This window comes from Macaca nemestrina, chromosome 1, assembly GCF_043159975.1.
Source record: "Macaca nemestrina isolate mMacNem1 chromosome 1, mMacNem.hap1, whole genome shotgun sequence".
Lineage (NCBI taxonomy): Eukaryota > Metazoa > Chordata > Mammalia > Primates > Cercopithecidae > Macaca > Macaca nemestrina.
The window spans coordinates 78,710,493-78,997,274 of record NC_092125.1 but is presented as its reverse complement, the minus strand read 5'-3'; the positions used below and the strand labels follow the sequence as shown (position 1 = coordinate 78,997,274).

The 286,782-nt window shown below is 39.8% G+C and overlaps 2 protein-coding genes and 2 pseudogenes across 7 annotated transcripts; all 4 read right to left on the bottom strand.

Moving 5' to 3' along the window:
- Positions 1-40,828: 40,828 nt before the first annotated feature.
- Positions 40,829-49,670, bottom strand: C1H1orf115 (chromosome 1 C1orf115 homolog). The gene is made up of 2 exons (XM_011761159.2): positions 49,246-49,670; positions 40,829-43,369 (listed from the first exon to the last, which is right to left on the bottom strand). Exons 1-2 carry the CDS (start codon positions 49,555-49,557, stop codon positions 43,250-43,252), a joined length of 432 nt encoding a protein of 143 aa, XP_011759461.2. The 5' UTR covers positions 49,558-49,670; the 3' UTR covers positions 40,829-43,249.
- A 24,622-nt stretch (positions 49,671-74,292) lies between these two features.
- Positions 74,293-217,314, bottom strand: LOC105493485 (microtubule affinity regulating kinase 1). 6 transcript variants are annotated; one of them, XM_011761160.3, is made up of 18 exons: positions 217,182-217,314; positions 159,741-159,944; positions 158,170-158,223; positions 140,676-140,724; positions 138,859-138,924; positions 134,601-134,671; positions 124,297-124,353; positions 121,768-122,004; positions 121,559-121,678; positions 107,613-107,712; positions 106,442-106,554; positions 103,219-103,372; positions 102,719-102,912; positions 89,073-89,173; positions 86,996-87,160; positions 85,761-86,015; positions 81,288-81,332; positions 74,293-76,957 (listed from the first exon to the last, which is right to left on the bottom strand). In XM_011761160.3, exons 1-18 carry the CDS (start codon positions 217,230-217,232, stop codon positions 76,603-76,605), a joined length of 2,391 nt encoding a protein of 796 aa, XP_011759462.1. In that variant the 5' UTR covers positions 217,233-217,314; the 3' UTR covers positions 74,293-76,602. The 6 variants fall into 6 exon arrangements, with proteins under 6 accessions (XP_011759462.1, XP_011759463.1, XP_070937049.1 ...); XM_011761161.3 differs by having other exon boundaries at positions 85,761-86,012; XM_071080948.1 differs by lacking the exon at positions 217,182-217,314 and adding an exon at positions 194,786-194,804.
- On the bottom strand, positions 107,719-121,552 carry LOC105493484 (histone deacetylase 1-like; annotated as a pseudogene).
- Positions 217,315-276,037: 58,723 nt separating the features above from the next.
- Positions 276,038-276,966, bottom strand: LOC105493737 (PRELI domain containing protein 3B pseudogene; annotated as a pseudogene).
- Positions 276,967-286,782: the final 9,816 nt, after the last annotated feature.

Here is a 286,782-nt window from a genome sequence, read left to right as displayed (position 1 = left end):
GTTTAATTGATTTTTTTTTTTTTTTGAGACAGGGTCTCACTATGTTGCCCAGGTTGGACTTGAACTCCTGGGCTAAAGTGATCCTCCAGTCTTGGCCTCCCAAAGTGCTGGGATTACAGGCATGAGTCAGCACGCCCAGCCTTCAATTTATTTTTCACGTAAATCCCAAAACAATTCAATGTGGGGGAAGAATTTTCCTTCCTTCCTTCCTTCCTTCCTTCCTTCCTTCCTTCCTTCCTTCCTTCCTTCCTTCCTTCCTCCCTCCCTCCCTCCCTCCCTCTCTTCCTTCCTTTTTCTTTTTTTGAGAGACAGTCTCCCTGTCTGTCACCCAGGCTGGAGTTCAGTGGCAGGATCTCAGCTCACTGGGACCTCTGTCTCCCAGGTTCAAGTAATTCTCATGCCTCAGCCTCTCGAGTAGCTGGAATTACAGGCATGCACTGCCACACCCAGCTAATTTTTTTATTTTTCATAGAGATGAAGTTTAACCATGTTGGCCAGGCTGCTCTCAAACTCTTGACCTCAGATGATTCACCTGCCTCAGCCTCTCTAAGTGCTGGGATTACAGGAGTGATTGTCTTTTCAATAATGAATTGTCTTTTCAATAATGGTGCTGTAACAACAGAATATGCACATTCAAAGTGCACCATACAGAAATTTAACTCCAAATAGATCATAGACCTAAATATAAGAGTTAAAACTATGTTTTTATATAGTTTTATAGGAACTAAAACTCTTAGGAAAAAATAAAACTGTAAATCTTCATGATCTTGGATTAGGCTAAACCTTCCTAGCCAGCACCAAAAGCACAAGAGACAAAAGAAAAAAAATAGTTACAGTGGAATTCATCTGTAAAAGGAAAATTTTGTGGCCCCCAAATTACTAAACCAAAGGCAAAAGTTAAGCTGGAAACTGCTCAGGGCAAACCTGCCTCCCATTCTATTCAAAGTCATCCCTCGGCTCACTGAGATAGATGCATATCTGATTGCCTTCTTTGGAAAGGCTTATCAGAAACTCAGAAGAATGCAACCCTTTGTCTCCCACCTCCCTGTGACCTGGAGGCCCCTTCCCTGCTTTGAGTTGTCTCCATCTTTCTGGATGGAACCAATTTACTTCTTACATATATTGATTGATGTTTCAGGTCTCCCTAAAATGTATAAAAACCAAGCTGTGCCCCGACCACCTTGGGCACATGTCGTCAGGACTTACTGAGGCTGTGTCACGGGCGTGTGTCCTCAACCTTGCCAAAGCAAACTTTCTTTTTTTTTTTTTTTTTTGAGATGGAGTCTGGCTCTGTCACCCAGGCTGGAGTGCAGTGGCGCGATCTCGGCTCACTGCAAGCTCTGCCTCCCGGGTTCACGCCATTCTCCTGCCTCAGCCTCCCCAGCAGCTGGGACTACAGGCACCCGCCACCACGCCCTGCTAATTTTTTTGTATTTTTAGTAGAGATGGGGTTTCACCGTGTTAGCCAGGATGGTCTCGATCTGACCTCGTGATCCACCCGCCTCCGCCTCCCAAAGTGCTGAGCCACCGCGACCGGCCAGCAAAGTAAACTTTCTAAATTAACTAAGACCTGTCTCAGATTTTTGGGGTTCACATTTTGGCAATTGCGAGGGATTCTGAGTGGAGTGCTCCTGACCTTTGACAAATCTCCTATCGGTGCTTGGTACCAGCGTGAGCTATGTTTATGGCTCAGACCAATAGGACAATTTGCTGAGATCTGGGAACACCCCCTCCAGACAATCCCTGATCTCACAAAATTTGGTTGAGATCTGAAGTTTGTTTTGCTGTACAACTCCCTTTTGTTGAAGTTTTACTTGCTTCTAATAAGGAAGACAAGACTTCCTGCTTCCAAGACTATGGAGTTTGAGCTCACTTCAACAGGGAAGATGAGTCTTTTCCTGCTTCTAGGATGGTAGAGAGCAGTTCAGCCTGCAACCCATCCCTAGGTAAGTAGCTGACTTGGGGTTTTGTCTTGGTTAACCAGCTGGCCTTAATTTCTCCTTACCATTAGAGTGCTCAGTAATCACGTAAGTTTTGCGATCATTTGTTTTGCTTAACTTTTTGTTGTTGTTGTTTGTTTATTATATTTTTGCTGTTGTTTTGGTCTTTTTCCCATTGGGTTTGACCAACTTTATCCAACTTGATCAAATCCGAAGGAATGTTCCAAATTATGGGGAACAAGGCCTCCACAGTGGCTAAATTCCCCCCAACACACACAAAAAGGTGGTGTAGTGGGGGGAGAAAAATGGGCCACCAAAAGAAAAAAAAAAAGGGAAGATTTTTTATTTTGACTATCTAAGGGGCTTTATTTACATGACAAAGCCACCTTTTTGCTAGCCAGGCCACACTGAAAGAGCAATGGCTGTCGCCCCGTGCTATAGTTCCATAGCTAAGGTCTTGCCTTTTTTTTCACCATGACTGCCCGGGCTTAGTTTCTAAATCAAACCCTTTTTGGTTTGATACTTGGTAGTTCTGAAACAGCAGCAATGTATCCAAGCTAAAATATGGTAATTAGATTTAGAAGAATTTTTTTTTTAAGGAGCTCTATGGTTATGAGGGGAGAGAGAGACCCTCTCATATTGTTTTGCATTATTTTATACTCAGAAAAGGAAAGAGAAGCGAAACTAAAGGCAGGTAGCCAGGCACCTAGGAACCAGACCCGAAACCAGGCCTGGGCCTGCCTGACCTAAGCCTGATAGTTAAAGATCGACCCCTGACCTAGCAACTGTTGTTATCTATAGATTCCAGACATTGTATGGAAGGACATTGTGAAACCTCCCTTTCTGTTCTGTTTCACTCTGACCACCAGTGCTCGCAGTCCCTGTCACGCAACACCTGGCTTGCTCAATCGATCACGACCCTCTCACGCGGACCCCTTTAGAGTTGTGAGCCCTTAAAAGGGACAGAGTTGAGCACCTGAAGAGCTCGGATTTTAAGACGCTAGCCTGCTGATGCTCCCAGCTGATTAAAGCCACTCCCTTCACTATCTCGGTGTCTGAGAAGTTTTTGTCCGAGGCTCGTCCTGCTACAGTTAAAAGCCAGCTTAATTAAAAGGCTAACATCGAAGATGTGTTTGTGTGTGTGTGTGTGTGTGTGTACATATGTGCATGTTTGTATTTAAAAGGTCTTCATGGTGTTATGCCCAGACCGTTTATTCCCCGAAGAAGACCACCAGAGTCCAGAGTCAAAGCTAAGCAGCAAGGATCTTTATTACAGGTTCGAACCTGGAACTCTCCCTCGCTCGTGAAACGAGACGGGCAGGAGAGCTCCCCCACTCAGCTCCGAACAATGTTATATAGTCTAAGAAAAGTGGGCATAGAGTTATTATACAAATCAGATATATGATTGGGTAGTGTTTGAACAAGGCGATTTGGCTAACTATGATTGGTTCCTGCCATTTCTGATATTTTGGTTCAAACTTTGAGGCGGGAGAGCAGGTTTATGGCAGCAAGAGTTTATCTTACTTAAACACGTCTTGTGACCTTGCCTCAGAACTTACAAAATCTCTGGTATGTGCAAAACAAAATCTCTGGTACATGCAGAAAACCAGGTACTCACAGAACTTACGAAATCTCTGGTATGTGCAAAGATTAGAGAGCAGAACAAGGGTGTAGCGGGTGGGGGGCGGGTACACATCTATCTTTGTGTCCTTTCATTTCCCCCTTCTCATAAGTAACTGGATGTCCAATCTTGGATTTCCAGAGTCTTATAATATAGCCTCACTTTCTGGGTGCAGGAGAGGCTGGTGATGGCTACGGAGGACCATTAGTCGGATGGTATCAAACCTTTCTCTAACAAATTGTAAAATTTTATTTACCACACAGGGGCCTATAGTGAATAGAAGTAGTAAAGACATTAGGGGGCCTAAAAGGGGTGCCAGAAGGGAAAACATTGAAGAGCTCCACCAATTGTTAGCGGCTGTAGTGAATTGTTGCTTTTTCATTTCTAAGCTTAGTTCGTGTAGGCGTTGGACTCTTTCCTCAACTAACCCTGACTCATTTATATAGAAACAGCATTCTTATTGAGGAACATACAGGTACCTCCTTTCTCAGCCGTGAGTAAGTCTAAGGCTCTGCGGTTTTGAAGGGTGACCTCTGCTAGGGAGGTGAGCTGCCGCTGAAGGGAGGCTAGGGAATAGGCGGAGTCTTCCATAGCAACAGAGAATTGTTGTAACAGCTTGTCGTTTTCTATCATGGAGTGTTTTAGGGCCCCTCCTGCTAACCCCGCTGCGACGACAGAGGTGGTTAAGGATATTCCGGCAATTAGTGGTAGAAAAACTGCTCGTCTATGTCGCGCAGTTTTAGTTGGGGCGATCCCTGCCCAGCCTATGAACTCTGCCGGGGTTAGCAGTGTCAGTCGGGGAACTAGGGTAACAGGGATACACAACTGTCCGTCAGAGATGCTTTTGGACAGAGTTTTTAACAGAGTCATATTACACCAGAAGAACACACCAGGGGGAGCATATATGGGACTATTAGGGTATGTAGCCGATTGGTTACAGAGGCTGTTGCTAAATGCCGAATAACAATAGGGGTATTTCTCTTGGTATGGGTCGCGGTACAGGGCCACATCGGGTATCGTGACTATCGATGAGTTAAAACCTGTATAGTTTGTGGGAGGGGAGGATAGAGGAACAGCTGTTAATGGTGGTCTTCCTAGGGTTGCACACATAAAGCAAGAGGACAGGTCGCCTAAACCAGTGAGGTTGGCGAATGCTAGCCCTTCCCGTAATAGAGTTAGCCAGGAGAAGGGCTGCAAGTCTTGTGATAGCTTGGTTTCTTGCCTGTGGATTTGTGTGTGGATTAAGGGTTGAATCTGAACTAGACTTCTCCACAGATATAAATGGCTACTGGGCCAGGTACTAGTTGATGAGTAATATACTCCCCCATGTTGTGGGGTTGTCCACCGAGAGTCCCATGGGTCTCTAATTATCCAAGTGTAAGTGACGGGAGACTCAGTTTTGTAAAAATACCACCCTTGTCGTTATCTCCAGTATCGGACAGAGTGCGTCTTACAGTAGCTATATGGGCAACCTGCACTCTGGTGCCACCAATAATTTTTACAATTATATTCAGTTTGATCATATTCAAAACAGATCATGGGTATTGCTGGTTGGGCAATCTGGAACCTAGTGAAATTGAGGTAAACTATAGTATTACACCCTAAGGGGGGGCAGTCTGCGCTAGCTAGCAGTTTACCCGCTTGGGGGGTTTCCCCGGGGTGAGTTTTGTTCTCATAGAGCCAGAACCTCCAGACATAGGGATTAGACGGCGCAGCAGTGAGGAGAGTCAGATGCATAAGGCATAAAAGCATAGGTAAGCTAGACATGGTTACGGCTATGGGGATGACGGCGCAGGGTTAGCTTTAAGGGATTGTTCTTAGCTTTGTCTATAGTCCATGTAACCGGTGCTCCAGACGGCTTGAGAAGGTCGGATGTTGGGTCCACTGGTTTGACGTGTGTGTAGTGGATCCACGAAGCGATGCCTTCTACTTTGAGAGCGGTGGGAGTAGTCAGGAGTACTTGCAGTGGTCCTTTCCACCTGGGTTGAAGAGTTTCTTGCTGGTGGCGCTTGACTAGGACCCAGTCTCCCGGCTGGAACGGATGAGGCGTCGGCGGAGGTCCTGCCTCGTACAGTTCTCGTAGTCTGGGCCAAATTTCCTGGTGAATTTTCTGTAAGGCTTGTAAGGAGAACAGGAGCTCAGAGACATTTTCAGTTTCAGGTTTGAGTAAGTCATCTTTTAGACTGGGGACCAGGGGTGGGGGTCTGCCATACATGATTTCATATGGTGTGAGGCCTAGTCTGTAAGGGGTATTTCGGGCCCAGAACAGAGCATAGGGGAGAAGTACTACCTAATTAGCGCCAGTCTCCATGGTCAATTTAGTTAAGGTCTCCTTCAGAGTCCGATTCATCCTTTCTACCTCTCCTGAGCTTTGGGGCCTATAAGCACAATGTAATTTCCAATTTGCCCCCAGAATGGAAGCCAAAACCTGACTTACCTTAGCAACGAAGGCTGGTCCATTGTCTGACCCTATTTGGACGGGAAAGCCATACCTGGGGAGGATTTCTTCCAAAATTTTCTTTGCTACAACCTGAGCAGTTTCTCTCTTAGTTGGGAACGCTTCTGTCCATCCTGAAAAAGTATCTACAAAGACAAGTAAGTACTGATACCCATATTTTCCAGGCTTTATCTCAGTAAAGTCTATTTCCTAATAGATACCAGGCCTAGTTCCTCTACACCTAATTCCTGCGGTGGTCTGGGTTTGGGGGCAAGTGTTGTTTAGTTGGCAGGCTTTGCAATTTGTTGTGACATCGCTGGCCAGTTCAGCTATGCGCCTGATTCTAAACTTGGCGTGCCTGATTAAGTCCATCATTCGCCGGGCACCCAGGTGGGTTGTCCGGTGGATGTGTTCCAACACCTGCCATCCTAATTTTTCTGGTAGGATGGTTTGGTCATTTATATCAGTCCACCACCCATTTTTAACCTGTTTTAGGGGAAGCGTGTTCATCCATTCGCGATCCTGTTCGGTATAGTCGGGAAAACATGGCAAATTTCGCGGGCCAGGATCGGGGAGCTGGAGTGCAAGGAGCTGACTGGGAGCTTTTGCTATGCTCCTTGCGGTTTGGTCGGCTAAGAAGTTGCCTTGAGCAATTGGCGTAGTTTGTTTCTGATGCCCAGGGCAATGTACGATAGCCAATTTCTTTGGTTTCCACAAAGCAGTTAATAGAGCTAGGATCTCTTGCTTGTTTTTTATTTCTTTGCCTTCGGCTGTTAATAGTCCCCTTTCTCTGTAGATGGCCCCATGTATGTGCGCAGTAGCGAAAGCATAGCGGCTATCCGTGTATACTGTTAGTTTTTTCTCTGCCCCTAGGGTGAGGGCCTGTGTAAGGGCTATCAGTTCGGCTCTTTGGCCCGATGTCCCTGGAGGCAAGGGTTCCACCCAGATTACCTCAGTCTCTGACGTTACAGCCGCTCCTGCATACCGCTGGCCTTGGTGGACATAGCTGCTGCCATCAGTGAACCAGGTGAGTTCTGCGTCGGGGAGCGGACGATCTTGCAGGTCCTCCCGCACCCCATGCACCTGAGCCAGTATCTCAGTGTACTCATGGGACGGGGCGTCCAAGTCTGGATTTGGCAGCAGTGAAGCAGGGTTTAAAGAGGTTGGGGGCAGAAAAGTTATTCTGAGGGGGTTTAACAGTAGTCCTTGATAGTGGGTGAGCCGGGCTTTACTCATCCATCGGTCCGGCGGCTGCCGGAGGACGCCTTCAATGGCATGCGGGGTTATAACGCGCAACTCTTGCCCCATGATAAGTTTATCAGAGTCTCGGACCATTAGGGCGGTCGCCGCGATTATCCGGAGGCAGGGTGGCCAGCCAGCAGCCACTGAATCTAATTTTTTTGACAAATAGGCAACTGGCCTCTGCCAGGGGCCTAGGTACTGTGTTAACACGGCTTTTGCAACACCCGTACTTTCATCCACGTATAAGTGGAAGGGCTTGGAGACATCAGGGAGCCCCAGCGCGGGAGCTGATAACAAGGCAGTTTTGATTTGCTGAAAGGCCAACTCAGCCTCTTCTGTCCAATTGAAGGGCTGCCGTTCCTTTGTTGCCTGGTATAGGGGCTTGGCTAACTCAGCAAATCCGGGTATCCATAACCTACAGAACCCTGCCGACCCCAGGAATTCTCTCACTTGCCGTGTTGACTGGGGTCTAGGGATGCGTAGGACTGTTTCCTTTCGGGCTTTGGTTAGCCAGCGTTGCCCCCCTTTTAATAGGTACCCCAGATAAGTTACCTCCGACTTGCAGATCTGAGCCTTTGTTGCTGAGGCTCGGTAGCCTAGCTCCCCCAGAGTCTTCAGGAGGTCCTCAGTCCCTTGAACACAAGTTTCCGGGGACCTGGCCGCTATTAAGAGATCATCAACATATTGCAAAAGAGTTATTTCAGGGTGTTGCCGCCGGTACTCACCCAGATCTTCATGAAGGGCTTCATCGAACAGGGTTGGCGAGTTCTTGAACCTTTGTGGCAGTCTGGTCCATGTTAGCTGACCGTTGATGCCCCTCTCAGGATCCGTCCATTGAAATGCAAAGAGTTCTTGACTTTTGGGAGCCAGAGGAAGGCTGAAGAAAGCGTCTTTTAGATCAAGAACGGTATACCACTGTTTTTTGGGATGTAAGGCACTCAGAAGGGTGTATGGATTGGGCACAGTGGGATGTATGTCCATGACCCTTTTATTAACTTCTCTTAAATCCTGTACTGGCCTGTAGTCCGTACTGTTGGGTTTACGAACAGGTAACAGTGGAGTATTCCAGGATGAGTGGCAAGCCCGTAGGACTCCCTGGTCTAGGAGTCCGCGGATATGGGGCGTAATTCCTTCTCTTGCCTCCAGGGACATAGGATATTGCCGAACCCGAACCGGGTCCGTCCCTGGCTTAACTTCCACAAATATGGCAGGTCGATGTTTAGCTAGCCCCAAGCCCCCAGTTTCTGCCCACGCTTCAGGGAAACGCTGGAGCTAAGATTCAATTCCCTGATCGGGGGGCTTTTGCTCTTGATGGAGTCGGTACTCATCTTCTAAGGTGACAGTCAGGATAGATATTGGCCTGTTTTGGGAATCAGTTATCTTGGGCCCTTCTGGCTCAAAGTGGATTTGGGCCCCCATCTTTGTCAGCAAGTCCCTCCCTAGTAGAGGGCAGGGGCTCTCTGGGATGACTAGGAAAGAATGGGAGACTTTTCCCGTTCCTAAGTCTACAGTCCTCTGGGTTGTCCAGGGGTATTTTTTGATGCCTGTGGCCCCGTGCACCCAGGATGTTTTCTTAGACATTTTTCCAATTGGTTTGGTTAGGACTGAGTGTTCCGCCCCAGTATCGACCAAGAAGCGAACTGGGGACCCCTCCACTTGCAAAGTTACCCTGGGTTCGGGGAGGGGGTCCGAACCCCGTCCTCCCTAGTCAGAGTCCTGGGTAACGAGTACGGAGGTAGGGTTAGCTGGTCTCCGTTTCTTTGGGCAGTCTTTAATCCAGTGGCCACGTTCCTTGCAATAAGCACACTGATCTTTTTCTAATCCTTGCCTAGGGCCTTGCTTTTTCTGCTTTCTGTTTTGGCCATTTCCTGCCTGGGGGAAAGCTGCTACTAAGACTTTGGTCATTTCTTTGGTTGCCTTGAACTGTTTTTCTTCTGGAGTATCCCTATTATTATAAACTCGCTGGGCCATCTGAAGGAGGTCCTGAATCTGCTTTCCTTCTAAACCTTCTAATTTCTGGAGTTTTCTTTTAATATCTGGTGTTGCCTGGTTTACAAAGGACATTACTACCGCTGCCTGATTTTCCGGTGCTTCCGGGTCCATAGGGGTAAACTGTCTGAAGGCTTCCATTAATCTTTCTAAATACACAGCGGGGCTTTCTGTCTTACCTTGTAACACAGAATATACTTTAGCCAAATTGGTGGGCTTGCGAGCTGCAGCCTGGAGACCCGCCATTAGAGTCTGGCGATAAATGAGCAGTCGTCCCCTACCTTCTGCCATGTTGTAGTCCCATCTGGGCCGGGTCAAAGGGAAAGCCGCATTAATGAGGTCAGGATTTGCAGTTGGCTGGCCGTCATCTCCTGGAACCAGTTTTCTGGCCTCAACTTGGATTCTTTCCCGCTCCTCCATTGTGAACAGGATTCGGAGGAGCTGTTGACAGTCATCCCAGGTCGGCTGGTGAGTAAACATGACACTGTCTAACAACGAGGTTAGATCTTTGGGATTATCTGAGAACCGAGCATTTTGGGACTTCCAATTGTATAAATCACTGGTGGAAAAAGGCCAATACATGAGACGGGAGAGCCCGGTATCATCGAGCGAGCCTATGTCTCTGAGAGGCAGGGCTACAGTGGAGTCAGGGAGTCGGGAAGCTTGGTCCCGCTGTACGCGGCCTTGTGTTCGGCCGGCCGGCCCCCCCAGGTTACTTTCGCTCTTGGCTGCTTCCGCTTCTCGGTTTCCCTCTACGGAAGCACCACCCTGGGGGACTGGGTCCTGTGGGATAAGGTGCGGATATGGTGGGGGAAATGTGGGTTCTAACGTTAGGGGGTCCTGGCTGTCCAGCAGCACAGGGGCTGAGGGAGCAGAGGGAGCCTTTTGTCTTGTAGGTCGCGTTACTAGGACTTTGCAGGGCTCAGGGATGAATGGAGTTATCCAGGGTGGTGGGTTTTCCACAAGATCCTGCCACACTAGAATATAAGGAATTTGATCAGGATGTCCTGACTGCCCTGGCAGGAAAATCTTAGTTTTTACCTTAGTAATAATAGAGAGACAGAAAGTTCCTTCGGAGGGCCACCCTACGCCGAAAGAGGGCCACTCCGAACGGCAGAAAGTAACTAGCTTTCCCTTCTTTAGTTCTACGCTTAAGTTACGCCCCCGAGCCTTCACATCCTTAAAATTGGTAACAAGGAGTGAGAGTGGCGTGCTCTGGTTGTTGCCCATCTTTGGACTGCTCCTACAAAGAGAAGGGGGGACGAAAATGAGTGTGAAGCAGAGGGGAGTATCCGACAGGTCCGGTCCTGGAAGGGGAAGAAAAGGTTTTATGTTTCGTTTTGGGCTTACACTTAACACTTAACAATAACGGACAGACAGTAATAACGATGAGCATTCACGAGCGCGTGTCGGGCTTCTGACCTGAGTCAGACGGGGCAACCAAGGATGGAGGCCCCCAGATGGGCACTGGAGAACGTCTCCCACCAGTCCCGAGTGGCTGTCTTCTAGCGCGTCCGCCAAGACCGTGCCACTTACAGAACAGACCAATACAGATTACAGATTATGGATTTCGTGAAATTTCAGGGAGACAGACAGAGACAAAGACAGAGACAGTGACAAAACTGGCTTACCTACAGATTAAGATCCGTTGACTTGGGGGTCTGGTGGGCTTGGGGGAAATCCCGGACGAGCCCCCATTTGTTATGCCCAGACCGTTTATTCCCCGAAGAAGACCACCAGAGTCCAGAGTCAAAGCTAAGCAGCAAGGATCTTTATTACAGGTTCGAACCTGGAACTCTCCCTCGCTCGTGAAACAAGACGGGCAGGAGAGCTCCCCCACTCAGCTCCGAACAATGTTATATAGTCTAAGAAAAGTGGGCATAGAGTTATTATACAAATCAGATATATGATTGGGTAGTGTTTGAACAAGGCGATTTGGCTAACTATGATTGGTTCCTGCCATTTCTGATATTTTGGTTCAAACTTTGAGGCGGGAGAGCAGGTTTATGGCAGCAAGAGTTTATCTTACTTAAACACGTCTTGTGACCTTGCCTCAGAACTTACAAAATCTCTGGTATGTGCAAAACAAAATCTCTGGTACGTGCAGAAAACCAGGTACTCACAGAACTTACGAAATCTCTGGTATGTGCAAAGATTAGAGAGCAGAACAAGGGTGTAGCGGGTGGGGGGCGGGTACACATCTATCTTTGTGTCCTTTCAATGGATTTTTTTGTTTTGTTTTGTTTTTTGAGATGGAGTCTCACTCTGTCACCAGGCTGGAGTGCAGTGGTGTGATCTCGGCTCACTGAGATTCTCCTGCCTCAGCATCCCAGATTGCTGGGATTATAGGCACGTACTACCACACCCAGCTAATTTTTATATTTTTAGTAGAGACGGGGTTTCACTATGTCGGCCCAGGATGGTCCGGGTCCTCCTAACCTCATGATCCGCCCGCCTCGGCCTCCCAAAGTACTGGCATTACAGGCGTGAGCCACCGCGCCGGCCTTCATGTTTTTGTTTTTTGTTTTTCTCTCCTAGGATCTTGTCTTTTTTTTTTTTTTTTGTTAAGCAAAAGTGTGTATGTTTTTTTTTTTTCCCTCAGTTGACTGATTTCTGTTTTCAGCTGATGTTTTGACTAAAATAGTTATAGCAACAGAGTCTCCTCTTGGGTTTTTAGGGGAGAGTATAGTTTAGACACTTAGAAATATCTTTGTTTAAGAAATAAAGAGATTCCAAGGGCCAACTTTGAAAGATAAAATAAGTTCAATTTCTCTATAGATTAATCATTAATGTCAAAGGCACACTGATGCAAGACCAACCCTGTGTCAGATTACCAAGGGTTTCTCAAAGCATTATAAAAGGCTTATGGAAGTTATATCTTATGGTCAAGATTAAAATTTTACAGGTTGTTGATAAAATTTTGAAAAACAAATTTAATTGGCTTCATTCTGTTTTTGTTAGGGCTTATTGTTTCGAAAATTAAGTTTCTTGCGTGTCTGTGTGAAGAGACCACCAAACAGGCTTTGTGTGAGCAACAAGGCTGTTCATTTCACCTGGGTGCAGGCGGGCCAAGTCCAAAAAGAGAGTCAGCGAAGGGAGATAAGGGTGGGGCTGTTTTATAGGATTTAGGTAGGTAAAGGAAAATCACAGTCAAAGAGGGTTGTTCGGCCGGGCGCGGTGGCTCAAGCCTGTAATCCCAGCACTTTGGGAGGCCGAGATGGGCGGATCACGAGGTCAGGAGATCGAGACCATCCTGGCTAACACGGTGAAACCCCGTCTCTATTAAGAAATACAAAAAAAACTAGCCGGGCGAGGTGGCGGGCGCCTGTAGTCCCAGCTACTCGGGAGGCTGAGGCCGGAGAATGGTGTGAACCTGGGAGGCGGAGCTTGCAGTGAGCTGAGATCCGGCCACTGCACTCCAGCCTGGGTGACAGAGCGAGACTCCGTCTCAAAAAAAAAACAAAAAAAAACAAAGAGGGTTGTTCTCTGGTGGGCAGGGATGGAGGTCACAAGGTGCTCAGTGGGGGAGCTTTTGAGCCAGGATGAGCCAGGAAAAGGAATTTCACAAGGTAATGTCATCAGTTAAGGCAGGAACAGGCCATTTTCACTTCTTTTGTGGTGGAATGTCATCACTTAAGGCAGGAACCAGCCATCTGGATGTGTACATGCAGGTCACAGGGCATATGATGGCTTAGCTTTGGCTCAGAGGCCTGACACTAAGTTTCCTCTCTCAAAGAATGAACGTTTTCACCTTTTTTTTTTTTTTTTAAATCCTTGAGTTATTATTTTGGTTAAATGAATGACTTATTGTACAATGACCTGTGATCCCATTTTGTGATAACAAGTGTTTTAAACCTTTGATGCTTGACAGACTTTCCAAACTCAAATGATAAATGACATCTATTTCTGACCTAATTAATTCTTTAAGATATTAGGTTCTCTAAAATCCAAAAATGACATAATTTGGCATATTTGGTGCAAAAATTATACAGGAAGCAATGTGAAATATGAAATGGTGCTTGGTTTTCTTTGGGCTGTATTTGTGTAAATATATTATTTGTATGTGCTCCAAAATAATGGGCAACTCCTGCAATTCTGATATGACTAAGTGTACATTATCAGTAATAATCATAATTGTCATGTTAAAATTATTGTGTGCCACAAAGGTAACACGTTTTCTCGCCGATTGTGTCTTTGACTATGGCTGCCCTAAAACTTTTTGTCATCCACAGACAATTGTTGTCTTGTTTTGGTACTCTTTAGATGGTTGTTTTATAATCAGCTATAACTGGTGTCCTTGAATGCAGGTTTCTGATAACTTTGGAGATTGTGACATCAGAATAGAAGAAAAAGGCACACCTTGGTTTTATACATTTTAGGGAGATACAAGGTGTCATGCGTGTCCGTGTGAAGAGACCACCAAAAAGGCTTTGTGTGAGAAATAAAGCTTTTTAATCACCTGGGTGCAGGCAGACTGAGTCCGAAAAGAGAGTCAGCAAAGGGAGATACGGGTGGGGCTGTTTTATAGGATTTGGGTAGGTAAAGGAAAATTACAGTCAAAGGGGGGTTGTTCTTTGGTGGGCAGGAATGGGGGTCACAAGGTGCTCAGTGGGGGAGCTTTTTGAGTCAGGATGAGCCAGGAAAAGGAATTTCACAAGATAATATCATCACTTAAGGCAAGGACCGGCCATTTTCCCTTCTTTTGTGGTGGAATGTCATCAGTTAAGGCAGGGGCAGGGCATTTTCACTTCTTTTGTGACTCTTCAGTCACTTCAGGCCATCTGGGCGTGTATGTGCAAGTCACAGGGGATGTGATGTCTTGGCTTGGGCTCAGAGGCCTGACATTCCTGTCTTCTTATATTAATAAGAAAAATAACATAAAATAGTGTTGAAGTGTTGAGGTGGCGAAAGTTTTTGGGGGGTTGGTATGGAGAGATAATGGGCGATGTTTCTCAGGGCTGTTTCAAGAGGGATTAGGGGCAGCTTGGGAACCTAAAGTGGGAGAGATTAAGCTGAAGGAAGATTTTGTGGTAAGAGGCGATATTGTGGGGTTGTTAAAAGGAGCATTTGTCGTATAGAATGATTGGTGATGGCCTGGATGCGGTTTTGTATGAATTGAAAAATTAAACAGAAGACACAAGGTCTGAATGAGAAGGAGAAAAACAGGTATTAAAGGACTAAGAATTGGGAGGACCTAGGACATCTAATTAGAGAGTGCCCAAGGAGGTTCAGCATAATTACTTTCTCGGTTGGTGAGTTTTTAGGCTCTAGGTTTTTGGGGTGCCGTCCAAGTTGGTCTGGTGTCTGGAATGAGACTGGGACCTAATAAAAAGGAGTATCCACACAGGAGCTCAAATGGGCTGGAACCTGTAGCATTCTGAGGACAGGCCTGAATTCTGAGAAGGGAAAGTGGTAAAAGTATTGTCTAGTCCTTTTTAAGTTCGTGACTGAGCTTGGTGAGGTGTGTTTTTAAAAGACCATTAGTCCATTCTACTTTTCCTGAAGATTGAGGATGGTAAAGGATATAAAGGTTTCATGAATACCAAGAGCCTGAAAACTGCTTGGGTGATTTGACTAATAAAGGCCGGTCAGCTATCAGACTGCATAGAGGTGGGAAGGCCAAGCTGAGGAATTATATCTGACAGAAGGGAAGAAATGACTGCAGTGGCCTTCTCGAACCCTGTGGGAAAGGCGTCTACCCATCCAGTGAAAGTGTCTACCTAGACTAAGAGGTATTTTAGTTTTCTGACTGGGGGCATATGAGTAAAGTCAATTTTCCCGTCCTGGGCAGGGGCAAATCCCGAGCTTGATGTGTAGGGAAGGGAGGGGGCCTAAGAAATTCCTGAGGAGTAGTAGAATAGCAGACAGAACACTGAGAAGTGATTTTCTTGAGGACAGATTTCTAGGACGGAAAGGAAATGAGAGGTTCCAAGAGACTTGTTCTAAGAGGTTCTAGCGGCTTGTAACCTAGATGGAAGAGGTTATGAAATGACGACAGAATAGAATGGGCCTGTGAGGCTGGAAGGAGATATTTTCATTGGTCTAAGAACCATTTGCCTTGTGTGGGAAGAGACTGATAAGTGGAAGTTTCAGTGGGAGAGTTACGTGGGAGTGACCGATGTGAAGGAGAAAAACTGGCTGTGAGGGACGGAAGTTGGAGAGCTAGCTGCTTGTCTAGCCACCTTATCAGCATAAGCATTGCCTAGAGCAATGGGATCTGATGCCTTTTGATGCCTCTAGCAGTGAATGATTCCACCTCCCTTTGGAAGTAAAGCGGCCTTGAGCAGAGTTTTTATTAAGGAGGCATTAATGGTGGAGGACCCTTGCGTAGTGAGGAAACCTCTTTCAGCCCAAATTACCACATGGTGGTGCAGAATATGGAAGGCATATTTAGAGTCAGTACAAATATTGATGCATAGTCCTTTTGCAAGAGTGAGGACCCAACTTAAGGCAACTAGTTTGGCTTGCTGAGAGGTAGTGGAGGGTGGCAGAGCAGTAGCCTCAATGATAGATGTGGAAGATACTATTGCATAGCCTGCCTTTGCTGGTGAGTGGCGATTAGGCCTGGTGGAATTGCCATCAATAAACCAAGTGTGATCAGGGTGAGGAACAGGGAAGAAGGAAATGTGGGGGGAATGGAGTGAATGTCAGGTGGATCAGAGAGATGCAGTCATGAGGGTCAGGTGTGGTATTCAGAATAATGTGGGAGGCCAGATTGAAGTCCGGGCCAGGAACAATGGTAATTGTGGGAGACTCAACAAAGAGTGAGTATAGCTGAAGGAGCCAGGGAGCAGAAAGTATATGCGTCAGGTGTGAGGAAGAAAATAGATTTTGGAAATTGTGAGAGCTCTAGAGAGTGAGTTAATAGATTTTGGAAATTATGAGAGCTGTAGAGAGTGAGTTGAGCATAGTTTGTGATTTTGAGGGCCTCTAAAACTATTAGGGTGGCAGCAGCCACTGCACGGAGACATGATGGCCAGCCTAAAACAGTAAGGTCAAGTTGTTTGGACAAAAAGGCTACAGGACGCGATCCCGGTCCTTGTGTAAGAATTCCGACTCACAGCTCTGCACTTTGGCTGTGTGTAATGAAAAAGGTTGGGATGAGTCAGGGACAGCTCTAAAGCTGTCTTCAAGGAATGGAAAGAGGAGTGGGGAAGGGACTTAGGATCTATGGGTCAGCTAGGTTTCCTTTTGTGAGTTCATGTAACACTTTTGTTAGGATGGCAAAACCAGGTATCCAAAGGCGAAAGTATCCAACCATGCCGAGGAAGGAAAGGACTTGTTGTTTTGTAGAAGGGTTTGGGATTTGAGAGATCAGTCAGACACGATCGGCAGGGAGAGCACGTGTGTTTTTATGAAGAATTATGCCAAGGTAGGTAATGGATGGAGAAGAAATTTGAGCTTTGGAGGGGAATACCCGATATCCTTTGGAGAATAAATGCTGAAGGAGAAGAAGGGTGTCTTGTTGAGAAGATTCAGAGGGGCTACAAAGAAGAAAGTCATCAATATATTGAATAAGGTGAGGAGCGGAGGGGTGGAAAGAAAGTAAATCATGAGAAAGAGCTTGGCTGAAGTAATGAGAGCTGTCCCTGAAACCTTGCGGCAGCACAGCCCAGGTAAGCTGCTGGGACAGATGGGTGTCAGGGTCAGTCCAGGTGAAAGCAAAGAGGCTGGGATGAGGGGTGCAGGGGAATAGTGAAAAAAGCATTTTTAAGATTAGAACAGAATAGTGAGTTGTGGAGGAAGGTATTGAGGACAAAACAGTGTACGAGTTGGGCACCACAGGGTGGATAGGCAAAACTATTTGGTTAATAAAGCACAGATCCTAAACTAATCTGTAAGACTTGTCCAGTTTTTGGACAGGTAAAATGGGGGAATTGTAAGGAGAGTTTATAGGTTTTAGAAGCCCATGCTGTAGCAGGCGAGTGATAACAGGCTTTAATCCTTTTAAAGCGTGCTGTGGGATGGGATACTGGTGTTGAGCGGGGTAATGGTGATTAGGTTTTAATGGGATGGTAATGGGCATGTGATCGGTTGCCAGGGAAGGAGTAGAGATGTCTCATACTTGTGGGTTAAGGTGGGGGGATACAAGAGGAAGATGCAAAGGAGGCTTTGGGTTGGGGAGAAGGGTGGCAATGAGATGTGGCTGTAGTCCAGGAATAGTCAGGAAAGCAGACAGTTTGGTTAAAATATCTCGGCCTAATAAGGGAACTGGGCAGATGGGGATAACTGAAAAAGAGTGCATAAAACAATGTTGTCCAAGTTGGCACCAGAGTGGGGGAGTTTTCAGGGGTTTTGAAGCTTGGCTGTCAATACCCACAACAGGTATGGAGGCAAGGGAAACAGGCCTTTGAAAAGAAGGTAATGTGGAGTGGGTAGTCTCCGTATTGATTAAGAAGGGGATGGACTTACCTTCCACTGTGAGAGTTACCTAGAGTGTCTGTGATGGTCCTGTAGGCTTCTGAGGCGATCGGGCAGTGTCAGTCTTCAGCTGCTAAGCTGAGAAGATCTGGGAGGGAGTCAGTCAGAGAGCCTTGGACCAGAGTTCCAGGGGTTCGGGAAGTGGCTGCCAGATGAGTTGAACAGTCTGATTTTCAGTGAGGTCCTGCACAGACGGGACACAGGTTAGGAGGAATCCTGGGCTGCAGACATTCCTTGGCCCAGTGGCCAGATTTCCAGCACTTGTAGCAAGCTCCTGAGGGAGGAGGTTCTGGAGGAACCCCTGGCAACTGCGGTCCAGGTATTTGGAGTTCTTGTGTGCTGGAGATGTGGCTGGGGTTTCTCTCACAGTGGAGGCAAGGAATTGCAACTCAGAAATACATTGCTACTTGGCTGCCTCTACTTTGTTATTGTACACCTTGAAGGCAAGGTTAATTAAGTCCTGTTGTGGGGTTTGAGGGCTGGAATTTAATTTTTGAAGTTTTTTCCTAATGTCAGGAGTGGATTGAGTGATAAAATGCATATTAAGAATAAGGCGAATGAAAGGAATGAGGCACATCCCCCATATATCTCCCAACTTCCTGAGCCCAGCACAAACACATTCCTCCATATGTCTTTCAAACTTCAGAAAAACATCACCTGGGAGATCTCCGATAAGGAATGCTAAATGTATAATGTTAACCAATTGTAATGCTGTAACCGAGAGAATTACCTTGTTCCCTGTAACTTTACATATCCTGTTTACATCGGGCTATAAAAAGCAAGCACTCTCATTGTTCGAGGCCCTCTTGTATGCTGTGGAAGGGAGGGACCAAGTTCGAACTTGTAGTAAAGATCCTTGCCGCTTGGCTTTGACTCTGGACTCTGGTGGTCTTCTTTGGGGAACAAACGGTCTGGGTATAACACGACCTTCTGGCCCTTCTGGGTCTAGGGCAGTAAAGTGTCTAAGGGTTGCTGCTAAGTGGGCCATGAACTGGGCTGGGTTTTCATCTTTACCTTGGGTAGTTTCTTTAAGTTTGTCATAATTAACAGCTTTGTAAGCTGCCTTTTTAAGCCCTTCAACTAGGCAGGAAATCATGTAATCTCGCCTAGCTATACCTGGGGAATTTGCCTGATAGTTCCATTGGGGATCCTCTCGGGGAACTGCTCTAATGACTTCCTGGAGGTCTGGCTCATGAAGCCAGCAGTTATCAGCCTGAGATTGGGCGAGAGAAAAAACTCTTTCCTGTTCATCTGGGGTAGAGGGTAGAAGTCAGGATGACATTTAAGTCACTCCAGGTTAAATTGTATGACAGAGTTAGATATTGGATATAGGACAGAGTTAGATATTCCTGTATATATTTAGTGGGGTCTGATGAGAAGGAGTCTAAATGCTGACTGATCTGAGAAAGGTCTGATAGAGAAAAAGGTACATGTACCCTGACTATGCCTTCAGCTCCAGCCACTTCTCTAAGAGGAAATTTTTGGGCAGGTGGGGAAGAGCTAGTCGTGAAACTAAACTGTAAGCTGGACCGGGTGTGAGGAGGGGAGGTGATAGAAAGATTATAGGGTGGAGGAGCGGAGGCTGAGGAAGAATTGGGACTTAGCTCAGCCTGGCGACGAGCAGCCTGGGGAGGAGGGAAAAGGTCAGATGGGTCTGTAGGAAAGGAAGACTGGAAAGACTCAGCGACGCTTGGAGTTGGGACTGAGGGGACAGGCGGGAGGGTAAGAAGGAGGATTTGGGAGGAATCACATTGGGAATAGAGACTAGGGAGGGAACGAAGTGTGAAAAATGCCTGGATGTAAGGCACCTCAGACCGTTTGCCCATTTTTTGACGAAAATTATTTAGGTCTTGTAGGATGGATAAATCGAAAGTGCAGTTTTCTGACCATTTAGAGCCATTGTCAAGTTTGTATTGGGGCCAAGCAGTGTTGCAGAAGAAAATAAGGCATTTAGGTTTTAGGTCAGGTGTGAGTTGAAGAGGTTTTAAGTTCTTGAGAACACAGGCTAAGGGAGAAGAAGGAGGAATGGAGGGTGGAAGGTTGCCCATAGTGAAGGAGGCAAGCCCAGAGAAAAGAGAGAGTAGAGACACGGAGAGAAGGGGTTGGGGGCTTCTTACCCTCCAGAAAAGCAGGAAAGGGGTCGGGATGTGGAGATAAAGGGTTGGGGTGCAGAAATAAGGGGTCAGGGTGTGGAGATAAGGAGTCAGGATGTTCTTGCCCCCCAGAAAAGCGGAGAAGGGGTCAGGGGTTCTTGCCCCCCTCAGAAAAGCAGAGAAGGGGTAGAGACAGGGACAGAAGGGGCTGTGGGTGCTTGTCCTGCCCCCCAGAAAAGTAGTACTTGCCGCTAAGCGTGAAGGACCAAGGCAGGCATCCATGCATGGTCAGACACCTCTGAAACGTGGGTGAATAATCAGGCAGGCGTCCCCACGTGATTAAACACCAAGGGAAGACTGTCTTCCCGAGTCCATGACCAGCGCCAGAGTTTTGGGTCCATGAATAAAACATGTCTCCTTTGTCTCTACCAGAAAAGGAAAGCAACTGAAATTAAGAGAAGAGAAAGATTGAAGTGTGGCATCAAGACTGAAAGGAGAAAGAGCTTGAGGGATAGTGAGAGAGGTTGGAGAAGAGAGTAAAAAGAGGTCGCTTACCCAATTTAAAATTGGTGAGATGTTCCTTGGGCTAGTCGGTCTGAGGACCTGAGGTCATAGGTGGATCTTTCTCATGGAGCAAAGAGCAGGAGGACAGGGGATTGATCTCCCAAGGGAGGTCCCCTGATCCGAGTCACGACACCAAAATGTCATGCGTGTCTGTGTGAAGAGACCACCAAACAGGCTTTGTTTGAGCAATAAAGCTTTTTAATCACCTGGGTGCAGGCGGACTGAGTCCAAAAAGAGAGTCAGCAAAGGCAGATAAGGGTGGGACCGTTTTATAGGATTTGGGTAGGTAAAGGAAAATTACAGTCAAAGGGGGGTTGTTCTCTGGTGGGCAGGAATGGGGGTCACAAGGTGCTCAGTGGGGGAGCTTTTTGAGCCAGGATGAGCCAGGAAAAGGAATTTCACAAGGTAATGTCATCACTTAAGGCAAGGACCGGCCATTTTCCCTTCTTTTGTGTTGGAATGTCATCAGTTAAGGCAGGGGCAGGGCATTTTCACTTCTTTTGTGATTCTTCAATTACTTCAGGCCATCTGGGCGTGCATGTGCGAGTCACAGGAGATGTGATGGCTTGGCTTGGGCTCAGAGGCCTGACACAAGGCATCAAAATCAATATATATAAAAAGTATATTGGTTCCATCCAGAAAGACGAAGACAACTGAAAGCAGGGAACGGGCATCCAGGTCACAGGTTGGTGGGAGACAAAGGGTTACACCCTTTTGAGTTTCTGATAAGCCTTTCCAAAGGAGACAATTAGATATACATATTTCAGTGAGCAGAGGAATGACTTTGAATAGAATGGGAAGCAGGTTTGTCCTGAGCAGTTCCCAGCTTGACTTTTACCTTTAGCTTTGTAATTTGGGGGCCCCAAGATTTTCCTTTCACATTTCCCCCCTTTTCTTTTTTAAAATCTTTTGGAGAAAGCATTTTAGAAGAAAATGAGTCTCTGATTTCAAGTTTCGTCTAATCTCTCATGGCAAGGACGGTTTATTCCTAAACAGGTAGGTCCCAAAACTTCATTTTTAGCAGGTTATGAAGTCTCATTTCCTACGAAGAGAAAATAAGGGGAGGAAGGGAGAAAAACAACAGCAAACAAAAGAATGATCCTGGAAAGTGGCTTATGTATGTAAATGGGTTGCTGTTGTTTTCTTCTGAAGTTTAAGTTGTCTAGCTTCAGTTTGCAGGGCTTTAAGAAAGCACCGCTTAGTTTTCAGTGATTTCAAATTAGGAAAAAATTGGGGAAAAAAGAAAAGAAAGAAGAAAAATATTGAAAATGTTATTTTGTAGACTTGTAGCCAGGAAAAATTATAGTTCAGCCCAAATGTAGAAAATAATAAAAATTGAAAAACATTAAGCAAGACTAGAATCTAACAAGTGTGCTATAGTTTTTGAAACATTTTTTTCCCATTTTCACTAAAGACAAATCATGGTAGGACCAATTTGCTTTATTTTACCTGGCCAGATTGTTTGTATAAAGTACAGCAAGAATAATTATTTTTCACATAGGCTTTTGAAAATTGGCGTTGATGAAACTTTGTTCCATAGAAGAAATTTCAAGACATTTTTAAAGCCGAGCCTCACCATGGATTTGTACCATCAAATACCTCTGAACTGGGTGAATTACCTCTCCTCCTAGGGCTCCTGGGCCTGTCAGAAGGTGACATTCTTTACTAACGACAGGTCAGAAACCTTGTACAGGTACTCTGTAGACAAAGTATGAGGCCACTTTTCCCAAGGGCTTTTATTGGCTGCATAAGTCAGATTTTATTCTTTAAGGAAAGCATGCCATTCCAGTCAAAGTCTTGGTAAAGTAACCAGTTTCTCCAATTGTGTCCTCTTACAAATGAGTACAGATTCTTATTGCACTTATGCAAATAACTATATTGTCATAAGTTAAGAATACTCACCAATAGTTTCCAAATTCTGGAGAAATCAGGTAGAGAGAAACAAATATGCTCCAAATTTTGTTCATAGGAGTGTACTCAATTGTTAAAAGCTGTCAATAGCTCAAAGGAAAACTTTCAAGACTCTGAAAAGCAAAACAAAGGATCAGCAATGTTTTAAGCAATAAGTCAAAAAGATTACTTCAGTCCATGCAGTTAATTCTTGTTTTGCTTGATATTAGGGACATTTTAGCTCTGCTTGAGTCCACCTTGGGCACATGTCATCAAGACTTTGTGTGGCTGTGTCATGGGCGTGCATCCTCAACACTGGCAAAATAAACTTTGTAAATAAACTTTCTAAATTAACTGAGACCCTTTCAGATATTTGGAGTTCACAAATCAAAATTAAAAACTTTTGTACTTCAAAGGACACCACCAAGAAATTGAAAGGAGTAGAAGACAATATTGGCAAATTGTAGGTCTTATTATATAAGGGACTTGTATGCAGAATATATAAAGAACTGCTACAACTCAACCATTGTGGAACAAGTAACTCAATTTTAAAACAAAGCATTTGAATAGGTACTACTCCAAAGAAGATATATAAATGACCCTAAGAAAAGGCAATCCACATCATTAATCATTAGGGAAACACAAATTAAACCATGGTGAAATATCACCTCACACCCACTAAGATGGCTATAATAAAAAAGATAACAATAAATGCTGTAGATAAACTGGATGTAGATAAACTGGAACCCTCGTACATTCCTGATGGCAATATAAAATGAAGTAGCCACTATGGAAAAAATTTGGCAGTTTTCCAAAATGTTCTACATGGAGTTGCCAATGACCCAGCAATTCCATTCATAGGTTGTGATATTATGATTATATGTTTAGGTTTTCCTCCATGGTTTCTGGCTAATAACTCCACTAGCCCTTGTTACAGTCTTTTACTATAATGTTGGGGTGTTTTAGGCCTCATGCAATAGAATCTCTCTCCCTGACCTTCTCCCATCCTCTTTACACCTTCCCAAGGCAAGACTTTAATCTAATTATTGGTTAGAAGACTCTCATTCCAGGAGCAGTCCTGCCTCAAACTCTGGGGAAAGGAATGCTATGCAGAGAGGCCACAAAAAGTCTGAACAGACAGACCTTACTGAGTTTAGATCAGGCACTTTTTGTCCAATCACATTTCTACATGGTTGTCAACCATATCTATGTAATAAAGCCTCAATGAAAACCCAAAGGGACATGGTTCAGAGAGCTTCCAGATAGTTGGAACATGGAGACCCTGGAGGGTGGCATGCCAGGAGAGGGCATGGAAGTTCTGCTTTCCTTACCCCATGCCTCACCCTATGCTTCTCTTCATCTGTATCTTTTGTTATAGCCCTTATAATAAACCTGTAAACACAATTGTTTTTCTCAGTTCTGAGATCTGCTCCAAGCAAACTAATCAAACACAAATTAATCCAGCAAACTAATCCAGGAGGGCATGGGAACCCCGATTTGAAGCTAGTTGATCAGAAGTTTTGGAATCCCAGACTTGTGACTGGGTCTAAAGTCGGGGGCACAGTCTTGGGGGACTGATTCCTCAAACTGTGAGATCTGACATTATCTCCAAGTAGACAGTACCAGCACTGAATTAGAGGATGACCATTTGGGTGTCCTCTACAGAACTCATTGCTTGCTTGCTGGTGGAGAGAAATCCCCACATATTTTGAGGTCATGGGAGTCTTCTATGTTCATTATTACTGTGTTGATGTGAGAACAGAGGGAAAAAAATGGTTTGAAAAACATGTTAAACACGGATGTATATCCAACAGAAATGAGAATACATGTCCACACAAAATACGTACACAAATGTTTATGGCTAAATTATTCATAATAAACAAAAACACGGAAACAACCCAAACATCAATGGATGAATGGCTGAACAAAATTTGATATATCCAACCAATGGAATATTATTCAGCCCTGAAAACAAATGATGCATTAATACATGCTACAACATGGATGAACCTTGAAAATATCATGCTAAGTGAAAGAAGCTGGTCACCAAAGGCCACATTTTGTATTATTCCATTTATATGAAATGCACAGAATAGGCAAATCCACAGAAAAAAAAAGTTGGTTGGTAGATATCTGGGGTTGGGAGAAAATTTCGATTGACCACTAATGGGTACATAGTTTCTTTTGGAAGTGATGAAAACGTTCTAAATTTGATTTGGTGATGTTTGCACAACCCTGAAAACACAGTAAAAACCATTGAATTATATACTTTAAATGGGTAAACTGTATGATATGTGAATGATATCCCAATAAATCAGTTTTTTAAAAAAAGACTGGCCTTATGTAGAAAGGTTTGTTAGAGGATACAGCAACAACTTAGAAACAGGGCTTACATTATAGTCAGGAAAATGGATTCCTTGTATACAAAGATAAAGTAAACTGCAGTTCAATAAGCTAATGTAAAATCAGTAACACTTTCAGAGCTAAGGGATTTCAGAGGTGGGAAATGTCCTCTAGGCAGAGGAAGAGGGAGATGGGGAGAGGTTCAGAAAAAGCTTTCAGCTGGGCGTGAAAAGGCGAAAATTCTTAAGTAGGAAAGTACAAAAGACCTAGGCATGTGGTCCTGCAGGCTGGTCACATCATGGGCGAAGGCAGAAAAGATGGAAATGTGAAGGACATGGTGGGACGTGGTGGTTCACGCCTGTAATCCCAGCACTTTGGGAGGCCAACATGGGCAGATCACTTGAGGCCAGGAGTTTGAAACCAGCCTGGCTAACACGGCAAAATCCCATCTCTGCTGAAAGTACAAAAATTAGCTGGGTGTGGTGGCAGGTGCCTGTAATCCCAGCTACTCAGGAGGCTGAGGCAGGAGAATCTCTTGAACCTGGGAGGTGGAGGTTGCAGTGAGCTGAGATGGCTCCACTGCACTCCAGCTTGCAACAGAGCAAGACTCTGTCTCAAAAAAAAAAAAAAATTGTGAAGGACCATGTTCAGAAAGTTTGGCTCTAGCCAAGGGTTTGTATAACGCAGCAATGGATTTTTTTAAGTCAATTGAATAGGTTAAAATGGTGTATTTTTGTGCTAATATGCATTTCTATTATTATTGAGGATGTATTTGCAATGTTCTTTTTTTTCCTTTTAATTTACAAGAGTTCTGTTTCAATTCAACATATATTACATAAACACTTTTTTTTAAAATTTAACCCACAGTTCTATCTGAATTTTAGGTGAGGATATGGCATGATATGGGGATCTATTTATACTATTATTTTTTACATAAATAGCAAATTGTCCCAGCATCATTTATCAAGTAATCTACCCTTTCCAGATAGATTTTAAATGCCTCCTCCATCACATAAACAGTAGCTCCAAGCCAGCAGACCCCATTTGTCATCTGGTTTCTCATGCTTCCAGCACAGCACAGTGGCGTGCAGTTTGGGGAGCAAAGATCTTGCAGAGATCTATCCAGAAGAGAACACTGGAGGCCTCCCGAGCAAGCAATAATAGAAGATTATGGTTCATTCCACACGGTCACTTACACAGTGTGCTGAAGAAGGCATCAAATGATCTAGCAAATGTCCATCACCATATGTTAGGGTGGTGGAATTACCAATGTTTTTCATATCCCTCTTTTCCTCCATTCAAATCTTCTGTGACTAAATATTCAGAAGATGAACAATAAATAGTAATCAAACAAAAACACTTTTAGGACATTTAAAGCCTTAAAGGTTTAAAAGAACTCATCTGCAGGCATGTCTGGGTCCACCACACAGTGTTATCCTGGGTGCAGAGGCCCCTAGAGATCTTTGTGCCCAAGCCCACCTGGCCGGCTCCCCACAAAAGCGATCATCTTTTTACAGTGTGACCCTATGGCTCCAGCCAGTCTTGATCCATCTAAACTCTGTTTCCCCAGAGCAGCTCTCCCTTCCCTCAGCCTCTGCCTGAAACATCACCCCTTAACTGAATTACAAGGGGGTGGGCTGCGAAACAGTTGCTGTCCGACCGGGAGCCGTGGCTCAAGCATGTAATCCCAGCACTTTGGGAGGCCAAGGTGGGTGGATCACCTGAGGTCAGGAGTTCAAGGTCAGCCTGGCCAACGTGGTGAAACCCTGTCTCTACTAAAAATACAAAAAAATTAGCCGGGCATAGTGGTGGGCACCTGTAGTCCCAGCTACTCGGGAGGCTGAGGCAGGAGAATTGCTTGAACCCCGGAGGCAGAGGTTGCAGTGAGCCGAGATCGCGCCACTGCACTCCACTCCAGCCTCCAGCCTGGGAGACAACAGTGAAACTCCGTCTCAAAAAAAAAAAAAAAAAAAAAAAAAGATTGCTGCCCATATTTTCCTAAGGAGAGGGGGATTTCACTGAACCTAATACTGTATTTTTTTTTTTTTTTTTTTTTTTGAGACGGAGTCTCGCTCTGTCGCCCAGGCTGGAGTGCAGTGGCCAGATCTCAGCTCACTGCAAGCTCCGCCTCCCGGGTTCCCGCCATTCTCCTGCCTCAGCCTCCCCAGTAGCTGGGACCACAGGCGCCGCCACCTCGCCCGGCTAATTTTTTGTGTTTTTAGTAGAGACGGGGTTTCGCCGAGTTAGCCAGGATGGTCTCGATCTCCTGACCTTGTGATCCGCCCGTCTCGGCCTCCCAAAGTGCTGGGATTACAGGCTTGAGCCACCGCGCCCGGCCCCTAATACTGTATTTGGAAGCCACAAAGTTGTTTCTTCCCTAAGTTTTGGAGAAATCAACATGGGGAACCCACAGACCCTCAAATGGGAAGAGAAGTGCTTGGGAAAGGAGAACTGCCTAGTGTAAAACCCTCCTGGACAACAAGCATAAAATGTGTGTGTGTTGAGGGGAGTGGGGGAACCAGAGCAGAAGAAGCGTTTCAGGATCTATCTGGAGGGACAGCACGACCAAGAAGGGTGTGGAATCCACCCAGCCTGAGAAGTCTCCTGTGGGGCCTTGTGCATGGAGAGGCCTCTTGGTCTCACTTCCTCATTTGAATAAGGAGGATAATAACATCTATGTTACTGGACACTTATGAGGATTAAATGACATGTGATACTGAGCACCTAGCAGGGCCTGAATTTTACTGAGGCTCACGTGTTAATTTCCTCCACTCAGCTCTGCCTTAAATGCACAAAAGGCACCACTCCTGTCCCCTTCAGGAGGGCCTGAAATGTGCCTAGAAGCAGACTCTAGAGCCAGGAGACACCAGTGGGGAGCGTGTGTACAGTAAGTGTCTGTCTCCCCTAGGGAGGACAAGGTCAGGGATGGGGCCAACCATGTGACTGTCCAGGTTCCAAGGTAAAAATGACAAGGGCACAGGAAATACTTTGGCTGCAGCAGAAAACCCCAGAGCTTGGCTTTGCACATTGTCTTTCTGGCCCAGCATAGAAGTATTGTGCAAATTAAACAAATAAACAGTAATCTTGGCCTTGGTCTCAAAAGACTCCACATTCTCCTGTTTCTTCCTCCAGTTGGTGCCTTCCCTATTGCTCAGACCAAAATCCTAGAGAATTCTTTGGTTCTGTACTTTCCCTAAGTCCCACACTTATATTGACAAATTTTATCACCTCTATTTTCTTTCCTTTCCTTTTTTGGAGGGTGGGGGGGCTAAGGGGATGGGGATAGGGTCTCACTTTGTTGCCCAGACTGGAGTACAGTGGCAAAATTATAGCTCACTGCAGCTTCAAACTCCTGGGCTTGAGGGATCCTCCAGCCTCAGCCTCCTGAGTAACTGGACTACAGGTATATGTCACCATGCTCAGCTAAACATTTTTCATTTTTTTAGAAACAGAGTTCTTGCTATGTTGCCCAGGCTGGTCTCGAATTCCTGACCTCAAGCAATCCTCCTACTCTGGCCTCCCAAGGCACTGGGATTACAGGCTTGAGCCACTGCACCCGTTTCCTCAACAGTGCTCCAGTGGGCTTTCTCTTTTCCTTGCTCCTGGACCACCCAAGGCCTCTTCCACTCCTTCCTGCTTCAGCTATGCCTACCCCAAGCCAGCCTATTTCCATAGCAGTTAGGGGGATCTTTTCAAACCATGGAGTGGATCCTACTGCCACGCCTCCCCCTACTTAGAGCCTATCAAAAATTTCCCTTTCGCTTCCCCTCACTGTCAGTAGAGCCTACGGGAAGTGGGGAGGGGACACCTTCACTTCCCACCCCCACTTCCTTCCTCTCCCCTCTCCAGTGAAACTGGCTTCCCTTCCCAACCACTCTGAGCTCCCACCTTTCTGAAGGCATCCCTTCTGACAACCTTGCAGCTCTTACCCCTGCCCCGAGCGCCTGCCCCAAGGCTGTCGAGTCTTCCCACAGGCCTCCCTGCCCATCCACGGGAGGCTAGGGCCCCCTCATTTGCTTTCCCATAGCAGCTGACTACTCATTTGTCTTTTATCCTTGGTCTGCCCCTCAGTAGGAGGCAAGGAGGCAGGCACCATGGCCCGGTTTGCTTGTGCACTGTCCCAGCCTAGTGACAGGTGCAGAGCAGGTGTCAGGTCACATTTGTTAAATGTCTGAGTGACCAAATAGGTGAAAGAATTAGCCAGGCATGGTGGTGCATGCCTGTAGTCCCAGCTACTCGGGAGGCCGAGGCAGGAGCATCCATTGAGCTTAGGAAGTTGAGATCGCAGTGAGCTGTGATTGCACCACTGTGCTCCAGCCTGGGTGACAGAGACCCTGCCTCAACATAAATAAATCAGTGGGTGAAAGGAATTGGTAATGAATGACACTATAGAGCCGAGCACACTTCTTTGACTTTCCAAGGTACAGTGTCATGGTGGGTTAGGGTAGGGCCCTAAGCAGACACCCACATATTGGACTTCAGGCTGGCATAGAGCCCCAAAATTTGTATGGGAGCTTGAGTGCTGACTTTTTGGAGAGAACCCAGCATCGGTCATGCCAGCACCTCCTCTCTGGGCCATCTGTGTTTGTCTGTCCTTGTTTACTACAAGAGATAGGAACAAAGCCAAAGTATTTTTCCTACTCACACACCCAACACTCAACACAAAACACCTCTGAGACCAGATGTTCCCCACACACTAAGCACTTCTCCAGTAGACACCAGCTGGGTGTGCTGTAATTCAATCAATTTGGACCTGAGCCACCTGGAGTCGGTCAGATCCCTCAGGTTAAAGGACCAGTCCTGCCAGACTGCCTCCTACTTCAGACACCAATCCCAAGCGGTAGGTTGTCATCTATACTTCTGATCAACCAGCTATAAATCAGAGTTCTCATGACCTGTTCCTTAGGTTCGATTAATATGCTGGGCTGACTCACAGAACTCAGAGAAACACTTAAGTTTACCAGTTTATTATCTTAATAAAAGCTACAGTAAGGATACAGATGAACAGCCAGATGTAGAGCTATATAGGGCAAGGTCTGGAAAGGTCTCAAGTGCAGGAACTTCTGTCCCCAAGGAACTGTGGTGTGCCACCCTCTCAGCACATGACGTGTCCACCAACCAGGAAGCTCTCCGAACCTTGTAGTTCAGGGATTTTTGTTTGTTTGTTTTATTTTATTTATTTATTTTTAATTTCAACTTTTAGGTTCAGGGGGCACACGTGCAGGTTTGTTACATTAGTGTATTGTATGATGCTAAGGTTGGGTGTAATTGATCCTGTTAGAGAAATACAAATCAAAATCACAATGAGATACCATCTCACACCAGTCAGAATGGCTATTTTGTTCGTTTCTAATTTTTGTGGGTATATGGTAGGTGTATATATTTATGGGGTACATGAGATATTAATATTTTTGATGCAGGCACACAATGCATAATAATCACATCAGGGTAAATGAGGTATATATACTGCCCTCAAGCATTTTTTTTTCCATTTTTTAAATCATTTATTTTATTTTTTTTTATTTTAAGTTCTGGGATACATGTGCAGAACATGGAGGTTTGTTACATAGGTATACATGTGCCATGGTGGTTTGCTGCACTTGCCAACCCGTCCTCTAGGTTTTAAGCCCCACATGCATTAGGTATTTTCCCTAATGCTCTCTCTCCCCTTGCCCCCCACTCCCCGACAGGCTCCTATGTGTGATGTTCCCCTCCCTGTGTCCATGTGTTCTCATTGTTCAACTCCCACTTGAGTGAAGTTCAGGGATTTTTATGGAGGCTTCATCACATGGGCATGATCAATTATTAACTCAATCTCCAGCCCCTCCCTTCTTCTCAGACGATGGGTGATGGGGCTGAAATCTCCAAGCTTCTAAACATGACTTATTCTTTCTGATGCCCAGCCCACATCTAGGAGCCCACCAAGAGGTGCCTCATTAGAACAAAAGATGTTCTGATCACACAGGAAATTATAAGAGTTTTAGGAGCTCTGTAACAGGAACCAGGGGCAGAGACCAAATACACATTTCCTATTATATCAGTACTATGGTTTGAATGTGTCCCCTCCAAAATTCAGGTGTTGGTAATGTGATAGTATTAAGGGTTGAGTCTTTTAAAAGGTGATTGTGCCATGAGGGCTCCTCCCTCATGAATGGGATTAGGACCCTTATAAAGGAGCTTGACAGAGAGTTCACCCCTCTTGCCCTTCTGCCTTTGGCCACGTGAGGGGACAGCTTTCCTTTCCTCTGGAGGATGCAGCAACGAGGCACCACCTTGGAAGCAGAGAGCAGCCCTCAGCAGCCCCTGAACCTGCCAGTGCCTTGGTGTTGGAATTCCCAGCCTCCGGAACTGTGAGAAGATACATTTGTTCTTTATAAATTACTTAGTCTGTGGTATTCTATTACAGCAGCACACGTGGACTAAGACATCACAAGATCTCATTCAGTCTTCAGCAGATGGACACAGAGCCCCTGCTCCACGCCAGGCTTCACTGAAGGCATGAGGATTCAGCTGTGAACAAATCGGTCTCTGCCCTCACAGAGCAGACATTCGAGCTGGGGGAGTGAATCTGCAAACAAGGGAGCAAACTGATGGAGAAGTAAGTACAGACAGGGTTGGTCGTGAGCAGGGGGCTGTGAGGGAGTCACACCTCAGATGCAGTGGGACTGGGGGTTGGGTGAGTTCGTCACTTTGTCTGCTTCAGTGTCCTCGTCTGTGAGATGAACTAATGAGCGTCTCTCCCCTTAGGGCCCTGCCGTCCTCTGTTCAAAGTCCTGCAGCAGTGCCTCATCCCACTCTGAGCAAGAGCCAAGTCTTCACACGGCCCATGAAGCCTGCGGGACAGCCCCATCCCCAGCTCCACGCTGCCCAACCCAGCTCCCTGTCCCTCTGCTCCTCCTGGGCATCCTGCTGCTCCTCAGTCAGGCCAGGCAACACATGGAACAAATGCCATCCACGTCCGGACCACATCTAGGGCAGCCCTTGGACAGCTGAGGGTCCCACCCTTCCCACACACACTTTCTGAACGCTCCACTCTGGGCAAAGGGTACCTGAGTGCAGCAGCAGGGCCATTGGAGCAGCTTTCCCAGGGCTGTGAGCAGTGACCCGGGGAGACTTCCCTCACAGCCCGCTTCCTTGTTCCTGAGCAGAGCTGTCCAATGGAAGTACCCAGAGCCCACACACTCCCTACAGATCTTTAGGTTGAACGTAAAACAATGAACAGAGACTAATGTTGCCCTAGATGTACAAAGCCTCTTATAGAGATTTGTACTGTTTCCTTTTGTACACTTGCCTTCTTTCCCTCCTTCCCTCCCCCAACCAAGCATGAAGCACCCACTATATGCAAACATCAGGCTGGGGCCAGTAGGGAAAGCCGCATCTGTGAACAGGTAATTCTCATATGCAGCAGAATAAGACAGGGGCTGAGAATCAGGACACACACCATGCTCCCAGGTCCAGAGGCTGATTCATTCCAGCTGCTGAGATCAGGGAAGGTTTCATCCCGGAGGGGCCCTTGCTTTGAGAGAGAAGCAGAATTTAAAGTGCAGAGTGGGGAGGCTGGGATGAAGGCTGGGGGTGGCCTCTCCTGGCCAATCCTGACCGTTCTGCCACTGGGAACCTTGATCAGGAGGGAGCCCAGAGCAGAGAAGGTGGTGGAGTTGGGAAAAACAGCCTCGGGGCCAGCAAAACAACTCAAGACACCTATCCTCAGTGGGGCAGAGGCTGCTGGGAAAGTGATTCCCATTGTTCTTGTTTCCTTTGTTGGGGGCAGCATAAGAGGAGGCGGCAGGCCTGATATTGTCAGAGTGGCCTTGGGAGCTGCTTAAGAAGTCAAGAGGGGCCGGGCGCGGTGGCTGAAGCCTGTAATCCCAGCACTTTGGGAGGCCGAGACGGACGGATCACAAGGTCAGGAGATCGAGACCATCCTGGCTAACACGGTGAAACCCTGTCTCTACTAAAAAATACAAAAAAGCCTAGCCGGGCGAGGTGGCGGGCGTCTGTAGTCCCAGCTACTCGGGAGGCTGAGGCAGGAGAATGGCATAAACCCGGGGGGTGGAGCTTGCAGTGAGCTGAGATCCGGCCACTGCACTCCAGTCTGGGCGACAAAGCGAGACTCCGTCTCAACAACAACAACAAAAAAAAAGTCAAGAGGGAGCCCAGTAGGAAATGGCCCTTGTGAAATGAAAGACAATGATCCAAAAAAATGAGAGGTGATTTTGTTAGAGGCAGGACAGGAGAAAACACCTCAGACTTTGCATACCAGAGCAGGGAGGGACGAATGTACCATCTACTTCAACCTCACTGTTTTGCAGAAGATGCCCAGATTCAGTCAGGTGGGTGACTTGTTCGAGGTCACACGTGGCTGATTGCTCTGCTGACTCCCAGTATAGTGCTCAGGTTGCTTCCTGGGCCTGAGAACAGGCAGAAAGGGAAGCCCTAAATGCTTTCTCTCTGCCTCCTGTGTCAGCTGAGGATGGCTCCAAATTCCCAGCTAAGCAGGATGACTTGCCCAGGTGTCTGAGATGACCTCATGGCGTAGCTCCTCAGCAGGGCCTTGAGAGGAGGAGGCTACTGCCCCACCGCTCCCTGGCCTTGGAGGTCAAGGTCTCCTTATGCTCCCTGCCAACCAGCATCCATGGCTCTAAAGCTCAGGCTATCTAGGAGGTCTGGCTCCAGTCCCAACCAATCAGGAGAGCAAACAGGTAATTGTCATGCGCGTCCGTGTGAAGAGAGCACCAAACAGGCTTTGTGTGAGCAACATGGCTGTTTATTTCACCTGGGTGCAGGCGGGCTGAGTCTGAATAGAGAGTCAGCGAAGGGAGATAAGGGTGGGGCCGTTTTATAGGATCTGGGTAGGTAAAGGAAAATTATAGTCAAAGGGGGGTTGTTCTCTGGTGGGCAGGAGTGGGGGTTACAAGGTGCTCAGTGGGGGAGCTTTTTGAGCCAGGATGAGCCAGGAAAAGGAATTCCACAAGATAATATCATCGCGTAAGGCAAGGACCGGCCATTTTCACTTCTTTTGTGGTAGAATGTCATCGGTTAAGGCGAGGCAGGGCGTTTGCACTTCTTTTGTGATTCTTCAGTTACTTCAGGCCATCTGGGCATATACGTGCAAGTCACAGGGGATGTGATGGCTTGGCTTGGGCTCAGAGGCCTGACAGTAATTATTATTATTATTATGATAACAAACAGGTTATTATTTTATGCTTGCAGCAGAAGGCACCTCCTTTGTAAAGGCTTCTGTTTGCCAAGGTCAGTTCATGACTGAGGCACACACCACTGCCCTCTCCCTGCCAGCCTCTGGTCTCCCACTCCAGCCACACTGTCGCTTCCGAGTTTCTTTCACCTTTAGGGTCTTGCATCTGTAACTACCACTGCCTGAAACCCTCTTCCTCTCCCACCCTTCTGTACTTCCTCTGCCTGGGCATCACTTACTTATCCGCAGGCCCCAGCTTGGACACCCCTTCTTTTTGAGAAGCCTTTCCTAAGGGCCCCCTCAATCCCTGCTTGTACATGCTCATCCTACTGGATTATAGTTGCCTGGAAGTGTGCAAGACAAAACACACCGAGTTCTTTCTGTGGGTTTCACTCTTGTGAGAATTCACTCACTCCATCCAGTTGATGGCTCTAGGAAGTGGTATTATCCCCATTTGTCAGTTGGGCAAACTCATCAGAGATGTTGAGCCTCTTGCCCAAGGTCACACCATGAGTTGTGGAGTCAGATTCCACAGAGCCAGTGTGGTAGACAGATCAATGTGCCACCCACATCCTCCTTCGAGCGAGGACTCTGCGCCGCTTGCTGGGAGTGTTGTCAGCAGACAACTTTGCAGCGCAGAGCCCCTTCAAGGATTGCCGCAGCAACCCAGAGCTGCCTGGCCTGAAGGTATCTCTGTCCTAGGGCAGCTCATCCATCAGCTGATCAGCGTCGGGTATAATTGTTACTGGCAAAAGGGGTCTTGGATTTTGTACAGGAAGGAATTCAAGGCAAGTTGTGGGGTGGAGTGAAAGAAGCGAGTTTATTGAAATGACTCCATTACAGGGTAGGGTGTCCTCAGAAAGCAAGCAGAGGAATGTCTTTACGTTTTTCTTATGTGGGGCCTTCCCTATGTCAACACTAAGCTAAGCTGTGCCTACATTCAGGTGCGCTGACAGCCTGAGAAATTTTTTTATTTTATTGATTTAAAGAAAACTATCCGTAACATTTTAGTGTATTAATACATTAAAGTATAACTATAGTTATCTTGAAAGCATATATTGTTATGGGTATTGGGACATCTGAACTTTCTGTTGTAGGAGTTTGTCCTCAAAGACATTATCAAACAGTTTTCTTAGCTGTAAACATCTTAGGATAGGTCATGACTGGCAAGGAAAGTGTCTTGCTAGTTTTAAGACAGATTTTCTTTCTTCTTTCTTTCTTTCTTTTTTTTTTTGAGATGGGGTTTCACTCTTGTTGCCCAGGCTGGAGTGCAATGGTGCCATCTTGGCTCACTGCAACCTCCACCTCCTGGGTTCAAGCGATTCTCCTGCCTCAGTCTCCTGAGCAGCTGGGACTATAAGTGCCTGCTACCACCCCTGGCTAATTTTGTGTGTGTGTATTTTTAGTAGAGACGGGGATTCACCATGTTGGCCAGGCTGGTCTCGAACTCCTGACCTCAGGTAATCCACCTGCCTTAGCCACCCAAAGTGCTGGGATTATAGGCATGAGCCACCATGCCTGGCCGACAGAGTTGATTTTATTTATTTTATTTAATTTATTTATTTTTTTGAGACGGAGTCTTGCTCTGTCGCCAGGCTGGAGTGCAGTGGTGCAATCCTGGCTCACTGCAATCTCCACCTCCCGGGTTCAAGTGATTCCCCTGCTTCAGCCTCCTGAGTAGCCGGGACTACAGGCACACACCACCACGCGTGGCTAATTTTTTTGTATTTTAGTAGAGGGAGTTTCACCATGTTGGCCAGATGGTCTCTTGACCTTGTGATCCGCCCACCTCGGCCTCCCAAAGTGCTGGGATTACAGGCATGAGCCACAGTGCCCGGCTCCAGAGTTGATTTTAAAATGGTGTCACTCTCGCTCTCTGAGGCCCATGCTTCCCTAACATAATGGCCCGGCCATCCCAGTGCAAGTCGGGTCAACCCTGAAGGGCCATTCTGGTTTCAGAGCTCCTGGTGGGGTGGGCTGCGACCTTTGCTGGGTGTGCACTGCAGCTCAATTTCTCCCCCTGTCCAGTCCTGCTTCCTTCTCATGTGGGGTTGATCAAGGCACTCCTGCTAGTCATCACCCTGTACACTAAACTGCAGCCCTCAATAGAGAGTCTGACACTAGGACTCACAGCCGTAAGGGCTCCCTCCCTTCTAACACCTCCCAGTGGAGCAGGCCCAGCATCTAGCCTGAGACCAGCACACAGCAGGGGCTCAACTGTGTTTGTTGAATAAGTGAACAAATACACAAATGAAGAGACTTTCAGAGATTAAGGAAAGTGCATATTTGCCTTCCAGTTTGTCATAATAGCTATTAGTAAGTATGTTGCCATCATGTTTGCAATGAGCAGTGACAGTGACCCCTTTGCACCTCCTCAGGGCCCAGGAGTTTTCTCATTGATCCTCAAACTGCCTGTTTATCCTGTGCACCCTCGTGCCTTGGGGAGCTGACAGGACTTCTTCCATCCCCTGTTACAGATAAGGTGAGTTTGGGTGTCCAAAAACAAGGCCATAGGCCGACCAGAAGGGGAAGTGAGTTCAGGGCAAAAATTGAGTCCTTCCTTGTCAGGGGTGACTGGGAGAGACCAAAAGCTACACACAAACCCTTTCTTTCCCGCTGCCTTGAACCAGCCCAGGCTCTGTCTTCTCCAGCCCTCTCTCTCCTGCTATTCCTGAGCCACAGCCCCCAGCCCAGTTCCCCTGCAGCTCCTGCCGCAGGGTTTGCTTTCCAGCAAAGGGAAAGTTGGGTCTCCAATTTTTCTGGAAGGAGAGAAAAACACAAATGGATGGGGAGACAGGTTGTGTCTCTCCTCTCCTTTCCCTCTCACCTCCTTTCCCTCTCACCCTTTCCCTCTCACCCTCACTCCTTTCCTTCCCCTCTCACCTCTCACTCCTCTCCCTCTCACCTCCTCTCCCTCTCAGGGAGGGAACACCCTGGTTCCCTCCCTGTACTCTCCCCACCACCCTGCCCTACCCCTAGCTCTCAGACCTTTTTCCTGTCCTCCCACAGGTCAGAGGCAGCTGACTTCAGCTAGGGGCAGTTGCAGAGGCAGAACACTTAATATCCTACGGGTTAGGCTCTTAATGCACTTCATCGTTAACCTTCCAAATAGGCCTCTGAAGTAGATGCCATCTACTTTGCAAATGAAATTCAAAGTTGAAGAGCTTGTCTGAGGTCACACAGATACAGGATTAGAAGCCAGCTGGTCCAATGCCAACACTGTTCCTATTAGGCAGGTGGCTTCCTGCTGCCCATGGACCCTCGAAAGGTGGCTTCTGCGCCCCTGGGGTGAACAACGGAGGTTTGCTTCATCAGAACAAAATTGCAGCCAGTGGGAATAGTTACTGCAGCTGCAGAAATCACGCCAAGGAAGTGTGGCAAAATTGCAAAGCAAATTCAACCCCATTGACTTGAGAGTCACACACCCCTTCACAGGCTTCCTTCTGTGTTTTGACCATGGCAAATCCACAGCTAAGCAATCTCATCAAAAATCCAGAGTATAATGTCAGCACCTCAAGTCTTTATTGGAGTCTTGCTAACTATTTTGCTTACATAAATGCAACGAGGAATGCATATTGGATATCATTACATCTAAAGCTTTCCCTTCCTTGTGGTCGTTGGAGGTTAACAGGAGTGTGAGCCAAAGCAGCAAAGGTAAGAAATCATCTTCCCTTAACTCTGCCTGCCAGCAGAATTTCACAAAGCCCCTGACTCTGTGACAACATGCAACTCTCTGGAAAGATGCCCTGAAGACAAACTAGGATACAGCACAGGGCACCCCCATATCTCCTGCCTGAGTCACTACATTCCTTAAAAGATAAATCATCATAGTCCTTGCTGTTTCCTACACATAACGTCCCCCAAACAAGCAATAATAGAAGATTATGGTTTGTTCCACAGTCACTTCACATTGTGCTGTAAAAGACCTCAAATGATCTAGCCAACGTCCATCACCACATATCTGGGTGGTGGAATTACCAACGGTTAGTGGTTACACTTCTGTAATCTGGAGCTAGATGTGATCTTGAACCCAAACTTTGATGTGATTTTGCAGCTATTTAACCTCCACCACCTGCGTATAAGCAATGGGCTGAAACACGATGTTGGAGCAGCCTGACGGGACCTCTCTAAAGGGCTGCTCCTTGGCTTTAAGCCTCAGTCTAGAAGATTTCCATATAAAATTGACTTTAATGCTTTAAAAGCTTGATTTTTCTTCCTTCAGTTGACAGGAGCTTGAGAGGAAACGGAAGGAAGAGGCAGCTGAAACTGACAGAAAGCGCAGTCTTGGGTCCTGATTTCAGCACTTCCTGGCCAAAGCACCAGAGCCAAATTCCCTAAGTTTCCTCGACTGCAGTTTTATTATCTATAAAACAGAGATAATCATAATAGTATCTACCTCATTGACACTGTTATTGGGAATGAAATGGAGAATAAAATGCTGCTAAACCACCGAGCACAGTGCCTCGTGTACCTACTGAATGTTTATTTATTTCCATTTTTTTGAGACTGAGTTTCACTCTGTCGCCCAGGCTGGAGTGCAGTGGCACCATCTCGGCTCACTGGAACCTCTGCCTCCCGGGTTCAAGCGATTCTCATGCCTCAGTCTCCTGAGTAGTTGGGATTACAGGTGCCTGCCCCCACGCCTGGCTGATTTTTATATTTTGAGTAGAGACAGGGTTTCACTATGTTGGCTAGGCTGGTCTTGAGCTCCTGACCTCAAGTGATCTGCCCACCTAAGCCTCCCAAAGTGCTGGGATTACAGGCATGAGCCATCGCACCTCGTCCCTACTGGATGTTTAATGCATGTTAGTTCGCAGTGATCATGAACATGCCCCAGAACTGGGACCAGGGGAAGCAGATGGGGTTCTATTCAGGGGCTTGTGGGATTCTATGAATGGCTCATTGCTTTATCAAAATGAAAACACTGAAAGACAAATTCAAGTCTGATTTTGCATAGGAGAATGATAGCTGTGAAAATATTTTATAATTACATGCTTTTTTTCTTCTTGACTCTAAGAACTCAAAATGCAAAAATCATCATCCTTGCCAGAAAGCATCTTTGCTTCTAAGCTCTGTGACCATGGACACGATAATAATACCATGGAATTAAAGAGCAAGTGAAAGGAAGTGTGAACTCTTCAGCTCTATTTCTGTCTGGTCCTTTGGCTTGGATTTTTATGTCTGGTTTGAACTAGATGCATCTGTTTAGAGCCTTGTCAACAGGTTATGCAAGAGGAACTACCTGAGAAACACTTTTTTAAAAAGCAAAGCCCATCCTCAAGGTGCTTTATTCTAATCCTAGTTTGTGTCTCCAGACGAGGCTGAAGGGTAGAAAGCATGAAGCATTTCGAGGCGGAGATTTGGCCTGAGGCTTCCAGCAATAAAGCCTTTGTTCTGCCTTCCTCCGCGGGGTGGCTGGTGCACTCAGTAGGCTCGGGCACGGAGCCCCGTAGATCAGAAGTGATCCCCTTTTCCCTCGGCTATGATGTTCCTTGGAGTGGTTTGGCTCAAAACCAGCCTTGTCTCTAGAAAAAAAATAATAAACACACACCCTATGTATTTTTTATTTTCCCACATTTCCCCATGAATGGTCAATGCAGTAGAGATTTTTTTCACTCAAGAACCATCTGGGTTTTTGGCAAAACCATGGAACCTCTCAAATGTGTGTGTGTGTGTGTGTGTAATTACAGAATAAGCTTCTGGGATGATCTATCAAATGTTCAAAAACATTCTGGAGGTGATGGCATCATTGAGTTTACGGGGTTTCACCATGTTGGCTAGGCTGGTCTTGAACTCCTGACCTCAAGTGATCTGCCCATCTAAGCCTCCCAAAGTACTCAGTTCCTCTGTACTCCTGAAGTCAGGGGCTGGAAAGACATCATGGGTGCAAACCCCATAACCACAGCTGCCTACCTCTAACACTGCAATAACTGTTTCCTGAGGCCGCAACTGTTTTCTGCTAAGGAAGACTACCATTCCTTAGAAGACTACTGGAGGGTGGAGGAAGCGGTCCGAGTTCAAGTCCTGCCTCTGGCTGCTTCTTGGTCACAGATGCTGTCGGGACTTCTCTGACAAGACACAGGTGCTGGGCAGAGGGGCAGCAGAGATGACTCCAAGGTGGCTGAAGACACAGTGGTCCCTCTCTTCTGCTTTGCTGTAAGCCTAACAGCAGGTTGAGACCAGTGGGCCCTGATGGCTACCAGGACCACTCTTCTCCTCTCCACCTTCCCCACCTCCAAGACTTACTCTGTCACTTCCGTGAGGACTCGGTGAGCAGGCATACCACATGTACGCAGTGCAGGGTTGGAACCTGGCAGGGTCCCTCGCTGGCCCAGCCTCCCACTTGGGAGTCCCACTGGCAGATGCACTGTGCAGCAGGCCCCCAGTGGCCAGCATTTCCCAGCTGAGGCAGAGGAACAGGTGCACTGGAGTTTTCTCAGCAGCCTGTGGGCAATGCAGCTCCTGTCCCCAGGCTAGGCTCTCTAAATCTGAGCTGGAGGTTCTGGAATTTTTTTTTTTTTTTTTTTTGAGACACAGTCTCACTCTGTTGCCCAGGCTGGAGTGCTGTGGTGTGACCTTGGCTCACTGTAACCTCTGCCTCCTGGGTTCAAGCAATTCTCCTGCCTCAGCCTCCCAAGTAGCTGAGATTCCAGGAGTGTGTCACCACACCCAGCTAATTTTTTATATTTTAGTAGAGATGGAGTTTTGTCATGTTGCCCTGGCTGGTCTTGAACTCCTGAACTCAGGCAATCTGCCCGCCTTGGTGCTAGGATCATAGGCATGAGCCACTGTGCCCAGTCCATTTTTTAACAAACTCATGAGCTGAGTGAGGCTCCTGTAAGTCAAAGCCTGTTCTGCTGGCTTAGAGAGAACTGTCCCCTTTAACACATAGGCAGAGTTCCCAGGTGAACGGGGGTCTCTCTCTCCACTGGGTCCTTGGGGAGCACCTGTGGGCTCCTACTGGTTCCCAGGGAGGTCTCTCCCGACAGGTCATCACCTGCTGTGCCAAACTCTCAGTGTGACTGGACTCCAGGAATCTCCCTCAGGCAAGGCTAGGAAGTGAGGAGCTGGGAACCCTTCACACCAGAAACATTACATAAATTGAGGCTTTTATTTACATCATAGGACAAGAAAAGGATACAAAAGAAGTCTCTTGGTCAAGCACATCAAGCGAAAGCTCTACAACTCAATACTCAGTAAGGTGTGGGCACTGATACTTAAAAAAAAAAAAAGAGAGACAGGAAAGGTAAAAAGGTAATCTGTGACATGATCCAAATGCTTACACTCCAGGAACTGAGCAAGAGAAACCCAGGGCAGTGCTGTCACAGAGAATGACGGCTCAGGCTGAGCGATGTCTGAGATTCATCTTCTGTACCCATGAACCTGACTCCCAGGACAACCCCTAGGAGGTTTTGACTTTTGACATTACTGAGTTAATTCTTAACCAGATTCTTAAGAATTTCAGGGCCAAACAGGCTTGACGATACAGTTTTTCCAATTTGGGGGATGGGAGTGGGGAAGCTCTTCCTGGGACAGACTCCCAGGCAAGGAAAGGCCCCAGCAGCTGTCCCCTGCCCTGGGGTCTGCCTCCATCTCCCCACGAGGAACTTGTGGGCTGCCTGGGGCTCGTCAGCAGCCCTCACAGGCTCTCACTCTTTTTCCCACTCACTATGCTTGGCTTTTTCTTCCACTTATGTCTCCCTCTCCCTTTCTCCGACACCCGGTGTTGTGGGGCAAGCTATAATGATCTCATGTGTGTGAAAATGTGCCGTATCCACTTTCATCATCTGGGCTAAAACCAGATCACTTGTTTCGCTTTTCCTCACAAATATTAACAAGGCAGGAATTGGCTCCCAGTGAATCTTCAACATGAAGTTGAAGCTTCAGGAAGTGAAGTGCAGTCTAGCTTCACAGCTTCAACCTTCTCCTCTACCCCTTCCTTTTTTCTGTCTGTCTTTCTGTCTGGGCTTGGCCGTGCTTGATCAGAGAAGCATCAGTGTTGAGGCCTCCCTTTTATGCCTTGGGACAACACGTAGGTGCTGTCACTGATCCTGCAGACTGTTCAGCAACAGCCCCTTTGGATTTCTGGATATTCTGGAAACAAAGTCAGAACAGTGGCCTATGGGGGGTTGGCAGAGGGGTATGGTAAGAGGACCTCCTTTCTTTCATCTCCCTGTTCAGCGTCCCATGGCAGTCCACAGGTCATCCTTGGTGGGTGTCAGGCCCAAGACCCATGCCCACCCTACCCTTTGAATCCAGGTGAGATGAGGTCAAACTGGGCAGCACAGAAGAAGAAAAGATGCTACAAAGGCAGCTAATGAGTTCATGGCCTCAGGGGTTTTAAGCACCAGCCCTGGCCACCCAGCCTCCCTTGTCCCTACCTAGAGGCACAGGCCCAGCCTATCTGAACTCCCTGACACTGATGCTCCAGAACTAGTTCCTGGATGGCCAACTTCTCTCTTACAACATCCTCTTGCCTCGTTTCCATTTCCTTCACATCTGTCTCCTACTTACTGGTTTCTTCTCTAAATCTGTATTTTCATTCCTGGGTGTTATGTCTCCCCCCATCTCTCTCAGCCCCTATGTCCCACCCAGGACAAAGCACTCTTAGTTGGACTGGCGGAGAGGAGCTGAGCCAATGGCGAGAGTGCGTTGATGGTGCTAGTAGGCCCTGACCACAGCCAGCCACACCTTTGCAGGGACTCTAGTCGCTGCAAACATGTGGCTGGGCTGAAGTGGGCAATGCCAGGCACAAGAGCCCTCCAGAGTGGTCCTTCAGCCAACCTGTCCCAGCCACCCAGCCTGCGTCCAATCTTGCCCTTTTTCCTCCTTCTTCGCCAGCTTCACAGTCATGCAGGGATGGGGTAAAATGACAAGCTTTTATCTACTTTAAACAGTCATGCCACACTGCCAACACAGTTTTCAAAGCATCAAGAGATCTTTTCTTTCTTCCTTCTTCTCAAGCCTGTAATTAAACTGGTGACAGAGTGGTAGAGGAAGGAGATTGGGGAGCACGACTTGAGGAATAAACAGCTCCTTAGCTGCCTCAGTTCTGAGGGCAACTAAAGAATGTGAGCGCCTGTCAGCCTACGACCTTTCAGGAGAATACAGCAAATCATCTGACTCCAGTAACATCCTCTTCCTCCCCTCAAGATCACTGTTCTGCTGCACACCCACACTGCTTGGATCTGTTGCGTGTCGGCTTCCGCCCCAGTGCCTGCCACCTTCAAGTGAAGGCTCTGGCTTTAGCACACTAGCTCCACTCCCAAACCTAACCTCGGACGAATTCGCTGCAGGATTGACCATTGGATCCACGTGTGACCGAGAGATGTGAGAAGCTCAGCAGATGGGCAGGGATGACTCATTCATCATACTAATGTGATTCAACAAAGAAAGGCATGTTTTCTCTTCCAAGTATGCTGTATGTTCAAGTCTGAGATGCTCCAGGATTCACAAAGTTCCCACAGCAGGGGCTCCCATTCACTCTGGTGGCACCTGCCGCAGCAGCTCCCATTAGCGCACAAAGGATACCACGCTGGTGGCTACCGCAAACGGGGCGGAGTAGGCTGCAGCGAAGCCTTGCAGGCCGATGACCACGTAGCGGCATCCTTTGATGATGACCTTCCCAACATTCTAGTTTTAGGAATAAAAGAGAAAAGCAAAGGATTAGGGTAGGCAATTTTTAATTCTGCCATCTTTCATGAAAAAAAAAAAAAAAATGAGTCACGGTAACATACATAAAGATCATTTTTCCTGATTCTCCCGTGACAAATCAGCAAGTTACCACATTCCCACATCTCTGGTGGAAGGTGCCCACCCCCAGCCTAAGAATATGTGGGGGCTCACAGTAGACATCATCCCCTTGGAACGTGCTTTCAAGCACAGCTTATTTCCAGATAATTCAAAGACCTTCTTGGAAACAGCAGTAAGGCTGCTAATTCTAAAATTAAGCAGTTTTGTTTTGTTTTTTTAAACCAAAGATCATTCCTTTTCTCTGTTCCAGCTAAAAATTACTGGGCCGTCAGAAGGCTGGGTTAAATTTTCCTTCCTTCACCTTATCTGAAAGCCCATCTTCTCCTCCCTCTACCTCAATGGCATGTTTCTGTCTGACCCACACATCTGTCCCTTTGTAGTCTTCTGCCATTTTCTAATTGCTATATCCATATAAGTCCAGCATTTCCAATACCATTATAAGCTCCTTGACGGTCAGGCTTGGGCGATGCTTTCTTGGTAACCACTCCTCCTATTCCTTTTCTATAAGGCTGGATAGGGGACATTCAGAGAATGTCAGGTGCTAGACAGGGAACATCTAAAGGGCTCAAATGGGATTGCAACAGAAAAATTAACACCACCACCACCATTTATTGCATGGCTGCCCACAGTCTTCCCCTCCCTACCTCAACTTCTGTCATCATTCTTGGTGACATCAATGTCCATGCAGACAACCTGTGCCTTAGGCCGCATACCTTGTCTCTCAGTCCTTTGACTTTTCCATATTACCATAACCACTCAGACTGGTTTAACTTAAAATTCCTGATCACAATCACAAATCTCACCTTGACTTCCAACACCACCTGAAAAACCTCCGTATCTGTCCAGTAGGATGAATTTCTCTCTCCTCCGGGTACTGCCTCATACTTTTCCCTTCTTAAGCCTCCCCACTTGCAACACACACGAACACACCCAAGTCTCCATACCTTCATGAGATGATCCCACTTCATCTTTCACAGAAAAACAAAACCAAACCCAGACATCATCAGGGAACGTGCTCACCTTCCACCACTCTCTATAGCCCTGCTTGTGTCTGCTCCTGGCTTCTCCCACGTTGCCTGTGTTACAGTGGAGAAAGTGGTCTTCTTCCCCCAGGCCATTCCCTTGATACTTGCTGTTGGTGCCTTCTCCCACCTTGATCTTGGCTTTCCCTTCTCCAGCTCCATCATTCGCTTCCTCTCCATTGGATCCCATTAGCTTACACACATGCTCGGGTATCACCTTGACTCCGTATTCCTGCCCCAGTCTCTGGCCTCCATCACGCCAAGCCAGCCAAAAGAGCCAACCACATATACTGCCTCCATGTCTGTACTTTTTATTCCCTCTGACTCCTACCCCAACCCATGCAGGGACTGTCTGGTCATGGCCATCTACAACCCCCATGCTGCCTGACCCAGTGGACACTTTTCTGTCTTCCTGACCTCTCAGCAGCTTTTGATGTACTTTATGAAATAATCATCTGGCCTCTTTGACTCCATATTCTTAGTTCTCCTCTACCTAAATTGGGAGCTCCTCCTCAGCTTTCTTTGCTAAATTATCCCTTCTAATGGACTTTAAAATGTTGGTGTTCTTCAGTACTCAGTCCTGGGTCTCTCCTCTCTCTCTTTCCCTACAATCTCTCCTTAGATGGTCTCATCCATTTCTAATGACTACAAGTATCTCCTAGATTTAAAGAACTCTTCAGTTCAGACTCAAACATTCAATTCATTACTTGAGATCTCCACTTTTTGAAGACCCCACAATTCCTCTGGCATGCACTCTCCCTTGTAGCCCTAAGTACATAAACTTAACATGGATTGGCTACTGGTATGTCCCTGGTGGCCTTTGTCTATCAGATGTCAATCATTCAAAGCACAGAGAGATTACATCTGTCCACATTTATATATCTGGCTAGAGGCAGAGCTGAAGTTCAATCCCAAAGAAATCTCACTTCAGGGCCTATGACCTTAACCCCCATACTCTATTTCCCTTTTTAAATAAAGGCAATATGTAAGCTTCTAGTTAACTACTCATGGCCTGGGCTTGAATTCCAACTCTATCACTTACTTAATTTCCCATGGCCTCAGTTTCCTCACCTATACAATGGGAATATTTAGTAACTACCTCATCGGGTTGTTAAGAGGAGTAAATCAGATCACGCAAGGAAAGCACTGAGAACAGGGCCCGGCACAAACTGCAGGCCATGTAAGTGCTCCCCAATATCAGCTATTATTACTGCTAAATAACATCTGCTTCTTTTTATTACATAGCAATTTAGGTTTGTGGTGGTAATACATAAACCAAAGATTTTTGTTGTCTGTTTGGGAAAGTTTGTTAAGACTATAATTTCCTATGACTTCTGGTTTACTTGATTTTTTTTTTTTTTTTTTTTGAGACCGAATTTTACTCTTGTTGTCCAGGCTGCAATGCAATGGCGCAATCTCAACTCACTGCAACCTCTGCCTCCTGGGTTCAAGCAATTCTCCTGCTGCAGCTTCCCAAGTAGCTGGGATTAGAGGCATGCACCACCGCACCCGGCTAATGTTTTGTATTTTTAGTAGAGATGGGGTTTCACCATGATAGTCTGGTTTCCAACTCCTGACCTCAGGTGATCCACCTGCCTCGGCCTCCCCAAGTGCTGGGATTATAGGCAGGAGCCACCGCGCCTGGCCAAGCTTTCAATAGTTTACATTACAGGGTCCCTCACAGTAACAGAAGGAGGGCAGGGACTCTGTTGTGCTCATTACTGTATCCTGAGCATGCAGGAAGAGGCTGGGTGTTTCCTTCGGTACCTCTCCCGCTAAATGAGGAGCTTTGTGAGAACCAAGTAATGTCTGTGTCTTCTCCAGACACTGCTTTCCTGGACATTACTCTGTTGATGTGTCAAAGAGACACTGGGTTGGGGCATGCGCATGTGTGGGTATGTGATGTTGCTAAGAGATACACTTCTCTAAATGTGTGGTAAGAATCATTGGGGGAATTCTACTTACATGTTTGAAATAACAAAAGAAAAACATATTTTCTGGGAACAAGCTTAACAATCAAGAGTGACCCATTATAAACAAGATCAGAACCACAATTGCCTACATTAAACGTGACATTTTTGGTATTTGTACATCCATTTTGCTCAGCCGGTTACACTTTAAAAGCTGCTTGTCACTTTGTCTTTGTAATTTAGGAAAAAGAAATCTACTAAAATAGTTAATTAAATGGAACATTGTCAAAAACACAGATTTGAGAAATGAAATGCAAAGAAACATAAAATGTCTCTCAACCACTATTTCAGGGTCATTTGAGTGTGCATTTGGAATTCTTTGATCTGAGTAGAGCTTTCTACCCAACTACTCTCTCAGAGGGGAGCAGGGGTCTAGGGGAACAAAGAGGGGTTGCCTGCTTTATTTCTTCATGTTTGAGCCTGGTGACCCTCTCAGTTGGCTCCAAGAAAGTAGAAGCTGAAGTCACTCTTTTGAAGGGCAGAAAGGAGAGATCCAACCCTAACCTGACGATGTCCTCTCACCTGGCCTCCTGGGTCCACTGAACTAGTGTGCAACACTCTAGAGCTTTCATGCCCACAGCTGGGCTTGTGATGGCCCCTCTACCTCAGATGACACCACTTCTCTAGCCACTGAAATCTTGGTTTTTTCATTTGTTTTAGTTAAGGCAAATTCGCATAACACAAAATTCACCATTTTAAAGTGCGTACAGCCCAGTGGCATTTAGTACATTTACAATGTTGTGCAACCACCACTTCTATCTAGTTCCAAACATTTTCATCTCCTCAGGAAAAAACACATACTCCATTAAGCAGATGTGCTCCATTCCTCTTTCCCCCATTCCCTGGCAACCACCAATCTGTGTTCCATCTCCATGTGTTGACCTATCCTGGGCACTCCATACAAATGGAATCATATGCACTATCCGTGATCTTGTGGGTCTTGCTTACTTCACTTCGCATAATATTTTTAGAGGTACATCATGTTGTAGCATGGATTACTACATTTCCTTCCTTTTATGGCTGAATAGTATTCCATTGTATGTATATAACACCCTTGTTTATGCATGCATCCATTTAGGGACATTTGGGTTGTTTCTACCTTTCAACTATTGTAAATAATGCTTCTATTAAAATGTGTACATAATAAACATTGATTTGAGTACCTGTTTTCAATTATTTTGGTTACATCCCTAAGAGTGGAACTGCTAGATCACAGAATAAGTCTACACTGAACTTTTTAAGGAACTCCCAAATTGTTTTCCATAGCGGTTGTCCGATTTTACATTCCCACCAGCAATGTACAATGGTTCCGATTTCTCTACATTCTCACCAACATTTGTTATTTGGTTTGTCTGGACATTTTTTGCAGTAGCTGTTCTAGTGGGGATGAAGTGTACCTACTTCATACCACTTCACTGTTATCTGGTGAAATCTTAACTCATCCTTCTGTGCCCAGTTTTCATGTCACCACGATTTCAAAACTTCCCTGCCTTTACAAGCTCACCGCTGAGGAGCGAACTGCCTGAGCTCTGTGCCCTGAAGCCCCCAGCGGTGGTGCCCAGCTATGTCAGTGTCTTCCTGGGAGGCTGTGCCCTTCTTTAGGGCAGGGCTGCCCTGTATTCATTTTCGCAGCGCTACTGCTCAGCACAATGCCTGACGCATAATGAGTGCCCCCAAAATATCTTCAAGTCCTAGTCCTTGAGCTGAGGTTTCTGCAGTATCAGTTCACCAGTGGAGAGGGACATGATGGCTTCTTTGTGCTCAACTGGGACCCAAAGCACAGATGATTCGTCCTAGCAGGGCTCTAAGCCAGAAAGACCCAACTTTATAGTTTTACCCCTGCCTGTGTTCTGCTCCAGAAGCTGCTGACATAACTTTAAAGAGGATAAACCTAAGCTCCCAGGTATGGAGACTGAATGGCTTCAGGTATAAGAGGGCACTGGGTGACACAGATAACAGGACAATAAATCAGATGAGGCCCATGGCCTTTGGCCAGGACACAGTAACTTCTGTGACTTTATTCTGGGTGGCCTTGTCCAGGCCAGGAGAGCTTCCGGCAGCAGCTTCGAGTGCTTCCAGGCAGAGACACCTAGGAACTGCATCTGGGCTTTGATTTCTGAGAAGGAAACTGTCCTTTTCTCCCACATTCACCCTTCCTAACCCCATTTCCCCGAGACAAATGGCAGAATGTTTTGAAGGCCCCAGAGTACACTGATGGTTGGCTAGACGAGAAAAATTCAACAAGCGCTTATTTATGTATTTGTTGCGCTCTCAGGCCCTGGAAATAACCTTGGGAATATCTGGGAGAATAACCCAAACATTTCTCAACTAATGGGATATCCTGGAGAGGATGTTACTGGAAAACACATACACTGGGTTGCAATTTCTTTCTTTCCACCTGGGCCAACCTTCTCCAAGTCACCTGCCGCGCTCACGCTTCATATTCCCATCTGTAATCAGGGACACTGATTCCTGATCTTACATAAGAACCACCTTGGTGGGAGCCCCTTGAGAAAGGTTCTTAAGCAGCCAGGAGCGCAATAGCAGGCACAGAGGGGACTACCCAGCCCAACCTCCGATTTAAGTTTCTATCACGACTCGCAACTCACGGCTCGCCTCCCGCGAGGGAATGGGAGCGGGGGCGGAGGGGGTCGCAGGTGTAGCCCGGAGAAACTGGGTGAGTCGACGGTGAGGACCCGGCTCCCGCTCCCCTGCGAGGCACCACACCCGCGCCCTCCGGGCAGTGGCGGTGCAGGGCCCCTACCTTGCCGTACTTCTTCAGCTTCCGCCGGTACCGCTTCTTGGGCTGCTCGCTCGGCGCCGGCTCCTCCAGGGGCTCGTAGCGCTCCGGCAGGTGTGCGAAGTGCACCCTCCGCGCGCCCCGGGCCCCGGGGCCCCGTTCGACAGCCGCGCTCGCCCCGCTCTCGGCCGCCGCCTCCGCCTCGTCGGCGTACTCCAGGTGCTCCAGGATGGCGGCCGCCTCCTCGTCCCCCTCGGTCCTCCCTCGCCCTCGGGGCCCGCGGCGCAGGAGGCTGCTCTCCGCCTTGCTTCGGAGCCTAGCTCCCACCGTCATCATGCCGCGGCCCCTCTGGCGAAGGTCCGAGCGCAGAGACACCAACCTTTGCTCCCCGCCCGCTCCTCCGCCCCAGCCCGGACGGGGCGGGGGATTGGGGCCCGCAGCGCCCCCTGGCCGTGGGGCCCGGGATGGCGGCGACTCCGCTTCGAACTGGCCTGCCAGGCGGCGGGTGCGCTCCGCCAGCCCCGCCCTGCACCCACCTGCCGGCCAAAGGGTGCAGACTACAGCGTGCACTGCACAATGAACATGCAAAACACCTTCAACTGCACTTGCTGCGAGATTAATGACCGCAAATAATAGGACTCCATCTGCTCATGTTCAAATTAGCAACGATGGTAAATGATACTAGAGATCACGTTAAGTGCTAGGGAGGGTATGGCGAGATAGTCACGGTAACGGGATTCGTGGGAGTGCAAACTGGTGGCAAGGTTTTGGAAAGACGATCAGAAAATGTTTATCGTGAGTCAGGAAACGTCCGTATCCTTCTAGGAAATATTCGGAAACGCAAGACAGTATGTCCACGGTGTTCAACGGTCTGACTCAGTGAAAAAGTGGAGCAAACCAACAGGGAGAGGCAAAGGAAATTCTGGTGCAGACATGCCAGCATATGGCGCAGTCATTAAAATCATGATTTTTCAGGAATATCTCTCTGTGAGATAAGCATTCTCAGTGTACTGTGAATCTCAACAAGCTGAGAGTGCCCTATTTTCTTAAGTGGGTAAATGCCTTTGAATTCTGGCTAATGTAGAATTAAGGGCCGGAAGCAGGGGCTTACGCCTGTAATCCCTGCACTTTGAGAGGCCAGGGGGATAGCTTCAGCCCAGGAGTTCGGGAACAGCCTGGGCAACATAGTGAGACCTCCGTCTCCACAAAAAAACAAAAAAACAGAAACAAACAAACAAAAGACATACAAAAAATTAGCCAGGAGTGGTGGCACGCACCTGTGATCCCAGCTATTCAGGAGAATCACTTGAGCTTGGGAGTTTGAGACTAGCCTGGGCAACACAGGGAGACCTCGTCTCTATAAATAGAAAAACAAATACAAAAATTTACCGGTAGTCCCAGTGAGGTAGGAGGATCACTTGATCCTGGAAAGTGGAGGTTGCAGTGAACTATGATTGTGCCACTGCGCTCCAAAGGGGGTTGACAGAGTGAGATCCCATCTCAAAAAAATATTTAAGTATAAAATAACAGATTGTTAGTTATGCTAATGTTGTAACATTCAAGTTTGTGATTAAATTTAAGAATAATGTGGATATGTTGGTATAAGCACATACAATGTTTATGACAATTTAGTTCACTAGGATGCAAAAGAAATTAGTTTTGTGATTCCAACTTACAATGTGAGCCAGCATGGTGACTTTCACCTGTAATCCCAGCAACTCCAGAGGCTGTGGTGGGAGGATCCCTTGAGGCTAGGAGTTCTGAGCATTACCACATTTCTAAAAAAGTAAAAATGTGTGGCTGGGTGTGGTGGCTCACACTTGTAATCCCAGCACTTTGGGAGACCAAGGCGGGTGGATCACCCGAGGTCAGGAGTTCGAGACCAGCCTGGCTAACATAGTGAAACCCTGTCTCTACTAAAAATACAAAAATTAGCCAGGCATGGTGGCATGTGCCTGTAGTCTCAACTACTCAGAAGGCTGAGGAGGAGAATCGCTTAAACCCAGGAGGCAAGAGGTTGCAGTGAGCTGAGATCGTGCCACGGCACTTCAGCCTGGGCAACAGAGTGAGACTCTGTCTCAGAAAAAAAAAAAAAAAAATGTAATCAAGTAATTGATTTACACTTTAACTGTTACGTAATAAATAATGACATATTTAATCTTATAAACATATAGTCTTTATATGTAAAATAGTATATACAATTTATATCCAATTCAATTTCAGGTGAAATGCATATGAAAATAAATTTAACTTACCTTATTTATAACAATTACTTAGAGTTTTGTTATAGAATTGAAGTACTTGAAAAGAAAGTCAAATATTAAATTTGTAAAAGTTGCTTGAAATGTTTAGGAGAATTAAGTAAACAGTAAAAGTGCCTCCTTACAGTAATTGTGAAATTTTATAGAGTTTGTAAACAGTTTAAAACAGTATGCAATTTGAATTTAAAAGGTTAAGAGAAAGTATATTTGTTGATTTGTAACTTTGGTAAAGCAACTATTACTTTATAAACAAACAGAGACCCTTATAGTCCCTTATCTGTGCACAAAACCGACCTCAAAGACCCCTAGGCTGCTTATCAAATGGTGATATGGTTTGGGTTCTATGTCCCCACCAAATTTCATGTTGAATTGTAATCCCCAATGTTGGAGGTGGGGCCTGGTGGGAGGTGATTGGATCATGAGGGTGGCCCTTCATGAGTGGCTTAGCACCATCCCTTTGTTGCTGTTTTCGTAATAGTGAGTGAGTGAGTGAGTGATCGTGAGATCTGGTTGTTTAAAAGTGTGTGGTGCGCACCTCCCCCTTCTCTCTCGTCTTCCTGCTTTGGCCATGTTTGCCTGTTTCCCCTTCACTTTCTGCCATGATTGTAAGTTTCCTGAGGCCTCCCCAGAAGCAGAAGCCATCATACTTCCTGTATAGCCATCAGAACTGTGAGCCATTTAACCCTCTTTTCTTTATAAATTTCTCAGTCTCAGGTATTTCTTTGTAGCAGTGCTAGAACGGACTAATACAAATAGAGATGAAGGTAGAACATCCATGGCCCTAAAATGCGCTTTTGTCGGTACAAAATACTGTTCAAACATCACAACAACATTTAGTTTGCCTTTAAAGGCAAAACACTAGAACAATTAAAAATTGATCTCCAGATTAAGTCTCTATAACGAGTGAACAAGCAGAATTTAAGGAGATGTAATCAGAAACTGTCTTTATGTTGCATTTCTTTGTCTCTCTACAAGTTATTCTGTGCAGAGAATGAATCTCTTGCTCTTTGGCAAAAACGTAGGCAGTCCTGTACTTTTTCTGTTCACACAGAGGTAATAAGTCCCAAAGTTGTAAATACAGTCTTAATTTACATAATCCTAAATCATATAATGTTCAATTCCATGTAATACTCAGAACCTTGAACTTGATTTACTCTCTCCTCGCTCAGGCAGCACCTGATGTGGGTGTGTACCTGTGTGCGGTGGTGGTGAGGGAATGAGGACTGGGGAGAAACAACAATTTATCTTCTGTTTCCCCTACCTAGGGTTTCTCAGTCTCCCAAGCTTGTAAACTGGTTTCTGACTCTTCCAGGGCCAAAACAGAGAAGAGTGCAGAAAGCATCTTCCATCACTAGTATTGCCCAAGGCGTTGTCTCACCCACAAGGCCTACCAGGTGTTTGAAGCTGGTTTTCCATAGTTCTTTACAGGCCCTCACTGGAAACATTCTACTCTACTGGTTATGACTCAGCAAATACCCTTGAATCCCTGATCACCTATGCCCTTCTCAATCTCCAGGGGTCCTGTGGTTCCATGCCAATGCTATGGTCTGAATGTCTGTGTCATCCCCCACTCCCCAAATTCATGTGTTAAATTTCTAACCCCAAGGTGATGGTATCAGGGGTGGGAGGCCTCTGGGAGGTGATTAGGTCATGAAATGGAGCCCTCATGGGACTAATGCCCCTATAAAAAGAGGCCCGAGAGAGAAACCCCTCACCCCTTCTGCCATATGAGGATGCAGCAAGAGATGGAATCTGCTGGCACCTTGATCTTGGACTTCCCAACCTCCAGAACTCTGAGAAGTAAGTTTCTGTTGTTTACAAGTTATCCAGTTTATGATGCTTTTTAATAGTGGCCTGAATGGACTATAACAACTCGTTTTCCTCTCCTGAGCCTTTAAGATGGCTATGTGGATATAGGATTTGATATGGGGACTTCAGTGCTTCCACATTTCACAAAGAGCTAGAATAGCAAACTCTGGGCTGGGCCATCTCCAGTGTAACTCCTAGAATGACCACTGAGCTGTTACTTGTGCTGTAGTGAGGAAGCTGGGCACCAGGAGGCTGCCACTGGACCTGGTAGCTATAAGGACATTACCACTTCAGTTGCCACCTAGGAAGCTCTGAAATCCCAACAGTTAGCTACAGTCCCAGCCTTGCCTGTGTGTTAGTCGGCTAGAGCTGCCATAACAAAATACTGCAGTCTGGTGGCTTAAACAACAGAAATTTATTTTTCGCAGTTCTGGAGGCTGGAAGTCTGAGTTCAAGGTGTCCACTGGTTTGGTTTCTCCTCAGGCCTCTCTCTCTGGCTTGCAGATGGCCGCTTTCTTTCTGTCCTAACATCACCTATGTTCTGCGCATGCACATACTTTTTTTTTGAGACAGGGTGTGGAGTTTAGTGGTGTGATCTCAGCTCATTGCAGCCTCAGTCTCCTGGGCTTAAGCCATCCTCCCACCTCAGCCTCCCAAGCAGCTGGGACTACAGGCCTGAGCCACCATGCCCAGCTAATTTTTTGTAGTTTTTGTAGATACTGGGTTTCACTATGTTGCCCAAGCTTGTCTTGGACTGAGCTCAAGCAGTCCACTGCCTTGGCCTCCCAAAGTGCTGGGATTAGAAGTGTGAACCACCTCACCCAGCCTCATTCAGCCTTCATGACCTCTTTCAAGGTCCTATCTTCAAACACAATCACATCTAAGGTACTGGAGGTTAGAGTTTCAACCTATGAGTTGGGAGGTTTGGGGCACAATTCAATCCATAACAGACTGCTGGTCTGCACTGGCAACACACAGGCACCCCCTCCTCTTTCTCTCAATACCCGTGAGACTGAGGACCAGACACTGGCATTCTGGCACAAAAAATCCCAACACCTGCAGGACTGCCCTTGTCAGCAGAAGCAGCATAAACAGCTGAAGCATGGCTTCCACCCCCTCTGCCTTCCAAAGCTCTTGGGAGTGCACCTGATTAGCCTAAGCTAACTTGCTCAATTTCCTCCAGTACCCGAGGGACTCTGGATCATGATTTCAGTTCCTAGACTCTGCACACTGGAAGGAGGGTGAGAAGAATGCTGAGTGACAACCCACAACATTCACCTCTTGGAGGAATCTTTCTTTATTGATAAGAATTTGAAACTTGTTTTCCAAAGGAGCAAGGACATTGGAGAGATAAGATTCATGAAAACACATCATCAGTTATTGAGTTCAAAAATGTGTAGAGACCTCAGAAGCTTAAAAAGAATTGCTTATTTGGAATGACTTGCATAGAAACAGCTATACATATTTAATTGAAAACCAAGTTTCCATTTGTAGACATAAGGACCTCATGTTTTACTCTTTACTCTTTCGTTTTGTAATAAATGTGTGAATTTAGAGTGAGAGAACGTGGATAGACCTGAGACTGTATGAATCAAAGTTGTTTAAAACAATTAATCTATTTTTACAAGATAGATTCAGACTCAAGAAGAAGTACATCCTTGGCTGATAAGAGCTAGTTATAAACCATGAACCAGATAGGAAAATATTTTTAATTTTCCAAAGATTGCAACTTAGAAGGAAGGTGAGGGGCATAGAGATGGTGATAGGGCCACTCTTGTATACCAGCTAAGCTTCAGTTTTTGGTGCAGCCTAAAAAAAAAAAAAAAAAAAAAAGATGGTAAAAAATTATCTTTTCTTAAGTTAAAACATTTACTTTTTTAAAGATTATTTTTTATTGGGGCCTTCCACATTAAATACCTTTTAGTTCAAAAAGTGATAAAAGTAGATGATGTAGTGGAAAAAGAAACTTAACATTTACATTTAAGTTTTAAGTGTTTTCCTCCTCAAATACATATCTGTGATAATCATGCAGGCCCGGTAAAATGCACAATTAGAAATCTCAGGCACAGCACTTTTTTGAAGGGTTAGAGTTCTACACTAAAGATAAAGGGCAAAGACTTGACATAAATACAATGTATCATGGAATTGCAGTTAAAGGGCATTACAACTAGAATTTCCTAGAATCATAAAACAAGGGTCTTCCATATATTGTTTCTTGTGGAATCTGAAGAATTTTTAAAATTCAAGAACAAGTCTTTTTGTTGTTGGTAGCTGTCCTGAGGGACTGACCATTAAAACCTAGTGATTAGTAATCTTGAACATCTTTTCTTGTGTTTACTGGCCAGTTGGGGTGGGGCTGGGCCGGAGCGCTAATCAGAGTGCATTCACCTCTGGCTAGCCCAAGCCGGGACCTTCTGGGCCATCATGGTCCAGGGCCCAAAGCCTTTGGTCCTGTGGGGCTTTGAGCTGGGAGGAGATGGAGCGCAGCGTGGGCCTTTGGGTTCACTTTTGGCTTCAACTTCAGCAGAGCCCAGGCACCAACCGCTGTGTGGATGCACGAGAAAGCATGTGAGCTCTGCTTTGCAGGGCTTCCTCCTGAGGCTTTCTCAGCATAACTGTGGGGCTGAGGGTGGCATCACGGAGCTGTGTGATTTGTTTATTTTCTTATCTGGGGCTTTTCCAAATTCCAATCTGTCCTTCCAGCCCACACTGTAACTATTATAAAAGCATGGCTGGCTTCTCCTCATGCCAGAAGAGGTGCATGAGTGCCAGGCCCACTTTTTCAGAAAAGAGCCCACATTATGGAAAAAGCCCACTTTCTGCCCAGCCCTTCCCAGATCAGCGACTTGCCCAGGCGTGGAAATGGCTGCAGCTCGCTGCCCACCCATGAAAGGCATGCCCTTCTCTGGAATCCTGGGCACCAAGGCTGTCTTGCATTCAACACTCTTTGATACCACAGTAGAATGCAATTTTTATTTGTGTGTGCACAGATTTATATCTGTGTTATCATCAGATTGAAAAGTCTTTTAAATCATTCTGTATCAGAAGCAGAATCAGAAGTCTCCCGTGGATAAAGTTTTAAAGCATAATACGTAACATTTAAAAGAATTATTTAACAATGTAATGGAAGTATGTCTTATTGGACTGTATGTATCCACAAGCCACTGAAGATTTAAAAAACAATGGAGCTATCTGCCCTTAATAATATTGATAATAGAAAAATACCCATGTAGATAATTCAGGTCAGAATTATGGCTTTATAAGTTAAAAGAACATTTCTGACAAAACCTGAAAACCCTGCATTGGTCTCTATCTCCCTTGCCAACAGTATGCCATTATACTATATATATTTACATCCCTCTAGGTAGATTAAACTATCTTAATAATTGCTACTATATTTAGAAAACAGCAACAAGGGGCCGGACACTGTGACTCTCGCCTGTAATCCTAGCACTTTGAGAGGCCTTGGCGGGCGGATTACCTGAAGTCAGGAATTCAAGACCAGCCTGGCCAACATGGTGAAACCCCGTCTCTACTAGAAATACAAAAATTAGTCGCACATGGTGGCATGTGCCTGTAATTCCAGCTACCTGGGAGGCTAAGGGAGGAGAATCGCTAGAACCCACAAGATGAAAGCTGCAGTGAGGTGAGATCACACCACTGCACTTCCAGCCTGGGCGACAGAGCAAGACTCCATCTTAAAAAAAAAAAAAAAAAGAAAAAGAAAAAAAAACCAGCAACAAGGAAAAGTGTCTTGGCATAGACATGTAAACATATTGTAAAACTAAATAAATATTATAGTTTATAACTGTGATTTGATATGATGATACTTAACATGTATACTGTGTTAACTGGAAGGGAATGCTGTCATATATGACACAGAAAAAGAAAAACTGGAATCTGGGGTGCAGGGAGGAAGAAGATAAGTCATAAAGCTCTCATATTAGGATAGGACGTAGTATAATTAAAATTTAATTGGATACATGAAACTGTAGCTCCTAAATATATTTATAGGAATTGAATATTGGAAGTCAGAGTGGATTTATATGGCTTTTTATGCACATGTAAATCTTGTACATATAATTTCCGGGCAATAAGTCATTGGAGGTGAGGCAGACAGTGAATAAATGAAATTTTTACTGGTACTTTGAAAATTGAACTGTTAGGATATTTCTATTTGTCCTCCTGATAAAACTGACTTACCCTTTTACCCATGGCCCCACATAGACGCTAAGCAGAAAGTGAAAGCTAAAATCCTAAGAACTCAAACTGAAAATGAAACATTTGGATAGACTTCTGTAACCCACGGAGTAAGGATTTATTTCAGAGTACTCTAGATCAAAGTCATTGTATTCTGTATCCTATACCTTCCATGTCCTGCACTCTAAGGACAAAGGCAAGTTACAAATAAACACTGGAATTCTACTTAGTGGCTTTATAGTTAGTATTAGTACAGTATCGCTATTTTGGACCTATTTATTTTATTGGACCTGTTTTGGACCTAAAATAAATAAATGGTTATGTTAGCTTTGTTATTAATCAAGAGCTTCAGAATGGCAAATATATGAGTCATCCGTTAAAAAGAAAATGAAGCACAATTATAGTTTGAGTATAGGATTAAGAATTTAAGTATTATGGTTGTGAAGTAATACTGGGACTAACTTGAAAATGGCCGTGAACTTCTTAGACATGTGTTTGTCTGTGTGTTTGTATACTTTTCCCATGACCATCCATTGAAATGGCCCATAAGTTATATCATCCCACCAGCACGAAGCCAGATAAGCACCTCACAGAGCTCATGGTTGGGTCTTACTATCATGGCGGGTGATCCGCCTGCTGTGGTCTCCCACAGTGCTCATGGTTGGGTCCCTGCTTTCTTTCTCTGAAAGAAATTGGGACTTAGAAAATTGGTAGATTTCACATCTGGGACCAGATGTACAAAATGGGCCTGGGGCACCTTGTTGCCAAAAAGCAAATATACTTTAAATATTTTGTGCAATTTTTTTTTTTTTTTTTTGTAAAAAAGCTACATGGGCCAGTTAAAAGTTTCCTTTGGGGCCGGGCGCGGTGGCTCAAGCCTGTAATCCCAGCACTTTGGGAGGCCGAGACGGGCGGATCACGAGGCCAGGAGATCGAGAGACGATCCCGGCTAACACGGTGAAACCTCGTCTCTACTAAAAAATACAAAAAAACTAGCCGGGCGAGGTGGCGGGCGCCTGTAGTCCCAGCTACTCGGGAGGCTGAGGCAGGAGAACGGCGTAAACCCGGGAGGCAGAGCTTGCAGTGAGCTGAGATCCGGCCACTGCACTCCAGCCTGGGTGACAGAGCAAGACTCCGTCTCAAAAAAAAAAAAAAAAAAAAAAAAAGTTTCCTTTGGCTAAATTGTGACATTTTGATCACTATAAAAGGACTGATGACCAGAAATAATTGAAACAAATTGTGTCAATGAAAAGCCATTGGTTCATCACAGTAGCCTGAGAAAAAAGTATGATGTTAAAATAATATAGCTATGAAAGACTATGTCATTTTTAGAGGTCATTTTAATATCTCTAAGGCTTTGGCCCCGTCAGAGTTACATTATATGAAAAGAGTGCAGAATTCCACCAAATTTTCACCAAAATTCATCAGATTTCATGAACATTATCATCAAAATTTGTATCAAAATTTATCGAGAGAATTTTCACCAAAATTTATCAAATTTGATTAAAAATGTATGAAAGCATTTACTTTTGGATATGAGGAATCCAATGGAATGGAATTAAGGTGCCTTTGTAGCCAGATGGAAAGATGTTTAAATCACAGGAGCAGATTTAAAAAAATGTAAAATCCAGCTTAAGCAGGGAAGGATGTTAGCTTCAAATCCATAAGTAGGCAGAAGAAAAAAGACACGGTATTAGTTAAGTATGTGGGACACAAGACCAAGTGCTTCTTGGGGAGGGGGCTTTGGGGTCTCTTGTACAGACAGATGCAGAGGGTTCCGACTGCTGCAGGTGGTAGGGCAGAAGCACTGTCCTGGGCAACCGTTCTCCCTGACCTCTAGTGGTTCTCTCTGGTAATAACAGAAACTAACAGTTTAAAGGTGTCAAAACGTTTTAAAGAAATGGTATGGCATTTCTGTCCTTTTGCCTGGAATTGTGTCCATTCAATAGGGTAGCAGAGATTATCTGATACCAGAATATTTAATTGACAAAGGATTATTATTTAAGTGAAGCTCGATGGAACAAACCTTTCTAAAGTCAGGTCCACAAAGAGAAATGTGAGTGTTGGTAGGTGGTTGTTGATGATGTTGGAAAGAACCAGCAGTGCAGCAGACTGGGATTCCGAAAGCCAGGCTTGAGACCTTGCTCGGAAAGACTTTAGATCAAATCACTTAAGACATCTTTGAACACAGTTTCCTCAGGAGAGAAATGAGGGCACGACTGAAATAGTTTCTCAGGACCCATCAGTCCCTGATCTTCTGAGAACACTAAGTATGGAAGAGTTTAAAAATTGGAACCAGTTTTTCAGTCTGGATACATTTGTTTCCATAGTTAAGTAAAATTAATTTAACAAACAGGATTATACCTTTAAAAAGGGTCAGATTGAAGAAAAATACTATCACTCAAATTTGGATCCCATTTTGTACTCAACATCTGAAGTAAAACTACTTGGATTAATCTAACCTTTTCAGCTCCTTTACAAATAGCTGAGAAAAACAAGTTATGTCTGCTGTGTGCCTATTTTGGGGTCATTTAATTTTCAAATAATAGCAACAATAAGGAGAATACATTTTTATAATTAAAACACCAAATTTTAAAATTTTTACTTAATAATTATTTGATGAGGAGAAGGGCTGCAGGAAAGCTGCAAGGAAAGTGGGAAAAGAACTGTTTTTATAAGGAGAGAGCAGAGGCCACATTGATGCTTACAAAACTGAGATGTCACCTGGCATGGTGGCTCACACCTGTAATCCCAGCACTTTGGGAGACAAAGGAGGGTGGATCACTTGAGGTCAGGAGTTCGAGACCAGCCTGGCCAACATGAGGAAACCCCATCTCCACCAAAAATGCAAAAATCAGCCAGGTTTGGTAGCTCACGCCTATAGCCCCAGCTACTCCGGAGGCTGAGGCAAGAGAATCGCTTGAATCTGGGAGGTGGAGGTTGCAGTGAGCTTAGATGATGCCATTGCACTCCAGCCTGGGTGACAGAGAGAGAGAAGGGAAGGGGAGGGGAGGGGAGGGGAGGGGAGGGGAGGGGAGGGGAGGGGAGGGGAAGGGAAGGGAGGAGAAGGGAGGGGAAGGGAGGGGAAGGGAGGGGAAGGGAGGGGAAGGGAGGGGAAGGGAGGGGAAGGGAGGGGAAGGGAGGGGAAGGGAAGGGAAGGGAAGGGAAGGGAAAAAGAAAAGAAAGAAAAAAGAAAGAAAGAAAAGAAAAGAAGGAAGGAAGGAAGAAAGGAAGGGAGAGAGGGAGGGAGGGAAAGAGAAACTGAGATGTCGTCAGGGAAGAATCTCTAATGACTGTCCTGATTTGCAGTACTCATCAGGTATTCTTTCCCCAAATCAGCCTGCTCTAAAGGGAGGGTAAAGGAGACATTTAGATGCAAAGTCACTCAAAAGTATACAAATTTGGAATTGCTATCTTGAAAAGAGAATATTGGAAGAGGCCCACGAATGAAACTGTAGGCACTGAATTATATCTGCTAAGTTTAGAAAATAAGAGGAATAAATTATGTAAGAGAATATGTGTCTAACTAGGGTGAGGGGATGGCTCCGATGAGCGGGGGTTATCTCTGCCCTTTGTTGGTATCCTAACTCCTCATTATCCCCTCTCCCCAACCCCTGACAACCACCATTCTTTCTGTTTCTATGAAATTGACTAGGTACCTCATATAAGAGGAATCATACTGTATTTGTCCATTTGTGACTGTTTATTTCGCTTAGTATAATGTCCTCAAGGCCCATCCATACTGTAGCATGTGTCAGAATTCCGTTCTCTTTTCAAATTGAATAATACTCCATTGTACATATACATCGCATATGTTTACTCATTCATTATCCATTCATCTGTCAATGAACACTGGGTTACTTCTACCTTTTGGCTATTGTGGACAATGCTACTATGAACATGGTTGTGCAAATACGTTGGAGTCCCTGCTTTCGATTCTTTTGTGTATATACCCAGAAGTAGAATTGCTAGAGCATATGGTGATTCTATTTTTAATTGTTTGAGGGTTCACTATACTGTTTTACACAGGGGCTGCCGATTACATTCCCATCAGCAATTCACAAGGGTTCCAATTGCTCCACATATTTGCTAATACTTTTTGTTTTTGTTTTTTATAGTAGTCATCAAATCGGTGTAAGATGATGTCTCATTGTGGTTTTGATTTGCATTTCCCTAGTGATTAGTAATCTTGAACATCTTTTCATGTGCTTACTGGCCATTTTTATATCTTCTTTGCAGAAATGTCTATCCAGTTCCTTTGCCCATTTTTAATCAGGTTATTTGTTGTTGCCATTATTGCTGTTTCTAAGTAACATGTTTTTTTTGTTTTTGTTTTTTTTTTTTTTTTTTTTCACACGGAGTCTCACTCTGTCACCCAGGCTGGAGTGTAGTGGCATGATCTCAACTCACTGCAACCTCCGCCTACTAGGTTCAAGCGATTCCCCTGCCTCAGCTTCCTGAGTAGCGGGGATTACAGGCATGCACCAACACGCCCAGCTAATTTTTGTACTTTTAGTAGAGACAGAATTTCGCTGTGTTGGCCAGGCTGGTCTCGAATCCCTGACCTCAGGTGATCCGCCTGCCACAGTCTCCCAAAGTGCTAGGACAGGCGTGAGCCACCACACCCGGCCTAAGCAACATGTCTAACAACAGATTTGTTTTTGGTAAGGACTGCTGAGAAAGTTCTTGGAGGGAACCATGCTAAGTAGAAAACACCATGAAGAGCATCAAGTCTGTGAAAAGTGGGCCCAATGCAGGACATGGGCAGAGTTTGGGCTGTTATCTTTCAGCACTGCTGTCTTTCATCTGGTCGAAGATGACTCCTGGCTGTGCGCAGTGGCTCACGCCTGTAATCGCAGCACTTTGGGAGGCTGAGGTGGGCAGATCACTTGAGGTTGGGAGTTCGAGACCAGCCTGGCCAACATGACGAATCCCTGTCTCTACTAAAAATACAAAAATTAGCTGGGCCTGGTGGTGTGCACCTGTAGTCCCAGCTACTTGGGAGAATGAGGCACGAGAATCGTTTGAACCCCAAAGGCAGAGGTTGCAATGAGCTGAGATTGTGCCACTGCTCTTCAGCCTGGCCAACAGACTGAGGCTCTGTCTAAAAAAAAAAACAAAACAGAACGAAGATTACTCCTGTACATTACTTTACACTTCCTCATAGAAGCAAGAGGAGGTGGGGGACTCTCTTTATGGAGACACATAGGGCACAGGAAATGAACAGCCTTTATTCAAAGAGGGCTGCAGGGAAATACTGCCTCTCAGAGGAGGCAAGTCAAGACTGGGAGGTGGAAGGGAAGTCCTGTGCAGAGATGAGGTGGTGGGTGCTCCTTCAGACTGGGTTTCCAGAGAGCTGGAGAGAGGAGTGGAACAGAGTAGAGTAGTGAGAGCATGAGTCCCAGGGGAACAGAGCAACCTTGGACATACAAAGCTGTTAATCTGGAACTTTTTTAAAAAAGCTATCTTTAATGCTAGTTTAATTGGTTTAATATTATATTTCTTTAATATTTAGAGGTATCACTGAGCACTATAGCAAGGGCGGGGGAGGCCAATAAATATGTACAATGCACTTTGCCAAACCAGCTCAGTGGTTTGAACTTTCAATAAAAGTTCAAGGACTTTGAATAAAAGTAAAAGGACTTTGAATAAAAGGCAATTCCTCGAATATGTTATTTTACAAGCATGTTCCTGAGGATGTCTTGTCTCTCTTTCCCCATCCTCAGCCCTTTATGAAGGTATTCTTTCCAACCACCCACTGAGACTTTTTCTAAGAGGAATTCTGGTGACTCTAGTTTTTCCATCTCCTTACCTTTCGGTAATGTCTTGGGCCCCTCCTATGAACTGGAGTCCTGAAAACTGCCCACCTGGCCTATCTTTTAACCTGTGTTTTTGTGACAAAGGCAAATAAATTCCCAACTGATTTTTTATTTCATTCCCTTCTCTCAAGAAAAGTGATTGCCAGCTTCAGGGATAGAATATAACCATAGTTAAGAAAAAATAAAAATCTAAAAGCTACAAAAATATCATGTGTTTTGAAAAAATTTACCCAAGGAATAATTGTGGAAATATGTATAGATTTGTTTACAAGGACATTCATAGCAAAGTTATGATATGAAAAATTAGGGAAAAAAATCAAAATTTCCCCCAAACAGGTCATTAAGTAATCTTATTACACAGAATGTCATAAAACTGTTAAAATATTTTATTATAGCAGAGGCTTATCACCTCAGACTTTAACAGAGAGCCAGAAGGGGTAGCTGGCAAAAGCAAGCAGAATTTCACTCTTTTCTTTCCAACACACACACACACACACATATATATATAATGTATATATATAATTTTCTTATAGATATGTGTGTAGTACGTGTGTGTGTATATATATTCCATATATTTATTCTATGAAACAATACATTGGGGGAAAAAAAGTTCCACTTCATAAAAAAAAGCTTGAAGAATGTTGAAGAATATTGACATAAAGACCCAGAAAGAGGTCTATAGAGCTTAAGTGGAAAAGGTGTGTTGTGAAGCAGTGGTCAGTATGAATTTCATTTTTTAAGTTACTGTTGAATACTGGGTGTGGTGGCTCACCCCTGTAATCCCAACACATTGGGAGGCTGAGGCGGACAGATTACTTGAGGTCAGGAGTTTGAGACCATCCTGGCCAACATGGTGAAACCCTGTCTCTACTAAAAATACAAAAATTAGCCGGGTGTGGTGGCACATGCCTGTACAGGAGGCGGAGGCAGGAGAATTGCTTGAATCTGGAAGGCGGAGTTTACAGTGAGCCGAGATCATGCCACTGCACTCCAGCCTGGGCGAGACAGTGAGACTCCATCTCAAAAAATAAAATAAATAAATAAATAAATAAATTACTGTTGAATAAATGGGCTCAAGTTGGCCTCTGTGTATTGACCACCATGCTGTTTACTTCTGTACCACAGCCCAGGACCATTAACTCAAGCCTACCAGCACCAAACTCAAATTCTTGCACATCCAATTGCTGTAAATATAGCCCACTTTTTTTTCACCCTTTTAGAGCCCATCTGCTTTGCAGAACCTGTGAAACTGCACCCAACACCCTCTTGCCATATATAGGACAAACTGGGGGCTATGAAAGACCCCAGATGGCTGCTGTTCCTTAAGGATCTATGACCAAGAGACTCCTCACTATGCTGCTAAGTGACATCCCCAAACCTGCAAACCCCTCTCTGATCCTCCTCTCCCCAGGGAGGTTGCTTGTCCTTTTTCCCTGATGGTGGTGGCCCTGCTGCTGTATCTGGAAGGTCTTCTGATGTGAGGACTTTCCCCTTCCATGCAATCTGTCCAAACCTCACCCAAATAAAGCTCTTGTGTGCTACTGCCATCTCGTGGTCTGGTCTTTTCCTTGATCAACCCCCAACATTCAAACTCACTACAACCATATGCAGATTTTGCCACTGAAATACACTGGAGGACATACACCAAAATATTCACAGTGGTTTCTGGATAGTGAGGTGTTTCAGGTTTTTTTTTTTTCCTCTTTTGGCTTACCTATATTTTCTAAATTTTCATAAAATATCTGTCATTTTTTAAAGAAAATGAATAAATGATTTTATTTTTAAAAACAGAGTAGCATATAAAGTTATTTTTATTGCCATTCTGAGTTATTTTATGACTCCTAGCTGCAAAAGCAACATTCAAAGGCACTAGAACAGCTCAGAGTATGAAATTTCTGAAGTTTTTAAATTGTGGAAACCAAGAGAATTCCTTCACCTCACTTTTCTAATATATTTCTTTTCTTCCCCCAGTAGTTTATATTTGTTAGGTACTCAGAAAGGCCTTTTAGATGGAGTGGAATGATCTGGAACTATATGGCAGTTATGGCTTAGCGTAGTACAGCATATCATAGATGAAACTTTGGATACATAGGTGAATGGCAATATTATCTTGAGAAAAGTGTATACATTTACATAACTTCAAATGTCCTTGAAGTGAGAGAACCTCAATCTCTGATACCAGCTTGTCAATGTCAACCTCTTGAAATGCTCTTAAAAAGAGGACCTGCTACATCAACCTGGCCCACCCCAAGTAGCATTTTAAGTGGCTGCGATGAGCCAGGCTGTGTACTAGGAGCTGTCGTGCCATGTGTTATTGCTCTGGTTTGCTTAGTGCCAATTATTGTGTATTTGTTTCAGAATTCTCCTGGCTCACCAGATGTTACAGGAGGTCCTGTGTTGATTTTGTGGCTTTCTTCTTTATTAGTCTCAAGTCCCACTAATGTGTTTGTAAAATAAATACTTCTGGCAAACTTCAGGAAAAAAAAGTGTGAAATTTCTGAATTGCTAGAAGTGTGCTTTGAGGAACCTGAGCAAAACAGAAGAGGCACCAGACACTACCAAAACAGGTCAACATCAAAGATCTAGAAAGACCTTTGAGTGGCTTAGGAACTAAGCACCAAGGAAGGAAAATGAAAGGTAATTATTAGAAATTGGCATGGATTCATTAAGAACTGCATTACACCATATAACCTTTCCCCTCCTCCTTCTCCTCTTTCCTCTTGTTGTTGTTATTATTAAATGTAATGGAAAGTATGCCTAGATTTCAGCTATATATCTGGAAAAATCAATATGGGGAAGAGCAAGTTGAATGATCACAGATTTAGTGAGACTCGTAACTGGCTGAATGAAATAAATGCGGATCAGGAAATTATCCACATGCTTGTGCTTCAGGCCCCTCCCAATGGAGGATGGAGCTGGAGTGATGGGAGTGGGGAAGAGGGGTTTCCTTTGGGACTTACTTGGTTTTCTTTGTTGCTCTTGTGCCTGCCCTGGCAATATTTAGGGCAGGTTGGCTTTGTCTTTGTTACTACTGAAGCAGCAGTAGCATGACCCGTTTTGGGAGGCAGCTTAATTTACAGCCAGCATCATAAGAGCTCTTTCAATCTATATTTTGATTCTTGGACATTTATTATCAGTTAATCTAGACACAAAGAATAATAATCTATATAAATTACTGTTGGGGTTGAAAAAATTGTCCACTGTGGGTACAGGGATATCAAACTTCAGAATGCCTCATGTCGAATAATTTAATTAATGATGGCATAAAGAAATAATATTAACTCAATATAACTCAGATTCTACTTTAATACAATTTGCATTTTAGGAATGTATAAAGAATTCCAGTTAGATTTGTTTATATGTAAAAAGGTATGAGTTAGATATTATAAACAGGTAAGAAAGTTTGATTTCTCATAAACATTAAGGAGGAGGGTTTTCTGTTGTTTTACTTGCTTTACTACTTTCATGGCCCCATCTATGTTAAAATATGACTTACTTAGAGATAAACTAAGACTAAAACTAAGAAATGCCAGCTTTTTTCAAAGTAAGAAGTTACAGTAGTACTATTACTATTACTAAGTAAAAAGTAATACTTTTTCAAAGTCTTTCATTTTCAAAGTAAATATCACTAATTTTTTGGAATTACTTTTTTCTTAGAAAAATAAAGATCAAGATTGAAGTATCATTTCCCCACAGCTTGTCTACATTTCAAATGTATTAGCACCAAACCACTGAGTATAGCAGCAATTATTAGGAAATGTTACAGAACGTGTCTATTTGCAATGATCATAGAGTAGAGCTTTTGTTAAGTAGGTAGAAATTTTAAAAATATTGATGATTTTTAAAAGATGATGTATCTTATATGTAACACTCCATATCTACAAATGGGTTTTTGTACTTATTGCCATACTATACAGTGTCCTAACAGTCTTGTAAAACAGGCAGTCATTTTTTAAAGGTGTATTTTTTTCCGGACAATTCACTTTCATCATATATCCTTCTCTTTCACATACCTCTTGCTTTATACTCATGAAAATGTATTGTGGTGTTCTATTACATATACAGAAAATACAGACTGGGTGCAGTGGCTCACACCTGTAATGCCAGCACTTTGGGAAGCCAAGGCACGCAGATCACGAGGTCAGGAGATCGAAACCATCCTGGCTAACACGGTGAAACCCCGTCTCTACTAAGAATACAAAAATTAGCCAGGTTTGGTGGTACATGCCTGTAGTCCCACCTACTTGGGAGGCTAAGGCAGGAAAATAGCTTGAACCTGGGAGGCGGTAGTTGCAGGGAGCTGAGATCATGCCAATGCACTCCAGCCTGGGTGACAGAGTGAGACTCTGTCTCAAAGAACAAAACAAAAAACAAAAGAAAACGCAAATGCTGTTACTAACCAATATGATGAATGAAAAAAATTAACTTTTAACCATTCTGGCTTTTAATAAAGTTCTAAATGTTATATAGACAGGTTTCTACATAAATGTAAAAATTTTTAGCAATAAATAATTCAGTTATAATATGAATTTAGAGAATGGAAAATATTACATTTTATACTCCCCAAATAAATAATTTATTTTTAATGCTTCTAAAACCATAAAGGATATATGATTTTCACATTTGAAAACATTTATAAATGTTCTTAGTGTTCCCCCAAATACTTATCATTGGATCACTACTATATATTCTTTATTTCAGTTGCTGATCATGTCCTGAATCTACAACTATCATATCTTTTCTGAGAACATCCAAATCTGCCTTGAGATCCAGCTTCCAGTTTATAATCTGTCTATAGGACATTTCATTCAGAGTCCTTCACCTTAGCCTGCCATCTAAGTTGCTGCACTGAGCTGCAACCTATTTATTTGTTAAATAGAGGGGTAAAGTTTGATTATCTTTATGCTATGATTTAAAAATTCTAAGCCTGAAAGCAGATATTATTTTTACTTTTAAACTAGGCAACTCATGATTCTTTGATCCTCTTGCTTTTAACTTATTTGTGTCTATATTAAAAGTAGGTTTCTTATAGGCAGCATATAGTTGGTCTTGATGTTTTAATCCAATCGGCCAAGTACAGCCTTTGCACTGGGGCTTTTAGACCATTTACATTTAATGTAATTTTGATAGGATTGGGTTTAAGACTGCCATTTGTTGTTTGTTTCCTATTTTGTCATCTATTCTTTTGTTTCCTTTGTTTCTTTTTCTGCTTTTTTTCCCCACTGCCTTCCTTTGTATTGTGTTTTTATTTTTTTGTTTTTTTTGGTTCAATTAAAACATTTAATTGGTAAGTTAAAATTATTATATTTGTGTTACACTTTTTTTTCATTTTTGTTCTTGAGACAGGGTCTCACTCTGTCACCCAGGCTGGATGCAGTGGCACGATCTGAGCTCACTGCAGCCTCAACTTCCCAGGCCAAAGTGATCCTCCCACCTCCATCTCCCAAGTAGCTGGGACTATAGGCACAGACCACCATGTCTGGCTAATTTTTTTCTATTTTTTGTAGAGACAGGGTCTCACTATTTGTCCAGGATGGGCTTGAACTCCTGGGCTCAAGCGATTCTCCTACCTCGACCTCCCAAAGTGCTGGGATTACAGGTGTGAACCACTGCACCCAGTCAATGTGATGTTTTTATATACGTATACATTGTGGAATGGCTAAGTCAAGCTATTTAACATAGGTATTACCTCACATACATATCATATTTTGTGTGAGAACACTTAAAAATCTTCTGTCTTAGCAATTTTCATTATCTACAGTCACCGTGATATACAATAGATCTCTTGAATTTATTCCTTCTGTCTAATTTCGTATCCTTTGACCAGTATCTCCCTAATCCTATCTCCCCCAGCTTCTGGTAACTATTATTTTACTCTGTTTCTATGAGTTTGACTTTTTTAGATTCCACCTGTAAATGAGATCATATGGTATTTGTCCTTCTGTACCTAGCTTATTGCACTTCACATAATGTCCTGCAGGTGTCATTCACATCACAATTGGCAGGATTTCCTTCCTTTGTTAAGGCTGAATAATATTCCGTTATGTATATATGCCACATTTTCTTTATCCATTCATCTGTTTATGGACATTTAGGTTGGCACCATATCTTGACCATTGTTAATAATGCTGCAGTGAACACGGCAGTGCAGATATCTCTTCAACTCACAGATTTCATATCCTTTGGATATATACCCAGTAGTGGGATTGCTGTATCATATGGTAGTTCTATTTTTAACTTTTTGAGGAACTTCCATACTATTTTCCATAATGGCTATACTAATTTACATTCCCACCAACAGTGTACAAAAGTTCCCTTTTCTCTACATCCCTGCCAGCATTTATTAGCATTCAGCAATTTATAACAGTTATTCTAACAGGTGTGAGGTGATATCTCATTGTGGTTTTAATTTACACTTCCCTGATGACTAGTGCTATTGAGCATTCTCCCTTCGCTGGCCATTAGAATGTCTTCCTTTGAGAAATAGCTATTCAGGTCCTTTCCTTATTTTTCAATCAGGTTATTTGTTTTCTTATTGTTGAGTTGAGTTCATTTATATATTTTGGATATTAGCTCCTTTTCAGATGAATAGTTTGCAGATATAGTCTCCCATTCTGTAAGCTGCCTTTTCACTCTTTTGATTGTTTCCTTTGCTGTGCAGAAGCTTTTTTTTTTTTTTTTTTGAGACGGAGTCTCGCTCTGTCGCCCAGGCTGGAGCGCAGTGGCCAGATCTCAGCTCACTGTAAGCTCCGCCTCCCAGGTTCACGCCATTCTCCTGCCTCAGCCTCTGGAGTAGCTGGGACTACAGGCGTCAGCCACCTCGCCCAGCTAGTTTTTTGTATTTTTATTTTTTTAGTAGAGACGGGGTTTCACTGTGTTAGCCAGGATGGTCTCGATCTCCTGACCTCGTGATCCACCCGTCTCGGCCTCCCAAAGTGCTGGGATTATAGGCTTGAGCCACCGCGCCCGGCTGTGCAGAAGCTTTTAAGTTTGATGTAATTCTAAGAGAATTTTTAAAAATTCCATTTTTTCTTCTTTGCTGGCTCATTAGCTATAATTCTGTTTTGTACTTTTAGTGGTTGCTGCAAGGTTTACAGTACACATCTTTAACATACTCCATCTCCACTACATACATGATATAAGAGCTTTGCAAAAAACCTTCAGGCCTTTGTACTAGGTTGCCATAACTTTTACTTTTACATGTTATACATCTTACAATGCATTGTTAATATTTTTATTCTCAACATAGTTGTTATTTTTGGTGCTTTTTAATTCCTTTTTGTAGACTCCCATCTGGTATGTATTTTCTTATGCTTGAAGAACTTTATTTAACATTTCTTTCCCTGGCCTCTCAGCTCTATCTCTCACCTGCAAGCCTGCCGGTGATAAATTATTTCAGCTTTTATGTGTCTGAACATCTTTATTTTACCTTTGCTTTAGAAAGATAATTTTATCTGGGTATAGAATTCGAATTTGATAGTTTATATTTTTTCCCAATACTTGTCTGGCTTGCATCATTTCTGCAAGAAGTCAGTTGTTCTTATTTTTGTTCTTTTTTCTTCCTTATGTAATATGTCTGTTTTTTTCTTTTTCTTTTTTTTTTTTTTTGGTGGCTGATTTTACTGTTTCCCCCCCCCTTGCTGGTTTTAAGCAACTTGTGATATGAAAATTTAGTATAGTTTTCTTGATTGATGTTTATGAAACATTTTAGGTCTGTTTATGGTTTCCTGAAAATTTCAAAAAATTACATCTCCAAACATTTTTTCTCCCCCCACCTCCTCCTCTTTGTCAGGACTCTACACATATACTAGATTGCTTGACATTGTCCTACAGCTCTCTCATCTTTTTTCATCTGTTTTTTGTTTCATTTTGAATTTCTATTGTTATGTGTTCAAGTCCACTATCTTTCTTTCTGCAATGCCCAATCTACTAATTCCATTTATGTGTTCTCCTCAGAAATCTTAATTTTCATTTCTAGATGTTTGAATAGTGGTTTTTTTTTTTTTTTTTACATGAAATGTCTCTACTTAACCTTTTTTCTAACTTTCTGAACATATAAAATACAGTTACAATCATTGTTTTAATGTCTTTGTCTATCAATTTGACCATCTCTGCCATTTCTGGTTCAGTGTCAATTGATATTTCTCATTATGTGTTATATTTTCACACATATTTGCATGCAGGATAACCTTGAATTAATGCGAGTTATGAAGACTATTACCTTGTTGAGTGATGCACATTTTCTCCTTCCTTCCTTCCTTCCTTTCCTTCCCTCCCTGCCTCCCTCCCTCCCTCCTTCCTTCCTTCCTTTTTTTTTTTTTTTTGGTGTTTCGCTGTTGTTGCCCAGGCTAGAGTGCAATGGCGCGATCTTGGCTCACTGCAACCTCTGCCTCCTGGGTTCAAGCAATTCTCCTGCCTCAACCTCCCGAGTAGCTGGGATTACAGGCATGTGCCACCACACCCAGCTAATTTTTGTATTTTTCTTTTCTCTTCTTCTTTTTTCTTTTTTTTGAGACAGAGTCTCGCTCTGTTGGCCAGGCTGGAGTGCAATGGCACGATTTTGGCTCACTGCAACCTCTGTCTCCCAGGTTCAAGCAATTCTCTGCCTCAGCCTCCTGAGTAGCTGGGATAACAGGCGTGTGCCACCACACCCGGCTTATTTTTGTATTTTTAGTAGAGATGGGGTTTCACCATGTTGGCCAGGCTGGTCTCAAACTGCTGAGCTCAGGCGATCCACCCACCTCAGCCTTCCAAAGTGTTGGGATTACAGGTGTGAACCACCGCGCCTGGCACATTTTCTATTACTGTATTCTTGAGCTTTGTTCTGGGACATAGTTGTTACTAAGAAACCCTTATCCTTCTGGATATGGCTTTTGTTAAGCAGTACCAAGGCAGTGTTAGTGCTAAGTAGCTCCCACTACTGAGGCAAAACTCTTCCGAGTACTACGCCCACTGCTCCATGAATTGTTTTCTACAAATGGCTGGTTGGACTAGCCATTACCCTTGCATGAGGTTCGATGAATTGTTCCTTCTAATACTTTCAGGTGGTTCTTTCACTGGCCTCATACAGTTTTCTTACATTCATGTGCTGATTTCTGCAGATCTCCAGAGCTGTTTCTTTGGTATCCCTCCACCTGCCTCTTCCCTGCAGACTCTAGCTGTCTTGGCCTCCCTGGCCTCTCAGTTCTGACTTCTTAACCAGAGAGAATGCCAGGCTCCAACTTCATTTTCCTCTCCCTGTGCCACATGCTGGGCCAATCACAGAGGTCATTTTGTTTGTTTTCCTCTCAAGAATCATTGTTCTTCATGGACTAACAGCCAATAAAAATTTTTATTCTGATGAAAACATTCTGTGAAATTATTACATATATCTCATCTTGTTTCTTCATTGTCTCAGGTGGGAGAGTAAATCTGGTACTTGTCACTCCACGTGAAGTGAAAGTGGAAGTCTTAAAATGCAAGCTGAAAACTTGAATCCAATGCCAGGAAGCTCTGCTCCCACCAAATCATCTTTCTTACAGTCTGTGAATCCTATTCATGACACCTTGTTTTTTTTGGAGGGGGAGGGAGGACAGGGACCACTCTGTCACCCAGGCTGGAGTGCAGTGTCATGATCTCAGCTCACTGCAACCTCTGCCTCCTAGGCTCAAGCGATCCTCCCACCTCAGCCTCCCAAGTAGCTGGGACTATAGGTGCATGCCAACATGATGGGCTAATTTTTGTATTTTTTGTACAGACAGAGTTTCACCATGTTGCCCAGGCTGTTCTTAAACACCTGAGTTCAAGCGATCCACCCACTTAGGGCTCCCAAAGTGTTGGGGCTACAAGCATGAGCCATTGTACTCGGCCCATGATACTTTGTTGATACATCTTTTGAAATGTCTCTCATATACCTTGTTGATACATCTTTTGAAATATCTCTCATATACCTTGTTGATACATCTTTTGAAATGTCTCTCATATACCTTGTTGATACATCTTTTGAAATGTCTCTCTCCTTTTACCTTTTTCCACCCTGTGTTAACCATCCCACATCTATGCTATTTCATTCATGTTTTATTGTTTTAACCTCTGAAAAGATCTTCCTGCCTCTAATCTTTAATCCAGTTCATACATTTCTATGATACATTTTTTTTTACTGCTATTTCCTAGAACCTAGACACTAATGTACACTGGCACTCAACAAACTTGTTGAATTAATGACCCATTCTTTAACAACCAATTTATTAGGTACTTCTTTGGCATAAAAAAACCTCCTAATTTCTCCCCTCTATCCATAGATCAAGTCCAAGCTGAGACTGCCAATTGATGCTTTACGTAATCAGCTATTAATCAAGCTATGTGAACCCTGCCACTTCCTAGAATATGTGGTTTATTTTTAACATGTCTTAGCGCTATTACTAACTTGAAGCCTTTTTTCCATCTGTAGGATCTTTTCTATTGTCTCTTAAATTTTACCCACTCTTTAAATCCCTTAAAAGACCTCTTTCCAATGTCCATACAGAATTCACTCTTCTCTGAATTTCTATAGCATCTATTATCTGCGCTTGTTTGAGCGCTTTCCGTTTCCTCTGTGTGTCTGTGTGTGTGTATGTTTTAGTTGTGCATATATTTACATTTATCTTTTCGAATGGAACAAAATTTCAGAGAGTTGGAACTATCTTTTATAATTTTTTTTATGTATCTTAAGACAAAGTAGGTATTTCAATAGATATTTTGAAAATGAAGGCAGAGGTCATCTTGATTAATTTGCACAGGCTAATGGAATCACTAGTTTACAGTAAATTGGCCCCGCTGCTCACTGTATGCTTCCCCGCTCCCCGGCCCCATGGTGTGAAATGACACTGTTGGCGAAAATCACCTCAAAATAAGGTCTTTTAGGTTTTAAATCAAATTCTATCTTAGAGAATATATTGAATCAAGGTTCTGGAGTATATTTAATCTTATTCTTTTCATTTAACAAATAAAATGCTGTGCCCCAGTTTCCACAAAATAATTAATTTAATATAAGGGATGTCATATCAAATAATATTTCAACAGAAGCCAAGGAAATCCTGGTATCACATAGCCAGTGAACATAAACTGGTATTTATTTATGCAAACATATTGCAAAATTCCTCTAAACCTTTGAAAAATATTTGTTGTCATGAACACATAAAACGAAAAATCTAAAGTGAGTATCAAGATTTCATTTTTAGTTCATAAAAGATATTGAAGTCAAATTCCTTTCTATAAACACAGAAGAGTTGGCCACAGTGAGAAAATGTAAGAAAACATCAGTTTCTACCGTGGAAAACACAGCAGGAGGTCTATTTTTTAAAAAAAGTATTTCAGTGACAGGAATTCCTATAAAAAGATTAAATATTCTTGTCATAATGACAAGAAATCTTCATAGCTTCAATAATCTTGAAAACCTTCACAGCTTCACCTTTTGCCAACTCAATTTAGAACACATACAATAAACTCCTCATACAGAATACTTTTGTACTAGAAAACAGGTAATTCACATTCTGATAAAGAGCAAAAGACAAGTGCTTTATTATGAGAACTGTTCAAGTAAAATTTCAGTGTGCACCAGTGAAAGTGAATAAAGATTTGCATCAATTTTTTTTGAATGAACACTAGGTTAAAAAGGGGCTACACATTTTTTTTTTTTTTCAAACACCACCCTTTGCTAAGGCAAAAAAAAAAAAAAAACTTCACTTAATTTTAGAACATAACTGTTACAGAAGAAAGCTATATCACAGTACAGTACAGAATGTAAAATTCACCCTAGTCTGGAAGCCATTATGGAATGGCACATCACCTACACTTAGACCTTCTAATGTAGGTTGGAATTACAGTATTTATCACAGCTTTATTTTCTTTAAACTGATAAAATTTGAATACACTTTCTATTTTTCAGGAGTGTGCAGATGGGGCCCATATGTTGATATTACAGTAATTACAACAGTAAATAACATTGCACAGTCAACCTCCAAGGCTAATTCAGTATAAAATAACAAGTATTAAAATGTACCTTTACTAGTGGTTTTACATCGCATATATCACTAATTATGAAAGAAAAGTAGGCAAATGCCCAATCACAAAGCGGCACATTATAGGCATAATGATGTGGAATAAATACAAGAAATCTGGCAAAATATTTAAAACAAATGAGTTACATGGGAACAAACTCAACAACCACATAAGCATAAATCAATAATATACTGTTATAAATAGTATGTTTTGCTCACAAGTCTCTTAAGTACTTATAGATATTACAGTGGCAGGGGTGAATGAAGAAGATAGGAGGAGAATGAGGCAAATGTTTCCAATGCCAGTTAATTCCTGAGGTGGCATTATTTCTTAACTGATGCATTGATCAACACTATAAAGATGAGTTTGTGCTATGAAACAGTCCCAATATTATTATATTCCCGCAATTATATTGCGGTATGCTGAAGGCAGCAAACCTACGTGACAATTTATGTTATAATAGCCAGATAAAGTATGTTTTTTTTCTTTTAAATTTTGTTGCTACAATTAGCAGTGGGTCAGAAAACACTTCAAAGTTCAAAAGAAACTTGATGTAGATTTAACTTTTTCCCCAGTACTTCTTAGTTAGCTCAAGGCAATGCTATTATTGAATTTCATGTACTTGAATTTAAAAACTCTTAAGTGCCAACACTGTAAACATTTTGTATCTTCTCAACTAAACCTTGTGGGATAACAAGGAAAAGAGCAAAGATAAGCAGTAATAATTTTGTGTATAATAAAGCTGATCTATTTTTCAGCTTCTGGTTTAAATTTAAATATGATTTTAAAACAATTTTTAAAGGTCCATGCTACAACTTTGTAAAGACTATTTGTATGCACTTTTAATTCTGGACACAATTTTCAAAATTGCATGATGGAGGTAAGAATTTAAAAAACCCACCAGAATGTAAGTAACAGGGAAGAACATTTTCAAATCAAAGCATCAAACGTACATTCATGTGCAGAAATCTAGACAACTATACAAGGTTTTAAGCAATCGTGTTTTATTATACAACTCTATGAACAGAAAATGAACAGAAATACACAATATACTTACCTGTACATGTGAACCTACTTTTTAAGCTACAGATATTTATTATAGTTCATACTGACTTTAATTTTACAGTTCATAACTATGTATAACCTTATTGCATTAAGGGCAAATTCTACATGGGGAGATTCACAGGCAGACCACATTAGGCATTACCAGTACATTCAAAAACTGTACCTCATATATGTATGTATCTTCCCTGAACCTGTAAATTTGGAGTTCTTTACAGCTTAAGCTCATTTGCTATTTTTGATGCAATGTTCTTAAAGGCAATAGATGTCCCGGATATTCGCTTGAAGCGGACCCCATTAAGTGACAGTCGTGGCAACTTGCAGACTTCCATCTCCCACTGCACGAGGCTATCCTGTCTAGCATCTCCATGGACACAGAAAAGCAAAAATCTCTCTTTTTGCTCATAATCACAGTTATTCGCATCTAACACTTTTCGGATTTCTCTCATCATGTCATTAGGGTCCATTGAACTAGTGGTCTTCATACTCCATGTGAACCGCAAAGAACGCGGCTTAGAATCTTTACCCTCTTCCTTGTCTCTTTCTTTTGGTTCCCCTGATGTACTTCTGGAAGAAGAGGGCAACGGGAAGGAATGAAAACAAATATTTCACTCAGAAAAGAGATCAAAACGCACATAAAATCTAAGTGGTCATAATTCAGTGCCTAATAAAACTACGTAATTTGCAGACTACCCTCAGATGGACGCCAAGATTTATGTTATCTTGCTGTTACAGAAACACACCCCAAGATGCCACCTGTTTTGACTTTTAATATTGTCAATCTAAAATAGCATTTTTCTTAAATATAAGTGGCTTGAGGGAAACATGTCTGCAACTGAAAGTGAAGAACTTAATACCTTCTTCAGTTCCATATTTCTCTGTTCAAGCACACACAAAATAGGAACCACTAATATTCTATTTGGAAATAACACATTTTTGAAATACAAAAAAATATTTCTGCCTTTTTGGATAGGAGGAATATAATAACTTCAGAGGGAAAGATAATTCGTTTACCTGATAAGGTTGAGAAAGAATGTTGTACAGCAATTATGTAAAGACGTTAGATTATACCACATGTCTCAGTGTCCTCCAGTGATTTCTCATTTCACTAAAGACATCCTTAAAACAGTCTACAACATTCCCCATGACTTGCACTCCAACTTCTACTCTCCCCACCCCATTTCCTAGAATTTTTCTCCTTCCTCACTCCTATCAGAACACAATGGCCTCCATGCTATTCCTGGAACACACGGGTTATGTTCTTGTTATAAGGATGTTGCACAGACTGTTCCCTCTGTCATGAATGCTTCTCCCCAGATGGCTGTGACGCTAACTCCTTTACTTTTTTCAAATTTCTGCTCACTTTCTTCATGAGGCTTCCCCTTACCGCCCTACTGTACCCTAACTCCCATCCTAGCATGGCCAACCCCCCTTAGCTTGCTTTAATTTTTCTCTATAGCACTTACACATTCTAACATATTATTTAATCCATTTGTTAGGGTGTTTACTGCCTGAGTCTATCATTAGATTGTAAACTCCAGGAGGGCAAGGAATTTTGTCTATTTCATTCACTGATCTATCTCAGGCATCTAGAACTGTGCTGGGTAAATAGTAATCATTAACATATTTGTTAAATGACTAAATCTCACTGAATTTTACTTATTGCAGGCATCCCACAAGTAATATGGAAACAAAAAACCTATTTCAAATAGTCATAGGAAGAAACCTGCATAGCTTCATCAAAGTTAATAGATCATTCGTGATACAGAAAATCCTGTAATTAAATTTCTTGAACAATTATCCAAATAGAGATGTTACACTGCAACTTGTTAACCTATCTCACTTCTGTGATTTAAGAAAAAAAAAAAGTACCTTGAAAGGAGTTTATAATCTACTGCATAAATATTTTAAATTAATATATATACATTTTATATCAATAGTATAATATATATTCATGTATAATTTTATATATATATTATTTATTTCATTTCTAAATGAAATAAAGTGTCTGAGCCTAGGTATCTGAGTCCCCAAAGCTCTGCAAACTATGCAGTCTTGAGAAAATAAGGAAAGGAATAGGTAGAGAAAATAAATTTCCAAAGACTATTAATAAGTATGGGAAGTATGTACTTCATGTTCTCTATTTCTCTTTTTGCCCACTGAATCTAAGCCATTACATCACAGGCCTCTTAGGGCTTGCAAGCCAACCAGAGTCATTTACCAAGGTCACATGTATAATTCTGGTGGATTTGGCATGCTGGAAGGGACTTGAGAGATCAGTTGACTGAGCACTCATTTTAAAGACGGAACTGATGGCTGGAAAACTTAGAATTACTTTTCTGTGGTTCACACCTGTAATCCCAGCACTTTGGGAGGCCAAGGTGGGAGGACCATGAGGTCAGGAGTCTGAGACCAGCCTGGCCAACATGGTGAAACCTTGTCTCTACTAAAAATATAAAAATTAGCCAGGTGTGGTGGCACGCGCCTGTAATCCCAGCTACTCGGGAGGCTGAGGCAGGAGAATTGCTTGAACCCGGGAGGCAGAGGTTGCAGTGAGCTGAGATCGTGTGACTGCACTCCAGCCTAGGCAACAGAGCAAAACTTTGTCTCAGAAAAAAAAAAAAAAAAATTAGTTTTCTGAACTTACAGAGCTAATGAGTTGAAAAGTAAAGACTAGAACTCAGGGGTATTATTCTAAGTCTAGTTTCCTTCTATTCCACCTTAAGATGACTTTAAGACAATAAAATTTTTTTTGCACGGTCTCACAGACATTGCCACTGATAATATCAATTCTAGAAAGCTCCTGGAAATGTGCATATTAATATAATAACAACTAACATTTATTGAGTATTTACTAGGTGCAGGAACTGCCCTAAGTGCCTAAAATGTATTAATTACTCATTTACCCCTCAGAACAATCCTAGGAGGCAGGTAGAGTGAGGACATGGAGGCACACAGAGTTGAAGTAACTTCCCCAAAGCAACACAGTAAAGTGGTAGAACACAGCTGAAACCCATGCACTCTGGCTGAGAACCTGTACTTCTAACCACAGTATTTCCCCATCTTCCTGAAATGACAGAACCTCACTATAACTGGCTTGATCCCACCTATGTTCCTTGCTGTTTTTTTTCCATCTGTAAAATAGGCATTTTCACCTAGTTGTGAAAATTAAATGACCAGAAAGTACTTTATTTTTATTTTTATTTTATTTTTTTTTTTTTTGAGACGGAGTCTTGCTCTGTCGCCCAGGCTGGAGTGCAGTGGCCGTATCTCAGCTCACTGCAAGCTCCGCCTCCTGGGTTCACGCCATTCTCCTGCCTCAGCCTCCCGAGTAGCTGGGACTACAGGCGCCCGCCACCTCGCCCGGCTAGTTTTTTTTTGTATTTTGTAGTAGAGACGGGGTTTCACCGTGTTAGCCAGGATGGTCTCGATCTCCTGACCTCGTGATCCGCCCGTCTCGGCCTCCCAAAGTGCTGGGATTACAGGCTTGAGCCACCGCGCCCGGCCCAGAAAGTACTTTATAGTTAGTATTCAATAAGTTAGTTCAAAAGCAAAAATAGAACCAAACCCAACAACAACCAAACAAAACGGAATGTGAAAAGTATTGTGTAAACATTTATAAAAGATCAGTTACTAATTCTTATAATGCAATAAAATTATGTAGTTGTATCAAAAGGATAAAAATGTAACTATTAATGGCCACTTGCAACGCACACACTACTAAATGTCTCAGAGGGAAATTTAGTGGAAATATAGGATGAAATGCAAGGAGGGGCTCAAAAGTGAAGACTAAGTGAGGGAGAGGCTAAGAACAAGTCCTCCATGTTTATGCAAAAGGCAGAAGAAAGTGAAGAATATTCGTCTTGCTCCCCTGTGGCTCCGTACCATGGTGACTCAGGTACCTAACTCTACAAAGAAACATTTCAACTATTATTACTAAATATAAATATAGCACAGTTTGTTAAAAAGACTACATGGGAATGCTATAGTTTTCCCAAAGTTAATTATGTTTTATATTTTAAGTAATTTGAAAAGTAGAAATCAAACTGGAGGCTTGTGTTCAGCTGGTCACAATCGTTTCTGAATGAAGCCAGAGTCTTTCGTACTGTGGAATACTTGTTGGTTGTAAAATTTACGTTGCAACCCTTAAGGCTTGTGTACACTCAAAATAAATTAATGCCTTCATTTCTTAAATTTCCCATTTGTAAAATATTAACACAAGTACTAACATGTCCATAATGTGGTCCCTAGAACAGCAGCATAAGCATCTCCTGGGGACTTGTTAGAAATGTAAATGCACAGGCACCTGCCTCAGCCCCTGAATCAGAAACCCTGGGTGTGGGATCCAGTAATCTTTTTATCAAGTCTTCCCTGTAATTCTGATTGTGCTCAGATATGAAACCCATTGCCAGAATGAATATACAACTAGCATTAAATGTCAAAAAAAGAAATCCCCAAAAGTATGGCAGGATAGAATTTTTAAATGTGGTCAAACATTGAATTCTCACCTAAAATATATTACTAACATCAAATCTTCCTTCCCTGTTCTGTGTTATTTGTGCTATTTGACTCACACTAATTTTAGTTACATTACTTTAGTGAGAAAAATATCAGGACATTTAATCTATTAATTCTTCAGCTTGACATACTTTATAGAACAGAAATCCTATTTTTTTACCAAGTACACAATTCCAATGCATGTTTGGAAAACAAACTTAAAGTTGACTGACTTGAATGCTAGGTAATGTTATGAAAACCCACCCCAATATAAAAATCTAAAATATGCATGCTATCTAGTTATTAGATCTATTCATGACCATTAAGTGCTCGAAGTATTTCAAAAGTACGTTTTCACACACAGGGACCTAGCAGCGAAGTATTAATAGTGGCTCCTCACCTTGAGGTGTCGGTTCTGCCACTGGCTTCGCCTTCACTTGGATCCCTCAAAACAAAGTGAAGGTTGAGATTTAATGATAAAAGTAAAAAATATATCAAGAAAACCTATATCTAAAATTATTTTAAAATTAGCTTGTTGAGCAAACTTCTACCGTGACAGTTTTCTATCACTAGTCAGTCTGAGACTATTTCTCATGTTTTTCATCATAACCGCATGTAATTTATCATTTATTGAGCGTCTACTCATTTTTGTCAACAGGCAATATAAGGTGAAAGTTTAGAATTTTTTTTCTTAATCTTCCAATTCCCAGCCACAATTCATTTGAAGTCATAATTTATCTTTTGGTTTAGTTTAATCTAAAGTTAAAACTACTTAATAATTATCAACAGCAAGATTCAACTCCAAATTTGTGATTATGTATAATTTTAGTAGTCGCTCAATTTAGAAAATATATACATTAACTTTGTAGTTAGCAAATAAATACCAATTTCTAAATAAGCAATTTCTCTTAGAAGTTATGCTAACAATTCATGCACATGATAAAATATTACAGCAAATTAACAGCCTATCCATGTAGGCAAGTCTAAAAACATGGATTCAATCTTAAATAAAAACACGAACCTTACCTTGATATCCACCTGTGAAATAAAACCAGGAAAACACTACTAATTGTTCTGAGTTGCATGTAATTAATATTTTTGAAGTCTACCAAAATTTTAATGCTTTGCTATTTTTAAAGGTAATTAAATATCTTGTGATAGAGGGTAAAATACTATTAAATAGTGGGAAAAATCACCAACTTGAATCCTTAAGTTAATGTTGTCTTAATGTTTTAGCCATTCCAGAAACATTTCTATTAATTACGTAAAATTAATGCAATAAGAATAAAATCAGTGGTACTCTCCCATCCCCCAAATTAATAAAACATACCCACACACCAAGCTCTAAAATTTTAAATTGTTCTTAAGAATATGAATGCCTCATGCCTCTCAGGGTCTTTAACTAATACATGCCTTTCTTAACAAACATATTATGAAAAAAATTTTTTTCTATCTGAATTTAAAAGAATACTAAAATGTATTCTCACATTCAAATGTAATTTCTTAAATTTCTATTTTTAATAACTGGCATTTTCATTGGGAAGAATAATAAAAATTCAATGCCATCTATACAAATCCATTTTTATTATAGCACATGGAAATAAATAAAACATTTTTGAGCAGGCTCAAAGTGAAATGTACATTTTCAGTTACATGTAGATGAACTGATAGACACAGATGGGCAGTGTACCAACTTGGCAAGCAAGACAGTAATGCTGTCGACTCCCACTGCTAAGACAAAATTCCTTTAGGAAGGGACAAAAATCTCACTGGACTTTTCTGTCCTATTTATATTATGCTTTATTATTCAGTATTAGCAAACACCTATTCCACAGCAGCTAAACTTAAAGCATTAGGAGTGAAATGTCCCTTAGACCCTATTTCCTCTGCTATAATTGACTGAAATCGCGATTGACCCATATCCTGTTCCTGCCTACCTGGATGCCAGTAGGAACATTGGAAGAATTTCTGCTATTGGCAATTGTTTTGGAAGAGCCCAGGAAGTCTGCTTTAAGTAGCCATGGTAGGAGGCAGATGGGGCTACAGAAGGTGCAGCTGGCTCTAACAGCATATGCAGCACAGCATGCTCTCCAACACTTAACACTTAAAAAACAATGACCTACACATAGCAATATATACTCAACTGAACAAATTGGGTTATTCCCTATATAAGAATGAGCTATGGTTAGAAAATCATAAGGTTTGGTGTAGAAGTGAGCCATGCAGGTATTTAGGGCAGAGAATTGCAGGCAGAAGGAATAGCAGGTACACAATGCCAAAACAGTGCTTAATGTACTTGAGGACAGTGTGGTGCCTGGGTGGCTGGTGTGGAAGTGGCAAGAAGAAGAGTGGGAGAAGAAGAGGTCAGAGCAGAAATGGATGGCCAGGTTACACAAAGCCCCACAGGCTATGGCGAGGGCACAGAATTGTATTCTAAGCAAAGCGAAAGCTAATCAGGGGCTTTAAATCTAAGAGTGACATGATCAGATTGACATGACACTGCTGAAACAGAAGAGGAGGACAAGGACAGAAACTAGCAGAACTATGAGGTGGTGAAAGATGAAGAGTGGTTCAGAGTATGAAGGCAGTGGCGGGAGTGATGGAAGCAGCTAAATCCTGGAAATGCTGTGAAGGTAAAGCCCACACAAATTGCCAATGGATCTGATGTGGTATGAGGAAAAGAATTGTCAAGGACAACTCCAAGGTTTATGGTCCGAGCAACTGTAAGGACAAGGCTGCCAATTCCTAAGACAGTGAAGAACGAGGGAAGGATAAGCATGGGAAGAGAAACGAGAGTAGGGTTTTGAACATGTTCTGTTTCAGAGTCTATAATGTATCTAAGTGGAGAGGCTGAGCAGCAGTTGGATGTAAGAGTCTGCAGTTCAGGAGAGAGATGTGGGCTGGAGATACACTGGGGAGTTGTTCACACAGGATGGAATCTAATGTCATAAGCCTGACTGAGATCACCAAGAGTGTAAGGAAAACCAGAGAAAAAAACATGTCCAAAGACTGAGCCCTGGGGCATTCTAATATTTAGAGGTTGGGGGAAAGGCAAGGGAATCTGAAAAAAGCCAGCAAAGAAGTCTGAGAAGCGATAGCTAGCCTGTGAGGTAGGAGAAAACCAGAGCCAAGCAAGGGAAATGCTTTAACTGTGTGGAATGTTTCAAGACAGTTAAGTTGCTCACAGGATGGCAGGAGCCCCATCAGTCTCACTTGCTGCTGTACAATAGCTCCTATGAAAGGCCTTGCATGTAGGTCTCCACATATGTGTTTAATGACTATATGGCAGTCCTTTATCAGAACCTCCCAACAGACCAGCTCTAAGGCACTTTCTTGCTTTGACATTCTATCTCCTTACTTCCTTTCCACAGTACTGTTTCCCCTAGAGTCTAAATTTTTGTTGCAGAGTTAAGAGAAGTATTTTGCACAATGCTTAATGCACAATTAGTAATCAAGCACTAAACTACAAACCTATTTTTCTTCACTTTAATTCTGGCTTAACCGTGAGAAAGTACTGGCTTTTTGAAATGGCCTTAAATAGACAAATTCCAAAAGCAGAAACTACTGATATTCTGACTAGTACCCTGCAGATGGCCGGCCAACACCGTGATCTACCTTCCATGCTGACTCTGTTGGTGAACTTTTAGTTCTTTCTGTAGCAAGTTGTCATGCTGCATAGTAATTGCCCAAATGGTACAAAGTCACTGACTGATATGGTTAGAAATTTATGTTACATTTGAGGCTTTAAAAGTTTTTAATTCAGCTATGTGATACTGGGCAAACTGATACATGAACCAAGTCTATAAATAGCTCCATGACAAGGCACGTAAGACTGAAGCTGCTTCTTCTCTTTTCCACATCCACTCTTTGAAATCCTAGGAACAGTAATAACATTGGAAACTAAGTATTTAATTAGTATTTCTTAAAGCAAGTATAATTATTTCTTACCCATCATTGAAGGCTCAGCTGAAATGATTATATGATAGGGTGCCTTCACTGTCTCCCTAGATAGAAACAATTCTATCTTCCTCTGGAATCCAGCATGTTGCCCACACTTTTTAGCACATGTTCTGCTTTATATCACAGCTAGTTGTTTGTCTGCTTCTTACAAGACTATAAGAATCTGGAGGGCACAGATGCCGTCTTACCTATCTTTAGATTCTGTTCTGCACCTAACACAGTGCTTTGCTTGTCGCAGGGCTTAAGTAGGCATTTAGTGGGACACAGGAATAGATCAAATCGACATCAGCCTGCATTGTAGTAGCAACTTGTATCATCAATGTGCACTGTACATGTATGCATAGTAAACACAGTAAGTATGCTTACTTTTTAGAAAGTATAATTGTATTGTTTAAGTAGATTAGACCTTTACTATACATGTATTCATTTTGCATTTACTATGTTGTGATGATAAGGTTTTATGATATAAAATTACATAAGTGATCTGTGACTCTGGTGTGTAGGCTTTTTATGTAAAGAAGAAAAAAACGTAAATGATATATTATTAGTAAGCAATATAAAAGTATTGTCAAGATAAATTTGAAGGAAACATGTAAACTCATTTCTTTTCCTCAATCACGGTTTTCAAATATAAAAATCTTTTGTTAAAACACATTTTTGAAGTCAAGTTTTTGTTCTTTCCATTTTATTTTACAGATTTTAAAAATTTCATTTTGTCCATGTTTTTCTTTCTCTCTCTTAAGGAAAAATACTTTATGTCTTCCTAGATTTTTTTCTTCCAACTCTGTAAAAGAGCAGCTCTAATGAAATGTTATGAAACCATTTTAGAAAATTATTATAAATATTAAAAAAAAGTCAAGTTTCCTTCGTAATCTCTAGAGGAAACAAAACACGACAGTACATTGGTACTGACCTGCGAACAAATTTGGATGTGATTTTGCTTATTATACCAGTTGACGTTCCCCTTCTGGCATGTGCAAATGCACCCGTTTCATGGGATGGTGAAGCAGGTGGCCCATTGTAAGCAGCGCTGCGTCGCTCCCGGAGCTGTTCACCATGGAAAGTGCTTCGGCTTGAGCTCCCTCGGGGAAAGCGGGTCCGGTCTGGAGTCGCAGTACTAATACTGTGAGCAGATGGGGAAGCAGCAGGCACTCTCTGGGTTGTACTGCTGGGACAAATTAAGATATATCATTTAGAATAATGACAGGAAAACCTTTCACTCATGCTAAAAACTTGAAACAAATAGCTATGGCTACTTCTTTTGGCCCTACTTTATTTGTTCACATTAGAGATGTGAGACATGGGTTAATTTTATTTACTATATCATTGGAGAGAAGTAAAATTTCAGTTTGAAACTAGGTACCTTTTGTTTGGTCACTAAAAATTAAGAAATGACTGAAACAGGGACACAAAGATAAATACTTTTCAGTATCACAAACGCCAAACCAGGGGTACTGCAAATATTTTTTTAATATTCTCCTGAAACCACTTAGCAATCAATGTTGAACACAAATTTTATTGTTTATTAAAAAGGCTTTGAATAAAATAATTTCCTATTTCTAATTTAGGCCTCAGTGATGGTACAACATCACATGGTACTACCAATATGCCCAACAAATCCAACAGAGGGTTAAAATGCTCAGATGTACTGAATTTGAGAAATCTTAAAATAGAAAAATACTAGAAAAACAATTACAAAATTTTATATCTGAACAGGCTCTTTGAGTTCATCAGTTTCATTAACAGGAAAACTAAAGTCCAGTTTCATTAAGAACAAGGAATTCAGCCTGATCATTATCCGTGGGTCTCAACTCCCAGTCTAGTGTTTGTTTGTATGTGTTTAAATCATAACAAAATCAGTTTACCTAAATGACAAATTAAGCAGCAATTCTTAACTTTATGGGGATGGACGTAAAATCAAATCCTTAAAAAAATTCCTCTAGAAAATGATTTAAGTTATATGTAACATTTCCAACAACAGCCAAAGTACATAGAAAGTTTATGTTACAATTCAATTTTTCCCCCATTACAAACACTGAATCTTATTAGAAAGGTCTTAATGTGATGGTGACTATCGTGTATTTTTCATATGGTGCTATATTTTTAGAAATTCTTAATGAACAAAATGAGATGTAACCAGCACATTACCCAGGCCGGTAAGCTTCAGAGCCGTCTTTAATGGTTGGCAGTGTGACTTTAATAGGATGACCAGAAGTGGACATGGACTTCTGGTGGCGGGGTCGTGCTGAGGGGACAGCAGAGGCCACAGAAGAGCCTGCAGAAGATATGCTACTCACAGACATCTCCGTAAGGCTTTCGCCATAAAGCAGTTGAGAAGACCATGGAAATGTAAAAAAGAAGAAAAATTGTGGTTTACTAAAATTTAAGAACTATATTTTTATAGTTTTTTATATTTTAAACTAACACCTTTCATGACTGAAACATTTGAAAGAAACTAGCATAGCGGCATTATTAATGACTAACAAAACAATTAATATTCTTATGAAAAGTATACAGGGTGAATTTATCACTATTATCCATGAAAAAAAATCTCACACACACTTTATGTATGTAAATGGGAGAAAGTACAAAATTATTTTTGTGGATATACAATAATTTCAGATAAAATTATTATGACTGGAGTCATTTTTTACTTCCCCAAAACCACAGTTTGGTGTGATACGTTGCTGTAGTTCATTGTCCATTATTCATACAATCAGAATTGATAATTATACCAAAAATATTATCTCTGGATTCATCAAAACACTTTTAAATCATATCATGGTCAATAGGTTAACTGTTGCAGATTAAAGGAGCTGCAGCTTAAAATTTATTTATTTATTTATTTATTTATTTTTTGAGACGGAGTCTCGCTCTGTCACCCAGGCTGGAGTGCAGTGGCCGGATCTCAGCTCACTGCAAGCTCCGCCTCCCGGGTTCACGCCATTCTCCTGCCTCAGCCTCCCGAGTAGCTGGGACTACAGGCGCCTGCCACCTCGCCCGGCTAAGTTTTTTTTGTATTTTTAGTAGAGACGGGGTTTCACCGTGTTAGCCAGGATGGTCTCGATCTCCTGACCTCGTGATCCACCCGTCTCGGCCTCTCAAAGTGCTGGGATTACAGGCTTGAGCCACCGCACCCGGCCTTAAAATTTAGTATAAGAAAAATCGTAAGTCTGAAATCAATTTCCAATTATCTTATGTACAAAGAAGATACATTTTTCTTTGCATGCCTTACAATAGCATTTACTTTACATTCTTATTAAGTGAGAAGAAACAAATGTAAGAATGGTTTGTACACACTACTGAAATGACTGTAGGTGGTACCAAGAAAATAATTTCATTAGAATAGGCTCCATGTCTTTGTACTATATTGATGAGTAGTCCTTGTAACTCATGATAGAAAGAAGATACATTTTTTAAGTAATACAAATAATATGATTTATTATTATTTGAAATAAAACACTTTAAAAATTATGTGGTTCTGAATGATGAGAAATAAGATGGCCACATTTTTTTCAGAGGGAGGAAAATAAAGCCTTTATTCAGATATGGTAATGACTTGATGGGAGGTGAAAGGGAAGGAGGCAGCAGGTGCACAAAAGAAAAAGATTCAAATTATGAAGATGAAATTAGGATGGTATGATCTGCTTTGTTACAGAAAAATATTGGCCGGGCGCGGTGGCTCAAGCCTGTAATCCCAGCACTTTGGGAGGCCGAGATGGGCGGATCACGAGGTCAGGAGATCGAGACCATCCTGGCTAACACGGTGAAACCCCGTCTCTACTAAAAAATACAAAAAACTAGCCGGGCGAGGTGGCGGGCGCCTGTAGTCCCAGCTACTCGGGAGGCTGAGACAGGAGAATGGCGTAAACCCGGGAGGCGGAGCTTGCAGTGAGCCGAGATCGCGCCACTGCACTCCAGCCTGGGTGACAGAGCCAGACTCCGTCTAAAAAAAAAAAAAAAAAAAAGAAAGAAAAATATTTACTATCAGATTTTACTCAGAAATTGGCAGGTAAAAAGATTTATTTCTTGTTTTCTCTAAATGTTTTCCCAACCTTCTATCCTGGTACAGGAGAGATGTCTCAGTAAGAATGGTTGGGTTGCAATCTTACTATTTCATGTAATAACTCCTTTTCTCCTGACCCATTCGGCTGCAGGCATTTCAGCAAGGGCACTAACACAGAACAACAGTAAAGGTATTATTACTTGGCACTGTGGCATTTACCTGCTGTCTTTTCCATTCTGCAATGCTGTGTATCGATCTGTGGTCCTTTCACAGACATATGTATTCCTTCTTGCCATGCTACCTCCAGAATACACATTGTTCTTCAAGAATAAAAAAAAGGCAATTAAAAAATTATAAATATATTTGTGGAAAGCCAAAGAAATATTATTTAAGCTGACTCTGCGAAAAATCCACAGAATTTTAATTGATTAGAATCTTATATTAACAAGAATTATCCCCTGCCTCTCTCTCTCATTTAGATTTCAGAAGCAAAAGACAAAGCATCAAAAATGAACTCATTACAGTTTTAGCTTATCCTCGGAGGCTACAATAGCAGCCAGCAGTTTGGAAGCAATAGGAGAGCTGGGTTTCTGTTCACTCCCTCCTTTGTGAGCTGGTGGTAGAGAAAGGGCAGGAGCAGGGGTGTGAGCAGCTCTAAGTGACTAGGAGTGCAAGCCAACTCCACACTAAGTATCATCACCAACAGGAGCCTGGGGCAGTAAAGATGGCACGCCCACTCAGAAGCCTGTGGGCTGCCTTTCTTCACCTGCTTGGGAAACTCTCTCAACCACTGGGAATATTAAGCAGACTAAATGCCCCAGGATCAAAGGCATGTCCAGTTGAGGCCACCAACAGTGGTGCGTGCAGTGCCACACTGAAGATATTTCCTCAAGGCTCAGGTTTGAGCTAGAAGGAAGGCCAAGTCTGAGGAGCCTTGGAGAAAAGAGAGAAAATAAGCAAAAAGGGATAGATAGATGATTCTCCTTACCACGCACACAACCTTTGACCTGTAACCCATTGTTGTGCCTGCCAAATCCTGACCTACTCACTGGTAATAAAATATACAGAAATGATTTTCAATGTGGATATAATACTCTTCTGTTTAATCCTTACTCCAACAGAAAAAAAAAACTTGCTACTTTTGACTAACCCAGCATTTAAAATATATAGTCAACCTAAACATTGTTGAATCATGAGGGCTACAAAGTTAATAAGATATTTGCTTGAATTCACTTTGAAGAAGGAAAAAAACTCATATAAACAAAACTGAATACAGATTTAAAATTTTTCAGTAGTGCAGGTTCCTAGATGGAAGGAATTTTGTCACCAGTTATATAAAAAGCATATGCTAAAAACTATAAAAGTATGGTAGCAAAACAGGTAAAGATTATTAAAATTTTTAGGTAAGACTTGGAACATGTAGGCCAATTGTGGTGGCTCATGCCTGTAATCCCAATACTTAGGGAGGCCTAGGAGGGCAGATTGTTTGAGGCTAGGAGTTCAAGACCAGCCTAGGCAACATGGTGAAACCCCATTTCCACAAAAAATACAAAAAAATTAGCTGAGTGTGATGGCACACACCTGTAGTCCCAGCTATTCAAGAGGCTTAAGTAGGAGGATCACCTGAGCCCAAGAAGTTGAGAAGAATACAGTGAGCTGTGATTGTACCACTGCACTCCAGCTTGGGCAACAGAGCGAGACCCTGTCTCAAAAAAAAAAAAAAAAAAAAAAAAAGACTTGGACCATGTTATTAAAGCAAAGAAAATTGATTTGATTATGCGGATGCATTATGAAACTAACTTACATTAAAATTCTCAAAAAACTAGGAATGTCATCGTATTTCATACTTTGAAAGACATTGTTTCATTACCTGCTTTCCCATTTAACATGATATTAACATCTATCCACATCAAGTGATACTAAAGTTTTATGGCTGTAGCCTATGCAACTGTACAGACATACCATATTTTATTTTAATCAATAAATTCCTAATTTTTGAACACTTAAATTATTTCCTACTCTACTCTTAGAAGCTACTAACATTTAATTCCCTAGAAATTAACTGGAAATTTGAAATCTAGAGGACAAATCTTAGAAATACATAATAGGAAATAGGAAAAACATACTGGGCAATTATTAAAACTGCACAGGATTACTGAAAAGCTGTAAAATCACCGCATGGGCACCAAATGTACCAATATAAAAATATTTGCTTTTGATAATCTCATAATTTTGGCCAAACTGTCATATGAATAACTTAATTCCTTGTCAAATCATGCTACCATACATCTTCTGGAAGCCTCTAAAATGTTTGTGACTATTCTCAATGACATTTCTTTCCTTTTCAAAGGCTGATGGTGAATGGGATCTCTCCTTCCAAGCTGTGCCTCTGAATTTGTGCTCCTCCCACCCTACCTCCCTTGCCTTGACCCTTCAATGCCAGTGACATTCAGGTACGGCAACCATCAGTGGTATTTCCCCAAGGAAATTTAAGATAGAATTAGGCAAAAGTTATGGAAACACAGTGTCACTGCTTCCATTTGTCATACATTTATATAAAACTAACTTTTATAGTTGACCTTCCTGATTCAAATAAAAAAGATCTAGTGATCACTAAGCAGGTAAGGTTCTTTCTGCTGAGGATTTGGGAACTAGGTGGAAAACTACCCTTGCATAATCTTGCAGTCTAGTTTGGTAACTTCCTCAATGTGGAAACCAACCATGTAAACAACTTTTTGGGGGTTCTTTCACAGTAAAGTGATTATATTTTTACATAATTATACCATAAGTTTATATACAGTATTTTATATTTACTATAGCATTCTTAATCTTTTTGAGTCTTCCTAAATCTCTTCTTCCCCTTATTTTATTTTTTTAAATGCTATTTCTTTGTTTTTGTTTTTCTTAAAAAATTTTTAAATCTTCTTTTAAAGTTCCAGGGTACATGTTCAGGATGCACAGGTTTGTTACATAGGCAAATGTGTAACATGGTGGTTTGCTGCACCTATCAACCTGTCACCTAGGTATTAAGTCCAGCATGCAATAGCTATTTTTCCTAATGCTCTCCCCCAACCTCCGCTCTCCTCTGAAAGGCCCCCGTGTGTGTTGTTCCCCTCTCTGTGTCCATGTGTTCTCATTGTTCAGTTCCCACTTACAAGTGAGAACATGTGGTGTTTGGTTTTCTGTTCCTGCATTTTTATGGCTGCATAGTAGTCTATGGTGTATATGTACCACATTTTCTTTACCCAGTCTATCACTGATGGGCATTTGGGTTGATTCAATGTCTTTGCTATTGTGAATAGTCCTGCAGTGAACATAAATGTGCATGTACCTTTATAACAGAATGATTTATATTCCTTTGGGTATATACTTAGTAATGGGATTGCTGGGTCAAATGATATTTTCAGTTCTAAGTCTTTGAGGAATCACCACACTGTCTCCCAGAATGGTTGAACTAATTTACATTCCTACCAATAGTGTAAAATTGTTTATCTGCAACCTCGCCAGCATCTGCTGTTTCTTGACTTTTTAATAATCACCATTCTGACTGGCATGAGATGGTATCTCATTATGGTTTTGATTTGCATTTTTCTAATATTTAGTGATGTTGAGCTTTTTTTTCACATTTGTTGGCCATGTGTATGTCTTCTTTTGAGAAATGTCTGTTTATGTCCTTTGCCCACTTTTTAATGGGGTTCTTTTTTTCTTGTAAATTTGCTTAAGTTCCTTGTAGATTCTGGATGTTAGACCTTTGTCAGATGGACAGATTGCAAATATTTTCTTCCATTCTGTAGGTTGTCTGTTCACTCTGACGACAGTTTATTTTGCTATGCAGAAGGTTTTTAGTTTAATTAGATCCCTTTGTCAATTTTTGCTTTTGTTGCAATTCCTTTTGGCGATTTCATCACACAATCTTTGCCCATGCCTATGTCCTGAGTGGTATGGCCTAGATTTTCTTCTAGGGTTTTTATGGTTCTGGGTTTTATATTTAAGTCTTTACTCCATCTTGAGTTAATTTTTGCATAAGGTATAAGGGAAGGGTCCAGTTTCAATTTTCTGCATATGGCTAGCTAGTTCTCCGAGCACCATTTGTTAAAATAGGGATTCCTTTCCCCATTGCTTGTTTTGGTCAGCTTTGTTGAAGATGAGATAGTTGTAGATGCACAGTTTTATTTCTGAGTTCTCTATTCTGTTCCATTGGTCTACATGCCTGTTTTTGTACCAATACCATGCTGTTTTGGTTATTGCAGCCTTGCAGTACGGTTTGAAGTCAGATAGCGTGATGCCTCTGGCTTTGTTCTTTTTGCTTAGGATTATCTTGGCTATATGAACTCTTTTTTGGTTCTTTATGAATTTTAAAATACTTTTTTTCTAATTCTGTGAAGAATGTCAATGGTGGTTTAATGAGAATAGCATTGAATTTATAAGTTGCTTGGGCAGTATAGTCATTTTGACAATATTGATTCTTCCTATCCATGAACATGGAACGCTTTTCCATCTTCTTTGGTCCTCTGATTTTCTTGAGCAGTGGTTGTAGTTCTCCTTGAAGAGTTCCCCCACTTCCTTTGCTAGCTGTATTCCTAGGTATTTTATTTCTTCGTGGCAATTGTAAATGGAGTTCATTCATGATTTGGCTCTCTGCTTGCCTGTTGTTGGTGTAAAGGAATGCCTGTGATTTCTGCACATTGATTTTGTATCCTGAGACTTTGCTATAGTTGCTTATAAGCTTTAGAAGCTATTGGGTTGAGATGATAGGGTTTTCTAGATATAGGATCATGTCATCTGCAAAAAAGACAATTTGACTTCCTCTCTTCCTATCTAAATGCTCTTTGTTTCTTTCTCTTGCCTGATTGCTCTGGCCAGAAATTCCAATACTATGTTGAATAACGAGTGGTGAGGGAAGGCATCCTTGTCTTGTACCAATTTTCAAGGGGGAATGCTTCCAGCTTTTGCCCATTCAGTATGATATTTGCTGTGGGTTTGTGATATACGGCTCTTACTATTTTTAAGGAACTCAAAATATGTTCCTTCAATACCTAGTTTATTGAGAATTTTTAACATGAAGGGATGTTGAATTTTATCGAAGGCCTTTTCTGTGTCTATTGAGATAATCATGTGGTTTTTGTCTTTAGTTCTGTTTCTGTGACTAATTACATTTATTGATTCACGTATGTTGAACCAGCCTTGCATCCTGGGGATGAAGCCAACTTGATCATGGCGGATAAGCTTTTTGATGTGCTGCTGGATTCAGTTTGCCAGTATTTTGTTGAGGATTTTTGAATCGATATTCATCAGGGATATTGACCTGAAGTTTTCCTTTTTTTGTTGTATCTCTGCTAGGTTTTGGTATCAGGATGATGTTGGCCTCATAGAATGAGACAGGGAGAAGACCCTCCTTTTCATTGTTTGTAATAGTTTCAGAAGAAATGGTTTCAGTTCCTCTTTGTACCTCTGTTAGAATTCAGCTGTAAATCCATCTGGTCCTGGGCTATTTTTGGTTGGTAGGCGATTTATTACTGCCTCAATTTAAGAACTTGTTATTGGTCTGCTCAGGGATTCAAGCTCTTCCTTTCCGTCTTGGGAGGGTATATGTGTCCAGAAATTTAAATAAACACAGTCAAATGATAAGGAGGATGCCACCATTGACCCCACAGAAATACAAACAAACATGGTTTGTTTGCTCTTGGTTCTTTAATTCTTTTAGTTGTGACATTAGGGTGTTGATTTGAGATCTTTCTAGCTTTTCGATGTGGTATTTAGTGCTATAAATTTCCCTCTTACCATTGCTTTAGCTGTGTCTCAGAAATTCTGTTATTTTGCCTTTTTGGTCTCACTAGTTTCAAAGAATTTCTTGATTTTGCCTTAATTTCATTATTTACCCAGAAGTCATTCAGGAGCAGGTCGTTCAATTTCCACGTAATTGTGTGGTTTTGAGTGTGCTTCTTCATCCTGAGTTCTAATTTGATTGTGCTGTGGTCTGGGAGACTGTTAGGATTTCAGTTCTTTTGCATTTGCTGAGGAGTGTTTTACTTCCAATTATGTGATCAATTTTAGAGTAAATACCATGTGTCACCAAGAAAAATGTATATTCTGTTGTTTTGGGGTAGAGAGTTCTGTAGAGATCTATCAGGTCCACTTGGTCCAGAGCTGAGTTCAAGTCCTGAATATCTTGTTACTTTTCCGTCTCGATGATCTGTCTAATACTGGCAGTGGGGTATTAAAGTCTTCCACTATTATTGTGTGTGTGTGTGTCTAAGTCTCTTTGTAGGTCTTTAAGAACTTGTTTTATGAATCTGGGTCCTCCTATATTGGGTGCATATATATTTAGGATGGTTAGCTCTTCATATTGAATTGAACCTTTTACCATTATGTAATGCCCTTCTTTGTCTTTTTTGACCTTTGTTGGTTTAAAGTCTATTTTGTCAGAAACTAGAGTTGCAACCCCTGCTTTTTTCTGCTTTCCATTTGCTTGGTAAAGTTTCCTCCATTCCTTTATTTTGAGCCTATGTGTGTCTCTGCAAGTGAGATATGTCTCTTGAATACAGCACACTGATGGATCTTGTCTTTACCCAGCTTGCCATTCTGTGTCTTAATTGGGGTATTTAGCCCATTTACATTTAGGGTTAATATTGTTATGTGTGAATTTGATCCTGTCATCATAATGCTGGGTGGCCAATTCTGCAGACTTGTTAACGTAGTTGCTTCATAGTGTCATTGGTCTGTGTACTTCAGTGTGTTTTGTAATGGCTGGTAACAAATTTTCCTATCCATGTTTAGTACTTCCTTCAGGAGCTCTTGCAAGGCAGGCCTGGTGGTGGCAAAATCCCTCAGCATGTGCTTATCTGAAAAGGATTTTACTTCTCCTTCATTTTTGAAGCTTAGTTTGGCCAGATATGAAATTCTGGGTTGGAAATTCTTTTCTTTAAGAATGTTGAATATTGGCTCCCAATCTCTTTTGGCTTGCAGGGTTTCCACAGAGAGGTCTGCTGTTAGTCTAATGGACTTCCCTTTGTAGGTGACCTGGCCTTTCTCTCTGGTAGATCTTAACATTTTTTCCTTCATTTGACCTTGGAGAATCTGATGATTATGTGTCTTGCGGTTGATCTTGTGGAGTATCTTATTGGGGTTCTCTGTATTTTCTGAATCTGAATGTTGGCCTGTCTTGCTAGATTGGGGAAGTTCTCCTGGATGATATCCTGAAGTGTGTTTTCCAACTTGGTTCCATTCTCCCCATCTCTTTTAAGTACTCCAATCAAGTCTTTTTACATAGTCCCATGTTTCTTGAAGGTTTTGTTCATTCATTCATCCTTTTTTCTCTAATCTTGACTGCCTGCCTCATTTCACTAAGATAGTCTTCAAACTGATAGTCTCTCTTCCACTTGGTCTATTCGGCTATTGCTACTTGTATTTGCATCATGAAGTTCTCGTGCTAGGTTTTTCGGCTCCATCAGGTCATTAAGTTCCTCTCTAAGCTGGTTATTTTAGTTAACAGCTCCTATAATCTTTCGTCACGGTTCTTAGCTTCTTTGCATTGGGTTTGAGCATAATCCTTTAGCTCAGCAAAGTTCATTATTACCCACTTTCCTAAGCCTACTTCTGTCAGTTAATCCATCTCAGCTTCAGCCAGTTCTCTTCCCTTGCTGGAGAGGTGTTGCAATCATTTGGAGGAGAAGAAACATTCTTCTTTGGGGATTTTCAGCATTTTCAAGTTGGTTTTTCCTCATCTTGGTGGATTTATCTACCTTTGATCTTTGAGGCCGTTGACCTTTGGATGGGGTTTTTGTGGGGTTTTTTATGTAGCTGTCATTGCTTTCTGTTGGTTTGTTTTTCTTCTAACACTCAGGCCCCTCTTCTGCAGGTCTGCTGCAGTTTTCTGGGGGTCTACTCCAGACCCCATTTGCCAGATTGCTGTCTGCTCCTTTCTCTGGAAGCTTCGTCCCAGAGGGGCAGCAACCTGACGCCAGCTGGAACTCTCCTGTATAAGTTGTCAGCTTGGGAGGTCTCACCCAGACAAAAAGCACAGTATCACAGATGTCCTTAAGGAAGCAGTCTTGTTGCTTGGTGGAGCTGGTGCTCTGTGCTCGGGGAATCCCCCTCATCCTGAACGCCCAGACTCTTCAGTCAGCAGGTAGGACTGCTTAACTTGAGATCACAGCTGCCCCTCCCCACAGGTGCTCTGTCTCGGGGAGATGAGAGTTCTGTCTGTAAGTCCCTGGCTGGAGTTGCTGGGATTCCTGCAGGGAGGCCCTGCCTGGTGAGGAAGGATGGATCTGGGTCCCACCTAAAGAAGCAGTCTGGCAATGATCTGCCATAGCTGCTATGCTGTGCTGTGGGGAACACAGCCCATTCCAAACCGTGCAGCCTCCCTAACACTGGCAGGGGAAAATCACTGACTAGAGCTGCAGTAATGGTGGTTGCCCCCAACACTGGGAACTTGGTCATCTCAGGCAGAGTCTAGGCTGCTGTGCTGGCCAGCGGGGATTCCAAGTCAGTGGGTCTTAGTTTGCGGGGATCCATGGGAGTGGGACCCCCTGAGTGAGGCTGCTTGGCTCCCTGGCTTCAGCCCCCTTTCCATGGGAGTGGACAGATCTCTTGCCTTTCTGGAGTTTCGGGAGCCACCAGATTATGTAAAAACTCCTGCAGCTCAGTGCCTGCCCAAATGGTTTCTGGCAGGAGCAGCTGCCATGGGTCTGCTCAGTTTTGTGCTTGGGACCCAAGGCCCTGGTGGTGTAGGCTCACAGGGAATCTCCCGATCCATGAGTTGCAAAAATCCATGGGAAAAGCGTAGTGCCCCAGGCAGGCAGCACACTCCCTCACTGCCTCTCTTGGCCCAGTGCAGCTCCTGGATGAACCGCTCATCCCTGCCCCCCACAGCTTTTCCTTGCTCTTCACGGGTTACACCAACCACCTAGTCAGTTCTAATGAAAGACCATGGGTTCCTCAGCTGGAAGGGCAGAAATCACTTGCCTTTTGCGTTCCTCTCGATGGGAGCTTTAGACAGGCATTGTTTCTACTCAGCCATCTTTGGCCCTTCCTTCTTCCCCTTACTTTGTAAAAAAATTGATTAATACTTTTCTTAGAGTTAATGTCTTAGTCTGTTTGGGCTGCTATAACAAAATATCATAAACTGGCTGGCTTATAAACCACAGAAATTTATTTCTCACAGTTCTTGAGGCTGTGAGACTAAGATCAAGGTGCGTGAAGGCCTGCTTCCTAGATGGCCATCTTTTTGTTGTGATTTCACATGGTAGAAGGGTAGAACAAGCTCCCTTGGGCCTCTTTTATAGGGGCACTAATTCCATTCGTGACGGCCCTCATGACCTAATCATCTCCTAAAGGCCCCATCTTCTAATACTACCACCTTTAGGGTTAGAATTTTAACATATAAATTTTGGCAGAGGATGCGGGGGGCACTAAGATTCATATCATAGTGGTTTACATCATTTTATATTTTGTACTGCTCATACATGTGATAGATTAATATGGAAAATACCTTTACAAGTTTTATTGTTTTCTTGATTCAAAAACAGCACAACATATTTGTGTCTTCAAAACTCAACACTTAGCTCCCAAGTTTCTAGGCTAGTCGAGGGTTTTCCCTATATTCCCACATGTAACTTTTGGATGGGAATTTCTAGAAGGAAAACATAAAGTTTGTTTTTCCTGCACCTTACTTACAAATAGTAATACTCTGCTACAGTTTGAATGTGTCTCCTGAAGTTCCTGTGTTAGAAACTTGATCCCCAATGCAAAAGTGTTGGGAGGTGTGGCTTGATAAGAGGTGATTAGGCTCTGGTCTCACAAATGAATTCTTGTGAAAGTGGGTTAGTTATCTCGAGAGTGGCTTTGTTATAAAAAGCATATTTGGCCCCCTCTTATTTTCTTGCGTGTGCTCTCTTGACCTCGCTTTATGTCATGGGGTGATGCAGCAAGATTGCCCTTACCAGAAGTTGGCATCTTGATATTGAACTACCCAGCCTCCAGAGCTATGAGAAAGAAATTTCTTTTCTTTATAAAGTATCCATTATGTGGCATTCTGTTACAGCAACACAAATGAACTAAGAAAGACTCCTTTCATTTCTAGTCTGTGATGGTTGTGGGTGATGAACAATAAAACAGATGACTCAGATAATTAACCAAAACATTTATCCAACCATTATTCTATTTAACTATTTAACTCAAAACTCTCCCCATGCTGTCTATTAACTGGTCAATTTTAAAGCTCATCTGCCAGTATCATCCTTGAGTCAAGATACTAAACTAGTATTAAATAATACTGTCAATAGAATCATACTTACAAGCAAGAGCTTTTACTATTGACTAAGAAAATTCTGATTTTATAAACATTAAATGTACTATCACCTATTAATTACCTATGCATGTTATGGGCACTATTTCTTTTTCCATCTGAAAGGAAGGGGACCGTTTCATGCCATTTGAATAGATTTAATATTTTCCATTATATTCTATTCTACTGACACTGGTAAAAATGTTCATTTGTTCAGGCAATATTTTACACTATTACAGGGCTTGAATTGTAAATGCTGAAGTACTTTCTAAAAATTACCTCAAGAGAAAAGGTATTACAGCTGTGTATTTTGGCTTTAAAGCAGTGATTAGCAAACTTTTTCTGTAGAGTCATATAGTCAACATTTTAGGTTTTGTGAGCCACACCATCAATGTCACCAATAGACAAGAAAATGCAAACTGAAAACAAATGGATACCTTTTTTTTTCTTTTTGCCCTTCAGATTGGCAAAAATGCTAAAGATTGATAATATCAATCTTTGATGAGTTTGTGGAGAAATAACTACTCTCTAAATTACCCCAACCATTTGGAAAATTACTTTGGTAGCATTTGTTAAAAATTTAAATGTATATATTCCAAAGATATACACATAGTCAAGTACACTAAGACACATCAGAACCGAGGCTTTAGGTGAGGTGAGTGGGAGTGGGGATGGGGCTGCACAGACCAAGGGTGACTGTGTCATGGACTGAGGAGCATGAGGAACCTGCCTCTGCGGCTGAGGTTAAAAAGAAGTGTTGTCACATAGACCTAGAGATGGAACTTTTGAGAATGTCTCTATAAGACGTATACCAATAACATAAATGTATAAGGATGTGTACTCTGGAGAAATGAAAAACTGTGAACACTTCACCAAAAGAAAGGTTGAATAAATTATGATATATCTATCTGTTAATACTAATGAAATAATATGCATCTATTAAAAAGATCTTGATGTTCTGATCTAGAAGGATCCCCAAACTATTATAAGTGAAAAAAATTAAAATGTTACATAGTATGATTTCATTTTTATGAAAAAGTAAAATAATTCTCTATGTACATATTCATTCACTTATTTATTTTTATTTTTTTGACAGGGTCTGTCACTCTGTCATCCAGGCTAGAGCACAGTGGTACAACCATAGCTCATAGCTCATTGCAGCCTCAAACTCCAGGGCTCAAGTCATCCTCCCTCCTCAGCCTTCCAAGTAGCTGGAACTACAGGCATGCAATACTACACCAGGCTAATTTAAAAATACTTTGTAGAAATCAAGTTGCACTAGGTTACCCAGGCTGGTCTCAAACTCCTGGTCTCAAGCAAGCCATCCTCCACAGCCTACCAAAGTGCTGGGATTATAGTCATGAGCCACTGCACCTGGTCTGTTTTCTTTAACGAAGGAAAATCTATAGAAGAATTCATCCTAAACGATTAGCACTAGTTATATTAGGAGTTCAGACTAAAAGGAAATGGATAGGGAAGAAGAGATGATTAATTTTACTTTAGAAACTCCTGAAATGCTAAAATTAAACAAAACACATTACTTTGGTTTCTCAAACTACCAAAATTAAAACAGTAAATAACAATATATTATAGTATTATGTGGCTAAGATCAGAATTTCTCTATCAAAATCTTTTAGCTTATGTTTTTTAAAAAAACGATAAATAAGTATGGCATAATTAAGTTGAATTTAAACTAATCCCTTAATTTTTATGCCTTCTTTAATAAATATGCTTTGAATACACACTACATGCTTCAGCACTAATGACTCTGAGAAAGCTACTGTGTCAATATACAACAGATTATAAATTTGGGGAGAGAAGGTTTACATGGGAAAATAACAGTGAATGAAACAAGACAGCATATAAGCAGCTAAGAGCTAAATGACAGGATAAGCAATTGAAAAAGCTGATGAGTTTTGGAGTATTCGGCCATAAAAGATTCTATCCAGGAGACAAGACTTGAAATGATCTATGGAAATGGAATTTTCATAATGTAATGGGAATGTTTAGGCAAGGGCACTACATAAAGACAGGCATGGAGATAGACAAAGCTGAGTATGTTCATGGGAAAATAAGACTCAGTTCAGTCAAATGACAGGTTAATATTAAGTGGTAGAAAGTACAGGACCAATTATTTCTTTCTGCTATGCAGGGTGATTACACTGGAAACTGTCCTCTAAGGCAAATATAAGTCCCATTATAGTTCAATCATTTCTAAACAGATCAGGTGGAAGCTAAGTGGTTATATCCATCAATTCTTAAAGTAGTTATCTCCACGTCTATCCTTATGCCCTGGATACTATCCAGAGTTTTGATTCTGAATTTTCATTATTTTCCTCTTTTTGCTTATGTTACTACATACAATACTTCAGTAAGTTGATTACTTTCAACTCCTATGTATTTTACAGCAACATTCTAGATTCATTTCTCTTCCTGTAAGAATACATCCTCCAACTAAGGTGTTTTCAAATGGTCACTGTGTAGTCAAACAGTTGAGACATTTTATGCCAAAGAACATGCATGGTTTTTGTACCTTCATATTTAAATGTCAACACGGCTAGATAAAATTTCTAGGCTCAATGTGCTTTTCTTTAAATACTTTAAAAATATTTTCCCCTTTACTGTATCCATGTTGCTGTTGAGAAACCTAAGATCAATCTGAATCTTGTTCCTTGTTTTGTTTTTTTTTTAAAATTTTTTGAAACGGAGTCTCGCCCTGTTGCCCAGGCTGGAGTGCAGTGGCATGATCTCAGCTCACTGCAAGCTCCACCTCCCAGGTTCATGCTATTCTCCTGCCTCAGCCTCCTGAGTAGCTGGGACTACAGAATCTTGTTTGTTTTAAGGTTTTCTTCGCTCTGACTCTGGAATCTTTAAAATATTCTTCACCTTGTTTTCGGTATCTATAAATTCCACTTCAAGAGTCCAGGAATAGATTTTCTTTCTGGCTTCTATTTGCGACTCTGGGTCCTTTCAAAATGAAATCTTCCCTCTTTATTTTTTGTTATTATTTCTTTAACTATTTCTCTTCCTTCATTTTGCTCCCTTTCCTTTCAAAACACCTATTATCTGAATGTTACCAATTCTATTTCTACCTTTCATATATCTTAGTTTTCTTTTATATGTTCTATCTCTATTCTTCCCTGCTGCCTTATGGGAGAACATTTCAAACCCTCTTCTAGTTCCCATTATATAATTTCTATGGTTTGCTGTTTTTAAGTGAATAACGTGAGGCAACTTTATAAATTAATTATTACCTGAGTCTGCCTTCATTAAACGGCTTATTTGTAAATAAAAATGAAATGTGCCAATATGATATTAAATAAACATTATAAAAAGGAAAATGAAGCAGGAAAGTTTAATGTACCATTTTGTGTTAAGTGTTATACATGCAAAAACGAATTCTTTTTTGTTGTTTTTAACTTGCATTTATGAGAAGTGTGGTCCCTTTTACATGTTCTTTAAAGTATAATTCCCTTTAAAATTTTCAATCATTAAAAAAATGAAAGATAAAAATTTTACCCATAACCCTGAAACAAGTTATTACAATAAATTGCAATATACCAGAATATTTACTCACACTTGGAATAGTTGAAGATTTTTTCCTCTCTGGCCCTACAAGAGGGCTTGCAGTCATCTCGCTTTTTGATCCAACTGTTGTGCTGCCAAGTTTTCGAGCCACATCTTTGTCCCACTCTTCTTTCTGTTCACTTTCCACACTGTTAGCCTGAGCTCTTTTGGTATATGATACAGCAGGAGGAATGGATGGACCAGCTATAATTAAAAAAAAAAAAATAGCATAATGAGCTGAAAAACAACTGATTTATTTTCTGCTTACAAACAAAAACTCTGTATTAAAATTATCCACATTTGCATGCTTTAAACTCTGAACGAAGATTAAATTGTGATTTCAAAAATCAGGTCAGTCCCTGTAAAAGGGATTATATTTATAATTCAGTAATATAAGTCTGTGAGAACTAGATGACACAAGTACATAGAGACGTGAATGTACAATGCTTTAAAAACACAAGTTTGGGTAGAACCCGTGTGTTGTTTCACTTATTTGACTTTTTCCCCTACCATGATCACTGAAACGCCGCTGCTTCTGATTTGCTGAGATACTTCTCTGGACCTTCAGGTGAGCAGGGGACTGAAGAGTGCTGTTGTTTAAGTCACTACTGGGCCGGGACCTCTGACACAAGTTTCCACTGGATAATGATTCACCACCTTCAAACTATAAGAAGAAAAACCACAAGGATTTTAAAGCAAAAAAAAAAAAAAAAAAAAAAAAAAAGTTTGCACAAATACTGCACTTTTGATTTTCTAAATGATTTAAAGCTATATAAGAAGTAATCCAAACTGAAAAAACAGTGTAGTATTGGGCCTAGAACTTTAAGTTGGCAAGCAGGAAAAGGAGTGAACTGGATAGAATATGCTTTAGTGACTACTCATAATCTTCTATTATCTTGTACAAATCCTTAGTTTAGTCAAAATACCAAAGAACAGCTACCAATTATTGAATGGTTATTATAGACTAGGCACTGTGCTAAGCTCTTTCTATATGTTACTTTATTTAATCATCACAACAAACCTATGATGTATTAACCTACACTTTACAGATGGAAAAACTGAGGTTAAAAAAGTTAAGGGGCATTATTGAGATTCAAACTTAAAATAAAATCTAAAATTTTAAATATACACACATGTATATACACATATGTATGCATATAAACATACATATAGATTTGTTTTGTTTTCTCCACATTTGCAAAAAAAAAAAAAATACAGTTTACTGTTTCTGATCAGGAAACCGTATCTACTTAGAACTCAGCATGGTAAACTGCGGGTTGACACACTATCCCTCTCTCTGTAACATACAAGTTGTTTGCTGCCAGCAAACTTTTGATGGCCTCACTGGCATCCCAATAGGAAATCTAAATTCATATACAGATAATACTAGTGATAAATCGCAGAGTAATACTGATGATGATAAACAGCTAATGCAGAGCACATAATAATCCGCTAGAAACTGTTCCGAGTTTTTAAGCCCATAATAATCCACTAGAAACTGTTCCGAGTTTATAAGTGCTCATTCATTTAACACTTTCAATGATCCTAAAAGATAAGCACTATTATTGCCCTCACTTTATAGATAAGAAAACTGAGGCACAGAAAATTAATTGCCTTAGTTGCACAGTTAGTGGTTGTGCTGGGACAGGGCAGGGGTCGGGGGGACTTAGATCCAGTGAAGCTGGCTCCAAAGTTCAGGCTCTTACTACTTACCAGTAGCCTCATCCATTTATATTTGATACAATTCACACTTCATTTAAATTCATGCATGGTACGGTTATATACTTATAAAGTTAGTGCTTCTTTTATATTTAAATTAACAGGAAAATTAAAGACCTCAGGAGTGTACTTTAAAATCTAAGTAGAAACAGTTCAAAGCCTTTAGAAATAACCATTTGTACTATTTCCCACTTAAAATTCTCTTGACTTGGCTTCTTTGATACCACATCTCTAGCTGTTAATGTCTCCACTAAAGATTCTCTTCCATTATAATAGTACCCACCTGGGGTTCACTGGGAGGATTAGATTAATTAATATTTGTAAAGTCCTTAGAACAGTCCCTGGCACATTACTATGTGCAATGTGTTCCCCTCTAATGAAGACTCCAAATCTGTTAATTATTCAAATCTCTCCCCCTAATTCAGATCTATATATCCAAATGCCTAATAGACAGCTCCATCCAACAGAATCTCAAATTTAACCATCCCAAATTGAACTTGTTCTCTTCCCCCTGAAATCTGTACCTTTCCTATCTTGGCAAATGTGCTTGCACAGTCATCCATATTGGAAATCTCATGGGCTCTTATCTCTTATTTCTAACTGGTCCCCAAGTACTACTGTTAATTCTACTTCTTACATGTCACACAGACCTGCCTTGGTGGGTCTGACCTTAGCCTACTGTAGGTACATGTCCACCTATATGCTCCCAGAGTATGCTGTGCATCCCCCAAATGAGAACACATACTGTACCATACTATTAACTGCTCGCCTCACCTCTAGACCAAGGGCTCCTTGAGAGCAGAGACTTTCTCGTCTTTCTATTCACAGTACCCAGCATCGTTTCTGGTACAATAAAGGTTCAATATATGCCAGCTGGAATGCACTGCTCCATTAACAGTTACTATGGAATTATAAATAATTTCAGCTTTTTGTCTCTAAAATACCTCCCACAGATGTCTAATTTCCAATAAATTGTTAATGTCCTGCAATCTGTTCTTGACTCTCCATGTATAGCCTTTATATTTGTTTTGCTAAAGAATCATTTGCTTTTATGCTTCATGAAACGGTTTGGACACTCTGTCCCCTCCAAATCTCATGTTGAAGTGTGACCTCCAATGTTGGAGTGGGCCTAGAGGGAGGTATTTGAGTCAAGAAGGTGGACCCTTCATGAATGGCCTGGTGCTGTCCTCATGGTAACAAGCTCTCCCTCTTTGTGTTCACGCTAGATCTGGTTATTTAAAAGAGCGTGGCACCTCCCCCACCTCTCACCTGCTCCCTCTTGCCATGTGACATGCTGGCTCCCCCTCACCTTCCATCATGTCTGTAAGCTTCCTGAGGCTCTTATCAGAAGCAGATGCCAACACTATGCTTTGTGTACAGCCTGCAGTACTGTGAGTCAAATAAGCTTCTTTTCTTTATAAATTACCCAGTCTCAGGTACTTCTTTATAGCAATGCAAAACTGACTAACATAGTTCACCATTTGTATACAGTTATTTTCTGAGTATATCTCCTTATTATAGTTCTCCTGGCCTTGAGAATTCCCAACTGAAAGCATCAGTCACTTGACACTTTATAAGGCAAAATGTCATCACATAACCTTTCCTGGAGTTACCTCTTTTAACAATCCTTTAAGACATACATTTTATTTTAAATGCTATCACTTCCTCACGTTTCAGTCACTGTCTTTTCTGCACACCTGGAATAACCATATTACCTTTGGTGGGACTGTTACATTTGGATGCACAAGCTGTGGGGGAGGCCATTCTCAAAGGCTAGGCTGTGAATGGTGGCTCCTGGAGCTAAGAAAGACAGTAGGCCTATTCTTTCATAAAATCTGTCTTGGTACCCAGAAATAAAACCAGTTTGTAATTTAACATTGTGATTTTTGAGTTCCAACAAATAAGAATGTTAGAGTAGGATCTTTATATTATTTTTGATTCCACAAAGAATATATTTACTAATATATAAGCTCAAAAAATAATTCACAGTAATTTGAAAAGGTGAAAAACTTACTTCAGGTGGTTTTCTACCTAGAAGAATATAAGTAGCCATAACTTCATCATACTTCTGATTTATTAAGGCATCATTTATTTCATCTCGTGCAAAGCCCATGGTGACCATAATGTCTAGAAATTTAAAAAAGAGAAATTTTCTGAAAATGGTTTTATTTTCATAAACAAATCAACAAACACGGGCAAGTCTGCCAACTTTGAATATGAAAACTTAGTCATGAAAATTTAGTGTAGTTTAAAAAACTTCTGGACTATTAATATGGATACCATATTTTCACAGATATTGTACAATGATACTTTTACATGCAGAAATTATCTACATCATGGGTAATATATTAACGGGCCCACTTAATTTCTCATTGCCTCATACATTCCTGAGCTAACTTTCTTTGTCCAGTCTAAGACCATGTCAGTCTTTGTTACACGCAAAATTCTCTTTCTCTCAACTCATCCTCAGCTACTCGTGCAGTGGTTTCTTTCGTCTCTTAACAATTTCTGCTTTCTGATTTGCAGTAGGGTGACTCTTCTTTGGGAGATCTGAATTTCCATGGTTTTTCTGATCAGGTTCCTAATACCCTAAAATGCTCTCCCCTGCTACTCTGCCCTCAAGTCAAATAGGAACACAGTTGAGATGACTCAGTTGAGACTAAATGATGGCTTTAGGAAGGGATTGCAAAATGAAAAGAACAAGTTAGAAGGACAGCTCTGGCTGGGTATGGGCAGTAGCAGGACGAGTGACGAGGGAGAATAAACATTGCTAAGACAGTAGAAAAAGAAAGGGAGAGCCAAAGTGTTCAACTCTTAATTCAGTGCCTCTGTATCTTTGGTTAAAATACATGCTATGTTCGCTGATACTTATCAGTCTGATCAGTGCTGATAGTCATATCAGCCATTCCTCCTGCTGGGCATAACTGAAAGTAAAGAATTCAATTTATTTACATTAAGGTTTATATCATCATTGTCAAACATTGAATTAGACCATAATATATATGAGAACAAATTAGGGAACTTGAAATGTATAATTTTTAGTGTATTATCATTAAAATGATAATGCAAGTATTTTTCAAATAAAAATTGCTTCCTATTTATACTTTTAAACACTATTTTGGTACACTAAAGAACTCTTACTTGCTGCCTAGGGACAGTACTTCTTACCATGTTTAAATACTTACCTATTCTTTTTGTGTCATTGAAATCTGGATCAGGCTCAGTATATGGCTTTAGTTCTTCTTCTTCATGACCAACATTCATCCATCGATCTTTCATTATTTGCTAGGAAATAAACTCTACATTATGTGTGGTCAATCAGAACATTCAGCCACTTACTATAACTATTTTAACAAATGTAAAATTACTGGTTCACTCAACAAGTTCCATGTGACATTTCTAGTTTGATTAGTGGGTCAAAAAGAGGTGTAAGACTTTGGGACACACAACAACTATGACTGTCTTCCTACACACTCACCAAATGTATTGATTCAAAACACCATGCCTCTCTTATTCCTTCAAAGGGAATATTTTCAAATTTGGTTATTTTAACATAAAACTTACTTCTTATAAAGCAGATTTTAACTTCTGCTTTAAATTTTTACATTTAAGATTAATATGGAGATTATAATTTTTTCCTGGTTTATGCCAAACATATGCCTTATTTTAAAATCATCACTTATTAAAATATTAGCAAAGAAGAGGTCATGGGGAATGAAAATCAGGGTTAGCAGTAAAGCTATCAATAAAGATAGCTAAGACAATGTGGAAAGGGAAGGCAGTCAAAATTTAAGTCTAGAGTTAGGAATTAGGTAAGAATCAAGCTGGGGTTGATGTGAATTACCAGAGTCAGATTTAAGCTAAGGCTGTGACAATAACAGACAGTCCTGGGCTGTTAAAAGGCAACCTTGTAGGGGGCAAGCTAGAGAATGGGAAAAATATTGGCAAAACATACTGGATAAGGAGTAAATATTCAGAATATGTAAAGAATGCCTGCAACTCAATAACATAAAAACAAATAACCTCAATAAAAAATGGGCGAAGTAATTAATAGATATTTCTCCAAAAAAGAAACGTAAGTGGTCAAAAAGCATGCTTGCTGTGTGAAAAGATACTCAACATCATTAGTCATCAGGGAACTCAAAACCATAGTGAGCTATCACCTTATACTCATTAGGATGGCCACTATACTCATTAGGATGGCCACTGTCAAAAAAACAGGAAACAACAAGTGTTGGTGAGCATGTGGAGAAATTGAAACCCCTGTGAACTGCTGGCAGAAATGTAAAATGGTGCAGCTGCTACGGAAAGCAGTACAGAGGTTCCTCAAAAAATTAAAAATAGAACTACCATATGATCCAGTAATCCCACTTCTGGGTATTTATCCAAAAAAACCAAAAGCAGAATATCAAAGAGATATTCAGAAACTTATATGCACTGCAGCATTAGTCACAAAAGCCAAGATGTGGAAGTAACCTAAATGTACATTGACAAATGAATTGATAAAGAAAATGTGGTACATAAATACAAAGAAATATTATTCAGCCTTAAAAAAAATCTTGTTACATGTTACAACATGGATGAACCTTGAGGACATTATGTTAAGTGAAATAAGCCAATCACAGAAAGACAAATACTGCATGATTCTACTTACGCGGATTATCTAAAGTAGTTAAGCTCACAGAAACATAAAGTATAACAGAATGGTGATTGCTGGGGCTGATGAGGGGGAAATGGGGATTTGTTTAACGAGTACAGAGTTTTAGTCACACAATATGAAAAAGTTCTGGAGATCTGTTGTACAACAATGTACACATAGTTAACGACGCTGTAATACACACTTATAAGTTGTTAAGAGGGTAAACATATGTTAGGTGTTTTTTACCACCACCACCACCAAAAAAAAAAGCAATCTAGTAGAGAATTTACTATACTCATGGTCAGGCAATGGGGAACTGGAAGAAACTTATTTGAATAATTCTGTATTAATTTAGAAAGATTGTTCACTTTTTATTACTACAGAATTTTAGGTTTTCATTCTAGGTGCTGATATATTAATTGCTTTTTCCAAGTCCTGTAAAGTACTTTCTCCATCTTTAAACTTTACTTGCCAATATTCCACTAATTAGAAAAATAACTTCCCATATATATACCTTTTGAAGGCTGATTTCTTGACTGCCCAGGTACCTTCTCCTCATTTATTAATATCTACCTAAAGCTAATCACTAGAAAATAAGAAATCCAGGGCAGATCTCTAACAACCGAAATCTCTAACAGGATTGCTGTGCTAAATTGGAGGATTTTCCAGAGGTCATCATCACATGATTTTTTTTTTTTTTTTTTAAAGACAGGGTCTCACTATGTTGCCCAGCCTGGAACTCCTGGGCTCAAGTGATCTGCTTGCCTCCGCTTCTCAAAGTGCTGGGATTATAGGCATGAGCCACCATGCCCAGCCACATGATACATTTTTAAATTAAACTTTCTAGAGAATTCATATATTTAAAAAATACTATTACGCAGACGTAACTCTTAAAAAATTATCACTAACTTGATTTCTTTTCACCACTTTGGGCAATGGTAATTTAAGTGCCTTATTCAACTACTTTAAATAAAACTAGAGACCTACTACAAATAATTCTACTACCATGTGTCTTTAGTGATATTCATCAATAAGGGAAAAGTGTTGGGGTGGGTGAACATCAGGAGGAAAAAAAAATGGGCAAAGCAGAGATGCAAAAGTTGCCACACAATTTCTCAAAATACTAAGGCCTTTCCTGTTCCTTCCCTCTCCCCTCTCAAACATTATGTCTGACAGAAGCCTGGGCAAGAGTCAGGCACCAGCATCTGTAGAAATAAAATTTTGTTGTTGGCAGAATTTCCTAGGTTGGAAGGTGAATACATAGAAAACCCTCAGAGAACATATTGAACTACTTAAGGACAGTTATACAGTACACACAGTTCCTCCCACACTGATCAAGCTCCAATCCAGCCATCTACTCCTTGACACCTTTATTGATTCAATTCTATAGCTGCACAAGCAGAGGAAGTAAGGAAGGCATACGGAAGTAGTAGCTCAGCTGATGCTTAAAAGTCTTTAAGCATATATAAACTAAATCCATAACAAATCCTACCCCTCCACACACGTATCAGTACAAACAAAGGAATCTGACTGTCCTTTTATTAACACATTACTTTTTAATGGGAGTTCTTTGGACATTTGTTGTTATGATAATGAATGAGAAAGACAAAAAAGAAAAATAACAAACATGAGCTAGACACAAAATACTTCTAGTTCCTCAAATCAATTTAAGTCCTTATTGATGTTCTCAAATTTAAGATTACAAGTTTGAAAATAATAACAAGTGGAATAAGATTAATAAATAGTAGAATACTAAGTAAGTAAAAAGTTAGATTCAGGTAGAATAAATACGGGTTAATCATGCAAAAAGGAAGTGGAAGGAAGACAAAGAACCAGGAGAGAAAATGCAGGTGTAAAGAGGCCCTCAGGCAAAACCAGCATGTAATGGTTATCTCTCAATGGTATGATTTTGAAAAGTCTCTCTGGCCAGTATGTAGGGAGTGAGTTAGAGGGGTTCAAGATTAGAGGCACATAAATCATGTAAGAGGCTTCAGTTAAATCTAGGAGAGAGATGATGACACTCCAATTTAAAGGTACGCAATGGCAATAGGGAAACAAAAGACATTTTCAATATTTTGCAGGTAAAAATGAACAAAACTTAATGATTTATGCAGTTTTATGGAACTTCATAATCACAATTCATGATTATGAAGGATGGATATCCATATATCTACATGACTGGATATGGGGGAGAGATGAAAAGAAGAAGAAATTGAAGACAATGCCCAAATTTCTTATTCAGACAACTGAATTGAGAGGTTGGTATCATTCACTGAGATATCAAACGCACAGAGGGAAGAATGGATGGAGAAAGATGGAGCTCGGTTTTAGACAGCTTAAGCTGAGTTTGAGGCACTATGGGATATCTCAATAAACATGTACTGTAATTACTCTGATACTTTACTCTGAGGCTCAAGAGAAATCTGGGCTAGGGATTGAGACTTAGGAATCCTTAGCCTACAGAGGATGCTGTATAAAAGTTGTGGGGTGGGTGGGATTCTCCAGGAAGAATGAATAGTGTTAAGAATAAATAGAAGAGGTCTCAGAGTACAGCCTCAAGGAACACTAGTACTTAAAGGTTAGAAAGAAAAGAAATCCAAAAAGAAAAACCCGCAGAGCATGACATGGAAGGCAACGAAAGAGTTCTTCGAAGAGGAGAAACTGCTGTCCTGTCAAATATGGCCAAATGGTCAAATAAGGTGACACCTAAATAAGTAACCCGTGTGTTTAGCAATAGAGATGGGGGACTTTGCTGGGGGAAGTTTCAGTGGAGTGGTGGCATTAGGAACCAGAAGGTAAATGGATTGGTGAGGAATGGGTGATGGTTTAAATGTAGATACTCTTCAAAAGGGCTCACTACAAAGGAGGAGCAAGATGGCAGCACTGAAAGGGGATTACCGGGTTGAAGGATGCCTTTTTTAGTGGAGGAGATTCAAGATTCAAGTATGTATAAAAGCTGAGGAAAAGGAGTCGGTAGAGACAAGGTTCAGTTGGTTACAGAAGAGAGAGCCTTTTTGAAGGGCTGAGATACTGAAAAGGAAGGTAGATAACCAAATCCAGCAAACAGATGAGTAAAGTTTTCAACAAGAGAAAAGACATCTTTCCACTATGACAGGCAGTGGGGAGACATGGGGTCTAAATAGTTAATTTAATTTTTTTGTATAGAAATGTACCATTTTATTACAAAGAGTCTCAAAAATGAAAACACTATCTCAAAAAGGAAACTAGACCACCAACCTCCACCTGCAGAATTAGGGGAAGACAAAGGGCACGCAGTGTCAGTTTCTCGGCTCACTTGAAGCCACTGGGAAGGTATGAGAACAGAGCTAATCTAAAAATGGCTGATGTTACATTAGGAGCCTGAAAAGAACAGGAGACCCTTGAAGATCTGGCCATCCCTTCTAGAATGCTCAGTAAGGGCACCTTTCCAAAGCTACTAAGCAGGCATTTGGCATTTCAGGATTTTGTCTTATGGTTGCATAAAAGTATCCCTTTCACCCAGACCTGGTACTCTTTATGGCTCAAAGTTAAGAACTGGGGAAGGATGGAAGGATGAGTGGCAAGGCAGCTCCTAGAAGAGTTCACCCAGCATAGCTGCCCTGGGCTCAAGGCCTTGGTTTCTGTCTAGTCTCTGGGATTTACATTTAATAAATTTTCCTATAAATACACAGAGAAATAGAAGTATAAAATCTGAGGTGTTGGTGGAGAAAGGCGGGGGACTTGGCAAGAAGCCAGAGCTGGAGAGGTCTTTTCAGGCCAACCTGACCTCCTCCTTGACCCCTTTGGCTTCTGGCTTCTCCTCCTTGGTTTTCTCCTCTTCTGTGACTTTGTTCTTCTCATCTAGGTCTTTCTCTTTTTCATCCTCTTTTGACTCTCTTGGCTTTTTTGAAGTTGGAAGAGTTCTTGTGGCCACCCTCTTCCACCTCATCAGAGTCGGAGAACTCTCCCTCACAGGCAATTCGTTTGTCAGAGGAACAGATCGAGATGTATTTGTCAGGGTCTTCTTCACTCTCATCGCCACTCTCCTCAGGGACGGATCCTGTGGAATCACCTGCATTTGGACCCAGGTGTGTGGGGCAGCATTCTGAGGTTCTCAAACAGTCGCTGTTTATCTTCTCCAAGTACTATTCGTGTTCTGGTTAGTCATACTGAAAGGACTGATGTGAAGCTTGAAATCTGATCCAAACTATTCCAAGTAGTCACTGTATGGAAGCTCATTAGGGATCTCTGTATCCAGGGCCACACCTGTCTAATAGGTCCAGCACTAGGCAACATTACAAATGATGAACCACCTCCTCCCAGCATCAGCATAGGAAGGTTAAAGCTCTTGACAAATCCCACACACTTGGCATGGACCCCCCGCCACTTTTTTTTGAGATGGAGTCTCACTCAGTTCCCCATGCTGGAGTGCCCCATGCTGGAGTGCCCTGGTGCAATCTCGGCTCACTGCAACCTCCGCCTCTAGGGTGCAAGTGATTCTCATGACTCAGCCTTCTGAATAGCTGGGATTACAGAAGTGCACCATCATGCCTGACTAATTTTTGTATTTTTAGTAGATGCGGGGATTCACCATGTTGGCCAGGTTGGTCTCAAACTCCTGACCTCAAGTGAGCCTCCCGCCTCGGCCTCCCAAAGTGCTGAGAACAGGCATGAGCCACCATGACAGGCCGGCATGTGCTTTGATGATCAGATGGAAGCAACCTAACCAGTCCCCAGATAAGGAATCTGAGCCACACTGTAAGAGCACTGCACTAGGCTGGAACATCTCCATTACTCTGAACGCAACCAGCTTGAAATGGCCTCATAAGACTTGTCATCAATCCCATCTCAGAACAGGTAGTTACCAGCATATTTGCCTTTGCCAGCCCCAATATCCTGTAGATCCCTAGTTCCTGAAAAGTTCTCTCCATACTCAGGAGAAGACACAGTCATGACCCAGTCTGTGGTATAGAAGGCCTCTTCCATCCCATTGCCGTGGTGAATATCAAAGTCAATATATAGCACCCTCTGGTGATTCGTTAGCAGTTCCAGGATGGCCAAGACAATGTCATTAATGTAATAGAAGCCAGAGATGCCTCAGGCTTCTTTGCATGGTGCAGGCCCATAGCCCAGTTCACAGCGATGTCTATCTGCTGCTTATTAAGTTTCACAGCACTTGCCACTGAGCCACCAGTAGACAACTGTAAGAATTCAAACAGGCCATCAAATACTGAACAGTCCTTGCTGATGTTGAATCTGCATCTGCTTGCTGAGCTCGAACATGTAATCTGAATGGATTGAGCGCAAGAATTTAATGTAGTCATCCCCATGGTACTTGGTCATCTCCTCAGTACTGGGCTTGTGAGGGTGACAGATTTCTATTTTTCAGTGGAGACCATAGTTGGGCAGCAAATTATAAGTCATGCAGATCTGGTGAGGCTTCATTGGATGGCCTTGTCTATAAGAGTAACTTCCAACATCCCCATCCTGGTAGTAACAGACTTTCCTCCTGGTGCCCTGTGTCTGCGTCATCTTGCTTGCCTCCCGTCCCTCTCATCAGTTCGTTTCAACAGTAATGTTTAAGGTATGGGAATGGGAAGTGAAGAGTACTTATGACTTTTGGTTTGTATTTTCTCAGTGGAATAAAAGACAAAGATATTTGCCTAGAATGTTTTCCCCATCTTCCCACCTAAGTTCCTTTTTATTTCAAAATGACCACATAAAGTCTGGGCCCTTTCTGTTACTCTCTTTCATGGCACCCCGATCTTTGCCTACAATTGAATGAAGGTTGTTGTTATGTAATATTTTGGTTTACCTGTTAATCATGTATCTCCACCATTAGACCATAAACCCAATCAAAGAATGATCCACGTCTGGTTTGTTCAATATTGCATATCCAACACCTAAAAGTACCCAGCACTAAATGGTCAGTACGTATTTGTAAACTGAATGAATAAAACCTCATCTTAATCACTTATCTGTCCTTCTCCTGTGTTCCCATGGAACTCTGCTTATATCCTAGTGTTACTATTATTAAACTCTACCTTTGATTACAGTTAGTTGTGTATAGGTTTATCTCCACGTTATTTAAAGTCCTTGAGGACAAAGGCTGTGCCTTATGTGCTGTTTTTTCTCACTACAGATGCCTGTTTTTGAACAAGGTAGTGTTTTAAAATAATGTTGCTACAAGATCCCTGGGTAAGACAGAATCCAGAGATTAGCAACAAGAAGACACCTTACAAAGTTGTTATAATGTCCAGGAAAGAGAACAGAGGACTGAACTAGACATGAGGAAATGGAAGAAAGAAACCAGAAGCATAATCTATTGCACTTGATGAAAAGATTCATTTTGGTTCTGAGGGAATTGATGGAATATAAGAGGGTTCTGACAATTGTAAATCAGGTGCCTGGCAGAATAGGGTTTCTATAAATTAAGCAAGAAATATAGGAGCAATAGCAGATTTGATAGCTGAGAGATAAGCAATTAGAAGGAAAATGAAGATAATTTTCCGATGTTTCTCAGTTAAATTGCATTTATTTGTTGCTCATTTCATATCCACATGTTCCTGTCAGAATAAATATATACATGGATCAAACCCTTAAAAGTGATCTGTTATTTGGGGAAATGAGATTTACTTATGAAATCTAAATTTTTTTTAATTTTTATTTATTTTTTTTTTTTGAGACAGAGTTTTGCTCTGTCACCCAGGCTGGAGTGCGGTGGCACAATCTCGGCTCACTGCTACCTCCGCCTCCCAGGTTCAAGTAATTCTCCCGCCTCAGCCTCCCAAGTAGCTAGGATTACAGGCATGGGCACCATGCCTGGCTGATTTTGTATCTTTAGTAGAGATGGGGTTTCTCCATGTTGGTCAGGCTGCTCTTGAACTCCTGACCTCAGGTGATCCGCCCACCTGGGCCTCCCAAAATGCTGGGATTACAAGTGTGAGCCACTGCACCCAGCCTACTTTTTTTTTTGTTTTTGAGATGGAATCTCATTCTGTTGCCTAGGCTGGTGTGCAGTGGTGCAATCTCAGCTCACTGCAACCTCCACTTCCCGGGTTCAAGTGATTCTCCTGCCTCAGCCTCCCAAGTAGCTGGGATTACAGGCGCTCACCACCATGGCCAGCTAAATTTTCTATTTTTAGTAGAGATGGGGTTTCATTATGTTGGCCAGGCTGGTCTCAAACTCCTGACCTCAGGTGATCCACCCACCTGGGCCTCCCAAAGTGTTGGGATTACAGGCGTGAGCCACTGCACCCGGCCTATTTTTTTGTTTGTTTGTTTTTGAGATGGAATCTCATTCTGATGCCCAGGCTGGAGTGCAGTGGTGCGATAGCTCACTGCAACCTCCACTTCCTGGGTTTAAGCGATTTTCCTGCCTCAGCGTCCCAGAAGCTGGGATTACAGGTGCTCGCCACCACGGCCAGCTAAATTTTGTATTTTTAGTAGAGACGGGGTTTCATCATGTTGGCCAGGCTGGTCTCAAACTCCTGACCTCAGGTGATCCGCTCACCTGGGCCTCACAAAGTGCTGGGATTACAGGCATCAGCCAAAACTATTTGAATACACAATAGAATTAACTATTTAAAGTTGTGCTATTAGCAGTGAGTTTTAATAAAGACCAAAAGAACAACTCGAAGTGTGGGCTGGGATTTTCAGGGAAGGAACCGTAAGGGGACAGGATGTAAACTGATTTGAAATATAAGCAGTATTTGGAATGGTGCAAAGTCATGGCAGAAGGATGTGAGGAACAGTGAGGAGGCACCCTTCTTTTACTAAGCACATGAATCATATACAATGAAAGAATACATTTTATACTACATTTTATAATTAGCACAGGAAAAAAAACAATAGGTGGACACAGAAGGACTGACTGCTAATTCTCACATAAAACTAGATTTGAGGCTAGGTTGAGTCAGGAAAAGTAGAAAATGCAGTGATAAGGAAAGAGAATTGGGCAGCAATGAGAGAATCAACAGTTTTGTTTCCCTTTATTATTATTATTCTAGTCACTGGGAATCACCAAGAGTCTGCTTAGCAGTTTGTCTCACAACAACAGTTGTATTTCAAAGCAGAATAAAAGTAATCTCAGAACGGAAAATAAAGGTTGGAAAGAAGATCTCCTTAAGAAAGGGAAGATGTGGGGTTTAACTCTGTTAATTCAAAATCTGAGGGTCTTTTTCCAAAAATAAAGCATAGAAAGCAACAAAGAATGGATACATGAAAGGGAAGAGAGATATGGACTACCTGCCCTTAGTTGTGTGAACCTCATGCCTATGTAAAATTCTTTCATGGTAACCAAAAGAATTGACATTAAAAGTCTAGGGAGAAACGTTACCAGAAAACTGAGGTACTGCATGACAGGAGAGAGCTCACGTAACCCTAGTCTGGGTGGTTTCAGGCATGGTATAAATAACTAGGCCAACAAACTGCACTAGACACAGAAATTAGTTGAATAAACTCATCCACTCCGATTTCATTTCATATATCTCATGAGAAACTAGAGGACAAAAAAACTTCCAAAATTAACAAAACAAAGTTTACCCTAGCCATCAGTGCCAATGAACATAAATGACTGCCTGAGAGTTATATTAGCAAAACAATTGATCAGATGAATTAAACTAGCTATGGGAAATATACACTCTATACTTAGGTGCACATTTATTTTATTTTATCTTATTTTATTTGGAGACAGGGTCTTGTTCTGTCATCCCGGCTGCAAGTCCAGTGGCGCAATCATGGCTTATTGCATCCTCAACCTCCTGGGCTCAAGCAATCCTCCTGCTTCAGCCTCCTGAGTAGCTAGGACTACAGATGTGTGATACCACGCCCAGCTAATGTAGAGAAAGGGTTTTTCCAAGTTGCCCAGGCTGGTCTCGATCTCCTGGACTTAGGTGATCTGCCCGCCTTGGCCTCCCAAAGTATCTGGATTACAGTCCTGAGCCATCAAGCGTGGCCTTAGGTGCACATTTTAAAAATATGGAATTTAGAATGGCCAGACAGAAATAATTTTACTTAAATTATTTCAACCTTTGTAAAACATACTATATGCTTCTGAATTTGTAACAGAAATCTTTCATTAAAAAATTATGAATTAATTGATTTTTTTGCTTTACTGTCACTTGGCAGACATAAACAAGACTGTAAAGATTATTTTAGTAACAGCTGAAAAATTAAGTATTAAAAGTCAAAATAAACACTTTTTTGGAGGACCAATGATGACAAAGAGAGGGTAATAAGAGGAGCTTTGCTTCAGGCTCAAATTTTGCATTATTTTGAAAGGTAATACAGTCCATCTTGGCTAAAGACTGGAAAAATGAATGAACATGTACAGAACAGGGAAAGCAGAAAAGTTTTTCAGTTTCTTTCTAATAAAAAAATCTAGACATACCAATATTCCAATAAATGGGTTTAAAAAACAATAGTGTACAACATAAAGCACAAATCCTTTTAAAATCATAATGAGGACAGTATCACACATGGAAGTTCCAGACTAGTACAATTAGAAAGAGCTGACAACATTCACATATATAACCTGAAAAAATTATATAACTGTTTGCTTATGCCTAGAAACAAACCATAGGCTAGTAGAATGTGAAACTAATTTCATTAATTTTTATTTTCACAGATGATAAATAAGGCATTTAACTTAGGAGTCTTTAAGAAACATTTTAATAAAATATACAGTTATGTCTGGTAGCAACAGAAAGGTAAGTTAAATAAGTCTGAAATGATAAGCAACCATGTAAGATTCTCTAAATCAAATTTCAATATTAGAAAAATATATAGTGAAGAAAGTATAGAGGATACTCTAATCAATAATTCATGACACTAAAGTACACTGAAAAAACATTCATGATGTTCCACTTTTTCAAAATGTGGAAATTACCAGAAAAATATTTTATATTAAAATATACAAAGTTGGTACCAATCTATGAGGCTTCTTAACCAGATTCCTTAAGACAAGTAGTTAAAAGACACTGAGAGCTTATACATGAAGAAGCACAAACTATTCATTAAAAATGTTCCATTTTATTGCTAATAAAAGAAATACAAATTAAAGCAAGGCATCAAATACTAGAATTTATATCCAATATTGAATCAAGCTATGGAGAACAGGTACATTCAAAAGCCTTGGGTCACACACATCTTCTGGCAATGATAAAAGAGCTATCTGATCACTTGCACCCTTTGGCCCGGTAATTCCACTCTGAAGAATTTATCTAAGCATATATCCCAAAGGGGAAAAATGTATACCACATTGCTTTTATCAAAAACAATGGAAACAACTCAGATGTGCAATAAACATAGAATAGTTAAATAAATTATGATATGTTACCCAAGGAGAATAACACAGCTATTAAAAACAAAGGAGTGCATTCTTTTGACAAAGCAAGAATGCATATCAAAATCTTCTAAGGTTAAAAAAAAAATGGAACATGATATAAAACATTACTAACACATAAAATGTTATGTTTACATAATACAGATTGAGTATTTTGAAAATGGCTTTAAAAAACTTTACAGATTTTTTACTGTAATGCTAATAAAATTGGTTGGAAAAATAAAAGTGAAGACTAACAATTTTTGAAGTCACCAATATTTCTAGGAGAGTTTCTTAAGGTTTGGTATAAGAAATATTTCTATTTAAAAAAATGGTGTCAAGTTTCCCTGGAAAGTCATTTTTGGGAACTGTGAAGCAAATCAGCCTTTGCATAGTAATATCTATAATATTATGATAATATTTCCAGTGGGAACTCGTGTTTTCATAGCTAAAAAACTTTGTTTTGGTAAGCTGGAACAGAAAGCTACAGACTATACTGAAATATGTTGGAATGAGCTTCTGATGATCAAATATTTCAGTAATAAAAATTTGGCTTTTAAATTCAACTCAAAGCACTCTACTATTTTAATCCTCAACACTTTAATACTAATGATAAAAGACTAATGTGTTTGGCTACTATAAATTAATCATCTTTAAGGCATCAGCACATCTTATCTACTGTCCACAGAGATCTGTAATATCTATTCCCCCAAAATAATTTTTGTATATTCTTTTTGCTCTGCTCATTAGCTAAGCTGTTGCTTCAACTCTGGGCATTTTATTAAGTGACACTCAGGTAAAGTGGGGTTCTTACGATAAAAGTCACAAAGCAGGATTACAAGACATGTTCTCTAAAGTTCATTATTTTAGAACTGATATGAGAGTCAAGAATTTTAGCTTTTTAAATATTTCACCTAATTCTTCTATGAATAATGATGGAAAGCTTTCAAAATAAGTGACATAAAAGTGGGCATTATATAGTACATGTTCTCTACTAAAGCATTACTATCATAATTTTTTTACCCCCAAAAAGGGGGAAAAGCCCACAAAATTTGTAAGATATAACTAATACTATTTAAACAAATAATTCAGTAAAAAAATCCTTATCATTGATGAACTGACACAAAGCATTTAAAATAATTTCCCAGTGGAAGTCACCATCCCTTAACTTCCATCAAAACATGCTGTATCTTCTACTGAAAAATATTTGTGGAAATAAAATTACAAAGCCCACACTAACCTGAGAGCTCTGTACACAGGGATGGCTCACTATAAGGCTGCCTCCTAAGCAGCATGAAGTCCGTGCCAGAAAGCCCCATTGCTACACTAAAAAAGTACAGTTTATATGAGGTTAATTCTCTGAATTCTCTACCTTTCTATTAAGGCGAATAAAAGAAGACAGAAAGTACTAGTGAATAATGCATGCTGAATCTCTGAAATTATGTTAGTAAAGGCTAAAATATCATTCTTAAAAACAGATGGGCAAAATACTTAAGAAATAAATTATTCTAACTGCAGCGCCAGAAGAAAAAAAATACTAGACATTTTGGTTATGTGAACTTGCTTGCCTGTAACATACTTAGTCCATTTATAATGGTGTCTATTATTATAAATAACCTCATATATGGAATGTATGTAGGCAACACAACAATGTGTTAAGAAATGAAATGCCTGTTTCCAATATGTTCTACTTAAATATTTGTAAATTTTCTTTACTAAAGTTGAGAGGTTTCTATTGCATTTTTAAATGCTAGATACCAATGTCAGATATAGCTGTGAAATATTCACTAGATTAGAATTTTCACTATTTTCTTTTATCCTTGAAATATTTATTGAGAACTTACTAAAAACAAGGTTTCTGTTTTCGACAACGCAATTTCTGACAGAGGCTACGTTTTCCTCCTTCTCTAACTAAAAGTGGATTTAACCTCTATTTTTGTGTTGTTTTAATTTAACATGGCACTACAGAACAAAGAGGAAATAATAGTTTTTAGAGACAGCTACTGTGGCAACTTTTGAAAGTGAAAAAAATAGTGAAAAAAAGTCATGTCATTTTCCCTACCTCTAAACAACAGGCAGATTAGATAATCTGGCAATTTTCCTAAGAAAACATTGGAGAAAAATGCTCTTCAGTTTCTGGAATATTTTAATTGTTAAAATTTAAATTTGGAGTATAAAAATTTACTTACTTCCAAGCTACCTCTCTTTATTGGATTCAGGACTAATAATTTCTTCAGAAGATTTTCACAGTCTGTGGACATGTAAAAGGGAATACGGTATTTCCCTCGTAAAACTCGCTCTCGCAGTTCCTTAATGAAAGTGAAAGAAAGCACTTGTAACTGGTTTTTGAAATAATCATACTTGGGGATAAAACATTAATATAAAATTTAGCTGATACCTTTAAATTCTGGCCATCGAAAGGCAAGGAGCCACTGACTAATGTATAGAGAATGACGCCCAGACTCCACACATCCACTTCAGGCCCATCATACTTCTTTCCTTGGAAAAGCTCGGGAGCAGCATAGGGTGGGCTTCCACAAAATGTGTCCAATTTGTTCCCAACTGTAAATTCGTTACTAAAACCAAAGTCAGCAATTTTAATATTCATATCACCATCAAGGAGAAGGTTTTCAGCCTAAGAGGAAAATAATAAAAAGAACAATGTAAAAAGCCTACATAAAATAAAAATATTCGTTAAAAGTGTTTTAGCTTCCAAACTTACATCTCGTCTCTCATTTATAAATGTAGTATCAAATTTAGAAGCCCAGTATGGTACTTCAATGCATTCTGAATTACATCTATATAAGACTAAATTTTAACGCTATAAAAGGAAAGCTCTCTTTATATGCATATATGCAACTACTTAAGAAAGGTTATTTAAAACCCATTTTCTTTCATAGGTTATTTTAAACTCATTTTTTCCCTCATAGTCAGAAACATCCTAGAAGTGTACCTTAGTATGACCTACTCTAAAGAGCACAATACTAATCCATCTTGGCCTTAAACCAACATGATTACCCAAAGGAGCTCTATTTTAATAGGGTATTGTTGGTTAATGCTAGGCTCAAAGGTATATCTACAGTAACTGCCTGTCAGGGGTTCTGTGACTACTAATTCATTCCTTTGTCCTCTCTTGTAGAATGCTTCCTTGACAAACTACTGTTTCAGTAAAACATGACCAAAAAATACAGCCTCTATTATATCTTGTCTGTTTTAAGCTTCTTTTTGCTGTTTTAAAACTAGATTCTCTTCTTGACGTATATTTTACATAGAAAGCAGTGAATTTTCCATGTTTTGAGATGGTTTTCCAAAATCCTAAAGCAGAATCACTCAAAGACAATATTTTACATGTCCCTTTTGTAAACAGAAGCAATTCAATAAAGGACTTGTTTTTGTACATGTTTTATTTCAAACTCTATTACAATGGATGGATAGACTAACAAAGGTATAGGTTACTTTGTAGATGTGTTTTATTAGGTTTCAAAAAGAAATAAAATTTGACTAAAACAAAAATCAGATTTCTCTATATTACTACAAGGTCCAACAATCATAAGAGTCAAGCACTCTGCCCATCATATATCTCTTCCCTCCCTACCTGCCACAACCTTTCTTTTCTTCTTTTTTGTGGTATACTAGCTTGGGATATTTGTTTTCATTTTATTTTGGAAAATGCAGATACACCTAGAACCCAAAATATACAATAAAAATGGGGTATCATTTATTACATAAATACTATAAAAGCACATACATTTGGAAAAATTTATAATAGATTGTAACATTTTTGAACTGTGACAAAACCAGGTTATTTTGATGTTCTGATGTAAGGGCCTGGTCACTGTAAATTTCTGAAGCTGTTTTTGAGCAAGCTGGACTTTCTCTAAAAATGTCTGGATGGATATCAAAGTATCCAAGCTGCCTCAGAAGAGAAGAGCTGCAAGGGGTTCTGAGGTCTCCTTCCAGGAGTGTATAGAAAAACTCTCTCTACTGGACTGGAGGGAAAACACAAGGTTTTGAACATTATTATTTTTTGCAGATTTTTTTCATATAAGAAATGAGATGATAAACTGGGAGTTAAACACAGAAGCAGGGGAACAGTTCTTTTCTTTCTCATTCGTCATGGAAGTGATTCCCCTTAAAATAGCCAAGGAAGGAAATCAAGAAATAGAAAAATTGGGAGCAACAGAAAATTCATAAGCTCTGAAAAATGAAGCTAAAATACGGAATTAGACTTGACTTTTGACAACTGTTTAGGATAATATATTCAAACATAACCCAAACTGGTACAAGTAGTTGATAAAGGTGATGAGGAAAAAAGTGAAAAAGAAAAATAAGACTCTTACGTACAGGACAATGAAAATTAAATTTGGAAGATTAGAGAAAAAAGGAAAAAAACATGTAAACATTTTAGCCCAGGGTCCTTCCACTTTCATTTTTTAAACAATCTATGTGGAACAACCATTTATTGACTAACTACACATTTCTTATTCCAAAGTATGCTCATTTATACTATTATACGCATTTAGTGTTCATAAAAATGTTTTAAAACTTTCCTTAGTTCTTTGAGCTTTAAGGCAGAGTGTGAATACTGTCTCTTATGTAAGGGAAACATGGGTCTGTGCTCTGACTTTTCTTCTGTCTGAGGTCCCACACTTTTGGCTGGGAATAAAGTTCCATATCTATGCAATTAAAGCAAACTAATTAATAGTGAATCAAATCCTCTAACCTCTAAAGCTAGATAACTTCTCACTTATATTTTCTTCATTTGCTCAGTGAAAATATTACCTTTCATAAAGCTGCTGTGAGAATCAAAAACTAACTACTTGTATAGTGTCTAGTAGCACAGTTAGGCAATAAGACAGCTCTAATATTATTATTAAACATACGTTAATAATAAAGATTTTTTAAAAAATTACAATCAGAAGCTTACCTTAAGATCACGGTGAACAATGCACTTTTGATGACAATACTGTACAGCAGATACAATCTGGAATAAATATTTGGATAAAAGAGTCAAACTATTAAAAAAAATTTTCCCCAATAATCATCTCCAATTTAGATAAATTACTAACTTGGATTTCAAGGTAGTATTTAATAAATATGCTATGTCTTTAGTTCAGAAAACTATACACATTAAAGCGATGAAATTTTCGCTGTTAAGTGCAGAAAATTTGGAAAAATAATATTCTCTTACTAAAATACAATAAAATATTTCTCTGTCAGAGGCTGTGAAGATGTCATATGGATCATTTATAGTTCTCTGTTTATGTGACTGAATGTGTACAATTTATAGTTTTGGTCAAATGGTTTACTATAGTGTTGAAATAAAAGCTTTGACACACATGAATTACTATTTTAAGATAATTGTCTCAAGTTAAAAAAGCAAAACTCTATTCTAGGAATTACAACAAATGTGTTCAAGGCATGTTTCTTTAGTGAGGCCAATTCACTAAGAACTTATCGATGAGGTATTTAGCAATACCTATATTTATTTATTCATATATAAAGAGAAAGGAAAGTTTTTGAGCCTTAAAAAGAAAAGTGATCAGCAATAGAAAAGAGGGAAAAATGAAATTCAATCTTAAACCTGTCACTAATTCAGTCAGGTCAAGTATTCTATGCCTGTAACTTGATTTTGTATGCAGCCATAATTTTTAACCATCACACAGAGCTCTTTGGAGACAAGGACTAAACAGGAGGAACCCAACAGTTTAAAGGCCAAAAGTATGACAGAAATAGATTATAAACAATTCTATGATAGTTCTTTATTACATAAAATACAGAAATAGAATCTGATAGCAATCAATTAAGAACTATTTTTTACATATAATTACATCTGATGAATAGAAGGACAGTCATTTTAATGTACATCAGAACATTCAATTCTGTGAATTCAGTTAAATATAAAAACAGTTTGAATGTTAGGCATTTACAAATGGAGACAAAAATGAGATTTTTTTTTCAAGTATAAAGGTGATGTGAAGTATGACCATGCTAATAGGAATATAGGTGGGAAAAAAAACCTTCAAAGTAGAAGTGAACTGATATTTCAGTATTGTAAAATTATTCTAATGTATATTAAAATGGTTTGAAGAGAGAGAAAACATGAATTCAAAACAAAATAATCAACACACAATGAGTAATATACAATTCCATTTAATTCATTTTGATTCAACAGTTTATTGAGTACCTGCTATGTGCAAGAAAATGTGCTGGTTGCTAGGCAAATACAAAAATGAATACTAATTGGACTTTGTCCTTAAGGCGCTTACAATCTGATTAAGAAGAGAAAATAAGGTATATATTCTCTATATACCTTGTATTATGGAGGTATATATTATATATAGAGATATATATTATTACCTTTCTATATATTGTATATAGAGAGGTATATATTATTCCCCTATAATACAAGGTAAAATCATAGAACTCTACCTTTTTAAAAGAGTATCATAAAAAATAAAGAATAATTTCAGTTGGAAATGCTTCCTGAAGGAGGTGATATTTGCTCTAAGCCATCCTTGAAGGACAGAAATATTTTAAAATGTGGAGATCTGGAGATGGGGAGGTGGTGAAATGCATTAATGACAGGGGAACTGTTTATTTGAAAAGCAGGTAGGATTCATGCCTGTAATCTCAGCACTTTGGGAGGCTGAAGTGGGAGGATGATCACTTGAGGCCAGGAGTTCAAGACCAGGCCTGGACAACACAGTGAGACCTCATCTCTACAAAAAATAAAAATATTAGCTAGGTGTGGTGGTGTGCACCTGTGGTCCCAGCTACACAGGTGGCTGAGGCAGGAGGATTTCTTGAGCCTAGGAGGTTGAGGCTGCAGTATGCCATGCTCACACCACTGCACACCTACCTGGATAACAGAGTGAGACCCTGTCTCAAACACAACAAACAAACAAAAAGACCAACAAACCAACCAACCAATCAAACAAACAAAAAACCCCAGAAAACCAAACCAAACAAAAAATCATTTAAAGAAAAGGAGGTGGAAAAATGGTGACAGTGGGAGTCAAATCTTGACAAATAGGTTGGTAAAAGTCAAAACTAGGCAGGTACTACAGAACCACTAGATGTTCTTAGGCAGGGTGACTGGGAATGATTATAATCAATTTGAAGTATGATTCCCAAAAACACAGAAGGATCTAATGATGAACATTTGTAGTATTAGTTTTCTTAAGCAATATGTTTCAAAATTCTAATACCCAATTTTCACTAAATTACGTTCATTAGCCAAAAGACATATACATTTATATGTATATTTTATTAGACATACTATATAGGTTATAGTATGTTCGTATTATAAGATTATTTTGTATCACGGGTGACAGAAATTTGCTGATAATGACATTATCTTTTATTAGGCACGTTTGTATGATCCACTGAAGGTATGCGACAGATAATAATTTGGTTATCAAACATGATCAGAGGCCATGCAACTCATGTCAGACAGAATGGTCTCTATGAAAACAGTTCTATATTTACTTCTGGAATCAAACATTTCCTAAGCCTCAAAGCATCAAGAATGGAAAGATAATTACGAAGAATCCTCTGCATTAAGCATGTGTTCTCCCCAAACTCTATGAAGTCTGAGCTATCAGTCAAATGTGGTGGTTTATTATAGTATTAACACAATTGCTTAGCAGGGAACAATTTCTGCCATGAAAGAAGTTCTGCCTTCTGACTCACTGCAAGAATCCCCCTCCACAAGCCCAATTTTTACTGCATTATTTTACAGCTAGACCTTCCAATCTCAAAACATTCTGTACTTCCATAAATAGGATATAGGAACTTCCCTATGAGCCTTCTATTAATGGATCTTGAAAACATGATTTATAGGCAGCTGGGAACTGACGGTAAGACCACACACATCAGTGTTTTCCATTGAGGTGGAGTTATCAGGGTTACTTTGCAATTATTAATACTTATAAGTGGGTCAGGAATCCCCATGCTTGAAGTGGTAGACTTGATATTACAAGAATTGAATCAATATTATGATTTTTTTTTTTTTTTTTGTAGGCTCAAGTCTTAAGGAATTTTGTAAAAGCATTGTATGGGTAATGGCTGCTAAGTGGTCTTAAACTGTCCTAGTGTCTTCAGTATTTCTAAGAGTAAGGTCAAGGACGTATATACATTTATCCTTGTTGACACAGTATTAACACATACTTTCTTTCACTGTTAAAATAAAAAAGAAAATAAAAGTAAATGTATATTCATTAAGTCCGTAAGAGTTTAAATCAAATCCATAAACAAAAATAAGCTCCTCAAAAATAAATTTAAGTGTAAATTTACCTTTAGTCAGGTAACTACAAAATAATGTACGTGTGTGCATATGTGTATGTATGTTTACATATCTCTGGTTTCTAAAAATGAGACTTAGTAACTTTTTTAGTTTTGGGAAAACATATATAGATACTAAATACATTTAAAATTTACAGTAAATAAATAAATTATAAATAAAATATTTCCCATTGTTTTACAATTTAAATAGCATTCATTGGGCATTCAGTCTCTGCAATGTAAAGAATATGAAGATGATTTCAAAATATTACAGATTTTATTTAAAAAACCATGCCAATTTTAGTAATTATTTGTATCTGTAAAAATATCTATGTCCCAACCTCCTATCCTGCTCTCGCTTACCAGCAAAGTTGGAAAGCTCTTTAAAATAGCAGGCATTTCCAACTTCTCTAATTCCATATAGTACCCCATACAATTTTCTACATCTACCAAAAAATAAGTAAAACAAGGTGCCTAAAAAAGTAAGAGTAAGTAGCAATAATCTCTAAAATATACATTAGGATTCCAATGGGAATATTTAATGCAAACTGGAACTTTCTTGCTGGTCTGCTACTAACAAAAGCTACTGTGACTGATATTAAATGAATAATATATAAAATGATGTGTGTGGCTGTGTGCAGTGGCTCACACCTGTAATCCCAGCACTATGGGAGGCTGAGGTGGACAGATCACCTGAGGTCAGGAGTTCAAGACCAGCCTGGCCAACATGGTGAAACCCCTTCTCTACTAAAAATACAAAAATTAGCTGGGAGTGGTGTTCTGTGCCTGTAATCCCAGCTACTTGGGAGGCTGAGGTAGGAGAATCACTTGAACCCAGGAGGTGGAGGTTGCAGTGAGACGAGATAGCACCACTGCACTCCAGCCTGGGTGACAGAGCAAGACTCTGTCTCAATAAATAAATAAATAAATAAATAAATAAATAAATAAATACATGTCAAGACAGCTGAATAGGAACAGTTCCGGTCTGTAGCTCCCAGCGTGATCGATGCAGAAGACGGGTGATTTCTGCATTTCCAATGGAGGTACCTGGTTCATCTCATTGGGACTGGTTGGACAGTGGGTACAGCCCACAGAGGGCGAGCTGAAGCAGGGCAGGGAGTTGCCTTACCTGGGAAGCACAAGGGGTTGGAGTATTTCCCTTTTCTAACCAAGGGAAGCCATGACAGACTACCTGAAGAAACGGGACACTCCCCGCCCAAATACTGCGCTTTTCCAAGGTCTTAGCAACGAGCAGACAAGGTGATTCTCTCCCATGCCTGGCATGGCACGTCCTACGTCCATGGAGTCTTGCTCACTGCTAGTGCAGCAGTCTGAGATCCATCTGTGAGGCAGCAGCCTGGCTGAGGGAGGGGCATTCGCAAATGCTGAGGCTTGAGTAGGTAAACAAAGCAGCCAGGAAGCTTGAACTAGGTGGAGCCAACTGCAGCTCAACAAGGCCTACTGCCTCCAGACTCCACCTCTGTGGGCAGGGCATAGCTGAACAAAAGGTAGCAGGCAACTTCTGCAGACTTAAACGTCCCTGTCTGACAGCTCTGAAGAGAGCAGTGGTTCTCCCAGCACAGCGTCTAAGCTCTGAGAAAGGACAGACTGCCTCCTCAAGTGGGTCCCTGACCCCCGTGTAGCCTAACTGGGAGACACCTCCCAGTAGGGGCTGACAGACACCTCATATAGGCAGCTGCCCCTCTGGGATGAAGTTTCCAGAAGAAAGATCAGGTAGCAATATTTGCGTTCTGCAGCCTCCACTGGTGATACCCAGGCAAACAGGGTCTGGAGGAGAACTCCAGCAAACTCCAACAGACCTGCAGCTGAGGGACCTGACTGTTAGAAGGAAAACTGACAAACAGAAAGGAATAGCATCAACATCAACAAAAAGGTAATCTACACCAAAACGCCATCTGTAGGTCACCAACATCAAAGACCAAAGGTAGATAAAACCACAAATATGGGGAGAAACCAGAGCAGAAAAGCTGAAAACTCTAAAAATCAAAACGCCTCGTCCCCTCCAAAGGATCGCAGCTCCTCGCCAACAATGGAATAAAGCTGGATGGAGAATAACTTTGACGAGTTGACAGAAGTAGGTTTCAGACATCTACAGAACTTTCCACCCCAAATCAACAGAATATACATTCTTCTCAGCACCACATCACACTTATTCCAAAATTGTCCACACAGTTGGAAGTAAAGCACTCCTCAGCAAATGTAAAAGAACAGAAATCACAACAAACTATCTCTCAGACCACAGTGCAATCAGATTAGAAATCAGGATTAAGAAACTCACTGAAAACCGCACAATTAAATGGAAACTGAACAACCTGCTCCTGAATGACTACTGGGTAAATAACAAAATGAAGGCAGAAATAAAGATGTTCTTTGAAATCAATGAGAACAAAGACACAATGTACCAGAATCTCTGGGACACATATAAAGTCATGTATAGAGGGAAATTTATAGCACTAAATGTCCACAAGAGAAAGCAGGAAAGATCTAAAATCGACACCCTAACATCACAATTAAAAGAGCTAGAGAAGCAAGAGCAAACACATTCCAAAGCTAGCAGAAGGCAAGAAATAACTAAGATCAGTGCAGAATTGAAAGAGATAGAGACACAAAAAACCCTTCAAAAAATCAATGAATATAGGAGCTGGTTTTTTGAAAAGATAGACAAAATTGATTGACTGCTAGCAAGGCTAGTAAGGAAGAAAAGAGAGAAGAATCAAATAGATGCAATGAAAAATGATAAAGGGGATATCACCATCAATCCCACAGAAATGCAAACTACCATCAGAGAAAACTATAAACACCTCTATGCAAATAAACTAGAAAATCTAGAAGAAATGGACAAATTCCTGGACACATACACTCTCCCAAGACTTAACCAGGAAGAAGTTGAATCTCTGAATAGACAAAAACAGGCTCTGAAATTGAGGCAATAATTAATAGCCTACCAACCAAAAAAGGTCCAGGACCAGAAGGATTCACAGCCGAATTCTACCAGAGGTACAAAGTGGAGCTGGTACCACTCCTTCTGAAACTATTCCAATAAGAGAAAAAGAGGGAATCCTCCTTAACTCATTTTATGAGGCCAACATCATCCTGATACCAAAGCCTGGCAGAGACACAACAAAAAAAGAGAATTTTACACCAATATCCCTGATGAACATTGATGCAAAAATCCTCAACACAATACTGGCAAACCAAATCCAGCTGCACATCAAAAAGCTTATCCACCGTGATCAAGTGGGCTTCATTCCTGGGATGCAAGGCTGGTTCAATATATGCAAATCAATAAATGTAATCCATCACATAAACAACCAACAACAAAAATCACATGACTATCTCAACAGATGCAGAAAAGGCCTTCAACAAAATTCAACAGCCCTTCATGCTAAAAACTCTCAATAAACTAGGTATTGATGGAATGTATCTCAAAATACTAAGAGCTATTTATGACAAACCCACAGCCAATATCATATTGAATGGGCAAAAACTGGAAGCATTCCCTTTGAAAACTGACACAACACAAGGATGCCCTCTCTCACCACTCCTATTCAACATAGTGTTGGAAGTTCTGGCCAGGGCAATCTGGCAAGAGAAAGAAATAAAGGTATTCAATTAGGAAAAGAGGAGGTCAAGTTGTCCCTGTTTGCAGATGACATGAATGTATATTTAGAAAACCCCATCGTCTCAGCCCAAAATCTCTTTAAGTTGATAAGCGACTTCAGCAAAGTCTCAGGATACAAAATCAATGTGCAAAAAATCACAAGCATTCGTCTACACCAATAACAGACAAACAGAGAGCCAAATCATAAATGAACTTCCATTCACAATTGCTACAAAGAGAATAAAATACCTAGGAATCCAACTTACAAGGGATGTGAAGGACCTCTTCAAGAACTATAAACCATTGCTCAATGAAATAAAAGAGTACACAAACAAATGGAAGAATATTCCATGCTCATGGATAGGAAGAATCAATATCACGAAAATGGCCATACTGTCCAAAGTAATTTATAGATTCAATGCCATCCCCATTAAGCTACCAATGACTTGCTTCACAGAATTGGAAAAAACTACTTTAAAATTCATATGGAACCAAAAAAGAGCCTGCATTGCCAAGATAATCCTAAGCAAAAAGAACAAAGCTAGAGGCATCATGCTACCTGACTTCAGACTATACTATAAGGCTACAGTAACCAAAACAGCATGGTACTCGTACCAAAACAGAGATATAGACCAATGGAACAGAATAGAGGCCTCAAAAATACCACCACACATCTACAATCATCTGATCTTTGACAAACCTGACAAAAACAAGAAATGGGGAAAGGATTCCCTATTTAATAAATGGTGCTGGGAAAACTGGCTAGCCATATGTAGAAAGGTGAAACTGGATCCCTTCCTTACACCTTATACAAAAATTAATTGAAGATGGATTAAAGACTTAAATGTTAGACCTAAAACCATCAAAGCCCTAGAAGAAAATCTAGGCAATACCATTCAGGACATAGGCATAGGCAAGGACTTCATGATTAAAACACCAAAAGCAATGACAACAAAAGTCAAAATAGACAAATGGGATCTAATTAAACTAAAGAGCTTCTGCACAGCAAAAGAAGCTACCATCAGAATGAACAGGCAACCTACAGAATGGGAGAAAATTTTTGCAATCTACCCATCTTACAAAGGGCTAATATCCAGAATCTACAAAGAACTCAAAGAAATTTACAAGAAAAAAACAAACAACTCCATCAAAAAGTAGGCAAAGAACACTTCTCAAAACAATCATCTATGCAGCCAACAGACACATGAAAAAATGCTCATCACTGGCCATCGGAGAAATGCAAATCAAAACCACAATGAGATACCATCTCACACCAGTTAGAATGGTTAGAATGGCAATCACTAAAAAGGCAGGAAACAACAGATGCTGGAGAGGATGTGGAGAAATAGGAATGCTTTTACACTGTTGGTGGGAGTATAAATTAGTTCAACCATTGTGGAAGACAGTGTGGCAATTCCTCAAGGATCTAGAACTAGAACTACCATTTGACCCAGCAATCCCATTACTGGGTATACACCCAAAGGATTATAAATCATGCTATTATAAAGACACATGCAGACGTCTGTTTATTGTGGCACTATTCACAACAGCAAAGACTTGGAACCAACCCAAATGTCCATCAATGATAGACTGGATTAAGAAAATGTGGCACATATACACCACAGAATACTACACAGTCATAAAAAAGGATGAGTTCATGTCCTTTGCAGGGACATGGATGAAGCTGGAAACCATCATTCTCAGCAAACTATCACAAGGACAGAAAACCAAACACTGCATATTCTCACTCATAGGTGGGGATTGAACAATGAGAACACTTGGATACAGGGTGGGGAACATCACACACCGGGGCTTGTCGTGGGGTGGGGGGCTGGGGGAGGGATAGCCTTAGGAGAAATACCTAATGTAAATAATGAGTTGATGGGTACAGCACACCAATATGGCACATGTATACCTATGTATCAAACCTGCATGTTGTGCACATGTACCCTGGAACTTAAAGTATAATTTAAAAAGGAAGAAAAATAAAAAATAGAAAAATAAAAAAAATGATGTGTGTAATACTTTATTTAAGGGTAAGCTTGAACTTCCATCCCAGGATAGAAAATAAGTTAACAGTACGTGGTTGGATGCCATTCAGTTTCTTAATGTTGTTTTCCTTATTACCAGTTGTCTTTATGTTCAGCTATTTTAACATGAATATTTCTAGGAATCTATCCCAAATAAAAGGGCTATGCACATCTTTGGTATAAAGCATTTCACAAATTGTGTTCCAAAAAGCAATAATTCTGTGAGATATTAATAACAGAGGTTTCACAAAACACACACACTCATTTCATGGTCAATTTGGAGAATGCCATGTTACAAGTTAAACAGGCTTTTTCTTCCCCTCCCTTTCAGGACTTCTCTCTATTTGTTTCACATGTTAACACACATGTACATATCTTAGAGAAAGAACTTATATCAGTATTTGGTCTTTTCCCAACATATTGATTACAGAACCTCTTTAATTGTAAAATTAAAGTGTTCATGCAGGCAGAAGAGGTAGCGAGCCATTTTAAAAATTCTAAATTTAGTAAAAGTTTAGGATATAGTAAATTGTCCGTTTAAATTTTAGTAAATTTTATGAACAATTTACAATTCACTAATTTGCTATTTCTATGGTAACTTATATGTATGCTTACAATTTACAATTCATTAATTTGCTATTTCTATGGTAACTTATATGTATGCTTATTTCAATCACTTCAGTTCTAAAAATTAAAAATAAAATTCTAAATTTATTTTTTCTTATTTTATTATTTCTGTAATAAGTCATATTCAAGTTGAACTGGAAATATGAGTATCTTACCATATTCCTCTGCCACATTTTGCAAAGTTTCTTGCCTACTTGGTTAAATAAAATTGACCATATTCTTTAAATCTACAAAAATGAGTTTAAACACCAAAACATCTTTAATTAAAAGAATATAATACAATACTCTTTAAATAGTACACATACATGCTGTATATATAAAGCCAGTAATAATTTATAATAATTATTGGATAAAGACTTCAAAGGGTTAACTATTTTTTTTCTATGTCCGTCTAGTCTATGTTTCCAGGACTCTCAGAGAGTTAACAGGGTGAGTCTCATCTATAAATATTTACTCTTCATGACAATCTAAAAATAACCATCTGCAACTCTTTAAATTTTAATTCAGAAAGGTTTATTTTTTAGGAGTTTTTCATCCTTAAAAATATAAGAAAGCAGGAACTCTTCTTTTTAAAATACCGTGTGCTGTGAAGTCCAGTTTGTAATAATGTCCATTGTACATCACTACAAATATCAGTAAAACAAAGTTGAAAACTACTTTCCATACCTGCCTAAATTTTGCACGGGCCTCTTTCTCTTTCATTCTTCCATGGGCAACTAAGTAATCAAATACTTCACCTGAATCAGAAAGGTAAAGCAGGTAGTAAAATATACATAGATTTTTGGTTAACAATATATGCAATGTCAAGTTTTTTCCTTGTTTATAAAGAAACTTTTGGCCCACAATTTTCTGCTAGTTTATGTAAGTTACAAACTAATACATGAATAGAAAAAAGGAAAAAATTACATATAAAATTGAGTATCTGCAGCAGTTTGTGATTTAGCAAAACTCTTTAAAAAATAAGTCATAAAAACACAACCAAGAAACTTGCTTTCTGCTTTCAAGTATTATGTAAAAATACAGTCAACTCTTTATTATTCATTCTAGTAAAGGGAAGCCACAGCCTGGGAAATCAAAAATTAAATTTGGCTTTGTATTTGGGGCCTACATTTCAAACAAAACGATTACGTGTTTTTTGTTGGATTGCTCTTTTAAATTCTTCCTGTCACGTAGCCTGGATAAAATTTCATCTCACTACTTCCATCCACATTGATTTCTTTCTTTCTTTTCCTATACTCTGTGTTTATTCTCACTCTACTCATTTCATACATTTCAGTAGTTAGCCACAAATTATCCAGAATTAAATCTTTTGTGTGTGTATCTCTATTACCCCAGATGAACTGTAAATTGCTTGAACATCATCATAATATCTGTACTTAATTTGCATCTTCATCTCCATGGCAGAACACAAAGTGGATAGATAAATGTTTGGTGAAATAATTTAAAAATAACTAGAAGCCGTAGAAATTTTCTACTAGATCCATTACTTTACATGTCTGTAAGTTTTTCTCCTTTTTCTCTAGTTAGTAATAGCTTAAAACTAAATTAAACTTGAGACACAATTTTAAAAATAAAATATCTTAGTATAAGAGTTAAATTTATTTTTGTGTCCTTATAATTTGTACCATATAGATATCCATGTATATTAAAAACTCACAAAATGGCTTCAAGTGTTCTTGTAAAGTATAGCAAAGTGGTAAAAACAAAAACTCAGACTTTAGAATCAGACCAATTTTGGTATGAATTTTGTTTTAGCCCTAAGTACTACTGAAAGACATTATTAGGAAGATTTCTTAAGTTCATTAAGACTCAGTTTCTACCTACTGCCTACACACATGGTTGTTGTAAGTATTAAATGAAATAATGCATGTGCTTAGCACAGCAACTGGCATATAGTAAGCACTCAATAAATGGCATTTTTGTACCTAGGTATACAGATACATTATATATATATATATATATATGCAATATCAATCCTAGGATATAAATAAAATATTAAAAACCAAATACGTAATGAATGTATGTCACATGAAACTAATACATCTACAATATTAGACAGCATATTATATAATATTAAGCATATTTAAGTGATTAAATGGGATGATGAGAACAGAGAAATGAATGGATGCTCTAGTTGACTCATCATAGTAGTTAATTCTAGATACATGGTAATAGTTGTTAATTCTAGTTAACCCATCACAGTAGTTAATTCTAGATATGTGAGTTTAGGCTGGGAAAGATATATACAAGAGTTCGAAAAATTTGGATCTACTCTTAAGTACTGCCTAGAATACACTTACCCCAGATATTTACATGACATAATCCTGTACTTATCATATATTGTTTGTGTATGATTTACTTCCCCAACTAGAATGTAAGCGTCTTGAGGGCAGGGACTTTGTCTTTGCTCACTCATGTATTCCCAGCACCTAGAACATTACCTGATATATGGTAAGCATTTTATAAATGTTGTTTGAATGAACAAAAGAAAGAATAAACATATCATTTCACAGTAGTCCTGAAACCTACTTTTAATAGGCTCCTTTGGATTAAACATGGTTCAAAATAAAAAAAAAAAAAAGATGTATTTGATTTTCTAATCACTGAAAATTTTCATTCCATTAGTGAACCAGAATCAACTCTTGGCAAAGAGGCAGTTGTCTGACTTAATTCTTATTCACATTACCTTTCTAGTGTACACGTCAGGTTTGATCCTAAACCAACTAGAAATTTCAGAGGAAAAATATTCAGTGTTTTATTTTCCAGAGTCACCTTGCCATTTATGGATTAAAAAGGCAAGAAAATGATTCTAGATTTACTGTCACAGAACCATGATGGTTTTTGTCACAGAATCACTAACTTGCAAAACTCAAAGAAAACCTATTGCAGGAATCAGAATTTAATGAGACTAGCTGGTATGGTCTGAATTCCTGTACCCATTTCTCTACACTACTCCCCACTGTGCCTCCCAAATATGCTACTGAAGGAGAGTGGTGAAGGCCTTACATGCTCTTACTCTAGCCATTACTCCCCTTCATTAGCACCAATAGAGAGTTGACTGTACTTACCATTAACCGTTAAGTCAGTACACATATTAATATTAACACAGTCTTGCAGTGGGCCTTTATAAAAACATAAGGGTGTCTACAGAATTTTAGCAGTCTATAATAATTTCCCAAATCAAAGTGGATCTAGCTCCTTTCTCTAAACTTTACATCACTAAAAGGAAGAAAAGAGTCTAACTAAACTAAAAATAATATTCGGGGTTCCTATGCGACAGATTATTACAGCAATCTAACTGAAGGACATAAAAATAAAGAAGTAATTCATTATGTGGTATTTGTAGATTCATTACTTTTATTATAGATACACATTTTATGCAAATTTACATGGTTGTTTTAATATAATTTTTAAAAGCCTATCATAATAAACATTAATGATAGATTTTCAAGTTAAGTAAAAGAACCTACACTGAAATATTTTTTCAGGTTACAAAAGCTTTGCCAAAAAAAAAAAAAAGGACTAAAACATTCAATCTGTATAAACAACTGCAAACGCAATTAAATATATTAACATCTATAGTAAAGCTTTTTAGAAATACGAGGCCAGGTGCAGTGGCTCACGCCTGTAACCCCAGCACTTCAGGAGGCCGAGGTGGGCAGATCATGAGGTCAGGAGATACAGACCATCCTGGCGAACACAGTGAAAACCCATCTCTACTAAAAATACAAAAAAATTAGCCAGGCATGGTGGCAGGCACCTGCAGCTCCAGCTAGTTGGGAGGCTGAGGTAGCAGAACGGAGTGAACCCAGGAAGCAGAGCTTACAGTGAGCTGAGATCGCGCCACTGCACTCCAGCCTGGGCAACAGAACAAGACTCCGTCTCAAAAAAAAAAAAAAAAAAAAGAAATACGAGATAGTACAAATATAGCTTAGTTGCTACAGACTAGATAAATCCTTTTTATTCTAGTTCACATAAAATCTGAATCACCACTAAAATTATAAATTTCATTAGCTAAGAGCTCAATATAAGTTCAACACTAAGTTTTTCTATCGATTAGCAAAAAATCAATCAGCCAAATAATTTCAGATGCCTTCTTTCTTCTTCAGTTGCTTAAATCCTGAGCCCTTAAAACCTCCCTTTAAGTATTCTTTATTTTTACTTATTAAATGATTAATTCCATAAATTTTCAACCCATTTCTGAGAAAGTGAAGTCCTAAGTCTAAGAGAAAAGTGATTCTGAGCTGACGTATTTCTCGTTTAAGGGAAAGTGCAGGAGATGAAGGTGATTTTCTATTATATATCAGTGTTTAAAAATCATTCCTTTTTTTGACATCATGATAGTCAAAACATATGTGATATTCTACTACAAATGCATCTTGCTATTTCCCTGTCAACTCAGTCCTCTAACATGTAAAATATATAGATCAATACTTGTTTAAATGGAAACATTTAATTCATTTTATGAATTATCTTGGAAAGGCATATATATTGAGAATCTGTCATATGTGAACAATCAGTGAAATAAACGCCTGACCTAGAACAAGCTTTTATTACAGATTTTATTAAATACATTCTGTACTTGAGCCCTGCTGATAGCCAAGAGTTTCTAATCATGATATGATATAATAAAATTTAGATAAGAGAATCAATACATTTATAAGATGACAATACAAATTTAACTTTTCAAAAAATGTCCCTAAGTAAACTATAAATAAGCCAAAAATTCCACTTATAATAATGTAGGATCAAAAGGTCTTAAAAGTAAACACTGAATTTTTCTTAAGATGTAATTTGAAGGCATTTAAATAAAACAATAGATTCATTAACAATACTGAAGACATAAATGTTATAATGAACCCTTAAGTGTTAATATTTCTGTATGTCTCAGCAAAGAGAACTTTTCAATCACCCTCATTCTTACCCCCACTCGCGTATTCCATGACTAAATAGAGAGTCTTCTCTGTTTCAATAACTTCAAACAATTTTACTGAAAAAAAAATTAGAGATATAACTCTATAACTGTTAGCACAGATTGAATATGCTTTAAGAAAATCTAAGGCAATACTAAACTAGTAGAAAACTTGACTATTTACTAAACATTATTAATCACAATTTTAAGTTCAAAAAGTCTCTCAAAAATTATTACTCCTATGACAGAAAACTACTTACCACAAAGTGATTTAGAACCAACTTTTTAAGTTGAAAAAGTTAAATTTCTAGGATTAAAAAGCCATTACTTTTTCAATAAGGTAATAAAAGGAACTCTTAAAATCAGAAAAATAGAATTTTAAACTGAAGTTTAAAAAGAGACTATGTTATATTACGGTGAGCAATTATAAAATGTTAAACAATCTTTGGTACAGAAACAAAAGAATTTCTGTATTTCTGTCATATTATAGAAGTTTCTGGTTAGAAAAACTACCAAATTATCAAATTTATGTAGTTGAAAGTCACCACAAATAAGCACTTTAACAACTATATACAGTAAGATTTTTAAATGTGCCAAAAAAAAAGTGTTTTAAAAAAACAGATTTTAAAAAGATTTTACTTCTCACAATCAAATGATTTCATATAATATCTAATCAATAAGTTTATTTGTAAAGATGGGGAGAAATCAGAACTTACTGAAAAATTTTACTAAAATTGAAATCAACTTATTTTCTTTAAAATGCAGTTATTTTGCCTGTAAACTATGATCAAACCCAAGTGCATAGTATCAAAATATTTGAAAGTCATTTTTTTTTTTTAAATAAATACCTAAATGACCTGCAATCTCACTTAAGAGACTTTTTTTTTTTTTTTTTTTTTTTTTTTTTGAGACAGGGTCTCTGTTGCTTAGGCTGGAGTGCAGTGGTGCGATCTTGGCTCGCTGCAACCTCCACCTCCCAGGCTCAAGTAATCCTCCCACCTCAACCTTCTGAGTAGCTGGGCCTACAGGTGTGCACCATCACACCTGGCTAATTTTTGTATTTTTTTTGTTGTTGTTGTTGAGACAGAGTTTTGCCATGTTGCCCAGGGTGGTCTCAAACTCCTGAACTGGGGCAATCCACCTGCCTCAGCCTCCCAAAGTGCTGGGATTACAGGCATAAGCCACGATGCCCAGCCAGAAAGACATTTTCTTCTTTTAAATTTGGAGACATTTAATCAGGAAATTAAAAAAAAATTGTATGCATTAATTCCAAATGGTATCAATTATTTTAGTGGAGAGCAGAAGATAGCAAGGTAGCAGAAAACAGCAATCTGTAGCTTCCAGTTAGCTTCTTTGTAATCTATTTTTACCCAAAGTATCACTTTCCTGGGTTATCATTCAGGTTATCACTTTTCTTCTGCTTAAATAAACTATCCTTAAACATTGTGTCTTTTCAGGCGAGGCCCGGTGGCTCAAGCCTGTAATCCCAGCACTTTGGGAGGCCGAGGTGGGTGGATCACGAGGTCAGGAGATCGAGACCATCCTGGCTAACATGGTGAAACCCCGTTTCTACTAAAAATACAAAAAACTAGCCGGGCGTGGTGGCGGGCGCCTGTAGTCCCAGCTACTCGGAGGGTAAGGCAGGAGAATGGCGTGAACCCGGGAGGCGGAGCTTGCAGTGAGCCAAGATCGTGCCACTGCACTCCAGCCTGGGCGACACAGCGAGACTCCGTCTCAAAAAAAAAAAAAAAAAAAAAAATTGTGTCTTTTCAAATACCCTCAAATTAAGGAAAACACTTCATTGCTGATTTTATATATATATTTCATACCTATATTAGGATGATTCAGTATCTTCATTATTCGTACTTCTCGAAATAACTGTTAAAGAAAACAGGTAGACATATTTCTGTTAAAAAAAAAAAAAACAAGCAAGCAGAAAGCCAATTAAAATATTTATTTGAAGAAATTAATCTGCTTATAAAATGCTACAGGATTCTGGTAATGAACTGAAACAAGGTATTTTCTCAGTCCCAACTCTGTGCAAACAAGCTGTGTTAACTTAGACTATGACATTAACTTCGCTGTGACTTGGTTTCTAAAAGAATTTTAAGTAGATGAACTCAAATGGTCTGTGTGTGTGTGTGTGGTGTGTGAATACACTATACGCAAAAAACTTACAATTATTTAACCACTCCTTATGAAAAGCTACAAAAGAAAAACACTGTGAAAATGAAACTAAATGCTCTTTCATATGATTTTTACCCAGAAACCACCTTCCTTAGAGGTTTGACTCTTTAAAGTCATCTCTACTGACTGATCAGACATTTTAATGAAAGATTCAGTAAGGTTTTTAGGTAGATTTGTAGAATAACTTTAAAGAACAATAAAAATGCATTTACTAATTTATATAAAAACAAAATGAAAAGAAGTGACTTGAAACACAAATGTTAAAATTTCCCTGCTTTTCATTTTACTTTTTAAACAATATAGGGCACGTTTTTCAAAAGCATAATTTGGTATTATTTTCTCTATGTCTTTGAGTATGTGTTAGATTCCAAATAAAGCAATTTGTTCAAGAAAATAGGAGAACCAAAAATTGGTGATATTCTGAAAGTATATTAAGACATATGCATTTTATCAGAATAAAATCTAAAGTTACTGCTTTCAGAGGTGACATTTCTCCAGCAAAGATACGCAATAGTCAAAAGGACACAAAAAGATGTTGAACATTATTAATCATTACGGAAATATAAATCAAAGCCACAAAGAGGTACCACCTCACATCTATTAGGATGACTGCTATCAAAAACCAACCCCCAACTCTGCCCAGAAAATAGCAAATGTTGGAGGGGATGTGGAGAAACTGGAACAGTTCTGCAGTGTTGATGGGAATGACAAACGATAAAGCCTCCATGAAAACAATATATAGCAGTTCCTAAAGAAATTAAAAATAGAATTACCATATGATTTAGCAATTCCACTTCTGGATATATGTCATATACCCAAAGAATTGAAAGCAGAGACTCAAGCAGATACTAGTACACCCATGTTCATAGTAGCATTATTTACAATAGCCCCGCAACCAGAGTCTATCAACAGATGAAGAGATAAACAAAATGTGGTCTATACAAACAATGGAATATTATTCAGCCTTAAAAAGGAAGGAGATTCTGAGACATGATAGATACAACATGGATAAACCTTAAGGACATTATGCTAAGTGAAATAAGCCAGTCACAAAAGGGCAAACACTGTATGATTATGCTTATATAAGGTACCTAGAGTGGAGTCGTCAAATTCATAGAGATGTAAAGTAGAATGATGGTTGCCAGGGGCTGGAAGGATGGGGCACTGGGCGGGTTACTGTTTAATGAGTACAGAGTTTCTGTTTTGGAAGATGAAAAACATTCTGGAGATTGATGGTGATGTCTGAACAACAATGTAAATGCACCTTAATGCCACTGAATTGTATACTTAAAATGGTTAAAATGGTAAATTTTGTTAGGTATATTTTACCACAATTTAAGGAAAGAAATAAAATGTGCAAAAATGCATTAATAAATGTTCACCCCAATTAAAATAAAATAACTTAAGGCTTACCTGCAACGAAAAAGCTTGCTTTCACTAGCTATTCTCTATAATTCCTACACAAACCCAGGGAGTCTGTATGTGTGCATATGTATATTCATATAAATAAATTTTTATAAAGTCCATGATACTTACAATTTTAATAATTAAAAATTACCTACCAGTAAATAAAATATAAAGGTGGATTCATTCATGTTCAAGACAAGTACTTTCTGTAACTGTGAAACACATTTTCATTTCAAATTTGGGACAAAGAGCATGTGGGTTAACCTCTCAGTACACATGGTCTTCAGTACACTTGAGATCATCTCTTGTTCTGGCTCTGACAGCACATCTTCCTGACCATCCTCCTGCCTAAGTGGCCCCTCTCAGTCTTCCACTAAACCTCTCCTGCTCTACTCAACCTTTAAACATGGAGCTCATCAGGGTTCAGCCCTTAGTCCCCTTTATCTTCTCAAATACATGTTTCTCCTAATGATTTATCATGGCTTCAAATATCATCGATTTGTTGCTGACACCTAAATTTAACTTTCTCATCCCAACATTTATATCCAATCCATATACACCTACTCAATGTTTTCACTTGGCTGTCTCACAGAAATTCAAACCTAATACTTGAGTTCTCACACCAAATTTGATACTGGTTTTCCCTAGCTCCATGTATCTGTCGAGCACCCTAATGACTGAAACTTTAGGATCATCCTTAACAACACCATCTCTTAAAATTTCTATATCAGATGCATCACTAAGACATTTTTACTCACCTCCACAATTTATTTCAAATCCACCAATGTCTACCCATCCATATTGACACCATTGTCACATTGAATCCCACTGGTCTTGGTACAACCATTCTGACTCTCTTTTCTACCCTCCCATCCTCCAATCTGTTATCCACACATCTTTTCTATCCTCCCATCCTCCAATCCGTTATCCACTAGTTAACATCCACTGGTGGTTTCTCAATGCCATTAGAATAAAACCCCTAACCTTGAACACTGGCTATCAGACTCTGGAAAATATCAAGATCCTATTTACCTCTCTAGCCTTATCTCATGACTCTCAAAGTGCCTACTCTGAGCCTCGTCTGCTCCACCTTTGTGCTCCACAGTCCTAATGGCCCCTTTGAGCTCCAAGTCACTGTAACTGATGATTTTGCTATTTCAGCCTTGGACAATGGGAGTCAGCCTTCACCCAGAAGTGTTCCTCAGAGTTTTGAACTCTTCACCTCCCAAACAGGGCTAACAGGTTTTAAAAACCAATTAGTTATTAGCATGCTACTGACTGCTTGTCAAAACTGAGCATCTGACCCACAGAGGGACAGCTGCATTCACTGACCAAATTGCCTTACTCAGGTATGTGAACCAGGAAAAGTCAAAGAAAGTAGCATCGGATGTCATTTTATATACATATACATATATACATATACATATCTATGATACACACACACACAATAGACTTTATTTTTATAGCAGTTTTAGGTTCACAGCAAAATTGAGCAGGAAATACAAAGAGTTTTCATATACCCCCTGTCCCCAAACATGCAGAGCCTCCCCCACCATCAACATCCCAAACCAGAGAGGTACATTTGTTATAATCAATGGACCTACACATCATTATCACTGGAAGTTCACATTTACATTACAGCTCACTCTTGCTATTACTATACATTCTATGGGTTTAGACATGTACCCATCATTTTAGTATTATATAGACTAATACTAACACCGCTCTGAAAATCATGTGTTCCACCTATTCATCCCTCCCTTTTCCCTAACCTCTGGCAACCATTGATCTTTTTATTGTTACCAGTTTTGCCTTTTCCAGAATGTCATATACTTGAAATCATACAGCATGTAGCCTTTTCAGATTGGCTTTTACTTAGTAATACACATTTAAGGTTCCTCCAATTTTTTTCATAGCTTGATAGATTATTTCCCTTTAGTGCTAAATTATATTCTGCTGTCCAGATGTACCACTGGTTACTCATCCATTCACCTACTGAGGGACATCTTGGTTGCTTCCAAGTTATGACCATTATGACTAAAGCTGCTATAAACATCTGTGTGCAAGTTTCTGTGTGGACGTAAGTTTTCAGCTTCCTTGGGTAAATACCAAGGAGTGCAACTGCTGGATCATATGGAAAGGTATGTGTAGTTTTGTAAGAAACTGCCAAACTCTCTTCTAAAGTGGCTGTACCATTTGCATTTCCACCAGCAACAGATGAGAGTTCCTGTTGCTCCACAACCTTGCCAGCATTTGGTGCTGTGTTTTGGGCTTTTGCTATTCAAATAGGTATGTAGCAGTATCTCATTATTGTTTTAATTATCATTTCTCTGATGACATATGATATGGAATATCTTTTCACATGCTTATTTGCCATCTGTATAACTTCTTTGATGAGGTGTCTGTTCAGATCCTTCACCTATGTGTTAATCGAGTTGTTCATTTTCAAGCCTTTTCAAGCCAATTTTTAGAAGCCTGTTCCAATCCTCAATAATACCAGATGCCTGTGGACAGTAGGAAACGTAGAATGTTCATTAAATATCTTGTTGATTCTAGTTTGTCACATCAGAGAAAGGGTCCTTACCGTGGGCAGTCCTGGAGGTCCTGGGCAGAGGGAGCCAGAAGTCATATTCCCTTAATTCCTCCTCAGGGGTCTCAGGGAGGTGTGGGCCTTGGTCTGAGTGGCGGCCCTCAGGTCAGCAGAGGAGAATGTGCCTGGAATCTGGGTGATTATCCAGAGTGAGGGCTTAGGGGGCCTCTCGCTCTGACACAGAAAGGATGCCACCCCTGCCTGGGCCTACCCAGGACTGACAACAGAAATGGAACTCCATGGGGTCCCTTGGTCTGAGCAGGTAGTCCCCTCAGAACACTTTCAGGGTTTTTACCTTGGCTTCTGACTCCACCTGAGCCTCCTCTCTGCCTACCTAACCCGCCCCAGACTCACCTCCCTGAGAACCCCAAAGAGAAACAAGGGGGCACCTCATCAGGTGACCACTGCCCAGAGACTCCCAGGCTGACAATAGGGGTGGGGCTCTATGGGTTAGATTTGCAGAGGATCTAGACTTCTTATTTCAACCTATTTTTTTCCTTACTGTGGCACGAGCAGATAAAATTCACACGTAATATGAGCAGAAAAGATTCACATATAGCTATAAAACCAAAATTCCCAAATCTGATGATTCTAGGTTTTAATGTAACCAAGTAATTTTTTCCAGAAAGTCAAATATGGTAGCTTATTATTTGATGACTTTCATAAAATCATTTTATAAGCACTGAGTAGTAAAATCAGCCATTTAAACATTTAAAAGTCATTTTATAAGAAAAAATGCTTAAGTGTAACTAAGGTAATTTAAAAAATTGAACATTATTTTTAAAAAATATTATTTTCCCCAAGTCTCCAAGAACATATTATAAAGAATAAACACAAACAGTACTTACTTTGGTTTTGCTATAAGATATAGATTTTAAAGTTTATGAACTTGTTATTAATATAAGTAGCACTATTGGCCGGGCGCGGTGGCTCAAGCCTGTAATCCCAGCACTTTGGGAGGCCGAGACGGGCGGATCACGAGGTCAGGAGATCGAGAGACGATCCCAGCTAACACGGTGAAACCCCGTCTCTACTAAAAAATACAAAAAAAATAGCCGGGCGAGGTGGCGGGCGCCTGTAGTCCCAGCTACTCGGGAGGCTGAGGCAGGAGAATGGCGTAAACCCGGGAGGCGGAGCTTGCAGTGAGCTGAGATCCGGCCACTGCACTCCAGCCTGGGTGACAGAGCAAGACTCCGTCTCAAAAAAAAAAAAAAATATATATATATATATAATAAGTAGCACTATTATGTTTCATTTGTAATTTATTTGTATTATCGCTATTATATATCGCTAACAGAAAAGTCCCTGGCATCAATCTTGCCCTCCTACACTCATATACAATATCTAAATGAATTACCACTTCTACTTTCCTCATCTATTCTTGTTTTCTTGTTAAAATTTTACTTATTTGTTCAGCTGTAGGAAATGACTTAAAAAATCACAACTCAGCACTTCAGTGTATCAGACATCTTTGTAACTGGCCTCTACTGAACTAACCTGCCAACCTTTTCTCTACATTTCCTCTGCAACACACAGTGAGTGATATCTGTGCACCCATAATGCTCTTGGCTAGTGGTGTTCCCTGCAGCCTGACACTGCAAGCAGCTGAGTATCATGCTTACCAGAGATTATCTAGGTCCCAAATATGTTTGCCAGTTGCAGTTACTACTGGAAATAGATACTTTAATATATTAGTTTCCTATTGATGAGTAACAAAGTACCACACCCTAGCAATTTACAACACACATTTGTTGCCTTGCAGTTTCTGTGGCTCAGTAATCCAAGCAAGACTTAACTGGGTCCTCTGCTCAGGTCTCATAAGGCTGCAATCAAGGTGTTGTCCAGGATGGTTCTCATCTGGATATTTGACTAGGGAAGAATCTATTTCTGAGCTAACCCAGGTTACTGGCAGAATTCATTTCTTTTTAGCTGTTAGTACTGAGGACCCTGGCTTCTTGGTGGCTGTTAGCTAGGGGCCACCCTTACCTATTAAGAGACTGTCCATAGGTCCTTGCCAAGTGGACTTCTCCAACATGGCTATTTACTTTCTTAAGCCAGCAAGTATAGTCTCTAGAACAAGTCTGCTAGCAAGACAGTCTTACATAATATAATATAATCATGAGAGTGAAATTCCATCACCTTTTCCCTATCACATTGGTTAGAAGCAAGTCAGTTATAGGTCCTGTTCACAATCAAGGGGAAGGGATAATGCAAAAGTGTGAACATCAGAAGGCAGGTATCATGAGGGTTGCCTCAAAGTCTGTCCAATACAAATTTTACATAAACCAATGAAGTACACATTTGTTGTTTGACAAAACAAACCAAACTGAATACTTCGGAAAGACTAGATAAAAGTTGCTAGACTGCTGTCCAACTAGGTGTAGGCAAGATAAATGTAAAAGATTGGAAAAAAATCTAGGCTTCTGCCCTAATTGCTGCCTGAGTGTCATTCAATTCTCTCATTAATTAAAACAAAACAAAACTGGAAACAGTAGGAAGTGTATTATGAACTTATGAGTGTGATCTGTACAAGGTAAATAAAGCAGAATGATAACTGGCAGACCCAAACTAAAAAAAAAAAAAAAAGAAAAGAAAAGAAAAAAGAAAAAAGCTTTGGCCCTACATGAAAAGATTAATCAATGCATATACATTTGTGTGTACAACTGAAGTGTTAAATGTTTATATAACTTTTAATAATTCCTCACTTTAACCTGCTTTTTTCAATTAACAGTTCCTTACTACACTATGAAAGAGGGCTTTTACTTTTACTCTAATTGGCACAGGCACTTCCTGTGTACTAGGAAGTGTGGCCCATTAAGCCACATGAATAAGCCATGTTGGTTTCTGGATTCTAACTCCTCTTCTTTCTCTTGTCTTGACAAAGCACATCACATTACAGAATACCGAAGACAACACTGTCATATGAATAATCTTGAATTGACTCTAGTTACTTTTTATGAAATTACTGGCAAATTTGGTAGTTTTCTCTTAGAATCAGCTGGGACATATCTCAAAACTAACAGAAACATACTGATGTTTCCTGGCAGCTCCATGTTTCAGAACTACTAATCTAAAGAAACAGACTGGCAGCATATTCTTCAGGTATTCCTCCAAAAGCATTGGGGTGTTTTTTTTGTTTATTTAATTATTTCATAAGTTGGGCTTTTGACTGCAATGAGTTAATAAATTTAATCCCTGACTAGTACCTGGAATGTAGTTATTCCGTTCTACAAAGAACAGACATGAGCTGAGGGATAGGATTAAAATCATTTTGTGAAAACTGGGGCATCCACAACAAAAACAGCACCTAAACAGAAGGCCACTCCACTTCCATCCGGAGAAGAAGCAAGAAAAAGAGTTGTAGGCAGGGCCAAAGTTCTAATCATAACTTTAACTGGAATTTTTAATTCCAATTAAAACAACAATACACAGCCATTGGGTTCCTATATCTCAAATATGTCTTGAGTACATTGTTCAATCCTTAGTTTCCTCTCCTTCAGCAGTTTTGGACAAAGAGAGAGAAAAAAACATAAGCGATAACAATAAGATGTGTGTGGGTTTGGGTGTGTGTTGACTAAAAATGATAGACAGTTGTCGAAGAATGGTTGCTGTTAGAAGGAGCATCAGGATGTTTTACATGGTATACTGAGTAAGGATAATGGAATACCAGATTCCTACCCCATCAATCATCTCTCGTCCCAAAGAAACACTTGAATTGTCAGCTGGATTTCGATCTCTGTTATGAAATGAACTGTGTTCCCCGCAAATTCATATGTGGAATCCCTAATGCCCAGTGTGACTATACTTGGAGACAGGGACTTCAAGGAGCTAATTAAGGTTAAGTAAGGTCAGAAGGGTGGGGTTCCAATCCAATATGACTGGTGTCCTAAAAAGAGGAAGAAATGTCAGGGATGAACTAGTCAAGTGCAGGCCAAGGAGAAAGACCTCAGGAGAAACCAAACCTGCCTACACCTTCATCTTGAATTTCCAGACTCTAGAAAGGTGAGAAAATTTCTGTTAAGTCACCCAGTCTGTGGTATTTTGTGATGGTCCTACTAGCAGACTAATATGATAACCCTCCAAATCTAGAGAATTTTGGCCAATTGAAAAGTATCACATGGCTTCAGCAAATGTCTAAGATATCTCTTCCTCTCCAGGACTCCCCGCAACCCCTGCCTAACTCTTTATTTTCCAGTTGGATGCATGAAAGAAAGAGACTGAAGCTAATGGTAGAGTTTTCTGCATGAGCTGCATGAGGCAAAAGGCAGCAGGGAGAGGGAGAGGAAGAGCCACATATACATATGTGATCTTTTAACCCAGGGCAGATCCTCATCAGCAAGGTGCCAATCTTCACACTTCTTTGGGTCAGTGGAGAGAGTTAAATGGGCATTTAGACTATGAAAAGAGGTTTGAAACAGAGAGTTATTCTTTAAAAAGTTAATTACTGTATATGTCATATGCTCCAGGTACAAGTACAAAAAATAGAGGTATTTTTAAGAATAGTAGTGCCATGCTACTATTTGAGTTTCTGATGTTAATTTTCAGTTCTTTTTCTTTCTCATTTTCAAACTGTGATGTCACACAATGTTGCTAGCAAATGTAAATTTAGTAAAAGAGCTCTGAATTTACTATTCCCCTTCGAATTGACTGTTTCAGGTTTGCTGTAGGCTGGAAATTAAGGCCAGAGTTTGCTAGAATTGTGTGTTAAATTAGGAAAATAAGTCAGGAGTGAAGGCCCGAGATACGTCTTCTATATCACAGCTATTCTAGTTGTTCAGAGGCCTTTATTGTTTCCTTCTTGGTTCTTGGCCTTGTTCCAGATAACTAAAGTTAGTAAACAATCTTCAATTCTTTGGAGATATTGACTTTTCAATTGGGTCTTTCCTGGCTAGAGCTTAGGTCAGGAATAGCCAAACCCCATTAGTGTCAGTCAACATTTGCCTCAATTATGTGCATTTTCCTTGTCTCTTCTCAACTGCTCTTTGTTCCTTCCTATCTCTTCCATTCTTCTGCTAGTACTCTTTTTGTGATGAGAAAAATTCTGCCATTTTTAGAACTAGCCAACTGGACATGGCTTAAACAATCATCATTCCAGTTACACCCAAAGTGTCACAGTCAGGGGCCAGTCAAATGCACATAGTCTTCTCTCCATCAGACCTGCTCACCAGTCTGATAAAGTTGCCCTTGATCTCCTCAATGTTACAGGACTTCTGCATGGCTTGCTTGATCTTGAGGCAGAAGGAGAACACTGTGGTCATTGGGAGCTTGACAAAGGCAATGGTTGAGCTCGTTCCTCCTGAGAGAGCTATTCCAGGCTGTCTTCAGAGTCACAGTAAACTGGGCTAGGAGAAGGCTGGCACACAGTTCCTGTGCCTTACAACACAGCCTTCTTCACCTTTCAAGGATTGTGCTCTGATTTGGGTTTTAGGAGGGTTAGGAACCCTTCTTTGTCTTCACTGCAATCTTTGTAAAACTTCTATCTGTATCTTTGACAGTTTACTGGCCTATTAATATGAAGTATGGGCGTGGCTTTACCCTGAAGGTGACATGCAGTTCCAAGAGACTGCTAGGTCCTTGTCTAGACTATCTCAGAAGTGCCATTTATTGAGGGATTATGTGTATATATGTATATATATATTATCTACGTTAACAATCCTACAGATTAAACTTTCAGCTTTTTAAATTCTAGGATCATCATGTCAGTTCTTTTTTAGCTCTTAGACATCTCATTGGGATGTCAAGTATTTTGTAAAATTATTGCTAGCAGCACTATAACAATTTAAGCTAACTTCTTAAGGTCTTCCTATGAAATCGCAGCACAGAAAGACATCTGAATATAATTAAATGAATACATATTAGGTGATTTATAACTACAACAGTAAAATAATTATTCAGTATTTCTTTATAAAGTTGATAACTTGCAACCAATTATTTATTGCAAAGTAATAGAAGGAAATACCCTATAAATGATAGCCTGTGTCAGTTTCCCAAAGTTTTGTCTTCACATAGGTAGATTATAAGATTCTTATAAGAAGATTATAAATCTTATAATTTCTTATAAACCAGTACCAATTTCATATTACTAGAATCTCTCCTAAGGTCCTGCACAGCTTTGGGTATAAATCAGTGCTCAGTAAAAGTAATTGTTGGAGATATGAAGTTAAATAATTTCAGAAAGAAGATATTAAAAGTAGCCTAAATTTGAAAAGATGGCCAATTTCATTAGAAATCATGGAAATTAAAATTAAAACTAGATACAACTTCACACCCATAACGTTGGCAAAAGTTTTAAAACATGGTAATATAAAGTGTTGACAAGAATGTGGAGCAATAGTAAATCTCATACAGTGCTGGCTTAAGTAAAAATTGGTACAGCTACATTGGAGAGCAATTTGACATTATCTAGTAAAGTTGAGGTTATGCATGCCCTTCAACCCAGCGACTCTACTTGGAGAGAGACATCCCTCTATATATCTTCTCAAAAAGATATACACAATAATGGTCATTCATTATCTGTATAGTAAAAACAAATAGTTAACTAACTCGAAAAACAAAATAAAATACAAACATAGAACAATAAAATCCACTAACAGGAAAATAAATAGATGTGGTATATTAAGGAGAAAATGGATAAACCATGCATGGCATATTCATACAATGGGATCCAACAATAGCAATAAAAAATAAATGAACAAGGTCAAGCATGGTGGCTCACGCCTGTAATTCCAGCACTTTGGGAGGCCGAGGCAGGTGGATCACCTGAGGTCAGGAGTTCAAGACCTGCCTGGCCAACATAGTGAAACCCTGTCTTTACTAAAAATACACAAAATTAGCTGGGCTTGGTGGCGGGTGCCTGTAATCCCAGCTACTTGGGAGGCTGAGACAGAAGAATCACCTGAACCCAGGAGGTGGAGGCTGCAGTAAGCCAAGATCACGCCATTGCACTCCAGGCTGTGCAACAAGAGTGAAACGCTGTCTCAAAAAAAAAGGAAGAAAGAAAGAATAAGACTATATAACTAGCATGAATAAACTATAAGACAATGTTAAATGAAAAAATCCGGTTACAGAAAGATAGGACATTTTAAAATAACAAATATACTATATTTTAAGTACAATCATATGTAAAAAAAAGTTTTTAAAAATTTGAATGGGAATAAGAAAGACCAAATTCAGAATAGTAGTTATTTCTAGGTAGGAAAAGACAAGACTGGAACCAAGAAATGACACATGGGGCTTCAACTGTAGCTGTGATGTTTTATTTCTTTAAAAACAAGATTAGAATAAAACATTTTAGTGTAATAAATAAATATCATGAGAAAGCAACTTTTTTAAAATGGGAAAGACATTTTGAAGTCCCTATCCAAAAATTAAAAATAGACTAATTTATTATATCAACAAACTGCCAAGCTTAGAAAAACATGAAAATATGACTCTTAAAATAACTAAATAAGAAAAAAGACTGTGACTTTTAAAACAGCCAGATGGTTAGTCTAAACTTCATAGGTGACTTAAATAGTCTAAGCCTCCTTCATTTCCCTCAAGAGAAAATTCTTCCACATTGATTTCAGTATATCTTAAGTAGCTTCTTGAGAACACAGAAATGGATGCTTTGCAGCTATTAAAAACCAAGCAATTAGGATAGAGGTTTTCGGAGTTAGAGGCAGAATACAGGCATTAAACCAAAAACATCAGAAACAAAAAGCGTCAACAAACAAATCAACAAAATGACTACCAAAACTAAAACAAATAAAAATGGAAGTGATTATTTATAAATAACTTGGTTATGAGTGCTTGATTTTATGGAGGTTAAGTGGATTTAACACTGTCAGAGGAATAGGAAAGGTTTCCCTGAAGAAGTAACTCCAGGCTGAAATGGGAGGAAAGAGTAAGGACTAATTAAGGGAAGAGGGGAGATAAGCCTTACCCAGAAGGTGGGAGAAAGTTGCAAAGGCCTGGTAACTGGAATAGAGTATGAATAGGAGCAGATGAAAATCACTAAAGCTGCAGGAGTTGGGGAAGAGGAGAGTAAAGAGAAGCTATGGGGAGTTCATGGTCCATGAGGTAGAAAACGAAGGTAGGACCTTTATACCATGTTAACAAATTTGATTTTTGGACTACAAACAATAAAATGCCATCTGAAAGTTTAAACAAAGAGATAGCATATTCAAAGACGTATTTTGCATCCTTGACGACTTTTAAACTCTATGTATTACATTTTAAACTCTCTCTCTGTGTGTGTGTGTGTGTGTGTGTGTGTGTGTGTGTACGTACATACGTACATAAAGTGGATGCAGTTAGAAGGCTACAAGAAGATAATAGTGACTTTGTCTAAACTGGTCATGATGGAGAAAGATAAAAGCAGATATTTTCAAAAGAGATATAAGAAATAAAATCAGCAAGACTGAAAATTCCCAAGTCACAGTCATAGATTGGGAAAATGAATAAGCATTAGGTAATGTTTCAAATAATTCTCAAGACATTCAGAGTGATTACTGAATCTAACCTTAAAGAGATATTCCTCCCTGAAGATTATGTATGGCTGTCAAATTCTAGGTTGTCAAGCTTATTAAACCCAAAATCTGAAAGACTGGAAGTTTTAATTTGAGGGATATTAGCAAACAGATTTTTGATATACTCTTTGGATATGCTTGCTCTGGAAGATATTCTTCATATTTGGATGCACATCTGTATGTTAAAAATGCCCAATTATATGTCATTGAGCCCTTTCTCCAGTAATTAAAGAAGGCTAACAAGGTTTAGAAAAGTCAGATTTTTAGTCACTAAACTGCACCGTTTGTTTTTTCTCAGCAAATCTGATGATCACATCCTCAACATTTAAACTGTTGGTATTTTAGCCAGATATTAATATTACTGGTATCACCTTTAAAACACTTGTTTAAAGACCTTTTCCCTCAAAATCCCCATATTTCAGCGTGAAAAGTATACTTCCCACCGATTCTTCATATGATTTTATGTTAAACCCTGTTTTCAGTATTTTGTCCGAAACCAAATCAAAATTAAAAGCATCTTGCCGACCGCTAATTTCATGGAGAAGGAAACAGTGGGTAACTGGGCATTAGGCATAATCTTATTTATTCACATGGTAGTATTATTCCTTGCAGAATATCCCCACCTTTAAATTTCAAAAAAGCTCTAGGGGTATTTCATCATTATTGATTAAAAGATATGCAGTCTACATACCATTTCACAAAATAATAATTCTCTTATCACTTATGTTTTTGTTGGCCCACGTAAGAACTAGCCAAATTGTTCCTTCAAATGATCCACACACGTGACAAGAACTGTATGAAAGAATTACTCAGCACATAAGTGGTTTTGTTCAGCTATAAAGTGAAATATGCTATATAGCATGTATATGTGAGAGTAGCTGATATTTCAATATATGTCCAATAGTAACATTTGTTAAGGAATACTTCCAAAGCACTTCTTCTGCTCGCTCCTTGATAAAAATATTTGTCAATAATTTTGTGATTGGTTTTACAAGTTTGGTTTCTGATAATTTGCTAAAACATATTGAATTCTGAATATTGCTCCCATGGTTGTGTTCTCCTCTCTACCTTTCGTTATGATATTCTTCAACATGACAAAGATTATTTTGCAGATATTCTGGAAAACTTAATCAGCTTACCAGAGAGGTCTCTGAGCTTTATTCAAAAACTCACAAAAGTTTAAATGGCTTAGGCCACCATTTGACAACATTTTATATAACAAGTAACACACCAGACATGAGTGGTAAATTGATAATTCATTTAATAAAGTCTAATTTTCAGAATTCAATAATTTAAATTTTTTACCCTTTTCCTGTTTGTGTAAAATCACTGTCCTAGCAAAGCGATTCACATTCTATAAAACTTTAATGCAGCAGTCATCTATTATATAATGACATAATTCTGAGTTGTAGTAAGTCTTGTTTTTATTTTCATTACAGATTTTACTAGTTAGGAAATCACTTCTGAACTACTTAGCCACTTTTGTGAATCTGGAACATAAAATAACACAGTAAAACAATGGAAAATGTAAATTAATAAGTAATACACGGAAGATACAAAAATGTTAGCAGAGATTAACTGCACCCTGGTGACTATAAGCTGAGACAGACTTGACACAAACTTTGCCATCTTTGCATAAATTGATGTGTCTGAGTTTCAAAACTAGTGATATCTCTGAGAAAATGATCCTACAACATTTCAAATTTATGAACTATGAAAAATATTGTTTCATTATTTTGCTTTTCCTTCAACATTAGTAGGCTGCTTAAAAGAACCCCAGGAGGCTGGGTGTGGTGGCTCATGCCTGTAATCCCAACACTTTGGGAGGCCAAGGTGGGTAGACCACGAGGTCAGGAGACTGAGACCATCCTGGCCAACATGGTGAATCCCCGTCTCTATTTAAAAAAAAAAAAAAAAAAAAAAAAATTAGCCGGGTGTGGTGCGTGTGCCTGCAGTCCCAGCTACTCAGGAGGCTGAGGCAGGAGAATCGCTTGAGCTTGGGAGGTGGAGGTTGCAGTGAGCCAAGATAGCGCCACTGCACTCCAGCCTAGGCGACAGAGAGAGACTCCGTCTCAAAACAAATAAACAAACAAACAAACAAAACCCAGGAATCACTAGTATGGTTCATGGACCCTCTTCTAAAATACATTATTATATGAGGCAGAACTAATGCTTTGAAGAGGAAGAACTAAAAATAGCATCTACCTTAAATACTTTGTAACTATGAAAACTAATTAAATTGGATTCCATTAATTCAAAATATGTAATACAAATAATATGAGCATATTATGGGAACAATATTGAAGCCAAAGATACTTAACAATTCCAAAAACCAAACGCGTTTAAGAGCTTTGTATTTTGGCAGTGTTAAGCAGTTGGTGTATCAACTTTAGATTATTTTATTTATCATTGATGTTTGCAAAGGAAGGCAATAATTCCTATAAATATCTGATACACAGAAGAGGGTAAAGGAGAGGGATCAGCTTAAATTCAGATCAAAACAGAACAAATTTACCCAAACACTTCTAGAAGTGAGATTACAATGAATCCTTATTTCATATAAATGTGCGATAATTACCTGCCTTTTAATGAGTATACCTAAGACATGGAAGCAAATTTTACTATCTTTTCCAATGCTAGGGAAAAATGGATTGTTTTACATTCCATTACTTTTTAGGTATGACTGACTGGGAGATGCCACTGCCTAAATGGGAAAGGTCAAATGCTGAATGTTCTAAACACATGAGAGTTAATGAAGACTTGATCTGTTTTTTCTTCAGAACTTCTAAAAGAAAGCAAATCTATGAACATACATGTAAATCACTTAAAAAACAATCACACACACACAGTGTACTGGCTACATTTAGTGAGTCTTCATCTTTATTTTTATTTTCACAGGTTAAAGAAAACAAAATTGTATCATTTTTTATATGCCTATTTGGAAAAGCAATACTTTATCAACAAGATTAGTAGACTATATGACAGAAATTACTTATCATCAAGAAGTATACATTTTAGTTATTCAGATAAAGAAAGCAACATTCAGTCTCATGTTCATATGTTTCAGTAAGTACAACTTTGTTTATACAACCTTGGAAAAGACAGAGTAGGAGCCGCATTACTGTGTATTCCAGCTAGCACAACAGGCCTGAGTAGTTCTAGATGCCACTTAAAATCACTCAATTTGCTAGGGTAATCCACAGCTAAATACAGGAAAAGTAGAAAAGCTAGGTGAGCCACGGACAGGGACACTGTGTACAGTTACAAAGTCTGTGCATTTTAAATGGGTTCCCAGCACACGGGTGGGCAAAGACATATCCCACTGTGGTTCCAGCCCAGTAAAAAACAGCATCTTTGCGTAGTTAATTGGTCCAGGGAAGATGTCTTTTTGTCACTTACACAAATGCATCACGGTTAGCAAAAAGACTGATGCTAGAAGAAGAGACTTTCTCCCAGAAGAAACTTAGAATACATTATCTCACATTCACGGAAAAAATAGAACCCAGCAAAGTTTTCATGTTCTTACTGGGCAGAAATATCAGTGTTATGAAAAGTTAAACTGGTTGTCAAATTTTCAAAAGAATCTCCGATAAGTACAAAGGCAGAGCTCTAAGAAGAAATCTGGGACTGAGCCAAATGAGAAGAAAGTTTGAATAACACAAACCTAGATTTTTAATCTAATGCTACAATCATAGCAGATGTAAGCACAGCATACTAACAATTTCTTGTAAGATTCTTTCTGTTTTAGCAATTCAAAGTCGTTTGTGTTAAAATTACATATGTGACAATGGTCCCATTATATTCTAATAAAAGTCACAATGTACATTCTCTCACTCTATACAAACCTATCATATATGGCATAAATGTTAAAACATTCGTTTCATTTTTAAAGTACTAAAATGCACATCTGAGAAAATTTTCTCATTTAAGTAATTAATGAAGTAACATGAAATAGCTTTGGTTTGCTAAGGCAATCTCCGTCCTAACTGCTTTCTTTTCTCTCTATGTTGTTTCATATTTTCATCCTTTAAAGAAACATTCTTATTTTTTACTGTGAGCTATCTGAAAGACTAGTAGTTCTTGTGGAAGAAGGAAGAAGAGCAAATGAAGCAATAAAAGGAAACTCACCTATGAACAATATTAACTTCTAACTAGATTTTTAATTAAAAAGCTTACCAGCAAGGTCTCTGGACTTCATCTGAAAATTCACAAAAGTTTAAACGGCTTAGGCCACCATTTGTCATTTTATATAACAGCTAAGACACCAGATACTATCAGTAAGTGGATTATTCATTTAATATAAATCTAATTTTCAGAGGTCAATTCTGAATACGTGAAAATACTTCAAAATACTTGAATATTTCAAATCCTGAATATGTATGATACAAGGTTTTATTCTATTGAATAGAAGAGATAAATTTCTTTCATATGGTACATGTATTTAAGTATTAGATAGTTTTCAAGCAACTACTTGGTAAGTCATAAACATTACATTTTATATCATGTCTTTTCTTCACATATTGATGAAATGTAGAATTGCAGCTAACAGAAAATTTAGAATGATTTTACAGAACATCATATATTAATGATAAACTCACATTCTAATTACTTATTAAATTAATTAAATACCTTTTGTAGACTGGTAGGATTTAGCTGAGTTTTGTCTATTATTTTCACAGCAACCTAAAAAAAAAAGAATCATTAAACTCTGTTTGAAAAATGCATATTTTAATTAATAAAACTTATAAAAAACCCAACTTTTGTTTCATTCCTAACTAGATATCATTTCGCTCTTTTTAGGTATTCACATAATCAGATAGTAACATTTTGATAATTTGGCAGCCTTAGAATATACTCCATTGACCCAAGTCCTTAATCTTTTGATCCTGAGCCAATGAAATGAAAGCGTTGCTATTTCTTCTAAGTTTCCTTCTTTAAAGTAAAAATCATCCTGTATCTTAACCTTTTACTCATGATCTTGATAAGCAACAATTATAGGGGGGAAGTGGCTTGTAAACTTGCAGTAAGTTAAATATTATGTGAATAAAACAATTCTGCTGGTAGAGAGATTGGATATCCAAGCTCACTTAGAGCAAACTGACAAAACGGACCTGAATATCTAAGGCTCTGCCCAGTATTCTCTGTCTCTGAATGGCTCCTAGGGTCAGAATAGACAGAAGGAACCAAATTCAATGGGAAACGACAATAATATGATATATAGAGCAAAGTGAAAATTTATTAAAAATATTTTTATTGAGTTTTTTTTTTTTTTTTTTTTTTGAGGCAGGATCTCATTCTGTTGCTAAGGCTGGAGTGCAGTGGCGCTATCACAGTTCGCTGCAGCCTTGACCTCCCGGGCTCAAGTGACCCTCACCTCAAGCTCCCAAGTAGCTGGGACTACAGTTGCACACTACCATGCCTAGCTAATTTTTGTATTTTTTGTAGAGCCGGGGTTTTGCCATGTTGCCCAGGCTGGTCTTGAACTCCTGGCCTCAAGCAATTATGCCCGCCTCAGCCTCCCAAGGTGCTGGGATTGCAGGCATGAGCCACTGCATTGGGCCTGATTAAGATTTTTTTTTATATAATGTCCTAATCAGATCTAGTAAACATTATGTAATACAAAATGTTACACGTTTATTAAAATAAAGTCTTTAACCCTAGCATACAGATATATATACACAATGTACATATATGCAAGTATATAAATCCTTACTATATAAATACATATAAGTTAAAACACATGAGATTTTAGAAATCCAATTATCTTATTACCTGAGAAAACCACCCACACAGAAGTACTTGTTCAATGTAGTCTCTAAATACATACAAATTAGCAGGTGACTTTCTACGTATTCATACCTAACTTATCTCAAGCAGCAAGAACTTTTGTTCCTGAGGATTGGGCAGCAATGGAAATCAGAAATGTTCACAGAAATCATATAATGAAAGTCAACATCTGAGGAAAGCTCATCTGCAGCACACCTGATTGATAAGATGCTAATATGATGATTCTTTTCTAAATATTAAAAGGTCAACCTTTATGCCATGATAAACCTCTGCCTACTAATGTTCCATTCACACATACCCCAGTGTTTACCATATTGAAACTGTCATTTACTCCCAAACATGAGCTATAGGGAAGCTTTAACAAGACTCCAGAGAGGTCCAGGCAGATATTAAAAGGCATTGTGCAAACTTACCTCTCTACCAGTTAGAACGTGTCTTGCCAATTTGACTTTGGCAAAATTTCCCTTCCCTATTGTTTTTTGTAAACGGTAATTTCCAATGTGAGGCTGTTCATCTGTTGCTGATGTAATGGAGTTTCTACACCGGGGGATGTTCTGTCTGCTACTTGACTTGGTAGGCTGGATGTGCGGTTCAGTATATCCATCCACAGATGTATGCTAAGAAAAAGTTTACAAGATTTCATTGTTAAATTATATTATAAAAGGACAAGTAAAAAGGGCACAAATAATTATCATTACCAATTCTTCAATAATAATATATTGCACTACATCCTTTTAAAGTTTGAGCATTCTATTTATAATTTCTTCTGGACTTCAGCTCCCTTTACCAGGTAGAGTATAATTGCTTAAAACGAAATATTCAGGCCAGGAATGGTGGCTCACGCCTGTAATCCCAGCACTTTCGGAGGCCAAGGCAGGCAGATCACTTGAGGTCAGGAGGTCAGGACCAGCCTGGTCAATATAGTGAAACCCCGTCTCTACTAAAAACACAAAAATTAGCCGGTGTGGCAGCACATGCCTGTAATCGCAGCTACTTGGGAGGCTGAGGGAGGAGAATCACTTGAACCTGGGAGGCGGAAGTTGCAGTGAGCCAAGATCATGTCAGTGCACTCCAGCCTGGGTGACAGAGTGGGACTCCATCTCAAAAAAATAAAATAAAATGAAATATTCTACATGGCTTTAGGGATATGCTTTCAATTTAAAATTGTAAATAAATATACAGCCAGAAGCCTCACAAACCTTATTATTCCTTATAAAGGTGTTATCTCTTTAGGTTGTGATGACAGTATAGTTCAGGGCTGCTTCATTAAAAAGGCAGAATATCTTTATTGCCAAGACAACCTCATGGGTGTAAATCTCTTTCTCAAAACTAGCCCAGCCATTTGTCATGTTCTTGCTTCCATTTTGGGGGCATATAACTCAAAAAACTGACCAATGAGCTGCCTGCCTCAAGTATACCTATAATTCATTCCTGCCCAACCCCCTCACCCAGTTTATCGTGTCCAAGTGAAAGCTATCTATAGTCCTGCCCAGGTCCATAACCTATCCATCGCATCAGTGTTGTTCTGGAGGCAAAGATGTCACTTTGTCTCATGGCCTCACGCTAACCTACAACTGCAATGGATAGCTGATCCTGTTCACCTATGGACTCAGCACCTAAATTCCCAGGTCAAGCTGCCTAACCAGCTCTGTTTCACTAGCTGTGATTGTTCCTGCTCTTGTCTAGTTTTGTCTGTATTTTGATATACATAAAGTTTCTAGCAGTTTTTGTGAAAATGTTGAATCGCACATGATAAACATAACATCTTTCTCTGGCATCTTAAAAAATTGCTGAAGAAGAGTAAAACAAAATAACAAAGGAAAGGATATCTTTTGTTTGCAAAATAATGCAGAGTTATATTGCCCCACCTATAGGACCAACAGCTTCCTAAAGAATTTTGATCTTAAAGGCAACATTAAAGAGGAATCAATAATTTACCAATCTCATGCAAGGCATGATTCAAAGTCATTTTTCTATTTGTAACTACTTTTTGTTTTATTTTATGATAATTTTTAAAAACTCAGCTCAGGACTAAGGGTTTTTGCTGGGTCTTACACACCTCTGCAGCTTTTGGCCTCATTCTGTGTTAGATGCACTTTGGTGTATTCTCACCACAACCTGTACTTCCACGTATCACAGCATGCTTTCCATTGTGCTATCATTATACATTTACTTGCCTGTCTCCCACCACCCTATTATAAACAATTTTAGGACAGAGATGTTTTCTTTTCATCTTTATACACTCAGCACATTACAGGTTACCAGATACACAGGAAGGATTCAATAAAGCAATAGTTTTCACAGTGTTATCCCTGGACCAGCACCATCAGAATCATCTGAGAACTTGTTCAAAATACAAATTCTCTGGTCTTATTCCAGACCTACTGACTATGAAACTCTGGGGGGAGGGTCCAGCACTCCGTGTTTCAACAAGTTCTCCAGGCGATTCTGATGCATGCCAACATTTGAGAACTGCAATGAAAATAATGTAAGGAGGAGTAAAATATAAAGTTACTCACTGGCTCTTGGAGACTTTTCTATTATCTGGGTAGAAACAAGAGATTTTAATTATAGTACTTAATTTCTAAGAGTTAACAGACTGCCATTATATTTCCCACAACTAGTACTTCTCTACCTGAACTTGTTCTGCAGGGAATGCTGACTTCTCCAGCCTTCAAGATGTATCTTTTTTTTTTTTTCTGCGACAGGGTCTTGCTCTGTCACCCAGGCAGGGGTGCAGTGGCATGATCACTGCTCACTGCAGCTTCAAGTGATCCTCCCACTTCAGCCTCTTGAGTAGCTGGGACTACAAGCGTGCACCGCTGCCCCTGGCTACTTTAAAAAAAATTTTTTTTTTTTTTGTAGAGATGGAGTCTCATCATGTTGGCCAGGCTGTTCTCAAACTCCTGGGCTCAAGCAATCCTCCCACCTCAGCCTCCCAAAGTGCTGAGACATGGGCATTAGCCACCGCATCTGGCCATTCATCTTTCAAGATTTAATATGAGTATCTCCTCCACACAGCTTTCTATGCCTTTTCACAGAGATAATTATTCCTCTTTTCTGTTGCTACCTATATACCCAATATATACTTCAACTATTAGAACTCTCACACCATCTTCTAAGTACTTGTCCATGGTCTGTGTTTACCGCTGACTTAAAGCTCCTAAAGCCCCATAACTTAATATAGTGTTAGGCACAGATAAGGCATTTGATACATACTAACTAAATTGAAGGGATTTAGGATCCTCATACTCCTGGTACCCTTACACAATGACTTCTGAGGAATGAGTCCATGCTGTCCAGATCTTTGATGCATATAAAAGCAATATGCATTAAAATACTTGAGATGTAACTCAGCTCCTAATGCTGGTTGTAGGCTATATATTGATACTATACCACATTTTGATGGACTGTATTATTAACCCCAAATTTTCACACCCTTTGCCATGTAACTTTTCCAGGACCCTCCCACTGAGGGGGGACATACTTTCCTACTCTTTGGGTTCAGTCACATGATTTTTTTTTTTTTTTTTTTTTTTTTTGGCCAATAAAATGAGTTAGAAATGATGGTAGGCAAGTCCCAACCTAGACTTCAAGAGGTCTTGTTGTGTCTCAACTTGCTTTCTGCCATCACCATAAGAAGGACTTATCCAGGCTGACAGCAGAAGGATGATAAGAAATACATGGAGCAGAGTCACTCCAAGTTAAGCCAAGATTTAATCAACTGCTCCCCAGCTGACTGTGACTCATGAGAAATCATAAATGGTTCTTGGTTTAAGCCACTTAGGTTGGGATGATTTGTTACACAGCAATGTCAGTAGATACACAATGCTATCATTATTTTAAAATTAAAAAGTAAACATAAGAGAAAAGGCAAAAACTTATGAACAATTAAAAGATTCTTATCAGACACGTTTACATTTTAGCAGAGTCTAGAAAGAAAGGATGAGGGAGGGAGGGAGGAAGGAAGGAAGGAAAGAAGGAAGGAAGGAAGGTGAGAAGGAGGAGGGGAGGAGGGAAGGAGAGAAAGAGGAAGGAAAGAAGGAGGGAGGGAGGGAGGGAAGGAAGGAAGGGAAGGAGGGAGGGAAGGAGGGAGGGAAGGAGGGAGGGGGGAGGGGGGAAAGGAGGGGGAAGGAGGGGGAAGAGGGAGGGAGGGAAGAAAAAAAAAGAAGAGCTATATATGGCCAATTCCCTAAGGAGAAACCCTTGATTGTAAGCTGCATGGGAGCAGAATCCTTGACTATTTTGCATCCCCATCACCAAATATGGTGTAACATAGAGATTGGCAAACGATTCTGGAGAAATAATATACCCATGGGTCTACAGGCTGTAGCTAGCCAACCCTTGGTGTAACATGTCACATTTTGAGATACAGGTTTAAATTGTTTCTCAATGATTTTTTTTAAAGATCTCCTAGCTCTCAACATTAAACATGATCATTTATACACAATACATTTATATGTCTTAAATAAAAAATCAGGATATACAGCATATATTTTATATTATATATATTATACATTCTAAATATATTATGTATTCTGAATATAAGATACCCACCAAAACAAATATTTTCAAAAAATTACATGTTTCCTTAGAATTGCTACAGCATCACTTAGGAGGCAACCTTTCCTTGGAAGGACTCTTTGAAGTGCAGTTTGAGATAGCTGATCTCATTTTCCTGATCAACAGCTTAATTCTCAAATAGAAAATGTGGCAAGAATATCAATTCAGCTCATGCTAGATTAAACAGTGAATTTAATTTAGAACTACCTCAACCCTAAGGCTGTTAGATAGAAGAAATTATGTTAGCTCAATTACAGCATGTCTATGAATTTTAATTTCTACCATTATCTGAAAACACAAGTTCCAATCCTGTCATTCTTTCTTCAAGTTTTCCACTTAATCCAGTAGACTGTGAATTCCTTCATTCTTTCTGCAGCAGTGGTAATGTGACCCTAAAGCTTGCCCTGAGTGTGCAGTGCAGTCAAAGTAATCAGAGATAATGATTTCATTAGCTCTTCAGTGCTGCATCCCGTGGAGCACCAGACTCAAATTCCTGAGTAATAAGAGATTTTTCCCCACCTTTAATACTGACTGAAATGGAGTTCTTCTACTCACTGGCTATACATCCTTGGAAATATATATTTTAAAAATTGCAATGTTTTATGACAGCCACTAAATCTGCTTGATGACTGAATATTCAAATGCTCCTAAAAAGTCAGATCACATATTAGACTTGAAGCCTGTCACAGCTCTGCTCTCGGGACTTTGGAATATGCTAATTTTGCATACCATAACCACCCTTTGGCCAAGTGATATTAGCACCAATACAGGTCATTGCAATTTAGAAACAATAACCACACTTTTGTTTCTCAAAGTCATTTTATTAAAGGAGTAGGAAAGTTCTGCTTCCAACAAAGAATAGTTTGTATCTAACTAAACCTATCAGCAGACAAAAATACAATCTGTAGACAAAATATTAAAAACAACTGTTTGAAGGCTCTGAAGAGCCACAAAAAAGGAAGCAAAGTCTTAAGGGAAGTTGATCACTGAATGAAGAAAAATTTCACAATGTAAAATGTGGGTTGTTATAGTTTTGAGCTGGGGGCAAACTCTGGCCCACCTTGCTCCGTATGACTTAAATACAAGCAGACAGCAATCGTTTTATTGGCTAAAAAGGAGTCTGAGGATAGGCTTGGGAGCTCACAATATGACTGGAAAGTAAGAGAGAAAACCTTGGGAAAAATGAAGTCATGAAGAAGAAAATGAAATCTGTATATTAATTGCGGGTGCTTTGCTAAGTCCCAAACTATGTACAAGCAAGAGAACCTCTAAGGAACACATTAGAACAAGGTAGTTAGAAATGTAAGTTAATGAAGTAGGTATTTGGCCTGTTCACCAAAAGGAGGCTGAATTTGAAGTTTGAGTCAAGCCAAATTAACTGTCTGCTAAAGCAAAAATCAACACTTCAGAAGATAATTAAATTCAGAGTCTCTGTAGAGTATCAATAAAAATGTTCAGTATGTAAGTAAAACTTACTAGACACATGAAGGAACAGACAAATATGATTCATTGTCAAGAGAAACAATAGTTAACAGAAACAGACCCCAAGATGATCCAGAAGTTGGAATCGACAGGCCAGAACTTTAAAGCAGATATTATAAATACATTTTTTAAAGTAAAGGAAAATATGGTCACAAAGAACAAGTATATGGAAAATGTTAGCTGAAAAATTAAAATGATCATAAAGAGACAAATGGCAATTCTAGAACTAAATACTACAATATTTAAAAAGAAAAATTCATTGGATAAAATTACAGTAGACTGCAAAGAAAAAAGGGTCAATGAACTTGAAGACAGATTAATAAAATTTAGCCAACCTTAACAACTGAGACACAGGAAGACTGAATAAAAATAAAGCCTCAGCCGGGCGTAGTGGCTCATGCCTGTAATCCCAGCACTTTGGGAGGCCGAGGCAGGTGGATCATGAGGTCAGGAGATTGAGACCATACTGGCTAACATGGTGAAACTCCATCTCTACTAAAAATACAAAAATTTAGCTGGGCATGGTGGCGGATGCCTGTAGTCCCAGCTACTCCGGCGGCTGAGGCAGAAGAATGGTGTGAACCCAGGAGGTGGAGTTTGCTGTGAGCCCCGATCGTGCCACTGCACTCCAGCGTGGGTGACAGAGTGAGACTCCGTCTCAAATAAATAAATAAATAAATAAATAAATAAATAAAGTCTCTACAATCTGTGGTGGGTCAATGTCACATAAACTGTTACATATATAAATGGGGCCCAGAGAAGGAATAAAAGAAAATAGTGTGGAAAAAAAGAACTTGAAGTAATAATGGCCATACAATTCCTCCAAACTGTAAATTCTAAGAAGGATAAATACCAAGGAAGAAAAAAAAAACAACCCAGTGTAGAAGATCACTGTCAAATTGCTGAAACCATGCTTAGAGGAAAACAAAAACCTTAAAAGGAGTCAGGGAAAAATGACACGTTCACATATAGGGATAACAATACAAATGGCAACTCACTTCTCATTAATCAACAATGGAAGTCAGATGACAACATTTTTAAAGTGCTACAGAAAAATCAAATGCAAGCCAAAATTTATTACCTAGTGAAAACATTCCTCAAAAAAGGCAAAAAAGACATTTTTAGACTAACAAAAACTGAAAGAATTTGTTGCCAACAGACATACACTATAAAAAATGCTAAAGAAATTAAAGTAACCATAGAGGGTAAAATGAATCTACACAAATGAATAAAGAGCTCTGGAACTAGAAAATATGTGGGTAAATACAAAACAGTAGACATTCTTCCATCTCTACATTTATTTAAAAGACATATGACTCTTCAAAGCAAAGAATAATACTGTAAGTGGAACTTATACGCAGAAGTAAGAATATGTGAAAACAAAACTACAGAGATTTCAGCATTACTCTCTCAATAGCTGAAAGAACAACTATACATGAAAAAACAACTGCCAGGCGTGGTGGCTCATGCCTGTAATCCCAGCACTTCAGGAGGCCAAGGCGGGCAGATCATCTGAGGTTGGGAGTTCGAGACCAGCCTGACCAACATGGAGAAACCCCGTCTCTACTAAAAATACAAAAAAATTAGCTGGGTGTGGTGGCACATGCCTGTAATCCCAGCTACTTGGGAGGGTGAGGCAGAAGAATCACTTAAACCCAGGAGGCAGAGGTTGCCGTGAGCAGAGATTGCACCATTGTACTCCAGCCCGGGCAAAAAGACCGAAATTCTGTCTCAAAAAAAAAAAAAAAAAAAAAAAAAAAATTAAAGAAAGAAAGAAAGAAAAGAAAAAACAGTAAGGACACACAAAATCTGAACAACACTATCAAGTTATGGAAGGTTACAGATTTCTTAAAGCACATGGTTCTTAAGTTCTAAGTCAAGAACCCTTCTCTAGACCTCTTAAGCTCTTCCCATAGATATTTTAGTTCTCTTTAGAGTGACAACATTGTCTTTTCATCAAAGGATAACTTAAAGAACAGCTACTTTGCCGGCTGCAGTGGTGTTTGCCTGTGGTCCCAGCTACTCAGGAGGCAGGTGAGAGGACCGCTTGAGCCCAAGAGTTCTGGGCTGTAGTACACTATGTTGACCTGGTGTTTGCACTAAGTTCAGCAACAATATGGTGACCTCCTGGGAGTGGGGGACCACCAGGTTGCCTAAGGAGGGATGAACCAGCCCTGGTCAGAAACAGAGCAGGTAAAAACACCCATGTTGAACAATAGTGGGACTGCACCTGTGAACAGTCACTGCATTCCAGCCTGGCAACATAGTGAGACCCTGTCTCTAAAGAAATAAAAAATGAAAATAAAAAAGAACAGTTACATCTCTATAGGAACATGGCTGAAGATACATTAATAATAATTAATACCTACTTCATAAGGATCCAAGCAACGAATCTGCCTGAGTTTAGTTGTTGGAAATATTTCTCTGACCTGGTACACTTCCTTTATTATATTATTATACAATAATGTCTCCCTCTTTCCCCTGTTTTGACATTTCAAGGTGACTTTTCATATTAAATAGTACAATGGTGGATGTTGTCAGTGACGCTACTTTTATGAGTGACAAAAATATTTTAACAGCTGGAAAAGAATGCTTATGAAACATAGAAGACCTGTGATTCTCCTCCTCTATGTTCCTACTGCACTTGAAACATTCTTTTACATAATACTTACAACCTTACAATGAAACTACCTTATGTTTTTTAAGCCATGTTCTATGAAACTGTGAGCTTTTAAATTGTCAAGTACTACGTCTTTTACATTCATTATCATTCAATATAGTGACTAGTACCTGAATGAACCCACTAAATACGTTATCTTCTATTGTTAAGTACTCAACTTAAATCCTTCTGCAAACTGGCCAATAACTATTTTATCTGGTTCTTTAAAATCAACAAAACTAAAAGTCCTCAACAAAATGCAACTTAATTACAAAGAAAAAAAAATCAATTTTATTTGATATTAGCAGAGCTTATTTCAATGAGATGTCAATAAATTTGATAAGATAGTCACATACCTATTTCCAAAAACATAAAACACAAAAATATAAGGTCTAACAATGGAAAAAGAAAAAGTTATTGAAATAAATTGCCACTAAAACCTTCCGACAGCTACCACGCGATGCACAGCATAAATCCAAAGGGAGAAGTTGTACAATATGTTCCTGCCTGCCCTTATTGAGCAAGTGCGCAATTTTCCAAATATTCATATTGCAAGTACCCTTTTACCTGGTTTGTTTTTAGGTACCAGAAATGGGTTCAGTTTTAAAACCTAAATAGTATGATAATAATGAAGAAAAGTAGCCAATATAGTTTATTAATAGAGATCCAAGGAACCTAAATGAAATATTAGCTGATATCACCAGTAACATATTAAACAATTATCACTTCAATTAAGTAGGTGTATGATCAGAAGGCAAAGTTAACTCTATACAAGAAAAATATTACAATTTACTGCTTCGACTTGAAAAACATAGAGTTGTACTAAGTGAGATAAACCATAAAAACAGAAACAAGAGTATCCCATCAAACACCTTCATTCAACAAAGTAGCACTACTAGATATATCAGCAATGCTTCTTAAGAACATATATATATAGATATGGAAAAGATTTATTTGTATTATCTTTCTGCAGCTGGCATAAATATAAACCTGGAAAATCCAAGTAAATCAATAAAGTATCTTTTGGAGGTTCAAAAAGTTTTAAGAGACAGGAAACATCCTTAATAATTACTACATTCTGAGAAAAATCACTGGGTTAAGTCTTCATTCATCCTTTCATATTCAGCTTAGACATCACTTCCCAGGAAATGCCACACATCATATTGGAGTTTCTACTCCTTCTTCATCTAAGTCAGGTTCAGTGTCACATTTGGTCTCTCTATTGCTATTTCTAGCACTGCACTGTTCCAAAATTTTTAATTAATTTTTATGAAATGATATATTGTTCACCATTGCTTTTTTACATCCTTCCACTTCTCTTAGATTTACTTTTTCTAGTTTGTAAAATTTTTTTCAGATAGGTGTGTAGGTGATATACTTTCTGAATCTTTACAGCTACTAATTTTTGTTTCAACTTCACATGTAAACAACAATTCCATTAGATACAGAACAGGTACAAAGGAACATTCTTCCAGTTACTCCTGGACTTATTTCAGAAGGTTGAACCTTTCAGAAACATGATTTACTTGTATCTATAAAAACATTACAAATTGTGACCCCTGAATGACAAAACAATGAAAGACAGAAGAAATCCTACAGAAGTTCCAGGTGAAAAAAACTTTTTACAAAACCTTTGTCTAAGGAATAGACCTAAATGCAAAGGAGAATATGTGATATGTCAGTGTGAAATTTAGCACTTCATATCAATGAAGAAGTAATAAATTATTCAACAAATAGTATTGGAACAGCTAGAAAAAATAAAGCTGAATATCTAGGAGTGAGGTATCACTCTTTACTCCAAAATACATTCACAATCGATTAAGAATATAAATGTAAAAACAAACAGAAAAAAACACAAAGATGAAGAAACCACAAAAGTACCAGAAGAAAGAATCAACAGTTCAGCAAATGTTTTTCAGTCTCAGCATGGGAAATGCCTCTCTAAGTATAACATAAAATAAAAGTCACTAAAAAAGTTTAATAAATGTGACATCACAAATTTAAAAGACAGTAGTTGATTTTTTCAAAAAACTCTCCTTATTTCAAAGCAAAGAGGCAGACAATAAATTGAGAAAAAATATTTGTAATATATGGCAGGCAAATGGTTAATTTTAAAATACTAAACCTTCCATAAGTCAATTTTTTAAATGGGCTAATAGGAATGTGCACAGGAAGTATACAGATATTTCACAGAAAAGGACATATATGTGACTTTCAAACATATGAAGTCAATTATAAGTGAAATATAAATTAAAGTTACAATAAAATCTATTTTTCATCTATCACATTACAATGATTAGAGTTTGACAGCATTTGTTGGTGACAGTATAGAACTAGGCATACTTATGTATCATTGGTCATAGTGAAAATTGACACAAATTCTATGTATAGGAGGAGTTGGGAGACAACTATCAAATACATTCCCACAGTCCTTGGGCTAGAAATTTTACTTCTAATAATATGTTTTACAGACATAGTCACAAATGAGTGTAAAGATGAACACATGCAATATTTACTGTAGCACTGTTTGTAACAGCGAAAACAGAAGCAAGCACAAACGTCCATCAATAGGGAGCTGGTTATGTATGTATGGTATGTTCTTTGTAAATGTGTATATGTGTACATGTGCCTCCATGCACATGCTTCAATAAGCACAGACTATCTCCAGAAGGTTACACAAGACACAGAACAGAAAGCAGTTACCTCTAGAAAAGGCAGCTAGGGGACTGGGAAACAGAAGTAGAGGGAACATTTTCTTTTTCTAACATATATTTTTAAGTATTTGGAATATTGTTCTAAATGCACATATATTAACTATTCAATATGATGGAACAAGTGATTTTTTTTTTTTTTTTTTTTTGAGACAGAGTCTCGCTCTGTCGCCAGCCTGGAGTGCAGTGGCGTGATCTCAGCTCACTGCAACCTCCGCCTCCTGGGTTCAAGCGATTCTCCTGCCTCGGCCTCCCGAGTAGCTGGGACTTCAGGCATGTGCCACTACGCCCACCTAAATTTTTTTGTATTTTTAGTAGAGACGGGGTTTCAACAAGTGATTTTTTAAAAAAAATTTGCATAAGAGGCTGAGCAAAGGGAAGAGGGACCCACCATTTATTAAATGTCCACTATGTACCATACATTGTGTTAGATTGAATAATGTACCCAAATTCAACTCAATAGCTATTCACATTATTGGTATTCAAACTCAGCCATTTATTGCTATAAACCTAGCTGTAGATACGTTTTTAAAAATTTAAACTTGAAATACAGCTTTGAGGGCAAATAGTAGAATGATAGTACATGTATATAACCTTCTTGAAAACCCACTGGAAAAAAAATAGGGTTGGAAAGAAACAACCTATAGTATAATAAGAATGCAACTACAACCCCATTCCTCAAACTTCAAGTAAAGTAAAAAGTGGTAGGTGAACAGTTTCAGTAAACCCTTACTAATAACTCCTAACTAGGAGGGATGATGATAGGGTGCGTAGAAGACCACAGAAGAAACACGGCGAACAAGCTACTCAGCCCCTGAAAGAAGTACTATATTGAAGATCATCCTACCTTTCTCCAACTCAATTTCCTAACTAGTAAACAGGATAGCAAATCTGCTCATTCTGGAAATAAAGGTCAAAATTCAAGAAGCATTCTCTAATGGACTAGATGTGACTTCAAGACCCTTAAAATTTAGTGAAACTGTTCTAAGGAATTAAACCTTAGCCAAGGTTACCTGAGGCAACCCCAACCACCACCACAATCTCTCTCCTCTTACCTCATCATTTCCTTCAAACTACTGAAGAAATGAAAAGAGAATATGAATCTATTAACACATGCTCAGCTGTCAGCTCAAGTTCTATTTACATTTAATGGGAGGTAAATCAAGGATAATCCACCTATGTTATTCTTGAGCAAACAGCAAATCTGGATAAAATTCCCCATTCAAAGGATGAACTATATGGAAAATATTCCAACATGGTACCTATGTATAGATATTGTGTGGTGGAGAAAAGGAATACCAGATTTAAAAAAAAAAAAATACTATGGTAAAAGAATTACTCCAGAAAACAGGAAAGAAAAAAAATTTTAGATAAACCTCTTCTACAACATTCAAAAAATAAAACCAAAACTAAAGAAAAAAGTAATCTTAGAATATTTCAAACAAAATAAACAAATTAAGTGACCTTTGAACCATATTTTATATAGCCTTAATAAAATAAACTTTTAGGCAAAAAAATTTAAATATCATTCAGTAGTCTTATTAATAGTAATATTATTAAAACTATATTTTCTATCTGAATATATACATATAAAGACAAACCAAGTAAGTAATTATATATTAAAATTATAAAAATTTTCAGGATAAAATCAAAGTAAAAATCCTGTAATATTAAATTTGAAGTAGAAATATCAGCATGAACTCATGACTCATGCTTTTTTAACAAAATGTCTATTTCCTGAATGTGGATGAAAGAGGTCTCAAAACACAGCCAACCCAGTAACAATGGCACCCTCTTTAGAGAAATGCCTGAGTCTAGGTCTGGGGGCAGGAGATTTACCAGATAAACCTGGGACACCGTGTGCCAGAAGGAAGAACACTGGCAATTATTAATGAAATTATGTCAAAAAGACACAGAAGCTGGCCTGAAGGGGCTCCTAGTGTCACTCTGCTAGCTATTAAATAGCAGAGCTGGGACTGAAATGGAGGGAGTATGGCTCCAGGATTCATGTTAACCACTATTGTAGACTACCTCTCAAACAAGACAAATTAAATTACAAGGGGGAAAGGAGACGAAAACTAAAGACTAGAATAGAGGAAAAACATCTTCTTGACTTACAAGCATCTTTTGAAACAGCCGATCCCTTCTTTATCCTTTAATACTCTTCTGTACTTGGTTGTCGTGGTTTCCCCACCTGACCTCATATACTTTTAGGCAAAAAACTCTTAAATATCACTCAGTAGTCTTATCAACAGTGGTATTATTAAGACTATATTTTATATCTATATATATATACATATAAAGGCAATGGAAATAAGTAATTATATTAAAATTATACAAATTTCTCAAGTCTTGTTTATTTCCATTTTCCTCAACTTCTTAATACTGAAAAACCCCAGGAATTTAGATCTTGGTATTCCTGTCTTCTCTGCCCATGCTACACCAACTCCCTTGGTAATCCTATGATCCCATCCAGTCTCATAGTTTTAAAAAACATGTATATGCAGACAACTTCAAAAGTTCTACCTTCAGCCATCTCTCCTGAATTCCAGACTGTTATATCCAGCTGCCACTTTAATATCTCCACTTGTATGTTTGTTTATCTGTCAGTATCTCAATCTTAGCATGTCCCAACTTGATCTCCACCCCCACACCCTGCAAAACTTACTCCACCACAGCCTTCTCTATCTCATCTGATGGCAATATTATCCTTCCAGGTGCTCAGACTAAAAACTGAAGTTATCTTTAACTTAGACCCTTCCAACCCTCCCTCCCTCTCTCTCTCATCCCACCCTCAACCTGTCAGGAAATCCTACTGATTTTACCTTAAAAATATGTATCCAGAATCCGGCCACTCTCACCAATCCTACGTTACCACCCTTGGCTGAGTTACCTGAATTATTGCATTAGCCTCCTAACAGGTTATCCTCTTTCTAACCTTGTCCCTTACCATTTCCCTCTCCCCAGTCTATCGTTTTTTTTTTTTTTCTCATTATACTTTAAGTTCTAGGGTACATGCGCTCAACGTGCAGGTTTGTTACATAGGTATATACGTGCCATGTTGGTTTGCTGCACTCATTAACTCGTCATTTACATTAGGTATTTCTCCTAATGCTATCCCTCCCCCTGCCCTCAACCCCACGACAGGTCCTGGGGTGCGATGTTCCTCGTCCTGTGTCCAAGTGTTCTCATTGTTCAATTCCCACCTATGAGTGAGAACATGTGGTGTTTGGTTTTCTGTCCTTGTGACAGTTTGCTCAGAATGATGGTTTTCAGCTGCATTCACGTCCCTGCAAAGGATAGGAACTCATCCCTTTTTACGGCTGCATAGTACTCCATGGTGTATATGTGCTACATTTTCTTAATCCAGTCTATTATTGATGGACATTTGGGTTAGTTCCAAGTCCCTGCTATTGTGAATAGTGCCACAATAAACATAAGCATGCATGTGTCTTTATAGTAGCATGATTTATAATCCTTTGGGTATATATCCAGTAATGGAATCGCTGGGTCAAATGGTATTTCTAGTTCTAGATCCTTGAGGAATCGCCACACTATCTTCCACAATGGTTGAACTAGTTTACATTCTCACCAAAAGCGCTATTTCTCCACATCCTCTCCAGCATCTGTTGTTTCCTGACTTTTTAAAGATTGCCATTCTAATTGGTGTGAGATGGTATCTCACTGTGGTTTTGATTTGCATTTCTCTGATGACCAGTGATGATGAGCATTTTTTCATGTGTCTGTTGGCTGCATAAATGTCTACTTTTGAGAAGTGTCTTCGATTCATATCCTTTGCCCACTTTTTGATGGATTGTTTGTTTTTTTTTCTTATAAATTTAAGTTATTTGTAGATTCTGGATATTAGCCCTTTGTCAAATGGGTAGCATGCAAAAATTTTCTCCCATTCTGTAGGTTGCCTGTTTACTCTGACGGTAGTTTCTTTTGCTGTGCAGAAGCTCTTCAGTTTAATTAGATCCCATTTGTCTATTTTGGCTTGTGTTGCCATTGCTTATGATGTTTTAGTCATGAAGTCCTTGCCCATGCCTATGTCCTGAATGGTATTGCCTAGATTTTCTTCTAGGGCTTTGATGGTTTTAGGTCTAACATTTAAGTCTTTAATCCATCTTCAATTAATTTTTATATAAGGTGTAAGGAAGGGATCCAGTTTCACCTTTCTACATATGGCTAGCCAGTTTTCCCAGCACCATTTATTAAATAGGGAATCCTTTCCCCATTGCTTGTCTTTGTCAGGTCTGTCAAAAATCAGATGGTTGTAGATGTGTGGTGTTATTTCTGAGGCCTCTGTTCTGTTCCATTGGTCTACATCTCTGTTTTTGTACCAGTACCATGATGTTTTGGTTACTGTAGCCTTGCAGTATAGTTTGAAGTCAGGTAACGTGATGCCTCCAGCTTTGTTCTTTTTGCTTAGGATTGTCTTGGCAATGTGGGCTCTGTTTTGGTTCCATATGAACTTTAAAGTAGTTTTTTCCAATTCTGTGAAGAAAGTCATTGGTAGTTTGATGGGGATGGCATTGAATCTATAAATTACCTTGGGCAGTATGGCCATTTTCACGATATTGATTCTTCCTATTCATGAGCATGGAATGTTCTTCCATTTGTTTGTGTCCTCTTTTATTTCACTGAGCAGTGGTTTGTAGTTCTCCTTGAAGAGGTCCTTCACATCCCTTGTAAGTTGGATTCCTAGGTATTTTATTCTCTTTGTAGCAATTGTGAATGGGAGTTCTCATTATTTGGTTCTCTGTGTCTGTTACTGGTGTATAGGAATGCTTGTGATTTTTGCACATTGATTTTGTATCCTGAGACTTTGCTGAAGTTGCTTATCAACTCAAAGAGATTTTTGGCTGAGACGATGGGGTTTTCTAAATATACCATCATGTCATCTGCAAACAGGGACAATTTGACTTCCTCTTTTCCTAATTGAATACCCTTTATTTCTTCCCCTTGCCTGACTGCCCTGGCCAGAACTTCCAACACTATGTTGAATAGGAGTGGTGAGAGAGGGCATCCCTGTCTTGTGCTAGTTTTCAAAGGGAATGCTTCCAGTTTTTGCCCATTCAGTATGATATTGGCTATGGGTTTGTCATAAATAGCTCTTATTATTTTGAGATACGTTCCATCAATACCTAGTTTATTGAAAGTTTTTAGCATGAAAGGCTGTTGAATTTTGTCAAAGGCCTTTTCTGCATCTATTGAGATAATCATGAGGTTTTTGTCACTGGTTCTGTTTATGTGATGATTACATTTATTGATTTGCATATGTTGAACCAGCCTTGCATCCCATGGATGAAGCCCACTTGATCGTGGTGAATAAGCTTTTTGATGTGCTGCTGGATTCAGTTTGCTAGTACTTTATTGAGGATTTTCACATCGATGTTCGTCAGGGATATTGGTCTAAAATTCTCTTTTTTTGTTGTGTCTCTGCCAGGCTTTGGTATCAGGATGATGCCGGCTTCATAAAATGAGTTAGGGAGGATTCCCTCTTTTTCTATTGATTGGAATAGTTTTAGAAGGAATGATACCATCTACTCTTTGTACCTCAGGTAGAATTCGGTCCCCAGCTTATTCTTAACACAGCAAACAGAGTATTTCTTTTTAAAACATATATCATATCATCACACTCTTTGTTAAATATCCTACAACAGATCCCCATTTTGCTCAGAGTAAAATCGAAGTCCTTATATAGCCAATAAGGTAAGACTAACAAAGTCTGACCCCCTATTACCTCTCTGCCCTCATTTGCTACTATGCCCCTTCTCACTCACCTTGCTCCAGCCAAATTGGTTTCATAGCCATTCTTCAGGAATGTCTGGCATGCTCATACAACAGGCCGTTTGCTCTAGCTGTTCCCTCTGCCTGGAACATGCTTCTCTCAGAAATCAGTTTGTTCAATTCCTTCAGGTCCCTCAAGTATTTGCTTAAATCTCATCTTTGCAGTGAGGTTTACTTTGACCTATTTCATACCACACATCTCCTTTGCCTTTCTGATGGATTGTTTATTAGTGTCTTCTACCATTCCCCACCCTCATAAGAACAAAGATATTTACTGCATTTACTTTTATATCCCAAGTGCCTGAGAAAGTAAAAATATCAAGTACTAAAAAGGTTTAAATACAATAATTTAACAATATTTTAACAAAAACATCTATTATATTACTGAGCCTAAGTGGGTTGCACTAACCTATTCAAAAGAAAAAGACTTTTCATACCATGAGAGGGGTATTCCTAACTTCAACTATATGCTGCCCATGAGAGACACATCTAAAACAACTGAAGTAAAAAAGTTAAAAGTAAAATATACTAGGCAAATACAAATGGATAGAAAGCAGGGGCCATGTGGTAATTAAGAAGATAAGCTTTAAAGCTAGACAGACTTAGTATCAAATAGTGCCTATGCCACTAAGTAATGTGACCTTCGGGAAGTTACCTCTCTGAGACTCAGTTTACTATTCTATAAAATGTTGTTATTACCTATAAGTCAAGGATTTTTAAATTATAATTATACAAAAGAGAACATTTAACACAGTGCTTGGTGCATGCTCAATACCAGAACCTACTGTGATTACTGTCCTTGTCACAATTCAAAATGGAACAAACGCCTTTCAATATTTCTGATATCAGAAAAACAGTCCTAATCCGAGTTGTTTTAAAATAAAGGGAAAGTCCAGAGTAGCAATTCTAGTTTTCGGATATCTCTTCAGGAATCGGAAGAGGCCTGAATAGCTTTTAATGTGAAAAGGCTTACCACATAACTGGTAGCTCTCCTGTGTTTTTCCATCCCTCTTAGGTTAAACACAAGTACTAATTTTGTCCTATCAGAAGTTTCTTTAGTATTTACGCCATGAGCCAGCAACTCCACTTCTAAGAATTTAGCCTACAAATAAATTCCCACACATGTGAATGTGAAATGACACAGGTACAGGTCAGACATTCACTGCAATAAAATATTTGCAAAAACAAAAGGTCAGAAACAACCTTAATGGCCATCAGTAGCAAACTTGGTTAAATATGTCCATACAGTAGAGTACTAAGCAATTTTTAGAAATAAAATCTTTATATAGTGATATACAATCATTTCTAAGACATACTATTACATATTTTTAAAAATCAAAAGAATAAAAAGTGTCATATGCTGCCATTTGTGTAAGGGAGAAATCTGTATTTGCTCATATATACATAAAATATATCCGAAAACAAACTCAAGATACTAAGGACTAAGTGGGGAAGGAAACTTCACTGGCATGCCCTTTTGAACTTTTAAAATTTTCATGTATTTGAATATACTGCCTATCAACAAAAATACTTAAACAAAAGACTATTAAGTAGTTAGTTTCTATCTAAGTAGTTACTTAGTAGATGTTACCAGTTTCTCAAGCTTACAATGAGGATTAAATAATGTCTAAAAAAGCATTCAACACAGAAGACGTTGTCAGTGTTGAGTAAATGATGGCTGCTATTAAGTAGTTACTAAGTAGATAGAAGCTACTTAACTACTTTCTAAGCAAATTAGATTACACCTGAATTTCTTCACCAAAGGCTAACTACATATCTACTATGTATTGACATTTTTGTCTTCAGTTTCATAATTTGTTTAGTTAATACTGCTGTCATTAGGGAACTACATGCCCACACAAATTGCGCTTGCAGTGTATTTACATCAACTCACATCACCTCCTTTAAGAAATGAACAAATAAACAAATAAACCAAAAAAACCCTAGCAATGGTTTGCTCTCAGTAAACTGCTTGACCAATAATAGTTTCAAGTACAAATGTTTTCTGGTCTGCAGATGGAGATCCAAAACTAGAAAATTCTAGCAGACAGATATATGGTGAAATGGTATAACTCAGTATTATTCTTCATTAATAGATCATTCAAGACTAAATAGCATAGATTTGTCTTAAATGGTGGTTCTTTCATCTGGTCGCTTCTTTCCCATTTTATCCTAGCTTCTACTATGAGCAGAATACATGGGCAACTACTTGTAATCCCTGAAAACAGGACTAATGTTACTACCAGTTCAATAATAGTAATATCAGTCATCATTTACTCAACACTGACAATGTTTTCTGTGTTGAATGCTTTTTTAGACACTATATTATTTAATCCTAATTGTAAGCTTGAGAAACTGATAACATAACCCAATTTAAAGATGAGACATCAGAAGCTTGGAAAGCAAAACAAATTGCTAGTGGTCACATAGCAAGTAAATGTCAGTTCCAGAGGTAAAAACCTAGATCCATCTTACTATGAGGCCTATGCTTTTCACTAGAGCTACCTCCTCAAACCTTCCTCCTATCCCAACATTAACAGTCTCTGAAGATAACAAAGGATTCCTCTTGGGGCTGAGTGTTTACAGTGTTACCAGCTTTCACCTACATGGTAAGTTTTGCAAGGCAGGCTCTGCCCCTTGTGACTGTCCAGCCTTACCAATAACTAAAAACAGTAAGTGAGAGAAAAACATAAAAAATCTGATGAGAATTCTTACAGACATGGACAAGGAAAAATCCCATCGATATCTCTCACTGGCTACTACAACAAGGCCAGTTTCCTCCTACAGAGTCTTTAGCCTGAGCTTTTGGGCTAGGGGGCAGCCTTTGTTTCATCCCCACTCCCAGTTACATTTTGTTCCTCCAACCCCTGAGATCCCTGCTCCTCATAGGCGATCCAAGACCAGGGGCTTGCCATGTAGCCAACCCTCACAGAACAGTGCATATTCAAGTACACACTCACATTTCAGCATTTCCTTCTGTTCCTCCAAAACAATGACGACAACTTCAACAAATCGAGATAATGGGCCACTTTACAAAAGCAAGGTAGTATTCTCTGGATATTACCATAGGGATACTGGTGTCTCCCAGACGAACCTCAATATTGTGGCACCATCTGAAATATGTTGTTAGCTGATGAAAGACATCCACACGCTCTAAGTGATGGTCACAGCTGAGAAAACTGATCATTCACGTTATAGCTTAAATGCTCAGTGAGAAACAAATGGGAATATATTTGATGGATATAATTAAAATATAGTTATTTTCCCCTAAAGTTCTGCTCATTTTTCACATCTACTGTTCTATTCTTAATGAAAGAGTTACTGCAAACAATACCTTATTGAAATATAAAGGCAGAATTATACACATTTGGGATTTTACATGCTTTTGCATAAAATAGGTAGTTTTGTAGTGTTTTAAATTACAATATAAGCAAGTTTCTTCTCTGAAAAAACAGAATGGGGAGAAAGGAGAAAATGTAATCTAAAGAAGAAAATGAGAATAATATTAATATTTCTTCTTTGGTATTTGAATAAACAGCCTTAAAGAAGAAAAAAGACAGTATTACTTCAGGAATAAGATGAAGTCCCTACACTTTAATATCACATTGTCTAGTTGAATTTAACAAACACTAATTGACAACCTATAGTTGCTGAAGAAATAAACATGATTATAAGAAATGGCCCAAAATATTAAAGGTTAGTAGGAAAAACTAACAGTTTCCATATGATATGGTACTTTATAAGAAAGGTACACATAGGATGCTATGTTTCTGTCAGCTAGAATTGTTTCCCAGCATTAAACAGCAATTCTCAGGCCACCTGAGTTGTAATTCAGTAGATCTTCTCTTATCTACCTTGTACCATCTGAGACCTAACTGGATAACATATAGAGAAAACAATTTGCATATACATCTGGTTTTTACCTTCTTAACAATTATCACTATAATTAAATAATTAATTGTATGTCTCCAAAGGGCAGAAAAAGTGCTGACTCATTTGTCTCATACCAAGCAAAACACTTTGTACCAGATACTCAGCCCACAACAGGTTTTCATGTATGAAACAAAGGATTAAACATCCAAATACATACAGATCTACGACTGGGCTTCCCCAGTGCAGTACTCATACCCATTAGATATCACACAGCCTTTAGTTAATGAATACCATATCAATCCAAGCCACAAAAAGAAGTTACAGACTAAAAACACATAAAACAAAAAACTCAATTATTTGTATTAAGAGCACAAAAAACACAGAGAAATTAAATCCACAGGCTATTTAAAGGTCATTTAATGCAATGGTTTCTACTTTGTCTCTCACTAAACTAATGTTTTTAATAAATAAGCATGTAATCCATTTTAACTTGGCAACTCTTCTCTATTCCACTGTTATCCTCTAACAGAAGTACTGATTTACAATGAAATAACCAAAAGGAAGACCACACAATAAAGAAGGAAGGCTCTCTCTATATAAACTGGATTATCAGTTTTTTAAAGCAAAAAAAAAGATGGGGGTTCAAATTAAAAATATTTCCGTTAAAAATATGTTTTGATTATTCATTAATTCCTACATACTTTAGCACAGTGATTAAAAGAAATGAATAGGTCTGGAATTAGGCCACCTGGTTTGAATCCAGGCACTGCAACTTGTGAGCTGTGTGACCTTGGGCACGTTTTTTAACTTGGGTATTCCTAGGTTACCACAAGTAGGAAAATGAATGATAATAATATCTTCTTCAAAGGGCTATGATCAATTTTTCACCCAGCTACACAGAGGGGTCTTCTCTGATCACTGTTTCTAAAAATGCCTCCTGCCAGTTTCTCTCTTTTAACTTTCCTTTATTTTCTGCACATAATTTACTACTATCTAAAATGATACAGTTATCATTTACTTGTTTTCATCTAATTTGTAAGAATAAGAATCCTGTCTTATTTACTTCTATAGTCCTGATTCCTAGGAACAGTGTCCAACACTCACAAGTAGGAACTCAGTAATGCTGAGTAGATTGAATGAATAATATACAATACAGTAAGAGGTATACTAAGCATTCAGCAAATGTTAGCCATTATTTTTCAGGTAATTGGTATTTTTTTTTTTTTTTTTTTTTACTTTTCTTTCACCTTCTTTTAAGGAAAATTATTTATAATTTTCTTCATTATCTTTGCAGGTTGTATTTACTATTTACCAAAATCAAGAATTACATTAATGTACTGCTTGAAAGGATTTTCCCTTCCAGTGTTAGGAGTTGCCTTTGGGATACATTATTTCATTTACCTTGATCTCAGACATTGATTGAGCACCATACTAAGAAGCACATTTTGCAGACACAGCAATAAAGACAGCCCTGGCCTGCCAAGAGACTGTGTATTAGTTCAGCACCTGCTACTGGCCAAGCTACCTACTTAAATGCAGGAAGAGGACTGATATCAATATGTACAGTTGGCCCTCTACATCTGTAGTGTTCCACATCCATGGATTCAACCAACAGTGGATTGAAAATATTCAGAAAAAAAAATCCCACAAAGTTCCAAAAAGCAAAACTTGAATTTGCTCTGCCAACTACTACATTGAATCCACATGAATGAACTCATGTGAAGGCACTGTATTTGGTATTATAAGTAATCTAAAGATGCTTTAAATTATATAGGAGAATATACATAAGTTATATGCAAATATTATACTATGCCATTTCATATGAAGGGACTTAAGCATCTGTCGATTTTTATCTGAGGGAGGTCCTGGAACCGATCCCCCACAGACATGGAGTGACAGCTATACAAAATGTTACTGGGTTGAGGGAGGTGGGAGTTTGTAAAGGGTCCTGAGCATTTAATAGAAATCCTCATCAATTACACAGTTCTTTGGGGATCTTCAAATTCCTTTACTCGTTGTGGCTGAAGTTTCATCTTAGCTACTGTTTTTGTTTTTGTTTCTTTTTGAGACAGAGTTCTTGCTCTGTCACCTAGGCTTGAGTGCAGTGGCACTATCTTGGCTCACTGCAACCTCCACCTCCCAGGCTCAAGCGATTCCCGTAACTCAACCTTCCGAGTAGCTGAGATTACAGGCATATGCCACCACACCCAGGTAAATTTTTTTTTTGTATTTTTAGTATAGATAGGGATTCACCACATTGGCCAGGCTGGTCTCAAACTCCTGGCCTCAAGTGATCCGCCTCCCAAAGTGCTGGGATTACAGGCGTGAACCACCATGACCGGCCTGTTTTTGTTAATAGTAACAGTATCATCAAAAGGCCAACTGGCTATACCTAGATTCTCAAATAAGTTAAGTGTTTCCAAAATATTTCCAACCAGATAAAAGTTTACACAGGTCTTCAGCAAATAAAAAATATATATTTGTATGCATACGCAAATGCATACACATATATTAGTGTAAGATTGCCAAATGTTCTCTTAAAAGCACTATCCCTTTGAAATCATGGCCTTCTTCTCATAGTAAGTTTTCTCCCACATACTTGACAAACAAAAAGCTGGCAAGGTCATCCATTGCCAATAGGCTTTTATTTTTATTAATTTTCTAAGTCTATGAAACTCTGAAATCTAGAACATCTAGAAGTAAACAGAACACAATTAACAGCTCCCTGGCCAAACTCCAAATGCAAAATAGTTGATCTTTTATTCATTAACATACTCTCTCTTCATTCACCCAAGTCCAATTTTCATTAACCATTGTCTATACTATTCTAGTAGATCTTAATAATAACTCAGACAATATTAACAATATTTATCTGATCATGTGTTTCAAAATGGCACGGATCTTCCCAGAAGTGCTTAAATCCTGTCGCATTGCTTAGAAACACTATTATCAAACTCTGTTTGACCATGTTCTTTGTAACTTTTTAACTTATCATGTATCCCTCTAAGTAAATCTTGTCATAGAGAAGCTAAGAGCATTTAGAGCAGAGGTGTCCAATCTTTCAGCTTCCCTGAGTCACACTGGAAGAAGAATTGTCTTGGGCCATACATAAAATAACACTAATGACAGCTGATGAACTTAAAAAAAATCACAAAAATTCTCATAATGTTTTAATAAAGTTTACAAATATGCGTTGGGCTGTATTCAAAGCTGTCCTGGCAGGGGCCGCAGGTTGGACAAGCTTGATATAGAGCATTTATTTGATGTGTTTAACTCCTGTCCCAAATATCTTTCCTGGAATATTCAAAGCTTTCTTTAACCTCAAAGCCTCTAATTCACTGGCCCTTCCCAATCTCACTACCATTCATCCCTGTAATGTCCTTACCTACACCTTCTTACTCAGGTTATATGCCAGGGTCCTTCAGTATAACCACTCCTTTGCAAACATTCTATCTTCCCTGCTTTCCACACTCTCTTCCATATTTGCTTGGCAAACCCACACCATTCCAAAACCCAACCACTCCCTACTCTACACCTGCACCTGAAAGCTCAACATTGTTACACATATACAAATGAGCTCCCTGATTTCACTTAAATTTTTGGTCACAGATCCCAATGAGGACTCAATATCACCTGACAGTCTTCTGTACTTTGAGTATTCCCCCCTTAGCTGTGATTTCACTTTCTCTGGTTGTATTTACCTAAGGTCAACCATGACCTGAAAATATTAAATTGAAAATTCCAGAAATAGGCAATTCATACATTTTAAGTTGTGCATCATTCTGAATAGTATGATGAGGTCTTGCTTTGTCCATTCTGTCCTGCCTAGGACCTGAATCATGCCTTTGTGGAGCATACACATGCTGTATAGGCTCTCCACCCATTAGTCACTTAGTAGTCATCTCACTTATCAGATCGGTTGTCTTGGTATCACAGTGCTTTTGTGTTTGGGTAACTCTTATTTTACTTTGTAATGGTCCAGGTGCAAGGGCACTGATGCTGGCAATTCAGGTATGCCAAAGAGAAGCCATAATGTACTTAATTTAAGTGAGAAGGTGCAAGCTCTCAACAATAAGGAAAAAAAAATAATCCCATGCTGAGGCAATTAAGATCAATGGGAAGAACAAATCTAACCATGAAGTTGCAAAGGAGGAAAAATTAATTCATGCACAGTATATGTATATCTGCAATTTCAGCCATCCACTGGGGGAGATCTTTCATATGGTTTGGCTATGGCCCCACCCAAATGTCATCTTGAAATTTAGCTCCCATAACTCCCACGTGTTGTGGGAAGGACCCGGTGCGAGATAACTGAATCATGGGGGGCAGTTTCCCCCACACTGTTCTCATGGTAGTGAATAAGTCTCATGAGATCTGATGGCTTTATAAGGGGTTTCCCCTTTCGCTTGGCTCTCATTCTCTCTCACCTGCCACCATGTAAGAGGTACCTTTCGCCTTCTGCCAGGATTGTGAGGCCTCCCCAGTCATATGGAACTGTGAGTCCACTAAACCTCTTTTTCTTTATAAATTACCCAATCTTGGGTATGTCTTTATCAGCAGTGTGAAAACAGACTAATACAGTCTTAGAACATATACCCCAAATATAAGGGGGGACTACCATGCACTCCCTTTACTCTTCTCTAAAACTTCCATTTCATTCTTTCTCCTCTCTCTTCTTACATCCCCATTTGCCAATGATGTCTTTGCTTTATGGTTCATTAATCCAGAAACAATTGGAGATCCACTCAATTGTCAGTCTGTATCAAAACTGCAGCCTACCCACTGCCTCTATATACTCTGACTACATGAAATCTCCCTGCCAAAAACCACTTCCCATGCTATGAATTCCATTCAGTTTCATCTTTTCAAGAGCTTTTGCTCCCACACTTACTCTCACTTACCTGAATCATCAATTACTCCCTCTCAAATAGACTTTGTTCAATAGTATATAAACATGCTCCTGTATCTCATGGTAAAGAGAAAATTCTCCCATGACCACATGTCCCCTTCCAACTATGGGCCTATTTCTCTGCTTTCCTATATATAAAAAGTTCTTAAAGAAGTTTTTGTAGTTGTTTGTATCACTTCTCAGTGTTTACTTCAACCCACTCCAAACAGGTTTGTCCCCACTACTCCACTGGGACTAGCCTTATCAAGATCATCAGTTACCTGCTGGTTGACAACAGCTGGTTGACAACAGCTGCCTCTTTATTCTCTTGGCTTCCACAACATCACAATCTCCAGATTTTCCTTCTAACCTACTAACAGATACTCCACTGCCCTTTGTTGCTCTCCTCTAGCACCAAATGTTAACATGCACAAGGGCTCTGTCCCAAAGCCCCTTCTGTTTTATTCATCTTTTCAAAGAACCAGCTTTTTAGGTTTCTGATTTCTATAATTTTTCTTTATTTTGCTATTTCATTAATGACTGCTCTAATTTTCATTATTTCCTCCTTCTACTTATCTGTTTAACCTATTTTAGGTTGCAAAACTGACCTCTTGAACCTATTTAGTTCTCTAACACTAACTGATTAATTTTCAATTCCTTATTTTCTAGTATGTGTGTGCAGGGTAATAAATTTTCATCCTAGTTGCATTTTAGCTGAAATGTTCTATAAATGTTTAAAGAGAAGAGTATACTCTGTTTTGAGAGTACCCAACTCTACATATCTCTACTGAGTAATATTTATTTCGCTTGTTCAAGTTTTGCTTATTCTTATTTCTATAGTTTTATCATTAGAGATGTTTCTTTAAAATCATCTATTTGCCCATTTCTTTTATAAACATAACAATTTTTTGTTTTATATATTTTGGACCATGTTGTTATGTATGTATAGTTACAGTAACATATCTCCTTGTTAATAATATCTTTGACTATTTAGAGTAATGGCCTTCATCTCTAATAATGCTCTTTATCCTATTAGTCTGATATTAATATTGATATGTCAGATTCTTAATCATCTTTTTTTTCAACCCTTCATTGTCAGCAAGTTTTAGTCACTTTAAATTAGCTAGAGTTACATTTTACTAGTTTTTACACAAGCTGAGAAACTATTTTTTTAAATAAGAGAGTTTAATCCTTTTATATTTATTTTCTGATTATCTTACCTGGTTTTTTATTTTTCTTCCATCCACTGGATTTACTTTTCTTCAATCTTCCTCCCTACTGCAAGCTGCTATAAAGTTAATTCAGTTTTTATTCTTTTAAATTTTTAAATGCACAATGCATAAAATAGTCCATTTCCATCCTCCTCCCCAATAACTGAAGATCTCAGAATTTTCAGCTCCAATGTTTCCCCTGCCATTTTCCTTAATAATAATAATATTTATTAAAAAATTAAATATTATTATTATTATTATTATTATTATTAGAGACAGGGTCTCACTCTGTTGCCCAGGCTGGAGTGCAGTGATGTGATCATGACTCCCTGTGGCAACCTTGACCTCCCAGGCTCAGGTGATCCTACCACCTTAGCCCCCTGAGCAGCTGGGAGTACAGGTGCATGCCACCATGCCCAACTAATTTTTTGTAATTTTTGTAGAGACGGGTTTCACCATGTTGCCCAGGCAGGTCTTGAACTCCTGGGCTCAAGTGATCCACCCGCCTCAGCTTCCCAAAGTTCTGGGATTATAGGTGTGGGCCACAGTGCCCAGGAATTTTCCATGTTATTCTTATCTAGCATTTTTATCTCACCCGATTTTTCCAATACCCTAAAAATAAGCAATTGCTCTTTTTTGGCAGTTTTACAGTCAGTTCTTGTTTATATTTATCAACCTGCAACTTCTTTTGCATACTATCACTTCTTGCATCCAACTTCTTTCCTCTAAATTCTGTTTTCTTCTCCCTGAACTACATTTTTGGTAATTCAAACATAAGAGTACATAGGTAGAAAAATCTTACTTTTCATTTGTCTAAAAATACTTTTATTTGTCCTTATTTTTATTTATTTATTTAGAGACCAGAGTCTCTGTCACCCAGGTTGGAGTGCAGTGGTGAAATCTTGGCTCATTGTAACCTCTCCCTCCTGGGCTCAAGCTATTCTCATGCCTCAGTCTCCCGAGTAGCTAGGACTACAGGCACGTACCACTAGGCCCAGCTCTATTTTAATAGAGACAGGGTTTCACCACGTTTGGTCTCAAACTCCTGACCTTAAGTGATCCGCCCGCCTTGGCCTCCCAAAGTGCTGGGATTACAGACATGAGCCACCGTACCTGGCTTAATTTGTCCTTATTCTTAAAGGATCATTTAGTTAAAAAGAGAATGTGAGACTGATATTTTCTCTCACATTCTTTAAAAATATTATTTCATTTTAAAAATATTTGTTATTGCTGATGAGAACTCTAACTTTTGTCACTTTGGAAATCATGTTTTCTCTTTGTTATTAAAATTTTCTTTCTATTCTGAGTCAGCCATTCCACTAGGTATGAATCTCCTTTTATTTATTCTGCTGGTATTTGCTGTGCATCAATCTGAAGACATATATCTCTCCACTTCTGGATAACCCCTCACTACAATCTTTCAAATACTGCCTCTCAAAGATTTTCTCTATTATCTCCTCCTGGATGTCTAGTAGATGAATGCTGCACTTTCTCATTCTGTACTCCGTATTTATTAACCAGTCTTTAATATACTCAGTCCCTATTTCTCTATGATTCATTCCAAGTCATTTCCTCAGATCTATACCAGTCCATCAAGTCTATCTTTGGCTGGGAATAATCTGCTGCTTAATCATTCTACTGAGTTTTTAATTTCAATGACAGTACTTCATTTCTACAACTTAGTTCTTTTTCTAATCAGTTTATTTCTCTTCATCTCTTATTCTTTTATTATGGTATTTATTACTGTCTTTAAAACTTTTTAAACAAATTTATATTCTGCTTTATTTCAGATTGTTCAGATAGTTGCATTATTTCCAGTTCTTAGGGTGGTATTATTCCTTTTTGTATTTGTTAACTCTCTCCACAAGTGGTTAGTTTCCTCATGAAATCTGTATTTTGTGTGTGTGTGTGTGTGTGTGTGTGTGTGTGTGTGTGTGTGTGTGAGTCCCATGAGTCCCAGATTTTGAAAGAAATTCTACTAAGCACCTTTTCACTTGTTTCTAGCAGAGCCTACCACAGTGGTGAAATTTTTTTCAAGTTAATGTCATAGTTTGGGGTTTCTACTCAACATATAGCATGGAGCTGATGTTCTCATTTATTTAGAGTAACCATTTAAGTTTAAGTGTCCCCCTGTTAACCTAAGGCCTCAGGTACTGATGACAGGTTTCCTTGTCAACTCCCTCAATTAAGGGAGTTTTTTCTAACTTTCTTTGCAGGGAGACAGAGCTATCAAGGCTTTGAGCTTCATACAAGAGGTTCATTTCCAGTTCTTCTAGCACAGGTGGTGCTGATACCATATTTCCTGTCCCTAAGACAGTGTTAGAGCTACATGTCCCAACTCTTATGCTGGATCAAAAAGCCCCGAGGAATGCCATTATGTCCCCTTGTGCTCACCATTCTGACTTTGATTTCTCTCCATTCCTTTGTCCTTTGAAGGTCAGTTATGTAGTTAATAAACTTTCAGAAATTATATTTTGTCTATCTACATATTAGCAGCAAAAAGAAAGGGAACCATGTCAATTCAGTCCACTATATTTTTGGTATTCTCCCCTTTTCCCTGGCTATGTAATCTCCCTAGGTGAATTTACTCAGTCATGTGACTTTCAATATTATCTGTAGCATATGACACCCAAACTTTCTCTCTACCTATGACCCTTCCTTGAATTTTAGACTTGTGTGTCAACTATATGACATCTCCATATGGATATCGAATAGGCACTTCAGATTTCTCATAGCCAAACATAACTTAATTTCCAAATATTAAATTTGCTCCTCTCACAGAATAGCTCATCTCATTAAATGGTTCTACATCTAAAAATCAATTAGCTATTTTTGATTTTCCTCTTTCTCACCCTAACTCCTCATATCAAGTCCCATAAGCAAATGTAGTCAACCTTAGCTCCAAAACACATCATGAATCCATTCATTTCTCTACACCTTACCTTTACCACTTAGACCAAGTTGTCATCATCTCTTACTTCAATACAGCAACAATCTCCCAACAATTTTCTGTGCTTCTCATTATTTTGCACCCTCCTTACCCCTAAGAATTCTGCCCACAGCAGCCAGAATAAACTAAGACATAAATTAGGTCATATGTGATTATTTTCATTACAATTAAACATATCTAATACAGTCTTTCTAACACACTTAGAAAAAAAGGTTTAAACTCCTTACCTTGGCCTTCAAAAACCCCTATAGGATCTGACCCCTTCCCTTCCTTCCAGTCTGCCATCATTTCATACAACTCTCCATTTTGTTCAGTGTAGTACAGACAACAAAGCTTTTTTTTCTGTTCCTCAACTACACAAAGTTTGGACCCACCTGATGTACTAGGTGTTCTCTCTGCTTGGGAAATGTAAATTGAAAATCACAATGAGATAGCAGCATGTACCCACTAGAATACCTAAAGTAAAAAGGACTGACCACACCAAATGTTGATGAAGAGGTAGGCCAGTCTTGCCGGGCACAGTGGCTCACAACTGTAATCCGGTAGATCAACTGTGGTCACGAGATCAGCCTGGCCAACATGGTGAAACCCCGTCTCTACTAAACATACAAAAATTAGCTGGGCGTGGTGGCAGGTGCCTGTAATCCCAGCTACTCCGGAGGCTGAGACAGAAGAATCACTTGAACCTGGGAGGTGGAGGTTGCAGTGAGCTGAGATCACGCCACTGCTCTCTAGCCTGGGCAACAAAGAGTGAAACTCGTCTCAAAATAAAAGAGGCTAGTCAAGACTCTCATGTATTGCTGGTGGAGTGTAAAATGGTACAACCACTGTGGAAAATATGAGGGGTCTTCAAAATGTTCACAAAAAATACATATTATAAAAAATTATGCATAAATTTCAATTTTGGTGCCAAAATAAGCTTGTACTAACTTGTTAAAACGTGTGAACAGGATCTAGTTTGAGGCACTAAGATGGATAAGACGTCAGTCTGAAAAGAGTCTCTATCAGAACAACACGAATTCTACTAAAATTAAAGCAAGAACATCAAATTATGATTATGCTTGGGTGGAAAAATGCTGAAATCTATGATCTTTACAAAAAAATTGTAGTGACAATATCCCAAAGAAATCAACAGTTTACAAACGGATAACTTGTTTTAAGAAGAACTGAGACAATGTTGAAAATGAAGCCTGCAGCAGCAGACCTTTGACATCAACTTGCAAGAAAAACATTAATCTTGTTTGTGCCCTAATTGAAGAAGACTGACGATTAACAGCAGAAATAAGAGCCAACATGGTAAGACATCTCAGTTGGTTCAGCTTACACAGGTCTGACTGAAAAGTTAAAGTTGAGCAAACTTTCCAGTAATGGGTGCCAAAGTCAATGCACCCAGATCAGCTACAGACAAGAGCAGAGCTTTTGACAGAAATTTTAAACAAGTGGGATCAAGATCCTAAGGCATTTCTTGGAAGAACTGTAACAGGAGATGAAACATGGCTTTATCAGTATGATTCTGAAGACAAAGCACAATCAAAGCAATGGCTATCAAGAGGTGGAAATAGTCCAGTCAAAAGCTGACCAGTCAAGAGCAAAGGTTACAGCAACAGTTTTTTTGGGATGCTCAAGGCAGTTTGCTTGTTGACTTTCTGGAGGGACAAAGAACAATCACATCTGCTTAGTATGAGAGTGTTTTGAAAAAGTTAGCCAAAGTGTTAGCAGAAAAACATCCAGGAGAGTTTTATCAGAGAGTTCTCCACAACAATGCTTCTGCTCATTCGTCTTTTCAAACAAGAGTAATTTTGTGAGGTTCAATGGCAAATCATCAGGCATCCACCACATAGTCCTGATTTGCCTACTTCTGACGTCTTTTTGTTTCCTAATCTTAAAAAACATTGTTAGAGGGCACTCATTTTTCTTTCATTAATAATGTAAATAAGACTGTATTGACGTGGGTAAATTCCCAGGACCTCAGTTCTTTCGAGATACACTAAATGGTTGGTATCATCGCTTATGAAAGTGTCTTGAACTTGATACAGCTTATGTTGAAAAAATAAAGGTTTTCTTAATCTTTTAATTTTTCCACAAACTTTTTGAAGTCCTCTCATATTTTGTCAGTTTCTTATACATTTTAAAATATGCCTTTGCTATAACCCAACATCCTACTTCTACATGTTTCGCCAAAAGAAATAAAAATATAAGTCTACAAAGACTTGTATAAAAATGTTCATAATAGCTTTATTCCTAATAACCCCAAACTGGAAACAATGCAAATGTTCATCAACAGGATAAATATATTAAATTTTGGCATATCCACACAATAGAATATTACTCACAGAAATCAATAAATTATGGATACACACAACATGGATGAATCTCACAGGCAAGGTAGGTAAAAAAAGTAGAGAATATACATTGCTCGATTTCACTTATATGAAGTTGTGGAACAGGTAAATCTAATCTACCATAACAGAAATAAGAAGAGTTGCCTTTGGGAGGGTGCTAATTTAAACAAAGGCAGAAGGAAACTTTCTGAGATAATGATGGAAATGTTCTTTATCTTGATCAGAGATGCTATATACTTTTATCAAAATTAACTGAATTGTATTGCAAAAAAACTGTGCATTTCCTGTATGTAAATGTTATTAACCTCAATTTAAAATACCTACCCATCAAGCTTCTACCTAGCAATATCAACATCTGTTATTTAAATGCCTGGTTTTTACGTGATCATTGGATGCTTGCACACTAAAGAGAGCGAAAAACCGCACCACAAAGCTGAATACTGAATATGTACACTCAATTGTTCTAACTATACCTGTAATACAAATATATAGATTTTTAGTTGTTTTTAACGAGAGGGGATACTATGTTTAGTGGCATTTAATTTGTCACAACTGCTTTTTTGAACACTGTCCAAAATTGACAGAGAAAAACATCTCCTATGTGTTATCTAAACAATAAAAACTGGACAATATCACTTCCTCGATGAGTAGTTATCCAGAGCCACAACCTTCTAAAGGTATATCACCCATAATATTTTGATCAAAAAAATCACATACCCTAAGAAGCCAGAAATATCCTGATCATGTGTTGGTCACAAAAAGTTGCATATTAACCACAGTCAGGCTGCTGTGCTGCACAAACTTCAAAACACACCTGTCACATTCTAATCCATGTGAATGGTATCCCGCGGACTTGTACACACAGCCTATGTAGCCACTCAGTGGCCCTGACCCTAGCTGTTCCACACGGGTAATTAAACTGAGGTGATAATTATTATAACTATATATAAGCAGCATAAATCAGCTCTAAAACTTAAACTACTCAGGGTCAACATGAGTAATAATAACAACTTCTTTGTACTCAACCTAACTATGGTGGTTTTGTCCTGTCAACTTGGCTAAGCTGCAACTATGTTTCCCCAAATTCCCTTCCGATCCATGGTCCACAGGTGAAATGCAAGATCTGGGAAGCAGAATGTTATGTTCTAGGTCTAGGTCAGGTACTTTTGCTGCTCACACTGTGACTTAAATAAAAATTCAGAGTCATAGCCCTCACACAACTCTCAGACTTCAACTACTTCAAAAACCCATCCCTTGAATAAAAGGGAACCTAGGTGTCTTTGAAGAAGGACACTACTATATACCCCAAAATGCATACTAAAAGTATTCCCTTCCTAGGAAAATCTTCCCTTTCCCTAAAAGGAACTACAGCAACTTACAGGGTGATCATGTAATAGATTTCCACGCCCTCAACCCCCTGCCACATCTCCAAACTATCTCCAAAGTAAGAATAATTCCTAGAGACCCCAAATTCCACTGTGATCCACCAATCAAAGCAGGAGTTTATGGAAATCAGATGATCAATGACCTTTTGGACTGGGTCCAGTTCACAGTAGAATCAGTGGGCCCCCAAACCCATTCTGTGGTTACTTCCCCAGTTCTGGAATACAGTTGGAAGAAATGTACTCAGCATCTGCTACAGCCTACATTCATTCCTTGGCCTGTGAATTAAGGACTGTTACACTGGGAAAGGGCAAGTGGAAGCCATTAGAACTGCTTGGGCTTACCAAAGTAGTAAACCAAAAGCAATATTGCTTCCTGGGGGAACTGTAGGTTTAGTGCCACCATAAAATGTTTAAAATATTCAGGGATGGCAATTCCCACTACATCTCCACTCAGCTCACCTATTTGGCCTGTGCAGAAGACAGATGAATCTTGTAAAATGACAGTAAGTTATCAAAGTTGTATAAGTTGGTTATGCCAATCACAGCTGCTATTCTAGATGTGGTTTCCTTGCCGAATCAAATCAACACACTCCCAGTACCTGGTATGTGACTACTGAACTGCAAATGCTTTTTTCTTTATACTTGTTAGTAAAGAAACATCGGAACCAGCTTGCTGCTTCATTTACTGTCCCACCTGGGGGCTATTTCAAACTTCTACCCTTATGTCATGATTTAGTTCAGGGTCTCTCAAACTCAGTACTACAGACATTTGAGGCCACATAATTCTTTGTTATAGGAGACTATCCTATACACTATAAGAAATGTAACAGCATCCCTGGCCTCTACTCAGCAGATACCAGTAATACTCCAACCTCCACTTGTGATAACCAAAAATGTCTCCAAACATTGGCAAATGTTCCCTGGGAGGTAAAATTGCCCCCAGCTGAGAACCGCTGATCTAGTGCACAGGGACTTAATCACCTTTCCTTCTATAGGAACTCACACTGGTCCATTATGTTGATGACATCACGCTGACTAGATCTGGTGAGCAGGAAGTAATGACTACTTCAGACACCGTGATAAGACACAAGCATGCCAGAGGGTGAGATATACATCCCACATAAATTCAGGGGCCTGCCTCCTCAGTGAAATTCCCAGGAGTCTAGTGGTCTGGGAAATGTTGAGATAGTTCTCTTAGGATAAAAAGAAACCGCTGCATCTGGGCCCTTCTACCCTTAAGAAAGGGTACCATGTATGTCAGGAGCGAAGGTAATATATACTTCATTAACATTACAGCTAATCTGAAAGCCTGCCAGTTTTGAATGGATGCCAGAACATCAGAGGTCTGCAACAGGCCTAGGCTGTCATGCAAGCTGCTTAGCCACTTGAACCCAGAAGACTCACTGGTGCTTGAAGTAAGTGTCTGTGGTAGACAGAAATCCAGTATGGAGCCCCTTATGAACCACAGTGTTGACCTTCAGGATTTTGGAGCAAAGGTATGCCATTCTGTGCACACAACTATTCTCTTTTAAGGAAGCAGCTGGTAGCTTACTACTGAACTCTATAAACACTGAGCAATTGACCATAGGCCACCAAGTTACCATTCAACATAAGCTTCCCATGATGAGCTGGGTGTTGTCCGATTCATCAAGCCAAAAAGTTGGGCATGCACAGCAACATTCCACTATAAATGCAAATAGTACGTATTAGATAAGGCTTGAGCAGGTCTTCAAGGAACAAATTACATTACCTGAGATGCTCCTGACCCATACTCCTGCTCCCCTGCTACATTGATGTCTAAATCAACAAGTATGGCCTCATGGGGAGCTCCCCAGGACCTGGTGATGAAGAAAGAAAACAATACAAGTCTTATTTACAGTTGGTTCTGCACAATATGCTGGTACCACCCAAAAGTAGACAGAGCACTACAGTCCCACTCTTGGGTGGCACCAAAGGAAGAGTATAGGCAGAACTTTGCGCAGTGTACCTCGTTGTTTATTTTGCCTAGAAAGAGAGAGAGTACGTACTATAAATCTATAGAGATTCACAGACTGGTGCTAATGGTTTCGCTGAATGATCAAGGACTTAGAAAAAGTATGATTTGAAAATTAATAACAAGGAGGAAATCTGCAAATAGATCTCCCTGAATGAGCACAGCATATGGCGATCACTGTCTCCCATGTAAATACTCAGAAAAGATGACTCATGCTGTATACATCAGTTAGTCTCTTTCTCCAGCCACCCATTCTTGCCCAATGGCCTCGTGAACAAAGCAGCCATGATGGCAGGGATGAAGGTTATGCATGGACCCAGCAACACAGATGAACATTCACTAAGGTTAATCTGTCAGCTTCACAGAACAACACTGAGCTCCCAAAATAGCACTACTCCTGGGGGTGGCAGGTGGCCGGGCGGGGAGTGGGCAGGAGGGTAAGAGAAGGTTACCCAGTTACCCAGTGACAGGTTGATTATTTTAGACTACTTTCATCACAGAAGGGAAGGTGTTTTGTCTATTCTCATTGAAACAGATACTTGCTATAGACATAGCATAGATTTGTCTTCTCTGTCCACAATGCTTATGCCAAAACCTTCACTGGTGGACTTACAGAATACATTTTCTAAAATACCATTATGGTATTTCTTCAGTATCATGGTATTCCACACAGCATTGCTTCTAGGCAACGAACTCATTTTATAGCAAATAAAGAATGAAAACCAGGCTCATGCTTTGAGAAGTCACCAGTCTCACTGTATTCCCCAATACTCTGAAGCAGCTGTCTTGATAAAACAATCTTTTGAAGATTCTGTTTGATGCCAGCTGGGTGACAACACCTTGCAGAGCTGGGGTAACATATTCCAGGATACAATATGTACTCTAAATTAGTGACTAAGATATGGTGCTATTTCTCCTGTAACCAGAATTCACAGGTTCAGGAATCAAGAAATCAAGAAATAGAAATGGGAATAGCTATTCTCACTATTATCCACTACTGAAAAATTTTTTTTCTAGTCCCTACAACTTTGGGTTCTGTTGGTCTAGAAGTCTTAGTGCCTAGGGAGAAATGCTTCCACCAGGTGTCATAGTAATGGTCCATTAAATGGCAAGTTGAGACTGCTTCATGGCAGTGAATCAATAGGCAAAAAAGGAGGTTACCATACTAGCTGGGGTGACTGATCCTGACTATCAAGGGAAAATTAGGTTGCTATTACATAATGTCTGTAAGGAGGAGTATATCTAAAATGCAGGGGATCCTCTGGGGCACCTCTTCTTACTCCCATGTCTTATGGGATAAGGCAATGGAAAATTGCAATAACCCAATACCGGCAAGACTTCTAAAGGCCCAGACTCCTCAGGAATGAAGGCTTGGGTTACTTCACCAGGCAAAGAACAAAAATCAGCTAAAGTGTTTGCCAAGAGCAAAGGAAACATGGAATCAGTAGTTGAAGGAGGTAATTATAAATACCACCTACAACCACATGACCAGTTATAGAAATAAGCCCTGTAATGCTTATAAATATTTATTCCTTTTTTGCTGTAAACATAGTTGCATATATATTAACCAATTCTTTTTTTTTTTTTTGATTCTCCTTCCCATTTCTCCATCATTCAACATCAAAGTGTTAACGTTAGCTAACTCTTTATGTTAATACTGAAGTTGCAGGGAATAAGGAGAGACTGAGAAGAGGAATGAGCATTACCTAAAGATGGATAAAGAGACTGTTTTATCATGTTAGGCTAAAGATTAATTCTGCTATTATCTTTATCTTAAGTATGGTTAAGAGAATTGTGGCTACATCTCATACTTAAAATGATGGCCAAGCTGGCAAGGAGTGGGTTTTAATGACTTCCAACGTGTTAACTTAGCTAAACTGGAACTCCGTTTCCCAGAATTCCCTTCTCTCCATGGTCCTAGGCTAACATCGCCACAAGAGAAATCTGCACAAGATTAAGAAGGCAGAAATGAAAACAGTAATCATTTATACGCTCTGAAGGTCAGTGCAGGGCCAGACACAGCAGCACTCAACGCTTGACAAAGCTGATGTGCTGGCATGTCTCATGGAGCTCCTTCAGCTCCCGCCGGACCACTTGCTTCAGTTGCTCTGAATTCTGGTCCAGATGCGCGGGCAACTCTACAATGAAGGGCACCAGCTTATCCTCCAGGTCACCCATCTTAGAAGACAGAAGGCAGTGAGAGACACAAGTTTCAGTTTGTCCTCGCAGGTTCTAATTTGTTTTACTCCCCCATGTCACATTCATCTTTCCCTCCTGACTGCTGGCCCTGAGGATTTCAGCCTCTTAATACCAGACTCTGAAGCAGCAACTATACACAGAATGCTTAACCAGCTCCCACAATTGTATAAGTATAATCCCTTAGTAAAAGCTTTATTCTGTATCACTTACAGAATTCTGCTTCCCTGACTGAACTCTGATGTGATAAATTAAATTGTAATGTTCTTACTTCTAAAAGGTAATTCAACATGAGATTGTATTTCTAATTTAAGTCACTATTATGGAAACCTGACCAAGGTGAAGTTAATTCCTCTGACTAAAAACATACCAAGCATTACTTTAAGATGAAAATATCTTTCCTTAAAGGGAATGCAGGACAAACAGAATTAGAACTTCTCAGCTCTCATCTGTAATCCTGACACTTTGGGAGGCCAAGGCGGGCTGACTGCTTGAGCCCCAGGATTTTGATACCAGCTTGGAGAACATGGCAAAACTCTGTCTCTACAAAAAATACAAAAATGAGCCGGGTGTGGTGGCACACGCCTGTAGTCCCAGCAGCTTGAGGGACTAAGGCGGGAGAAGCACTTGAACATGGGAGGTCTAGGCTGCAGCGAGCCATGTTCCCGCCACTACACTCCAACTTGGGCAACAGAGCAAGACCTTGTCTCAAGAAAAAAAAAGAGAGCTTCTCCTAACTCTGCTTCTAGCTCATCAAGCTATTATCTATCATTTCTAAGGGGCAAAAAAATATAAGCATTATGATTCAGAAAAGACAATAGAAAAAATACTGTATTCCAGCATACAAAATGACATTATGAAAACTATCTTCAAGCAGTACCCTGACTTAAGACTTGCCTTTATATTTGGGTTCAGTAAAATCAATGCAGTCTCAAGAGAGAGATTCCATTAGCATGTTTAAAGCAGTAATCATTTCAAGTATATTTGTAGTCAGTCTCAAGAATGAATTTATTAAAATGAAGAAACTGGTAAGCCTGGGAAAAAGGCAAGCCCAAAGAACACAAATTTAGTTGTATCACGACTGTGAGGTAAGAGAAATACATCCTGATCAACAACTGTGAATTTTCTCATCATTTTGGTTTGATTCCTTGCTTCTTTGATACCATTACTGAACACCTATTATTACAAAAGTATATTATATAAACCTACTAATGAAAACCCAACAACCATCCAACCAGGTATGTATTGTCTTTGTTTTACAGATAAGGAGACACGCCCAATGTAATACACCTTGTAAAAGGCTGAGCTGGGGATAAACCCCAGGAATGTCCTGTCTACAAAGTTTGCGCTCTTAAACATCATGTAACACCACAGATATATCCATTCCCACCAAGGACATATATGTCACTACACAACTCTCCTCTTCTGTACTCTGCTCTAATTCCCTGCTCACCAAGCCACCTGCAGATAATTCAGCTTCACAGTGGCCCTCTTACACTTAATACAAGCATTCTAGTAAAACAGAAAGACTTCATGTTGTAAATGTATACTTTTTCTTGATATAAAAAGGAATAAATCCATGATGTGAAATACAGAAATTTAAAAAACGAAAACCATGTAATTCAGGAACCCTGACATGCACTTAAAACTGGCAAATTTACTTCTCCCAAGGTTTAATTAAATGGAATAATAACAGCAGCATCAGCAGCTGGCACTTCTACTAGGTGCCAGGTACTGTTCTAAGGGCACCATATGTGTTCAATTAGTTAAACAAAACAACAATTGAATAAGGTAGACACTTTTGTTCCATTTTACATGGAAAGAAACTGAGGTATAAGGAAGTTAAGTGGCTTCCCAACGTCACATCTAATAAATGCTAGAGCTAGGATTTGAACCCAAGGACTTGAGCTTCAGAGCTTGTGCTCTTAATCAAGAAATTACACTGCCTCTGCATCTGAATTGTGGTATACAAAGGGCAATTACCCCTATTGCCCACACAAACACAGTCTGAGGGCTCAGACAGAGGAGGTGGACAGGGAGTGGCTGAGCCTGTATTTTAATTTTAGAGGCACTTCTCCCTAAGATACTCCCCTACACCCCAAGAAGCTACTTTGGGAGGGCTTTCACTACTGCTTGCCAGGATTTATTACAAGCTGGTAATAAAATAAAACACTTACCTAAATTATCTAAAAATATCATGTTAAATTCTTTTCCAAACTTCCTAGTTCTTTCATTCTCACAAGAACAAAAACGTTAAAGCAAACTCATGCCAGAAATTACAATAGATGTTTCTTCTTTATTATTGTTTATTATTATTTTTATTATAATTATTATATTATATTACTATTAATTATTATCATTTTATTTTTTTCTGAGATGGGAGTCTCACTGTCACCAAGGCTGGAATGATCTCGGCTCACTGCAGCCTCCAGCTCACTGCAGCCTCCGCCTCCCAGCTTCAAGCAATTCTCCTGCCTCAGCCTCCCAAGTAGCTGGGATAACAAGTGCCCACCACCACACCCGACTAATTTTTGTATTTTTAGTAGAGATGGAATTTCACCATGTTGGCTGGACTGGTCTCAAACCCCCGACCTCAAGTGATCCGCTAGTCTCAGCCTCCCAAAGTGCTGGGATTACAGGTGTGAGCTACCACACCCAACCAGATGTTTGTTCTCTAAATCATTACATTTGATTTACTTTAATACTCTAGTAGTCAGAGCTTTATTCTACAACCTTCAGTTCAGTTATATTTAGTAAATCTAACAAAAACCAGTAATCATTTTCTAATACAAGCTAATAATCATATCAACTTAAATTAACTTTTTGAAGAACACTGAAATTTTAACAGATAAATTTAACTTATGATCGTGAACATAAAGAGAGGAACCTCTCCCCAATATACTTCAGATGTTCACCAAAAAATGACCAGAATTTAAAAAGCAAATATTGTATCTACATAGCATCACCTCATATTCTTAAAGTACTCCAATAGTTCCAGGGAATGAATGCATCTTAACTATATACATTTACTAAGCATCCGATGAGTTGCCACTATGTGCACAGCACTATGCTAAAGTACTGTAGGAAGAGGGATGTATTTTATTGACATACTCTTGCTGTTTTTAACCCAGCAAGGCAAGCAATTCTGCAAAGTGCAGGTATCATTGTTTGCTTGATACAGGAGTCAGTAATAGCGTTCCTGGTCTCAAGGAGTTTACAGTATTATGTGTGGGACAGGCTTAAGAAAATCACAGTATAGAAGTTGGGCACAGTGGTTCACGCCTGTAATCCCAGCACTTTGGGAGGCCTAGGCGGGCAGATCACGAGGTCAGGAGATCCAGACCATTCCGGCTAACACAGTTAAACATTGTCTCTACTAAAAATACAAAAAAAATTAGCCGGGTGTGGTGGTGGGTGCCTGTAGTCCCAGCTACTCAGCAGGCTGAGGCAGGAGAATGGTGTGAACCTTGGAGGCGGAGCTTGCAGTGAGCACCACTGCACTCCAGCCTGGGTGACAGAGCAAGACTCTGTCTCAAAAAAAAGAAGAAAAAGAAAATCACAGTACAGTTTGACACTACTGTTACAAAGTACATACGAAGTAAAATTAGCAACTGATAAATACTCAATTCTGGCAGAAAGGGGAGTAGACTCCTCATTGACATACTCTTACCTCTCCTTGTTTTTCTCCCCTCCTTGAGGGGAAGGTAGAAGGGAAAGGTGGAAGTGATCAACCAACCTGGTTCCAGCCTTTTCTATTCAAGACTTTCTTCCATAGGATGATGTTCTTTGGGCACTGGTAGTTAACAATTCACTAGTAAGCCAATTCCACTGGTTTAAACAGTGGCTACTAGTACATACTTTATTTCCTTCTAGTTCTTGGTATTTAGGCAATATAGAAAGAATCTAGAGTGGCCAGAAGGATCAATGGCATGATTCAGTAGTGCTATTCAGTTAATAAATAACTTCTGTAGAAAAAAGTACCCAAGACAGTTTATAGGTAAGTAGGTACCAAAATGAGACGTACCAGTAAGAGCCGTAAGAAAAAAGGTTAGTGATTTGATCCAAGATAAACTAGCTTATCCATAGCTTTTTGCTTTCTATTCCTACAGTTGCTTTCCTTTTTTTTTTTTTTTTTTTTTGGAGACAGAGTCTCACTCTGTTGCCCAGGCTGGAGTGCAGTGGTACGATCTCAGCTCACTGCAACCTTTGCCTTCTGGGTACAAGCGATTCTCCTGCCTCAGTCTCCCGAGTAGCTGGGACTACAGGTGTACACCACCACGCCCAGTTAATTTTTTGTGTTTTAGTAGAGACAAGGTTTCACCGTTGTTGCCCAGGCTGGTCTCGAACTCCTGAACTCAGGCAATCCACCTGCCTCAGCCTCCCAAAGTGCCAGGATAACAGGAATGAGCCACCGTGCCCGGCCAATTAGTTGCTTTTCATTACTAAAAGCAGGTTGGAGACTATCTTTACGAAGCAATAATATCCCTCCTTAAGTAACTGAAGAAGCAGTAATAGAAAGATAAATCTAACCCAGAACAGAGCAGTAGCTAAATAATCTTTCCCTTTAGTTCAACTATATTCATTACTGATTAAAATCACGAAGACCAATCATCATTAAAGGACAATGATATACCAATCCTAGTATTTGCTAAATTCTTCTCCTAGCCCCTTTTATCATCCTATTCTTCTGCCCTAAATCTAGAGAAACTCTACTTTCTAGTCTACTAAGTGATTGTTTTATGGTTACCATGGACATCTGTAACCATACTCCCAATACATACCACCATGGTGAAAAATGTGTGGGATTTCATTATAAAATGTGAATCTTTTCTTAACTGGTGTTAAATAAAAAATTATTCTGATGTTCATTAAAATTGTAAGGAAAACTTTACTCAAGACTATTGAAATAGGGGTATTACCATAGGGAAGAGAGACAGGCTCAACTCTGAATATTGCAAAGATGGCTAGTGATTTACAGGCAAGGAGCAGAGTGAGAGGGTCAATACATGGAAAAGCACTAAAGGAGACATCAAGGGTAAGGGGGTTCTTGCAAATGACAAGCCAAGGACTCTGACATCAAAGGTTGGGGGTGAAGAACTCAATCAGCTATCGGGGTGGTCAGATATCAAGGGTGATATCTCACCAAACTGACTCAGGAAGATTCTTGGCTAATTTGGGGTTGTGCAGGCCCAGTAAGGGCAGGAAGGAAACAGAGGGTCAAGGTCAAGGCCTAGTTGAGAACAGGGCTCTGAGCAGCCTAACTAAAGTTTGTCAAGAGTCTTTGCCACCAGCAGTGGTGTCTCCCCTTTACCAAACCTTTCTCTAATATGCCAAATAAAGTGCATCTAAATACTGTATTAAAAGCGCTTTCAGGCTGGGTGTGGTGGCTTATGCCTGCAATTTCAGCAATTTGGGAGGCAGAGGTAGGGTGGCTCGCTTGAGCCCAAGAGTTTGAAACCAGCCTGGGCAACATGTTGAAACTCCCATCTCTATAAGAAAATACAAAAATTAGCCAGGCATGGTGGCGAGCACCTATAGTCCCAGCTACTAAGGATACTAAGGAGGCTGAGGCGGATGGATTGATTGAACCCGGAAGGCCAAGACTGCAGCAGTGAGCTATGATCATGCTACTGCACACTAGCCTGTACAATACCCTATCTCAAAAAAAAAAAAAAAAAAAATTGACCATTAGAAAACAGCCCACTGAATTTAAAAACTAGAGTGTTTCTAAAGCATGCAGGCACACAGAAAATATTTAATACAAATCTCATCAAGTTGACCCTCCACCTAAATCCTCCAAGAGCTTCTGCGGCCTCCAGGACTAGCTCTTGCTAAGGCATGTAAGGCCCTGCCTGCTCTCAAGCCAGGCCCTCTCACTAAATGCTGCCCACCTCAGGGCGATGCTCTCCTCTTTTCCACTTCACACTCAGGGACTTTGTGCAAATGCACCTTCCACCCAGAATGCCCTCTTCTTCCCACCAACTCAACTTTCCACAGAGCCACTTGGTGAGGGAGTACTTATCTTTCAAACCTCATTTCAAAGGCTTTCATGAGCACGTGGCCCGCCTCTCCTTCCTTCTTTACTCTGTGTTCTAATCAGCTGGATGACAAGGAACTGCAACTTTCTACTGTACTTGTTTGTCTCTATGTCTGTCTCCCACTTCAGGCTCTGAGTCACTCCAGAGCAGGGAACAGGTTTCATTTGTCTTTGTATCCTTATCATCTTCAATCGTGATGAAGCGAATAGAAAAGGAAATAAAAGCAAACCCTCTTTTTAAATTGTGAAAGCAGCACTGCTGATCCCAAAAGGAAAAGTAGTCTTGTGAAACCTGTTACCATATACTTTACAGTAGTTCACTAAAATTTGGTAGTGTGGTTCGGTTTCTAATTTGTTTACTACCTGGGCTAACCTGATATAGTGGTCAAAACAGTATTAAATAACACTTTCTTAGGAGAAAGATTCAGCCTATAACTAAAGGCACTGTCTTAAGTCTCTTTTCTGTTGCTATAACAGAATACGGCAGACTGAGTAACTTATAATGAACAGAAATTTATTTAGCTTATGATTCTGTAGGCTGGGAAGTCAAATATCAAGGGGCTGGCATCTGGTGACAGTCTTCAGCCTGCGTCATCCCATAGTGGAAAGGCCGAAGGGCAGAAAGGTAAGCAAGCGTGCAAAAGAGAAAAGCACCATGGGCAGGGCTTGCAACCCACTATCGAGATAACTAACCTGCTACTGAAAAAACATTAAGCCATTCATGAGGGCTCTGACCTTATGACCCAATCATCTCTTATTAGGCCCCATCTCCCACCACTGTTGCATTGGGTATTAAGTTTCCAACACACAAACTTTTGGGAGGCACATTCACACCACAGCAGGCACCATATGGTAAACTCCTTTTTCTGTTGCCATTTCCCTTCCCACTTTATTGTTAACCACATAAATTTGAGGGAAGGGAAGGGAAGAACATGAAATTCCTCTTTTGCCCCTTTCTTATATCTTACACCTATAACAACCACATGCATGTACCTTATTACTTACAGAAAATTCCCTGATATTTTCTACTGTTGTCATCACCTACAAAAGGATTGACTTATCATTTCTTCCATCCTACTTTCTAAAATATAGCCATCAACTATAACTGTCTTTTCATTTTCATCATAATATGAGGTTAATTACAATGTCATCATCATCATCATATAAATCAATGTTTTCTAAAACCTAGCCAGTGGATATCTGTGTAAGAATTCCTTAAGAGTTTGGAGAAAGAGAAATTCCTAGACCTCACCTAGAAAAACTGAGCAAGAACATAGAATGGGAGGGAGCAGGAGTTAAGAAACATAAATTTGAAACAATCTCCTCAGGTGGTTCATAAACCCACTGTATTTGAGAATAAATAAATAAAATAGACCTTGGTTTATTAAATTGTTGAACACCAAAAAATATGCCAAACACTATGCTAGGTAATAAAGGATACAGAGAAATAATGGTGAAAGTGGTCCACAGCCTCAAAATATTTTCAATTTAGCTAGAAAGTAAAAGTGTATACACAGGAGAATTAGAGAACAATGCTAAACTCTGTGGCACAGAATGGCCTCTAAACTATAGTCCAAGGTATTTTTAGCTTCAAAATGTGTAAGTATGGACTCCCATAGGAATACTAATAAATTACATATGAATTACTTTATAAATAGATTATGCATATGAAAAAGTATAATATAAAAAATTTTGGAAATATATTGAATTCTGATGGTACAAACTTTTCAGTGATTAGTAAAATATTATTAATGTTATACAATACAAATGAATGTTTCTTGAGTTTGCAAATATCGGCTTAACAATTTGTGATAAAGAACTGAAGGACTGATTGTAAGTCCAGTTTATGTTGCTACTTGATTTCAATGACTGTCAAGGCTAAAGAGAGCATCTCACACAAATGGAAGTAGTGGACAACTGCTTGCATTTATTTAATTATGATGCTCATATTTCAATCTATTCACCAATTATGCGAAAGTTCTGTTAGATTTCCACTTTGCCCGAGCCATTCTTGAAAATTAGTCATTCTAACAATTGTAACAAATGATTTCAAAAATCTAGTAAATTTTCAAATGAAAGATTTATAAACAGAAAATTATGCACATTTTAAAGTATACTGATATGAGAATTTCAGAAATGACACATGGTTTAGGAACATAAGTATGGAAATTTACATAAGTATGGAACATAAGTATGGAAATCCCATAAGTATGTAAATTTCTAAAGACCCATTTACAAAAAGCTTATTCCAGAATTTCTACAGTGCAGTAGGCGTGATATTATAAGGGGTACTCCAAAATAGTACATATTTTTTACATGAATTACTGACCTATAAGAGAGTACGAGAGACCTCCAAGGGCAAAACAAAAACAAGTAAACAAACATAAAAAAACAAATCAACAAACAACAGCCAAAAGTTACCACAAAAGCCTGAGTTACCCTGGAGTCAAATACTAAGCCTTGGACTCACTACAGGGTTAGAGAGCTGAATCTACAACTCCCAGGAATCCCTACAGGAGACTAAAGTGCCCCAGGTCAGTAGGGGTTCCCAGCAGAAGCAAACCCAATCCCTCTCTGAAGGAAGCATCCTCAATTCAGGCCCCCAAGTTTCACACAAATAACAATCAGGCAAAGAGGAGCTCAGCATCAAATACCAGCACATTCAATAAGAAACAACCATAGTGAATGACACCATCAAATACCAGCACATTCAATAAGAAACAACGTAGTGAATGAGAATTAGCAGATAATCTAACCTCCTAGGGACTTCAGATAACGGAACTACCAGAAACAGCGTGCAAATTACTATATATTAAATGTTCAAGGAAATGAAGATGAAATCATAAAATAAGCAAGGTCCAAGAATCTACTTAAAAAGGCAGACAAGCTTAAGAGAAATTAAAAATATGATAAATGAAATTGAAAATTCAACAGATGGGGAAAAAAAGAGTGGAGCATGGATCCAATGCTCTGATTTTTAGGGGACTGCCAGAGGGACTGGTTTTAGATGCTGATAGAATCCAGCTTACACTAGAGGTCACTACAAAAAAATCAATGAAACACGTAGGAATACAGGAAGAGAGGATAAGAGGAACAAAAACCTACAAGACAGAAAACAGTTAACAAAATGGCAATAGTAAGTCCTTCCCTATCACTAATTGCACCAAATGTAGATGGAGTAAACACCATAATCAAAAGACAGAGTTTTTTTGGATTAATTTTGGATTAATTTAATGGATTAAAAACATAAGATCCAACTATATGTTGTGTACAAGAGATTCACTTTAGATTTAAGGACACCCACAGGCTAAAAATTAAAGGGTGAAATAACCAAAAGAGAGCAGAGGTAGCCAAACTTACATCGGATAAAACAGATCTTTTTTTTTTTTTTTTTTTTTTTTTTTTGAGAGGGAGTCTCGCTCTGTCGCCCAGGCTGGGGTACAGCGGCCAGATCTCAGCTCACTGTAAGCTCCGCCTCCCGGGTTTACGCCATTCTCCTGCCTCAGCCTCCAGAGTAGCTGGGACTACAGGCGCCGGCCACCACGCCCGGCTAGTTGTTTTTGTATTTTTTAGTAGAGATGGAGTTTCACCATATTAGCTAGGATGATCTCGATCTCCTGACCTCGTGATCCGCCCGTCTCGGCCTCCCAAAGTGCTAGGATTACAGGCTTGAGCCACCGCGCCCAGCCTAAAACAGATCTTATGTCAAAAACTATCACAAGAGACAAAGAAGAATATTAATGATAAAAGATCAATTCATGAGGAAGCTGTAACAATTATAAATATATATGTATCCAACATCACAGCAGAAACAAACATGACAGAACTGAAGGCAGGAATAGACAGCAACACACAATAAAAGATTTCAATACCCTACACTCAATAATGATAGAATATCTAGATAAAAGATCAATAAGGAAAGAGAGGACCTGAAGAACACTATAGAACAAATTGACCTAATGGACATATAGACATACAGAGCATTCCACCCAACAGCAGCACAATATAAATTCTTCTCAAGCACACACAGAACATTCTCCAGGACTGATAACAAAAATACAACAGCAAAACTTATGGGATGCAGCAAAAGCAGCACTAAGAGGGAAGTTTATCATGACTTCATTAAAAAACGCCTACATTAAAGAATAAAGAGTCTGGGTGTGGTGGCTCTTGCCTGTAATCCCAGCACTTTGGGAGGCCAAGGTGGGCAGATCACTTGAGGTTGGAGTTTTAAACCAGCCTGGCCAACATGGTGAAACCCCATCTCTTCTAAAAATACAAAAACTAGCCATGTATGGTGGCGGGCACCTGTAATCCCAGATACTCAGGAGGCTGAGGCAGGAGAATCACTTGAACCCAGGAAGCAGAGGCTGCAGTGAGCCGAGATCACGCCATAGCTCTCCAGCCTGGATGACAGAGCAAGACTCTATCTCAAACAAAAAAAAAGAGAAAGACCTCAAATAAATAATCTAACTCAACACCTCAAGGACTAGAGAAAGAAGAGCAAACTAACTCAAAATTTAGCAGAAGAAAGGAAATAAAAAAGATTAGAGTAGAAATAAATTAGTGAACACAAAAACAGAAAAAAAAAATCAGTGAAAGACTTGGTTTTTTGAAAAGATCAACAAATTTGAGAAACCTCTGACTAAGAAAAAAGAAGACAGGACTCAAATAAACAAAATTGGAAATGAAAGAGAAAGTATTACAACTGATGAAACAGAAATAAAAAGGATATAAGATACTACCATGAATAATCATATTCCAACAAATCAGATAAATCGAGGAAATGTATAAATTCCTAGAAACATATAACTTACCGTGATGGTTAATTTTATATGTCAACTTGACTGGGCTAAGGAATGCTCAGACAGCTGGCAAAATATTATTTTGGGGTATATCCAAGAGAGTTTTTCCAGAAGAGGTTAGCATTTTGATCAGCAACTGAACAAAGCATATACTTTCATCAATGTAGGCAAGCATCATTCAATCCACTGAGAGAGCCCGATTGGAATATAAAGAAAAAAAAAAAACCTCACGCCTGTAATCCCAGCACTGTGGGAGGCCGAGGCGGGCAGATCATGAGGTCAGGAGATCAAGACCATCCTGGCTAACACGGTGAAACCCCGTCTCCACTAAAAATATTTAAAAAATTAGCCGGGCGCGGTGGTGGGCACCTGTAGTCCCAGCTACTCGGGAGGCTGAGGCAGGAGAATGGCGCGAACTCAGGAGGTGGGGCTTGCAGTGAGCAGAGATCGTGCCACTGCACTCCAGCCTGGACGACAGAGAGAGACTCCGACTCTGTCTCAAAAAAAAAAAAAAAAAGCCAGAAAAGTTTTCTCTCTTCTTCAGCTGGGATATTCATCTTATCCTGCTTGCAGGCATCAGAGCTACTGGTTCTTGGGCCTTCAGACACAGACTGAATTATATCACTGGTTTTCCTGGTTCTCCCACTTTCAGATGAAATACTGTGAGACTTTATGGCCTCCATAATCACAGGAACCAGTTCCCATAATAAATCTTCTCATATATCTATGTATAGCCTATTGGATTTTTTTCTCTGGAGAACCCTGATAAACCTACAAAAACTAAGTTATGAAAAAATAGAACATCTAAACAAAGCTATAACTAGTAAGGAGATTGAATCAGGAACCAAAAACCTTCCAACAATGATAAGCCCAAGACCAGATGGCTTCACTAGTGAATTCTACTAAACATTTAAAGAAGAATTAAAACCAACTCTTTCAAACTGTTCCCCAAAAAGAAGAGAAGAGAATACTTCCTAACTCATTTTATAAAGCCAGAATTACCATGATACAAAAACCAGAAAAAGTCACTACAGGAAAAGAAAACTACAAGTCAATATCCCTAATGCATATCAATATAAAAATTCTCAGGGAAAAAAAAACCCAAAAAAAACCTAGCAATTCAAATTCAATGGCACATTAGAAGGATCACATACCATGCCCAAGAGGGAATTATCCCTAGGATACAAGGATGGCTCAACATAGAAAAATCAATGTGATATATAACGCATTAATAGAAGGAAAATTAAAATTGCCTCATCATCTCCATAGATGCAGAAAAAGCACTGACACAATTCAATACCTTTTCATGATTAAAAACGGCACTCAACAAAATAAGAATAGAAAAAAATTACATCAACATAAAAAAGGCCATATATAAAAAGCCCACAACTAATATAACACTCAGCGGTAGAAAACAAAGGTTTCCCTTTAAGATCAAAAACAAGACAAGGATGCCCATTCTTGCCACTTCTGTTTAACATAGTATTAGAAGTCCTAGGCAGAGCAGTTAGACAAGAAAAAAATAAATAAATAAAACGTATCCAAATCAGAAAGAAGTAAAATTATCACTGTTTGTAGATGAGATTATCTTATATGTAGAAAACCCTAAGGATTCCAAATACCAAAAAAAGAACTGCTAGAAAGAATAAACAAATTCAATAGTTTCAGGCTACAAAATCAATGTACAAAAGTCAGTGACATTTCTATGCACTAACGAAGAACTATCCTAATGGCATTTTTTACAGAAACAAAAAAAATTATAAAATTCATATGGAACCACAAAGGACCCCGAATGGCCTAAACAATCTTCAGAAAGGACAAAGCCTCACACTTACTGGCTTCAAAACATATTGCAAAGCTATGGTAATCAAAATAGTATAGTACTAGCTTAAAGACAGAGATATACACGAAGAACAGAATAGAGAGCTCAGAAAGGAACCCATGCATACACAGTCAAATGATTTTCAACATGGATGCCAAAAATTCACAATGGGTAAAGCACAGTGTTTTCAACAAATGGTGCTGGGAAAATGGATATATATATATGCAAAAGAATGACACTGGACCCTCATTTTATATCATATACAAAAACTATCTCAAAAGGGATTAAAGATTTAAATTTAAGACCTGAATTATAAAACTCCTGGAAGAAAACATAGGAGAAGAGCTTCATGTTATTGTTCTTGACAAAGATTTCTTGTATATGACATCAAAAGCACAGCCAACAAAAGCAAAAATAGACAATCAGGACTAAATCAAACTAAAAAGCTTCTGCACATCAAGGAAAACAACAGAGTGAAAAAGCACACTACAGTATGAGCAAAACTATACACAAACTTGATTTTAAAAAACTTGATTTTTAAATGTGCAAAGGAGTTGAATAGACATTTCTCTAAAGAAGACACACAAATGGCCAAGAGGTATATAAAAAGATGATGAGCATCACAAATCATCTGGGCAATGCAAATCAAAACCACAGTAAGATATTTATTTTACAACTGTTAGGATAGTTGTAATTTTAAAAGCCATAAAACAAAAATAAAATAAAAATAGAAAATAAACATTGGTGAGGTGTACAGAAATTGCAACCCTTGTGCACTGTTGGTGGAAATGTAAAATACTGCAGCTGCTATGAAAAACAATATGAAGTCTCCTCAGAATATTAAAAATAGACTTACCATTTGACCCAGTAGAACTACCATATGACCTAACAATAGAACTAACATACAATCCATTTCTGGGTATTTATCCAAAAAACTAAAATCAGGATCTCAAAGAGATCTTTGCACTCCCATATTTATTGATGTATTATTTATGAGAGCCAAGAAGTAGAAGCAACCCAAATGTCCATCAGCAGATAAATGGATAAACAAAACAAGGTACATAATACAATGGAATATTATTCAGCAAAAAAAAAGAAGGAAATCCTGTCATATGCTACAATATGGATTAATCTTAAGGGCATTGTGCTAAAATGAAATAAGCCAGTTACAGAGGATAAATCCTGCTATATGATCCCATTTTTGTGAGGTATCTAAAGTAGTCAAACTCATCAAAGCAGAAATTAAGAATGGTGGTTGCCAGGGTCTGGAGAGAAAGGGAAATAGGGAGTTGCTGTTCAATATATACACAGTTTCAGTCACACAAGATAAAAAATTTCTAGAGATGTGCTGTACAATATTGTGCCTATGGATGAAATTGGAGGTCATTATGTTAAGTGAAATAAGCCAAGTACAGAGAGACAAATATGTTCTCACTCATATGTGGGAGCTAAAAAAGTGATCTCATGAAGATAGAGTAGATTGGGTGGTTAACAAAGGCTAGAAAGGGTTAGTAGGAAGGAAAGGATGAAAAGAGATTGCTTAATGAGTATAAACATACACTTAGAAGGAAAAAGACAGTATTCAATAGATCACTCAGGTGAGTATAGTTAACATTAATCGACGTGCATTTCAAAATAGCTAGAATAATTTTAATGTTCCTAGTATAATGAAAAGATCAATATGTAAAGTGATAGATATCCCAGTTGCCTTAATTTGATTATATGAATGTATCAAATTAACACATACACCCCCAAAATATGCACTAATAGATCTAATACATATCATAAAATTAAATAAAAAATAGGACGTGAAAAAAATAATAAAATTGCCACCTTACCACCACTAAAATCTACTCCCTCCCCACCAAAAATACTGTACACTTAAAAATTTGTTACAAGGGTGTATCTGATGGATGCTTTTTACCACAATGAAAAAAAATTCAACAGATAGGTTAACAGGGTTATATACAGCTGAAGAAAGATCGAAACATATATGGTAACTATAGCATAGGTTATACTACAGATTGGAGTACAAAGAAACAAGGAAAGAGGAGGAAAAACATGAATGACAGGTTAAACATGAAGGATAGAATGATAAATTTTAGCACATCTAACCAGAGTGCCAGAAATACTATATAGAACAGAGGTAAGGTAACATTCAAAGACATAATGGTTGGTACATTTCCATAACTGATGAGACATATGAATCTACATAAGATAGAGACAGACAGAAAGGATCACACACCAAATAGCAGACAACTCCCGAACAGAAATAATGTAAATCAATAGACAACGGAATACTACCTTCTGAGTAGTGAAAGGAATCAAACTATCAACCTAGAGTTACAGACTAAGCAAAGCTATCTTTTAAGAATTAGGGCAAAATATGTCTTCAGATCTAAAAAAGTTCATGACTAACAATCCTTCACCAAAAGAATTTCCAAAGATATTCATCAGGAAAAGAGAAAATGACCCCCAAAGGAAAGAATGAGATGGAAGAAGAAAAATAATAACAACAATAATAGTAACTTTAAAATCATGTGTCTAATTCTATATGACCTGCATTTTTATTAAAAAAAAAAAAAAAAGAAGAAGACGTAATAATAGCATGTAGGTCAAAAGTGAAGTGACAGACATTAAATACATTTCTTCTTCCAATGTATTGCCCTGCACACCCACTGTAGAGACCAGTGATGTGGACTATATACATCCACCACTGTTCAGCTACAACAATATTAGCTGCAATCATTTCAGAAGTCTTGTTAAAACAATAAGACAAGCCATAAAGGATTTGTAAATTTGATATGAAGGGACAAGTGCAAGGCACTCCACATAGGAAACAGTAAAGGTTCAGAAGTAGGGATAGGGATGGCATACCCTGTTCTTCCTCTAATAAAGGATCTTATTCCACTTCATACACTCTTCTAAAATCTTCTGTTTTTTTTTTTTTTTTTTAAACAGGGTTCTCACTCTGTCACCCAGGCTGGAGTGCAGCGGTGTGATCTTGGTTCACTGCAGCCTTGATCTCCTGGGCTCAAGCAACCCTCCCACCTCAGCCTCCGTAGTAGCTGTGACTGACTACAGACATACACCACCATGCCCAGCTCATATTTGTATTTTTAGTGGAGACAGGGTTTCTCCATGTTGCCCATGCTGGTCTTGAATTCCTGGATTCAAGCAATCCTCCTACCTCGGCCCCACAAAGTGCTGGGATTAGAGGCGTGAGTCACTCTTCTAAAATCTTTAAGACACAAACAAAACAAAATAAAACAAAAAAACACGTTCTAGAAGTAATAGCATGAGTACAGTAATAGTGGAAGCTGTCAGATTTTCATTATTAACCTTGAAGGATAGAATTATTAACGTTGGGTAGGTCACTAAATTTTCTCTCTGAAGGCTTCATTCAGCCTCTCAGGTTGTAATACATAATGTCTACCCTCACCAATGTCACCAATATACTTTGGCGATAAATGAAAAAATTCAAAAGGGGTGTTACAGCACTGATTTCTTGTATACTAGTACTAGTCACTGCGCTGGGCACTGGCAATACAGACTAACGGAGACAAAGTCAGGCAATTAGATGCTATGTGATAAGTACTGTGACATGTGAAGGATGCACAGGATACTGAGAAAATCCAAGGGTAGTAGCAAAGGTATGCTTTTTCCTCTTGCTTCTTCATGCCATTAACAATGATGCTCACAGGACAAACTACTGATGGCAACCTTAGTTACAATAGGTAATCATTATAACCACCGCCATGAATTTCAGTATGTCACAAGACTCAACATCAAGAGTCTTTTTTTATTAAAGACTTTTTAATCGAACTGAATTCAATTTTAAAACCTCCTAAGAAGTAGTCAAAAGAGTTTTCTTCATACTGATCAAAATTTCATCACAGATAGCTAGGCTGAGCATTTTGGACCCATTAATAATTAGCATAATCAGAGTTTTTCCCAAATACTAAAAATTTTTTTATTGTTTCATTTAAAAAAAGTAAGAGTAATGATAATATATTATCTACATCCATGGTGGAATTATCCAAATAAAATCTAACAAGAAAAAAAAAAAGTAAAGATATTTTTTACTTTTTCTGGACTTACTGTTTATAATCTAAAATCAAACATATTTTGCATGATTATATTATCTGCAACACGTATTTTTTTACTTTACTACAAAGTGTTTATTGCCTTAAAAGTTAATCATTGGTTGTCCTGTTGTATTTAGCCCATTCAGGCCTATTAACAAGGCACACACAGATCTTTCATCAAAGAAAATACTCCTGAAAAAGTACACACAGACTGTCCTTAGAAAGAAGCAATGCTTTCTCATTCTACTATATATAGTAGTAGTATATAAGAGATCAGTGATATAATATTCCTCTTTTGGGATTTTTAATTTATCCTGAATATATATTAGTGACACTGAGAAGGGTAGATATTATATATTCCCAAGGAGACAAAATCCAAATACGTTATATGGATGACCAAAGAAATGTTTATATTAACTGCAAATGACAACGAAATATCAAGATGGTGTTTTAAATTACTGTATTTGTTGATTTTAATTTCTAAGGATAACAAAATGTTTTTGGTTAGCATCCTTGATACGCCAAAGGACTTAGAACCCTTTAATAGTCATATGAATATAAAAGTTTCATAACTATTTTTAAAAATATGTCATGTAATTGAAAATAACTACAAACAAACATACATTTTGGCTGCCATACTGGCATTAATATATTAGCTAACAAGCAGGTTTGTTACTTTATTTCATGGATGAGAAGTAAAAACGGATGATGCCATTTACTACCAACTACAGAATAAAGAGAGTCACCAATGGTGATTTAGTAGCCATCAGTGGTGGCCTCTTTGATAAACACCTATAACACCTATAAACCAATTTAGCCCTATTTACACAATGTCTTCTACGATACATTATTTGTTTGGGATTATTATCTCTTCTGTAAGCTCCTTGCGGGGGTTGGGGGGAGAGATCTTAAACACTACTTCTATATCCCCTTCCCAACCCTTTACCTAAAAAATGAATGTGCTGAGTGCATACTTATTGACAGTTGTCGTATAATAGATATTTTCCATAGCAATTAGGAGAAAATAAGGATGTGGGTAGAGTAAGCTAAATGGAGATATCATTATGTACAACACAATAAGGCACAAGACCATAAAAGTGACTTTGAAATAACATGTTCAGAAACAGCAAATCAGTTTACACAGCATAATCATTTTCAGAAGGTACTCACAACAAAATGTATCATACTATTATTGCTTAGCTTTAAAATCCTTTTTTGTGTGCTCTTACATGAGAAGCTGCATTCTGTACTATTCCTTAATGCATATTTCTATAATTATATCTCATGTCTTTATGAAGTACCTTATTCATACAAGTATGAGAAGAGCTATAAAAATCTAAAAGAAAATAAAAACAATGTATTTTTCCACTCTTCCTGGGTTAACACATACAGTAATTTGCTAATAAAAACAAAGGTTATCATCTGTCTTACTTTTCATTCACACTCTTGAATGACAGGCATTTTTTTAGAGTTCCTGTTAGAAAAATTCTGTGCCAACTCGGCTTTAAAATCAACGTAAACCAAAATATCCATCTTTTTCTCTGACCTTGTTCAATCTCTCAATAAAAACTGTGTATCAATTATATTTTCTAAAATAGTTATGATGCAAATGAACTAATTTGATTTGAACTAAAATGATTCTAATTTATGATAGCAGCAGCCTTACACTATCTTTCCCATTTTAAATGCACGGCGCTAGAGAAGACAAAAGCATACTCTGAAACATCTTCACAGGTCCTCTAACAATGGTCTCTTACTAGAATTTCTTCTCTCTTTGTATAATTACATTAAATTTCTGTGCTCCCCTCCTAAGATGAAATCATCTGTTTATACCCCCTCCAACAACTCAGAAGTGAGCTTGTATCCTTTCTCTCATGCCTTTTGTCTAAGAACACCAAAGCGCTTCGTTATTTTATTTTACCAACCCCATGAAGTCAGTGGTACATCAAAAGCTGGACGGCTGATGAGACAACTAGACAGAGAGGTCTGGACAGCTGACCAAAACTTAGTACCCCTCTAGGTCCTTAAAATCAGTCGGAAAATCAGCCAAGCCCTATTTACAGGTCTTGAGTGTTTTAAACAAAAACAAAAAAAAAAAAAACAAGAAAACCTTCCCACAAAGGAACTTGCACGCGCACACACACACACACACCACTGTACTTTTCAGAAGGTGGAAATACAAGGGGTCTTGTTCTTTCCGGTTTTTCAAGAGCTTAAAAGCCAGGGACATCTGCATTTTGATAACAGCTCCTGAGGGCAATCAGATCAAAGACACAGAAAATCCCTCCTTCAAAGATGTGCACCTTGTGACACTCCAAGGAGGAGAGATATTTAAAGTAAAACCTGCCCTGCATCATTATCACTGACTTAAGGAAGAGATTAAAAAGCCCTTGGCTTCATGTGGCTTTTCAACATTTTGCTGTAACCCCAGGGCCATAGATGCTGTTCGTGAAATTCTTCTACTCATCTCTACTAAGAGTGTCACCGCAATATAAACTCATATACAAACACGCACACATCTCCACTTCCATTCCCATCCTTCTCCCTTTGGGGCCCATGACCCAAAATGTGGACACAATGTTACAAAAAGCAAAGTCATGGGGCAATGCGGGGGGAGGAGGGGAGGGTGCAAAGGATTGAAAGATCCAGAAAAGCAAGAGTGAGAGGTAGCCGGCTCGTCTGCTATTGTAAAGCAAGCATTCATTCGGGTGGGGGCACAGAATGCAGAGGTAGAAATAAAGCAATCCTGACTGCCCACTCTGCCATCCCATTCTGCCTCTCTGCCCTCCATCACCCCATCCGCTCCTGGAGGACCACCTCCGAGCGAGAGGGCGCCACTTACGGTTCCCCACCCTCACCCTCGAGGGGAAACAAGCGAAATGGGGTTGGAATGAAGAATAGGGCTGAGTAGTGGGTGAGGGTCATGCCGGGCTCCAGGTGGAGACCCTGCCCCGGGTGGCCGCGTGAAGGCACGGGGGCGGCCCAAGCGCGAGTGAAGTGGGAATCAGAGGAGGGTCTCGCCCCCACCGCTCCCGAGAGAGGCTCCGGTTACTCACATTTTCCGTGTCCCGCTCGTTCACCGTCGGCAATGGCGTCCGGGCCGACATTTTGTGCGGGCAGCGGGGTCTGGCCGGGGTCTCGCCGGCCCGGCTGGGGTGCGGGTCCCGGGGGCGACAGGAAAGGGGTGCGGACGCGAGCACAAGACCAGGGCGAGCGGCTCCCGCAGGCCGCGGAGCGGTGCAACAAGCGGCCCCGGCGGGGGAGAGAGAGAAGAGGACGCGGAGGAAGAGGAGGGGGAGCCGCTTCCCGCGGCGGCGCCGCCGGGGTACGCGGACAGTAACGAGGGAGGGCTTCGGGCGAGGCGGTTGCCCGGCGCTGGCGGGGCGGCGAGGCTGGCAGGATGCGGCGCTGAGGGGTGGGAGGCGGGGAAGGGGAGCCGGGAGGCGGCGGCGAGCCCCGCTAGGCTCTCCGGGCCATGGGTGAAGGTGAACCCGGTGCCTCAAATCACTGCCTGGCTTGTCCTGGCGAGCGCCTGGGCGTCAGGAACCGCGGCCCTGACAGCGTCGCCCGCGCCGCGCCCAGTTCCCCGCCTCAGGTGTGCGGCGCCGCCCGGCCCAGCCGCATCCACGCGCCCGGGGCCCAGCGGCGGCGGCGCCCGAGCCCCCGGCGCGAATGTCTCGGCTCGGTCCGCGCGGTCACAGCCACCGCCGCCGCCGCGCCTCAGTCAGGAGGAGCGGCCCGAGCCGGCTGCGCGCGGAGCTGCGGGCGCGGCACGCAGCGCCCAGAGGCACTTGGCGGCCGCCGCCGGGTGGGCGGGCGCCAGCCGAGGGGGCCTCTCCATTCATTCCCTCATTAGGGATGCGGGGCCGCCTCCTCCTCTTCCTCCTCCTTCTCCTCCTCCTCCTCCTCCTCCTCCCGCGCTCTCTTGCCCGCCTGTCCCTGTGTTTATTTTTATTTCGTGCCCCACCCGCAGAGTTTACGGTCGTCTAAGAGCCTCTGGTGGTTTTATTTTTATTCGTGTTTGGTTTTTGCCGGGTTGAGGGTGAGAGAGAGCTTATGTGAATAAGTGGCTTTTTTTTTCTTTTTCTTTCTTTCTTTTTTTTTTTTTTTTGGTCCGTTTCATTGGAGAAGAATTGGATTCAGTCCTACCCTGGATCCTACCCCTCCTTTTCTCCTACCTCGGGACTTCTACCATTCTTAAATTCTACTGCTCCTGCCCCGTTTCCACGCTTTCTCAATCCCTGTCCTCGCCTGAGCCCTCTGTCAGTCCCCTTCTCTAGGGAGCCATTAGGTTCAGGGTCACCCTCAGAGTTTGGCAAAGAGCACAAAAGCCCCTAGAAGCGCCAGCAGCCTAGCGGGGCAGCTGGAGACTCAGTGCAAGTGGGTCTCAGCCCCCGACGGCGCGGCCTCTTCGGGAATAGGGCCAACGGAAGACGTGTCGCTCTGGGCGCCCCGCAGCACCCCCGGAGTGGGTGAGACCCGCGAGTCACAACATCTACACTGGCTGATCGTCACTTCCTGGGACACAAGGAAGTGTCACTTAGGCGAGCCTGTTTAGGGAGGATGGAGAGCTGTGTCTGATTTGGGCCCTGTTCTCCCTCTTCCAGGTGGCTTCCTCACACTTCCACCCACCTGCCTCATGACATCCTGCAGGCATCCGCGTCTGTAGTGCATTGTCCAGGACCCATTCGCCTTTTATAAGCAAGGATGCTTTTTTTTTCTATCTCACTTGAGAGCTTACACTTTGCACATTCAGCCTCTAGAACGAAAACCTTATCATCTCTCTATTCTTTGCAACATTTCTTTTTCACTTCCTTTCATGAATGGGCAGGAAGACAAAAGGAAGGAAAGATAGGAGCAGATACATTCATTTGTTGAGCTACTTAAGTAAGCCTCCAATGGAATTCTTATGATAGTGGGAAATTTCTCTTCTCTCCTGAATTTCCTCCATTTGAAGGAAGAACCCCTGCACCAGATGGTTTTTATCCTGACTCATTAAAGGTTGTTTCTGAAAAGGTAACCCTTGACCCTTAAAGCATGGGTCCAAAAGACCTAAAAATAGCAAACACAAAAATCCTTTGAGGAAAGAAACAATTCTCACCCAGTCTATATTTACTTCTAGAACACCATCTATGTACTTATTCCTTTAGCATTTTCTCTTGTAACCACGTCCCAATTTCACAAATCAAATGAAAAAAACCAAGATCCCTTTGGTGGTCATCACCACTTCTCAAACAGAATTCAGGCGGCAGAACTGCAATGCTGCATCCTGAACTATGATGTGTTACTGAGAATGTCAAGTATTTACATTCCCTCTGCAGAAAATCCTGAATCACCAAGATGTTTTGAAGTTGCAAGGGCACAATCTTGTATTTTTCTGGTTATTTTCTGGTTAACTATTGCGGCGGCTGCCTGTAGGGGCTGCCACCAGTGTCAGCGGCACCACTGACTGCTGCAGCCACACAAGGGTACCCAGTGTTGCAATAGTACCTGAGTTAACCTAGCAATAAACAAGTATCTGTGAAAAGGTGTTCAGCCCTGTTGGAATATGAATCATTCCTTCAGCTGGTAGTTTGCATTTTGCTCTTCAAAGTGTACTCACATGTTATTCTATCTTTATAATCATGGTGACCCTGACAGGCATATTTATTTCCATTTTACAAAATTCCACTAAGTTAACTTGTTCAAGATCACAGATGCACCAGGTTAATAAGATACAGAAGAAGATAACTGGAATATGTGGTGCTGTTCAATCTTGCACCAGTCACAGAAACCATAGGTTCACCCCATAAGATATAACGGCTAATTCGAGACAGAGCTCAAAGGAGAGCCCCAGATTCTGGCACAGTGGCTTCCACAGATTTTAAAGTGTCTGTTAAAAGCCATGGACAAATTCCTTAGCTCTATTTGCTACACAATGCTCACTATTTCACATAACGAAATTTACAGAATATCACATAATAATAAGGGATATTTATTGTTTAAGTCGATCCCCAAAGAACGTTTCTATCAAAGACAGTCATTACTAGGTAGCTCGAATCCATAATTCTAGCTAACCAAATTCTAGTTAACCAAATTTTTTTTTTGGATAGAATGACTGTATCCAAAAAAAAAAAAAAAAAAAAAAGATGCCATTCAAATAATCCTTATTAATATCTACAGTTTTAAGTTTGGTATGTAGTGAAAACTAAGTGAAAATGAACTTTGCCCAGGTTAAAAAAAAAAAAAAGTCACTATGTTTTTCAAAAGGAATTACTGTCTGTCTCTATATGAGCTCTTCTCCCCTTAAAATAGCATTGGTAGATAGATCCTTAAACATGGGAGAGGGAAAAAAATGACATGAGGCATTATTGTGATGGAGTCAATACTGTTTAACCCTTGTCCTTAAATATGAAAATGCTCGTGAGCAAAATTTTTTTGTGTTACTATATATAGCTTCGGTGCCTGCGACTATGGAGAAATGACAAAAGGAATATTTTAAGGCTTTGAGTAATTTTCTTTTGGGTTATTAACCAAATGTGGCATGTTCAATTCACAGATTCCTAACTTAATGTATTAGGGTAATGAAAGTTTCGGAAGAAAATTGAAGTACTGACAAAACAAAAGGGAAATAAAGATCTAAAAAGTGCTAAATCTACAGTGAAAAGTGGGAAAAGATCATTGCCTACCGTCAGCCCTATGGAGTAGAATTCTCTAGAACTACCGGGTCCAGTACTAGTTACATGTGACTACTGAGCTCTTAACATGTTGCCTGAATTTTTAATTTTACTGAATTTCAAATGATTTACACTTAAAAACTGATTTGATTCAGTGACTGAAAAATTTTGTTATGTTTGAAAGTATGTTAAGTATATGAATCTACCTTTTCAACTATAAATTTTCTGAAATCTATATACCGATCAAGTATTTCAATGGAAATGTATTACCTTAATTGGGATGTGCTATAAATATAAAATGCACACCACATTTTTAAATACTTAGTAGGAAAAAAAGAGAGTAAGCTATCTCTTTAATAAATATTATAACCATTGCATATTAAAATGCTAATATTTTGATATACTAGGTTAAATAAAATATATTATTAAATCAATTTCGACTTTCTTTTTTTACTTTTTCAAATGCGGATCCTAAAAAATATAAACTTACATATGTGGTTTACATTACATTATATCTCTGTTGGACAGTACTTCTCCATATGGTCAAAGCTGAAAATCAAAAGGCTTAGTTGTTTAAGAATTGAAGGCCGGCCGGCCGCGGTGGCTCAAGCCTGTAATCCCAGCACTTTGGGAGGCCGAGACGGGCGGATCACTAGGTCAGGAGATGGAGACCATCCTGGCTAACACGGTGAAACCCCGTCTTCACTAAAAAATACAAAAAAATTGCCAGGCGTGATGGCGGGCACCTGCAGTCCCAGCTACTCGGGAGGCTGAGGCAGGAAAATGGGGTAAACCCGGGAGGCGGAGCTTGCAGTGAGCTGAGATCCGGCCACTGCACTCCAGCCTGGGCGACAGAGCCTGACTCCGTCTCAAAAAAAAAAAAAAAAAAAAAAAGAATTGAAGGCCTTGATTTTAAGCTATTAATAATTCATTCTGTGGTAGAGTGGTACCCAATAAACGCTTGTTGGGTACCATTCTACCACATGCCAAGCTGTGCTGTTCTAGGGGAATATTCTTCACCTAACAGTTAGCAGCAGTCAACCTTATAGCATTCTTTTTAAAGAGCAAAGTGGGAAACATGTTGAATTCATACAAATGAGCATTAACAGATTGTAGTCATTTGTAAACAAAGAATTTATCAAATGTGACAGATTCAGCAGATTAATAGTAAACTCTTAAAACTGCACATGTGCATTAGATGTATCCAACATCTGATAGAGTTGGCCAGTCAATAATTATTTGTTGATGGCGTACTTTGTTTTAGGTACTACGAAGCTATTTACAATCTTTCATTTAACCACACAGGAAACTACAGGATGGACAGTTATGTAAGGTAACAAAAAGCAGTCTCAGTTAAAGAGAAACAAGGTTAATGTCCATGAGGAAAGAATAATCAGTCCTTGTCACGAATAAACTGGGTCCTGATTGCCTGCCTGTCTTTGGCAAGGTGAATTTTTGTTGTGTCAACGTTTACTACTTAAAATGTAGAATCACTGAAATGGACAAGAGCCTCAAAAGAAACGATATATTGTATTTTTAAAACTGCATAAAGAGGTCGCCTTTTACATTGTATATATTGTCATAGAAGGACTGGAAAGTCCTTGTGATAATTTAACCTATACTTGTCTTCATAGTCATCAGTATATACATAAACTGTCAGATCAAGCAAGGATCAGCTCAATGCTTTTTTGTGCCACTCCACAATGCTTTTTTGCGCCGCTCCACACCTCACAAACATAACCTCCAAGAGTTGTTTATTCTCCTGTTTCCCACAAGCACTCCAGGTTCAGCAATGCTGGTTTGCTTGGAATTCCCCAAACACACCATATTGCTTGACTCCTCCGCGCCTTTGTGTCATCTGTTCTGTCTTCCTGGAATGTCCTCCCCTCTTTCCTGCCTGATGGCCTCAGAGTTGATCTTTAAAAATCTTCCTTTCAAAACCTATCCTGACACCGCTATTTCTCCCCACACCCACAGTTAATTAATCACTCCCTGTACACTACTTCTGTACCTTGGACATACCTCTACTGTTGCTGTCCTTGCACTGTGTACCTGGCTGGTCCCCTATCCAACTGTGCACTAGGAAAAGGAAGGGAATATGTCTTATTTATTTTTGCCTAGAACCTAGAACAGTGCTTAGCAATTAGTAGATACCTAATTTCCTAAATGACTTTTGTTGACTTGTATGTTCTCCTGAACTTCCACATTCTTTTAAATTTCTAAGAAGCATCATTGAAAATATAGGAGAATTGAAAATATAGGAGGATAATTAAAGTCTACAACTGGGAGTAGAGAAGAGTTTACATAGTATGCAAAGTATCTTCCCAATAAATATTATTGACTGGGTAGCAAAGTGACTCTGTTCTGTCTCCTACAGATTACCACAGTGCCACTAATTTTACTGCTCTGTGATTTTACTGTAATTACTCATTTTTATCCATACACAGGAATTGCTGATCATTGATATTTCAATGAGTCTTTTAAATGAATATCTGCATAAACCAAGGTGTACTGTACTTGGTTAGGAGGAAACACTTCAAAAGTAGGTTAAAAAATTAAAAATGGAATGACATGACAATGAAGCGCTAGAGGCAATAGAGCTGGTGGTCAACCCCGGGGAACAGTCCCCAGAAATTTGGTGGCTCTTCCTAAGTGAAAGCCTTTCAGCAGACTGTCACAGCGTCAGTTGGCAGTGCAAATTGGCACAGCAGAACAAAGAACAAGACACATGGAAGTTATACTGCAGTGAGTTATGCACTGGTCTTTAGCAATGCTGGAAAAGTGCAGGTGAAAATCAACATTCATAGCATCATCTCAAAGGAACAATGGTTGCATATGAGTTCATAAATGTATCAGTATAGTTATACCCACATTATTGTACCTTCCATACTGTAGTTTTGTAAAGTCACATAGAAAGCAAAACAATCTCTTGAAAGTCTTATGGTAGCCTCCCTAAAGTAGGAGTTTGGTTGTCTTTCACTTGGCATTTGTGACTACAAATTACACATAATGTAGTTCAATGCCCTTTTAAATAGGCTTGCAATTTGAATATTTGATTTCCTAGATGACACGCTAAGTGAATTGTTCCGTCATGTTTTTATACTTACCTTATTAATATAAAATTTTTATTTTTGTAGTTTCTTTATATAAACTCAATTTATTCAATGCCTTTAAATTATTTTTTTCTATGTTAAATGTGACATCACCGACATTTTGTTGATTTCTTCCTTTTCTACATAAATATTGACACTATTTTTTACTTTGCTTTTCATTCATTCATTAATTTAAAAATATATAGCTCTGTTAATGTCAGGGCCTATTCTAAGCTCTTCAGAAACAGCAGTAGATAAAATAGACAAAAATCCCCACCCACATGAAGTTCACATTTTTATAGGTACTTTCAGTGTCTAGACAGTTCAAAACCAGAGACTCCCATTATACAAATAACATTTTGTTATGTCTTAATTATATTACTCTTTCAACAAACACAAGCACCCAGGTTTAACTTTTCTAAAACAAATTAATGAATTACAACAGCTAGATCTAGTCTCCAATCCAATAGTAATTTGCTTTCTGCCTTAATATTTTGGCCTTTCTCCAATAAGCTTTTGTATAAACAGCTTCAACTGGTTCCACAACTAGCTTACGTACTTGAAAACCATAATAAAGATGACTTCCTGAGCAGGTGACTTATATTTGATCTACATTTTGTAATATTACACCAGCTTTATTATATTGACACCAGTACACTTACTACATTTCATCATTATGAACTGCTTTATCTTCAATAACTGATAGTTTTCTATTTCTGTTAGTGCTAAATAATATTTTTGTAGTTCAGCAAAAAATCATATAGTAAATAGGAGTCTACATTATAACCTAAGCAAAAGCAGACTGAAACCATTTTATCAAATTTGAGATTATCCAATTTAATTATCAATGCAGTTTATCAAAGTTGATGTGTAAACTTTGTAATTCTGTAATAGTAGAAACAGCTTAATTATAACTGTTTTAGCAGTACTTTTTTTTCAGATAAAGAAAGTTTTGGAATGCTTTCCCCTGTCCATTTCATAAAACCCAAGCCCCCTATTACTTTAGTAGTATATTCTACTTTTCCTTAATAGCTATTATGATGATGACTAAAATAAAGCAATTGTGAATATTCAGTCCAATACTGTATCTCTAATGCCTAGCACAGTGCCTAGCATATGGGAGTTGCTCAATTAAGCAGATGAATGAATAGTAGATTTAATCATTTGTCTGAATTTGAACATATGTTTTCAGATCCTGGATTTCTTTCAGATGATTTTAGTATATTGCCACTCATAAGTGAAGAACCCAGGTTAAGTGTCCCTTAATCTTTCCAAATTGACCCTCTATAGTCACCCATTGGGAACTTGCCATCCATTACTTAAGAACTCAATTGCCAAGACTCCCATATTAACTTTTTCCACTATTTACTAATATCTTCCTTTTCTAGTACTGAAACAAGTATCTAAATTTCTAAAGTTATAATGTGTCCTTTTAAAAGCATTACAATCATGGAATATGCATCTCAGAAGATTACTGTGGCTAGAATCCAGGTTTGTTTACATACGAAAAAGTGTACTTCATTTGTAATATTTTTAACCATTCTTTTATTATCTACTTCTGTCATATCAAACTCTTAACAATAAGCCACAATCAGTTGCATAGTATTGAGCATGTACTATGAGTTCTGTTCTATTCTAAGATGCACTAGGTGTGAGGTATGATGCTAACATGTTGCAATTAATTATTATTATTATTATTTTTTAGATGGAGTCTTGCTCTGTCACCAAGCTGAAGTGCAGTGGCGTGATCTCGACTCACTGCAATCTCTGCCTCCCGGGTTCAAGCGATTCTCCTGCCTCAGCCTCCCGAGTAGCTGGGATTACAGGCATGCACCACCACAGCCAGCTGATTTTTGTATTTTTAGTAGAGACGGGGTTTCACCATGTTGGCAAGGATGTTCTCAATCTCCTGACCTCGTGATCCACCCACCTTGGCCTCCCAAAATTTTTACATAAATACAGCAAGAGTTGTATAGCAAAATTTGAGATGAACTTTCAAAGTAGTCACTCTGAGGAAGCATATATTTAATACAATGACGTGATGTTACACTTTATGAATTTATTATGCAAGAGCTCTGGAACCTGTAGTTTGATGTTTTGTATATTCTCAGGAGTGGTAAATCTTTGTCTTTTGATGATTTATTTTTAAGAATAATCTGTTTGGAAACAACTTTGATGAACTGCATGGATAACTGAATTGGATAATCCCATATTTGATCAAACAACAGACATGTAATAGTAAAAACAACAGTATTTTCTTCTGTTCATCAAACTGGATCATTCCTTAAAGGAGCATTTAAAACAATGAAAGATGACAGCCTCTTTTCAAGCATAAAATCTTGAAAAGTAACTATTTTAGGATATGTAATAATTATTTTACAATCATTTCTACAGGTGGTCATATGGTGCATGCAGTTGAGGAACATGCAGTCTTTTAGAGTAACATGAAAAGTTAAAGAACAAAATACAGTGTTAATTGGTAACTGTCCAAAGGGCACTAGCAGCAAAGGAAGATAAAGAAAAGGTTTCATACAGAAACATCAGTGTATATCATCATCATCTTTATTAAGAGCTAAAGTTTATGTGGGTTTTCTAAAGCCCTCTGTTTACATCATCGCCAGTAATTCAGCCTAAAATTCTTACAAACCGACAAGTATTCTTAGTCCGTTACCCAAAGAAGAAATCAAGGCACAAAAGGTAAAAAGGTTTGTCTTATAGCATATATTCCACGACAAATTGATCTGGAAATCCAGGCCCTCCAGCCCTGAACCCAGGCCTCTTTTCATTCATTTCTGGGTCACAGGCACCTGCATAATGATTGCTGACTCCCACATCCATATCTCCCTTTTCTTTTCGTTTTTACTTTTAAAAACCACTGTAGCTTTCTGAGTATGAGAACATTAGTGCAACAGAGACATGGAGAAGAGTGTTAAGGACATAAAAATATATGAATAAATGTGAACTTATTGTGTTATAAATGTGAAATAAAATCAGGTCTGACCATAGAGACAGCATTTAGGACAAACTGTATTGTGTAGCTTGCCTGATGTTTTTGTATGGATGAAATCAGATCAGAATTAAGACAAACAGCAAAGTAGAAATGGGAAAGAAATAGTAAAAACATGTAACATACAGCCTAGAGGGTATGTGTTGTGAGGAATGGTAAGAGGGAAAGGCACCTATATGCAGAAGTGGAGAGAAATTTTGCCATGTTGATGGTTGGGAGAGAGCTTGTGGGCTACAGACATACTTCAGAGATATTGCAGATTCAGTTCCAGACCACTGCAATAAAGCAAGTATCACAATAAAGCAAGTTACACAAATTTTTTGGTCTCCCGGTACATATTAAAGTTATCTTTACACTATATTTATCTATTAAGTGTTCAATAGCATTATGAATAAACAAAGAAGGTACTTAACTTACAAATACTTTGTTGCTAAAAAAAATACCATCAGATTCTTCAGCAAGTTGTAATTGGAGCCTTCAGCAAGTTGTACTCTTTTTGCTGGTGGAGGGTTTTGCCTCCATGTTGATGTCTGCTGACTGATCATGGTAGTGGTTGCTGAAGACTGGGGTGGCTGTGGCAATTTCTTAAAATAAGATAACAGTGAACTTTGCCACATTCATTGACTCTTCCTTTCTCAAAAGACTTCTCTTTAACAGATGATCCTGTTTGATAGCATTTTACCCACAGCAGGACTTTAAAAATTGGAGTCAATCCTCTCAAACCCTGCTGCTGCTTTATCAACTATGTGTATTTAATATTCTAAATCCACTGTTGTCAGTTCAGCAACGTTCATAGCATCTTCACCAGGAGTAGATCTCATCTAAGACACCACTTTCTTTGCTCATCCATAAGAAGCAACTACTTATGCCTTCAACTTTTATCATGAGGTTGTGGTAATACAGTCACATCTTCAGGCTCCACTTCTAATTCTAATTTTCTTGTTATTTACACCACACCTGCAGTTACTTTCTCCATTGAAGTCTTGAACCCCTAAATTCATCCATGAGAATTATAACCAGCTTCTTCCAAACTCCCATTAATGTTGATATTTTGACCTGCTCCTATGAATCGTGAATATTCTTAATGGAATCTAGAAGGATACATTCTTTCCAGAGCTCTTCAATTTACTTTACTTAGATTCATCAGAACAATCACAATCTATGCTAGCTATAGCCTTACAAGATATTAATATGCCTGTAGACTTGAAGGCCCAAATTACTCCTTGATCATGGGCTGCAGAATGGATGTTGTGTGAGCAGGCATGAAAAAAACATTAATCCACTTGTACCTCTCCAGCAGAATTCTTGGGTGACAAGGTACCTTCTCAGTGAGCAGTAATATTTTGAAAGGAATCTTCTTTTCTGAGGAGTGGGTCTCAACAGTGGGCTTAAAATAGTCTGTAAATCATGCTACAAACTGATGTGCTGTTATCCAGGCCTTGTTGCTCCATATACAGAACACAGGCAGAGTAGATTTAGCATAACTCTTAAGGGTCCTAGGATTTTCAGATCGGTTAACCGGTATTGGCTTCAATGTAAAGTCACCACCTGCATGCACCCTTAACAAGAGAGTCATCAATCCTTTGAAGTTGTAAAGCCAGGCATTGCCTTCTTCTCTCTAGCTATAATAGCCCCAGATGACATCTTCTTCCCATAGAAGGCTGTTTTTCCACATTGAAAATCTGTTGTTTTGTGTAGCCACTTCATCAGTGATCCTAGCTAGACCTTCTGGATCACTTGCTGCTTCACCTTGCGCTTTCATGTTATGGAGACAGCTTCTTTCCTTAAACTTCATGAATCCACCTCTGCTAGCTTCAACTTTTCTTGAAGCTTCTGCAGCTTCTCCACCCCCCTCAGCCTTCATAGAATTAAAGAGAGTTACTGCCTTGCTCTGAATTAGGTTTTGGCTTAAGAGAATGTTGTGGCTGGTTTGATCTTCTATTCAGTCACTAAAACTTTCTCCATATCAGCAGTAATACTGTTTTGTTTATCATTCATGTGTTCACTGGAGTAGTACTTTTAATTTCCTTCAAGAACTTTTCCATTGCATTTACAACTTAGCTAAACATTTGGTGCAAGAAGCCTTGCTTTTGGCATACCTGGTGTTTCAACATGCCTTCCTAAGTTTAATCATTTCTAGCTTCTGATTTAAAGTGGGAGACATGTGACTCTTCCTTTCACTTGAACACTTAGAGGTCCTTGTGGGGTTATTAATTGGCCTAGTTTCAATATTGTTGTGTCTCAGGAAATAGGAGGGATTGAGGAGAGAGAAAGAGATGAGGAGATGGCCAGTAGGTAGAGCAGTCAGAACACACACATTTATAGATTAAGTTTGCTGACTTATATGGGCACAGTTTGTAGCTCCCCCAAACAATTACAATAGTAATATCAAAGATCACTGATCATAGATCACCATAGAAGATACAACTATATGAAACAAGTTTGAAATACTGTGAGAGTTACTCAAGCGTGACACAGAGACACGAAGTGAGCACATGCTGTTGGAAAAATGGTGCTGATAGACTTGCCTGGTGCAGGGTTGCCACAAACCTTCAATATGTAAAAAATGCAATATCTGTGGAGGGCAATAAAGTGAAGTGCAATAAAATGAAGTATGCCTGTAACAACCTGCCCAAAGAAGTTAAGTAGTTAGTGAAAGACAAGGCGTGTCCTAAATGCCAGCATTAGTTTCAATGACCATCTAACTCTCCCAGAAGAATAAATGTAGGTTATTTTTATTAAGCAACCACAACAGCAATAGCCATGAAGACTAGCAATCTGGAGTGAAGAGCTCCCATACTGAGCCTTGTACTAGAATCACAAAAGGAGCACTTCTGTTATTGAACACCTACCGGGTGCCCCGCAGGTCACGTTTGTCAGGTTGTTTAATCCCCACAGCAATCCTATGGGAGTTGCCTAAAGTCACACACACTTATGAAATTTGTCTGACCACCACAACCTGAGGGAATTGTCCCTGCTTTCGAGAGTCTCACAATCTAAGTAGACAAGACAGCTATCCACCACATCTTGCCACTTCACCACCAAGACCTGAACACACACACACACACACACACACACACACACACACACACACACCCCACAAGTCCAAAAGCACCTATAAAGCAAAATACCTGCATAGAAATATAGTATAAAACGTACAGATTGGGGCCACAAAGGAATGACTGAGTCAGTTACACGTGTTAATTAGAAAAGACTTTCTGGAGGAGCAGAGCTTTAAGCTGCGTTTTAAAAGACAAAAAGCACAAATATAAGTAAAGTGAATCAGGCATTCTCCAAAAAGAATGTAATGGGTAAAGGCCCGGAAGCAAGAATGAGCATGCTGTGGATGGGCGATGACAAGTAGCTTTGTTTGACTGAAACAAAGTTTTCTGCAGTCCCAAAGAATCATTCATGTGAAAAAATATTTAAGGACTCAGCTATGTGTATTCATATGTGAACGTTTCTTTCCACAATTTTGCTACTTGCTGTAGAACCATCAGCATCTATTGAGATGGCTTTAAAATAATGCTGGGAACCGTTACTTGCTTTTTTCAATTCCTCAGTAGTTTTCTCCCTGTGGGACCATTCAATTCTCATCTTTGGGCTTCTCTGAATTCTAGCAGCACTCACTCCCTTAGGTCTATAAATACTAGTATTAAACACACACACACACACACACACACACACACACACACACACACACACACAATTTCCTTAAGAGGGGAATACAATCTTTATTTTTAGTTGAAATGTATTATTGTGCATTTTCTGAGATTCTTTCCCAACAAAAGACCACAACTATTTGTAGTGAAAGAAAAGTTCAGCATGTGGAAACTTGTTTTTGTAAGATACTTTAATGCATTGCTAAAGAAATATGTTTGCTTTGCTTTGCTGCCTGTTATTTTTATAGACCATTTATTCGTGATACTAAGAGCTTTAAACAATAAACGAACACAATCCCAACCCCCATAATCTCCTCTGGGGAGGAAGCAGGGTCTGGATGTTAAGCCATACCAGATGATGGAACAACAGGAACTCTGGGCCTGCTTCCTGGTTTCAACGCATCTCAATTATGGTCATTCCATGTGCCTCAGTTTCTTTATTAAAATGGAGATAGCCATTCTCACCTCACAGTAAATGCTTATAAAATATATTCAAAGGCCCAGCAAACTACAAATATAGGTTTGAAAGTACTCACTTTCTTCTATTTCTGATAAAACCACAATATCTATGTGACATAATAAGAAAAGTCACCAGAATAGCGAATTGATAATTCCTGACAGACCTCTTAGATGGTAACAAAAATGCCACTTAAAATTACATTAATTTATATGTGGCCCAATTCTGACGGAAAGGTTCATAGTTCTGATCTTTGAATGACTTTCCTAGGCTTCTGAATATATGTCTGATGCTTTAGAACACTGCTTTTAACATTATCTGTGCTGAGGGGCCAGGTGTTTTCCTCCCAAATTTCAAACCTCTCAAATAATTATACCTTCATAAAGTACAATAAGAATGAATTCATTAAAAAACCATTTAAAAATGTAGACATACACAATAAAAGCTTAAATTTATTACTAGATTCAACAGACCTAAAATTACTCTGTCGAGTTCTATACATTTCTTTTTCTTTTTTTTCTTTTTTTTTCCCAGCAGGTGAAAGGAAGGAAGGGAGGGAGGAGATGGGCGAGTGTGCCAGGGAGTCTCAAAATTCTATACGTTTCTAAACACTCAGTGGGTACTCAGTTCATCATTGAACAAAAATGAATAATTCTGAGTTTGGCACCAGTGTGTGGACTGACCGTACTTTGAGTAGCTCTGCTCAAATGTACTCTCCCTGAACTCTCTTTCCATCATTTCCTCCTGTACTTTACCCCAAAATGTTCTTAATACTAATCGCATAGTTCGTTGACTATGCATAGAGGAGTATGCAAGACTAGAGCATGGTTAGTGCTGGCAATTTAGAAATGTCGTCTTATCTTTGAGCATCCAGAGCATCTTCTCAGCTTTGTGTCTTCATCTCAAGTCCGAAAATGATCTGAGTAGTTCCTTAATCACTGGGAATGGGCATAGTCTTCTGGTAAAGAAAGCTAAATAGTCTAGGCTTGTCCAAACGCCACAGTTGCACATCACTCCTGGGCTAAGTAGGGGAGATTCCTGAGATTTGCCATGGAATGCCAGGTCCTCCATGCCCCAGTCCCTGGTTCAGAGACAGGGGGGCCCAAGAGAGTTGGGGACTCTAGAAGTGCATTTGTCCTCCTTCCTAGCCTTTGTTTTGGTGGCCTCTGCCACCTTCACAAATGACATTGGCTGCCTCCAAAAATGCTTCTAAGCAGCCATCCTTATCCTTTGGCAACAATTTTCTCTAATGACTGCATTCCTGTGATATCAGATAAATAGAAAATAAAGAAGAATGGCCAAAGGGCATCAGTCTTTATGACTTTAAAGCTAAAAGAAAATAACCTCCTGAAACTTCAAGCCCTCCCCCGCCATGATGTAATGAGGATGCAATGAGGTCATCCACTTTGGACTTCTGCCTCTGTATAGAGCTATAATTAAATTAAGGATCACTTATCTAGAGTCTGAAAAAGAGGGAGATCTAGGCCGGGCATGGTGGCTCATGCTTGTAATCCCAAGACTTTGGGAGGCCGAGGTGGGTGGATCATCTGAGATCAGGAGTTCAAGACCAGCCTGGCCAACATGGCAAAACCCCATCTACTAAAAATTCACAAATTAGCCGGGCGTGGTGGCCCCCTCCCCCACCCCACCTATAATCCCAGCTACTTGGGGGGCTGAGACAGGAGAATCACTTGAACCCAGAAGGTAGAGGTTTTGCAGTGAGTCAAGATAGTACCACTGCACTCCAGCCTGGGCGACAGAGCAAGACTCTGTCCCCACTCCACCCCAAAAAAAGGGAAATCTAGAGACCCCCTGAAAGATATAAGAAATCATGAGTATATGTGAAGTTTTCTGTAAAATGGGGCACAAGTTTTAGTCAGATTTTTTAAAGATCTCTGTTTAAAAAAAAAAAAAAAGTTTAAGACTTCTTATTTAAACAATCCTAAATGGGAGAGTAGCTTTCTTTCTGTGTTTTTGACTTAGATTCTCTATAGTGCCAGACTCAAGCCTTATTTAATATTTCCTCTTCATCTAGCCACTGTGTTCCTCAAATTACCTTTGTGATCTGTACCATGAAGCACTGTAGGCATTTACAAGAGAATTAGAATAGAGTAAGATAATCCTGAGTGTCTCGTGCATAGTAAGGGTAAGTATTATTATTATTATTATTTTTAAATGGAGTCTTCCTCTGTCACCCAGGCTGGAGTGCAGTGGTGTGATCTCGGCTCACTGCACCCTCTGCCTCCCGGGTTCCAGCAATCCTCCTGCCTCAGCCTCCTGAGTAGTTGGGATTACAGGTCCATGCCACCACGCCTGGCTGATTTTTGTATTTTTAGTAGAGACTGGGTTTTGCCATGTGGCCAGGCTGGTCTTGAACTCCTGACCTCAGGTGATCTGCCTACCTTGGCCTCCCAAAGTGCTGGTATTACAGGAGTGAGCCACCACGCCCAGCTGGTAAGTACTATCTTATGATACTTTTGTCATGTGTGTATACTGCATCTTGATGTAAAACGAATTTTTTACCTGGGTTGGGGCCAAACATGGTTGAAAGCTATTGATGTGGGGCTTTAGTTCTCAGACTTGAATGGTGTACGAGAGTCACCCGGGCAGTGAACCAACATACAGATTTCCTGGCCCTGTCTGCAGAGCCTGCTTATGAGAAATCTGCATGTTTACAAGCTTCTTGGATGAATCTGACGCAGGTAGGCTGTGAACACACTGAGATAAACATTCGCCTGGAAGCACTGATTGAGAGCATAGGATTGGGAATTGCACAGACAATAACCAAAAGACCAATTCTGGTGGGTTAAGGATCTTGGCAAATTACTCTGTGATCCCACTTTCTTATCTGCGAAATGGCATTGTATGTCCTACGCATAGAGTAATTTTACGTATTACAGGAAATAACCCCTGTACGGGGCCAGCTACATGTTATGGAGACCTAGTGCAAAATGAAAATGCAGGACCCCCTTTTCAAAAATTATCCAGAATTTCAAGATGTATGGCAACAGAAGAGCATTAAATCAAAGGCAGGCCTTTCTGAGGCCAGCATCTTGTGCAACTGCACAGGTGCACACTCATACCACCAGATCTGTGAGTGCAAAGCATCTACTTCAGTGCTTACTGTGTAGAAAGCACTCAAGAAAGGTGCAGCGTTATCTAGCTAGACCACATATCTGTATAAATATGAAACAATCTATGTAAAAGCGTTCCAAGCAAAAGCACACAGCTATAAATAGGCCAAGGTATTAGTAACAGGATGTAAGATAACTATGATGATGCTGATAGGAGCTGATCTAAACTTTCTTAATTAGGATCAGGGATGCTTTGTTCTACAGTTTTGTTGTTTGAAGAAAGAAGAGCCACTGTGCAAGTCCAAGTACTGAATTGTTTCTGGCAGGTCCAAAATATGCCATGTCCTCCTGTGCCCTCCAGGGGCGGTCACAGTGGTATAAGCCGCCACTCCCTTTCAGCAGCAGTACCCTGAGTGTGAGGCAGTAGCAACCTCCTTCCCCCTTCCCTCTCAGAAAGCCTCCCAGGAATTTCTCAGCAGCCTCATGAAAGCCCACTCTCTTTATCAATCAGTACAGGTTAAATAAAGCACTTTCAAGATCTGAGAATAATTCTCAGAACTTCATGTCAAGTGGAAATCAAGTATTATTAACATCAGTTCAGAGATGGAAAAACAACATGTAGGAAAACTCATTACCTCTCTGGGCAACTTATCTACATACCTTGTTTGTTACTTCTACGCCCTCAACTCCCCAAATTACATTACCATCAAGGCCATTCATTCTTTACTTATCCTTAACAAAATTAAGCACACTTCCAGTTTAACCTCAAATGGGCTCAAAACCAAATTTGGCATCATTGTCTCTCACATTGGCTTCTCTTCTTGACATACCATTTTGTTACAGTATCCCAGACCAAGACCTTGCAGTTTTCTGTAGTTCATCACTATATACATACACCTCCCATATCTAAGATACACTATTTCAGATCATAGTTATTTGTGTGCTCCTCGGTTGCTTCTACTGGATTCAAAAGCCCTGAGGGCAGGAACAGTGACTCAGTCTTTTATGCATGCTGTGTCAGCAACCAGACCTGTCTCATCCTCCATTTGCTTAGCGATAGAGAGTAGAGAGGGCTTGCAGCAGGCCCTTAGTATATATCAGCATCAGTTCGAATTTGCACCTCTTTTTGCTTGTTGCATGCTTGGGTTACCAACTGTAGCTCCAGTCATCTGGTGACTGCTATGTCCAATGCTTCCCAACACTTAGGGCCCATACAAATATTATAATTCACAATTATTTTGTTCCCATTAAAAAATATTTGCCTGGGATAAGGTTGAGGTGTATAGGACTACTTCTTATTCCATGAAGTAACAAGGTAACACTTAATTTGAAGGTACGTAAATTTAAGTATCTTGAATCATTTTTATATGACTTTTCTTGATATCTTAATACCTTAGATGACTCTGGAATATCAATCAATCAACAGGTTTAAGAATAGTGTGTCAATCAATCTAACATGCTAGGTCACGTTCTGATATAGTAGGCATTACAAGGCATAATTCTTGACATCAAGCATCTTAAAATTGAGTTGAAGATATTGTCTATGAAATTAGATACAAAGAGTACTCATGTACAACTGGCTAGAAATTTCAGAGATGGATATAAAATTAAAAGATTAGTGTGTGCATGAATGACTGAAAGAAGGCTTCAAGCTCCTTGACTTGAGCGATAAAGGATAAGAAGGATTTGGATGGATAGAAGGGCGACATAAAGAGATAGTTGGGGGAAAGAGCAAGTAGTAAGCCAAGTAAGCCTGACCTAAGCATAGATGGAAGAATAGGAAGGAAATCAGCTTGTCTATAGACAGGAGTTATATTTGGGAATAGCAAGTACCTGAGTTTGTATATTTAGGTAAGCCAGGAACATTAATCTTGAAGTGATAAAAGGACTTTGAGCTTAATCTGATAGGCAATAGAAAACAATTGCAAACTATTTCCAAGAAAGTGACAGAAAAGATTTCGGCATATGAATCTATCATTGGTGCATAAACTTATTTGGGAGCATGAGGATTATGGGGTGGTCAGGGGGATGGAAGTTCTGCTATAATCCATATGTGAGATTATGAGAAGCCAGACAGCCATAGAAGTAGTAGAGTAGGGGAGAAAAAAGAGGAAGGAATCTAGGAATTGCTGAAAAGTCTTAATTCAGTTCACAAGCACTCACTGAGTGCTTGCTAAACGCAAGAGCTTCTGCTAAGCTTGGGGGAATCAATGGAGAACAAGATACACAAACCCCTGACGTGCCAGCATTTGCCTTCTAGTGAGGGGGTCAGACAATGAAAGAAGCAGGCAGTTATAGCACAGAGTCATAGGTAGTCTGATGGGACCAGTGGGCATAATCTCCATGGACCCATACAAAATGATTCCCAGACCTACTGGGACAAAGAGAGTGGTGGAGAGTCTGGGAAGATTGTTAAATAAAATGACATGTAATATAAGAGGATGGGGTTGAAGAAAGGAAAACATTTTGGGCATGCTATAAAATGGGGAAAAAGTGTCACATACCCAACAAAGTATGCACAGAAAACACACATACCCTAGAAATAGCCCTCAATCTTCAAATCATTTCTACTTGACAAATGGCAGAGCCTTGGATTTAAGACTTCCTTTTGTACTTGAAGATAATGGAAACTGATCAGGTTTGTATCTTGTTTGTTTCTTTTTTTTTTTTTTTCCTGGAAATACATAGTCTTAAAGCATAGGAGGAAGGTGTCAAGATCCTTGCTCTAGGCAGCTGCTGGCTGAAACAAGAGCATGATATACTTCAAAGTATGCAGAGAGACAAACAAGGCTTTGGAGAACAAGACATGCCTGTTTTTAAAAAATGCATGTGGTGATACTCTATTATCAGCTTACCTCTGGACACCAGGGTTATTTCTCTAGTGACAAACACTCACTTGGAATAGCAAAGGGCAGGATGGATGCACCATCATGTGCACTCGTGAGCTTAGCGATGGAGGAGCAGGTAGAATACACAAAACAAGCTTATGGACCACTAGAACTGATGATGGCTTCCTTCTTTAATGAAGGAAATACTGGAAGAGAAGCAGGTTTGGGTCAGGTTGGGGGGTGGGGGAAAATAATTGTTCACTTAACACAATGAGTCTGAGGTGCCTATGGGACATGCAGATGGAGAGATCCAATTTGCAGGTGAATCTGAGCTCAGAGGAGAGGTCAAGACACCCTGTATAATGAATAATTTCCTTTAAAAGAAGAAAAGATCTGAAGGGAATATGAGAAAATTTTAACATCTGTTAAGTCTTTTTAGTGGAGATTAGGAGGAGCTTGAATCACCTAAGAACCATCTTCTTGAGCTAATATTTTTGCATAATTATCTTTTTATTAATTGAAGTATTTCAACAGAAAGAAATGTTTGGGGAATCACTTAACAAACACAATTATCAATCAACAGCAGCCCTAAGAATGTAAATCAATTTACCCAGAAACCACAAAGGCCAGCAGACAAAAAATTCCACTCATCCACTTCTCTCCCACCTTGTATCCCATCCTCTGTTCCTCAGCCCCTTTCTCCTTCCCCTTCCCTTTTTGTCATGCCCTTCCCTCTATTTTACTTTCACTTTTTTCTCGACCATTCTTCATCATCTCTGGCTGACATAGACCTTACAAGATATGACCTTGCCCTTCCACATGATTAAGTTCATTATATCTTCAGACTGTGTAGCACTCCAGCTTTCCATAGCCCATGATGGAGCCTGGGAAAGGATGGTGACTGCTCTCCGCAGGATTCATATACCCAGGTGCTTCCTCCTTTTCACCCTAAAGAATATCTGGCCTCCAAAAACAATTTATAGATACCAACAGTACTCCCAACAGAAAGCACTGCACTCCTAACCAAGTATCATTCTGCAGCTCTCTTGCATAGCTCTCCACACTCAGCTTGCTCTTAAAATTTTACTCATCTCCTGTTTTCCTTCTTACTTTCAAACCTGAGTTGAAGTCATTCACAGTGGTCATAAGAGAACAAACATTTTTGTCCATATCAAATCCCACAACATAGAAAAATCTGGGATAAATATTTCAATCCCCCATGGCCAAGAACAGTATGACCTAGCAATTGAATATTCAATTTAGAAGTCTACATTTTAATCCCTGTTCAACTTTAAAATAATCTCAACTTTCCATCCTAACCAACCTTAAATATCCAACTCCTTCCTGAAATCTTCTCTGACTATTCTAGTTCACTTTATTATTTCCCTTTTGCCAATGACCACAGTACAGTCATCTCTCAATATACTGGGGGGATTGATTCTAGGACCCCCAAGAATATAAAAATCTGCAGATGCTCAAGTCTTTTGTATAAAATGGCATAGTATTTTCATATAACCTATACACATATTCCTGCGTACTTTAAATCATCTCTAAATTACTTATAATACCTAATACTATGTAAATGCTACATAAATTGTCACTATACTATATTGTTTTTATTTGTATTCTTTTTATTGTTATATAGTTACTTTTAATTTTTTTCCAGATATTTTCGATCTGCAGTTGTCTGAATCTGCAGATGTGGAAACTGCAGATATGGAGGGTCAACTGTATTCACATCAAACGAACACAATAGACATTAATCTAATCACATACTTGCATACGTCACAATTAAGCTATTTCACCAAGACTTCTGCATCCCTTCCAGGTACTAGCATAATGTGAATCAAATCATAGTTTGGTTGGAGTAAAGATTAATCCATGCTCATACACATTTTGGGAGTAGAAAGAAGAAAAGTCGGGTCTGATAAAGGCCCCTAGAAAGCCAGCATTTTTTTTTTTTTTTTTTTGAGATGGAGTTTTGCTTTTGTTGCTCAGGCTGGAGTGCAACGGGATGATCTCAGCTCACTGCAACCTCCATTTCCAAGCTTCAAGTGATTTTCCTGCCTCAGCCTCCCGAGTAGCTGAGATTACAGGTGTGCACCACCACGCACGGCTAATTTTGTATTTTTAGTAGAGACGGGGTTTCAGGAGTTTGAGACCAGCCTGGCCAGCGTGCTTTTATGTGGGATCTAGGGAGTGACTAGACAGCTGCTGTGTCCCCACCAACCTGCCCATGCACCTCACTGCCACAATATAGCTTGGAGTTTCACTATATTATGTATGTATCCTGGGTCATCTGTTCCTCAGGAAAAAGCACAGACAGGAACACGAAAAGAGAAGGGTGGCACTCTACGTACATTCACTGACAAGTTTCCTCAAAGATGTAACATTTTACAAAATATCTCCAAAGAGTTCTCATTTTTCACAGCATAAACTGTCATAAAACATGCAAGTAGCCATATCTGTTTCCTAATGAAATTTATTTTTAATCCCTTCCCTGAGGCCTCGTGATAACTTTAGTAAGAGGAAATGTGAATTCAAGTGGAAGCAGGGGAACTGCAGCTGGTCCATCTGCCTGTTAGGATGGGGTGAGGAGTGGGATTTATGTAAGTAGGATGGATAGTAGATAAATAGATAGATAGATAGATAGATAGATAGATAGATAGATAGATAGATGGACAGACAGATAATTTATTGAGCATGTACTCTATACCAGGTACTGTGTTAAATCCATTACAAAGATTATCCCATGAAGTGGTTAGACTATTACTCTCTCTATTTTAGAGATGATGAAACTGAGGATCATAGATTTTAAGTAATTTGCCCAAGGTCAACACCTAGAAAGTTGTAGTGTCAGGGTTTGCTGCCAGTCTGGTTCCAGAACCCAAATTCTTAAACCTTAATGCTTAATATTCTGAATATAAAAAGGAAGTTTAAGCCTACCAAACCCTTTCTCTATCTTTACTTTATCATTAGCAAAATGCCTATGGATGCCTGAAAAGTTTCTTCTCAAGAATGTTTCTGCATAGAAAATTTGGGCATCAGAGAGGGCTGTGAAGAAATGATCTCTAACATCTCCAACAGCAAGTTTATCCTAAAAATTACTGTGTGAGTAGAGCAAGTTTTATTTTATTGCTCTTTAAAACTGAAGGGAAGGCTGGGCACAGTGGTTCACATCTATAATCCCACGGCATTTGGGAGGCCGAGGTGGGCAGATCACTTGAGACCAGGAGTTCAAGACCAGTCTGGCCAACATGGCAAAAACCCATCTCTACCAAAAATAAAAAAAAATTAGCTGGGCCTGGTAGCATTCGCCTATAGTCCCAGCTACTCAGGAGGCTGAGGTGGGAGAATCACTTGAACCCGGAGGCAAAAGTTTCAGTGAGCCAAGGTCATGCCACTGCACTCTAGCCTAGGCGACAGAAAGAGATGCTGTCTAAAAAAATACAATAAAATAAAAACTGAGGCGAAGATAGATATCATCCCTCTGGGATTAATTTTTGAGTACTAAGTAGTTAGAAGTTTATTCAAAGCATTTGAAGAAAGGACAAATGCTTTGGCCAAATCGTTGTGTTTGGAAGGCTATTTTAACCACATCCCTTTCCACCCATCCCTAACATACAAACATGCATATTCATCCAGCTAATTGCACTTTCTCCTTCAAACTCTGTGCTCAAGGATTTACTCCTCCAAAAATCCCTCGCTGCCTGCGCCCCTCAGCAGGATCTCATCCATGTCCATTGGGTCCCTGCCTTGTTATAGGATTTATTACATTGTTCTGTCATCATGGATTTTAGTGTTAGTCTCTCCTGCTGAACTGCATGTGTCTTAGGGATTGTGAGCATGCCACCTGTGTATAACAGTTTCCAGTCTAATGCATGACACTGAAAAGACACTTAATATACGCTAGTAATAAAGTAATGCACCATAATAATATAGAGCCTCTAAGTCTGAGGAAAGGACCCTCATCTTTACTGTGGGGAGCTACTGGCTGAAGCCAGCTGAAGACACCTTTCCAACTAATATGTAAACAGTGACAGCCTGTGTGAGAGCCCAGGGCAATCAGATAAATCCCCAGTTGCAAACCTTTATGGTTTTCAGGGTAAAAGACCTCAGAGACAATTGTTCTTACTTGTCATTTCAAATATTTAAAGTCACCATTCCCTGGAGCTGCTGCTGTTGACAAGCACCAGGGTGAACCTCTCTGGGTCTTTTCACCTGTCGGAGAGGTCTGAGGACAGAAGGGTTTAAGAAAGGAGCATGGCCTTTCTTTTTGAAGCATGGCCTCGTTTTTCTCTACGCTCTTGTGTAAGGTTTTCTTGCCACGTTTTTTTAATGTATAGATTTTTGTCCATGGTCATATGAGTGGATTTGCTGGATGCAGAATTCAGGTTTCCTGACCCCCAGGCAGCTATATTTCTACCAGTTGATTGCAACTCTTTCATCAGAATGAAGTCAAGCCTCACCTCCTCCAAGAAGCCTTTAGCGACTTGCTCCCCAAGTCAAATTTAAATGCCCTCCTCCATGCTCTCAGTGCCCTGTGTGTGCTACTAGTGTGGCACATATTACCCTGGTCAGAAGAGGGGCTGATTTACTTGTCTGTTTTCTACTAGGCTGTTTGCTGTATAGAACAAAAAGCACGTCTCGTATCCCAGTGCCTCAAACCATGCCACACAAACAGACTCTTAGGTTAATTCTCTCCCTGTTCCTTTCTGGTTGGGGAGGGGGAGGAGTAAATAGTCTCTGATGGTTTGTGTTTTTCATGAGGTCCATTTTTGCACGTCCCACTGCTACAGGGGGCAGGGAGAAAGATTTTAGTGTGGTTTACCACATGAAGATCAAGACTAATAATAAAGGTTGCCTACATAAACTCCAGGAGCCCTTCCAGCTCCCAAAATCTAAAATATAATTTCATTCAATGCTATATTTTTTTCTTCCTCCTGCACAAAGCCCTGCTTCCTGCCCAACCAACATTAGAGAAAACAGGGTTGCCCTGAACTGAGCAGCCATCTGAAGGCTGATGTTATAAACACTCCCTGGGACTTCATAGCAGTCGGGAGGGCTGAACTGCTGTCGATCCAAAGACCAGTCCAGCTGCTATCCTGGGATGAGGGATCACAGGGAGAAGAGGCTGAAACAACTGTTATAGATTTTACTGGCAGTGGCTTTCGACAGACTAGAATGGAAACGATAATTGGTGAAGACGTCTTAGAGGTCACTAGTGAGTAGGAGAAAGCTCTCTGGCTTTCATTAACAGCAGCCTCTGCCTGAACTGGATAATAACCTTGAAGATGGTAGCTTGAAAAATGAATTCACATGGGGAGAAAGTCTGGTACCACTTCTAAGTAGCAGCTTATAGCCTTTCAGAAACAAGTGCTGTAATGAGAGTCAAGTATTTCTCTTTAAAAGATTCTTTGCTACCAATTCAGGTAGCCAAATAACTGCACCCCAGTTTTATTAGAAAACAAACCTAAATTAACAAATAAGCTAAAATCATTAGTGAGCATTTTCAGTAACAAATATATGTTTCTTAGTGGAATAAAGAGAAGATAAAGAAGTTAGCTTTTTCCTTCCTGGCTGCAAATGACCTTAAAAGATACTGTTAAATAATAAATGTCCATTAACTAGTCTTGAAATAATTGCATTTAAACCAATTTTATGATCATATAGAACCACATTTTACATCATACTGAAGCAAGATAAAAGTGCTCTATATTGCAGTTATTGGGAAGAAATAGAGGCTGTCTTGTGAGAGGATTAATATTCAGGGCATCAAAAGACTACAGGTGTCCCCCAGATGTGGTATCACCAGCTTGTGGTATCGGTCTCCTTTTCTCCCATCAAGAGATGAACAAAGAACAAGATCATAAAAGAGAAAAAGTTTCTCAAAATGTCATTCTTTTTAAAGGCAAATAAGTATACACAAATCAGCCAGGTGTGGTGGCACACACCAGCTACTTTAGGGGACTGGGGCAGGATTCCTTGAACCCAGGAGGTCAAGGTTGCAGTAAGCCAAGATTGCACCACTGCACTCCAGCCTGAGTGACAAAATGAGACCCTGTCAAAAAAAAAAAAAAAAAAAAAAGGCAAATAAGTAACTTAAAAAGGCAAATAAGTGACTTAACCGAATGGGAGGGTTCTTTCTGTAGACTCCACCACAAATGCAGATGAGTTTCTCCAATTGACCAATTGTCACCTGAGGAGGTGGAGGAAATTTGCTAATATTTACCAACATTGTAGAGAGATGAAGGAAATGAGCTGCAGAAATGCAGGACATCATTTTATCATTGGTTGGTTAGTTAGCATCTTCTCTTTGCACATGATCCACAGTGTAAGTCATCATCCTTATTATCTGGGTTTTTCTGTTCATATCAACGTTTTCTAATATGATGGTGTTGCTTAGGAGGGAGAACTACATGGAGAAGCCTGCCCTTCTCCTTCACTTCTGCACTTTGTAAAGTGACAGAGGGAAGGAGGGAAAAAGTGAGGAGATTTTCTTCTCAGGATAAAAAATTTGCATTATCCATATTCTGTAAGAGAGTTCTTATGCTCTTGGGAGAAACAGAAAAAAAATCTTTAGAGAGAAACCTCATATATTATGATACCGTAGCCAAAAAAAGAGTTCAAAGTGAAGAATTTATGGCAGGCATAGCCAAAGAAGAAAACAATTTTAAATATATCACGTGCCTAGGTAATAGCTCAGGTGGGTACAGAGTCTGCCTGCCTGTTAATGGATTAGCATTAGACCAAATGTTTCCTGTGTGCATTCTCTTATGCCACACAGGATAAAAGTACACTCTATACAAACAGTACAAATGCTTTGGAAGGAAAAATGCTCCTTGCTTTAATGAGGATGGCCTTCCCACCTTGGTCAGTAATTCTAAACCCTCTGATGTGGCCAGGGAATTGGATGATCAGCCAGGGGTCAAGCCAAAAAGATCAAATTCATCAGTAGCTTTCCCTTTTGTATTTTCAAACTGCCCCCACCCCGTCCCTACAGACTTATAGGAGTCCAGAACAGGTTGTGGAGTTGTACTTCTTAATACTTATAATAATTTCAAGGATGGGGCTTTCAAAAATGACAATAAAACACTGATAAACTGATAAACAATTTGTTTGCCATTACTTTAAGGCAGTGCCATGAACGACTGGCATTTGGTCATCTGTGTATTAGGGTCTGGGTTGATGAGGGTAAAGAACAGAAACACCCCCACTCCACCCTCAGCCTGTACCTCTGCCACCTACCCACCAGATTGGATATAAAGGGAAGGGAAGAGGTACGATGCATCTACCCTGAAAATATTCTCTCCAAATCAGCACGAGTACCCATGCTGGCCTTCATCTATGCTGGAAGTAGCTAAAATGGTTGTAACCACTCAGCAGATCCACACTTGCATTGCTATAAAGGAATATGTGAGACTGGGTAATGTAAAGAGAAAAGAGATTTGATTGGTTCATGGTTCTGCAGGCTGTACAGAAAGCATAGCACCAAGATTTGCTTCTGCAGAGGCTTCTGGAAGCTAACAGCCATGGCAGAAGTTGAAGGAGGAGCAGGTGTCTTACATGGCAGGAACAAGAGCAAGAGGCAGTGGAAGGTGCCACACACTTTTAAACAACCAGATCTCGCAAGAAGTCACTCACTATTGCAAGGATAGCAGCAAGAGGATGGCACTAAATCATTCATGAGAAATCCACCCCATGATCAAATCACCTCCCACCAGGCCACCTCTAACATTGGGGTTTACAATTCAACATGAGATTTAGAGGGGACATATATTCAAACTATATCAAGCACATTCTTTTTACACAGTAGCATAATTTGAGAAGTCTGTGAAGTATTCTCATTCTCATCCTGAGAACTGCAGCTGATGACTGGTTGAAATTCATGCGGTCATCGTTGCTGCATGCGGAGAAAGCATTGGACTTCTGACTCGCAGTGCATCTCCCACATCTATTGGACAAGAGATGCTTAGGATGATTATTTGATTTCACTGGGGAGATTTGCCAAAATATAATTTCCTGGGCTTCCCAATGCATAGATCTGATTCAAAGTACTTTGAAAAACCTAAGGGACTATGGCATACAGCCCAGGTTAGGAACAGTCTACTATCCAGGAAGACATTACCAGTCTTGAGTAAGAAGTGACCCAGGACAGAGCAAACAAGAACCACAAGTGAGTCAACATCTGCTGGAGCTGCCAGGGTGCTGGAGCGGTGGACAGGAGGAGGAGGAGGAGTAACAGTTACCTAACTTGTGTACCTCAGTCTTCACATCTGTATAATAGAGATAGTAATATTACCTGTCTCATGCAATTGCCATGAATGCTAAATCAATCAGTCAATGTAAAGTACATAGTACAATGCCTGGCACTTGTATCTTAATAAATATTAGATGCTGTTGTCTTTATTTGGATCTGAAGCTGCCTGAGTAGAAGTTGGAGAATGAGGCAAGGTTGTTTAATGGGGCAAGTCTAAAAGGAGCAAGGTGAAGTACAAAGGAAACTAGGTTTCTAGCTCCTTTAAATGTTCAGAGAAGAGCTGGAAATTCTGCTAGGGTCAATCTTTGAGGATTAGTAGTTTGTTAATTCACATTAAAAGGATCAACTTAAGGCAAGATTATTTAACATCCATAACTTATACATGTAGGTCATCCAAAAAACTTCCAGCATTTGCCAAAAGGAAAAAAAGAGAAAAGGAAAATATTTTACCAGTAATCCAGATTTTACTTGGAAGCACCTGGCTTTGTGAATATTCTTTATAAAAACTGCAAATTTATCAGGATTAATACTGACATTCCCACTTATAATTCAGGTTAGGGAGGTATATTTGTTACCTATTACTGTGTAACAAATAAACATAAGCCTAGTGGCTTTTAGCAACACACAGTTATTATCTCACAGTTTCTGTGGACTGAGATCCAAGCACAGCCTGTCTGGGTCCTCCACTTCAGGATGTCTCCTAAGGCTACAAGCAAAGTGTCTGCCAGATCTGGGGTCTTGTATGAAGGCTCAACTGGAGAAGAATCTGCTTCCAAGCTGATGAGGTTGTGGCAGGATTCATTTCCTTGTTGGCTCTCCTTACCATTCCTTACCATGCAGGCCTCTTTGACATGACAGTTTTCTGATTAAAGCCAGCAAATGAGAGAATCTGCTAGCAGGTCAGAATTTACTATGTTATGTAACCTAATCATAAAAGTGACATCCCATCCTCTTTGCTTTCTCTGATGGTTAAAAGTAGTTACGAGTTCCATGCACACTCAAGGAAAGGGGATTAAATAAGGGCATGAATACCAGGAAGCAGGGCTCATTGAGGTCCCTCTTAGAGTTGGTCTGCCACAGGCAGCATTTCCCAAATGGGGTTCCCTGAAGCACTACTGTGCCTCAAGACATTGACTGACACTTTAGAAAACAAATTGACACAATGCTAGTAATTGTTTTTCATCTCAGTATTCTCAGACAAGGAAATCCAAAATATGCTCTTACATGATGACCCCAAATATGCAATAATCTGCCATATCCAAGAGCACTTTCCTTGAAAGATTATTACTTAATATAAGAATGCGAAATGTTCACTGTCTATAGTGATGCATAAGCAGCATTGATTACAAGTTGATCTATGTCATTTATTTGGTGTCCGCTGCTGCGTGTTATGTATCTTGTCTTACAATTTCAACATAAATGAATATTTAATGTTTCTTTTATATTAAATATTTATGCCACACAAATTCATGCTCCACAGATCTGTGACTCAAAGAAAGACCTTTTCAAACAACAAAAAAAGAGTGTTGAGATTCTCAAACTGTCACAATCAAGCAAAACTTGGAATACATCAAAATGAAGGTTAAAGCTTTGCTTTCTAAATATGCCTGGGAGTAAGATGTTGAAAATGAAACACTGAATTATTCCAGAATAATCTAAGTCAATGATACCAAGATTTTGCAAAATATATAATTTGGGCTCTTTCTTTCCCTGTAACACTCACCACCTCTATGACATGGGATTTTTTTGGCTGGGCACAGGGGCTCACACCTGTAATCCCAGCACTTTGGGAGGCAGAGGCGAGTGGATCGCCAGAGGTCAGGAGTTCGAGACCAGCCTGGCCAACAGGGCAAAATCCCATCTCTACTAAAAATACAAAAATTAGTCAGGAGTGGTGGCAGGTGCTTGTAGTCCCCCCTACTTGGGAGACTGAGGCAGGAGAATTGCTTGAACCAGGGAAGCGGAGGTAGCAGTGACCCGAGATTGTGCCACTGCACTCCAGCCTGGGTGACAGAGCAAAAGTCTCAAAAAAAAAAAAAGACGAGATTTTAAAAATTTTTCTTTGCAATGAAAGGAAATTGTGGAATAGATTAAATGCTGCACTTCAAATTTGGATTTTAATTCAGCAATATATCATTTCCAAAATTAGACACAAAACGTTGCTTTTGTTGAAATGGTTTTTTTTTTTTTGATGTCACATTTTACATTAGCATGTAAAATAAGATTTTTATGTTTTCTCTGACAATATTCTACTTTTCTAATTTTTGTGTGACGATTTTAGAAGGAAGACAACAACCGTCAAACCTTAACTATTATATCCTTTCTCTTGTCACTCTTTCTGAAGAATATCCTATGTTTTATATTTAGCTCCTTGTGCCTTTGTGGTGCTGATGGGATAAAAAGGCAAATTAAAGGTTGAGAGAAACCATGCAAACATCAATGAACTCATAGAAAAAGATCACAAGGAATGACACAAACTTAAAGACAGGGAGAGGTCATCAAAGTTCTGGAAAGACAGGCAGAGAAAGGAACTGGAAGCAGCATCCATGAATAATGTTGTTCCATACCGAGAAGGATGGGGGAAAAACTGCTTAGTTTTTCTCTGTGCTTTGCAGTATAATTCTCTTTTTTTCTGCTCACGGAAAAGCAGTATTACCAAAATAGTCTTCAATAATAATCATTATCAGTCTTTAAGGCTTTCAAAGCCAGACTTGTGTTTCTTTTAGATGTGCCATGATGCTGAGGTGGGACTTCCTTGGGGCACTCAGAAAGTTGTCTCTCTCCACAGCATCCTCTGTGTTTGTCCTGTGCTAATACTGACAGTTCTTCTCCCAATTTCCATAATATAAAATCCACTCCATGGGGTATTAGTGTGCAAGGTAGATTTCACTGAAGATTTCATGGTGCATCATGGATGACTTCATTAAAAAATTTCCCTTGGGTAATTGCTCTCCAAGACTGGTCTAGTCTGCCAGCTGCCAGGTCTGTGTGTCCCTGTTTCCCCATCTGCCTTTCCCTCCTTCCCTCACTGATATTGCCTTCCAGTCCTCCAGCTCCTTGAGATCTACTTAAGTATATTCAACCCCCACCCCCCACCCACCCCATTTCCCACATGGCAAACAAAATACTTTCCCTAGAAATCCATGCAGGACTACGTAGAAATGTTTTTTCACTGTCACATAGTGTTCAAAAAAAAAAAACTGATAAAATGTTAATCATTTATGATAGCATTTGTTTTGTCTGTCACTTTTCTGGCATAAATAGAAACCAAGCCTCTATTACATCTCTTGACCTTTTGTCAATGCTCTGTCAGTACATTCTAATTTTAAAGGAGTTTTGATGTCAAAATGGTTTGGGAAATTTTGCAGTGGAATGTATGGCAGGGAGTGGCATCTCTAAATCCAAATTAGGCAGGAGAATTCAAGCAAAACTTGGGTAAAGTGATCATTTCAAAAGGATGAAGGATACACCCTATGCAGAGGGAGAGGCTGAATATTTATTCATTCACTGAGCATTTGCTGTACACCTACTATGAGACAGACACAAAGCTGAGGGCCAGGCCTACAATAGGAAACAAGTTGGACATGGTTCCCACCCTCATGAAGTCTGTGGTCTAGTGGGAAAACAAGTAAACGATTAAATAAGCAACTTGAATAGAATGTGCATAAATTTCAGGGAAGTACAGAGTGAAATGGGACAATATTCCCAAATCCTCTAGCACATTTATTTGTTTATCTAGGATAACTAGGGAAGAGGTGGGAAGGGGAGAGTGGGGGTCTTTTGAGCAGGGGTAACAACAGATTCAAAGGTGAGGAAGTAGAGGAAGCACAGGCAGCTTGAGGAGTGTCGAGAGAGGAGCTTATTTTGTCTGGGTGTAGGAGGGGCAGAGCAGGTTTAGCCGAGAAGAGGCTGGAAAGGAAAGTCCCACATCCTCAGGTTTCTACCCTTCAGCAACAAATTCCGGTTTCCTTATGCTCAGCTGAAACCTAACCTCAATTTGTGCTGTAGTTTAACTGCATCTCTTTCTCCCTGCAGGAGCCCAGAGTTTCTGAGTCAGGGGGCTGCCCTGCAGCATCTCAATAGCACCCCTCAGCCTCGACATCAGCTCTCTAAAGTTGGGACATGCAATCCAAGTGTGGTTAACTTTACATCCCTCACCTTAGTTATGCTGCCTATCAGAAAAAAAAATGGGCAATTTAACAAAATGTTTTTTATTCATATCAAATAAATTAATTTTACTTAAAAATCTTTTCTGAGAATTTCTTGGCCAATCTTCAAAATAATAGTAACATGCTGGCATATTACATGTTGGATTTGAAATTCTTTTCCTCGATCTGAATATTATACATTATAGAGATGAAAAAAATTAATTAACCCAGAATTCATTGGATAACTAGTAATAGCCATGTCCCAGGAGTTACATAAATAAGAAAATGTCTCTCCAAAGTGTTCACAGTCTAGGAAACATACAAGGAAACTCTATAAATTCCTGTGATAAAGAGTGATGTAAGGGGCATTATTACAACCCAGACCCAAAGGCATAGAGTTAAAACAGTGAGTGGTGGCTGGGCGCGGTGGCTCACGGCTGTAATCTCAGCATTTTGGGAGGCCGAGGTGGGTGGATCACGAGATCAGGAGTTTGAGACCAGCCTGGTCAATATGGTGAAACCCCATCTCTACTAAAAAAAATACAAAAATTAGCCAGGTGTGGTAGCGTGCACCTGTAGTCCCAGCTACTCGGGAGACTGAGGCAGGAGAATTGCTTGTACCCGGGAGGCAGATGTTGCAGTGAGTTGAGATGGTGCCACTGCACTCCAGCCTGGGTGACAGAGTGAGACTTTGTCTCAAAACAAACAAACAAACAAAAACCAATAAGTGACTGGGTAATACTCACTGAGGAGGTGCATATCAGGGGTGATATAGTTTGTCCCCTCCATATGTCATGTTGAAATGTGACCCCCAATGTTGGAGGTGGGGCCTAGTGGGAGATGTCTGGGTCATGGGGGTGAATCTGTCATGAATGGCGTGATGCCCTTCCTGCAGTAATGAATTCACCATGAGAACTGGCTGTTTGAAGGAGCCTGGCATCCCTCTCTCTTGCTCCCTCTCTTGCCATGTAATGCCTGCTCCTGCTTTGCCTTCCTCCATGCATGAGTAAAAGCTTCCTGAGGCCCTCGCCGAAAGCAGATGCTGGTGCTATGCTTCCTGCACAGCCTGCAGAATCATGAGTCAAATATGCCTCTTTTCTTTGTAAATTACCCAGTCTCAGCTATTCCTTTATAGCAATGCGAAATGGACTAATACAAGGAGGAGCTGTTTCTCTCTACCTTTTCCTTCTTTTCCTTTATTGCATGATTACTGCTATTCACCCAGGCTTTCTGGGACCATATCCCCAATTACCACACCAATGTAGTAATTAGGTAAAAAGACTCCATTATGAAAGCGTTCTGGACATATTAGGCTGGGGTTTGAAGGAAGGGATCTTGCTCCTTCTCTGTCTCAAGCCCCTCCTCATATTCATGCTTCCCCATGACTTGTTGGCCCATTAGGCCAAGGAGGTCTTCTCTGCTGAATAGGCAGCTGGATGCTAACTTGTGTTCCTAGACATCCCAGTACTCACCGCCCCAACCCAGGAATTAATGTCCAGAGCAGACAGAGCACCTAACTAGGAAAGACCTGCAGAAACACATGTAGGCAGAGACCAAAAGATACAGAACTTAGCATGCATGGGAAGGGAAGCCCACACAAATTATATGAGGGGACATGTACGATGTCAAGAACCATTTGTTCTAAACTTCTTCACTAATTTTTTTCAAAACTTGGCATCTTAATGGAAAATGACAATAAACACGTGGGGTAGTGAAGTAGAATCAAATGATGCATTTTTTTCTTCTCGTGCACCCTGCAGTCAGTACCTGAGGGCCCACATTGAGAACAGATTACCCTCTGAGTGTTGAATAAGAATGTCTGAATATTAGAGGTATGCTTATTTATCAACAGCAATCTTTTTCACTCATTTGTTCACTTATACAACAAAAATGGATAGAACCCCTACTACATGCCATATGCTTTGGATCCAAAATATAAATAAGACAAAGTCAGTCTAATAATGAAAACAGACAAGCACAGTACGATGACTAGAGTGCAGTATATCAGAGAACAATGTAAGCCTCCCAAACAGCCGGGATGTATTTCCATATTTGTCATTCAGAATTCCACCCCGAACACTTAATGCAACACCTAACATATAACAGGTGCTCATTAAATAAGTGCTAAATGATGTGTCTATGTATCCAATGCACAGTGTGCTATGTAGCATGGAAGCAGGACACATAATCAGACCGGGTTTGTGGGTGAGGAAGGTTCAGCTGAGTTTGGTGTTCATATATAGAGTAACGGCATCTGCCTGATAATGTGATTTTCTGCAGCAGTGCTCATCTGCTTGATTATAAGTGGAATGATTGGAGGATTTGGATGATAAAAAATAAGTTTCGGAAAGCAAAATATACAGGAGTAGGGAGGCAAGAGCCTTTCTGAAGAGTGACTGAAATAACTAACCATAAAATCTAGGAAGGAGAGCTGGGAGCTGTGGCTCACATCTATAATCAATCCCAGCACTTTGGGAGGCTGAGGCAGGCAGTCTGCTTCAGTCCAGTAGTTCAAGACCAGCCTGGGCAACATAGGGAGACCCCATCTCTACAACAAATACAAAATTTAACTGGGCATGGTGGTGTGTACTTGTAGTCCTAGCTACTCAGGAGGCTGAGATGGAAAGATTACTTGAGCCCATGAGGTTGAGGTTGCAGTGAGCTGTGATTGTGCCACTGTACTCCAGTCTGGGTAACAGAGTGAGACTGTCTCAAAAAAGAAATAAAATCTAGGTGGGTAGGGAAGAGAATAAAGAAACTCCAAGGGAATGAGAATAGAGTGGTCAAAGCACCAGAGGTCTCAGTGAAATTCAAAGACTAGAGAGTGGGAATAAGAATGAGGAAATAGGATCCATAGGTGAATATTGATGTACAAAGCTGAGATACTGATGTTTAAGATTTCAGAAATAGACCTGTTTAGGGAAAAGTTTATTTCCAGTGGGGATGCTGAAGTGGGGTGGAGGCCATTTAATTAGAGAAGATCAAAGCATTCTGTAATGCTTGGGTGGTAGATGGGGTCATCCTTGCTGTGTAGGACAATGGCAACAGGAGTAGCAGTGAAGGAGAAGAGCCAGAGGCCAAAGATCTCAATGGAACAGTGGCAGGGACATCAGTGAATGACAGCATTAGAGAGGGGTAAGCTTCACCAGGGTTCTTCCAGAAAGCAGAGCCTGAGGCGATGGTTTGCATGCAGTTAGTTGATTTGAGGACAAGATCCTAGTGAGTAGGAGTGGGGGAATGGGGAGATTGAAACAAGGAAGGCAAAAAAGTTAATGCAAAGGTATGTTCTTGAGTGATCTCTACTGTGAGTGAATAGGGCTCTATCCTGCCTTCAGAAACTTCTGAGATGCCATGTGGAATGAACCTTGAAATTTGTCCACCTTCTTCTTCTCCTTAAGGGGGAAGTCAAGGACTGTCTTAGTGGGGCTTGGACTGCTTGTGAGGCTGCAGCAGTGTGAGTGCCAGGCAGGTTTCCACAGGTGTCCTACCCTAAGGCCTCTGAGAAGCCCCAGGTAAAAATCAAATGATAGCAAGGTGCAGCTGAAGCAACATGCTGTCAGGTTTACACCTGCCTGGAGCTGGTTGTCACCGCGGTGGCTGGAGTAAAAGCTGGGCAGACAAAACTTGAGACGGGGCACCAGAAGGGTCTGTTACAATGGGTAAAGGAGTCATTGTAAGCGGCAGCAAGGAGCAAATAGAAAGCCAGTGTAGGCACGGGCATGAAAGGTACTGCAGATGGATGGCATTAATGACCAGAGTCCAGTTGGAGCCTTGACCTAGAACTCCAAAAGAATGTGGATGAAAAGTCATTTTGCAGCTGAGAAGGACCCAATTCCAAGGAAGGGAGCTAGATGGGAAGATCCATGCTCACTTGGGCTTCCAGGTGTCTACCCCAAGTGTGTTTAACCAGATATAGAGCATGGCTGCTTGGAAAAGCAAGCTGTGGCCTACTTAATGGCATCAATATATCAGGAGATACAATATTTGAACTCATAGAAGTCTATTCTGAATATGGAAGAGAGAGAGAGAGAGAGAGTGTGTGTGTGTGTGTGCGAGAGAAAGAGAGAGTAGAAAAAGAAATAAGGTGGCACTTTACTCAGCCTTGAAGAACTAACCTACAAAGATATAACTTATCTGATCCACTTGGCAGTTTTATTTATCAAAGTAAATGAACAAATTGGCATTCTGATTTAGATATAGCTCTCTTGGGAGTTTGTTTAGCCGGTTAAGCTCCCCTGAGCCTGAACAACCCTGGGCTTGCAAATAAATCAAGTCTAAGGATCTCCAAAGCAGAGGATCACACCCTGGGATTCCGTGACCACAGCAAAGAACTGAGGCCCTATGCAGTATGCAGTCCTAAGTTAGCATCAGGCTCATCCCCTTCTCTAATATTTAAAAATTCACTTTCTGACTTCAACACATTATTTCTGTTACATGTCATTGTATGAAAATAAAATGATGTCTCTGTGGGCATTAGTTACCTTTTGCTGCATAACAACTTATCCCCAAACTTAAAACAACCTACATGTATTGTCTCACAGTTTCTGTGGGTCAAGAGTCTGGGCAGGCTTAGCAAGTTCCTGCACTTCAGGGTCTCTTCCAGACTTGCAGTCAAGGTGTCAGCTGAGATGTAGTGATCTTAAGGTTCAACTGGGCAAGGATCTATTTCCAGGCTCACATGGTGGTTGGCAACCCTGAGATCCCTGTGGACTGTTGGACTGAGGGTCTCAGTTTCTTGCTGGCTGTTGGCTGGAGGCCCTCTTCAGTTTCATGCCACATAGGCAGCTCCAACATGGCAACTTGCATCATCACAGCCAGCAAGGGAGAGAGTCTGCTAGCAAGAGGAGATGATAGCCTTTTGGAACTTAATCAGTAAAGTGACATCGCATCATCTTTGCCACAATCTGTTGGTAGAAGAGAGTCACCAGACAAATCCACATTCAAGAGAATCGGATTATACAAAGGTACACATACCATGAGGCAGGGTCATTGGGGACCATCTGAGAGGCTATCCACACCACTGCGTATCATCATAATGGAGACTGTGGCTCATTGAGGATACAAGCTAAGCTGCTTGGATATAGAAGTCCAAATGCAGTGGCTCAAATGGGATAGAAGTTTCGTTGTCTCTCTTTAATAACAGGCCAGAGTTCTGCAAACAGTGCAGGGTGGAGCGGTAGCTGTAGTTCCTTTTATCCTGTGGCTTATCCCTTCCCCAGAGGGCTGTTTAAGTCCCCATGAAGCAAACTGGTTTACCACCTCATTTTCATTCTGATCTCTGGGAATGAAAAAGAGGAAAATAAGAACTTAATCAAATTTATTTTAAGGATGTAATGCAACAGGGAAATTTTGCAGGTCACTTCTACTTGCATCTCGTTGGTGAGAACTTGTGCACATGACCACCTATAACTAAAAGGAGGCTCTTGCTGGTCATCCATGGGCCCTGTCAAAACTTGACAGGAGGGGTCCTATTAAAGGAAGATAATGGGGAACAATCCAGCAGACTGCACCACAATGGCCAAGGATGAAGGGAGAGTTAAACATTTAATTTGTTACTTTCAGGTGGTGCAACAGATGTTTCTTTGTCCCAACTCTGACACTTTCTTCTTATCTATCATGGTCACCTAGAAAATACTATATGCTGGCAGGCACAGCTGCCAATCTGAGATGAGCAATTTTCTGCTTGGTTAAAATATTAATTCCAGTCCTAATGAGGATCAAACAAATGAGGTATTTTCCCAAACTAGAAAGAAAAAGTGCATTACAGATGACCTCAAGCTCTGCTACAAGCCGTACCTTGTATAGCTACACGTTGTTATTAAAATATCTTAAATGCTAAAATTCAAATTTATAAATAAAACCTTAAAATTAGTGGACAATTCCTAAGAGAACTGTTCACTTTGTATACATTTCAATACCATAGTTATCAAATCACGAGATCCCCTTGTGCATTTATTTTTAAAAGATTAATTTATTGAAAAAGAAAACTCTGCATCCCTGTATTGATATAAAACAAACTGGTGCCTGGTAAATTCTATTAGAAATATAGAAGCACTGATAAGGCTGTGAATGCCACGTTGTAAGTGTCTAAGAGGCATTTCCGGCCACTAGTAGTAGACTAATTCCAGCTGACAGGAGAAGACTGGGGATAATGCCCAGTTTTTTTGAGTTCTTCTAACAAATGTGTTAAGTCTCAGAAACACACTTACTTTACAGTGTGTAATTTCTTCTCTGTGTAAGAAAGAAAGACTCTAGGATTTTCTAGGAGGTTTCAGGGTATACGTATATTAAAAATCGTCCTATGCTGTCTGTCAATAGTGCAGCTCACTCTATGGTTAAAGAAATCCCATGGACATTATCCATCCCAAAATTTGTCACTAGAATCACTGGCCAGGGTACAACTGTTGGGCAAACTGGATCCACCAGAAAGTTAGGATAAGTAAGTCACTGGCTACATTTTTCAAACCTCTCAACTTTCTTCTTGAAATAAGTATTTTGGTTTCATGGCATTTTGCCAGAGGTATTAAGAAATTCAGATGCATCTGTGATCTTTCACCTAGTGATTGACAATTTATAATCATATTTCAGATTTTTTTTTTCCAAAAGGCAAAATATAGTTTGAATGATACGTCTTCCTTTCTTCTTCTACTTCCTAGTGTGAAGATTCTCAACAAGGATTCCATGAAATTGCTTTGGGAGTTCTGTAAAACTCTTGCAATTGTATGTAAAATTTGTATATATGTGTAGAGACTCTTAAAAGGGTGTTTGACATTAAGAAGTTTCCAGTGATTGGATGACACAATAGTGAAATAAAACTTAAAAACAAAAGAAATGATGACAATTGTCATTTATTGAGTAATTTCTATGTGCCAGGTATTATTCTAAATACTTCACCTAAAATACATCATTCCATCCTCATAACAACCCTATTAAGTATGTGGTAATAGGCCTCATGCGGTGGCTCACACCTGTAATCCCAGCACTTTGGGAGGCCAAGGCGGGTGGATTGCCTGAGCTCAGGAGTTCAACACCAGCCTGGGCAACATGGCAAAACCCTGTCTCTAATAAAAGTACAAAAAATTAGCCAGGCGTGGTGGCGCACACCTGTCATCCCAGCTACTCAGAAGGCTAAGGCACATGAATCGCTTGAACTGGAGAGATGGAGGTTGCAGTGAGCCAAGATCATGCCACTGAATTCTAGCCTGGGTGACAGAGGCAGATTCTGTCTCCAAAAAAAAAAAAAAGTGGGGGAGAAGGCAAGGCATGTTTTAGCAGTGTCATTTGAATAAGGAGTTGGGCTGCACAGATGGACCAAAGAGGAATAATATCACAAAGCCGAACTTAAGTTTGTACAAAACAGAAGCTCAAGAAGATTCGCTGTCATGTAGCTAATAAATGGCAGAAGCCAGATTTTAACTCAGGGTTTTCTCATGCCAAAGCCAGTGCTCTAATTCTGTGATTCTGTGAGTTCTGGCCTCCTGCTGTATTGAGAGGCACAGGAAGAATTTGCCTTATGTTAATGAGCAGTATCTACACTAAGGGCAAGGGAAAAGTTTTGATTTTTTTTTTTTTTTTTTTAGGTTTGAGAGTTGGAGTTTGTCTGTCATTTGTTATTGATTGATTGATTGATTCATTTGTTCACACACATATCAAATATTCACTGAGCACCTAGCATATGCTAAGCACAGTACTAAGTATTGGGGAACTCAAGATGAAAAGACATGTCCCTTTTCTCAAGGGGTCTGACAGGTTAATGGGGACAGAGTCCCACTAACACACAGCAACACCAGAATGCAAAGGAACTAAAGTGATTTTGTGAGGATGCTACAATAAAAACATAGGAAAAGGGGTAATCCCCAGGGGAGTCTGAGATGGTTTAAAAGATAAGAAACCCTTTAAATGAACATTTCAAAAAGAGTAGTGTTTAGGAAGATAAGTAGGGGAAGCTGCAGATGGGAGAGGGAGGAGGAGAACAAAGAGAAAACATGGCATATTTAGGGAGTGTCACATGGCTTGACATTATAAAAGCATGAAGAATGAGGAGGATACAGAGGTGTGTCGAGGTAGACTTATAAGGCTGCGCTGCAAGACATGCCTTTGAAAAGCCAGACAACATGGATGATAAAGCCACTGACATCATTTGAGCAGCAGTGACCTGCTTTCATTTTCGTGTTAGAAGGATTACTCCAGCAGCACTGGGGAGGAAGGACCGAGGAGGGCTCAGACTGAAGGCTGGTTTACTTACTAGGAAGCTATGGAATGATCTGGGTGAACAGATGGTGTTGCCTTAGACTAGGACAGTGGCAGTGGGGATAGATTTAAAAGAAAATTGGAGTGTAGACTCAGTAGGCCCTGGTGGTCAATGGGATATGGAGGATGGGGAGAAGGGAAAAGGCTAGGATGACTCCCCGGCGTGTGTCTTATACAGCTGGTATGCAATGCTGACAATCATGGTTGGGAACACAGCAAGAGGAACTTATTTGGCAAGTGGAGTACCTGAGTTAAGTTTTGGATCTGTTGAATATGAAGTGCCTGTCAGACATCCCACTGGAGAAATTCAAAAGGCAAATCCCTCCCATGCCCCTGAGACCTCAGGCTGCCTCAGCTCCACGGTGGTTTGTGGTGGACTCAGGGAAAAGTCCTCCCCTCTGTTCTGTGTCTTCCTTTGCCTGTAGGCCACTAGAGCAAGGATGCTTTTGCCCTGAGTCTCAGAGTATCGTGAAAATTGACTCCTTTAGCATCTGATTCTTTCTAACTCCTTTTTCCCACAGTGGTTCAGAACCATTTTCAATGGGACCCAGCAGAGCATTCCCCATGCCACATTCTCTATTGCCCTTTTCTCTTTCTCCTGGATTTCCATGTATATTCTCCTCTTTCTTCCTTCACCCAGAATGTCAAAGTCTTTGTGCACATGGATAACAAAACACAAATATATGTCTGGCTGAGTGTAAGGAGATGTCCACATACCCAATGTCCATTAAGGCATTCCCCATCTCTGCTACACATATGTATGGAATAAAGTTTAGAATATTAGTGAAGATGCTGACGGTGGTTATCTCTATGTGGTGCGATGATTAGGTTTTGATGTGTTTTTACTTCCCTTTGTTTTTAAAGTCTGCTATTTGTTTAACAACAAAAAATCAAAAAATATAGAATTTGTAATTTCCTCCCGTTTGTCCTCAATGCTTGTGTCTGAGATTGTCTCTGTGATAACGAACTGAACCCGCTCCTGGATGCCAACCACTGATCCTGCACACTCCAGTTTTTACTTCTGTTCAGTGCCTGTTCTATGATCAACTGGAAATCACATGTTCAGTGAAAGACAGAACCCATATGAAAGAGAGCTGATTACTGTGAGCATTCACTGTATTATAGTGAGTGTGAAAAGAGAAGAGTAGCAGGCTGTAATCAGAGTGAAAAGGAAGCTCCATTCCTCATCAGCTGTGACGTCATCGCACATCAAATGGAAACCATGGCAATGAGTTAGTAATGTGAAACCGTAGTTGCCAGAATGTTGCAACTAAGAGAGGGTGGAACAATGGAAAGGTAGCAGGAAGGAACAGTGTCACCCAGTACAAATGTCAAACACTGGATCCTGGTGTAATTAAAGCTGGGCCCTCAGGAGATGTGGCAGAGGCTTACAATGGTGCCACCACCCTGTGCATTACTCACCTGGTACCTGTCAGGTGACACCTCAGCCTGAACAGGAATATCGCCTGACACCATAGAAACACTGTCCTCTGATTCAGGACTCACCAACGGGGAAGTTAAAAATTAACCATGGCATTTATGCTACCCCTACGCACACCTTCAGACTTCAGAAATGTCTCCTGGCAGAGGCCTCTTTGGCCTGATGGTACCGTACCCTTCATAGAGTTATTGTTCTATTGTTTTATTTTTTCACAGTAAACAGCAACACTATTTCTGAACTGCGGCTGTTTATACAGAAAGGATGAGTAGGAGGGTCAAAGCTGTCTTTTGCCCAGTGTCCTGGGACTCTAGGGTATTGTGATAGCCCCAGAAAGTGAGCAGCCCTTCAGTGACCGTACTTCTAGAATCTGCCTCGCCTGCCCTCTGGCTTCCCTGAACCCTTCTGATCAGGGTGTGTTTGCTTCCTCACAGCCATTTTTACTTCTAGCTGAGTGTTCTACATGCCTAAATTTGGGGACACCAGGAAAGTTTCTCCAATGTTCCAAACAGTTTGACCATTAAGACTTGGACCATTTGACCATCATTCAGACTTAGAGTCACCACTGTCTTTTGACCATAGTTACAATTCAATTAACGCTACAAACATATTAATTTTGAACTGATTCTCTAGTTGAGACAATTTTGACCTCCAGGAGATATTTGGCAGTGTCTGGAGATGGCTTGGGAAGGTGCTACTAGCATCTAGTAGGTAGAAAGCAGGACAGCCCCTGCAACAAAGAATTAACCAGCCCGGCTGAGGTTGAGAAACTCTGCTCTAGTCAATGGATGTCGCCTCTGCATTTTCCATCATATTAATACTATTTCAAAGAAAAAAAATGCAATTAACCCTAAAATTAAAGTATTAAGCCTTGTCAGTTATCTACAGTGTGGTACAAATACATGTAACAGATCCTTTGGGAGAACAGTTTTAATAAGTGGAGGAAGACTATTTGGGTGCTGGTGAGGAGTGAGGAGTGAGAGTGGGTGGAAATCATTCAAAATTGAAACTTACAGATGAAATGTCACCTTCCCTGAGATAGATGCCAAAGGATTATTCTCTGATTATTTGGTTTCTTCTTCTAATGTAGTTGGTTAGTTTAGCAGCGTACACATCAAAATCCCTTAGAAGCTTTTTCAAAATTAATGTGCTTAGTCCCCATCACCAAAATACATTTAGGGCCTGGGCGTGTGCTTTTAAGGCACTCTGCAGGTGATGATGATGTACACTCTTGGTTTCCAGCCACTGTGCTGAACACAATTAGCTAGTTAGGCCACCATGCTACATTTTCCTTTCCAAACATGGAAGCCCCATTTTAAAAGAACGAACCGTGATTATTCTGCTGCATGGCCCCGTAAATTAAGATGGAAAGGCCCTTCCTGTCCGGGCTTGAATCCTCTTGTCTTGAGAAATAATAACCCCCCAGGGCCATCTCCATTAAGTTTCCATTACCAGGCCCTGCAGCAGAGACCGTGTTACCTGAAATACAACTTCTACTCGGAACAATTTCTGAATCCTGAAGATTGAACACGACTGAGAGGAGGAGCACCTCTCTGGGCTCTCAGTAGCTTGTTCATTATGCAGGGTTTCAGAATTTCAAAACGACTCACTTGCCCTTTAAAAAATGTCCTCTTTTATTTATGTGCTCACTCATTCCGTCAGTCAGCCAACAGCTGTATTTTAGACTCCTTGTCCGTAAAATTATACCATGTGTATTTGAGATCATGATATTACAAAAATAGTTTCCTTGGAGGAACTCACAGTCTATTAGGGGCAAGAAATGAAACAAAAACCATGTAAAGCTGAAAAAACAAACAGAATAAAAGAGAAAATACTTAGACCCTGTTCAACAAGTCATTTATCTTTTGGTGCCAATTTCCTCATCCGTATGACAATGAGGTTGGATTAAATGGTCTTTAAAACCTTTTCCAGCTTTCAAGTTCTCTAAATCTATAATGCTGTAAGTGTGTTTGCCCTGAGTGTTTGTGTATTTATTGATAGAGTTGTAGCCCCAAGAAGGATGTCAAATAAGGGAATGAAACCCTCTCCAGAGAGATACCTCCAAAGCTCACCTATAGATGTCAACCTCTGCCAGTCCTTTGGGATGAGGTCATGAATGCCTTTCTCTAATGGAAAGCTTTGCCTTCTGTAGTTCGTGACTCAGTTGTGACACGGACAGCATATAGTCCTTCAACCTCAGCCCGCTCACTGGTGGGATATGGACTTATTCGATTCTGCTGCCTCAGATCTATGGGCTATCATTATCCTAAGTGCCTGCACACCTACCCACCCCTGACCTGCCTGCCCTGCTCAGGATTTAACTCAGTCTGGAAGGCTTAGCTTGGCTTTTGCTTTGTTTTCTTCTGTTTGTTCATCCACTAACCATTAGGTGCATGCATGTTCATATCAGGCACTACCCTTGGCACTCAGATACAGACATAGACATAAGAGCAGGCCCTGCCTCGCAGAGCCCACAGTCCAGCTCTGCCTACCCCTGGACTGCCCAAAACCCACTTTGTTGGCTGGGATTCTGCTGTGGAGGAATGAGTGCCCAGAACCTCATGGTCAAGGCTTTGGCTGACTCTTCCAATTCGTCAGTTAGACCCCTGCTGATATGGACACCTATCTATCTCTCACACTAGTGCACCTTTCTTTTTTCTTCTGGATCCTCTGCATAGGCCTCCCCAAATCCATGTGGTCAACTGATGTCTCCCCATCCTGGACCCTGTCTCGTCCTGGTTTCTTCCACTAGTACACCACTCTGTTCTTGAAATGTTAGCTGTAGCCATTTCCACCTGAGTAATGACAGGACAGAAGAATTAAGTCACCCTCACTGCCCTAGTCCTTCATAATTAGGAACATTTTTATTCAATATGTTCTTAAAGCATCTTGTTGGAAATTTGTCACAATTAAAAACAGGAGCCTTTAAAACAGATGTAGTAATGGAGCATTAATGGCATCTCAGTGATTGCTAAGAGAGTTTCCCACCACACACAAGTGTCTAGAGCCACATTTTGCAAAAACTGAGTAATGGGAAATGTTCTGCCAAGACTCATCAGTTTGCTCTTTCTCTGCAGTCATGCTGCCAGTGCAAGGATGATGCTGGAGACAGACAAACCCAGCTTCCCTTGGAAATATCAATTCAAATTTCTGTTATCTGTCCCTCTGCATTTCTCTCCCCCACACCACCCCCATCATAGGGGGAGTTTAATATGCAGCACATGTGTGTTTCTCTTTTGCTGGGGTTGGGGCTTTGCTCTGGAGCCTGTAAGGCTGCCTTGCAAACATATGGGCAAATCCTCCCTTTCCAGCCTCCTCTATACCCAGAATCCCCTCTGGCATGGAGAGGGAAGGCAACACAAGCTCACGCCACAATATGGAGATGTTTATCCAGAGTCACTGGCTTAGTCTCCACTCCAAACCCCTAAACACACTGTCAGCGAAAGGTCAGTCTCAGTTTTCTTTAAGCAAGGAGACTTTGAAGCTGCTATTTCCCAATCCAAGGAATTCCAGAGGAAAGTTGCAATGGAAATTACTGTGACCAACCCAGCCGGCTATTAATAACATTTTAAAGTCAACGAGCATGTCGTCATTTGCTCTCATATCATTTCTTTCAATCCCCACAGTCCCACCCACTGCCAGATGGGTAGAATCTCAAGTCTTGGGCTGGTAACCCATGGTTCCCTCCTCACCACCGAAAGCTACAACAAAGACACAAGGAAATGTTAAAGAACCTCTACATAATCACCTCCCTCAAACTCCCAAAGTATATGCTAAATTCCAGGTCATCACTAGCCAGCCTAGAGAAGGAAAGCCAACTGTTAACTGTAGCTAAATAGTTAGACTTCCAAAAAGTCTTTAGCCAATTATGTCTCTTTCCTCTCTCACCTTCCCCCATGGGCAAAATGAGGATAATACTTTACCTGCCTAGTCCATATAACTAAGATTTGGGAAGTGCTTTGAGATCCACAGATGGGCAAAAGTTAACACTTTGGAGCCCTCCCATGGGCTGGGTCTTCACTGGCATTCCTCATACCTGCCTTGTAAATTAGATGTCATCTCCAGTTTTCAAATGAGGAAATCCCATTCCCAAGACCTCAAGAATTTGACCCAGGTCAGTCACACAATTGGCAAATTGAGCTGGGAATCTAATCCAGAATCTTGTAACTCCAAAGGCTAATAGCTAAAATAATTTAATTTCCCCTAAAAGCGGCATATGTACTTCTATAAATTAATTTATTCAATAAAATAATTCTTGAGCACCTACTATGTGCCAGATATTTGTGATAAACCAATGAAGAATTAAACAAAATTCTTGGCCTCATAGAGGTTATCCTCTAGTGAGTAGAAATAAAGGAAGATATGTCAGGGTTTTTTTTTTTTTGCTTAAAACTCCAAAATGTGTATTGGTGTTGAAAACACAAATAGACACTATAAAAAGTGCTGCATGAAGAATGCAATATTCCAAAATGAAGCTGAATTGGTTACAATGATCAAATCCACAAAATTTGGCCATTAAAATAAGAAACCATAATAGTGAAGAAATGGATTTCCATTCCTATAGTATGATGGCTGACAATTGTTGAAATTCTGTATCATTAGTCAGCTTTGTATACCAAAACACTTAAAAGGATGAAGTGTCTGTCAATTGATGATTTCTTGCCATAACAGTCAAAGGTTTGTATTTCTACGCATATTTCATAAATAAGGACAAAAGTTCTCCAGGGGATGAATTGCTCAAAGTCACTCAGAGATCATTTTGTATAATGGCAAAGTGTAGTCCTGAGTGGAAATTTAAATGACAGATTTACCAGCAGAGATGTGAGAAAAATTTGATGAATGCTACAAGACATGCTCTTTTAAAACAAAATTTCATTTTAAGTTTCTGGGTACATGTGCAGGATGGGCAGGTTTGTTACACAGGTAAACATGTGCCATGGTGGTTTTCTGCACCTATCAACCCATCACCCAAGTATTAAGCCCAGCATGCATTAGCTATTGATCCTGATGCTCTCCCTCTCCCTGACCCCCAACAGACTCCAGGGCCTTGTTCTCCTATGTGTTCACGTTGTTCAGCTCCCTCTTATAAGTGAGAACATGTGGGTTTGGTTTTCTGTTCCTGCATTAGTTTGCTGAGGATAATGGTTTCCAGCTCCAACCATGTCCCTGCAAAGGACATGATCTCATTCCTTTTTATGGCTACATAGTACTCCATGGTGTATATGTAGCACATTTTTTTTTTTTTTATCTAGTCTAACATTGGTGGCCATTTGGGTTGATTCCATGTCTTTGCTATTGTGAATAGTGCTGCACTGAACATATGCATGCACGCATCCTTATAATAGAATGATTTCTATTCCTTTGGGTCTATACCCAGTAATGGGATTGCTGTGTCAAATGGTATTTCTGGCTCTAGGTCTTTGAGGAATGGCCACACTGTCCTTCACAATGGCTGAACTAATTTACTTTTCCACCAACAGTGTAAACGCGTTCCTATTTCTCTGCAGTCTTGCCAGCATCTGTTGTTTCTTGACTTTTTAATAATGCCATTCTGACTGGCATGAGATGGTATCTCATTGTGGTTTTGATTTGCATTTCTCTAATGACCAGTGATGTTGAGCTTTTTTTCATATGTTTGTTGGCCACATATATGTCTTCTTTTGAGAAGTGTCTGCTCATGTCCTTTGCACAACTTTTAATAGGGTTGTTTATTTTTTTCTTGTAAATTTGTTTAAGTTCCTTGTAGATTCTGGATATTAGACCTTTGTCAGATGGATAGATTGGAAACATTTTCTCTAATTCTGTAGGTTGTCTGTCCGGTCTGATGATAGTTTCTTTTGCTATGTAGAAGCTCTTCAGTTTAATTAGATTCCATTTGTCAATCTTTGCTTTGCTGCAATTACTTTCGATGTTTTCATCGTGAAATCTTTGCCCATGCCTATACAACACATGCTTTTAACTTTCTCTGCTTCAAGCAATAGGAGTGAGCATTAAGTGACACCTATATGATGATCCTACAGAAGTCAGACTTTCCCTCTTAAAAGCTCTGGCTTCTCCTCTAGAATGGATAGTTCTGATAGCAGGAGTCCTAGAAAGTAGGCCACCTAGTATTTCTCTACTGCTCAGCATAGAAAAGACAAATGACTGAACATCCAGAATGTGAAGTTGTGGCCTACCTTCTAGGACTCCTATTATCACAACTTTTCATTCTAGAGGAGAAGTCATAGCTTTAAGAGGGAAAGTCTGACTTCTGTAGGATTTTCACCTAGGCGTCACTTATGCTCACTCCTATTGCTTGAAGCAGACAAAGTTAAGAGCATGTCTTGTAACATTCATTAAATTTTTCTCACACTTCTGCTAGACCATGTAACTTTACTTTACCAGAGCATGTAAAGATCCAAAAAATATTAGGTGATTGTATTGATGATCACTTTACTTTTGGCTGTTGTAATGAGTGTCTACCAGCAAGTGGTACCACTAGTGGTTCAAATTCTGACTCTGCCACTTAGCAGTTGTGTCTTTTTGGATAAATTACCTGACTTCTGTATGTCTCGGTTTCCTCATCTAAAAAGTAGGGATAAAAATAGTACCTACCAGCCGGGCGCAGTGGCTGACACCTGTAATCCCAGAACTTTGCAAGGCCCAGGCAGGCAGATCATGAGGTCAGGAGTTTGAGACCAGGCTGGCCAATATGGTGAAACCCCGTCTCTAACAAAAATACAAAAATTAGCCGGGCATGGTGGCGTGCACCTGTAGTCCCAGCTACTTGGGAGGATGAGGCAGGAGAATGGCATGAACCCAGGAGGCGGAGTTTGCAGTGAGCCGAGATCACACCACTGCACTCCAGCCTGGGCAACAGAGTGAGATCCCGTCTCAAAAAAAAAAAAAAAGTACCTACCTCATAGGGCATCATAAGGTTTCACTGAGTTCATGTGAAAGCACTGAGTTAATTCATGTCTGGCACCAGAGTAAGTACTCCATTATGAAAGAAGTTATTATTATTTAAGATTGTGCATCTATGTGGAGGAATTGGGTAACGTTCCGACATAGCCCATTTGTTCTAATAGCATTTGAAATTTCTTTTTCTTCAATGGTGGCTGAAGACATGTAGAAACAACTTCCTGACATATCTGAAAGATTGTGAGATAACTAACAGAGTTTTTGTTTGTCTATCTCAACAAAAATACTGGAATAAACTATCACGTAGTCCATCAGGTGACCAGGTACTGAGTCATCCACACAGAAGACTAAATACTGAATTTCCTTTGGGTAGTTTGATTGCCCTGTCTAGACCTGACCTGAGAGTGCTGACATCCATCAAGGCACAGACCAGGCAGTCATGATGCTTCAAAAGGAGCAAAAGAACTAAGTGCTGCTGAGCAGAACTCTATACCAACATGAAAATAACAGTTAAGAATCTTTTCCTATTCATATATGGGGTAAATTTCAGAGGCTGAGTTAAGAAAGGGCATTACACCAAGTTGCAATGATCCAGTTTCAGCTTGAGAAGAAAGTACTGAGATGAAATATTTGTTTCCTCATGAAAGGTTATTATCTTTGGCAGCCTTCTGAGTGATTTGTTAAAATGGGACACAAACCAAAAGATGAATCCGACGAGACTTCATAGTTGTTACAAATGGGGCAAGGTATAAATTGTGAGGCTGACTTGTTCTTTTCACATGTACTTGGGCAACAGCACAGGTGTCCTATGGGCAAAGAAGGTAATAGATTGCTGCTGAAGGAATATATATATACATATATATTTAATGTCACAGCCTGTGTCCCAAATAATGACCTTGACGTGCCCCTGCCAAAAAAAAAAAAAAAAAAAAAGAAAGAAAAAGAAAAGGAAAAAATAGAAGAAGAAGAAAAATTTCCCGAGCACCTTCGCCTTGAGCTTTCGGCTCTGAAATAAAACCTTCACTTGCCTCTGAGAAAGAGCTTCCCTTTCCAGATGGAAATCTGTGCAGACACCTAGTTGGCCAAGATGCTTTCTTGTAGCTCCCAAAAATGATCAGGCACAGAAAGACAAACTTCGCATGTTCTCACTCATTTGTGGGAGCTGAAATTAGAACAGTGGAACTCATGGAGATAGTAGAATGATGGCTACCAGAGGCTGGGAAGGGTAGTGGAGATGGGAAATGGGAAATGGGGTAGTTAATGGGTACAAAAATAGAGTTCAATACAATGAGTAAGATCTAGTATTTGATAGCACAACAGAGTGACCACAGTCAGCAATAATTTGTTGGACATTTTAGAGTAACCAAGGGAGTACAATTGGAATGTTTGCAACACAAAGAAATGATGAATTCTTGAGGTGATGGAAACCCCATTTACCTTTTTTTAATGTCACAGCCTGAGTTCCAAATAAGGACCTTGACGTGCCCCTGCCAAAAAAAAAAAAAAAAAAAAGGAGAAAATTTCTTGATGTGATTATTATACCCTGTAGGTCTGTATCAAAATATCTCAGGTATCCCATAAATATAGGTACCTACTATGTACCCATTACAATTAAAACGTAAAAAATAAAATGATTAAAACATGCTAGGAAGAAGAGTTGGCAGCCCCACTACCTCCACAGAAAAAAGGAAAACAAATTTTTACTCCCTCAGCTCACCACAGAATGAGTCTTTCCAAGAGTTTATGATAGTCAGTATCTTCTTTAAAGACTCATTAACTGAGTAAATGTCCAGAAGTAAAATTGAGTAGACAATAAAAGGTTATGTACATGCTATTGTATAAATTAAAAATTAAAACAACCTATTAATTTCAGCAAAATGAATATGTTTCCTTGGGCATCAGGGTATCTAAGTTCAAAATATTTGGGGGCCTGCGATGTCTATAAAGTATCCTCAACTAGCATCTTCAATTTGCTAAGAGAAAGCCTGGTTTTAAAGTACATATAAAACTTTACTTTTTCTTTCTTTTTTTTGAGACGGAGTCTCCCGCTCTGTCATCCAGGCTGGAGTGCAACGGCGTGATCTTGGCTCACTGCAACCTCCACATCCTGGATTCAAGCAATTCTCCTGCCTCAGCCTCCCGAGTAGCTGGGATTACAGGCGCCTGCCACCAAACCTGGCTAATTTTTTGTATTTTTAGTAGAGATGGGGTTTCACCATGTTGGCCAGGCTGGTCTCAAACTCCTGACCTTGTGATCTGCCTGCCTCAGCCTCCCAAATTGCTGGGATTACAGGCGTGAGCCACTGCACCTGGCCAAAATAATATAAAGCTTTCTAGATTTATTTCCATTTTTTTCTATATATTTACTCACAACTTGCTTGGTGGTGAAAGACACTTAAAAATCCCTTGTGAGCTTTGGATTAATTTAATAATCAAAATATAACTCCAGGTTTTATTAAATGTCTCACTGTACACTATTTGGCTATAGTTTTTTTTGTTTGTTTGTTTTAAGTACAAGGACTGAGCCTGAGTGTAATAATGAAAATTATGATTATTACTACTACTAACAATATTATCAGTTGGAAAAGTCTCTATATGTATTTAATCAAACATATTTTCAGGGGGTAAATTTAACTCTAGAAAATAGCTGAATATTATGCAGATGGTGTGCTCCCGCTATAAGGCATGAATGGAATTCATCACTATCATTGGTGAACGGAACTGAGAGGAGCACAGCAGGACTCAAGCTGGGAGAATCATCCAGAAAAGTAGGAGTATAGCAGATCTAGAAGCAAAAGGACACAAATAGTAGGCATCGAGAAAGACGCAAACCTATTCACAGGTTTTAGAGAGCTCCCCAACACAGTGTCAGGCGCTGCCCTCGGTGCTTCACAGAACGTGTAGGATGAGACTTGTAACAGCACAGATACATCTTCTGGACCTGGCTGTCAGAGATGCAGGGGTTGGGCATGGCTGAAGCAAGGCACGGACTGATGGACACTGATTCAGGAAATATCTGCTTGTCACCAGGATGGCAGGTCAAGTGAATTGGTTTGACCAAATAAACAGTTAATTTGATATAAAAGAGTCAAAATTGGTGGTTTGAAATTCATAAGTCAATATTCAAAGCGAAGAAAACTATAGCCTGTATAAGGGTATAAATAGGTTTTAGGTCCAGCTATCAGGGTAAAAGAGCTGCAAAATTTATCTGAAAAGTAAAAAAGCATATACAAATGTCAAATATTATCACTATGCTATTATTTTCCTGCATCTCCATTACTGGATTCATTTATTGTAAGTATCACAATTCCAGTCTGGGCATGAAAGCTAAATTACTGTATTGTAGAAAATGTACATTTTGGGAACTACCCTGGATTGTTTTAGCATGCAAATAAAACCATATTAATTGCCATTGTTGGCAGTCATGGATTTCTTAGGACTTTTTATCTGCAACCAAACTAATTGGCCTTGAATACATTCTGACAACATTTTAATTATTCACTAGTTAATAATTCTTAAAAGCAACTTCAACATTAAAATGTCTCTAAGAGCATGTGCAGAGCTGTTCAATCCCAAATAATAATTTTATACAATATTCATATCAACCTAAATATTCTCTGTGATCTTTATAAATTTATGTAACATATTTTCGTATTCAGAAGATAACCTTAAAATTATATGGCTGTGTATAGCACCCTTTGCATGACATGTATGTATATTCTCCAAATGCCTTGTTTTTTCACATAGTTTGAGTTTCTCTGATGTCAGTTTAAAAAAAGAATCCATCGAGAAAGCAATTTTTTTAAAAAAAAGCCTAGTTCCTACTGTTTGTACTACTATACGATGGAGAGTATGAAGAAACACAAGTACTACACTCTGTCGGAGGTCTGCTCATATCCCCCAAAGAAACCTTTACAACAATTCAACATAGGAAAACAATTGAAAGTAAAAATATATATATAAATACCACTAGACAATAATAGATTTGTTTCCTGACTTAAGTTGGGATCCCCAGATGAGGATTTGTGTGAAAGTGATCTGGGGAGTAGGAAAGTGGTGCTAGGAAGGGAAATCCCATAAAGGGTAACATCAGTTCAGTCTTTCAGTCTTTGGAGACCATGTTCTGGTCAGGGGCCAGGGAGCTGGGGTAACTATTCCTCCTGTTCATCAGCCCCTAAGATGAGGCACCCTGGGTTGGGGGTGTGGTAGCTACTTATATTAAATAAATTTCCAGGCACTTCCTGCTGTCTGCACTAGCAGGAAAAGTGGGTTATCACTGCTTAAAAGCAGCCTTACAACAGAGAGATGTGGGTGCTTGCTCTAGAGAGCGGAAGCTCACATCAGTGCGATCTGTGTGTTTGGAAATGGCCAAGTGTGCTAATGGGATACGAGTAGAGCTCTGACAGCATCTGATCACCTCTACTATGGTGGCATTAGGCTGGACATGATCGATTGCCAAATTAACTATATAGGCAATTATTGCTGTAACAGATTAGAGAAAGAAGAGATCTGATCACAGAAGCATGTGCTCAGGTTCCCTTACTATACATTTCACAGGGATAGATTTGCCCCAGTTCATTGCCACTTGTGATTGAGTAAATCCACCTACTTCTGGGGTTTGGTGTAAAGAAGACACTTGCCCAGAGACATAAATCACATTCTACAATAATGCATTATCAGTGTAAAAGAAAAGGTGAATTTTGATCTCCATCTACTTTACTCCTATATATTTCTTAATTACATGAGTACTCAGGTGAGGAAATGGAGTGTTATTTACTGGTCCTTCCTGAACCTCAATAAACAACAATAATTAACATTTATTGAGTGCTATGTGCCAGCAACAAGTCTAAGTACTTTTCAAAAATGGTCTTATTGCATCTTTTCCACAGCCCTATGACATAGGTCCTTTTTACGCTTTTTAAATTGTGGAAACTGAGGCACAGAGAGGTTAACTATCTTGTCCATGACCACACTGCTGTAATATGAAATGAGGATTTGAACCCAAAGTCAATCTAGTTATGAAGTCTATGCCTTTAACCACTAGATTAAAGACAACTGAAGTGAGAGCAAGAAGATTTCTAAAGGCTTCTGTAGCCAGAGGATAATGACTGTACCACAGAAGCCACAGGACAGGTTTTTTTAGTGAGGACCATGATGGAGAATTAGAACTTACAGGATCAGTGAGACCCAAAGTAGGCTGAGATCACAATGAGAACCACAGGGTTTTAACTCAGCTGAGAGAACAAACCAGAATTTCGCTAGCCACACCTCAGTGAACACTAGTGTAAAGAAACTCACAGACCCAACCAGACCAGAAGTCTGTCACCTGGGACCAGAGAAGTCTGAGAGGTGAGTTGCAAGGATAATCAAAAGGTACCAACTTCTCTTCCTCCAATGCCTCAAGGTCACATAGGGACTCACCATTCCCAATAAACCCAGATTTCACATTGATTGGTTTACATTGTATCTCCAGTGTAACTATTCTGCTTTGGATTCATAGGGCTTCTCAAATCTGTGGATTGATGCCTTTCATCAGTTTTGGAATACATTCATGAAACAATGAATGATGGGGATACATTCTGAGAAACATGACCTTAGAAAACATTGTCTTTGTGTGAACAGCATAGAGCATACTTATACAAAACTAGATGGTATAACCTACTGCACACCTAGGCTATATGGTATAGCCTATTGCTGCTGGCTACAAACCTGTGCAGCATGTTACTGCACTGAATACTGTAAGCAACTGTAACTCAATGGTAAGTATTTGTGTATCTAAACATAGAAAAGGTACAGTAAGAATATGGTATTACAATCTTTTCGGACCACCATTGTATTTGTGGTCTGTTGTTTACTGAAACATTTTTATGTGGTACATGACTGTATTCTCAGTCATTATCTCCTCAAATATTTATTCCTCATTCTCACTCTCCTGCCCTTCTGGGACTCAATTTAAAATGTTTTAAGCTTTCTGTCATATAAATATTATCATTTATTATTAATTACTTTAAAAAATATTGTAATATTGAGGGATTTTCTTCCATTATAGCTTCTAGGTGATTATGGTTTCTGTATCTGATATGCATTGGTTTCTTTATATTACTTTTGTGCCCTTCTACCTTGCTGAATTATTTTATTGTTTGTAATAGTTTTGCAGTTGATTCACCTAGGTCTTCATGTTATCTGAAAATAGTAAATAGCTCCATTGGTATATAAATGGATTCAGAAAATATGGTATACATACACAATGGATACTATTCAGTCCTAAAAAATAATGAAATCATGTCATTTGCAGCAACATGGATGGAACTGGAGATTATGTTAAGTGAAATAAGTCAGGCACCGAAAGACAGATGCCATATGTCCTCACTCATACATGAGAACTAAAAAATAATTGGCCTCATGGAGATAGAGAACAGAATGATAGATACTGGAGGCTGGTAAGAGTGTTTGGGTGGTAGGAAGAATAAAGAGAGGTTGATTAGTGGGTGTAAACATACAGTTAGATAGAACAAATAAGCCCTGATATTCAATAGCAGAGTAGGGTGACTATAGTTAGCAACATTGCATAGTATTTTTCAAAGTAGCTAGAAAAGAGGACTTGAAATTTTACCAACATATAGAAATGATCCTCAGGGTGATAGATACCCCAAACACCCTGACTCAATCATTACACATTCTATGCATGTTACCAACATATAGAAATGATCCTCAGGGTTATAGATACCCCAAACACCCTGACTTAATCATTACAGATTCTATGCATGTAACAAGTACTCGTGTGTATCCCGTAAATATGTAAAATATTTTGTATGGATTAAAAAATAGTAATAGCATTACCTCTTTCTTTCCAATTTCATACTTCCAATTTCATTTTTTCCTTTTTGCTAATTGCATTGACTGGTATCTCCTGCACAGTATGAAATGATGATAGTGGGTATCCCTGTCATGTTTCTGACATTGAAGGTAATGATCTCAGTTTGGGGGCAAAAAACCGAAAAAGTTTTATCTCAACATTTTAAGGATCTGTCTTTTCCTATCATACTGAGTTTTGTTTTCTTTTAAGTCAATAATGGTTGTTGACTTTTGCCAAATGCTTTTCAGCATTTATAGACAGGATCAATAGTTTATCTTCTAAAAACTATTAATTTGATGAATTATATTAAAAGATTTCCTAGGGCCAGGTGTGGTGGCTCATGCCTGTAATCCCAGCACTTTGGGAGGCTGAGGCAGGCAGATCACCTGAGGTCAGGAGTTTGACCTGGCCGACATGGTGAAACCCCGTCTCTACTAAGAGTAACAAAATTAGCTGAGTGTGGAGGCACACGCCTGTAATCCCACCTACTCGGGAGGCTGAGGCAGGAGAATCACTTGAACCCAGAGGTGGAGGTTGCAGTGAGCCGAGACTATGCCGTTGCTCTCCAGCCTGGGCAAAAAAGACCATCCCCCCATCAAAAAAAAAAAAAAAGAGATTTCCTAAACCATTTTTGCCATCCTGAACAAAATCTTACTTGGCCATAATATTACTTTAATATTTTTATGGATTATATTCTCCAATATTTTATTCAGGATTATTGCATTGACATTTATAAGTGGATTTGATCTTTAATTTTACTTGTTTCTTTTTTTAAAAAAGAAAGTTTTTATTAACACAAGTTTTTCTTAATTCACATTTCAATTTTAATATTAAATAGTCCAAGATTTTTATTATGAACACTTTATTCCAGTTTAGTCCTCTTAAATTCATTCACTTGCTGTTCATTTATATTTAACATGTAAAAGCTATGAATTACCAGCTATTTTTTTAAAATGGTAACTAACTGCACTGGAAAATGAAAATTTATAAAATTGTACCATTAGATCAGAGTTTGAAAAACCAAAAGATAAGGATTTGTTAGGATTTGTTTAAAAATCTTTTATCATTAGGGCATTACACTTTTTTCAGAACATGGATAATTTGCAGAAATTATACAAGGTAACTTTTTATCAAATATCAATATTTAGCAAAGTTTTATTTACCTGAAATGTTATTTCACTGGTAAAAACTACCTCCAGTTACCAAAAAAAAAAAAAAAAAAAAAAAAAAAAAAAAAAAAAAACAGAAACCTTATTAAATTTAACCTGCTTTTATAAATGTCCTAAGAAGTCTTAAGCTAAACATATTTTAAGTAGAAAAATGATAATTTAAAAATAGTTCGTTATACTGTTTCTGTGGTTTATGTACATATATTAACTTATCTCTTTGATAGGAAACATGACTAGAAGTTCATTACATTAAGCACTGTAAAATAAAAGTGAGAGCTAATCATCTTCTAGCAAAAATACTTTGTATGCAACAATTGCAAATGTTAAATCTGTTATTTAGTGGTTGATTATTGCCTGCTATGAAATATTAAACAATGTATATTTACTGAATTGTTTTTCAGTTTGCAGCTGCCCTCTGAGATCCCAAACAAGGGGTTCCCATAAATAAAAGCTGCAGTGCAATTCACTTAGTGGTTAGTTTCAGGCCAATCCTCCCCTCGTCATTATACTCATTCTTCCCCACTGCCCCCAAACTCTGCAGTGGCACCATATTATTAAAAACAATAAGTACCTAGGGTTTATGCTTCAGAACAAGACATTATTTGAGTAATTTCAAATGATATACAGTTCCTTCACGTAAAAAAGATGTTTTGTGGTCACAATTGCTTCAAAAAGTAATAATATTCAAATGACCCGACATATCAGCCCTTAGCAATTATAAACCATGATTTTGACACATGGCAATTTTTAAGTCAGGCAAATGTTAAGTGCTAAAAGATATGAATAGCTGTTCTGTTTAGGTTAGAGTGCTGCAAAACTCAGGTAATGACTATTTTTTCAGTTAGCATAACTAGTCCATGGTACAGCATACTAAATCACAAAGTACAAATCCAAGGAAGATAATACCTTTACGAAGTTACAAACTTTGGCAAATCAATACAGTACTTTTTTTTTTTTTGGAGACGTAGTCTCTCTCTGTCGCCCAGGCTGGAGTGCAGTGGCGGGATCTCGGCTCACTGCAAGCTCCGCCTCCCACATTCACGCCATTCTCCTGCCTCAGCCCACTGAGTAGCTGGGACTACAGGGGCCCGCTACCACGCCCGGCTAATTTTTTTTGTATTTTTGGTGGAGACGGGGTTTCACCGTATTAGCCGGGATGGTCTGGATCTCCTGACCTCGTGATCCGTCCGTCTAGGCCTCCCAAAGTGCTGGAATTACAGGCGTGAGCCACCACACCCGGCCTACAGTACTCTTTAATATAATGAAACCATACTTTTGACCTGGCGCAATGGCTCATGCCTGTAATCCTAGCACTTTGGGAGGCCGAGGTGGACAGGTCACCTGAGGCCAGGAGTTCGAGACGAGCCTGGCCGACATGGTTAAACTTCGTCTCTACTGAAAATACAAGAATTAGCCAGGAGTGGTGGTGCGTGCCTGTACTCCCAGCTGCTTGGGAGGCTGAGGCACAAGAATCGCTTGAACCCGGGATAGGGAGGTTGCAGTGAGCTGTGATTGCTCCACTGCATTCCAGCTTGGGTGACAGAGCAAGACATTGTTTCAAAAGGAAACAAAGCAAAACACAAAACCATACTTTTGTTGGAGTCATGTGTTACTTTAGTGATAATTTTCACTCTGAAAATATTTAAGTACCAAATCAAAACACTGGTTTTTAATGGTGGTTTATAGCAGAGCAAGTTATTTTACACAAAATATAGTTTAAAACTACACAATTTCTCCTTTTGAGTGAGTTCCCTTGTGCAAGCTGTTGAAGTGTACAGCAGCAGGGTAATGGGCATCTATAGGAAGTGACTCTGCTCTGTTCTGGAGTTGGTCCAAAGGCAGCTGGAGTTTCAATGTATGAAAAGCTTTAAAATACTACCTTAAGGAGATTTAATGTCAACACCAATTTCCAAGGACTTCTTGTTAATTTTTCACATAAATAATGGCACCCTCAAAATCAGATAGTAATTTCAAACAACATTAATTTCAGATGATCCCTTTTATTTAGAAGACTTTCTGTTTTCATCAAAAGTCATATAGCCTTATATCAGCTTATAAAAAAAAAAAACTACCTAAAATATAGTTGTAATTTTAAAATGACAAATAAATATATAGTCAGCTTGGAGAGACCTGGGGTACCCGATGTTGTCTATCAACTTTCATGATCCCTCCTCGGCAAATGCTGCTGCTGCCATTGCTTCCTCCTGCTGAGCTGTCAATTCTTCAATCTCTGCTTTTTTTTTTTTTTTTTTTGAGACGGAGTTTCACTCTTGTCACCCAGGCTAGAGTGCAATGGCATGATCTCAGCTTACTGCAGGCTCCGCCTCTCAGATTCAAGCCATTCTCCTGCCTCAGCCTCCTGAGTAGCTGAGATTACAGGTGCCCACCACCATGTCCAGCTAATTTTTGTATTTTTTAGTAGAGATGGTTTCACCATGTTGGCTAGGCTGGTCTCAAACTCCTGACCTAAGGTTATCTGCCTGCCTTGGCCTTCCAAAGTGCTGGGATTACAGGCGTGAGTCACCGCGCCCAGCCCAATCTCAGCATTTAATGTGTGCATTACCCATTCCACTGCTTCTTCAGCTTTACTGGCACTTGAGGATATTGTATTTGCCATCAGTCCTTCAAGGTAACTGCTGAGGCTAACCGCTTTCATAGTGATTATGGCTTCTTGAGTCAAAATAGTTCCTTCTGGGTCCTGAGGATATGGTTTTTATATGTCTCTCATCTACTGAAACCATATTTGTAAATGAAATATTAGTAGATTTAAGTTCCATTGCTTTCTCTACAGGATCAACAGAATGTTCTTGCACATATGTTTTGGTTCTTGCTGCACCAATAAGAGACTTCGCAATGGACAGCAGTCCCCACTCTGTGCTGAGAAGTCTATGGCTGTGCAACTTTCCAGAGGGATCTATATGTCGGTCCAACACATTAACTCCAGCCACACCTGGGTTCATAGGATCTGGGTATTTCTACGTCGCAGCTGTTGTAACAGTTTCCCATGAGTGGTCAAAGATGTGCTCCGAAGTCCAGATCTTCATGGTGCCGGTAGCCTGAGCAATGTCTGGTGGCACCAGGGAACAATGAGGTGCAGAGTTTACACCTGCCCTGACTCACCTCCAGCACTCCAGCCAGCCCGCAGAACACAGGTGCCCTCGGTCCCAACACGAGGGACCTCCAGACACGCAGCCCAGTTATATCTGTCTCATAAAGAGAATTTGGAGGTTTTGTAATGTAAATGTCGAGTTAACGGGTGCAGCACACCAACATGGCACATGTATACATATGTAACAAACCTGCACGTTGTGCACATGTACCCTAGAACTTAAAGTATAATAAAATAAAATAAAATAAACTATATCCAATAAAAAAAGAGAATATGGAAGTTTTGATATAGGAGTGCTGAGAAGGGAACAGTGTGGTCCCTTTAAATGATAGGGAAAGGGGAAAGAGAAGTGCTGGGTAGAGAAAGGCGGGTCCCTGGCTAGGGCTCCACCTCCACTGCACTCCAGCCTGGGCGACAGAGCAAAACTCCATCTCAAAAAAACAAACAAACAAACAAAAAAACCATTGGAATTATTTGCCCTTTAATGCCTTTATCAAATTCATCTGTAACACTGTCTGGTCTTGTTGCCTTGATAGGGGTGTAACTCTTTGAAAGTTTTCTCTATTTCTTCTATAAAAATCAGACTGTTTAGATTTTCCAACTCTTCTGGAGTCACTTTTGATAAATGTGGTGAATTTCTAGAAAGTTATTCATTTCTATTCAGGTTTTAAAATTCATTTACATAGATTTCAGCCATCTTAAAGGGTTCTTCTAATGTGGTTATTTCCCTTTTATCATTTTGTATTTTGTGTATCTCCACTGTCTGTGTTGTTTTCTCAAAGTTGACTGTGCTATTTCTCAATGTTGAATGCTATGTGCCAAATTTTCTGGAAGTTGGAATTCTAAACCAATGTCTAGGTACAGACCCAGGTATATTTTAAAAGTTAGTTTATGATAAAAGTGACATTTTAAGTCAGCTGAAGAAATTTACCAAATTGTGTTAAGAGAAATAACTATTAATATATATTTGGGGAAAAAATAGACTTCATACCTAATAGCACTCACTGAAATAAACTCCAAATAAATTTAAAAGTTATTCCTGAAATGTATGTGAGAAGAAAACATAGTAGGGTATTTTTCTAACTTTGGAACAAGGAAATCATTTCTAAACAAGGCAAAAAAAAAAAAAAAAGCCATAAAAATAATTGTAGATCAGATCAATTAAAGCTTCAAAGCAGTAAAAGACATCATATGTAAAGTTAAGATACATTACAGGGAGAAAACTTTGCAAGATATTTAGAAAGCGAATAGTTAATAATCTAGCATACATTGAATTCTTACAAATTAATAAGGAAATGCCAAATAGCCTATTTAAAAAACAGACAAAGGATGGAAAGGAAAATTTACAGCACACATACAGTTTTGCTATTACAGAGAATAAATAATATATAAACAGAGAATAAATAAAAAGATATCCAATTTACTGTCATCTGAAAAGTGCAAATTAGAACAAGTGTACCAGTTTTGCCTATCAGAATGGTATCAACTAAAATAATTGAAAATATTAAATTTTTGAGCAGAAACAGATAGGAAATATAAAATATGGGAGTGAATCTGAAAGATCACTTTAGAAAAATGTATATACCCCTTCATTCAGCAATTATTCCATTCTAAAGAAATACTTACACAGCTTCACGAAGATGTATACAAGAACATTCATTATTGGTTATATAGAGAAATGGTCAAACAATACATATTATATGCATAATATGAAATACTGATTGTCATTATAAGAAGGAGCTAGAGCTGACTACAGTGATGTGCAAAGCTCTGAAGACCTATTCTTAAATGAAAAGACAGGTTGAGTAATGATCTATATATTATTATCACATATGTAAAACAAATAGCAAAACTGTATGTATGTGTGGTGTATAGTGTATATGTATAAATGCATTTTTTAAAAAGACCAAAGGATGTTGTCTTAGTCCGTTTAGACTGCTATAACAAGATACCTCAGGCTAGGTAATTTAAAAGGAATAGAAATTTGTTGCTCACAGTTCTAGGCTGGGAAGTCCAAGATCAAGGAACCAAAGTGTTACGGGATCTCTGGGGTGTTGATTTCTCTGATCAGAAACCTCTGTGGCCACGACACCTTTGCCCAAGTTCTTGTCCTGCATCCAGACAAATGAAGGGGGAGAAGAGTTTTATTTAGTGATAGAACAGCTCAGAAGAGTGGGTAGCTCCTCTCTGTAGGCAGGTCATCCTGTTGAGTGTTCAGCTCTCAGCAGAGAGGAGGTCCTGGAGAGAGTGGTTCCTCCCTACAAGCAAGTCATGCAGATGTCTCTGCAGGTCTCTGAAGCTCTCAGCAGACAGAGTAGCTCCTCTCTGCTAGCAGGTCATCTCTGCAGCTCTCAGTGGAGAGGGTACTCCTGTCTGCAGCTGATCAGCCTGTGTCTCTGCACTCTTCGTCCCCGGGCCATCCTCTGCCCTACTCTGGCTGAGCCCAGGGCTTTCATGACCTCAGAGGGGAGGAAGTGTGTGCTGACTGGTCCATGGGCGGCCATGAACGGGCTGGAAGAGGCACCTGAGTCCCCACTCTGGTGGGAGAAACCGGCAGCCCAGTCCCCAGCCTTCAGGCCCTCCACGTCCTGAGGGCGGGGCCTTATTGGGAACACCAGCCCTTCTGTCTAGGGCTCATGTCTGCCTCCTGCTGCCATTCATGGCCCCAGGGCTTGGCTCCAACCGGACCCCGAGATTGGAGAGGGTGCTGGGGGCTAAGAGAAGCCAGACAGTGGGAGCAGACACCCCTGAGCCTGCAGGGACGGGGCAAAGGGGGCCTTCCTGGGGTGCCCAAGGGCTCCCAAGGGTGCAGGCTGCAGAGATCCCCACGTCCTGCACTTGGGAGGGCAGCAGCAGCTGCACCTGGGAGCTTCCGCCCCGCCAACTTGGAAGGGACAGGGCTCCTGCTTGTCCCCTGCTCCTGTCGACTTCCTGAAGCCAGAGGCCCAGGTCTGCAGCCGCACTTGGGAGGGCAGATCCTACCTGTTCCCAGCTCCCCCAAAAGCACAGGGAGGCTCGGATCCACAGTTGCAGTTTGGGCTACTGTAGCCCCGGTCGGGGCTCCTGCCTGCTCTATAGAGCAGGAGGCCTGGGTCTGCAGCTGTGGTTTGGGCAGCTGCAGCAGCACCGGGAGCTCCCATCCCAACTCAGAAGGGGCGGGGCTCCCACTGGCTTCAAGAAGTGTGGGGCTCCAGCTGCTCTTCCCTGCTGCAGCCGGCATGATAGCAGCAGCTACTGCCTTAAAAAGGATTCAGTGTCTGTGAGGGCCTATTCCTCATGAGTAGCACCTTCTTGCTGTGTCTTCACAGAAGGGGCAAACAGGTTCCCTCAAGTCTTCTCTATAAGGGTACCAGTCCCATCTCCCAAAGGCCTTATCTTCTAATACCATTACCTTGGTGATTAGGTTTCAACATATTAATTTTGGGGTATACAAACATTTAGACCATAGCGGATGTTTGGCAAAATGTTGACATTCTCCCCTCTAGGTAGATAAGGCAGTGTGGGGAGAATGAAGATATTCACATTTCTGTATATATATTTCTTGCACTTTATATTGTTTGAATAATTTACAGTAAGAATACATTAAATATGACTAGTATCTTTTTTTAAAGGCAGTAAATATAAACAAAAAATACAAGTGATGGTATGAAGCTGCCAACAGGGTTGTTGAGCCTCTGACTCCAGTTCCTCTGCCATACTACTTGACAAAAGACAACTAGAGAGGATATAAATATATATACAGGGCAGGTTTCGTGAGGACCAATTACATATGACTCATTGTCATTCGACCAGGAGACACTTCCATGTTTCAGTGAAACACTTTGTAGTACAAAACGGTCCTTCAGTAAGAAACAGATGTATTTAAATCCTCTCTGTCTGTATCTCACATACATATGCACACAAAGACACATATTCATTTATTCCCCAGGTGTTTGTTGACTATGAACCTAATTATAATGCTGTCATAAGTGTGAAGTGGTAACACTTCCTCATCACCCTGTATAGGTAAAAATATGCATTTGATCAAACTTGCTGGGTCACCATGCCATGTTAATACAGCATGGGTCTGCTGCTATTGGTGATGATGGATGATTTTAGAAAATTTAAGATGAGCTGTTCTTCCTCGCCCCACACCCACCTCAGGCTTCAACTGCTTATGCAGAGCTGACGGAAGCAGGTGTTAGGGTGAGAGAGAGTTTAGGAAGGATCTATACAAAGGTATGTGTAGTATAGCCATCCTACTTTAGCTGTAGAAAAGAACTAGTCTAGATCAATGTTTATGAATTCATTTTTTGGGAGGTAATGGGTTGCCATGAGAAGGAAATAGAACATAGGGTCAACAGATTTTACAGGGGTGTTTGTAGCTTCTATAGAAATAGCAGTGGAAGTGACATCAAAAAGAGGCAAAAATTAAGAGCAGCTTGAAAAGCAGGATCTGAGAAAATGGCAGCAGACGTTGGGTCAGTTACCTCAAGTTAAAAGAAAAGAAACTAGTTTAAGAAAATGTGGGTGTATGATCCAGAGAAAAGATAATGAAGCATTTCAGGGTTGAGGTGGGAGCCAAACAAAGACTTTTGCAGGCCTTAAGCACTGAAACAGATTAGGAGGTGCTCCAACATTCTTCCCATATGAAATTCCTAATAAAAAATAATAAGAATGCAAAGCCAAGTAAAATATAGAAATCAACAAAGCTTTAACAAATATTTTGAAAAGTATATTGCCTTAGTTTTTCTAGTATATCAAGCATTTTCTCAGGCTATCTACTGGGTCGTCTGTAAGATTAGCTTCAACTGTGAGGCTGAGGCTGGGTACCAGCCTGAGAAGACTCTTGTCCTCAGGAACAAGAACACTGAGAGTCCACCTAGCTGACTTGAGGCCTAAAGAAGGGAACTTATCTTAAAGGATGGTAAAACTATACTAGGCCACTTAAGGTAGGGCTGCGATAGGTATTGGGTAATTTTGGAGAACAAACATGAAGAAGCCGAGAGAACAGTTGGTGAGAACTATTCTGTTCACTAGTGGAAATATGAAGTGGCCATAACCAAAGGGAATCTCAAATCTGCCATGAAAGGTGCTGAGATCGCCTCTCCATAACTATGAAAGAGGTTAAATAAGCCATCTCTAATGAGGTTCGTCATCTGGTTCCAAAATCTGTGCTTTATATCTCCATTTTATTTGGATCTCCATCCTACCTTTAATTGCTTTCTTCTGCAGGTCTTCAGGAGGCTCCAAGACCAGGAGGCATATAAGCAAAATGGAACATAGACACTAGAATCAACTTTCCTGTGTTAGTAAGCTCAGTAGCATCCTCATACCATGTGACTTTCCAACAGCTGCTGCCCTATCCTCAGAGCCTCTGCCCAGCATGGACTGGGGCACTCAGAATGGTATCCCTTGATATAATGCATATACAATGGCACTATCAACTCCTCATGCCTAAACATTTCTCAGTTTTCAGAGTCTCAAAACTGTTTCCACAGTATTGAACTCCCAGTTTTCTAAACCCCAACATGTTTCTTTCTGGATCACGAATCATCTTTTCAGATGACAGCATCCTGGCTTGAATCCAGGGCTAAAAACTATTGAAGTCAAATTAAAACATACTTTTATGATGACAAATTTGTTAAAGTTAATAATTCAACTCACTGCTTGCTTGTATTTGTAACTTCAAAAAATTATTTTGGGGGCTTTAAAATTCATTACTCTCACATAAGTTATATTTTAATGGAATTGATCTGATGAATTTTAGCTCTGAAGCAAGCCACATCTTTGCACTGGGACAGTCCTGTTCCCTAAACACAAGTGGATTATTCCATTCTCAAGTGGGTTCTATTTCTGAAAATGCACCTTATCTTTGTAAGATGGTCATGCATTGCTTGAACTTCAGAGAGTAAAAGCCATTCTACCATCACTTTCATTCAACTATATTGGATGTTCAAAAATAACATTTAATTACAGAAAAAGACTTAATAATCCTGTTTCTTTGAGGTCAAAATTTCAAGGTAGTCCTTATCAAAGAAATATACTTTTGAAGTAATCTGCCTTTACACTCCAACTAGAGGTAAGATAAACTAACTCAATTCTGGCAAGTAAGGTGGAAAAATGGAAGTATTTCCATTTACCAGTTATGCATTTTTAGAAGAAGTCTGTTGTTTTTCTGTGGTATTAGACATGCAAATGAAGCAAGCCTCCCTCTGCCTCTACCTTGGTTTGGTTTATATGTACCAGATAATCTCAAAGGAGTTATAGTGGGTCCATGTGATATGAAATGAACCATGTCTAACAGGTCTAAGATATGCAGGGTGAAATGGGCCTGACCAGAGAAGTCTGGACTAGAAAACTAAGATGACATACTATTAGGAAAAACTCCAAGTTCACAAGCTATGGATGGGTCATTCTATGGGAAGACAAATGGTGAGCTTCCTAACATACTGTAATGTATTCAGTGGGTGCAGGTAATTGCATTATTTATACTCTTCCATTCACAGCACATCATCATCAATGGTCTCTGGAACTCGTCTTCCTTTATCTTTTATTTCATTCATTCAACACATACTTATGAAATATTAATATATGCCACATGCCAAGTATTATTTTAGGAAGGAGGGATACAACATTGAATAAAACAAAGATCTTTGCTCTTACAGAGTTTACATTCCATCAGGGTCATACAGACAATCAATAACATAATGAATAAGTGAATTATATAACATGTTAGAAAATGATGTGTGCTATGGAAAATCTGATAAATTCCTTCCCAATTAAGATGCAAACAAATGCAGATTTTAAAAATCAGAATGTTGGAGAATCAGGAGTCATACCTTTCAACTGGAACCACATTTAAAAAGCTACTACATTCTTAACTCACATTAAAAATGTTACTTCATTCTTAAGCCCCAGGGCAAAACATACATAAAAGAGAACACATGAGGACAAAGATAGAAACTTGGAAAGACATGCTCTGTTTCAGCAATTCTTAGAGTTCCAAAATATTTTAACAGTGCACTTAAGTAAGCCCTTGGATAATTTTAGAGGGACATTGCTTAATCATTGACTACGGTTACTGTCTTTTATACCATAACGTAATTTTTTCTCTTCAAATTGAAGTCAATTTTAACCAGATCTTAAGTTTAAATTGTAGACCACTCCAAGCACAGAAAGGCCCATTTCAACTGTTGTTAAATGCAACAGTGACAGAAATGCAGACAGGAAAGCCCTTTTGCTCACACCCTATAGTCTATTTAATGAAGTGCACTCCATGACCCTAGCAAACCCGGGTAACCAGCATTCATGTCACAGTCCTATCTTATCTGTTTTCCCCATTAGCTGCAAAGCCCTTGAAAGCAGGAACTAGGTTTTATTTTTTGAATTCTTGAACTCTAGCTCAGTGCCTAGCATATAATAATTAATTTAGAAATATTTAAAGAATGAATAAATGAATGTTCTATAATTCTACGAGTGATAGAATTGAAGGGGTTGATAAGGAGTTGGAATTTCTTATTTAAATAGAAACATAATTTATATGGCCTCCACATTTCAGATCTGAAAATCTCTGGTTTTTAATGGTAATTTTTTTGCTCTCTAGAGTCCATGACTGCCTTGTCTCTTCTGCTCAGCTGCAGAGAGTGATGAGGAACTTTGCTCCTGAGTGCAGCTAAAACTGGGTTCTTGTCTCATGAACAGGAAGAATTAAGAACATGGACACATTGAAGGGTGAGGGGAATGAAATTTATTGGGTGAAAAGGAAAAAGAAGAAAAAAGCTTCCAGCAAAGCGAGACAGGATCTTGCTAACAAGGCCTCCCACCTCACTGATTGATTCCAGGCCACACACAGGAACTGAAGAGGCTAGGCTCCTCACCCCATACGAGGCATGAACTTGCCCTGGCTCCACCCATTCTCCCAGTGTGCAAGCAGGTCAGAGATTCTCCAGGGACCCTCTCCCTTATCTGCCTCCTGCATCTATCAACAGGAAAGACCTGCATCCTCAACATTTAACCCTACCTAGTTACTGACTCAAACTGAACTCATACTGGAATCCCATTTTCATTAGCATGTGTGTTTGTTTTGTAAACAAAAAATAAAATCTTAATTCCTCCAACCAACTGAACAAACCCCCTCTTGGCCAATGAGATCCCGTAGAAACCTGAAAACCTGAATCCCAGGCCATGACTGGAAGGGAGGCTAGACAAACCTCATTATACACAACTGACCAGCACTAACATTAAAATAGAAATCAAAAGACTGACAAAGCAGACTGTACCAAATTCCATCCTGTCTTTAGTATAGCATCACATGAAAGATAGCAGATCTTGAAGGAAATAAAAATATTTTACTCCATAATATATTTGACATATTTTGTTATGGCACTGCAAAGTCACCTTTTGTGGGGGAAATTTGCATTTATAGTGAGCCTCCATTAATGCCGCCAGGTATTTCCTGGATCTAGTAGAGATTAAGGGTCTGACACCTTTTTTTTTTTTTTTTTTTTGAGATGGAGTCTTGCTCTGTCACCCAGCCTGGAATGCACTCAGCTCACTGCAACCTCTGCCTCCTGGATTCAAGCGATTCCATGCCTCAGCCTCCTGAGTAGCTGGGATTACAGTTGCCCACCACCATGCCTGGCTAATTTTTGCATTTTATTAGAAATGGGGTTTCACCATGTTGACCAGGTTGGTCTTGAACTCCTGACTTTTTGATCTGCCTGCCTCAGCCTCCCAAAGTGCTGGGATTACAGGTGTGAGCCACCATGCCCCTCCGTGTTTGACACCTTTTAAGGTCCAAAAAGAAACATTTACCATTTATTCTCTCTGTGGGCTGCTACCTGGAGGCTTCAGCTACATAACAAGAACCTTGGTTTCCACAGCTCCTCTCATCTTAACTCAAGCATTTCTTTCTACGGACTACAAGTCTTTAGACAAAGCATAACTCTCTCAATCGATTGCTACTCAGAAAAATCTTTGAATCCACTTATGACCTGTAAGCACACCTCCCACCCTACTTCAAGATGCTCCACCTTTCTGGGCCAAACCAATGTATACCTGAGGTATGTTGATTTATGTCTTTGTCTGTAACTTTTGTCTCCCTAAAATAGGTAAAACCAAACTGTAAGTCAACCACCTTGGGCACACTTGAGACTGTTCCCCAGGCCATGGTCACTCAGATTGGCTCAGAGTAAGCCTCTTTTAAATACTTCAGAGTTTGAGATTTTTTTCACCAACAGTATGTTGAAGTGGAATGGAACGGAGGGAAGTGAGGGTGTTAAGGGAAGATGCAAAATTAACCTAGATGCTCTCATCTGATACTATTAGAGTGAACTATGGTTATCTATTCAAGATATTGTCTGCTTGATTCATATAGCTGAACTTCTGCCTTACAGTCTATAGAAGGTGCTATGGTGTGCCACCCAAATCCTCCATTCAGGAAAGCCATCAACCAAAGGGAACTGCCTTGCCCAAGATTACAGCCTTTCTTTGGGGGTAGCCCACACTAGATCAGTGTGGTAGCAAAAGCCCAAGTCCCCTTGCCTCATTTGGATATCTTTGAACAACTATTCAAGTTTCAGGGCTCTATGAAATGAATGAGATTTCAATTATGGGATTGAGTGAGACCTCTGTTTCAAAGGCATTACAACTTCACATTTCCTTCCACTGAATCATCCTTTCCTCATATCCTTGTAAGCACTGTTCCCAAAAGCACTCTCCAATAAACTTCCTCCGTGCAAAATTTCATCTCAGTTTATTTTCTTGGAAA

Excerpts from the sequence above, each read along its gene's own strand:
- LOC105493485 (XM_011761160.3), bottom strand. The coding sequence starts at position 217,232 with ATGTCGGCCCGGACGCCATTGCCGACGGTGAACGAGCGGGACACGGAA. Across the intron at positions 107,713-121,558 it reads TAAAGAGAGGTAGCTTGGAA|CAAATAATGAAAGATCGATG; the intron begins GTAAGTAAATTT and ends TTTATTTCCTAG. Across the intron at positions 76,958-81,287 it reads GGCAGAACCGACACCTCAAG|AAGTACATCAGGGGAACCAA; the intron begins GTGAGGAGCCAC and ends CTCTTCTTCCAG.
- C1H1orf115 (XM_011761159.2), bottom strand. The coding sequence starts at position 49,557 with ATGATGACGGTGGGAGCTAGGCTCCGAAGCAAGGCGGAGAGCAGCCTC. Across the intron at positions 43,370-49,245 it reads AGCTGAAGAAGTACGGCAAG|AATGTTGGGAAGGTCATCAT; the intron begins GTAGGGGCCCTG and ends TCCTAAAACTAG.